This window comes from Ahaetulla prasina, chromosome 10, assembly GCF_028640845.1.
Source record: "Ahaetulla prasina isolate Xishuangbanna chromosome 10, ASM2864084v1, whole genome shotgun sequence".
Classification (NCBI taxonomy): domain Eukaryota; kingdom Metazoa; phylum Chordata; class Lepidosauria; order Squamata; family Colubridae; genus Ahaetulla; species Ahaetulla prasina.
The window spans coordinates 2,275,785-2,564,142 of NC_080548.1; the positions used below are offsets into that span (position 1 = coordinate 2,275,785).

The 288,358-nt window shown below is 45.8% G+C and overlaps 3 protein-coding genes across 13 annotated transcripts; 2 read left to right on the forward strand and 1 right to left on the reverse strand.

Moving 5' to 3' along the window:
- Positions 1-34,441: 34,441 nt before the first annotated feature.
- On the forward strand, positions 34,442-107,429 carry KIAA1522 (KIAA1522 ortholog). 4 transcript variants are annotated; one of them, XM_058195440.1, is made up of 7 exons: positions 34,442-34,854; positions 84,895-85,056; positions 88,294-88,349; positions 95,930-96,050; positions 97,660-97,776; positions 99,860-102,913; positions 105,194-107,429. In XM_058195440.1, the coding sequence occupies exons 1-7, from the start codon at positions 34,626-34,628 to the stop codon at positions 105,214-105,216; spliced, it is 3,762 nt and encodes a 1,253-aa protein (XP_058051423.1). In that variant the 5' UTR covers positions 34,442-34,625; the 3' UTR covers positions 105,217-107,429. The 4 variants fall into 4 exon arrangements, with proteins under 4 accessions (XP_058051423.1, XP_058051424.1, XP_058051425.1 ...); XM_058195441.1 differs by lacking the exon at positions 34,442-34,854 and adding an exon at positions 48,717-49,289; XM_058195442.1 differs by lacking the exon at positions 34,442-34,854 and adding an exon at positions 72,967-75,106.
- A 2,832-nt stretch (positions 107,430-110,261) lies between these two features.
- YARS1 (tyrosyl-tRNA synthetase 1) lies at positions 110,262-143,175 on the reverse strand. Of its 3 annotated transcripts, XM_058195446.1 has the most exons (14): positions 143,032-143,175; positions 142,677-142,768; positions 138,140-138,286; positions 131,808-131,983; positions 126,010-126,139; positions 125,503-125,583; positions 124,839-124,931; positions 123,888-124,023; positions 122,830-122,915; positions 117,657-117,792; positions 116,138-116,235; positions 115,839-116,032; positions 115,594-115,735; positions 111,476-111,804 (listed from the first exon to the last, which is right to left on the reverse strand). In XM_058195446.1, exons 2-14 carry the CDS (start codon positions 142,731-142,733, stop codon positions 111,694-111,696), a joined length of 1,587 nt encoding a protein of 528 aa, XP_058051429.1. In that variant the 5' UTR covers positions 142,734-142,768; positions 143,032-143,175; the 3' UTR covers positions 111,476-111,693. The 3 variants fall into 3 exon arrangements, with proteins under 3 accessions (XP_058051427.1, XP_058051429.1, XP_058051428.1); XM_058195444.1 differs by lacking the exons at positions 131,808-131,983; positions 138,140-138,286; positions 142,677-142,768; positions 143,032-143,175 and adding an exon at positions 128,646-128,863 and having other exon boundaries at positions 110,262-111,618; XM_058195445.1 differs by lacking the exons at positions 131,808-131,983; positions 138,140-138,286; positions 142,677-142,768; positions 143,032-143,175 and adding an exon at positions 128,646-128,853.
- A 213-nt stretch (positions 143,176-143,388) lies between these two features.
- On the forward strand, positions 143,389-160,879 carry S100PBP (S100P binding protein). 6 transcript variants are annotated; one of them, XM_058195448.1, is made up of 6 exons: positions 143,389-143,461; positions 145,391-146,246; positions 147,853-147,948; positions 152,871-152,980; positions 158,367-158,448; positions 160,437-160,879. In XM_058195448.1, exons 1-6 carry the CDS (start codon positions 143,452-143,454, stop codon positions 160,567-160,569), a joined length of 1,287 nt encoding a protein of 428 aa, XP_058051431.1. In that variant the 5' UTR covers positions 143,389-143,451; the 3' UTR covers positions 160,570-160,879. The 6 variants fall into 6 exon arrangements, with proteins under 6 accessions (XP_058051431.1, XP_058051433.1, XP_058051432.1 ...); XM_058195450.1 differs by having other exon boundaries at positions 158,367-158,536; positions 160,437-160,570; XM_058195451.1 differs by lacking the exon at positions 143,389-143,461 and adding an exon at positions 143,892-144,093.
- The last annotated feature ends 127,479 nt before the right edge of the window (positions 160,880-288,358 follow it).

Genomic DNA, 288,358 nt, shown 5'->3' on the forward strand with positions numbered 1-288,358 from the left:
AATTCCCTGCCAAAAGTGGCTGCTTTGGCCATTTGTCCCTGATTTGGGCAGTACAATTGGGGGAGAGATTCGTGGGGTGTAAGTCTCACACAGCCTGTCATGGAGGGTGTGTGTGTGTGCTTTCCATGGCTGATTAGAAGCTGCAAAGGCTTCAGGTGGATTCTGGTGAGACTTTTTCCTTCCCTGAACCGGGAGGTCTTGAATGAAATCTGGGAAGGGGAATCTTCCAAGCCAGCTCTTGACCCCTGCAGATCTCTCTCTCTCATCTATCCATCAAATGTTGTAAATGTTGTACCTTGATGAACATATCTTTTCTTTTATGTACACTGAGAGCATATGCACCAAGACAAATTCCTTGTGTGTCCAATCACACTTGGCCAATAAAAATTCTATTCTATTCTATTCTATTCTATTCTATTCTATTCTATTCTATTCTATTCTATTCTATTCTATTCTATTCTATTCTATTCTATTCTATTCATCAACTTCAGAAACTGCCCATCTCCCTCACATGAGGGACTCTGGGTGATGTACAAATAAAACACTGCAAGCATAAAGTATTAAAAAACATAACCGTAAACACTTGGTCCTCTCCAGACAGGATGCACCTGAGCACCTTGTGCAGTGGCATCTTTGGGAGGGTGGCCAGGAAGTCAAAATGGCAGCTATGACTACAAAGCCCTAAATCTTCTGGCTTGGTTTTATATGCACGGCACTGGTTGAACTTGTGTGGCTGCTTCGGTGGCACAGCTGTGGCAGCCATCTCGACTTTTGTGACCTCCCTACTGTTATCCCCAATTTCCCTTCCCCTGCTAAAATTCTACTTTCTTCTCAGCCACCACAGTTCTTGAGGTGCCAGAGGCTGCTGAAGTCAAGGCCACGCATGGGTGTTTCCTGCTGATCCTTGTTGTTGTATGTTGCAAAGTCGTGTCCGACCCATCGTGACCCCATGGACAATGTTCCTCCAGGCCTTCCTGCCCTCTACCATCCTCTGGAGTCCATTTAAGCTCACGCCTACTGCTTCAGTGACTCCATCCAGCCACCTCATTCTCTGTTGTCCCCTTCTTCTTTTGCCCTCAATCGTTCCCAGCATTAGGCTCTTCTCCAGTGAGTCCTTCTTTCTCATTAGGTGGCCAAAGTATTTCAGTTTCATCTTCAGGATCTGGCCTTCTAAAGAGCAGTCAGGGTTGATCTCCTCTAGGACTGACCAGTTGGATCGCCTTGCAGTCCAAGGGACTCGCAGGAGTCTTCTCCAGCACCAGAGTTCAAAGGCCTCAATTCTTTGGCACTCAGTCTTTCTTATGGTCCAACTTTCACAGCCATACATTGCAACTGGGAAAACCATAGCCTTGACTATACGCACTTTTGTTGGCAGGGTGATGTCTCTGCTTTTTAGTACGCTGCCTAGATTTCCTGTAGCTTTCCTCCCAAGGAGCAAACATCTTTTAATTTCTTGGCTGCAGTCCCCATGTGTGGTGATCTTGGAGCCCAGGAAAATAAAATCTGTCACTACCTCCATTTCTTCCCCATCTATCTGCTAGGAATTGAGAGGGCCGGATGCCATGATCTTAGTTTACTTTATGTTGAGCTTTAAGCCAACTTTTGTACTCTCCTCCTTCATCCGCATCAAGAGGCTCTTTAGTTTCTTTTCGCTTTCTGCAATTAAAGTGGTATCATCTGTATATCTGAGGTTGTTAATATTTCTCCCAGCAATCTTAATTCCAATTTTTGATTCATCTAGCCCCGTCTTTCTCATGATGTGCTCTGCATATAAGTTAAATAAGCAGGGCAACAGTATACAGCCTTGCTGGACTCTTTCCCCAATTTTGAACCAATCAGTGGTTCCGTGTCCAGTTCTCACTGTTGCTTCTTGACCCGCATACAGGTTTCTCAAGAGACAAATAAAATGGTCTGGTACTCCCATCTCTTTAAGAACTTGCCACAATTTGTTGTGATCCACACAATCAAAGGCTTTAGCATAGTCAATGAAACAAAAGTAGATGTTTTTCTGGAACTCCCTAGCTTTCTCCATGATCCAGCGTATGTTGGCAATTTGATCTGTAGTTCCTCTGCCTCTACGAAATCCTGCCTGTAGTTCTCGATCCACATATTGCTGGAGCCTAGCTTGTAGGATTTTAAGCATAACCTTACTAGCATGTGAAATGAGTTCAATGATGCAATAGTTTGAACATTCTTTGGCATTGCCTTTCTTTGGAATTGGAATGTAAACTGACTTTTTCCAGTCGTGTGGCCACCGCTGAGTTTTCCAAAATTTGCTGACAAATTGAGTGTAGCACTTTTACTGCATCATCTTTTTAAGATTTTGAATAGCTCAGCTGGAATACTATCACCTCCACTAGCTTTGTTGTTGCTCAGATTTCCTAAGGCCCATTTGACTTCACATTCTACAATGTCTTTATCATGCCCATCTTTGCATGAAATATTCCCTTCATATCTCCAATTTTCTTGAAGAGATCTCTGGTCTTTCCTATTCTATTGTTTTCTTCTATTTCTTTGCGCTGTTCATTTAAGAAGGCATTCTTATCTCTTCTAGCTATTCCCTGGAATTCTACATTCAATTGGGTTTATCTTTAGCTTTCTCCCTTGCCTTTCACTTCCCTTCTTTCCTCAGCTATTTGCAAAGCTTCCTTTTAACAGATTAACAGAGTTGGAAGGGACCTTATAGGTCATCTAGTCCAACCCCCCCTCAAGCAGGAGACCCTATACCAGTGGTAGTCAACCTGGTCCCTACCACCCACTAGTGGGCGTTCCAGCTTTCATGGTGGGCGGTAGGGGTTTTGTGCGATACTGAAGCACTTTCCTTTTTTCTAATTTAATTGACTTTTTCAAAAATGTTCATAGCATTATTTAAAAACATTTTCATTAGGTTTTCATAAAATTCCCCGTGACAATTTAAATTTCTGAAAATATACTATTTGTATCGGCCACGCATAAGTTTAGTTCACGTTACGTAAGTGAAACTAAATGGCGCTATAGTGTGACCGCAAACAAAAGAGCCTCATCCCAGAATAGCTCGCGCATCTCCCCCCACACCACCCAGCTGTAACAGACAAGCAGAGCTGGTAGCCGCCCCCCCAACCCAATCCACGATGTGCGAGAAGCATGCGCAGACGATGATACACGGCACATTACTGTGGAACCAGTGGGCGGTTAGAAAATTTTACTACTAACAGAGACACAAAAGTGGGCGGTAAGTATAAGAAGGTTGACTACCCCGCCCTATACCATTTCTGACAAATGGCAGTCCAGTCTTTTCTTGAAAGTCTCAAGTGATAAAGTTCCCACAACTTCCGAAAACAAACTGTTTCTTTGGTTGATTGCTCTCACTGTCAGAAATTTTCTCCTCATTTCTAGGTTGAATCTCTCCTTGGTCAGTTTCCATCCATTATTCCTTGTCTGGCCTTCAGGTGCTTTGGAAAACAGCTTGAACCCTTCCTCTTTGTAGGAGCCCCTCAAATATTGGAACACTGCTATCACGTCCCCCCTCTCCTCTTCACTAGACTAGCCATGCCCAGTTCCTGCAACCATTCTTTGTATGTTTTAGCCTCCAGTCCTCTAATCATCCTGGTTGCTCTCCTCTGCACTTTTTCTAGCGTCTCAACATTTTTTTTACAGTGTGGTGACCAAAACTGGATGCAGTATTCTAGGTGTGGTCAAACTAGGGCTTTATAGAGTGGTATTAGTACCTCACTTGATCTTGATTGTGTCCCTCTGTTAATGCACTTTAGGATTGCATTGACTTTTTTGGCTGCCACCGCACACTGCTGGCTCATATTTAGCTGATTATCCACTAAGACTCCAAGATCCCTCTCATAGTCACTGCTATTAAGGTTGGTTTCTCCCAGTTTATATGTGGTTTTGTTTTTTCATACCTAAGTGTAAGACTTTACTTTTCTCTACATTTTAATTTTGTTAGATAGGGCCCAGTGTTCAAGTCTGTCAAAATCCATCTGGACCTTGAGCCTATCTTCTAGAGTGTTAGCTATTCCTGCCAGCTTAGTATCATCTGCAAATTTGGTGAGTTCCTCTTCTATTCCCTCATCTAAATCATCTAAGTCATTTATGAACAGTACGGAGCCTAAGACGGAACCTTGTGACACTCCACTGCTTACTTCTCTCCATGTAGACTTAGACCCATTAAGAACTACTTGTTGAGTACGGTTTGTCAGCCAGTTGCGAATCCATTTGGTGGTGAAGCTATCTATCCCACTTTTTTCTAGCTAACCAAGAAGTAGGTTGTGGTCTACTTTGTCGAATGCCTTGCTAAGTCTAAGTATATTATGTCCACAGTATTTCACTGGTCTGCTAATTTAGTCACTATGTTGAAGAATGAGATAAGATTGGTTTGGCATGATCTGTTTTTAACAAACCCATGCTGACTACTAATTATTACTTTACTCGTTTCTAGGTGTTGGCAGAGCTGTATTTTTATTATATTTTATTATATTTTTATTGTATTTTTATTATCCCTATCTTCAAAAAAGGAGACCCCAGCTTAGTTGAAAATTACAGACCAATCTCTCTATGCTACGTCACCTGCAAAGTCATGGAATCAATCATCAACCAATCCATTACCTCACACTTAGAAGCAAACAACCTACTCTCCAATAAACAATTTGGTTTCAGGAAAAAACTATCATGCAACTTACAACTTCTCCACTGTAAAAACATATGGACTACAAATCTTGATCAAGGCAAAACAATAGATGCAATCTACATAGACTTCTGCAAAGCTTTTGACTCAGTAGTACACGATAAACTTCTCCTAAAACTAAAATCCTATGGCATTTCAGGACTCCTTCACAAATGGATATCTGCTTTTCTGTCTAACAGACAACAAGTGGTCAAAATTGGCAATGCTCTATCAAATCCTGTTCCTGTCAAGAGTGGCGTTCCTCAAGGCAGCGTCCTTGGACCAACACTCTTCATACTATACATAAATGATCTTTGTGACCATATCTCAAGTAATTGTGTTCTCTTTGCTGACAATGTCAAACTATTTAACACCACTGATAATACATCTACCATTCAAAAAGACCTTGATCATCTAACCGCTTGGTCTAAAACTTGGCAACTCCAAATCTCAACCAGCAAATGCTCAGTCTTACATATAGGAAAAAAGAACCCAAACACTAAGTACATACTTGATGGACATTACCTTGCAGATGACCCCCACCCTGTTAAAGACCTTGGAGTTTTCATGTCAAATGATCTAAGTGCCAAAGCCCACTGCAAATACTTAGCAAAAAAGGCTCTTAAGAGTTGTAAACCTAATCTTGCATAGCTTCTTTTCCAAAAACACTACACTACTAACCAGAGCATATAAAACATTTGCCAGACCAATTCTAGAATACAGCTCACCTGTTTGGAACCCTCACCATATCTCTGACATCAATACAATTGAACGTGTCCAGAAATATTTTACAAGAAGAGTTCTCCATTCCTCTGTAAACAACAAAATACCTTATCCCACTAGACTTGAAATCCTAGGCTTAGAAAACTTGGAACTCCGTCGCCTTCGACAAGACCCAAGTTTAACTCATAGAATCATCTATTGTAATGTCCTTCCTGTTAAAGATTACTTCAGCTTTAATTGCAATAATACAAGAGCAACCAATAGATTTAAACTTAATGTCAACGGCTTTAATCTAGATTGCAGAAAATATGACTTCTGTAACAGAATCATCAGTGTTTGGAATACTTTACCTGACTCTGTGGTCTCTTCCCATAATCCTAAAAACTTTATCCTAAAACTTTCTACTATTGACCTCACCCCATTCCTAAGAGGACCATAAGGGGCGTGCATAAGCGCACAAACGTGCCTACCATTCCTGTCCTATTGTTTTTCTTTTCTTCTTCCTATATATATATATGCTTATACCTCCTAATATTTACTCATATAAGTGTTTATATAATATATAACCTTTCTGTATGATACTTACATATATTGTTGCGACTAAATAAATAAATAAATAAATAAATAAATAAATAAATAAATAAAATAGTATCTTCCCGGGTATTGATGTTAGGCTGAGTGGTCTGTAGTTTCCTGGGTTTGATTTTTTCTCCTTTTTTGAAGATGGGAACCACATCAGTTCTTTTCCAGTCCTCTGGTAGTTCCCCGATGCTCCAGGATTTTTGAAAGATGTAGTGCAATGGTTCTGAGATTTAGAACTCTGGGATGTAATCCATCAGGTCCTGGTGATTTGTATTCATCAGAATAGAATAGAATAGAATAGAATAGAATAGAATAGAATAGAATAGAATAGAATAGAATAGAATAGAATAGAATTCTTTATTGGCGAAGTGTGATTGGACACACAAGAAATTTGTCTTGGTGCATACGCTCTTGGAGTACATAAAAGAAAAGGTACATTTGTCAAGAATCATAAGGTACAACACTTAATAATAGTCATAGGGAATGAAATACAATTGTTTTGGCATGGTCTGTTTTTAACAAATCCATGCTGACTGCTAGTTATTACTTTATTCATTTCTAGGTGTTGGCAGAGCTGTATTTTTATTGTCTTTTCTAGTATCTTCCTGGGTATTGATGTTAGGCTGAGTAGTCTGTAGTTTCCTGGGTCTGTTTTTTTCCCTTTTTTGAAGATGGGAACCACATCAGCTCTTTTCCAGTCCTTCGGTAGTTCCCCGATGCTCCAGGATTTTTGAAAGATGTAGTGCAATGGTTCTGAGATTTAGAACTCTGGGATGTAATCCATCAGGTCCTGGTGATATGTATTCATCAAGATCAGACAGGAGTTCTCTTACCATTTTTTTGCTTATTTTAACTTTTATTTCCAGTCTGTTTTATACAGTTATGTTTCTGGTAAGTTGGGCTATAGTTTCTTTTTGCGTGAAGAAGGATGCAAAGAATGAGTTAAGCAGCTCTGCTTTCTCTCTATTGCCTGTTACTTCCTTGACATCTTCTCTCTTTAGTGGACCGACTGTTTCCTTGATTTTTTTTCTTGTTATTTATATATTGGAAGAAACTTTTTTTGTTATCTTTGACTTTCATTGCAAGTCTTTGTTCATTCTGAGCCTTTGCTTTCCTGACTTCGTCTTTGCAGATTCTGGCTGTCTGCTGATATCCTGCCGTGTCCCTCTTTCCATTTTTTGTACTTGTCCTTTTTGTTTTTTAATTTGTCAGAGAAATCTTTGTGCAGCCATGCTGGTTTCTTCTTGGATTTCTTGTTTTTCTTTCTCAGTGGTATTGCACTGGTTTGGGCTTTTATGATCATATTTTTCAGGGTTTCCCAAGATTCTTGAGTTGTTTTCCCCTTTAGGATTTTCAACCAAGGAATCTTTTCCAAGTTCTCTCTGAGTTTATTAAAATCAGCTCTTTTAAAATCTAAGACTTTGGTATCATTTTGTTCTACTGCTTGTGTTTCTGTTATGTTGAATTCTAGTATGACATGGTCGCTCTCACCCAAGGTTCCTTCAGTTTCAACTCCTTCTATCATTTCTTTTCTGTTTGTGAGAATTAAGTCCAGTATGGCTGTCCCTCTAGTCCCCTCCTCTACCTTTTGGACAACAAAGTTGTCAGCTAGGTTTGTTAGGAACCTATTTGATTTCTCTCTTGGTGCAGAATTAGTTTTCCAATTGATATCAGGGTAATTGAAGTCCCCCATTACTATTGTAGTGTGTTTCCTACATATGTTTGTTAGTTGGTTGGCAAAAAGGATATCTATTTTTTCTGCTTGGTTGGGTGGCCTGTAGCATACACCTATGACCATGTTATTCTTTTTGTCTTTTATGTTGACCCATATGCATTCTAGGAGGTTTTCGTCTTTGGTTCCATGCATTTCTATAGCAATATAGTGGTCCTTTACATACAGTGCAACTCCTCCCCCTCTTTTATGGGGTCTGGTTTTTTTGAAGTTTGTATCCTTCTATTGGTATGTTCCAGTCATGGTTTTCATCCCACCAAGTTTTTCTTATTCCTACTATGTCATATCTACCTTTGTGTATTAATAGTTCAAGTTCCTATTTGAAATTAATAGAGTCATTAAACTATACGTACCACAAACGACCACCAAGATCAGGAAAAGCAAACTACCCATATCAATAAAAAAGCTTCACTCAAAAAAAAAATCCCTCTGGAGAAGAAACAAAAAAGGCTATGTAGCAAACTTCAAAAACTGCTACAGGAATATATGCAACCAAATAAAAACTGAATGCACAAATTACCACACCAAACAAGAAGAGGACCTTCTGCGCACAAATTCTAATAGTGCCTTTTATAATTTTGTCAACAATAAACTTAAAGACTCAAGATCCATCCCACCACTAAAAGATTCTAACAGCAAAGAATGCAATGATGAAAAAGTTAAAGCCAACCTCTTCAACATATTCTTTGGCTCAGTTTTTGTTAACAGCGATGACTCATATCCGACATTCCCAAAACGTACCAGCAATGAGTATGACGAGTTAACACATATAGATTTCACAGAAGATAATGTTGGAAAAGCTCTTCATAACTTGAAACCATCGCTATCTATTGGACCCGATGAACTATGTGCATACTTCTTAAAAAAACTTTCCACTAATGTAGCAGAACCCCTAAGCATAATCTTTGATAAAGCTTTCACTACCAGTTCCCTTCCTAAACTTTGGTCACTAGCCACAGTCATCCCAATCTTCAAAAAAGGAGACTCCAGCTTAGTTGAAAATTACAGACCAATCTCTCTGTGCTGTGTCACCTGCAAAGTCATGGAATCAATCATCAACCAATCCATTACCTCATACTTAGAAACTAACAACCTACTCTCCAATAAACAATTTGGTTTCAGGAAAAAATTATCATGTAACTTACAACTTCTCCACTGTAAAAACATATGGACTACAAATCTTGATCAAGGCAAAACAATAGATGCAATCTACATAGACTTCTGCAAAGCTTTGTAGTACATGATAAACTTCTCCTAAAACTAAAATCCTATGACATTTCAGGATCCCTTCACAAATGGATATCTGCTTTTCTGTCTAACAGACAACAAGTGGTCAAAATTGGCAATGCTCTATCAAATCCTGTTCCTGTCAAGAGTGGCGTTCCTCAAGGCAGCGTCCTTGGACCAACACTCTTCATACTATACATAAATGATCTTTGTGACCATATCTCAAGTAATTGTGTTCTCTTTGCTGACGATGTCAAACTATTTAATACCACAGACAATACATCTACCATTCAAAAAGACCTTGATCATCTAACCGCTTGGTCCAAAACTTGGCAACTCTAAATCTCATCCAGCAAATGCTCAGTCTTACATATTGGAAAAAAGAACCTAAACACTAAGTACATACTTGATGGACATTACCTTGCAGATGACCCCCACCCTGTTAAAGACCTTGGAGTTTTCATATCAAATGATCTAAGTGCCAAAGCCCACTGCAACTACATAGCAAAAAAGGCTCTAAGAGTTGTAAACCTAATCTTGCGTAGCTTCTTTTCCAAAAACACTACACTACTAACCAGAGCATATAAAACATTTGCCAGACCAATTCTAGAATACAGCTCACCTGTTTGGAACCCTCACCATATCTCTGACATCAATACAATTGAACGTGTCCAGAAATATTTTACAAGAAGAGTTCTCCATTCCTCTGTAAACAACAAAATACCTTACCCCACCAGACTTGAAATCCTAGGCTTAGAAAACTTGGAACTCAGTCGCATTCGACAAGACCCAAGTTTAACTCATAGAATCATCTATTGTAATGTCCTTCCTGTTAAAGACTACTTCAGCTTTAATTGCAATAATACAAGAGCAACCAATAGATTTAAACTTAATGTTAACCGCTTTAATCTAGATTGCAGAAAATATGACTTCTATAACAGAATCATCAGTGTTTGGAATACTTTACCTGACTCTGTGGTCTCTTCCCATAATCCTAAAAACTTTATCCTAAAACTTTCTACTATTGACCTCACCCCATTCCTAAGAGGACCATAAGGGGCGTGCATAAGAGCACAAACCTGCCTACCATTCCTGTCCTATTGTTTTTTTCTTTTTCTCCTTCTTATATATATAAATATATGCTTATTCCTCCTAATATTTACTCTTATATATGTTCATACACTATACAATCTTTTCTGTATGATACTTATATATATTGTTGTGACAAAATAAATAAATAAATAAATAAATAAAAATAAATAAGTTCACCCTGTTTGTTCTCCACTTTGTGCATTTGTATGTAGGCACTTGAGATCTTTATGCCTGATTCTGGGTATGCTTCCCATGTCTCCTATTTGGTATTTGAAGTTGCCTTCCTTCCCATCCCTCCTTACTTCTTTATTTGCCTTGCTTTCTAGGGGTTTTTGCTTGGAATTAGGTCCTGCAGATCCTAAAGAATCCTAAAGATTCCTCAAATAGCCATTTTGCTTTCTTGCATTTCTTTTTCTTTGGGATAGCAATAGCAACAGCACTTAGACTTATATACCGCTTCATAGTGCTTCACAGCCGTCTGTGGTTTACAGAGTTAGCATATTGCCCCCAATAATCTGGGTCCTCATTTTACCCACCTTGGAAGGATGGAAGGCTGAGTGAGCCTTGAGTCTGGTGAGATTTGATCTGCTGAACTGCAGCTAGCAGTACTGCACTCTAACCACTGTGCCACCTTGGATGGTTTTAGTTGCTGCCTCTTGTACAATGTTGCGAACCTCCGTCCATAGTTTTTCAGGCACTCTATCAGATTTAATTCCTTAAATCTTTTTGTCACCTCTACTGTATGTTCATCAGGGATATGATTTAGTTCATACCTGAGTGGCCTGGGGCTTTTCCCTATTTTCTTCAATTTAAGCCTAAATTTTGCAAGGAGAAGCTCATGATCTGAGCCACAGTCAGCTCCTGGTCTTGTTTTTACTGACTGTATACAGCTTCTCCACCTTTGGCTCCAGAGCACATAGTCAATCTGATTTCTGTGTTGACCGTCTGGTGATGTCCATGTGTAGAGTCGTCTCTTAGGTTGTTGGAAAAGACCATCATGTTTTCTTGACAAAATTCTATCAGCCTGTGCCCTGCTTCATTTTGTACTCCAAAGTCAAAGTTGCCTGTTATTCTGGTTATCTTTTGGCTCCCTACTTTAGCATTCCAATCCCCCATGATAATAAGGACATCATTTTTTTGTGTTAATTCTATAAGGTGCTGTAGAGCTTCATAGAACCGGTCAATTTCATCCTCTTCAGCACCAGTGGTTAGATTCGAACTGAGATCATTCTATCATTTTGGGGATTGTATCCCAGTATTGCTTTTCCTACTCTTTTATTGACTATGAAGGCTACTCCATTTCTTTTGAGGGATTCTTAGTAGTATATTTGATAGAATATCTATATCTATAGTATATCAGTAGTATATCTGATAGTCATCTGAATTAAATTCTGAATTAAAGGGTCCTTGAGTGGTTATTAACAGCAGCTGCTTGCAATTACTGCAGGTTCAAGCCCCACCAGGCCCAAGGTTGACTCAGCCTTCCATCCTTTATAAGGTAGGTTAAATGAGATTGTTGGGGGCAATAAGTTGACTTTGTATATAATATACAAATGGATGAAGACTATTGCTTGACATAGTGTAAGCCGCCCTGAGTCTTCGGAGAAGGGCCGGATATAAATGCAAATAAAAAAAAAAATTCACCCATTCCTGTCCATTTTAGTTGGTTCATTCCTAAGAAGTCAGTGTTCAGTCTTGTCAGCTCTTGCTTGACTATGTGCAGCTTGCCTCGATTCGTGGATCTTACATTCCAGGTTCCTATGGAGAAAAACTCTTTACAGCATCGGACTTTCCTTTCACCACCAGATACATCCACAGCTAACATCCTTTCGGCTTTGGCCCAGTCGCTTCATTCTTTCTGCCACTACTAGTATTAGCCCTCCGTTCTTCCCCAGTAGCATGTTGGACACCTTCCGACCTGAGGGGCTCATCTTCCGGCGTCATATCATTTTTCCTTTTTGTACTGTCCATGGGGTTTTCATGGTAAAGATCTTGGAGTAGGTTGCCATTTCCTTCTCCAGTGGATCACGTTTTGTCAGAACTCTCTGCTATGACCTGTCTTTCTTGGGTGGCCCTGCACGGCATAGCTCATAGCTTCATTGAGCTACACAAACCCCTTCACCACGACAAGGCAGTAATCCATGAAGGAGTGCTGGTGCTTAAACAGGTACAAGCCAGAGCAGCTCCCGGAAGTTCTGTAGCTGCAGAATCTCTGCCAAGGTCAGATGATTTGGAGAGGTGGGGCCTGCGGGGAGTGGGGGGCTAGGAAGAGAGCCAGCAGTGTGCTATCATTCTCACACTCTTTCTCAATCTCAGCAACTTTAAGAGGGGTGGGCTTCAACTCCCAGAACTCCCCAGCCAGCATGGGCATTTCTTCCCACTTTGCCCCTTCACCCCAGCTGCCTCGGTCATGCTGGGAGCCCCATTCCAGCAGGGGGGGGGCTGCTGTCTTCTTTGGTATCATGCACGCAAGCCAAAGAGGCACCCAGAACAACCTCTGCCTTTCCTTTGTTCTTAAGAGTAGCAACCCAGGTGTTCCGCCTGTTTGTGTATGTGTGTGCCTAATGCCAAACAAACTGTTTGAAGAGCCCCTCCCCACCTCTTGTCTTGCCAAGGTTCCCAGCAACCGGAGGGTAGCTGAGGATTTTCCAGCCTTTGCTCTGCTCCAGGCACGATTCCCTGCCTTGGAACCCAACCAGAAGCTGTTACTGGCAGGACGTTTTTTTCCAGGAGGTGAGCCTGCGATTGGCTGCGAGGCTAATCACGTGGGGCTGGGGGAGCAGGAGCTCTTGGCTGGGCTGGCAGTCGGCACTCAGAAAGGTGAGCATCATTGCCAGGCAACAGGTGGGGCACTGATGGGTCACCAGTGGTGGCAGCACCCAGGATCCAACATTTGACCCTGGGCAATTTGGAGAAGGCTCCAGGCAGAGTCCTGCGGCTGCCTAAAGAGATGCTGCCCCTTTCCCCAGGCAGCCCACCCTCCCAGGGGTAGCAGGTGAATGAGAACCTGCCTCCTCAGCACCCCTCCCTCCCTTCCTGGACAGGAGCCTTTTTCCAACCAAGGTCCTCCACTGAAACTCTCCACCAGCTTTGTTTCCAAAGAACCTCACCTAACCCAAGATGGACTTAACTGGAGGCAAGATGAGTTCTTGCAAGGAAGCAAAATATCCATTGCTTGACTTTTAATTGCAAAAAGGCAGACAGAAGATGTTCTGGGGCACCGACTTTGGCCACGCCTCTCAATGCCCTTATCCACGGCTCCAGGCTCCCCTTGCTTGTCGCAATGGCTGGCCTGCTTGGAAGAGGGCAGAGACCCTCTGAAAGCAACATGAAGGTGGCAGGATTGGCTTGCAAAAGGTGCCACCCCTGGCATTTTGGCTGGCAGGTGCTGGGGAGGGCTTCGGCCAAGCACCAGAACACCAGGCCAGGCACCTTGGGCTTCCCAGATAGGCTGCCCCGTTCATATTTGCTGTGGGGCAGACTCTTCCAGTGAGATGGGCCTTTCTCAGGGGAAATGTGGAGCGTACCCCTCTCCCTAACGCTCACTGAGTCAAGGAGAATCTGTGCCACCTTTTAATAAGTGCCTTTCTGCTTAAAGAGAAATTGTAAAAAAAAATAAAATCAGTTGAGCTCTGGTGATTAACATTGGAGTTTATGAGATGGGATGATTATTTTGAACTTGGATGTTGTGATTTAGCCCAGCATTTCTCAACCTGAGCAACTCTTAAGATGTGCTGTCTGGGGAATTCTGGGAGTTGAAATCCACATATCTTAACATTGCAAAGATTGAGAACCGCTGCTTAGTCTACACCAGTGATGGTTAACCTTTTCGGCACTAAGTGCCGAAATGGGAGTGAGTGTGTGCGTGTACCTGGAAGAGAGCAGCTGGCTGGCGTGAATGTGCGCAACGGAACCCAGAAGAGCAGTTGGTGATGGAGCTCGGACCCACAGAGGGCTCTGCAAGCCACCACTGACATGCGTCCCATAGGTTCACCATCACGGGTCTACAGGGCTCTCCTACAATGGGGGACATTTCTTCTAGATAAGGAGACTGTTGTCTGGAGTCTGTTTTGGAGCTTAAGAGTTTTTTTTTTAATCCTAAGAATCCGATATGAAAGCAAGAAAGTCCTCAAGGAGGGGTCAAAAAAGTCAAGATGGTAGCCGCAACAGTGTGATGGAAACTCAACCTTTTTTTAAAAAAAAGTGTTGTGTATTTGGAGTCTCAGTCACACTGTTGCAGTCACCACCTCAACTTTCTTGGCCAGGCCCTGGAGATGCCCTATGCCAGGGTCTTCTGTGGGGCTGCCCATCTTAGCTACGGACTTCCAGAATTCTCAGCAAGCATGGAAATGGATGAATGTAGAGAGAGTAGAGAGAAGGCCCCAGGGCAGAAACCAGGGGAGGCTGAGCTTTCACGCCTTGGGCAGCCCTTCTCTCAGCCCAGAGGGTTGTGGTGTTGTGGGGAAAACAGGGTGTGTTAGCCACCCTGAATTATTTCTGAAAGATAACAAAGGAGGCATTACAAATCAATAAATAAATGTTGCGGGAATTGGTAGATCACACCCAGAAAGATGCCCAAATTGGGGAAGGCAGCAAGAAACAGCAGCCCCTCCCCCAACTGTGTCCAAAGCGCCAGAGCTAAGCGGAGCCTCTGAATGTGGGAAACCCCCAGCAGCCTGGAAGAGGGAGGCTCTGCAACCCGGTGCTCCCCTGATGTGCTGGACTTCACTCCCCATAACGCCCAGCCGGCAGGACCCGAGATCGGGGCCCGATGGCTGTTGGCATCGGGCGGGCAGCAGAGCGAGCAAAGGCGTTTCCTCTTCCCCTCCCGCGAACAGGTTCCGCAGGTTCCCTGAACAAGTCCTGACCTGTTCAGGGCCACGCGCGTCCACGAAGCCCCGCCCGGCCCGCTCTCTCCTTGCGGCTCCTCCGCTCGCCAGCAGCCCCCGGCAGCCGAGCTGGCAGGCAGGGAAGCCCGAAAGCCGCGGGCGGCGCCTCCTCTGCCACGGGCAGCCCCGCGGGAAGACGGGCGCAGAGCCTCCCCCCCGCCGCGGCTTCCCCTCCACCTGGGCCGCCTCTGCCCCCGCTCGCCGCCGCCCTGCCCAGCCGCCCGCCCTGGTGCCCGGGGCCGCCGGCGGGCCTTCCGCGGCTCGGCTTCGTGGGTGGGCCTTCCCGGAAGGAGGCGGAGGGAGGCGGAGGCAGCGGTCTCCGAGCAGGCCTCCCCCGCGGGGTGTCCGGGTGGGGGCCCCGCGGGCTCTTTTGTGCTCGGCACAGGCGGGCCGGCCTTTGGGGAGGGCAGCGCCTCTGGCTGGGCGGGGGGCGGGGGGGCTCCTGCCCAGGAGGCCCCGCCCTGCAGCCCCCCAGCCCCCAACCCCCAGCGGCGGGCGGCTTCGTGTTTCTTCCTTGGCGCCCGGGCATTCCAGGCTGGGGCGGGCTCCTGCCCAGGAGGCCCCGCCCTGCACCCCCCCAGCCCCCAACCCCCAGCGGCGGGCGGCTTCGTGTTTCTTCCTTGGCGCCCGGGCATTCCAGGCTGGGGCGGGGCTCTTCCGCTTTCCCTTCCCTGCTCCACCCCGCAGCGTGGCCAGAGCACCCGGGATGCCCGCCATTGTTCTTCTCTACCTGAAGGGCCGCCTCTCCCCAAGGCGGCAGAAGAGCCCCACCCTGTCAAAGACCTTGGAGTCTTCATGTCAAATGATCTAAGTGCCAAAGCCCACTGCAACTATATAGCAAAAAAGGCTCTAAGAGTTGTAAACCTAATTTTGCGTAGCTTCTTTTCCAAAAACTCTACACTGCTAACCAGAGCATTCAAAACATTTGCTAGACCTATTCTTGAATACAGCTCACCTGTTTGGAACCCTCACCACATCTCTGACATTAATACAATTGAAGGAGTCCAGAAATATTTTACAAGAAGAGTTCTCCACTCCTCTGAAAACAACAAAATACCTTATACTACCAGACTTGAAATCCTGGAATTAGAAAACTTAGAACTCCGCTGACTCCGACAAGACCTGTGTTTAACACACAGAATCATCTATTGCAATGTCCTTCCTGTTGAAGACTACTTCAGCTTCAATCGCAATAATACAAGAGCAAACAATAGATTCAAACTTAATGTTAACCGCTTCAATCTTGATTGCAGAAAATATGACTTCAGTAACAGCGTTGTTAACGCTTGGAACACACTGCCTGACTGTGGTCTCTTCTCAAACTCCCAAAAGCTTTAACCAAGTTCCAGACGCTGCCACTACCATTGACCTCACCCCATTCCTAAAAGGATTATAAGGGGCGTGCATAAGTGCACAAAAGTGCCTACCGTTCCTGTCCTATTGTTTCCTTTCATTGTATGTGCTTGTATATAATGTTGTGACAAAATAAAATAAAAAAAACCCCAGTTCCGCCAGGAGCCATTCGGAAGCCCTGCGGGGGGACTCGGGAGCAGCCCCATGTTTGAGAGCAGCCTCCTCTGCCTGCCCATCGGGCAGCCTCCCTCAGCCAGCACCAGGCTCTTCATGTGGCTGACCATCTTCTGCTAAGGAAAGCCCCCTTCCTTCCCCACAAGCACTTTGGGAATGAGGGGGGCCATCCTGAGCCCGTCTCCTCGTAGGCTTCCAGGAGGGTTTTCTTCCTGTTTCGGGGGCCCCACCAGCAGCTCAAGTGTGGGCACTGCCAACCCTCTCTGTATGTGTACCAGCATCTCAACTCCGCTTCCTAAAGCCGGTGGTGTTGAAGACACAAAGATTGGCAAGCACCCTTCCTGCCCCCAACCCTTTCCAAGAGCTGCATATACATATGCAGGAAGCTGAAGCCTGAAGATGACGAATGAGACTTCGTCGAAACGTCGCCAAGACACTTCCAATTTTACGCGGGAGAAAACCCAAATAACCAAAGACCTACATACAAACACCCGCGATATATATATGAAATGCACACAAATTGGGATTAGTTTTGTTGGGATGATGGGAATTATATTCCAACAGATCTGGAGAGCGCCTGGTTGGGGAAGGCCGGCAGTTTGTCTATGGACCTGGCAATTGACCTCCATGGATCTTCCTTCGAATGGGCACAGGGCAATCCGCCTGAATCATGAAAGCATTTTCAGACTTTCAGCCTGCCCATTACGGTCATATGTCATAATGGTCATAAAACAGGTCAGTCACAGGGTTAACCCAATTTTACAACTTTTTTTGCAGCAACACTACAATCAGTAAGCAAACAAGCCAATAGTTTTCTATGGGGAAATTTTGCTGAAATCTGGAAGTTTTTGTGCTAGTTTTTGGCAAAGCTGTCGTATGAGGCGGTCATAGGACAGGAGGATGCTGCAAAGGGCCCCCATGTGGCTGTGTTGCCGAGCATCTGAAGTTTGGCACATGACTGTGGAGGTGCCCCAATTGTCAGAAGTTCAAAACCGAGTCATAAATTCCCTTTTTCAGCTTGGTCTGACCAGTCATTAAGTGACCGGTTATAAGTTGAGGTCTACTGGTATTCTGCCAAACTCATTTTCATTTATCTCCAGCAGCCACAGTCATCAACTTACTGGAGAAGGCGCATTCGAGTCTTTCCCAGCATGGTGTCTTCAAGATGCGTTCGACTGCAGCCCTCAAAATTCCCCCCCAGTCTGGGATTTCCAGCAGAGTTACCAGCAGGTCTGTAGGAAGGGTTGGGGGATTGCACCCTGATCCTTCCAGCGGCCCCCTTCCCCCCATTCAGGGCAGAGTCATCTGTCTGCAATCTTAGGCCTGTTTACATAGGGTTGGTGTTCTGACTTCCTTAGTTGCCTGTGATTTTAGATTGTTTGTAGCAGTAGGATTTTTAAAAATTGCTGGAGTCTTTTGCAAACTGGCTGAGATTCAGAAGGCAGATCCAAAGGGGGTTCCGATGACACCGGACTGAGCTTTGAGCAAGAGCCCCTTCTCTTGGGTGGGGTTGTCCAGAGGGAATTGGAGCAGGTAACCCAACCACAGCCATCAAACGGAGGCTTGAAATCCTTCTGTTGACATTGAAAGGCAAAGGGAATCTCCGAATGAGGGAAGCCTCCTCCCTCCCTCTCTTTATATCCCTGCAACTGCCATGCCAGCTGATCAGGGGAGTCTCCTTGGTCTGCCAACCTCCTGGCATCCCCCTAGTAGGGGAAAGTGCAGCCTGCCTGCGGCCAAGTCAGGTGCCACGGGAGGGACTCTGTTTTGGGCAACCCAGCCCCTATGACCACAGCCTTTGAAAAAGGGGCAGCTGAAGGAGCCCGTCAGGGTCACCTCGACTCCGGGTGACCCACAGAGACACGCAGCCAAGCAGGTTCCTCGGCTGGGCTGGCCCAGAAAGGCTTTGCCCTCGTTGTGCAGACCTTTTCCAGCTGATGCTGACCAGGCTGACCTCTGCAGGGTTGCTTGGACAGCCACTCCTCTTCTACTCTCAGCTTCCCAGCCAGCTAGTCCTCCTTCCCAGATTTAGATCCCCTTCCCAGATTTAACCATAGTTTGGGTTTCCAGCAGCTGTTGCTAATTATGCCAGACATTTTGCTTTGTGCCAGCCGAGATGAGACTCTTCTCATCGGTCCCTCCCGAGATTTTCTTTGCTGGGAGCCTGGTAGGTGGAGCCTGCTCTACATCTTCCAAAGTTGATGTTTTATGGAGGGGGGGGGACACACAGTTGAGGAACCAAGCTAGAACGGAAGAGGGCGGGTAAGAGGCAGTCAGAGGCAGAGATTCTGCTCTGCGTTGGTGGAGAAAGATGAAAAACTGAGGCTGGGGATCCATGCCAGCTATCCTCCCACTCCTCCCCACGTCCTGGAGGGCCTCAGAAGAGATTTTGGCTGACAATGGACTCCCTGTGTGGCTCTGGGTCCTACCAAAACAAAGGCTCAGCCGAGATCGCGGCTGCCCGGTTCATCCTAGTCTCTGATCCATCAAGTAGAAGCATTGAAAAGGGCTCCTTTCAGTGGCCTCAGCCTGGGATTGTGTGGGAAGGAGGGGCGGCAGAAGGACAAGGGCAGATCGGCTTCCTTCGTGGTGAGAGAGGCCGGGATTTGCTGAAGTGAGAAACAGATCCAGAGTTTGCAAATGCTGCTGCACAGGGTTAGATTAAGCTGGCCGGGAGCAGCCTTGAAGACGCTTATCAGTGGTCTCGAGAGACTCTGCCGAGGACAATCATCTGAGCCACACTACAGCCAGAAACTTCGCTTGGATGTGAATCGGGTACCAGTTATTTTCCTCTTTGGCCAAAAATGATTTTGGTTGCATACAATGCTAGGAAAGAGTTTCTCCAACAGACAAAATATGTAAAGTTTATTTTGTTTAAAGAACGTAATATGAATCTTAGCAAGTGCTCTGGGCTGGTTAAATTAAAAAAGCAAAGCTGAACCACAAGCAGTCTCTTTGGAATTTGTCACCTATGAGGATAATCAACAATCTTCTGGGGGTTTCGGGACCCTTAAAGAGAATGAAGGCAAAGCTGATGTGCAGAGAAAGCGCAGGAGGAAGCGGGAGGCATTGCAGGCAGAGTGTGATGGATTTAAACAGAGCTTAAGAAAAGAAAAAACAACTTTTGCAAAAGAACTGCAGCAGGACAAACTTTTGGGAAGCGATAACTATGGTAGTCTGTTCTACAAAAATCTTGAAAATAATTTTGTAACGCTGTCAGGATGAACATATTTATCATGATGTACGTTTCTACAAAGAGCTGCTCACATCTTCAGATGCAAGTCTCAACTCAGCGTCTTACTCTCTTCAAAGTAATACATCGGTTATGGGTAGTCCTTGAATTACAACCAGCCACTTAACTGCCATTCACGTTGATGACAGCCACGGGATAGGTGCCGTACAGCCCATGAAGCACCCCTCCCCCCAGCCATTGTAAATGGTCGCGTTGCCCCTCCCATGGTCACGTGCTTTGTGATGCTTTTTGCTGGATTCCAACATTTTTTGCCAGTTTCTGGCAAAAAGACCCATTTGAAAGAATAGATTCATACTTGCAACTACTGTGTTTGCTTATGAACCACCACAAAAAATGTAGCAAAATCATTTTCGGTCACCTGGATGCCTCAACTTATGGCCATAATAACTTATGATCAGATTTTCAGTCCCCAATTGCCATTGTAAGTCAAAGACTACCTGTATACCACACTTACTTTTCACTGTTTGGGGACAAAAATTACACTTTGAACCCCATTGAAGACAAAATCCAACATGTGTGCTGTAAACTTTACTACCATCATGGTTATCTTCAGGACACTGATCCAATACTCTGTTAAGAAAGCATCACTTAAGCAATTTCAGAACTGTTGCCTTAATTCTCACGTCATGCTAAGTCACACTTTTAAAAAGTTTTTTTAAAGCAAACAAACGCTTTATAAAATCTTTTTGTTCAAAAAGTTTTTATTAGTCAAAAAAGGTTTATACAAATACATATCAGGTATGGTAAATTTTCATTTTTCTTATCTAAAATAAGAATTTTACTCAAATTTTTTAACACATACAACAGCCATAAGGCAAGCAGGTGACACGAAGTAGCAAAGTTTGCAAATTTTAAATACGTAATAAAGAAGAGTCAAGAATAAACAGAATATCGTACAAAAGAGAATAAGGAAAACCAACACAATCCCAAATATCTTTATCACTTCCTAGTTTTGGATCTCAGAACTCTGGGTTCAGCCTGACCCAACTCCAGGGCCGCAACAGCGGCAGCCGCTTCAGCCCCATGATCTATAACCTCCCCTTCTTCAATTCCTGGGTCATCTGATTCCAGGAAGGCTTTGTGTTCCTCCACATAGGCCGTAGCCTCCATAATTGTACTGATTTTTTCGTAATGCCCTCCCGGAAAATCATCAATCCTCTGGCATCAGCCATCTGAAGCCCACTCCTTCTGGTACAATTTGCTTGACAAAAATAATATTTCTTTCTTTTTCACGTACCTGTCTGGGAATCTGCCTCAGAATGGCTATCTCCTGCCCCAGGAAGATCCTTCTCTGTGGGGCCCCCACTCTTGGAATGAACTTCCCGGTTTACGTCAAATACCTGACCTTCGACTTTTCGCGAACTGAAAACATATCTGTTTGTTCGTGCGGGGCTTTCTTAAATTGTTTAGTTTTAAATTTTAAATTTCTCTCTGGTTTTAATTGGGGTTTTTTAGATTTTTTAACTATTTTAATTTCGGCCACACTGTATAATAAGTTTTTTAATTTTATTTTAACTGTACATTGTTTCTTTTTACTTTGACTGTACACCGCCCTGACTCCTTCGGGAGAAGGGCGGTTTATAAATCTAATACAATAAATAAATAAATAAATAAACTTTATTCACCATGAATCGAGCCTCACCTTTAACACCATAATTGAAAGAACAATATGGATGGTCAGCAAATTAGCAGACAGGAAACAGGACTAGATGAGCTAATTCTGTTTTATTGTAAGGCTACATTAACAGAGCCTTGCAAGTCCGAAGGCACAAACTTCCCACCACCTTTAGAGTGGTTCCTTCCTAAAGTTTCCTCCTCTAACCCTTAAGCCCCTCTGGGCTCCTGCCTTGCCTATGTGGCTGGTCTCAGTCTCTCAGTCTCTCTTCCCCTCCTCCCCCAAGGTCACCCAGGCCTTCTCTTGCACCCAGGAAGAGGGACTGGAGGAGCTAAAGTTTGTCTATCCAAGAAGACTCTTCTGGATGAATCTCATTTCCACCTCAGTACACTTTCTAATTCTGAACTGCCTATGAAACTGCTACTTTCTGTATCTACTACAGTATCTCTCTTTCGAGCACTTGCCCTGTTTTGGAAATCCCTTTGCTACTCAGTTGATGGATGGTGTTTGCTTTGGCAGTATTTTGGCTCCTGGGATCAAAAAAAGTAATTTTGCAATTGTTGCCGTGTTCAGTGGTTATTGTGTGTATTTCCTGCTGTTCCTATTTAAAGTATTCCCATTAAGAGCATCCCTCACTGAAGTGGCTACATGTTTACCTAACTTATCAATGCAAGAGGAACAGCCCATCAGTGTGTGGGTGTTGTTTCCACATACGACTGAACAATTCCTGGGTTCAACTGTCTGGAAAATGTTCAGCAATGTATGGAAGACAAGATGTCCCATTCCTCCTGTGTCCACGGGGGTGGGGGGTGGGGTAGACACCTGCTCCCGGGTGTGGTTGGCTAACACAGGTAGGCAGGGTGGGGCTCCAACTACGCAGGTAGGGCCATTATCTCCACTGTTTGCATATAACCTATAACCTTGATGATCAGATATTTCACTTGTCCTATTACACAAGTATGAAAAGGAGACACAGCTGAGGAGAAAATTAGCTGGAATGTTTGCCACCCCCCCATTTAACTGCCCCCCTGCGTCTTGAGTTGGCAGCTGGACCTATTCAAATTGAGCCGTGAAGAAGCTGTGAGGTGTGTTTGCTGTGCAGAATATGAAGAGAGGAGCAACAAGCCTTGAACTTCGAGCCTTGGGAAGGTTGGGGTAGGAAGACACGCACACAAACCGGCAAGAAGGGGCTCTGCCTTTCTCTGGATGGGGCGGGGCCACCCAGAGCCCGGCTGGGGATCCGCACCTTCACCCAGTTCGAAAGAGCAGCTCTAAGGAGGCTCCTACGTGCAACTCCTGCTTATCAGCCATTTCGGTTCCTAGCCAGCCGTTGTGACACCCTTGCGGGGCCTGTGCTGGGAGGAAACGGGATATCTTGTGCACGTGCAAAAAAGAGTTATTTATAGATAGCAGAAAGTAACACAATCACCAGCAAGCTTTGTGTGTATTTATTCACTGGACCTTGTGCTGTTATACAGGAGAAGCATGCGGATTATTTTATCACTCAGCTTGAACTGAGGTATGTAAGAAACGGGAAAGAGCCTTTTGAATGGAGCATGGCTTAGAGCAGGGCTCTCCAACCTTGGCAACTTTAAGCCTGGAGGACTTCAACTCCCAGAATGCCCCAGCCAGCTGGCTGGGGCATTCTGGGAGTTGAAGTCCTCCAGGCTTAAAGTTGCCAAGGTTGGAGAGCCCTGGCCTAGAGGCCTTCAGTGCTGGGATTCGGATGTCACCTTCAGCTGGGGTTGCTTTGAAATTTCCCAGTCTCAACCTGGAGCTTTTTAGGAGTCTCTTATCCCACCTATTTAGCCTTTGAAAATCTGCAGCTATTTTTCTGATTTCAGCAGGACTTTTATAAATCAGTAAAAGGTTGCAGCCTTTCAGTCCTGGGTGCATTTACTTTGAAATGCAATAATAATAATAATAATAATTATTATTATTATTATTTAATTTTTATACCGCCCTTCTCCCGAAGGACTCAGGCGGTTAACAGCCAGATAAAAATACAATACAATATACAATAAAACCCATTTTAAAAACTTATTCAACATTGGCCAAATTAAAACTATAAAAGACATGATATAAAACCCCGTTTAAAATCCAATTAAAAACCCATGTTATGCCAGTCCTGCTCGAAAGAATAAATACGTCTTCAGCTTGCGGCAAAAGGCCCGGAGGTCAGGAAGTTGACAGAGTCCAGGAGGAAGCTCATTCCAGAGGGTGGGTGCCCCCACAGAAGGCTCTCCCCCTGGGGGTCGCCAGCCGGCATTGTTTGGCTGACGGCACCCTGAGGAGACCCTCTCTATGGGAGGCATATGGTAACAGAAGGTGGTCCCGTAATATCCGGGTCCTATGCCATGATTTTAGCAGGGGGGCTTCACAGGAAAAGAGGCACAAGACTCTGTGAGGGTTTGCAGCAAGCGATTCAGGGTTGACTTGACTTAATGACCAAAACCGAGCCTGCAATTTCAGTCGTCGATCATGACAGCTATTGGTCACCATGTGATCACGCTCAGTTTTATGAGCTTTTTCTTGCAGTCGTCATTAAGTGAATGCAGCGGGCATTAAGTGAAGGCCCGGTAGTTAAGCAAAGCCAGGGTTCAATGGGGCTTTTTTTCTGGAAAAAGGAAGTAAATACCAGTTTTTGGTAAAACAAACAAACATCATAAATGGTGGTCATTTGACCCTGGGGTGCTTCAAGTGGCCATAAATGTGGTTCCATTCCTGAGCGCCCAATCCTGCGACCACAGGGGAGACCACCGGAAGGTCATAAATAGTTTTGGTAATTTTGGATGGTTTGCTAAGCGACTGGTCATAAGTCTGTATTTCTTTGAGTAGGGAGGGAATGATACGAGATAGAATAGAATAGAATAGAATTTTTTATTGGCCAAGTGTGATTGGACACACAAGGAATTTGTCTTGGTGCAGATGCTCTCAGTGTACATAAAAGAAAAGATACGTTCATCAAGGTACAACATTTACAACACAATTGATGGTCAATATATCAATATAAATCATAAGGATTGCCAGCAACAAGTTACAGTCATACAGTCATAAGTGGAAGGAGACGGGTGATGGGAACGATGAGAAGATTAATAGTAGTGCAGATTTAGTAAATAGTTTGACAGTGTTGAGGGAATTATTTGTTTAGCAGAGTGATGGCCTTCGGGAAAAAACTGTTCTTGTGTTTAATTGTTCTGGTATGCAGTGCTCTATGGCATCGTCTTGAGGGTAGGAGTTGAAACAGTTTATGTCCTGGATGCGAGGGATCTGTAAATATTTTCACAAATATTAAATAGATTCAGGAACTAAACTAAGCAAAACAAAAATCGAAAAAGAAAGCTTGTAAAACGGATCGATGTAGTCAAAGCCATGATTTTTGTCATGTCTGTAGAAGTTGCAACTTCCATCTTGCAACTAAGGAATGTCTGGTCAGGTCCTGAGGCTGGCTCCCTATCATCCATTTTTTCATGTTCCCATGTTAAATCTGTGAAAAGATCTCCTGGCCATTTCCCAACAGATTTCCTTACACACATTTCCAAAGCCAGACCAGAGGAACATCTCTGGTTGCGGATGGTGCATGCAGCTCGCTCTGGGTTCAGGTCAGGAGGGTCCCTTGCAGACGTTCTCCTCCCATGCTCTGCAGGGGCCCCGGAGGTTCAGGCAGCTGCCCTTCAGACTTAACCACCTGCTTCCCAATGGTTCTTGTTCATGTTGACAGGATGAACCTCCCTGCCTTTCAGTGCTCCATTTCCATCTGAGGGGAGCAGAGAACCCATATCAGGACCAGGCTGTCTGAGAAGGAGCCGCCCATCTCCATAACATCCTGACTGTCGCCATTTCCGAGCAGTGTTTGTGGGCCTCTGGAGGAGGACTAAAATCTCCTGCTGCATTTCATCTACAGCACATCGGTGCCGCCTCCACCTCTGGCTCTCTTGCCCAGGGACTCAGAACATGCAGGTGCTGCCCTGCTTCAAGAGCCAGGATGATTAGCACTTGCAATTAGAAAAAAGGAAGATTCTGATTATGATAGTATATGGGAGTTATTCCAGGGGTGAAATGCTCCCGGTTTGGACCAGATCGCCTGATCCGGTAGCAATGGCGGCGGGTGGTTCGGTAGCAAAAATCCCTGCCCGCCCACCCCGCCCCAGCTGAGCCGTGCGATCATCAGAGGTTTTTTTTTTTTACTTTTAAAAGCATTTTTTCTTCAGCCGAAAAAATGCTTTTAAAAGTAAAAAAAAAAGCCTCTGATGATTGTGCGGCTCAGCTGGGACCACAAGAATCCTTTAAAAGCATTTTTATTACAACCTCTTCAACCGAAGAGGTTGTAAAAAAAAAGTTTTTAAAAGGCTCCTCTGGCGATCCCAGCTGAGTTGCCTGATTGCCAGAACCTTTTAAAAGCATTTTTTACAATCCCTTTGGCCGAAGAGGTTGTAGAAAAAATGCTTTTAAAAGGTTCTGGCGATCAGGCAACTCAGCGGGGATCATCAGAAGAACCCTTTAAAAGCTTTTTTTCTTCTGGCGATCCCAGCTGAGTTGCTTGATCATCACAGGTTTTTAAAAGCGTTTTTTTACAACCTCTTGGGCTGAAGAGGTTATAGAAAAAATGCTTTTAAAAGTAAAAAACAAACAAATGTTGACCACACCCACCCAGTCACATTACTTGCCCCACCAAGCCACGCCTACAGAACTGGTAGTAACAAATTTTACATTTCACCCCTGAGTTATTCTATCAATGGTTAGAGCACAAATATGAAAATTAGAAAAGCAGAGAAGTGAAATATAGAAAATGTTTTAACAAAGTTAAATAAGCTAGGAAGAGGATTGTTATAATATAGGTATGTTAGTATTAAGTTAAGAACATTAAATATGGCTGTAAATCTTAATTGTTATTTACAAAATATTTGTACCCAGATGACACATTGTTTAATGAAAGATGAAATGTTTGTATTAAAATTTAAAAAAGGAGCCAGGATGGGGGGCAAGCTGAGGCTGAGGTCCCGGGGCAGATGCAGACCTTGGCTCTGGGCGTGGACCCAAAGCCCACCTGCCAGAAACCTATTTAGTCAGTTCGGTAAAAGTTTGTGGTCCCTTTTCTGCAACTACTTCAGAGAAGGAAAAAGTTTCAGAAAGTGAGAATGGAAGGGAAGAACAGGGATGGGTTTGCATAATACGCAAGACCCATTACACAGGACTCCTCGACTTACAAACCATAGCTGAAGGTGGAAAATTCATCATTAAGTGGTGTGTGATTAAGTGGGGCATTGCAGGACCCTTTTTACAACCTTTTTTGCCACAGGCATTAAACGAATGAGTCCGGTTGTTAAGCAAGACATCACACGATCGTGGTTTGTGACCTTCCCTGCCAGTTTCCCTGTAGACTTCGCTTGTTGGAAGCCGGCTGGGAAGATCACCAAGGTGATCATGTGAGGACCAGTCATAAGTCCCTTTTTTCAGTACCATTGTAACTGAACATTTGCTATATGAGTGATCGTAAGTCAAGGACTATCTGTGTTGGTTTTGTATTGCGTACTTCAATGTGTGAACCAAGGCATTGTGGTTTCCATTTGATGATTTATGGCTTATTAGCAATAGCCCTTAGACTTATATACCGCTTCAGTGCTTTACAGCCCACTCTAAGCGGTTTACAGAGTCAGCCTCTTGCCCTCACAACAATCTGGGTCCTCATTTTACCCACCTGGGAAGGACGGAAGGCTGAGTCAACCTTGAGCTGGTCAGGATCAAACTCCTAGCTGTCAGCAGAATTAGCCTGCAATAGCTGGCATTCTAACCACTATGCCACCATGGCTCTAATGTAACGCAATTGCAGTTATTCGTAACCCATGTTCCAATAAACCATGATAAAAGAAAATACAGGTCCAAAGCCAGTGATCTCTTCACTCAGTTTTAGCTCTTCCCCCAATTTTCTGCCTGCTCCTATGTGATTCTCCTGAGGCTGCTGCAGAGGACCTGGGTCCTTGGTGGGAAAATGTTCCTACGCACCTTTTCTTGAGTATAGAAAGCACAAGTTACTTATCCAGCGATTAGGTGGAAGGCATCTCCAGGCACCAAACAGATGGAGCAAAGCAAGCTCATCAGAACTGCTTGCTCCTTCTTCTCATACAGTAACCATGTGAGTGGAGGAAAGGCAGGAAAAACACTTTAAGACACACAATCCATGAAACCAGAGCTTCCTTACAAGAAAGAGCCTATTGTCTGCAAGGGTCCTGTCTAGAGACCAGGTCCATCCATCCCAAGGATCATGCAGGAGGATCCACCCTACGATGTGGTCAGATCTGGCCCACGGGGATGTTTTGGAAAATGGAAGGGGCTGGCCTGCGTTGCTTCAGCCCACTCTACCCAACTTGGCTTTGACCCGGTCTACCCAGTGCAAAGAGGAAATATGACAGCAGTTTGGGGAGTGGAGTCATGCTGGCCATGCCACCCAGTTGGCCATGCCCAGTGAGCCACGCCTGCCCAGTTGGCCACACCCGCTCAGTCAGCCACGCCTACCCCCCTGATGTGGCCATCAATGAAATTGAGTTTGACGCCCCTGATATATGGCATTCCATAGCTCTCGAATCTGAAAGATGAAGGTAAATTCATCATTAGCCAGGTCACACTGGGCAATCTCTTTTATCCTGCAGTGGATGGACAGTTCACTTTATCCTGGGGATGACAAAGGCCCTCATGGGGCTGTCCATGAAGTGACCCTCACACCCAAGCCATGCCTGCCATGCCACGCCCACAAAGTCACATCCACAGAACCAGTAGTAAAAAAATTTTGAAAGCCACCACTGGTTGGAATGGACTTCCTGACCTCCAGACCTTCCCCTGCGAGCTAAAGACTTTTCTATTTCATCATGCAGGGCTGGCTTAATTAAGTTTTTATTGGGGTTTTATTATAGTCCTATATTCCTTCAGCCTTTAATTTAAGTGGTTTTTAATTTTTTTTTAACTTTTCTGAGTTGTGCTTTTACCCTGGCTGTAAACCGCCCTGAGTTCTTTGGGAGAAGGACGGTATATAAATTAAATTAAATAAATAAATAATGTACCTCAGAGGTCATCTAGTCCAACCCCTTGCTCATGGTAGGAGAACCTACACCATTTCAGACAAATGGCTGTCCAGTCTCTTCTTAAAAGCCTCCAGTGATGGAGTACCCACATGCTTCTGGAGGTATGTCATCCACTGATATATGTTCTCGCTGACAGGAAATTTCTGATCTTCCACCCGTTACTTCTTCTTCTGCTCTGAGGTGCTTTGGAGAATAAGTTGACCCCTTCAACTCTGTGACAGCCTATCAGAAGACTGCTATATGTCACCCCTAGTCCTTCTATTCATTAGGCTAGCCCAGGGGTAGTCAACCTTTTTATACCTACCGCCCACTTTTGTATCTCTGTTAGTAGTAAAATTTTCTAACCGCCCACCGGTTCCACAGTAATGTGCCATGTATCGTCTTCTGCGCATGCAGCTTGCACATCATGGATTGGGTTGGGGGGGCGGCTACCAGCTCTGCTTGTCTGTTACAGCTGGGTGGTGTGGGGGGAGATGCGCGAGCTATTCTGGGACGAGGCTCTTTTGTTTGTGGTCGCACTATAGGGCCATTTAGTTTCACTTAGGTAACGTGAACTAAACTTATGCATGGGTGATACAAATAATATATTTTCAGAAATTTAAATTGTCACGAGGAATTTTATGAAAACCTAATGAAAATGTTTTTAAATAATGCTATGAAATTTTTTGAAAAAGTCAATTAAATTTAAAAAAAGGAAAGTGCTTCAGTATCGCACAAAACCCCTACCGCCCACCATGAAAGCTGGAACGCCCAACAGTGGGCGGTAGGGACCAGGTTGACTACCACTGGGCTAGACAGTTCTAGTTCCCTCAATCATTCATCGTAAGGTTTAGCCTCCAGGCCTCTTAACTATCTTTGTTGCTCTTCTCTGCACACTTTTCAGGGTCTCAACATATTTTTTTTGTATCGCGGTAACCAAAACTGGACGCAGCATTCCAAGTGTGGTCTTACTAGTGCAGTATATAGTGGTACGAATACATCATGTGATCTCTGTTATTGCAGCTAGGATTGTGTTGGCTTTTGGGGGGCTGCAACACACTGCTGGCTCATATTTAAGTGGTTGTCTCGTAGATCCTTTTCACAGTGACTAATGCTGAGCCAGATACATCCTATTCTATGCCTGTGCATAGAAAAGTAAAACTTTACTTTTTTCACCAGTGAACTGCATTTTGTTGGATCTGGCCCAGTGTTGAAAGAATAATCTTTGAACTTGGTCTCCATTTTCTTTGGTTTGAGAAAATGGCTCCCAATTCACCTTGTAGTTGTAGCCTCGAATATCTTTCCATAATGTTTAATTATAGAGTTATTTATCAAGAACAGTGTCAGCTTTGGAAGCCATACTAGGCTGAAGGAGGGGTTTTCTGGAACGTTGACAAACAGGATTGCTCTGTTAATTATTTTTAAATTGTGCTTTTAAAATGCTTTATTTTTATACAAAAAAACATGCCTTAGTTATTAGTTGTTTTGATTCTTGCTTTTGGTGGAAACACAAGGCCAGCAGGCATAACCCCAAGAAACAGAATAAAGTCGAAGTTTTACTTGAAGTAAGTTCTGCTGAGTTCCTGGGTCAAGACTGCAAATTCAAGAGATTTTCCCTGCAGCTGGTTGCTGGGTCAACCTAATTGTTTTTCGGTTACTTAGAGCTAACGTGGCCTTCAGAAACCAAATGTGATTTCTTGGAGCCGCCAATTATGACTCACTTTAGAAGGCAAAAACACGCTGATAATTTTGCAGCCCTGTCTGGGCACTTCCAGCCCTTACATGCTCAGACACGAAATGAATGCAGTGGGCACTCTGACGTACTTCTGGGGTAAAAATTAGCAGAGATGGGAGGATGGCATTTTCCCACCTGGTTCCTCCAAGTGGCCAGTGACAAACATTCAACAACTTGCTGCTGTAGGAGCTGGAAGTAGTGTGTGTGTTTGAGGGGGAGAGATGGCTTGAGTACAACCTTTCCAGAGCAAAGGTAGCATCGGTCTCAGCTGGAGCTCACCTCCCTGTCAAAGACAATCACCCCAGCAAAACTCTTTAAAAAACGAAGCTAAAGAAACAAGTGTCATCTTTACCTTCCCTCCAGTGTTGTGTTTTGCAACCTTAGCAACTTTAGGGGATTTCAACTCCCAGAATTCCTCAGCTAGAATTGCTGGTTGGGGAATTCTGGGAGTTGAAGTCCACTCATATTAAAGCTGCTCACTTTGAGAAGCATTGCTCCAGTGCTCCCTGATATCAAGACCATGGAATGGAAATGTAGCAACAAGTTGGTGGGGCTGCAGCTATTCTCCTCTCTCCCTCCTCCTGTTATAAAGCAAGCTGAAAAAAGACTCCCAGACTCAAACTAGGCCCAAAATTACAGGACCTACGGAGGTTGATTGCCAAGGTGGCACAGTGGTTAGAGTGTAGCACCGTAGGCTACTTCTGCTGACTGCTAGCTGCAGTTCGGCAGTTCAAATCTCACCGGCTCAAAGTTGATTCCTTCCATCCTTCAGAGGTGGGTAAAATGAGGACCCAGATTGTTGGGGGCAAGAGGCTGACTCTGTAAACTGCTTAGAGAGGGCTGGAAAGCCACCGTGAAGCAGTGTATAAGTCTAAGTGCTCTTGCTATGGCTACCATATCAGTATCTTGGAAGTCAAACTATATTAAAGGTTGCCCACTGGGGCACTGGCCTTCTGAACAGCAAAGCTGCACTGCTGCCTGTCAGAGTCTGACTAGCTCGAACAACTGTCAGGGGTCCCCAGGATTTTAGGCAGGTGGTCTCCTTCACTGGAACCTTTTAACTACATGGAAGGTGATTTGCAGGAAGAGTAAAAAAGTTCACTCTCTCTCAGCCCAACCTACCTCACAGGGTTGTCGTTGTCAGGAAAATAGGAGGAGGAAAATGTATTAGATATGTTCACTGCCTTGAGTTATTTGTAAACATAATAAAGGCAGGATACAGAAAAAGAAAGAAAGAAAGAGACATTGCCCAACTCCAGGCTGACTCTGATATGATCCCTCAGAGCACAAGGAAACTGGCTTAAAAATCGACAAGGCTTGGCTCAAAGCTGGAAATGTTCTGCTTTGCTGGGAAATTAAGAACTTAGAATCCTAGTGAACAACCACTTAAATATGAGCCAGCAGTGGTTTCACTTGCCAAAAACACAGTCCTGCGTTGCAACAACAGCAGGATGGAATCAAGATCATGTGAAGCATTGGTATCGGTTTATAATGCCTTGGTAAGGCTACACTTGGAATATTGCATACAGTTTTGGTCCCCATATTATAAAAAAGATGTTGAGACTCTGGAAAGAGTGCAGAGAAGAGCAACAAAGGTGATGAGGGACGGTTATATGAAGAACTGCATATGGCTAGTTTAGAAGAAAAGTAAGACTAGTCCAGGGGTCCCCAACCTTGGCAACTTTAACCCTGGTGGACTTCAACTCCCAGAATTCCCCAGCCAGCTTTGCTGGCTGGAGTATTCTGTGAGTTGAAGTCCTCCAGGCTTAAAGTTGCCAAGGTTGGGGACCCCTGGACTAGGGTGATAGCAATAGACCAGTATTTGAGGAGTTGCCACAAAGAGGAGTCAACCTATTCTCCAAAGCACCAAAAGTCAGGACAAGAAGCAATGGATGGAAGCTTATCAAGGAGAGAACCAACCTAGAACTAAGGAGAAATTTCCTCTCTGTGAGAACAAGTGGAACAGCGTCCCCCAGAAGTTGTGGGTGCTCCGTCAGTGGAATCTAGAAGCTGAGTCTTAGCAACTGGATTTCTTTTCTTTTTGGTTTGAAATGTTTCGCTGCTTATCCAGGTAGCTTCTTCAGTCTGACTGAAACATTTCAAACAAGAAGTCCAGTTGACATGACTCAACTTCCAGACAACTCTTCCTGGATGACTAAGAATCTTCATTGAAATTTCATCCATCATGGAAGGTTTTCAAGTGAACGACCATCTCACTGGAATGGTATAGACTAGAGCAGGGGTCTCCAACTTTGGTTCTTTTAAGACTTGTGGACTTCAACTCCCAGAGTTCCTCAGCCAGGATCATTTGATCACCATTTGTGACCTTTCTAGCCGGCTTCCGACAAGTGAAGGGGGGGGTCAAGTTTGCTTAATGACAACTGCAGCAATTTGCCTAACAACTGTAGCAAACTGGAGGCTAAAACATAGGAAGAACGGTTGGAGGAATTGGGTGGGTCTAGTCTGGTGAAAAGTAGGACCAGGAGAGATATGATAGCTGTTCCAGTATTTGAGGGGCTGCCAGAAAGAGGAGGGGGGCTCAACCTATTCCCCAAAGCTCAGGTGCTTTCAGAAGGCAGGCAGAACGAGAAGCAACAGATGGAAACTAATCAAGCAAAGATGTAACCCAGAACCAAGGAGGAATTTCCTGACAGTAAAAACAATGAACCAGTGGAACAGAAGTTGCTTTCAGAAGTTATGGGTGTTTCATCACTCCAGGCTTTTAAGAAGAGACTGGACAGCCACTTGTGGGGAATGGTCTTGGGTCTTCTGCTTGAGCAGAGGGTTGGTCTCTGGAGAAGACCTCCAAGCTCCCTTCCAACTCTGTTATTACAACCACCTGGAAGGTCCAGTCCCAGTTATGGTTGCAAGTCAAGGAGTGCTTGTACTCCCTTGTCAGACCTGGGGTTGGTGCTGCTACTTCCCTAGCCCCTCCCTACCCCCGGATCTCAGGTGGCCCAAAGATTTGTCCGGCAGGAGCAGGGGGTAAGTAAGGCCACCACAAAGCAGGCTGCCTCTTGGGAGGCCAGGCGAGCCGGCCGTCCTTGCCTGCCTCTTGCCAGGATTTTGCTCCAAGGCAGAAGAGGAGCCTCGGCGCGAGGAGGAGGAAGAGGAGGAGGAGGAGCCCAGCGAGGCTCTCCAGCCAGAGAAGCTGAGTCACGTCTAGTTCGATTCCCGGGCCGGCCCTCCTGCCTGCCTCCTCCTTTACGGTCCCCAGCAGCTCCCAGCCCGCCTCTTCTATCAGCACCCGAGTGACATGGAGAGAAGTTACGCTTCTGCCCGGCAAAATGACGCGCGCCCACAACGTCTCTCAATGTCACTCCGGTCCTGATAGACACTGAGAGGTCCTGCACACAAACACCCCCCCGGCTCAGGCTGGGCGGGGGCTCCGGCCGAAGGAAGCCCTCCTTCACCCCCAAAGGGGCTTCTCGGCTGAGGTGGGGGGGAGGGGCGGGGGCCGAAAGGCGGGAAGGGAGGGCGCTGGGCGGGGGGCTCGGAAAGGCTCCCCGAAGCCCCCGGGACCACAAAGCGGCCCCATCAGGGAAGCAAGGACGGAGGGGGGGGGAGAAGGAAGGAATGGCTGGGCCGGGGGTGCTGGAGGGGCAGAGAGGCTCCGAGGAGCCATCCGGAAGGCAGCGGGCAGAGGCTCCACCCGGCACCTGCTCCTCGGTCCAGGCGCTGACAGAGTCCTCCGTCCCCGTCCCGTCCCCTCCCTCCCCCCCCGGGCCAGGCTGCAGCTGAGGCGCCTCCAGCCAGGGACACTTTTGCCAGCCCGGCGGCACGGCCGTCGCACCGGACTCCGGGAAGACCCCCCGCTTGCTTCGGCCCCGTGGGGATCGGGCGGCCGGAGAGCGGGAGCGGGGAAGTTGCCGCGCTCGGCCCGCGGCCCCCGCATCGCCGTCCCGCCGAACTCCGCCCGCGCTCTCCGCCCCTGCGGGGCCGAAGCCGGCCACGGGCTCCCTCCCCGCTAGCAGGAACCGGCCCGCCCTGGCCAGCACCACCCGCGCCGGCCCGGCCCCGTCGCTCGCCCCTCTCACCTCGGCAGGGGGAGCCCCTCGCGAGCCGAAGACGCCGGCTGCCCATCGCCAGGCTGGAGGGGGATCTTCGGAGCGAAGCGAAGCGCGGCGGAGGCGGAGTGTCGGAGGGGGAGCTTTCCACACCCCAGCGCGCTCCGCAGGCCCCGCCCGGCCTCCCCACACGCCCTCCGGTCCGGCCGAAAGTTTCCCCGGCGGCGGTTGCAGCGCCTCTTCTTCGCGCCACGCCGATCCGGCATCGCCCACCGCGGGAGAAGGACTCACGGCGGCCCGGCCGGGAAGCGCCCGCTCTGCTCGGGGAAACTTGAGCGGCCGCCGGGCAGATCGCAGCAGCTGGGGCCCTGCGCGCTCCGGAGGCAAGGCGCCGAAGCTGGCGGGCCTTCGGATGGGGGTCCCGGCGCCGGCTGCCCCCGGCCACTGAGCCCGGCCGCGGGAGAGGCGGGGCCGCGCGACCCCCGAGCTTCCCCCGCAGCGCCTCGGCTGGCCGGCCGCCTCCCCCGCCCCGAGATGTCGGCCAAGAGCGCACCTGCGGCGCCCCCCGCGGAGAAGGGCCAGGGCTGCCCCGCCGCCTCGCCGCCCAAGAAGAAGAAGCCCAAGTCCGGCTCGTCCAGCCTGCGCCGGGCCTTCAGCTGGCTGCGGGGCCGGCGGAAGAAGGCGGCGGCGGCGGCGGCGGGCGAGCAGCCCGGAGCGCCCCCTGCGGAGGGCAAGAAGCGAGAGGAGCGGCGCCCGGGCAAAGGTGAGGCCGGGCCCAGAGGCGGCTGGGGGGGGGGCAGCGGGGGCGGCGGTGGGGCTGAACCGGGGGCTCTTTCGGGGTCCCGCCGGACTTTCCCCTCCCGCGAGGGCTGCGGAGCGGAGGGGCTGAAGCCGCGCGCCGAGCGAGCTCTCCTCGCCCAAAGTTGGAGCGCGAGCCTGTTGCTCCTTCCTCCGTTGCGGGCTCCGTCCTTGGCTCTCCCGGAGCAGAAGCCGCTTCAGCCTTTACGCCACCTGCCCGTCCGGCTGCCTTCCCTCGGCCGGTGTCCCTCGGAGCAGAGCAGCCGGAGCCCCGCGGGGGGTCCGTTTCTTTGGGCTCTTTGTGCATCGGGAAATGCCCGGGGCTGCCCAGGTGGGCAAAGGGCTCCGGCAGGCACTGAAACCATCCGGCGGCAACCCGCCATAGGAGCGCCGCGTGCAGTCTGGACAGGCGGTCTTGCTCTGGGGTTGGGCTGCAGCCGGGCGGTGCCAGATGTGGGCCTCTAATTCTTCCTTTCCTGCCAAGGCCGAGGCTTCTCCGCGGGCGGCTCCTTCAGAGTCCTCGGGTCAGGGACCCTGGGAGAACCCTGGTGCGGCTCCAGATCCCCCGAAAGGAGGGAGGGAGGGAGGGAGGGAGCTTTGCAAGGCCTGATGCAACCGGGTCCAACCCTCATCCCTTGCTGGGGAAGCACGACTGCCGAGGCAAGGAAGGCTGCTGCTCTCCCTTAGGACTTAGGACTTCGGGTGAGGGATCCTAGGGAGGAAGGTGTGGGGTGTCTCTGGCGTGGCTGCTCTGTGCAGTCAGGCCTGAGCAGAGTTGAGAAAGTCCTGGACCCGCCAACCTGTGGCCCTCGTGCGGTAGCCCACCTGGAAAGCCTTTGGGCCAGGCTTAGCTCAAGCGGCTAAGAGAGTTCACCACTCTCTTTGAGAGAGTTCACCACTTCCTGCTGCCTGGATCACTGGGTTCAAGGCCGAGTCATGCCAAAGGGGCGTGCATGGGTGTGTGTCACAGGGATGGAAAGGAACATTAGACTGGGGGCAATGTGCCAGGCAGGCAGCTGGACCTTGTGGATCCGACTCAAGAACTGGCCAAAACGTTTCCTTGGCCTGAAGATCCTCGGAGGAGAATGGGGAGCAAGTGATGACATGTGAATAATGTCATTTTTTTATATGTTATCTAGATACTCCAGGGAAATAGCAACAAAACTGGAATCCATTTATTTTGGCATATACTCTGTGGACTGACAAAGCACATTGTCTGTCACCCATGCAACCGGATGCCAAGTATACGTGCTTAATATTTAAGATGTCATGAGGCTTTTTATACTTCTGCAGAGATAAACTAATTCTAATATGGTTTAAAAATCCATAACTTACACAGATCATCTGATCAGAATGGTGTAAGGTCTCCTGCCTTGAGTGGGTGGGTGGGGGTCAGACTAGAAGACCTCCGAGGTCCCTTCCAGGATTCTGTGGTCTGTTCTTTCCAACTGAGTCAATAGGAGGGTGTTGCTGTCAGGGTGAAAAGCATCCTGAGCACAGGATGGTCCTACAGTACTTGGGAAAACCGAGCCCACCTCAAAAGCCAGAAGCTCTTTTCTCCCTCAACGTGCAGATTCGCCTTGCTTTAAGTTGAATCATGCTTGATCCCTCCCCCCACCAGGAAAGTCAGGGGCCACCTGAGGGCCAAGCAATGCAGGCGTGATGGCAGATCCCTGAAAGCAAAATCGGCCAGGCATTGCCTGGGAAGTGCGAGTGATAGGCTCAGGGGAGCCATTTCCCTTTCCCCTTGGCATCAGGTGAGTCAAGTGGGGTGGGAATTGAGTGCAGCTCCAGGCACAGACCTCAGCCTGGCTGCCCAGTTCCAGGGAACTTACGTGGGGAATCCAAGGGCCATTCAAAAGGCAGAGAGTAAGTAAGTATTAGGAGCGCTATCCACAGTTCGATCAGTCTGTCTTAACCTTAGCAACTGAGATATGCGGACATCACCCCCCAGAATTCCCCAGCCAGCCATGCTGGTTAGAGGATTCTGGGAGTTGAAGTTCACACATCTTCAAGTTGCCAAGATTGATTAACACTGAGTGAGATAATCCTATACATACTGATGCTCTTTGGAGAGGTTGGATCTCTTAGAGGGGTTGGGAGTATGATCGGAGCTGCAGTCCATTATATTTAGAAGGCAGCGGGTGAGGAAGGCTGATTTTGGTGACTGCTTGATTTTACAACCTTTTTTGCTGAGTCGTTAAGCGAATCTGGCTTCTCCCATTGTCTTTGTTTGTTGGAAGCAGGCTGAGAAAGTTTCAATCACATAACTCCATGAGGCTGAAACTGTTAGCATGTTGGTTGCCAAGCACCTGAATCATGATCACATGATTACAGGGAAGCTGTGAAGGTCATATGTGCGAGGATTGGTTTAAGTCACTTTTTTCAGTGCCATTGTAACTTTGAACAATCGGTAAATGAATGTTTATAAGTCGAGGACTCCCTGTAGGGCTTTCAAACTCCTTTGTCTCTTGCTGGCAAGATAGCAAAGGATGCCCCACCCCCACCCTGACTGCATGGAAAGTGGCAGGTTTTGGAATGGAGCTCTGTGAATATGCTAATGCGTCTTTCTCTGAAAGAGCCTCAGAAGAACTTTTGGGAAATTTTAGGAGATTCCCTGGAAGATGATGGCAAAGGCTGATGACAGCTTTTAATTTCTGGTACAGGGTAGTGTTCTTTTTCAAAAACCGCCAGCCATTGTTGAGTGGGTTTCCAATCTGGAAATATTCAAACACCCTTCCACAACTGAATCCATGCTATTTTCCTTGCACGAGCCTGATTTGCCATAATGCAATTTCCTAGAGAGTTGTGGGTCTCGGCACAGGCCTGGAATTATATTTGCAGGAGTTGGACATCTGTTTTGGAAACTTCATGTATCTTGGAAGGAAAAGCCATGCTGTGAGGTAAAACTTGTTGGCAAAACTTTGTATAGTCTATAGAAAAATGTACCTTTCTGCACAGCTGAAGGAACAAGAAAGTCTGTTGGCCATGGCTATTCACCATCTGTCCGGGGACCGCAACAATTTGCTCTTGTGACTATGGAGATTCTCAGTCATCCAGGTCATGGTTGTCCCAAAGGTGCTTTTTTCAAGAGGCAACTGGGCTTTCTGGTTTTTTCTTTGAAGATGTTTCACTTCTCATCCAAGAAGCTTCTTCAACCCTCTGAAGAAGCTTCTTGGATGAGAAGCGAAACGTCTTCAAAAAAAACCCGGAAAGCCCAGTTGCCTCTTGAAAAAAGCACCTTTGGGATTTGTTAAGTTTGTTGAGTTTTGCCCCATTTTACAACTTGTCTTGCCACAGTTGTTAAGTGAATCACTGCATTTGTTAGGTTAGTAACATGGTTGTTAAGTGAATCTGGTTTCCCCGTTGACTTGAGAAAAGAGCAACAAAGATGATTAGGCGACTGGAGGCTAAAACATATGAAGAACGGTTGCAGGAACTCGGTATGTCTAGTTTAATGAAAAGAAGGACTAGGGGAGACATGATAGCAGTGTTCCAATATCTCAGGGGTTGCCACGAAGAAGAGGGAGTCAAGCTATTCTCCAAAGCACCTGAGGGTAGAACAAGAAGCAATGGGTGGAAACTGATCAAAGAAAGAAGCAACTTAGAACTAAGGAGAAATTTCCTGACAGTTAGAACAATTAATAAGTGGAACGACTTGCCTGCAGAAGTTGTGAATGCTCCAACACTGGAAATTTTTAAGGAAATGTTGGATAGCCATTTGTCTGAAATGGTGTAGGGTTTCCTGCCTGGGCAGGGGGTTGGACTAGAAGACCTCCAAGGTCCCTTCCAACTCTGTTGTTATGTTATGTTATGTTATGACTTTACTTGTGAGAAGGTTGCAAAAGGGGATCACATGATCCCGGGATGCTGCAACTGTCATAAATACATCAGTTGCCAATTTTGATCACGGGAGTATGGAGGTGTCAACAATGGTCGTAAGTGTGAAAAACAGTCACTTTTTTTCAGTGCTGTCGTAACTTTGAACGGTCACTAAGTGAACTGCTGTAAGTCGAGGACTGCCTGCATTACTACTATGGCTTTTTGAAGTTTCACTTGTTAGTCAGAAGAGGACTGGACAAAGAGAGGGAGCTGCAACTTGCAAGAGTGAAGATAACCTCCACTGGTGGCCCTGAGCAAAACAGGCTTCTTTGCTCCTAGACCGTTGGGGCTGCTTCGTACTTGGGTGTCCCGTTCTGTAGACACCAGCACGGAATGGAGTTGGCTGTGGTGGGATGGGCTGGACTGGATTCCCCGAAAGTGTTTCCTCGCTCTCTCTCTGTCCCACTCCCTCCAGCAAGGCAGTCCCAGGAGGCTGCAAAGGTGGTGGTGGGGGGGAGGAGGAAACCTGCCTGTCTTGAGATCTGCGGTTCATCTGTTGGGGCAGACCAAGCGAGATCAACTTAAACCAACAGGGTGTCCGTGGGGTGAGTGTGAGTGTGTCAAAAAAGTCAAAATGGTGGACGGGACCTTGTGATCAGAGCCCTGCCCTGTTTTTACGGATATCCTCCTGCGGAAGCTCCTGAAATCTGCCAGCTCAACTGTTTTTCAAAATATATTTACTTTGGCCTCATTTTGGAAGGAAGTGCGATGTACAAATAACATTCATTTTATTTATTTATTCTACCCTTTTATTATTATTTTTTTTACAAATAACTCAAGGTGGCAAAGATAATCAACTCTCCTTCTTCCTCCTGTTTTCCCCACACCCGCCACCCTGTGAGTGGCTTGGGCGGTGGGAGAAGAGGGGCTGCTCCCCCAGCATGAATGCTTCTCCCCTGGGGAACCCTTCCCAGCCCCGGTCACAGCCTGAAGACCTTTAAGGGCCTTCTTTTTACTCTGTTCTCTGCAACAGAGCCCCGGCTGTTGGAAAGTATCTCCAGCAACGGTTGGGCCTTGTGTGGGAAAGAAGTGCAGAGAACAGCATTGGACTGTGAGAATCCGGCCATCGTGGGGGAAGTGGCAGAGGGGTAGATTCTGACAAGCAAGATCCCTTCCCTTTGGACAGCCAGAGTCCCCTTGAAGCACGTGAGGCCAAGGAGCCGCACATGTGAGTTTCTCTGTGGATTACCAAGGAGACATGAAGTTCTTCGCTTGCCAGATCATGATGACTCCAACAGGCTTCTGCTGGATGAAATCACCACCGTCTCCCAGCACATCTTATTCACGGCTTCCAAAATGCTGAGTGCAGACGGGCCGCACCCTGTTCAACTCTTTCGGCACCGGGGCGCGTATACAGTTCGACAGCTGCAGCAGCCTTGAGGGGCCCAGTGGGGCCTGGGTGGGAGGGCTCACCCTTACTGGAGTGTGTGTGTGTATGAGAGGGAGGGAGGGAGGGAGGGAGGTTGGTTTGCTGGAGTTGCACCCAAGAGGGCTGGGAGGGGGGAGGGGGACACCAACCTCTGGAATTGCTTTACAGCATTGCTGATAATGGAGAGAAAGCACTGTGAAAGGGAAAGTGGCCGTGAGTGATTGTGCACTCTGGGCAGAGCGTGGCTTGCTTGGTGACAGGCAGGAACCAAGGATCCTGCCACATAGGCGCTGCCAGTGGAGAACGGTGCCTCTGAAGCGGGTGCGGGGGGGGGGGGGCAAAGAGGATTCCACTGCAAGGAATGGGGGAGGGGGTGTTAACTTTACACCCCAAAACAAATCCAGGAGTTCTGTGTGCTACTGTTTTGTTCAGCCTTTCCTCTGGACCTCAAGATGCTTCAGTGGGAATCTTCCTTTGCTTTATCTTCCCAACAGCCTCTTGAGGCGGGTGAAGCTGAGCAGGAGGTGGCCAAGCCACCATTTTCCTGCCTGAAGTTAGAACTGAACTGGCCTCCCAAGTCTTAAGCCAACAGGATTTGTAGAGATTTGCACTTTGGCCTCCTGGTTCCCTCCACTCTACTTTATAACTTTGCAAGGGATCCTATACATCTCTTGCCATTTGATTTTAACCAATACAAAGAGTACCTCTTCCCTCCCTCCCCCCTCCCTCCCCCAAAATGCCTCTGCTTGCTTGTTCTGCTACTAGCATGTCAACACCACAGTCAAATCGTGGTTTGTTTAAATCACAACTGCCTGGTTTCATTCACACTGAACTCCTGAGAAAATAGAAAGGGATCCACTCAGGCCTGACTCCCATTGCCTCCACCCACTTGGCTCCTGTGGAGTGTATTTGATGAGCCAGATCTGGAAGGTCGTAAAGTTTCTCTTTGGATAAATTTATCAAGGATTATATTAAACGGATAATGCAAAAATATATAAGAAAAGAAAAAAATATTTAAAGGCATATATTTTTCCTTAAAAAGGAAAAAAGGAATTGACAAAATATCTAATAATGTAAGTCCCTCTTTCCATTTATTCTAAGTTCTCTTCAACCCTCTCCTAACAATTATGCAATGCAAAAAAGAATTAAAAACTGTTACATAGTAACCAAAATAATAAAACTTTATTTAGATATTGAAAACGAATCCATTACACTATTAGACATTTCCAAAAGAAAAAATATACAATTCGGATAACCACAACCAACGCCGTAAACAAAACTCATTATTTAACTATAATAAGATAAATCCATTTTATATTCTTTCTTCCTCCCACTCGTCCTTAAAGCCCATCAATAATATTCTATCCTGTTCTCTTGAAATTCTCAGCTTCCTTCAAGTCAATTTTTAATTTCATGAAGTAACTCTAGTGAGTCTCTGACATTTCAATTTGCTTCTCTCTGGGAGGGGGTGAGGGAAGAAGGAGGCTCCGGTGCCCCCCTGCCTTTCAGAGCTGCTCCCTGGATCCAGCAGAACTGGACTGTGAGTTGGGTCCCCAACTAGGAGGGGAGAAATCGGGTGCAGGGGATGCCAGAAAGCACTTTACCTGGAACTTTATCCTGCATATGAGATACATATTAGTTGTCCTGGTAGTTGGCCACTGTTGGGGCTCAGAAGGGCCCATTGACCGTCATCCTTTTGACAGCTTTCAATATCACTGGTCAAATTGTCCCTCTGGGCAGCTGGGAATGGCAGGTCCTGAGGTTATCCAGGGGCTGCTGCTTCCATCACACTCCAAACATGCCATGCTGGTACCTGAGACCATCCACTCTGGAAAGCCATGCGTGGCTGGGGCATCAGCCTAGGAGACTTGAGATTAGCAGGACATTTCTCTTCTCTGCACCCAGGAGCATCTGTAGGAAGTGGGCAAGACAGCCAGGAGCAGATGAAACGGGCCACACTTCACTCACACCATTGTGGCTGCCATCTTGACTTTGACTGTGCCCTGTGAGACCCTGTATCCAGTATGCTTGCTGCTTGCTGACTTTTTTGACCTTCTCTCCCCATGGTGCCTCCAGATGCCTCCAGATAGCACACCGCTTCTTCCCTCCTGCCCTACAGGGCGGCCCAGACTGGGAGAGAGGGACTTAGGTAGCCGTGGGTCTCCCAGTTGAGCAGAGACATAGGGGGCATCATTCATAGATTGCTTATTTATTTATCTATCTATCAATTGAATAGAGCTGCTGTCTCATAGATGCAACTCTGTGGTCCTCCAGATCTGGAGACTATGCATCGGAAAAATCCAGTTATCTTTTTCAGTAAGAGATCCAAAGTGCTAATTCTGCCTAGTTTTAAAGGGTTAACTGGACACACTTGCTTGAGAAGGAAGAGACTGCAGTGGCATAATTTATGTAGTCTCATAAATAGAGGAGAGGAACTCAGCCAGGTAGCTGTTGGCACAAAGACTGAAGAGTTGAAATGTTGGGATCAACCTTTGTATAGCTAGGGAGGGGCTCTGACAGTTTCAGGAAAGGAAAAAATTAGTAGCCTGTTTCATACCTTGGGAAAAAAAGATATTTCAGTGCCCAATCTGAATTTTATCTACCCAGAAGAAAACCCTGGACACTTACCTGGAACCTTTTGCCAGGTAAGACAGACATCCCTGCCTGCCTTTGGTAGAAACTGCCATGACATCATGAAGTTATTGTACAAATCATATAAATTACATGGTTTGCATCTGTCACGTGGCTTTTTATTTTTTTTTACCTCTCCGTGGCTTGTAAAAGACGCCAGTGATTGGCAGGGAAGCCCAACACGACCAGCACAAGTTACATCATTTGCGGAACAACATCATGATATGTTTGACCTTTGAGGATTTCCACCATTGCCACCTAAGTCGATTATTTGTAGTGGAGGGAAGGACCTGGTCAGTTTTTATGCCCTAAAAGAGTTCTTTTCAACTTCCGGTCTAGCCCTCAGTCCCACAGCTTCCTGGGGTCTCCCCACACGAGGGCTGACCTGCTTAGGCTTGTGAGACGAGTCAAGTGGTTAATTTAAAAGTTTAGTAATTGCTTGTGTGGCTTTTAATCCGTGAGGCTTCGCAGGGTGCCGCAGATTCTTTGGAGGGGATGCTGGCCGCCGGGCTCTGGCCTTCAGGGCTGCAGAGGTCTGAAGCCAGTAATGTTGTGCCCCCAAACTTGCCTTATCCTAAAATTGCACACACCAATGCTTTAACATTTTAATGTTTTGATGTTCTAATGCTTTTATATTGCTGTTTTACAATGTTGTCAGCCGCCCAGAGTCACTCAACAGTGAGAGGGTGGCATATAAATTTAATAAGTAAAACAAAATAAACAAGAGGATTTATGGCAAGAGGCGTGCATTGCAAGTAAAAAAAGAGCAAGGCTTGCACGGCAGGGTTGTGGCCACCATCATGACTTTTTTTACCTTCCCTGCCCAGGCCTTCTGGTCCTGGGGCCAAAGCCCATCATCCCCTGACACACTCACCCAACTCTAGGTGAACAATGGAGGCCTTTCAGGAGCCTGTTGCTTTGCAAACTGAGCATGCTGAGCTGGGCAGCCTGGCCAGAGGTGGGGAGTGGGCGGCCTCCGTTATACAAGCAGTGTTATGTCATGATGGAAAAGAGGCACTTTTGCCCCATCAGATCGTGATATGTTGCAACTAAATCAGTCACATTGTTTATATGCTGATGACATTCTCCCTAGTGATGTCTTCTGTGGACATTCTGGGGTGGGCAAGGGGGCAGCTGATGTTTCTGGGGGGGCCTTCTGGGGGTTAGCAGACCATAGTCGTCGTTCAAAACAAGGATGAGACAACAGTCATCTCTTCCCCCAAACATTTGCTCTTTTTTAAACCATCGCCCTCAATCTGCCGTGACTCAAAATGCCCAAGCTCTCTTTTGACTTCAGAGACATGCTGAGACGTAATGCATCCTGGCTTGTAAAAGCCCAGCTTCCTGATGTTACATAAAGCAGTCAATCCTCCCTGTGCTGCTAGCTTTAAAACTCTTCCCATTGAACACAGCGAGCGCCTTCCCACTGTGCTGCGACTCTTGACCTCTGGCTTTGCACCACCACAGATGGGAGAGCAGAGGAGGCTCCGCGTGAGCAGGGAGGTCCTCCAGCTTGGCTAAGGAAAGCCCCTGGCCTGGTCCTGTCTGGTCCTGCAAGGGAAAATGTATCTGTCCTCGTGGACACCTTCTCATTAGTTTATGACTGATGATAATACCTCTAATCCCCAGCCTCAGTGGATGGCTGAGAATCATGGGTTTGTAGTCCAGCATACGTGGAGGGATCAGGTTGGAGAAGGCTGGTACATCCCAAGAAGGAAAAAGTCTACAGCCACTCTGTGTGTGTGTGTGTGTGTGTGTGTGTGTGTGTGTGTTTATGTGTGTGTGTGTGTGTGTTTATGTGTGTTGGCTCATTAACTGGATGAAGTATACTGTCAGCACCCTGAGCTGATTGTAAAACTGGTTTCCAGGGACTCGTTGTTGGGAAATATTGTGGTTAGTTTGCAGGATTATGAGGCCTGAGAATGACATTTCTGAGATGGAGACTCGTAAGAACTTTGCACCTGGCTTGTGCTGGAAAAGGCAGAGAGTTGCTTGGCTAACAAAGAGATGTGTGTCTTTTCCACCTGAAGGTGGGCGAAGAGGTTGTTGTGCAACAGCAACACCTGATTTTTTTAGAGCCCAGGATGGTTTTGGAGTCAGGTTTCTGAGCATAAGGAGTCTTCCTTCTTCAGACAGTCTGGTCTTTGAGAAGGAGGAAGGCGAAGAGCTGAGCAAACACCCACTGGCAGCGGACGGGACTCGTCCAACCGGTGCTGGAGTTTCTGTAGGCTGCTTTTGCACGTGAGGAATCCAGGGGCAGTTTGTCAGAGTGTCATCTTAGGCAACCTCACCCCAGGGTAAATCCCATGAAAGGGACACAGGACGGGCACACGGGTCTCGTTCTGGGTTGCAAGAGGAGGGAGGAGGAGGAGGAGGCAGGTGCCCTGGGGGAGCAGGGCAGGGAGGGGGGGGCAAAATCAGGTTTCAGCAGGAAAGAGCTGGGAGCCTCCTGGCTCATTTCTGTTAATGATTTCAGATCTTAACCTCCTGTTTTTGTTTTAGCAGCAGGTAGGCCTTTGTTCCCTTCAGAGGAAGGGCTTTGCTTTCAGAGGCTGGAATGCTCCTTTGTAAACCGATGCGGCTGCCCCTGAAACCGCCTTCCCCAGCAAACTTGCAGTGACCCATAACTTGACTCAAGACTTTCACTTAATCAGCTTCCCTTCCTTTCCCTTTCCAGTTCTCGGCCAGGGTGGGAGCTTAAGTCGACTCGGAGCAGGAGCGGCTTCAGGCAGCTTTCTGAGTCTGGATCCACCTTTGGGGCCACTCGAGGCTTTCCGTATTTTCTTTCCGTTCCAAAATGCTGGGCAGAGCCAAAAGTGAACCTCAGCGGAAGACTTTGCTCTTCTCGACCCCCTAGTATGATTTGCTGCTGGGATCTAACAGAATTGGCCCAAGTTGACCAGGGCTTTGCTAGGTTTCCTTGGAAATACGCCTGTCTTCAGAGTAGGTCACCGTACAAAGTGGGTCAGGGAAGCAATGAAAGCCTCGCATCAGTTCAGGCTTCCAATAAGGCTTTGAATCCTTGGGAGAATTTCCCCCCCCGCACTTCATGTTGACTTACAAATAAAAATCTTTGAAAACGTGCTGCTTCTTCGCAGGTATGGAGTTAGGTACTTTTAGGGGGTGCTGTTGTGAAGCACCGCGCAGCGAGGAAAGCTCGTTTGGAGGCGAAAGCTGAGCGCTTGCGGGCCACGAGGTCGAGGAGATGGAATGGCCCTTGAGTCTGCTGTGATAGACATTCTGCTTGCAGTGCAGTACAGGTGGTCCTCGACCTATGACCACAAGGAGGGTGAAGAATTTCCATTGTTGAGCAAGGCACCCGATTTTATGACTTTTGCCATGATTGTGAAGGGAATTGCTGCAGTTGTTAAGTGAATCAGGGAGTCGTTAAGCCAATCCTGCTTCTGTTGATTTGTCTTGTTCGAAGCCATCTGGGAGGTTTGCCAATGGGCCACGTAGCCCTGGGACACTGCGATGACCATAAACAGATGCCAAGCACATAAATTTTGACCATGTGGGGATGCTGCAACATTGTAGGTAGGCCACTTTTTTCAGTGCTATTGTTTCTTCCGATGGGTGTAAGTCAAGAGCTTCCGGTACAGCAGAGTAACTTCAAGGAGAAAGCTTTGCAGAAGGTCAGCCAAGGAATCGGAGTTTCTCTTTGCTTGGTTATATCTCCATGGAAGTCAATGCCGGCTGGTAAACCATTATCTATTTGGCTGCCCCTAAAGTGAATGGGAATTCCTGCAACTTTTCTAGATAGGGAAGGGCTACCAAAATTAAACTCTCCCTCTCTCTCTCCCATTTTTAATAGAGGGGCAGGCAGCCCAGGAGCTTTTTTGTGGCCTCTGGATGATGTGGCCAAACTCGGTTGTGTAGTTTTTGAGTTTTTGAAAAAGCAAAAATGAGAAGCAAAATAGCTTCATTAAGTCTCTACTAAGCCTAATGCACCATTTTCCAGCTGGTCCAGAATGCGGCCGCACGGGTGATAGAGGGAGCACCGCGTTGCTCCCATATAACACCTATCCTGTGCGGCCTACACTGGCTTCCGGGTGCAATTCAAGGTGTTGGTCACCACCTTTAAAGCGCTCCATGGCATAGGACCGGGTTATTTATGGGACCGCCTGCTGCTACCGGTGGCCTCCCATCGACCTGTGCGCTCCCACAGAGCGGGCCTCCTCAGGGTGCCGTCGACCAAACAATGTAGGTTGGCGGCCTCCAGGGGGAGGGCCTTCTCTGTGGCAGCACCGGCCCTATGGAACGAACTACCTCCGGGGTTACGACAACTCCCCGACCTCCAGGCCTTCAAACGTGAACTGAAGACCTTATAATTCCATCGAGCTGGACTAGCCTAAGAAATATTTTAGTGAAATTTTAAATGGGTTTTAAATCGGTCTTTTACCGTTTTAATGATTTGGCCATCTAATATTTGGTTTTAATTGTTTTTTAATATTGTTATTTATTATATTTATATTGGTATTGTGTGTTTTAATATGGCTGTGAACCGCCCTGAGTCCTTTGGGAGATGGTGCGGTATAGAAATTTAATAAATAAATAAATAAATAAATAAATATATCACATGCACACACACACACGAGCCATTCAGTCCCTTCCAAGAACACTTCCAGATTACTTGGAAGCAAGGTGGGACCCACATGTATCAAAACCGTCAATGTCCCCCTGCCCCTTGTTTGAGGCTCTGTGGATGCCCCTGCTTGGAAGCCAGGAGTTAGGAGAGGCTGGAGCACCCAAAGAGAAAAAGGGGTCAAGGTGTGGGGATGATGAAGTGGGGGTTTTAATGTTTGCCAACGACAGGTAGTTCTTGACTTATAACCACAACTGAGCGCCGAATTTCTGTTGCTAAGCAAGACAGTTAAGTGAATTTTGCCCCATTTTACTTTCTTGCCACAGTTGTTAAGTGAATCATTGCAATTGTTAGTTTACTAACATGGTTGTTAAATAATTCTGGCTTCCCCATCGACTTTGTCAGGTCACAAAAGGTGGTCACATGATCACTGCAACCATCATAAATACACACCAGCTGCCAAGCATCTCGATTTTGATCCTATAACAGTCTTAAGTGTGAAAAATGGTCATAAGCCTCTTTTCACAATGTCATTGTAGTAATAGCATTTAGACTTATATACCGCTTCGTAGTGCTTTTACAGCCTTCTCTAAGCGGTTTACAGAGTCAGCCTCTGTCCCCCAACAATCTGGGTCCTCATTTTACCCACCTCGGAAGGATGGAAGGCTGAGTCAACCTTCAGCTGGTAGAATCGGAACTGCCAAACTGTAGGCAGCTGGCAAGCAGCAGAAGTAGCTAGCCTGCAGTACTGCACTCTAACCGCTGTGCCACCATGGCTCATTGTAACTTTGAAGGTCACTAAATGAATGGTTGTAAGTCAAGGACCAACTGATTCAAGTTTAGTTCATGAAATAGTGGCATTCATAGAAAACGGGCGAGACCCTTCCGGAGGCCCGAATAATGGATCAGAATGTGCTTCATTTATGAAGATGTTTACATCTTAAGACTCTTCAGGATGCCTGGCACTTAGATGCAGACATCATAACCCTCTAGCGTCAGGGTGTAATAACAAGACACAATTTGATGGCACAAGTATAATTTAATTTCTGAATGTAAACCATGGGGGAGAAAAACAGGATGTTTAACCTCTAGGCTGACCTAACATGCTAGTCTCTAAACCCAGGTTAATGACACCGCATCGCTGTTTGCCATGGTGGAAGCGAATATCCCTGGCTATGTTGCTGCCTTCCTGTGTTCAGGTAACAGGCGGTGTATCTAAAGCAGCGCTCTCCAACCTTGGCAACTTTAAGCCTGGGGGGATTCTGGGAGTTGAAGTCCTCCAGGCTTAAAGTTGCCAAGGTTGGAGACCCCTGATCTAAAGGAATACGCCCACGAAGCCCTGGTCCAAGTAGATGCAAACCTAGTCCGTGTGTAGTTGGGACTCTAAATCCCATGAAACTCAGCCAGCTTGGCCAACGGCCAGGGATTCCAGAGCCTATAAACCGGGGCGGCTGCCATCAACCGCCTCCTGATTCCCCACCCCAGGAGTGCGACCCAGCTGACCGGAGGGCCGAAGCTCCAAGAGCAGCGGCCCCGGAGAAGCCACCTGACAACGGAGCCGGGCGGTGGGGAGGCTGCGGGCTCCTCCCCGGTCCCTCCATTGGTTCCGCCGGTAGCCCCGCGGGCAGGCGGTGAGGCAGCGCCGGGGGCCGGCTGAGCGAGCGAGTGGGCGGCCAGGCTCCGCTGGGGCGGGGAGACGCTCGGGGCTCCCGCGCCTTCATGTAGCGCCCCGCTCCTCCTCCTCCTCCTCCCCCTCGCCCTCCCCCGGCCGCCCGCCGCCCGCCGCCCGCCGGCTGGGGTGGGTCGGGGGGCGCGAGGCGGGGCGGGGGGGCGGCCGAGGCGGCCATGGGCAACGCGTCCCGCAAGCGCAGCGCTCTCGGCGCCCGGCCCTGGGCCTTCTGGAGCTTCGGCCGCGCCCGCCGGGCCAGGACAGGTAGGGCCGGACAGGTGCGGCGGCGGGGCAGGTGCTCGCCGGGCTCCAGGGCGGAAGCCTCCCGGCAGAGGCCGAGGAAGGGCGCCGGCTCCTCCCGCCTTCCCCCGGGGGCAGCCCCTCGCCTCCGATGCTCTCCGCGGGCGGCAGCGGGTTGACCTTGAGGCACCCCCCGGGAAGCGCAGAGGCCGGGCGGACTGGCGGGGCGGCGCTCGGCACGCGCTCAGAGGCCCTCTTGCCAAACGCTGCATTGCGGTTTCGCTTGGAGCGCCCGGGCTCATTTCGACCGCGGCCGGCTTCTGCCTTTCGGGGCTCCCCGGCCGGAGCTGCTCTCGACGCGTGCTCTGCCTCCCGCTGGAGGGCAAGGGCTCCCCTCGGGACTTGGAGTTGCCAAGCCCAGAAAGTTTGGCCAACACCTGGAGCCCAGGCGGGGAGTGGGCGCGGCCTTCATCCTCCTTGCGGCTGCAGCTTTTTTTTATTTATTTATTTAATTTTGTCATAACAGTATACATAAACATTGTCATAAGTAAAAAACATATCATGAAATATATATATATATATATAAAGTAAAGAATATGCATTAGCTATATTAATTTGATAAAATAAAGGGAACAATAGGACAGGAACGGTAGGCACTTTTGTGCTCTTATGCACGCCCCTTATAGCCCTCTTAGGAATGGGGTGAGGTCAATGGTAGACAGTTTTTGGTTGAAGATTTTGGGATTTTTGAGTAGAGACTATAGAGTCAGGTAGTGAGTTCCAAGCGTTAACAACTCTGTTGCAGAAGTCATATTTTCTGCAATCAAGTTTGAAGCGGTTGACATTAAGCTTGAATCTATTTTTTGCTCTTGTAATATTGCGATTGAAGCTGAAGTAGTCATTTACAGGAAGGATATTGCAATAGATGATTTTGTGTGTTAAACACAGGTCATGTCGAAGTCGACAGAGTTGTAAATTTTCTAAACCCAGGATTTCAAGCCTGGTGGTATAAGGTATTTTGCTGTTTTCGGAGGAGTGAAGAACTCTTCTAGTAAAATATTTCTGGACTCTTTCTATTGTATTTATGTCAGAGATGTGGTGTGGGTTCCAGACTGATGAGCTGTATTCAAGAATAGGTCTGGCAAATGTTTTGTATGCTCTAGTTAGTAGTGTAGAGTTTTTGGAAAAGAAGCTGCATAAAATTAGGTTTACTACTTTTAGAGCCTTTTTTGCTATGTAGTTGCAGTGGGCTTTGGCATTTAGGTCATTTGATATGATAACTCCAAGATCTTTGACAGGGTGAGGGTCGTCAGTAAGGTAATGACCATCAAGTTTGTACTTGTTGATAGGATTCTTTTTTCCAATATGTAAGACTGAGCATTTGCTGGTAGAGATTTGGAGTTGCCAAGTTTTAGACCAATCGGAAACTAAGTCAAGGTCTTCTTGAAGGGTAGAAGTATTGTTAGTGGTATTAAATAGTTTGACATCGTCAGCAAAGAGAACACAATAACTTGAGATGAGGTCACAGAGATCATTTATGTATAGTATGAAGAGCGTTGGACCAAGAACACTACCTTGGGGAATGCCACTTTTGACAGGAACAGGATTTGATAGAGCGTTGCCAATTTTGACCACTTGTTGTCTGTTTGACAGGAAGGCGTTTATCCAATTGTGAAGAGGTCCCGAAATGCCGTAGGATTTTAGTTTGAGGAGTAGTTTATCATGTACTACTGAGTCAAAAGCTTTGCAGAAGTCTATGTAGATTGCATCTATTGCTTTACCTTGATCAAGGTTAGTAGTCCATATGTTTTTGCAGTGAAGAAGTTGTAAGTTACAAGACAATTTTTTTCTGAAACCAAATTGTTTATTAGAGAGAAGGTTGTTTGTTTCAAGGTGGAGTGTAATGGATTGGTTTATGATAGATTCCATTACTTTGCATGAGACACAGCATAGAGAGATAGGTCTGTAATTTTCCACTAGGTTTGGATCTCCTTTTTTGAAGATAGGGATGACTGCGGCTAGAGACCAGAGTTTTGGAAGGGAACTAGTTTTGAAGGCTTTATTAAAGATTATGCTTAAGGGTTCAGCTATATTAATTGAAAGTTTTTTTAAAAAGTATGCACATAGTCCATCTGGTCCAATAGATAATGATGGTTTCAGGTTGCGAAGGGCTTTTTCAACATTATATTCTGTGAAGTCTATTTGAGTTAGGTCGTTGTTTTCTTCTGTGATGTTCTGTGTTGAGTCCTTCAGGAGAAGGGCGGTATAAAAATCGAAATAAATAAATAAATAAATAAAATATGAGTTAACTCGTTGTTAATATTTTTGGTACGATTGGGGAATGTTGGATATGAGCCATCACTGTTTACAAAGACTGAGCCGAAGAATGTGTTAAAGAGGTTTGCTTTAACTGTTTCGTCAGTACATTCTTTGCCGTTAGGTTCTTTTAGTGGTGGGATGGATCTTGTTTCTTTATGTTTATTGTTCACAAAATTATAGAAAACACGATTGGAATTTGTGCGTAGAAGGTCTTCTTCTTGTTTGGTGTGGTAAATGTTACATTCTGTTTTTATTTGGTTGCAAATATTCTTGTAGCGGTTTTTGAAGTTTGCTACATAACCCTTTTTGGTTTTTTTCCAGAGGGATTTTTTTTTGGATTGCAGCTTTTTTATTGATATGGTAATTTGCTTTTCTTTTTGATTTTGGTGGTGATTTGTGGTATGTATAGTTTGATGATTTTATTGATTTCAAGTAGGAATACTTTATAGTGGTCTTCTACAGTGATACAGGTTGAGAATAGATTTTGCCAGTCAAGAAATGAGAGATCATTGTTTATTAGGTCATAGTTGGCTTTTTTAAAATTGTAGTTTGGAGTACTATTGTTGAGACGATTTATGTGAGGGCGTATGTTTAGATAAAAGTCTATCATGCAGTGGTCACTGTTGGAAAAGGGTTCTTTTACTTGTAGTCCATAAATTGAGTTTGCATTACACACTTACATTACGCATTACAGCTTCACACCCCGCCACCCCAGGCGCCGTTTCGTGTAAACGTCAAGCAGTTGTGCTGGTGCCTGCAGAAGGTGGGGGGGTCAAAAGTCTGGGAAGTGATTTGGTTTCTAATTGGTGAATGTTGACTTCCCTCTACAGCCTGCTTTGCGCCACGGGGACATGCATGGCTTTCACCTTTGGGTGTGGGAAGAGCATGAAACCCTGGGAGGGAAAGGGCTGCACGAGCCTCGGTTTCTTTACCCCAGTTCAGCGTTTCTCAGTCTTGGCAACTTGAAGATGTATGGACTCAACTCCCAGAATTCTACAGAGGGCGTGGTTGGCTGGGGAATTCTGGGAGTTGAACCCGGGCGTAGATCTTCAAGTTGCCAGGTGGAGAAACACTGCTCTACTTGATGAAAGATGCCACAGTTGGGCTGTGTTTATACAGACTTCCTCATAGACTATGGTTTATGAAGCACAGCAGGATGTTGGGTGCACCATGTTATGGGACTGATTAACTGGTTAATAATTCTGATTCTATTGTCAGCAGCAAATCATGTAATTTGCACCTTTTGCACCATGCAGGTGACATCACAGTGTGTATGATGCATTCCCTCCATTCAGCAGCTGGATTTGCAGGTTGCCTGAAGTCAGAAGGAAACGCTGTTTGTTCTGCTTTGGCCTAATTGTATCCTCCTGGTGCTTTGTGACTTCGGGGCCTCTGCCCTGCTCTGTACTTTAGACTGCAGGTGCTTATGTGCTCTGCCCTGGAATAAGGGAGGATGTTGATGAGAACAAATAGCTTTAATTGTTGTTATTTCATTTCATCCATGTGGATTATATTTTATGGGTGTTAATCATGATGAATAAAAGGGAAGGCAACCCCATCCCCCAACTGGCTAACTACTTGTTTCACAGTTATTGAGATCCTCCTAATTAGCGCTAAGCTTTTTGAGTGTGAGAAATGCTGAGCCTCTAGAACACGAAGCTTGTGAGTGCTTTTTCCTCCCAGCTTGGTTGGTTGATCCAATGAGCCACCAGAGGATGAGGGACCCAAATTGTGCTCTAGGTTTTGCTCTACTGATGGTCCCGTGCTGGGACTGCGTGCTTGGGAGGGGTGGGGTAAGGGAGTTATTTTGCTGTGTTATAATTGTGTGCTGCTGCTGATTAAGAGAAACCAGTGTTTCCCTTACACACGAACCTTCCCCACAAAACAGGAGTGTGTTTAGTTTGGGTTAAGGCCAGTTAATACCCCCAGCTTGTGTCAGTCAGTTCCTTAACTTGAATTTTATTTAATAAGGAAGTTGTTTGATCTTTATTCAGACTTTGGAATGGTAACAACGCCCCGTTTGTTAAATAGGGATTGATCCAGATGTTGGGTGTAAAGTTGGGTTGGCCTGCTTTGAGGGAAATAGATCATCATCAGCCCCCTGTTCCAGAGAGGCTGGGTGCAGATGCAAATTCAGTGTCACCCACATTTCTTTCTACAAGACTAGCATGAAGATTGGTGTCAGCTCAGGCAAAAGGGACCCCAACAGGTTGTGCCAGTTTGCACCGTTAAGCCGGGTGGGCTTAGGAACCTTCCCCACAAGGTAGCCAGCCAGCCAGTTTTGCAGGTTTACCCCTTGCAAGCTCTCTATCTGCCCAGTGGTTAAAACAAGCCCTACAGGAAAAGAGAAACAACAAATTTAAATATTTCATTGCATCTGTGTCTGGACAAGAATTAGTCTGGTAATTTCCCCCAGTTTTGTCTGTAGTCATCGCTGTGACCATCAATCTGCAGCTAAACATGAGTCAGATTAAGTCCTGCACTTCTGGCTAATATGATTTATTTTCTGATCAGGCTTTTTTTTTCTTTTGATCTTTGAAAATAACCTGATTTACTAAAACTTTGAGGGTAAAGCTTTCCCTACATTTTTTCCCATTCTGATAAAACCTTCACTTAATTCCTAAATTAGGTAGTTACACTTTGCTTAACAAATTGAGAAACTACAATTGGCAGGGTTCATATGTAATACTAATAATATGTAATAATAATAAGTTATAAATAAAGATTCAGACACTGTGCTCAAGTTTACAAAACAAACAAACACCGGCTACCATCTGATTTAATAGCTGTGTGCTACACACCACACCTAAAAGTCAGGTACAAGTCCAGTTGCTCTATTTGTTCAACTGGCCAAGAGTGATCCTTTTTAATCTTGGTTGGGTTTTGGTTGGGTTTTGTGGGCTAGTATTCTGTCCAACTTCAGCCTGGTTGGTTAGTTTACAGTTTAAGTGCATTGTGCGAATGCAGACAATGGATGAAAGCTGTGTGAATGCAGCCATAGCCATGTAGGAATTCAGGCTGCAGGAGTCTGCCCTCCAAAACGTGGTTTTGACTGTGGTTGGGGCAGAGTTGGTTGTGTACAGCAGCAGATGAAATGACCACGGAGGTGGGGCCAGATTCCAAAGCCCCCCTCCCAGGCCACAGAGGAAGCAATGAGCTTAATGAAAGTGGCATGCCAGGGAGAGAAAGGAAAGGAAGTAGGGAAAATTTGGGAAAGGCTTTACAGGGAGTAACAAGAACTTGGTGCTTAGTCCTGAAACAAGTGACCGAGTTCCAGTTTCCAATTTCTTCTGCCTCCAGATGCCCAGGAGCAGAAGGGTAACAGGTTGGTGAAAACGCTCTCAGCGCTTCAATGCCATGAGAAGGGAACCTCGAGCTCAGTGGTTGCCATGGTGGCTGAGGGATTCTGGGAGTTGAAGTCCACAGGTCTTAAAGTTGCCAGAAGTTGGGAAAGGCTGCTCTCTGTCAAGGATCCTGAAAGTGAAGCCCAAGGGAGAAAGGAGCCCCCTCCCCACTTCACACCTCATATGCCTTAAAGGACAGACTGCTCCTATTGTTTTTCTCTTTGAGCTTTCAAGTCAGTTTTGACTTCTGGTGGGTGCTCAGACAAGTCCTGCTATTTTCTGTGCAAGATAGGCCGCGAGAGAGCCCCAAGTCCCCCCAGTTGGCTTCTAGGGCAGGATTAGAATGGAGGATCCCCCAGCTTGAAATTCACTATCTTTAAGCGGTACATCACACTGGCTGTCATAACCTTATTCTACATATTTATTTAATGTTACTGAAATCAATTTCAGCTTTACTCTTGATGCTACAAGCCAAATGAAATGCCTTGCCAAAAAAAAACCAGGACTATAAACTCCTGCTTAGAAGTGTTGGGTGGGTGGGGGCTGCACAGGAAGACCAAAAAGTCAAGATGGCATCTGCAACTGGGCAAAGTTCCTCCTTTTTTTAGATGGAGTTTTAATTGCACAGTTGCAGCTGCTGCTTTGATTTTATTCCCTCCCCACTCTCCTCCCCATGCCCCCCCCCATTTAGTTAGCATCTGACCTTTTGCAAGGCTCCAGAATCCTGGCTGGAAACAGGCACAGTTTATTTTCCTTTATTTCATAAAGTTCCAGCATAATCTGGTGGGAGAAGAAGGTCTTCAAATCGGTCCATTAGAGTAGTGTTTCTGCGACTCAGCCACTTTAAGATATGTGGATGTCAACTCCCAGATTTTATTTATTTATTGAATTTTTATTGCCACCTATTCGTCCATTGTGACGCTGGCTGGGAAATTCTTGGAGTTGAAGTCCACACATCTTAAAAGTTCCTTAAAAGGATGAGAATTATTGGTCTGTGTGACAGACATTGTTTGTCTTCCTAGCTCCTGAATGTGCAGCATCCCCCTGGACTCGGTCTCTGTAAAGTTTAATTGGTAGCAAAATAGAAGTGCTTTATGTTGCCTTCTCCCCTGTTATCAGTCTAGCCTACATTTCTTGGATTTCTGGGTGGTGCCCCATCCAAACACTAACTCTGCCTGCCCTTTACAGTATGTAGCTTCGCCACCCACATCAGATCAGATCAGATCAGATCAGAGCTGTTACCCAGCTGGCATTTGCCCTTGAATCAAGCATGACTTCAGGGGTTGGACATGCAAAAATCAGGTGGCGTCTGGCGGCACCGTTTTCTCCAAAGGCAAAACCTTTAAGGACAGGAACAATGGGGGGGGGGGGTTCCTGCACACTTCCAGTACCTCTCTTGGAGGCAGAATCCAAAGCAGCGCCAGCCCTGCCAGCTTGTCCCACCTGACTTAATTCTAGGCCAGACAAGGTTGTCCCACTGCTGGGCTCCCCTATAACTAATAAACAAACGGAGGACTTTCATTCCCCATTCATCTTCTCAGTATCTCTGTCTTTTATGTACACTGAGAGCATCTGCACCAAGACAAATTCCTTGTGTGTCCAATCACACTTGACCAATAAAAAATTCTATTCTATTCTATTCTATTCTATTCTATTCCTCTTATATCAAAGCTGATGTTAGTGATGGGTTTCCCCCCTCCTCCTTCCGCGTCTGACTCTCTTAGACTGCCTGGACAAGTCCCTACAGTTTTCTCGACAAGGTTTTTTTAGCCGCCTCCTAGCCTCCTTCCTAGCCAGTGTTCCTCAACTTTGACAGCTCTAAGATATCTAGACTTCAACTCCCAGAATTCCCCAGCCAGCCATTTTGTGGTTCCTAGGGCTGAGAGTGACTGGCCCAAGGTTATCCAGGTGGCTTCATGCCTAAAGTAGGACTAGAACTCATAGTCCCCTGGTTTCTAGCCCGGTCCCTGTAACCACTACACAAGCTGGCTTGTGAAGGTCTCATCCCCTTAATAGAAAAGGTAAGAGGGCCGCATAGGTTCTTTTCTGCTTCTTTCCATTTAGTTCCCTCCCTCCTTCCCTCCCTTCCTTCCACTGGGCTCCTATTGGGGAATTTGCAGTGATGCCCAAAGGCTCCCCAAGAGTCTAGACGTAGCTGGTTTCGGTGGTGTTGGTGGTTGCAGTGGGTGAGCCAAGTGACTGACTGATTCATAGGCAGGCAGGAGACGCCCACAGAAACTTTGGGACTTCAACTTCCAAAGTCCTTGGCTGCTGATCTTGCTGGCCTGCAGCAACAATGGGGTCTTTACACAAGGACATCATGGCGGGGGCGACTTCACTCCCTTTCTCCCCACCAGGAGTGTCTGCCGGGGACTGACAGGTAGCCAAGCTGTTGGCCACAGTGGTTCAAAGGAAGCCCCATAAGAAAGAGATGGAGCTTTGATCACCCCTCCTGGCCGCCATCTTGACTATGCTGACCATCCTCCATGCCCCCCACAGCTTGTGGGACTCCCCTCTTGGCATAAACAGGATGGGAATTCTAGAGACATTAAGCAAGTGTTTTTTTTTTAAATTTACATTTATATCCCGCCCTTCTCCGAAGACTCAGGGCGGCTTACAGTGTGTAAGTCAATAGTCTCATTCTATTTGTATATTTACAAAGTCAACTTATTGCCCCCCCAACAATCTGGGTCCTCATTTTACCTACCTTATAAAGGATGGAAGGCTGAGTCAACCTTGGGCCTGGTGGGGCTTGAACCTGCAGTAATTGCAGGCTGCTGTGTTTTAATAACAGGCTTCTTACAGCCTGAACCACCACGGCCCTTGCCGTGTTAAGTTAAGGCTGACCTGTTGGAAAAGCTCCCAGGGCTGTGATGTGGGGAATGGCTCCTATTCAACACCCCCTCTAGCCTGATGTTTTCCAGGTGTTTTGGACCTCATCCCGACAACACCTAGCCAGCACTGCTAGCCAATGGGAACTGAAGACCCACACATCTGGGGGCACCTGAAGTTTTTTTTTAACCTACAGTTGTGTTTTTCCAATCGGCAGAAATCTGGGGCTTTTGTGTTTGCTTCATAGTTTGTGTTTTTAAAAGAGTCTGATTCTTTTTCAGATACTGAGATGTGGGAGGGGGGCAGGGGGAGATTTATCTCCCTGGAAGTTATACCCCATGACCTGGAAGGAAGTCCATTTGTTCAACATAAATATGTGGTTGGAAGGGCTGCTGTACTAATGCAAATGCATTCCTCTTGTGCTCAGAGACTTCAGGGGCTATTTAAAAAACTGTTTAAAAACATGCAGTCCTGCCAGAACAGCTTCTTATCCTCTTACCTAAAGCCTCTGTGGATGAATTGAGATATGGGGGTTCAGTGTTTTAAGCTTCCTGGCATTCAAGACTCGCCTCTTCATTTATGCTGCAGAGTTCAGTGCATTTTGTTTATTTAATTCGTATTCATCCCCCTCTTTAGACAAATGCAGATTTAAATAGATTTACAAGTAAAACATAAAGAGACAAAGACATAGCACACAAGGAAAAAGGGGATGGGCAGGGATGCCTTTTAAGGCAGATGAAGAACCCTTTTTTCAGTTCTCTTTTCAGCTGGGAAAACTGTTACAGGGAAAGGCAGTGCTTTCCTGTGAGTGAGCATAGGCTTTCCCATTTGGTACCTGGAAAGAAGGAACAGGAATATCCGTATTATTTGGAGTATAAGACTCACTCCCTCACACACACAAAAGAGGGTGGAAATATTGGTGCGTCTTATACACCAAATACAGCCATTTTCACCCTCCCTGGCCCCCAGGAGCACTCTGCAGGGCTCCCAAACCCTCTGTGTGCCCCACTTTTTGCAAAAACAGCCAAAAAATGGGCCCATTTTTGCAAAAAACGGGGCACGCAGAGGGTTTGGGAGGCCTGCAGAGTGCTCCTGGGGGCTGGGGAGGGCAAAACCCTTTTTTTTCTTACTTACCTCTTCAAAATCTTGGTGCGTCATATATACTGGTGCATCTTATAGTCCAAAAAATATGGTAATCCTTGGCTGTCATGTGGTAGATGGACCAATAATGACAGACTAAGAGAATAACAGAGTTGGAAGGGACCTTGGAGGTCCTCTAGTCCAACCCACTGTCCAAGCAGGAGACCCTATACCAAGGGTCAAGTAGCTGTCCAGTGTCTTGAAAACTTCCAGTGATGGAGCATCCACAACTTCTGGAGAGAAGCCAGTCCATTGACTTGTTCTTACTGTCAGGAAATTCCTCCTTAGTTCTAGGTTGCTTCTCTCCTTGATTAGTTTCCATTCATTGTTTCTTGTCTTGCCATCTGGTGCTTTGGAGAATAGGTTGACTCCTCCTTTTTTGTGGCAGCCCCTCAAATATTACAACACTGCTATCATGTCACCTCTTTGTTAGACTAGATTCCTTTTGGGAATTTGTTTTGTTTGCCTCTAGTCTCCTGATCATCTTTGTTGTTTATTTCTGTGCTCTTTCTGGAGTTTTAACATCTTTTTTCATCGTGGTGATCAAAACTGAACATAGCATTCCAAAAATGATCTTACGAAAGCAGTATAAAGCGATGCTAACACTTCACATGACCTTGATACTATCCCTGTATTAATGCAGCCTAGGATTGCATTGGCTTTTTTGGCATCTGCTGCACATCACTGGCTCATATTTAAGTGACTGTCCACTAGGACTCCAAGATCCTTCTCAGAATTACTATTGTTGAGCTGGGTACCACATTGTCTATACCTGTGCCTTTGGTTTTTCTTGCCCAAGTGTAAAATCTTAAGTTTTTTCTATCTTGAATTTTATATTGTTAGTTATGGCCCAGTGTTCAAGTCTGTTGAGAAATCAGACTTTGGCTGGGTTCACACATTGCATCAAGCCACAAAGGAATCTGGTTAACTGATTTTGGTAAGCATACTGTATACTTGCAGCACAAATAAAATTTCAGAATCAGAATGTGCAGCTTTGCAAAAGACTAGCATCTGTGCCACAGTGATGTCACTCAATATTGTGACATTGTGCGCACCGAGGCTGGCATGATGTCACGGCACCCATGCTGAGAGGCTGCCAAGGAGAGAACCAGATGGCACCTGAAGCAGGGGTCTCCAACCTTGGCAACTTTAAGCCTGGTGGACTTCAACTCCCAGAATCCCCCAGCCAGCAAAGCTGGCTGAGGAATTCTGGGAGTTGAAGTCCACCAGGCTTAAAGTTGCCAAGGTTGGAGACCCCTGACCTGGAGGACCTCTGGGCTTTTTTCCAACTCATGTCTGCTCTGCCTTGATATTTGTCTCAATTTCCCCTCCTGGCAAATCCTCCAGTCAGCTTGGCTGGCATTTGGACAACTGCAGTCCAGCACTCCTGGAGAGCAAGGCTGCTCTTGGGATTACTCTGAGGAAGAGGAACGACCAGGGATCTCTAGTGGCTTTGGGGGATTCCGTTTATTCAGTGAATTCTCTGGCCTCAAGTATGCTGCCTCTTTGGCTGGGTACCCCATGTGAGAAGGGCCTGGGCTTCCACAGCAGCCATTTTGTGCATGGGCACATTATGCCCCCTCTTACGGAGGCTGTTGATGCCCACCATGTCACAAGTCCAGTTGTGTCCAGTAGCCAAAAAGGTTGGGCCCCCTTATGCTAAGCTGTTCTGACCCAGCTCCCCAAACACGAGAAACCCTCTGTAGTTAAATTAATGATTCCTTTATTAGGAGCGCCAGCAGCCCCGGCAAAAAGTTTCTCTCTCACCGCAGGCTAACAAGTCTGTCCGGCAGGGAGATGAATAGTTGCCTGCTGCACCTTTTCTTCCCCATCCCCTGCCTTTTATCCCTAGAGCTAGGGTGGGGTTTCTCTAGCAGCGGTGGCTCTTCTGTCCCAAGGCCTGGCCCATAGATTTCCATTGCTCTCCTCTCCTCTGCCTTCCGTGCATCTGCCCATCAGGCACTGGACCCAGCTGTTCCTCCTCTTCCTCGTCAGCCACCTCCAGACCTGGGGGCTGTTGACTCTCCATCTGAGGGCTGACGGATGGCCCAGGCTCTGCCTCTCTCTCTCTCTCTCTCTCTCTCCCCCTGCCAGCTCCATTCCCTCTTCTCCCTCAGAGCTCTGACCCTGACTCCCACACCTTCTCCTCATCTGATTTGGCTGCTGGAGGGGCCGGCGGCTGACAGGCTACAACATAAGCCATGATCAAGGTGATTGAATCCCCCCAAGATGCTAAGTCCAGGATTGCAGCCACCCCTCTCAAGCACCTCTCAAACTCTTTAAGTTCAGTGTGACTGAAGGGCGAAATCTTCCAACGCATGACTGGGCAGTAATCAGATTAATGAGAGTTGATGTAGATTAAAGGTAACGCCTGATTTCCTTGCCCCTCTTTCTGCACCCTTAGAAGATATCCAGGCCCAAATGCATTACTTAGCAGACGGGGGTGCAAGCTGGTGTCTCCTGGGCTGCTAGCATGTTGCACCTGTGAGAGCGGGTCTCTGGAGAAGACCCCAACCTTCGAAGCCTCTAAGCATCCCCTGTTGAAAGAGCATCTGATCAGGTGCCCTGAGCTGCGGGGGGAACCTCAGGGAGTGGAGGGGGGAACAGACCCTGCCCAGCTCCATGGCAACCGACTGGAGGCCACAAAGCAAAGGAATGTGCATTGTGTTGCTTCAGCATTTTTCAGGCACCCAGCAAATGGGGTGGGGGTTGGGGAGGGTGCCCTGCTGGCGTTGGGGCTGTCCAGCCACTTTCTGCCTGCAGAGAGAGGAAAGCGGGCGGGGGGAGACACAGTCCTGGCACTCAGGGCTTCAGGAACCAGGAAAATGGGGATCTTGGCTTGAAGAAACAGGTGCTGTACCTTGAGAGCAAAAGAGGACAGCTGCCCAAGGGGGAAGCCTGGGCACCATGCTGGGCCCTGCTGAGCCGTGTCCCTCTCTCGCATCTCTCCAAGTGTGGGGCATGAGGATTGGCAGCATTCCCAAAACGGGAGCCCTCTGGAAGTGCTGTGGCTCATTGCCCCCCTTTGCACGTAGGCTGCTGTACTGAAGCCCACTCAGAAGCCCCTCGAGGAATCTTTTCTCCCAGCCGCCCCACAAGCTCATTGTGAGAATAAAGTGAAAGCGAGAAGGGCACTGAAGAATTTTGCTCGCTTGTCACTGGAAGCCGAGCTGAGATGCCTGTGCAGTGAGGAACCTCTGTTGAACTTGAGGCTCAGGACCTGGCTTGGCAGATTTTATTCATTTTATATTTATTTATTGTACATGCCGCCCATCTCCCTGTCAAAGGACTCTGGGTGCTGGAAGGGTGGCAGGAGGCTGATGGCTCTTCTCTTGCCCACCCCTTTGCCCTTTACCTGGCAGCCATTTCCCCCTCCCTGGGTACAAGGAGGGGCTCTGCTTGCCTCTCCTCCCCTGCCCAGCCAGACCTCCTCTTCTGGGGGAGAGTGCACAGGCGCCCTCCCAAGGAGGGAAATGCCCCCCCACCGTTCCTCCCTCCCTAATCTCCTTGTCGGACCTGCTGCCTGTGGGGGCACCGCAGTGCAAAGGGGAACCCGGGTGCAACCGAGGCTGGGAGAAGGGATCTGGTGGGTGTGGGGCTCCTTTATTTGCCTTCGGGCAAGGAGACTGTGATCCTGCCTCCACAGGGCTCTTCTTCGGCCTTTGCAGCCAGGCGCTCAGTTCTGTTCTTGGGCACCACCCTGAGCTGTGCCCCACACACTTTTTCTGGCGGGCGTTGCCATGGAAACTGACACACCTCTTTGCCTTCCCTGCAGAGATCTCCTCGGTTCTGGCCGGCCACCAAGAATGGGCAGGTTCTCCTCTGCCTCTGTCCTTTTAATGCTGCCAGTCCCACGGCTGAGATTCCAGAGGGCCGGTTTGTGCCGTGGCTGAGGTGCTGAGCTAGAAACTCGGGGACCGTGATTTCCAGCCCTCTGTTAAGATGCAGCCCTTCTGCCTGCCGCAGATATTGGCAGGAGCTGCTCAGTTTTAAATGTAACCTAGGCAACTGACACATCTTTGGTTTGTGAGAGGGCAGAAGAAAAGAAAAGGGTGCCCCTGAGCATGTCCGGCCTTTAAGAGGGAAATTTTTCCAGAAGTAAAAAAGTGCCTCTGAGTGTTGTGTGGAATGTGTGTAGGGGAGTGATTTTCAAAGGTGTGTTTTGGGGGAGCCCTACAAGAAGATAATAAGGATTAGGAAGCAAGGAAAAGAGGCTTTTCACAAACACATAACCAATTGAAGACGGGAAACAAGCTCAGGCATTTTACTCTGATTTCTCCTTATTGGTAATAATTTAGCCACAATTATTTAGCAATAATTTTGATGATCTCTTTCGTTAGACTCACATTGCTAGAGTTCAGCTTCTTTTGCAGCCTAGAATGGCCCATGCAACATTCACTTTCTGGATTCTGCATCAGTAAAACTGGTTACCGGGCTTTTGATCAGCGCCCGATGCAGGAAATCAACTGATGGTCACATAGATCTAGAAGCCTCCCACTTTTGTCCGGAACTGGCCAGAAAATGGATTGTGGGAAGTCAGGCTATTTATTCTGATCCATTCAGTAAAAATGCACAACGGAAAGATCTAAAATAGGCATTTTTCTGGGACTGCTGCCCCAGTGTTTCAGGAATGGGTGGTGGTGATCTGCAAGGCAGTACTTTCTCTGGAAGCAGCCCAGTGCCCTCTCTCAAAGAAAGAGGAGAGAGTAGGAAGCTGAGAGTGTTCCTTTCCCAGTTTGCCCACTTCTTCTCCAGGAGCAGCCATTTTGTGACTGCACGCTTGAACAGCTTTGCCAAATTCCAGACGGGCCTCCCGGTCACGTCCCATCGAGTGGCATCAGGCGCCTGGACGTTTGTGCTGCGGGGGACTTCCTGCAAAACCAGCCTCTCTCTGTGCCTGAAGAAGCCCTGAAAACTGAGATGAAGTTTCTGGCAGCGTTTTGGCCTCTGAAGGGAAATCCTGCAAAATGCCTTCTCATGTGCAGGCATGCCTAGTTGGCTGATCATGTACGACCACAACCTGTCCCATCATGCTCGGGCAAGTGTTCCCTTTTGGACTGAGAAGAGAAGGAGATGGCAGCAACAGCAAGAACCCCTACTTCAATTTGCAGCCCTTTGGAAACATAGAATAGTTTGGGCTGCGTGAGAGGAGGGGCCATCAACACCCCCACCTCCGCTTAAAGGCAGGGAGAAAAGACCACTGGCGGTCAAAGCAGGGACAGGCTGATCTTTAGAAAGCACCCTTCAGTCCGGGGAAGGGACCATGGGATGGGGGGCCCCCTTGGACGCCGCTCGGTTGGCCCTCAATTAAACACAAGCCGATGGGCTTCCTCGCTGCCCCTCAAATTCCTCCAGGCTTTGGAGAGGCTGCTATGGGCTCTTCCTTCTTCCATTCTTGAGTCACGTGGGAGGCCTCCTCAGCCGATGCCAGCGGTGCCTGGAAATGGGTGAGGGTGCCTCTGAGAGCCCTGCTGGGTAGAGCAGGCCAGGCAAGCAGAAGAGGTTGAGATTGCCCTACAATAACCAAATCTTGCTTCTCCTTCTGTTAGGCACAAGAAATCAGAAGGCAGAGTTAGGTCCAAAATGAGAACCGGTTGATTATTCCATGCTACCTCCAAACTAAACGGGTCAATGCAAATTGATGGTAGATAAGAGTCAGTGAGGGGGCTGAACTTGGATCTCTTGTGGGCAGGAAGGGACTCAAGGGTGACGATGTGCTTGACCCCTCCCTCGGGCTCCACCTGGTCATCTCCTACATCAGGGGTCCCCAAATCCCAGTCCTAGACCACTGCAGGTCCAAGGCCATTGGGAACCGAGCCATGCAAACAGTGGGCGAGCATGTGAAACTCCATTTGTGCATGTGCTGGATTAGGTTGCATGCACAACCTCCCCCCCTAGCCACTGCTGGTCCTTGGAGTAGAAAGGTTAGGGACCTCTATCCTACATCTTCATTCCCCACCCGCACCCCAGTGAATCAGGGAGGTCTTTGCTTGAGCTGCTTCTGAACATCATTTTCCCCTTAAAGACTCTTTGACTTTTGCCTAGGTCAGGGTTCTTGCATGTTTCCATCAAATTCCTCTTCTTTCCTGTCTGCCGCCCTGTTGGGAAGGGTCTTCAGGCAGATCCTGATTCAGGCTGGTGATTGCTCTGGCAGAGGCTGACAACCAGACTGGACTCTGGGACAGAGGGGCTGTTCCTCTGCGCCCAAAAGGCTGCAGGTGCACAAGAAATGGGCCAAACATTCCAACCTAGGAAACAGCCGCCAAGGTGGACTGGACTGAAGTACGATTACAGTTTGGACTCGAGACGTTCCAAGTTAAAGGGATCCAGAAAAAGAGATTTATGACTCGGATTTGAAATTCTAACGTCCAGGCCTCCTATGCAGTCACATGGCCACATTTTGGGTGTATGGCATCTGGCCCATGTTTATGTCTGTTCGCAGTGTCCTGTGGTTACATGATCACAATTTACAATATTTTTTTCCTGGAATCTGCCGCTCACCTCTTAGTTCCTGGCAAAAAAACAGCTCATAATGAACAATGGGTTTAGCTTTACAATCACCACATTAGCTTAACGAAGTTGTAAAATTGGGCACATGATGACCTGCTTTGCAACCATCATAACTTAAGACTGAAATTATGGGCTCAAAGCCTCAATCAATCAAGTAGTCATAAGTCAAGGACTACTTGTAAGTAACATCCAAAACCTGTTTGATTCAAAAATGGCAAGTGAGAGAGAGGAGAAAATTGAATTGGGTGCTAGAGTCATGTTGACTTCACAGGAAAGCAGAGTTGATCCAAAGCTGCTCTTGTGAATCTACTCCTTGACCTCAAATTCTTTTGCTTTGAATGAACAGAATACTTCCTTAGCTGCTCTTACTCATTCGTGCAATTGTTCTCATGTGCACAATGCTTTTCTGAGCTCTCTGCACCCAAAGCCATCACTGTCTGTATAAAATATTGGCAGATATGGAGAAACCAGCTTTCAAAGAGCATTTTTAGACTTTGGCAGCAAAGCCGACAACTGTGGTTCATTAAAAACAAGCCAAATGATGTATATGTAGCATTAGAACGTTTCATTAGATGCATGACTTAAATCTGAGAAAGTCTCCCTCACACCCAGACAAAGCACACGGGCCGAGGAGTGAGAAAATGGAAATGCTAAAAAAAGAGGCAAAAAGACGGAGGCAAAATTATCTGTAGATAATAACCATCAACAGCCACAATAAAAGTGGGTCTTGCATAGGCTTGCTCACACATGCATTGTGATAAGAAATATTTCTCTTCTCTCTCTTTCTCTGCCTCCCCCTCCCTCTCTCTTCCATGAGAAGCAGGATCAAACCTCCCAGAACCTTGCAGCTCAGCTGTTTTACCTAAAAATTGGTTTTTGCAAGCCTCGCCCTTCCCTGTGATGTTGAACTGCCCCCCTCTGCAGTTTCTGGAAGGTGAAGCCTCTGCCCGCTGCCTGTGCCAGATATCCTGGCATTTTAGCTCAGCCTTGCGAGGAGCGAGACTCCAATCTAATGCCATGTTTGAAGGCTGCTGGTTAATCATTGTTCACAGTTGAATGGCTGCTCCTAGGCCTGAATGTGCTGACTCCCTGCTTAAATTTTAACTCTATCTTGTTGCATTTCTTGGAGGCTTCCGGTAAAGGAGATGAGTAAGAGAGCAGCTTTTGTGGCACTAGAAGAAGGAGGGAGGACGAAGACCTGTTGTTTGCCACATGCGTGTGACAGATATCACTGCCTTGCACTTCCCATCATCACTGGCAGTGCTGGAGCCCAGATGGGTTGGAAAAGTATTCAGCAGGCAGAGAGCCTTAGGGGATGAGCTGCTAGGCGGGGCTTCTCAACCTCAGCAACTTTAAGATGTGTTGAACTTCAACTCCCAGAGTTGAATCTGGCTGGGATTTCTAGAACTTGAAGTCCACACATCTGAGGTTGAGAAGCTTTGGGCTAGGGAGGTCTCTCCCTCCTCCTGGGAGTCTTTGCTCTGATGACCTCTGGCTTTTCTTACCTTGAAATGAGTGCTCTGGCCTTTTGCTCTCTCACACCCGGCAATCTGTGGATGCCAAACCAATTTGCCAAATGACCTGTCCAAACCATTTAAACTTTCGCTTCATCCTGAGCACTCTGGATGTTCTTCAGAGAATTATTGGCAATATTTTGTTGAAAGCCCCAGTTCAAAGTCATCAATACTTCATTCGGGTTTTCTGAAGATCGAAATTCATAGCCATATGGGATGTTACAACTGGGAAAAGTGTAGTTTTGATCATAGGTAGCAATGTTGCCAGCCTGATGTTTTCCCACTTTAATAGTTTGTCTAGATTTGTGGTATTCTTCCCAAGCTGCAGAATTAGCCGTATTTCATGGTGACAATTTCTATCCCCATGATTTTTTTTTTTTTTGAGGCTCGGAAGATAAATCAGTTACCATTCCAACTTCCTCCCTATCTATTTATACTGGGTTAGCTCTGCTTATTTATTTTTTATTTATTTATTTATTTGCATTTATATCCCGCCCTTCTCCGAAGACTCAGGGCAGCTTACACTATGTCAAGCAATAGTGTAATAGCTTGCAGACATAATCTTCATTTTTTAAATATTGAGCTTCCAGCTATCCAGCTATTGTTTGAAGTTGTATTGGGAAACTGCCCGCTAGGCTGAGAGGAGGAGTCAAGCGAGGGCCTGGTCTGGAGGCCTTGTACAGCCACAAGCAGCATAAGCTTGACCTGCCCCAGGTCCATGAAACCTTCCCAGGGGAAGGCAAACACAGGGGAGGTTCTTCTAACACGGGTGGTAGACAATCAAGTTATCACTTAGTTTTCATTATTCATGAGTGGCTCTGGTTGCTTCCATCTGACAAGTTGTTAGTGTTCCTCCCAGCAGTTTTAATTCCAATTTCTTCTGGCCCAGGATTTTCCTTGCTATATTCTGCACCTTCATTGAATAAATAAGGGCACAGCGTGCAACCCTCGTTTCATTGCTCCGTGTTCTGCTTTAGGAACGGTGAAAGGGGAAGTAAGAGGGGCAGGAGTCAGGGCCTTGTTCCCAGCCACCCTCTCTGTTGCTACAACTGAAAATATTACAGTATCCTTTGAAATGGTGCTTTTTCCACTGAGGAAATGAATGAAGGGAAACATTTATGTCTCTCTCTGACCAATCTTGTTCCTGTCCAAACCTCTTTCTCTCACATCATAGAATAGAGAATAACAGAGTTAAAAGGGACCTTGGAGATCTTCTAGTCCAACCCTCTGCACAAGCAGGAGACCCTATTATACCATTTCAGTCAAGTGGCTGTCCGGTGTCTTTTTGAAAGCCTCCAGTGGTGGAGCTCCCACAACTTCTGTAGGGAAGCCATTCCATTAGTTGTTTGCTCTCACTGTTGGAAATCTGGTTAGGATTTCTGCTATGACTGTTCACTTGTAGAATTAACAGAATAACAAGAGTTGGAAGGGACCTTGGAGGTCTTCTAGTCTGGCCCCCAACATGAGCAGGAGACCCTATACCATTCTGGACCAATGTTTGTACAATTTGTCCTTGAAAACTTCCAGTGATGGAGTACCTGTAATTTCTGGAGGGAAGCTATTCCGGTGACTGATCGTTTCCACTCTTTAAATAACTTTAAAGAAGCTGTGGAAGAGTTTGATTGTAAGCTCCACGTGCCCCTCCCCCTCTGGCACTTCTGCCTTCTGAGTCACTGATGTGAAAGAACAAGATCCTGAGTGGGACTCCCACTCCGGGGGTTGCCGAGAAACAATTGGGATGGGGCTGTGAAGTGGGGGGGGGGCTTGCCTATTGGGGAGACTTCCCCTTTTTAATGGGAGCCAAACCTGAGGGTAGCCGCTGAAGAGGGAAACTTCACAGGCCCAACTTGGGTGCCTCGAAACATACAATGGCAAACAAGAGACCTTGCGGGGTGGGTGGGATCGATACTTTGTTTTATACCCCATTTTTCCAGACTCCAGAGCAGCATCTCTCTCTCTCTCTCTCTCTCTCTCCCTCTCCCTCTCTCTCTCCCCCCTATCTATCTATCTATCTATCTATCTATCTATCTATCTATCTACTAATGTATCACATTTTGAAACTGCCGATTTCCCTCACAGAGGGACTCTGGGCAGGGCACCAATAGAATATTAAAACATAAGAACAGCTAGAAAATTTAAGGAGCGGGAAGGGTGGTTACAAATCAATGTTAAAATTCATTAAAAGCCGGGAAGAGGTTTTCAGGGTGCTAATCAGCCCCTTATATGGTGTTCTTCCCCTTTTTATTCCCACATCCCTGCAAGGCAAGGTAGGTTGGATCATGAGAGAGAGAGATTGAGGGTCTCTGAGGTTCAGTCTAGCCTCTAACTCTGCCGGAGCCCCCTGCCCAGCCTGAGCAAACACAGACCCAAGGAGTGTGTGGCTCCTTTTCTTTAGCAGCTTTGGAGAAGATGGGGAGGAAGATTTTCAGAAGGCATTTTGGATACTATCTGCAGATTGCCAAAGAGTTTTCCTCTCCCTTCCTGTCCCAAGCATCCATCCCTTGTCTCGCACTGGACTTGGTGTCCCCTCACCTGAGTCCCCTTGTCCTGGGTTTGCTGTAGGCACATTTCTTGTTTTTCTTGATAGCTCAGACCCTGCCGTGGCTCCAAGCCAGGAGAGTTTTGTGACGCCCTGGAATTGGAGGAGGGTGTGAAAGTTTGGGCAGTGGCATGTGCTTGGCCTGATTGCTTTTCCTTGAGATGACACTCGTGGGTAAAGGAGGCGGCATGGCAACCATGCTTCCCGGGAGAAGCACTTATTGCGTGTTGCTGCTTTTAAAGAGCAGCCTTCCACAGCCTTGCACCTGCAGGTGTGTTGGATTGCAATTCTTTGGCTTCTCAGAAGCTGAGCTCAAGGGTCAACTAAATGATGGATATTGTAGTTGAACAGATCAGCTGGCTGGGAAGGATGTGTTAGCCCAGTGTTTCTCAACCTGGGTGGCTTTACGATATGTGGATTTCGCTGGCTGGCAAATTCTTGGAGTTTATTCATTTACTTATACCACAGCCACCAGTGGTGAAATCTTCCACAGGTTGCCACTGGTTCGCTATCCACACATCTACAGTATGCACCAAATACATGCTGTACGCACATGCGCACTGCTCGCCAAATGTATGCGCAGTGCGCACCAAATGCACACTTCACAAGGAAAAAAAGAACTTTTTGAAGGTAAGTAGAACAGTGGGGGGGGGGGCACGGCTATGCCGTGCAGTTTAGATTTGCTAGCAGGATTTCCTGCTTTCTAGCGAATATAAATCGCACAGCACAGCTGATCGTCGGAAATAGCAGTTCGGACAAACCCAGTAACCTTTTTTTACTATTGATTTTCCCGAACCAATGCGAACCGGTAGCATTTCACCCCTGACAGCCACCCATCTTGCAACCAATCCTAGGCAGTTCCCAATCAAAAAGTAAAAACAACATAAAAATCATAACAAAACTATAAAATTAAAGCACACTAAAAACCACAAAAACCTGGCACGGAGTCACTTAGTTGGTCATCCCAGCACTTTGTGGAAAAATCAAAAGCTTTATGGAAGGCTAGGAGGGTCAAGGCCTGCCAAGCTTCAAGAAGCCGAGTCCCCCATGGGTCGGGGGCTGCCACGGAAAAGGCCAGAGTAGGGCTGGAGCCCTTCTGCCACCTGCCAGATGGCATGGCTGACCTGCCTGGTGCCCCTCTTTCTAGGGGCCTGATGAATATTCAGATGGGGGGCAATGAATGGGGCAAGAGGAAGATGGCATTTTGCATTTTGCGGGGGCTGAGCATTTCAGGTGGCGCTGTTCCCCCCAAAAGGCAACTGGACTTTCTTGGTTTTTTTGCTTCTCATCCAAGAAGCTTGTTCCGTTCTAACTGACTGTCAGGGAATGGAAAAATTTACATCTGTTAACACTCCGAGAGTCGTTGAAGCCATTTGGGTTTTTATCTGTATCCTCAGACTCACCTGAATCATTCCATTCCCTGACAGTCAGTTAGAACTGAACAAGCTTCTTGGATGAGAAGTGAAACTTTTTCAAGGAAAGAAACCAAGTCCCCTTGCGATTTGGAAAAAGCACTTTTGGGACAGCCGTGAGCTGGATGATTGAGACTCTGCATAGCCATTGAGCATTCCAGTTCTTAATTGCTGGTGGATGGAGACCCATTTGCTAAAAGATTTGTCTTCTGTACACGTGCAGAAGATCACATGTCCAGATGTGTGAGCTTTTTGATTGTGCAAGAAGCCACTAGAATAAGGTATTTTAGCCTGGGCAACTCTAAAGATGTCAGCATGACTGACCAGGGAATTTTGGGAGTTGGTCCACACGTCTTAAAGTGTATCACAGGGGGAGTCAAAGAAGGCAAGATGGCAGCATCAGCTGTGCACTTCAAACCCTCACTTTCCTCCACCCCCCAAGCGCTCTTCTCTGGGCCTTGTCAAGGTCCACGTAATTCCAGGCTCTGCTATGGGGTATGTGGACTGTGGGGGGCGTGGATGTCAGGGTGAGACAGGAATTGAGGGAGCCTGGATGATCATTGATGGAACCGTGACCTGGATCACAATAGGCTGTAGGGGAGCTGACTGCACAGCCTGCCTGATTGGCACGAAATCTCAGAATAGGGGGAGCCAGTTCTAATTTACCCAGCACAGAAGCTGCTCCTTTGGGCCAGTCCTCCCTCAGCCCAGCCTACCTCGCACGGTTCTTGTGGTGGGGAATGAACCAGAGGGAGTCCTTTTTATGAGGTTCGGTAGCCCTGAATGAAAGATATAAATCAATTAAACATTTTATTTATTTATTTATTATTTATTATTTATTAATTTGATTTTTATACCGCCCTTCTCCCGAAGGACTCAGGGCGGTGTACAGCCAAATAAAAAGCGCAATATATACATTAAAACAAGACTAAAACAAAACATAATACAAAATGGCCGAAAATTTAAAAAATTTAAAACATTTAAAATAGTTTAAAAACCCTAAAATATAAATAACCCCAGATTAAAATTTAATTAGGCCAGTCCCGCTTGAATAAATAGATGCGTTTTCAGCTCACGGCGAAAAGTCCGAAGATCAGGCACTTGATCAGGGGGAAGTTCATTCCACAGCGTAGAAGCTCCCACAGAGAAGGCCCTGCCCCTGGGGGCCGCCAGCTGACATTGTCTGGCGGACGGCACCCTGAGAAGGCCCTCTCTGTGAGAGCATACGGGTCAGTGGGAGGCATAGGGTAACAGCAGGCGGTCCTGTAAGTACCCGGGCCCTAAGCCATGGAGCGCTTTAAAGATGGTAACCAAAATCTTAAAGTGCACCCGAAAGACCACAGGAAGCTAGTGCAAACTGCGCAGGATTGGTGTTACACTACCGCGCAGCTGCATTTTGGACTAGCTGCAGTCTCCGGGTGCACTTCAAGGGCAGCCCATGTAGAGAGCATTGCAATAATCCAAACGGGAAGTGACAAGAGCATGAGTGACCGTGCATAAGGCATCCCGGTCAAGGAAGGGGCGCAACTGGTGAACCAAGCATACTTGGTAAAAAGCCCTCTTGGAGACGGCCGCCAAGTGATCGTCAAACGACAGCCGCCCATCCAAGAGGATGCCTAAGTTGCGCACCCTTTCCATTGGGGCCAATAACTCGCCCCCCACAGTCAGCTGCAGATGCAGCTGACTGTACCGGGGTGCCGGCATCCACAGCTACTCCGTCTTGGAGGGATTGAGCTTGAGTCTGTTTCTCCCCATCCAGACCCGTACAGCTTCCAGACACCGGGATAGCACTTCGACAGCTTTGTTGGGGTGGTCCGGGGTGGAGAAGTACAGCTGCGTATCGTCAGCGTACAGATGGTAACTCACCCCGAAACCACTAATGACCTCACCCAGCGGCTTCATGTAGATGTTGAACAGGAGGGGCGAGAGAATCGACCCCTGAGGCACCCCACAAGTAAGGCGCCTTGCGGTCGACCTCTGCCCCCGTTAACACCGTCTGCGACCGGTCGGAGAGATAGAAGGAGAACCACCGATAAACAGTGCCTCCCACTCCCAAGCTCCCCAACAGCAGCAAGATACCATGGTCGATGGTATCAAAGGCCGCTGAGAGATCTAATAGGATCAGGGCAGAGGAGCAACCCCTATCCCTGGCCCTCCAGAGGTCATCTACCAACGCGACCAAAGCTGTCTCCGTACTATGTCTGGACCGGAAGCCGGACTGGAACGGGTCTAGATAGACAGCTTCATCCAGGTACCGGGGAAGCTGCCGTGCAATCACACTCTCTACAACCTTTTTTTGCCACTATATTCTGCGAGACTAGCATTAAGTAGCAGCAGCAGCTGCCGCCTCTGCCCCAGGGCCTTCCCCTGGACACTGGTGTTGCAGACCCCGCTGTCCAGAGGTGGCTCCCCCAAACTGCATCCATTCTCCCATGTCCCCTTTTTTGCAGCCAGATTTGACTCAAATAAGTAGGGGGAAAAGATGAGCCATTTCCAATGTTGCAGTTTTATCCAATCCAGCCACAGAACTACCCTGCCAGAGCTACACACTGGTGCTGCCCACCATGGCCCTCCCCTACCCCAAGGTTAGATAACGCCCCAAATGTCCTGTAAAACCCCACATGCAGATCAATGATCCATTTGGGATAGTCGTCCTCCTCGGAGATCAATCTCAGACTGTGTCTTTGGCCAGATTCCTAGAACTAGGCTCGGCAAAACTGAGATGAGTATCTTATGGGAACCAGGCCATCAATTAAATCCTCAATTTATGAGCAGAATTTTTGTTTCTAAGCTGTGAGTCTGCTTGATTTTCATAATCTTTATTGCCAAGGTTGTTAAGTGAATCACTACAGTTGTTAAATGAATAATAGTCCTTAAGTCAATCCGGCTCCCCCCCATTAACTTTTCGTCAACTACGAAAGTCACAAATGGCCTCGAATTATAATAAAGATTTGTTTATTTGTCTCAGAAGCGTCACAGTTAAAATGAGACACACTATATAACATAAAAGGGACACCGTGGCTTAGTGGGTAAGAGACGCTAAGCTTGTTGATCGAAAGGTTGGCAGTTCAGTGGTTCGAATCCCTAGTGCTGTGTAACTTGTCCCAGCTTCTGCCAACCTAGCAGTTCGAAAGCAGGTAAAAAATGCAAGTAGAAAAAATAGGGACCCCTTTTGGTGGGAAGGGAACAGTGTTCCGTGCGCCTTTGGTGTTGAGTCATGCTGGGCACATGACCACGGAGACGTCTTCAGACAGCGATGGCTCTTCGGCTTTGAAACGGAGATGAGCACCGCCCCCTAGAGTCGAGAACGATAGCACGTGTGCGAAGGGAACCTTTACCTTTTTATATAACATAAAATATAAAATACAAGATTAAAATATGTACAAATTAAACAGATTTTTCCCAGAAATAATAAAGTCGGGATATAAATAAACGAATACTGGTACATGCCAATTGCCAAGCATCCATGTTTTGAGCACATGACCCCAGGGATGCTGCAGCAGTCATGAAGGCCTAGTGGCAAGTCACTTTTTTCAGAACCACCACAGTAATTTTGAACAAGGGCTAGATGAGCAGTTGTGTGTGGAGGAGAAAGTGTTCACGTGAATACAGCAGTCCCGGGTTCTTAGCAGGTTTCAGCAAATTGTGGCAACCGGTCTCAGATCTTTGAAGGGGCAGCAGCTCATCCTACAATATCGGCCTTTGTACCAATCAAGCGTTTCTCTGAATTCAGGCGGACTTTCCCCAACCCGATTAGCTGGATTCCTTCAGTGGCCCGTTTCCTGCCTTCCCCAAAGTAAAGGGAAGCCTAACCGAGATGAGCAGGTTGGGCTAAAGGAACCGCCCGGAGCGGGGGACGCGCTGCTATACAACCGCGCCTCCGTCGCCGGTCCTCGCCGGCCCGCCAGGGCAAGCGCAGCCGGAGAGCTCCGCGGGCGGCTCGGGAGGCGACGCCGGGTAGGGATGCGGGCGGCGGGGCTGCGCGCGAAGTCCCTCCCCTCCTTGTCCCGGCGCTGACCTCGAGGACGGCGACCCTCCCCCACACCCACCACCCACCCAGGCGGCTGGCCCCGCCTCCTGCTCAGGGAGGGCGGCGGCGGCGGCACCGAGAAGGACGCGAGCCCGAGCAGCCGCCTTGCGCTCCCGCCGGCCGGAGCGGGCCGTTGCGGCGGGATGGTGGTCTTGCTCGGGAGGAACCTCCCTTCGCTGCTGGCGCTCTTCAAGAAGAAGGGTGAGGAGCCGCTCCGGGGAGGCCAGGGGAGCCGCAGGCTGGGCAAGGCGGGGGGGCCTGGGGGGGGCTTTTCCCCTCCCGAAGGGGAGCCAAAGCCTTTGTGCCCCTCCTGGCCGCCGCCCAGCCATCCTCGCCGCTCGTTCCATTGTTGCCCGGCGGCGGCAGCCCCGGCGCGGAGGCTTCTGGCGGCGGGAAGGGCGGGGCGGGGAGGGGAGGGGGCTTTCCTCCCCTTCAGGCTTTGCAGCCCCGCCTTTGCCTCTCCGCCCCGCTGGCTGGAGGCGAGGAGGCGTCGGGCAGTTTTCGCACTGGAGGGGGAGCGTCCCATTTGCCCCCCCTCCTTCTCCCTCCTTCGTCCGGCCGCCTGGCTCCTGCGCTCTCTGGCCCCCTCCGAGCCGCGGAAGCGAGGAGCCCCGGGAGGCGCTGGGCGTTGGGGGAGAGCGGCCTGGAGGCGGGGGCCGATCTGGGGCCGCCCAGCCTCTTCCTCGCTCCTTGACGGTCGGTGCCTGGAGGCGGTCAGACGCCCGGAGGGCTTTTGCCACTTCCGAAGTTGCCCCGTGCGAGAGAAGCTGCAGCCCCGCCGGCCTCTCGGGTGGCTCTGGGCCAGGAGACGCTGCCCGGGCTGCCTTGGGCGACCTTCGCGGCTGCAAGATGCGCGGACTTCAATCCCCAGAGGTCCCGTCCATCTTTGCCACCTGGGGAACTCTGGGAGATGAAGTCCAGACACCTTCAGGTTTCCAGGCTGGAGCCTGAGGATGGATAGAGGTCAAATCTCTTTCCAGCTAAGCTGCCTTCCCGGTGATTTTGTGGATACATAAACATAGTTCGCTTGGCCACCGTAGATTTAATGGCAGCGACGGTGGTTTCCCATTGCTGCCCTTTGGGATGGGTTTTAACTTTGCAGTCTGGGGATTTTTGGCGGCCTGAGCTTTTCAAGGTCAGCCTACTCAGCTGGGTATGAGTATAGAACTGGTGAAGGTGGTAGCCTTGTTAATCGTAATTCTTTTTAGTTTTTCAGAATTTCATTAATGGATTGTAACAATATTTAGTAAAAAAACCTAAAAAGATTGTAAACTATAATTCTAAACTGCCATGCATTCTATTCATACTACCAGAAGTCACTCCTGATTTTAATAATCTTCTAAATTTGAAATATAAAAATGTAGAACATAGAACATATTTATGTACATATTTATATACACATTAAAATGTACATAAAGAGAAACCCAAATTTTGGAGGTGATATAAATCCATGTATGAACTCTTTCCAGGAAATGTTTTGCAAACTCAGTTAAATTCTGTGTTGGATTTACCTTTAAGATACAAAATTTTATTTTAGACATCCAACCTTGCATAACCCCCACCCCCACCTCTGTCAGCTCAGTCCCCTTGATAAGTCGTTTCAGCAGTTGGTGCCACATCATCCTGAAAGAAGTCATGGTTAATTGCATGGTTTTTCATTCCATAATTAGTTAAATACAGCTCCATGCATTTATGTATTGAAAGAAGTAAAGTGTGAAGGAAGGAATTGCTTTATTTAACATATTTGTTAACTGCCCCAATCATGTAATTCTGAGATTGTATACAACTATGAAAAACCATAAATGTTGTATCCCACCACCAGCTAAAACAAACATTTCCCCCTCACCCCATTTACATAGAGGTGGGTGGCTGATGAAACAAGACCAATAAAAAATCTTCTGGCGTATGAGAAGGGGGTCCTGTCGCTTGGGCAGAAGATCCAAGTCCCATGAATTTCACAAGTGGCCCTTGAAAGATCTTCTCAAAATAACAGGAGGATGGGTAGAGTGGGCTTCTCAAGGCAGTGCCAGATGGACTTTGGTGTTGTGGTAATTGGAACTTTGAGTTCGGCCTGAGAGGAACCCCCTGCATGGACTTCAGAATTAGCCAGGAAGGGGCTGATCCTAGCGGACTTTCCACCGGGTGTTGGACCCAGTTGGCCCTTCTCCAAAGGTTGCCAGTGCAGAGTGGCTGCAATGGTGACCAGGGTGCTGCCCAAGCCCTGGGATTGGATTCCCTAGGTGGGAAAGGGGTCTTCCTGTCGCTGCTGTCTAAGAAGTTGCAGTCAGAGAGAGTACAAAATTCTTCTGCTATTTGATTTCCATCAATTCCAAAGATTGATGCCTTGGCTAAACTCCCACTGCCAAATAGGAGGCAATCTAATTTTTTTTGCCACCAGTTCTGTGGGCGTGGCTTGGTGGTCGTGTGACAGGGTGGGCGTGGCCAACATGACATCACTCATGTCACCCACCCTTTCTTCCTTCCTTCCTTCCTTCCTTCCTTCCTTTCTCTCTCTCTCTCTCTCTCTCTCTTTCTTTCTTTCTTCTCTCTCTCTCTCAAACACACACGAACACACACACCTGGTCTGAGCAGCAGCTGCTGTGGGAGAATGAAGAAATACTCCGGGAAGGCGGGAGGGCGGCCTGGCCCGGAAGCAGCGTGTCCCCCGTCATGGGTTGGATGCAGGCACCCGAGATGGAGGGGAAGGCGAACGGGTGTGCGGGACCACTGGGGAGGCAGTGTGGAAGGCAGGCAAGCATGGCAGGACTGCAGGCCGTGGACCGGTTCAGGGGGTGGCCAGCCAGCCATTGCTCCTGGTTCGGTGAACCAGCCCCAATCTCCGCTATCTATTCGCCCAATCCGGTCTGATCCAGTAGCATTTCACCCCTGTCATTGCCCTCCCCACCACCACCAACTGGGGCAGGCGGGGAGGCAGGTTGTGGTGTGTATTGCAATATTGCCATGCAAAATACAAGTATCTACTTGTGTCCAACCAGGATATTAAGTACCAAAGGTGGCGTTGTGTCATCACATTGTGATGCATGTTTTGTCATTTTCAGATGATGGTGGTTTGTACCAAGTGCCTCTCAGCGATGTGAATTGTAGTCCAATCCATCTGAAGGGTTTCAGGTTGGAGGAGGCTGAATAATACATTGTAAATTCTATACCCCAAATAGTGCTGTTTTGTCTTCTGTGAAGGGTGAGGGTCCCCCTGATTCCCAAATTGCCTTGACAGAAGGAGGGCGTGGGATGGGGGGGGAGGGGGGGAAGGTTTGCTTGCTTTGCTTGGCTCCAGGCTGTTTATCCTAAGAAGAAGGAGAAACGAGGGAAGGGAGACTCCATTCATATTGATTTTGTAAAAGGAGAACCAGATTGTGGAGAGGGAAGAGGAGAGCGATGGAAACCAAGTGAATGCCAAATCAGCACTTGGCAGCCTTGGGGGAGATGACCTTCCTGGGGTTCAGACAGGCAGGGGCTTCTACTGATCTTCTGGGGACAGACAGGGTGCATCCGTATCATAGCTCTAAACAATTCTTGTTGGTGGCTGCGATCTAAATCTAATTTGCTTTTTTGGGAAAAAGGTCCGCAAACCAATGCAGCCCAAGAAGTACATGATTTCTGGGCTTTACAATTGACGCTCCCCTCCTCAAAGACATTTAAGTTGTCTCAATTGCTAGCCTTGCAAGTGTACGCATGAACAGGGCTGGGGAGCTGCTTTTCCTGGCTTTGTGCTCAGAAGCAGTCTACCTTACATGGGGAGTCCTTCACTTACAACCAGAATTGGGACTAACATTTCCATTGCTAAGCAAGTAAGTGAGTCGCACCCAATTTTACCACCCATTGTTAAGTGAATCACTGCAATTGTTAAGTGAATGAGGCTTCCACCATTGACTTGGCGTATTGGAAGCTGGCTGGAAAGGTCACAAATGGGGATCACGTGACCACGGGGATACTGCAACAGTCATAAGTGCAAGGACTGGTCGTAGATCACTTTTTTCCATAACCCGCGGATATCAAATGAGCGCTAGACAAATGGTTGTAGGCTGAGGACCACCTGCCCTGCCAGAGGCTGAGTGCATTCCTGTGGCTCCAGACTTACCTAGTGGAAAGACTTGAGATCAGATCTTCGGCATCTCCAGCTGAACAAAGTTTAGGAGAGGTTTGGGGTCAGAGTAGGTGATGCTGATAAGGGGATCGGCCATTCACCTGTGTCCTTATTGCCTTTGGGCCCCTCAGCAGATTGTTCCAATTGGCCCCCAGAATTCCCAGACACCAGGACCTCTTTGCAAAGCCATGATTGGTTGTGCCCAAGAAGCGGGGCAGGGCGGGGGGGGGCAGTGGAGGCAGTGGCCTGCTGTACTCCATGGGGTTGCAAGGAATCAGACACAAGGCTGAACAACCACAACCTCAAAGATGGCCCCGGTCTACTTTACTGTGGCGCAGCCAACGCTTGCAGGTTGAAGCTCCCAGCCTTGTCATCCACTCCAGGGGAGACAATGAGAGGTTTGTGAAATCTCACCCTGGCCAAGGGGATCCATTGTCTAAGCAGTCCTAAAAAAACAGATTGAAAAGGAGGCTGTGTTTTAAATAACATGTAAACAGCTATTAAGAGCTAGGTGGGTGGCAAAAACAGGTTGGTAATTCCTTGGAGGTCTGGGTGTGTGATGGCACAGTGCCTAAATGCCAAAGGAATTTCTTGGGCTTCAAGACAGCCCATTGTTTTAGTCCGTGGTTCTCCTCCTTTGGGTCTCTTTCCATTTCAGCTGGATTTCTAGTCTTTATTTCGGATCCTTCATCAGGGAACTCAATTTACCTAATCATAGGGTGACATCTTCAGTATCAAATGGACCGATCGGCCTCGTGCAGAGAGTGGGGGAGTGCAGGTCTGGTTTTTGGCTTCCCTCCCCAGGTGCTTTATTTGATTGCATCAAAGCGAGTCACAAGAAATACGCGTACAACATTGCAGTATTAAATTTGATTTGTTTTTGCAAGAAAAAGGCAATATAGAAAATAATATAGAAATGGAAACAATCCCAGGGAGAGGATACATGATCCGCTTGCTTGTACTTTCATGAAAAGAACGGCTAATTTGGATCTTGATAAACAATCTACATCAGCCGTCTCTTGCTGCAGATCAGATACAGATTCATGTATTATGTAATAATTTATATAGCCAGACCCATCTTGCCTGGGGAGGGGAGCGAGGGGGGGAGGGGGCTGCTGCTTTCTGCCATGCATGGTGTCAGCAGTTGATCACTGGTTTATTTTTAGAGGTGCCTCCAGCTGTGGAGTCAGTAGATCAACCATCGTTCTAACTTCACTGAGTGATGCATTATTTGTTTGTTTCTATCAGAAGCATCACAATTAACGTAAGGCATATTATATGACATAAAATTCAAAATACAAAATGCAAGATTAAAATATGTACAAGTTAAACAGATCTTGCCCAGCAACTAGCGACATTAATTGTGTTCTGTCATGCTGCCATGAGCTCCTCAAGCAGACGCTGATTGGGACACAAAGGACAGGTATACATACGTGTTGTCTTCTGCATGTCACCACAATCAGAAGGGCCACAAGCCACCGGATAGCCCCATTTGTTCAGAGCATCTCTGGAGCTTCTTGTACCCATGCACAGCCTGTGCAATGATTTCCATACTTCCCAGCTTTGGTCAGCCCCGACTGCCAGCCCCTCTGTCGGTTTCTCCAGTGTTGGATCTTTGCAGCTTTCCATCGGTCCGCTCGGCTTCCAAATTCTTCAAAGTCTTCTGTTAACCGAAAGAAGCTTTTCCTGGATTTGAGTCCCTGATGTGAGCTGGTTGTGGGCCATAGAGAGGGCGTTGTCTAGATATTGATGACTTGAGTATCTCTCTCTCTATGCTGTGAACAGCAGCAGGCAGGGCAATGCCAGCTAGGTGGTAGATCTTAGCGGTCATAATTCTGCTAGCTTCAGCCAGAGCAACATTTAGTTTCCCAGCAGGTGCTGATTTATACCCGACTGGGGAGGCCTGACTGTGGCCGTGGCTTGGTGGGTGTGGCAGGGGAAGGATCCTGCAAAGTGTCCATTCCCACCCCACTCTGGGGCCAGCCAGAGGTGGCATTTGCCGGTTCTCCAAACCAGGGGTCTCCAACCTTGGTCCCTTTTAAGACTTGTGGACTTCAACTCCCAGAGTCCCTCAGCCAGCAAGTCCACAAGTCTTAAAGGGACCAAGGTTGGAGACCCCTGCTCCAAACTACTCAAAATTTCCGCTACCTGTTCTCCAGAACCTGCTGGATTTCATCCTGGGGAGGGGGCCTATTTGCCTATGAAGTAGCAAAGAGCTAGAGATGTTGTCTTAAGATTTGGCAACACAGAGCCAGTTAATTTCCCGGGGGGTTATATCATCCATTGGCCTTCAGTTTAGTGTTAGTACAGGGCTGCTTATATGTTAGGGCCTCCACCTAGAGAGACCCCGTAAATACTTAGGCCTGTGGCAAAGAGGTGCATTTATATCTCCAGATCCCCCCAGAAGAAATGGCTTAAATAAACAGATGTTAGCTTCTGCCTGGTCCAAATCGAGAGGATGCCTTTGGACACGGTCACCTTGCTATGCCAGAAGGAAGTTTGTTTGTCCACAGCTCAAGCACCAGTGGGAGAGCAATGCTGGAGCTCAGAATTTGGGGCTGCGCAGCCAAGTTAAAGGTCGGGTGCCCTAGGTTAGCCTAAGTTTTAACACTGGTCTTTCATAGCTTGGCATGTTGTGTGAAGCTTGCTCATTTGATTGGGTTAGGATTGATGTACGGAGTAGGTCTGGAGCAGTGGTAGTCAACCTGGTCCCTACCGCCCACTGTTGGGCGTTCCAGCTTTCATGGTGGACGGTAGGGGTTTTGTCCAATACTGAAGCACTTTCCTTTTTTTTTAATTTAATTGACTTTTTTAAAAAAATTCATAGCATTATTTAAAAACATTTTCATTAGGGTTTTCATAAAATTCCCCGTGACAATTTAAATTTCTGAAAATATATTATTTGTATCGCCCACGCATAAGTTTAGTTCACGTTACCTAAGTGAAACTAAATGGCACTATAGTGCGACCGCAAACAAAAGAGCCTCGTCCCAGAATAGCTCGCGCATCTCCCCCCGAACCAGTGGGCGGTTAGAAAATTTTACTACTAACAGAGATACAAAAGTGGACGGTAGGTATAAAAAGGTTGACTACCCCTGGTCTGGAGGATATATTGATTCAGTAACCAGAGTAAGTGTGTTGTGTGCCTCCAGCTGCCGCCTGGAGCATTCCCAGGACAAAACCCCCAAATGAAATCCTGCATAGATCGTGTGGCAGTCTCGGCCAGTGAGTGACTCTGCCCCTGTTGGAGCTAATGGTTTCTGTTTGAAAATGAAGGTGCGCAAGTAAAACGGATCCGATTTTGCTCAGACTCGCCTTCTGCCCCAACACTGCTCCCCCCTTTCCGTTTTGGGAGTGGCTGGGTTCTGTAATTGGTAAATCCACAATAAAAAAAATGCTGCCCTTTAAGCTGGATTGCCAGGTTGGTGTGTGCCAGGTGCTGCAATAGTTGTGGTATCAGCCATGTGACTCTGCTCTGGGCTCTTTCACCTCTTCCTTGCATAGGCTTTAAAAATGGAGACTGCGAATGGGAGCAGCCTTAGCCCGTCGCTGAGGGGTGGAAGGAAAAGAGACGGGGGGGCCTTTGAAGTGAGGCAGGGCTGGTCGGGCGACCTCTGCTTGGTTGACTTGCAATCTGGCTTCTCCACTAAAGTCCACTAAAGATATGTGGACTTGGACTCCCAGAATTCCCCATCCAGCATAGAGTATGTGGGCTTCAGCTCCCCGCATCCTAGGTATTTTAAGGTTGGAGCTCAGGCAGGTTGGAGAATTCTGGCAGTTTTCTTTTTTTTATTATTCAAAAAGTTTTTATTAGTCAAAAAAGGTTTATACAAATACATATCAGGTATGGTAAATTTTCATTTTTCTTATCTAAAATAAGAATTTTACTCAAATTTTTTAACACATACAACAGCCATAAGGCAAGCAGGTGACACGAAGTAGCTAAGTTTGCAAATTTTAAATACGTAATAAAGAAGAGTCAAGAATAAACAGAATATCGTACAAAAGAGAATAAGGAAAACCAACACAATCCCAAATATCTTTATCACTTCCTAGTTTTGGATCTCAGAACTCTGGGTTCAGCCTGACCCAACTCCACGGCGCAACAGCGCAGCCGCTCAGCCCCATGATCTATAACCTCCCTTCTTCAATTCCTGGGTCATCTGATTCCAGGAAGGCTTTGTGTTCCTCCACATAGGCCGTAGCCTCCGCAATTGTACTGATTTTTTCGTAATGCCCTCCCGGAAAATCATCAATCCCTCTGGCATCAGCCATCTGAAGCCCACTCCCTTCTGGTACAATTTGCTTGACAAAAAATAATATTTCTTTCTTTTTTCACGTACCTGTCTGGGAATCTGCCTCAGAATGGCTATCTCCCTGCCCCTGTAAATCAGTGCCCCACTCCTATGTTTTCTAAGAATTTCATCTCTCGTCTCTCTTCTCACAAATTTGACATGAACCTCTCTGGGAACTGCATGCGTGCATATTGCGAATTAACTCTATAAACTCGATCCACATCCCAATTCATGAAATCAACACCTCTCCCAAGAAATTCTCCCAACAATTTAGTCACAACATCTCTCAAGTCTTCTTGGTCCACTTCTTCCAAATTTTGAAACCTAAGGAAATAAGACATTTTATCCATCTGTAGTCCAAGCACAGCATTGCCTGTCGCCTCTCTCTTTTCTGCACTGCCCGCATCTCACCCTCCAAACCTTCCACTTTCTGCTTGTTTTCTGCTGAAACTTGTTGAGTATCCTTTAAATCCTTTTGGATAGTCACAATTTCTGCGCTTATTTCATCCAATTTCTTGTCCATATTAGATAACTTTCCCAGAATTCCCCATCCAACATAGAGTATGTGGGCTTCAGCTCCCCGCATCCTAGGTATTTTAAGGTTGGAGCTCAGGCAGGTTGGAGAATTCTGGCAGTTTTCAATTCACACATTGTAGCATTGCCAAGGTTGAGAAACACAGTCCTACATGGACAGACATAAACCATAATAAATCTATGAAAAATAAGTCCAACTGTATCAAGAGGCCTATTTGTGTGCAGCGTAAACCTTGCTTGATTTAATCAAAGTTCTTTTGGGTGGAGCTGTGAAGCTTATGCTGCATAGTTCAATAGTGCCGTAAGCTCCCTGCATTCAAGGGAAGTTGGTAGGATCCACAATAATTAAAATCTCTCGTAACAGATGCATTTTCAAGCATCAAAAGATGTTAAGCCACACAGTGGGGGACTGGCAGTTGTTGATTACTGTGAACTGGCGACAGTATAAAGATTGGGACAGCCTTTGCGAACCATTATACAGATCATCCTTGCCCAGTTGTATCTCCAGAGACGTTGGATCATAATAATGGCATTTAGTGCAGTCTACCACATCTGGAAGACACCGACTTCAGGAAAATGGTTGCCTCATGGTTAATAACAGTACGTGCCCCTTGCCTTGTCAGCGATGGCTGCTAGTCCTGGTTTACAAAAGGACAACTGTGCTAAAGAGAAACGAACACCCCATCCTGCTCTCCAGGATGATTGCAACAACCTGGTGATACTCCTTGAGTGAAAGCAAAGAGGCTCTTCTGAAAAGAATTGGACCCTTCCTCAGTCTAGGAGGGGTTTGCGTGGGGGTGGGGGGCACTTGCAGTTCTGGGCCTGGACTCGTCAGCTAAAAATCGGGCAGCACTTGATGGGAAGGGCCTCCCCTTCTGCCACCCTTCTGCAGGGTTGCTGCCCATCAGATCAGGAAAGGGTTGGGGCTGTGGAGATTTTCTGCCTTCCGTTTGCTGCTGCTGCTCTGTGTGTGTGTGTGTGTGTGTGTAGGGGGAAATGGACCCTCGCTTGCCTGCTCAGTCTGAGGGCTCTTCTTCTCCCCTCTGTGTTCCCAGGTGCTGCTGCCAAGGCGGAGAACGAGGAGAAGCGGCTGAGTGTCCAGTACAAGGCTTTAGAAGACCAGCCGGACAATGTGTTCTTCCCCAGCAGTCGTGCCCCACATCTGGAGGAGCTGCACGTCCAGGCCCAGGCGGGACTCAAGTCCTTGCAGAACCTAGGTAGGCTGACTGCTTGGGGGCCAGGAGGGGCTGGCGAGGCTTTGTGGGGGTTGACTTTGGAGCTGCTTGCTGGTCTGTAGGTCTCGTCCCACACTGATGTGACAATATTCCTTGCTTAGCTTCCCATCTCAAAGCCAGCAGCTTTGTACGTAGTGCTGGCCAGCCTCTCCCAGCCTGATGCCCTCAAGATGTGCAATGGGATGGAGAGTCCCGGTTGACACAAGATTGAGAAAAGGTGTGCTGAAAACTCAGCTGCTGTCAGTGCATCCATATTTGAATTTGTGAACAAAGAACACGAAGTTTGTGGACTCAGATGTCCCTTTCGGGTCAATCAGGTTCAGTGCAGGAATCTATTAAGCTGCCCCAACAGCTGGGCCTGCAGCAGCCGGGGAACCCAGCTCTGTCTCCAGCCAGAAAATTCCTCCGAAAATCGAGCTGGAATCTCCTTCCTTTTAATTCAGTCCTTGAGGAGATTCGAATTGCAGTTTTCTTCGGTGGCTTTTCAGGCCCATCTCATGATTGCCCCTTTGCAGTTTAAAAAGGGCTTTAAATCATGTGAGACTCCGGCAGCATCACTCGGCAGAACTCAAGCAGGAGATTCTGAAAACTCACAAATTTCAACATTCCTTTGTGAAACCTTGGAATATCTCCTGTTATGAATGCCAGAATCCCCCCAAATTAAGCAGTCCCAGGATAATTTGGTTTAATTTGAGAGTCTGAACATGCCATTGTGGGAAATGTGTAGCCAACTCTTGGCTTCCCAGTTCAAAAATTTCACTGATCTCTTGGGATAAAATTCATGGGATTAGTAAAAATAATACCTTTTTACAGTACAAATGCAGCATGCAAGTTTCATATACAACTAGGCAAATATTTTTCCTCCCAACATGTAAATGCACATGGAATGAAATGAGAGAGAAAAAAGGGTGGGGGAGGGCAGATGCTCCAAGGGCTAAATTAGGCCATGTAATTTGGTGCAATTTGGGAAATGACGGAGGAGATGAAGAGGTCACGAAGGGGTCATTCTTCCTTCAACTCTGAAATGGTTCTGCCTTCCCTAAGTGGAATCACAGGGTGATGTTGTGATGGCACCGAGGGAGGAAGCCACACAATGGTGGGTTTTGAGGGAAGCAGAAGGTCCTAATTTGAGATGTAAGCTGTCTAGGGCTTTGCATGGAGAGCCATTGATACCCCCTGAGTGGGATTCCAACCGGGTGTATCCAACTGAGTTGTAAAGGGCTTGTTCTGGTGGAATGACCTGGGTGAGTCTGTGTCAGTGACTCTGAGGAAGGGGAGAAGCTCTCTCTGCTCTTAATTCAGCCACCTGCTTGAGGGGCCCAGGAGCCTCTTGGTTGTTGGTGGCCAGGAAGTTGACCAGTTGTTGGGCCTGTGTGGTAGTGTTGGCCTCTTTTTGAGACAGGAGAATGCCTTCTTCTGTCTTCAAGGAGGTGGTGATGAATTCTCTCCTCAAGAGATGCCTCTGGACTGTTTTAGATACCTACCGTCCAAACTTCCTTTTTAGGGAAGGTTGTTGAGAAGGTGACTTGGCTGTAGAGCAGAGGTTCCCAATCTTTTTCGCCCGCGGCTCCCCCGGAAATCCGACCTGCAACTGCGCATGCGCACCAGACGCGCCCGCGGCTCCCCGGAAATCCGACCTGCAACTGCGCATGCGCACCAGACGCCCCAGAAATGGCGCATCAGCGCCGGACCCAGCGGGCGCAGATATTCCGCGGCGCCCCCATGACGATAGCGCGGCTCCCTGGGGAGCCGCGGCTCACAGTTTGGGAATCACTGCTGTAGAGGATCCATTTCAGTTGGATTTCAGGCCAGGATTCATCAGAGAGACGGCCTTGATCTTCCTTGTAGGAACCAGGAACCAGGAGAAGCAGGGATGCGCCCCTCCCCAGGCTCCTTGATTTTTCAGTGCCTGTCAATACCTGGACCAGCTCCAGGGGCTGGGAGTGCAGAGCTCGCCAGATTGCAGTGGCTCTTCCTTCCTTCCTCCCAGCCTTGCTGCCGTCTGTGTGGATGTGGAGGGATAGGCCACCTTCCTAGGTCTCTGCTTTGGTGTCTCCCCTCTTACTCAACCTCAGCATGAAACTGCTGGGCGAGGTCATTTACTTTGGGGGTCCAGGTGTCCTCAATTTGGGATGCTGCTAATTCAGTTTTTCACACCCAGACCAGCCAGGCTCAGGACCAAGTGGCTGGGGTTGTTGGGAACACCTGAACTGAGATCCGGATGGCCTTCTGGAAAGCCTTAAAGACCTGGTTGTGTCCCAGGCCTTGGGTAGGGTGGGTGGATCCCCCTCTCTTAGATGTGTTCTTCATATTTATAGGTACTTGTTGTGAATTGGATTACCATTCTGCTAATTCCTATTTCTGACTTCACTTACTGTATTTTTATTCTCTTCTGCATTTTATTTCACATTGTGAGCTGCCCAAACTTGCTTTGAAATTGAGTGGTGCCAAAATGGAGTACATAGTTTTGAGCTGACTTTGTTTCTAGAGGGAGCGGAGTGGAGCTCCTACTAGGGGTGTTTTCTCTGTCACTTTTCCTCAGAGGGCTGTTCCTGTGGATTTTAATTCAAGTGGGAGAACCCAGGCAGACTGTCTGCAGGGTCTGCCCCCGAGTGGGGATTGTGCAATGGAAAACAGGACATACCTACCATTCCTTCTAACTAAGGAAAGGCAAGAGCTTCACCCATGAGAATGTACCTGGAATTCTTTTTCCTCCTTTGAAATAATGCTCAAAATAAACATTGTCTCTCATCCAGCTAGATGAGAACCGGTGGAGAGAAATGCCTCACAACACAGTTTTTTAGGTTTAGATTGGGGAGGTTCTGTGAGTGTTGCACATGCATGCCCCTGCACACACACACACACACACACACACACAAAGAGATTTGCTTTAGATGAAACATTTACCTGTTGGTGGTTCCGCCCCCAACGGAAGCCAAGCAAGCAGAATCCTCTGCAGCTGCGCAGAGCGGATGGGCTGCTGGCAGAGCCACAGCAGAGTCCAGGGCTTGTGGGGCCAACTCTTGAAAGAGCCAGCGACCTCCGGCATCTTCATGCTGCCCCCCAGTGCAGCTTCTGATCACCAGTGGTTGGGGGCTTACAGCTCAAGGGAGCTTCTAGTGCTACCGTCCCTGCAATCAAACTCCCCAGATCAGGGTTTGGGGCCCCCCAGGCCTTCTCGAACTGATCCATGGCTGTGTCTGTCCTGTTGCATTTTAGAGAAACAGAAGAAGACCAGGAAGCTCTGGGACCACAGTGAGACCAGCAGTATCCAGGTAAGTCGCCTGCCTGCCTGCCTCCCGGGCCCCCCTTGTCTCACTGTACTGTGCACACACCCCGTGCAGCAGCCGTGCACTTCTTGGGCCCTGCCAGGTTTGCTAGGCTACAGTTCCCCTCCTAGGGCACCCCTGTTCTTTGGGCCTAGCATGCCCTGCAAACACAGCCACTTGGGAAGACAGCTGGGGAGTTCTTGTCTGCCCCTTGATGTCAGCCTTGCCTGGCTGGTGAGGGAGGAGGCAGGGGCACAGGGTCTTAGGACACACTCTGTCTCTCCCACCAGTGCTGCGCTTGACCTTTGTGGGGGTGTCTTCCCCTCCATGCTGCATCTCTGGGAATGTTTACCTTGCCAGCTGTACTTTGTCCCTACGGAGTGCCCCATGGCCTCCCTCGGCTGCTTAGCCTCTGGTGCTCCCATCCAGGTGCCTCTTTTTGGAAGGTGTTAAAACTCCAAGAATTGTTAAATTTGCTTTGTTTGCCTATTTCCCCCCCTTTATTAACATGTACACATAACACTAAGTAACAATACAATGGAGAGCTTAATCCTATATAATTAGCTCAAGAACCAAACCTTTATTGTATAACAAATACTTCAAATCAGCAATGATTTTTCCCCCTAATGTAATATTAAATTCTGGATGAAAAAGTCAAATAATCTTACGCTCAGTAACATTGAAATCCAAAATTGTAACTAATAGAGATATAATACTTCTTTCTCCTTTCTTTCTCCTCGAAAGTCTGCTACCCCAAACAATCTTGAATTGAAGCTAATAATCTTCAATTAATATTTTATAAATCTAGCCATATCAAAATAAACCATATTAAGGTTTAAAGCAAACTAAGATAAAAAAGAGGGGGGATGAACAGAAACTCTCCAAGGATCTGGGGCCTTCTGGATGAGGAATAGCATGCTAACATGCCTCTGAAGGAGGGGAGCAGAGCAGAGCAAAGACTCTGAGCAGACACACAAAGACTCTCTGGATCAGGAGAAGATGGGAGGTTGTCCACTTGTGCTCCAGAAAGTTGTTCCCTGTGTGGAGACAGCAGGATAGGGGTTTCCCACAGTTTTGAGCACCAGGAGATGAAGGGAAGGCATCACGCTCTTCAGTCAACCATAGCAGAGCCTTTCAAATGATGTTGGCTTTGCTAACTTCAGTTTCTATCACGTTCAGAAATTACCCATTTAACTATCTTAAGGCTAATAGAGTTCTTTAAAAGTACCTAACTTCACTGCAGAACAAAAGAAAAATTAACTAAAAGCTTAAGAAATTAAAGAATTTGAAAACTTGCAAAAAGCTAACCAAGACTTTAATTCAAAATAGTTGTAACGATATTAAAGGACTGGACACATTTTGAATATTAAGACTTTTGGTGTAAGATTTTAGAAATAATTATATAAATTTATAAAAATTATAAATTTATATAAATTTAGCACCCTCATGGAAGCTAAATTATTTACCCTACTTTAAGGCATAACAGAAATTTGAGACTTTTATGATTTTAGAAATTGGTTGCTACAATAGTGGGAACTAAAGATTCTGAACATACAAGGAAAAAGAAAGAAGATTTAGCTTCTCTCTTTGGTCAGTACTGGGACAGAATGACAGAAAATAGTGTGACCTGCTCCAGGAGATTTTTGAAGAAGGGGAACAAAAACCAGCAGCCACAATGTCAGCCATGATGTCTACTTCAGGAATAGACGTTTTCCAAATGATGTTAAAGGAGCAATGACAGGTATGAAGTAGAATATCTTGGAAGATCCAAGCTGATAAACAGCTAAAACAAACCTGATCTGATGCAGAAATATTAAAATATAAAGAGATTGTTGAAACGTTGGACAAAATTTAAAAATGTGGATTATAAGACACAGATGACAGTTAAAGTGGAAATACAAATGATAAGGCAAGAAAAAGGGAAAAGTTTTTCTGTCCAGTTGTGTCCGACTCTTAAGAGTCGAGTGCTCATCTCCGTTTATCGGCCGAGGGAGCCAGCATTGTCTGAAGACATTTTCCATGGTCATGTGGCCAGTATGGCTACATGCCAAAGGTGCACAGACTGCTGTTATCTTTCCTGCAAAGTGGTACCTATTTATCTACTCGCACTTGCATGCTTTCGAATTGCTATTGGGCAGGAGCAGAGGCAAGGAAAAGGAGCTCACCCCATTGCCCGGTGTCAGCTTAATGATAATAATGTAGAGAAGATTTTAACAAGTAGAGTATTTGTTCCACACAAAAGTATTTGTCTGAAATAATAATAATAATAATAATAATAATAATAATAATAATAATAATAATAATAATAATAATAATAATTTGGAATTCTGCCTTGCTGGGACTGAGTAAGCCAGATAGGGAACCCTCCTTGGCTGTTCTTCAGATACTCAACTCCCTGCACTCAACAAGACGCTCACTGCAGACTGTTCAGGACTCAGAATGGTTAGTTAATAGTTTCAGAGATAGTCCTCAATGGATGCTCACCCTGTTGCCCAGTACTCGGTTCCCGAATCTAGGTTGTTGACTTTCTATCCTCAAAGGCAAGAAAATGACCTGGATAATGACCCCTTACTGGATTTACAAAAGAGATTTGCTTAAGCCTCAAAGAAGAGAAAGAAAAACTGAAGAGCGATCAAATCAACAACATTTGAATGAATGAAAAGAGACCAAGATTGCTAGAAGCAAAAGGAAGGAGTACAAAGTTGATTTGATTGACCAAGGTTAAAACAATAAAGCTCTGGGAACTCTTTATGGACTTTTTGCTGACACCAGGACTGAAATGTTAATGTTTTATGGATTTGTGTATGGATAAGGGATAGCCTATTGGAAGAAGAGATTGCATGAGATACTTATAAGGCCTGAAGAATTATTAACTTTGCTTTCTACTTGTAATGAAGGATAGGAAGTCACTTCTTCAAATATTTCCTTTTTTACTTAATTTATCCTCTTTTCTTTTCTATTGCACTTTCTATTCTTTATTTTCCTTTTCCTTTCTGGGTTTAGTTTGTATTGTCTTTTATTATCATTCTTTTTAAGGATTTTCAATAAAAATTATTAAAAGCAAAAACAAAAATCCCTGAGCTGGGTATATGGATGAAGGCAGGAAGGGCTGCCCTCACAGCGTTGGTGTCCATGGAGGTTCAAAATAATCAAGAGGGCGACACGGCCCTCTTTACATAAGTTGAATAAAAGGGCTGGGCTTGGATTGTGCAGTCAGGACTGCCGTGTTGACATTTCTGACTCACACAAGTTGCTCCTCTCCAAGTTTATGATTTGGGAAGAACTCTGTTTACCAGAAACCATAATGTGGTGCTTCTTAATTCATTGAAGCAGCTCCAGCTCCAGCTGCAACATTATTATTTCCTGTCCTTTTAACATATAATTCAAGGTTGGGAACAGACCTCCTCCTCCCTCTTTCCCCAGAACAACAACCCTGTTAGGTGGGTCCTTCTTGATTGGCCCAAAGTCACCCAGCTGGCTTTCGGGCCTAAAGGGTGAGAATCCAGCACCTTCACCACCACTCCAGATTTCAAAAAGGCATCTTGATTCATCGGAAACTTGCAGCAAAACTGGGTACTCGGAGCCCCTCTTGGAGGGCAGGGCAGCCAAAGCATAACTGAGCAGATTTCCCATTGCTGCTGATGCCTGAATTCTGCAGCGTTCACTTAACAACCGCTGCACAAGAAGGTCATAAAATCAGGTTGGTCACTTAGAAATGACCTGATGTTATGACGGTTTTGCTGAAAACCAGAAGCAAATACCAATCTTGAGCAAAATTGTCATAAAATGCGGTCATGGGACTGTAAGAAGTTGCAAATGGCTATAAATGGGTCAAATTAAACCAAATTACCCAAAGTTCAGTCTCGTGACTCTGTAGTGGGCCCTGACTGTCAGAATTTGAATTCAGATCGTAAACAGCCCCAAGTTGGTCCGTCATAATTGAACAGTTGCTAAGTGACCAACCATAAGTTGAGGACTGCCTGTATGCAAAACCAAGGCAGTCTAATTACCATTTGCACCATTTTTATGACCCTTGGATCTGAAGGATTTGTGCCCTTGAAAGCGGCAGGTAAGAACACCTGCAGGCTAGTTTTCCTGTAGGATCAATAAGGTGATGGCAACCAGCTAGTGCCACCTAGTGGGCAAATGGAATGCTTCCTCCTGTAATTCTGTTTTTCATGAAGGCAAGAAAGAAGAGAAGCAGCGGTAGACAAATTTTATCCTGCTTTTCAACTGCCAAGATTCTTACCCTCTGTCTCTGTTGGGGGTAGAAGTGCCTTTAGGTAGCTCCCCACTCCTCCCGGGCTTTCAGAAAGTGTCACTGGTAGAGGAGAAACCTTGGGACAGTTTCCCAGCCTTGACATCTTTAACTGGTGTAGAGACTTCGATTTCCATAATCTCCCACCTGGTGTGCTATTGAACATTAAGATGGGTGGAATGCTGGCTGGGGAATTCTGGGAATTGAAGTCTACCCAACTTAAAGTTGTCAAGGTTGGGAAAAATTTCCTTGAGGGTAGAAATGGATGGCTCATGGATTCTCAATATCGATTTTAGAATAGAATAGAATAGAATTCTTTATTGGCCAAGTGTGATTGGACACACAGGGAATTTGTCTTGGTGCATACATTCTCGGAGTGCATAAAAGAAAAGATACCTTCATCAAGGTACAACACTTACAACACTTAATGATAGTCATAGGGTATAAATTTAACACTTACTGATAAGACACTTAATGATAGTCATAGGGTACAAATAAGCAATCAGGAAACAATATCAATATAAATCGTAAGGATACAAGCAACAAAGTTACAGTCATAAGTGGAAAGAGATTGGTGATGGGAACGATGAGAAGATTAATAGTAGTGCAGATTTAGTAAATAGTTGAAAGTGTTGAGGGAATTATTTGTTTAGCAGAGTGATGGCGTTTGGGGAAAAACTGTTCTTGTATCTAGTTGTTCTGGTGTGCAGTGCTATGTACATTTTGAGGGTAGGAGTTGAAACAATTTATGTCCAGGATGTGAGGGGCCTGAAAATATTTTCACACCCCTCTTTTTGACTCATGCAGTATACAGGTCCTCAGTGGAAGGCAGGTTGGTAGCCATTGTTTTTTCTGCAGTTCTAATGATCCTCTGAAGTCTGTGTCTGTCTTGTTGGGTTGCAGAACCAAATCAGACAGTTATAGGGGTGCAAATGACAGACTCAATCATTCCTTTGTAGAACTGGATCAGCAGCTCCTTGGGCAGTTTGAGCTTTCTGAGTTGGCGCAGAAAGAACATTCTTTGTTGTTCTTTTTTGATGACGTTTTTGATGTTAGCTGTCCATTTTAGATCTTGCGATATGGTATAACCTAGAAATTTGAAGGTTTCTACTGTTGATACTGTGTTGTCTAGTATTGTAAGAGGTGATAGTATGGAAGGGTTTCTCCTAAAGTCCACCACCATTTCTACGGTTTTGAGTGTGTTCAGTTCCAGATTGTTCCGGTCGCACCACGAGGCTAGTTGTTCAACCTCCTGTCTGTATGCAGATTCATCATTGTCTCAAATGAGACCGGTCACTGTTGTGTCATCTGCGAACTTCAGTAGTTTAACAGATGGATTGTTAGAGATGCAGTCATTGATATACAAAGAGAAGAGAAGTGGGGAGAGCACACAGCCTTGTGGGGCCCCTGTGCTAATTGTGCTAATCTGATGTGATTCTGCTTAGCTTCACCTGCTGCTTCCTGTTTGTTAGGAAGCTTGTGATCCACTTACAAGTCTGTTCAGGTACCTGTAGCTGGTTAGCTTAGGTAGAAGAGTGTCTGAAATGATGGTATTCAATGCTGAAGTCTACAAAGAGGACCCTTGCATAGGTTTTTGGAGATTCAAGATGTTGTAGGATGTAGTGCAGAGCCATATTAACAGCATCCATCTGTTGATCTATTTGCTCGGCATGCAAATTGCAAGGGGTCTAACAGCGGATCCGTGATGGTTTTCAAGTGGGACAGCACTAGCCTTTCAAAGGTTTTCATGACTACAGATGTTAGAGCAACTGGTCTGTAGTTATTCAGTTCCTTGATGGTGGGCTTCTTTGGCACTGGGATGATAGTAGAGTGTTTGAAGCAAGAAGGAACATAGCACATCTCTAGTGATGTATTGAAGATGGGGGCCAATTGATCAGCACAGACTTTTAAGCAAGAAGGAATTATCTTGTCTGGGCCTGAAGCTTTTCCTGGCTTTTGTCTGTGAAATAGGTCCTGCACTTTCTTTTCTGTGATCACTAGGGGTTGTGAACCCAATGGGATGGGGTCAGTTGTAGGAGGCTTAGCAGTTGTTGGTGTGTCTGAGATGGGGGTTGTTGAGATAGGTGGCTTTAGTTTCCTTTCAAACCTGCAGTAAAACACGTTCAGGTCATCTGCCAGTTGTTGATTTCCTTCAGCCTGGGAAGGAGGTTTGCCACATGTTTTCTGGTTCATTTGTTGAGAACTAATTCTTTAGCATTTCAGAGTAGCCTCTTTTTGCTGGTCTGATCTCCCTAGTTAATACATTTCTGGCCTGATTGTACAGCATTTTATCACCTTTTCTTTAGGCTTCTTCTTTGGAACGACGTAGCTGCTTAAGTTTAGCTGTGAACCAAAATTTGTTGTTACTGTATATTCACAAGTTCTTTGTCGGTACACATCGGTCTTCACAGAAGCTGACATATGATGTTACAGTATCTGTGAGTTCATCTAAGTCTGCAGAGGTACTTTCAAAAACATTCTAATCAGTGCAGTCAAGGCAGGCATGTAGCTTTAACTTTGTCTCCTCAATCCAGGTCTTCACTGATTTAATTGTTGGTTTTGTGGTTTTAAGTCTTTGCCTGTAAGGAGGTACAAGGTGAATCATGCAATGATCAGAGTGTCCCACGGCTGCTCGTGGTAAAGACTGATAAGCATCTTTTAGTGTTGTGTAGCAATGGTCTAAATATTCTTGTCTCTATTGGGACAATTGACATGCTGAAAGTATTTTGTTTTCCTTTAATTTAAAGTTTTTTGTTTTCCTTTAATTTAAGTCTTTCCTTAAATTTGCCTTGTTTAGATCTCCCAAAATAATGGCCAGTGAATTGGGGTATTTGGCTTCAGCCTCCATAATTTGGTCAGCTAGAGTTCATAATGCCTTGTTTACACAGGCTTGAGGTGGGACATAAACAGCAATTAGAAGAAATGAGGAAAATTCACAAGGCTAATAGTATGGCTTGCAGTTGATAATTAATGTCTCTAAGTTTTCATCACAGAATTTGTATATTACACTTATATCTTGAGACCAGCTGTTGTTGATATATAAGCATAAGCCACCTCCCTTCTTTTTACCAGATGTTTCTGTAATTCTGTCTGATTGTTCAATCTGAAACCCTGGGATATGCAGTTTCCAAATTGATAGAAGACATTTTAATATGGATTTCTATCAATGTTTTTCAATTTTTGATCAGAGTGTTTGTAAACCATCTTTATTTTCACTTTGATTTTAAAATTATTTTCTTGTTTTCTCTGTTTATATTTGTATATTTACATATACACTATATTTGTATTAAAAAACGCTGCCCACTTCTTTGTCTGTCCTTTTGACAAGCAGTCTTCCCAGTCCACTGAGGGTGATGACATTTCCATCCGAAGCCAAGCCTCCTCGTGCACCACAGAAGATGCCTCCGAAGACGCCATGTCTGTCCGCTCTGAGATGATCCAGAGAAAAGGTACCACCCAGTAGAGCCGTCCTAGAGCAGGGAAGCGGGGTCGAGGCTCTGGGCTCAAAGGGGTCAGGTGCTGAGCCAGGGAGACGAGGGTCTTCCAGTTTGCTCTCTGGAAGACAGAAGGGGCCAGCGGAAAGCTCAGTTGCCGCAGCCTCTTCATCGCAGTTCTCTGAAAGTGGAAGCTGCCCCAGGAAGAGGGATGGAAGGCATTGGGGTCTTTAACCCCAAAAGGGAAAAGAGGATGTCATGTGGGGCCAAGAGAGGCTGCCTGGGAACAGTCAGCTAAGAGAGGGCATCCCCTGCGGCTACGCGATGGACGAGAAGGATGCTCCAAAGGGGGCCGTAAAGGAGATTCTCAGGCTGTGATGGCAGGAGAATCGCACTTCCAGGCTTGGAAGGTTCTGTTAATGTAGCTTTACAGGAAAGTAGAATGAGTTTATCTGGTCCTGTTTCCTGTTTGGGCTCCCTGGGCAGGCTGACATCAATCTAGCAAGTCTGTAGGTACAAATTTCCCACCATCTGGTTTACATCCTGAGGGTTCTTCTAAGCTCTTGCTTTACCTTGTGGACTCTGGTCTCTCTCTGACCCTTCCCTAGGTAGCTTTTCCCATCTTCCAAGGCCTTTCTCACACACCAGTACATCTGTGGAAGAAGATCAAGAATTGTGTCTCTCCATTTTCCAGAGTGTAGAGGAGAGAATAACGGCCTCAGAGTATAGAAAGGCAGATTCTATTTGGAATAAAGATTGGAAGAGAAGTTCAGCTATGGAACTACCGACCCAGAGGGTTGGTGGTCTCCTTTTTGGTGAATACTTCAGTTTGATTTCTGCACTGAGCAGGAGGTAGGATTCCCCTGCAGCCCCATCATTCTGTGGTTGCGGAGCCCATGCATCTCGTTGGGAGATCAGGCAAGCAGGGCGCCATTTTGTCTCCTCTGTGAGCCTCAGAGACTTTGAACGGGATTAAAGGGAGATCTGATAGCATCTTCCAATCCTTGAAGGGCTGTTCCAGGGAAGAGGGTGTGGACCTGTTCTCCAAAGCACCAGAGGGCAGGACAAGAAGCAGTGGGTGGAAGCTCTTTAAGGAGAGAGCCAACCTGGAAATAAGGGAGGAATTTCCCAATGGTAAGAACAGTTAACCAATGGAACTCCTTGCCTCCTGCAGTTGTGGCTGTTCCTTCACTGGAGGTTTTCAAGGAAAGATTGGAGAGGGTGGTATAAGACATTGCAAGCCAGCCAAAGTTACCCTGTGGTAACATGGGTGGCCAATAAATTAAATAAATAAAGAAGGCCTCCTGCCTTGGACAGGGGGTTGGGTTAGAAGACCTCCAAGGTCCCTTCCAGCCCAGTCAATCTCTGATTCTGTGAGGAAAAGGTCTGACTTCTTTGCCCTTTTGGACCCAGGTTTTGTAATGTTTGCATTTTACTTTTAAGGAAAATAAGCATGGGATCCTTGCACATCTATTTAGTTTAATTTTATATGTTGGCACAAATACTGTCGGGTGGGCAGAGGGACTTCCAGTCAACACTGAGGCTTTGTTGCTGAAGTTTGATGAAGTTTTCCTTTCCGTTTGCTTGCCTCCCTCCATTTGTCCTCCTTCTTGGCCACTTCCAGGCTCCACCTTCCGACCACACGACTCCTTTCTGAAGCCATCGGGGAAGGGAGAAAAGAGGCGGAGGGAGCGGAGGACCACAGTCCTGGGGTTGCCCCAACATGTGCAGCAGGAGCTGGGTAAGCTGCTGGCCGACAAGCTGGGTGGGTGGAGGGAGAGACTTGCACCTGGAGGGTCAGAGGGCAGCACCCTCCATCAGCAGCCGCCCGCCTTCCCTGTGCAAGCTGGATCCCGGTTGGGGGAGTTTGGGGAGGGCCTGGAGAAGAAGCTCCCCAACGCTCCCGGAGCGCTCAGGCGCAGGAAGGGCAGAAAAGGGAACTGGCCCATCCAGGGGCACCAACTGCTTGCTTAGCCAAGGACCTGGGGAGAGATCTGCCCCCTTGAGTCCCAGAGGGAGCAGGGATTGCAACAGAGCACTTGGGGTAGGGGTGGAATTACAGGCAGTCCTCACCTTAGGACCACAATGGAGCCTGCCTTTTCCAGACATAAATCATGACAGTCATAAAGCAGGTCGCCAATGCGACCAACCTTTTTCGTGGCTGTTGTTAAGAAAACCAGTTGTTCGCTATGGGCCAATTTTGCTGAAAACCAGAAGTCAATACCATTGTTGGCAAAAACCTCTTAAAATGCGGTGTGCAAGGGATGATGCTAATGGCTATAAGGCGAGGCCGGTTGCCAAGTGCACCACACACGGTCATGTGACTTTAGGGTGGGTGCAGGTGGCCATCAAAACTTCAGAATCAGGTGGTGAGTACCCTGGAAGCTCTATCATAACTTTGAGTGTTCGCTAAGTGACCCATCATAAATCCAGGACTACTTGTAGTCTTACAGAGGGGAAGCAGCTTTAACTAGTCTCCCTCCGAGTTGGTGGCTCAGGCATTTGTTCTGAGAAGCCCCCACCCCCCCACCCGCCATCCTCGTGCCAGGCAGCGTCTCCCCGAAGTTGAGTCGAGTGCCGCTGAGCAGGACCCGAATCCGGGCTGCTTGGGAAACCTAACAGACGCTGCCATTTTTGCTGGTTTTGAAGGTATGCAGCATTTTCTTACTGGCCATTAGAATTACCACCTTAGTGTAGATGCTGCTTTAAGCTTCATTTGTTTGGAAGAAGTTCTCTACGTTGCAGAATGAAAGCAAAATCTTCTCCTACAATGGAAAATTCTGGACTTGTCCTCCTGCGGAATTACATAGGTAGCTTTTTGGTCCAGATTCTTCTTTAAGGCAAGTCTGAACATCAACCCCATTTTCTGGGCATTTTTCCTCCTTGGCTTTCCTGTAAGATGCCTGCTGTTGGATCCTTCCCTGTGTCTGTTGACGGTTTGGATCAGATCTTTTCCAAGGGCCCCTTGGAGTGGGCAACCCCTCCCCCAGCAGGATGCCCTCTCCTCTCGGATCAGCCAAGAGGGGGAGGGTGGGTGCATGACCAGAACAGCTGTGGGGGGTGGGGGAGGGGACAGGGGGCTTTGCACAGAGAATGCTTGGCACAACTAAATTGGGGCTGAGCAGCCTGTGGCTCACCTTGTCATGGAAACCCTTTCTAAGCATATGACATGAACTAGGCCTGTGATGCCAAACCTATGGCACGTGTGCCCGAAGTGGCACGCAGAGCCATGTTGCCTGGCGTGCACAGCATTGCCTGTTCCTCTTCTGGGTTTCTGGCACACATGCGCCGATCAGCTGGCCTTTGTGCGTGCGGCAGTGCTGGAAACCGGAAGAGCTGGGCTTCCATTTTCTGGTGTGAGAATGCGTGCTGGCCAGCTGGGCTCAGTTGTGCATAATCAGGGCCAGATTTGCACTGAGCCAAAGTCAAAAGCACAGCTGGCTGAGTTTATGCAACATGTGTAGAGCTGTGCTGGTGCAGTGGTTAGAATGCAGTATTGCAAACTAACTCTGCATTCCACTACCAGCAGTTCGATCCTGACCAGCTCAAGGTTGACTCAGCCTTCCCTCCTTCTGAGATCAGTAAAATGAGAACCCAGATTGTTGGGGGCAATACACCAACTCCGTAAACCTCTTAGGGAAGGCTGTAAAGCAGTCCAAATGCTCTTGCTATGCCAAGCCAAGACCAGCTGTGATCTTGGAACTGATGTAGGTCCCTCCTGTGTTGAGTGAGAAGGGGCCGGCAGAGCAGTGTCCAGCCTCAGCCCAGTCATTGCTTCCTCAGTTCTGTCTTGCATTGGTGCCCATTTGTCTTTCTGCCCACAGGTCTGAGCAACGGGCGTGACTCCACGAAACGTCCTGGCAGCATTGCCGTCAGAGCCGGCCCAACCCCACAGCCCCTGGTGAATGGCAGCCAGTTGCCCGGTCCTGCCATCCAGATCCCCACCATCGATGGGAAGCCTCTAGCCACCGCCCTTCCCGAGCAGGGGCCCCGCATCTCCCTCCAGGCTCTCGAGGCCCGTGCCTCAGAGGCTGCCCTCCAGCAGCACATTAGCCGCGTCTACTACGACGACTCGGTGCTGGGCCACAAGACAGCAGCCAAAGTATCTCCTGTGGCCAGGCCCAAGTCCCTGGCCGTTCCCTGGATGACCACCCAGCCCAGTTCTCCCGAGCTGCTGAGCCCGGTCATGTCCATCTCGCCACAGGGCACCTACCTCTCGAAGATTATTCCCAACGCCATCTTGCCGCCCATGGTGGATGTCATTGCTCTGTCCTGCAACCGGGTGCGTACCCTCAGCCGCTGCAGCCTGGCCACCGCCAGCCCGGCCCTCTCGGTGCGCTCCACAGGTCACTTCCCCGCTGCCCCCCGCAGCCGCGAGCACTCCTCCTCCAGCGACAACTGGAGCCACTCGCAGTCCACAGAGACCATTGTCTCCAATGCATCCACCATCTCCTCTCACGGGGGCCCCAGCAGCCAGAAGGACGAGGCAGGGCCGAGCGGCAGGGACCCCCCCACAGGCAGGCCTGACTGGCTTGGTCCTTCCAGCCCTGCCAGTTCCAGGCAGGTCAGGGCCTCCCCGGCCTCTCCCAGCCTGCTGGGGGTGCGGGCAGGAGGGAGCAGCGGCCGAGCCTCACCCGCTTACAGCACCAGCAGCGTCGCCGAGGGCTCAGATGATGCAAGCGTGCGCAGTGACCGCTCCTCAACCCGGAGTGTCTCACTCCGGAAGATGAAGGTGGCCCCCTTGCCCCCCCGGAGGACCTATTCCTTGCACCAGAAGGCTCAGCAGCTGGAAGCCGAAGGGGCGCCCCGAGGAATGGGGCTGCCTCCCAAGCCGGAGCGGAGGCCCCACCGGGAAGGCGCCCAATGCCCCAGCCTGGCCAATGAGGATGATGTCTTCTCTCCCATCTGCCTGGGTGGGACCAGCAGCCTGCAGTCTTGCTTGTCGGACATCTCTCCCCGGAGCCCAGGGAGGGTCAGCCAACTGAGGGAGGCCGACAGGAATGAGGCCCAGGAGCCTGGCTCTCCCCACCACTTTGGCCGCACCATGTCTCCATCGAGTGGCTACTCCAGCCAGAGCGGCACGCCCACGCTGCACCCCAAAAGCCCCCTCCCTCACACCATGTCCCCGGGGAAGAAGAGACCGCAACCAAGGAAGCCGGAGCGTGTCTGCTCCCTGCAGTCCCCGGGACCCTCCCTCTCCTCCTCCTCCCTGACCTCCCTCTCCTCCTCGGCCTCTGACCCTGCGCCCCCGGAAGGGATGGCCGCACCCACCCCCAGCTCCCTCCTGGCCTCTTCTCTGGCCACCCCACGTTATGTGGACCACTTTGTCATCCCTCCGCATCCGAAGGTCCCAGCTCCCTTCTCCCCACCCCCAACCGAGCCAAAGAGCAAGGAAGGAACAGTGGCTGCCTTGCCCCCCAGCAGCCACCCCCCCCAGCATCCCAGCCCTCTCAACAAGGAGGGCTCACCCCCACCATCCCCTCCGCCGGCCTACCACCCCCCTCCGCCCCCTGTGAAGAAAGCCGAGCTGAATGCCGAGGACCCTGGAGCTGTGCTGGTTTCCCCCGAGGCTGAGGTGGGGGCTTCCACAGACCCCTTATGGCTCCCTCCACCCCCTCCCCTGCTGGATGAGCAGGATCTGTCCATGGCTGATTTCCCTCCACCAGACGAGGCCTGCTTCCTGCTGCCTCCCCCGCACTTGCAGCCGGAGTCCGAGGAAGCCCCCTCTTTGGATGCAGGGAGTGCTGAGGCCCCTCCAGAGCCCCAAGAAGCCACCACTGCAGGGCAGGGAGATGGAACGCCTCTCTCTTTTCCCACGGTGGTGTCCGCAAACTTCCTGCAGCCAGGAATTCTGCCCCAGCCGGCCCCAAGCACGGAGCCGTTTCCACTTCCCAAAGTCTCTCCAAGCGGAGAACTGTCCGTTTCTCAGCTGGGCTCCAGGCACCCCAATGCCTCAGGGGTTGCAGCGCCCTCCAGTCTGTCCCCACAGATTAAGAAGCCCCCCACCAGCTCCAATCCTGACCTCAAGAAGGAGCCTGCCACGCGCAGCAAGGCCACCTCGGTGCCCAAGGAGGATGCCAGCCTGCCCATCGTTACACCATCCCTGCTGCAGATGGTCCGCCTGCGCTCAGTCGACGTGGATGCCCATGGCCCCGGGATCAGTCCAGCCGGGACTGGATCTATGACCCCTGTAGAGTCCAGCAGAGCAAACTTGGCTGCAGATGGGAAGACTGGCCCCTTGGCCCCCCAGAAGCCTCTCCGCAAGTCCCTGTCCTTGAGGGGGGGCCAGCCTGCTTCCAAAGAGGGGCTCAACCCCCTGCACGAGGCTGTGCGCCTCAAGGCCTCCACCTTAACTTCCAGGGAAGCCATGAGTCTCGGAATGGCCGAGAGGAAGACCGGGAGCCGGGCGGCACTGCCAGGCAACCCTGCCGCCCTGGCTAGCAACGGCCCAGTGTCCCCACTCCACAAATCCCCCGCCTCCACCGCCAGCTTCATCTTTGCCAAGAGCCCGAAAAAGCTGGTCATCGAGACAGCATCCTCATCGGAGGCCCAGGCCAGCCTGCAGAAAAACTTGGTGGCTGAACTGATGACCGTCTCCAGCCAGCGATCCACAGCGGCCCCGGGGCTGCATCCGCAGGGCTTGGCCAAGACCCCCAAGTCCCAGAGGATCCCCCCTCCCATTGCCAAGAAGCCTTCTCTTGGGCCGGGGCGCAGGCACTCTCCCCTAAGCCCAAAGTCCTCCGGAGCCGAGGAACCGGCAGTTGAGGAGCGGACTAAGATGGCAGCCTCTGAAAACCAGACCCCTCCCCTGGAATCTAGCAATGGCAGCCCCCCAGCTGGGCCAGAAGACCAGTTGCGGAGAAGCCACAGAGCACAAGGTGAGTGGGTGGGAGACCCACAATCCCATGGGATGCCCTTCCTGTTGCAGGGGAGCTGGGAGGGGGGCGGTTGGGTGGAGCAGGAAGTCCCAGGGGCTGGACAGAGGTCCTTTCCCAGGGGTTGTGGTAGTGGGGCTTCGGCGTCTTACGCTGGTCTCAGGGTTTACGTGGTAGTTTCCTGCCAACTTTGAACCAGCTGTCCCTGGGATTTGGGAGTTGGCTGCCGTTGCTTCAGGGCATGCCAGTGTTTGGGGAAGTGGCAGTTCCTCCATTTCTGTTGAAATGGCCCTGGAGGTGGGCATTGTCTACTGCAGCACCATCACGAGTCATTTTGTGCTGCCCATGGGCTGCCTAGAGGGGACAGGAACCCGCTCACGCCCAGGAGGGTCTCGAAGCTTTTCCTGTCACTTGTTGAATTGGAGACTTTACATCCCTTGAAACTCGCTGCCAAAGAGGACTTGGGAAGCCCCGTGGAGCCTCCTCACAATTTGGAAAAGGTGCCATCAAGAGTTGCCAAGGGTGTAAATTGGTTGGGAAAACATCCCAGAATAAGGCAGTGACAAACCCTGTTGCTGCCAAGAAAATATGTGGGTTTGTCTGTAACACATCATAGAAGTAACCCCCCCCCCCGAATTCAGAGCCCTCCACCAAGGATGCTTGCAGAGCCAGGTTGGGGTCTGGGTACAGGGAAGAGACCAAGCAGAAGGTCACCTTCCTTGGACCCATTTGCCACTCAGTCAGAAAGCCAAGCGGACTCTCTGTACATCCAGACCAAGAGCCACCAAAAGAGGATAAGCAGATGGTTTCGCAGCCACACGTTGTCCCTCCCCATGACGTCCGAGGCCCACATGCCCTACTACACTATGGCTTGGTCCAAGCATGGTACGCCTGCTCGGCCATAAGGACTGAAGTCAATTACAGAATTCACATGTAGCCCAAAGAAGCCACTTTGGGTCTTAGCGCAGTAGCCAAAACACTTTTAGACACAGACTGAGGTCGGCATCCAGGTCCATGAATGGGACTCATGGGGTCAAGATTTTTTCCCCATGGCCACAGAAATCAGAATAGAGCTGGAAGGGACCTTGGAGGTCAGACAAGTCCCAGCTGTCAGAAAGTTTCTCCTTAAATCCTGGTTGCTTCTCTCCTTGATTCATTTCCAGCCGTTGTTTCTTGTCCTGCCTTTCAGTGCTTTGGAGAATAGCTTGACTGCTCCCTCTTTGTGGCAGCCCTTCAAATATTGGAATACTGCTATCATATCACCCCTAATTCTTCTTTTCTCTAGTCTAGCCAATCACAAATCCAGCAACCGTCCTTCATATGTTTTAGCCTCCAGGCCTTTGATCCTCTCAGTTGCTCTTCTTTGCACTTTTTCCAGAGTCTCAACAAACTGGAGGCAGCATTCTATGTGTGGCCTTACTAAGGCTTTATGAAGTGGTACTAATACTTCACGTGATCTTGATCCTATGCCTCTATTTATACAACCCAGGATTGCATTAGCTCTTTTTGGCAGCTGCCAGCCACGACTGGCTCATGTTCAAGTGATCCGTTCTCTAGGACACCAAGGTCCCTCTCACAGTTAAATCATGAGTAGCAAATTGCAGCTCTTAGACTTTGTTTCAGTAGAGGTGGTTCACACTTGTGATGGGGCTGAGCAAGTGGTCCTCTAAGTTCTGACGGTTGCAGGGTCCTGTAGCAATGCAATGGCTTTTTGCAACCTTCCCCAAGCAAAGTTAATGAAGGAGGAGTGGACAGGAAGTCTCAAGTTGTGACAGTAATTGGGGACTGCCTGAATTGCCCTCACTTAAGCCTGATCACACAAGGTTGTGCTTTATGACCAGCTTGCTTAGAGATGGAAATGTCACGCTCCGTTGCCATCATGAAGTAGAGACTCACTCCCTGTATCCGAAAAATCTTCCTGATGATAAAATCTGTACAATGGAACTTCCGCCTGGGGAGGTGGTGGGTTTTCCACCTCAAGACAGCAACCTCTCCTGGATGGTTTGATTGGCTTTCCTGCCCATTGCAGAGCTTCCATGCGGGGGGAGGGGGGCCTTCCTTATTTTCAGATGGGCATAAAGCTCCTTGCAGGTGGCACAGCCGCCATTTGGTCTGGTGCCAGGCTTCTCCTTGCTTCATGTGAGACGGGCAGCTATGTCAATCAAGAATAATCACAGTAACCAAACTTGGGCGGGGGCAGGCTTGGTTCCAGGCTCCTGAACTCCGCTGCAGAATCTCATGCTATTTCCGGGAAAGGAAAGTAACCTGAGTCTCTCGTTGCAGAAGCAAAAGAGGAGGTGGCGTGAAGGAGGACCCCGCCAGGTACCTTTGCCCGTAAGATACAGGGATTTAAAAAGAAAAATATTCTCAGGGACCTCTTGGGGCCAGAAGAGAAGCTTTGATGGTGGCGCCGAAGAAAACAACACCTTCGTCTCCCGTGGCCTTGATATTTATGCAACAGCGGGATTGGCTTGGATGTCCTCAGCAATGCGGTTCTTTTTAACCTGGGGACAAAGGGGAACGTCCCTTCCCACCCTCCCTCCTGTCTCTCCTGGGACTCAAACCTTGCATTGGTCCTGCTTGGTTTGGTGATGTTGAATTCCTCCCCCTCCCCCCGGTTTGGTGTGAGAAAACAGCTTAAGGTAGCATGAGGACAACTCGGTATCCGCAGGAAAGACGGTCAAAACTGGATCAGCTTGTTGCAGTCCCCTCACCCCCACCCCCAAGATGCCTTTTTAATGGGTTGCATTGTCGTTGCTGTTCAGTGTGCATTTGAGGAGTGGAGGAGAGGCATGGAAGCACTTTCTCAGATCACTGGGATTTGAGGAGGACGGCCATTGCGGGGAATTCCTGCTGAGTCTTTCTGGATGGTGCCGGGTCCCAGAAGAGGCTCCACTGGTATTTTGCTCTGGCTGTTGTAAACGGCCGATTCCAGGTAGGAGGTGCCTGTAGGGAACCTCCCTTGCCCACACCGGCTAAAGCACAAATGACAGTCTGGAAGATGGCGCAGCCGCCAAAAGACATGGATTTTTTCCCAGTCTCTCTTCACCTGTGACCTTAGGGAAGCCCTCCGGGGGAGTCGGGGGAGAATCTCAGAGCTGTCTTGCAAGGGACATGAGTAGTCAGCAGGCACCTGACACAATTGAGGCACACCGTTGAGGCTTGGCAGCCACTGGCGACTGTAGAATATAGCTCTCCACTGCCAAAAGAGCAAAAAAAACCCACTGCATTTTGCACCAAAACATTCCAGTCTCTGGTCATGAGGGCAGAGGTTCCACTGGAAAATTGGGTGACGGACCACTTTAGGCCAGACTTTCCTTCTCCCCCTCCCACCGAGAAATCCAAGTGATAATGTCACAGGGCGCCTCCACTTGTGTTTTATTTGTGGTGAATTTGCCCCTCCTTTACCCATGGGGACAGAGGTGCAGAGTAATTGGATCTGATGTACACACCCTTCTGTGGAGTGGCAGGGGCTGGGCGTGTAGAGAAGCAGCTCTTGGTAGAAGTTGGGGCGGTGGGGGGCGCAGGGGGCCCCAGATTCCATCCAGACTGGATGCAGAAACACTCGGTGGTGTGACTCAGGGTGTCCTGATCTGGCCATGAGGGTCTGCAGTCTTCTTGGGGTCTTCTCTCCCCCACCAGGCAGGCCAGCAGTGGCTCATCCTAGAGGTCTTTTTGGTACCCAGAACGCATTGAGGGCAGCCTCCACCATCCCGGGGGCCCTCCAGTGTCCAGATCACTTGCAATGCCTATGGTCTAGCCATACTGGCTGGGGAGGATGGGAGTTAGGGAGAGCTCGGCAGAAGCAGCTGTGGACCAGGGTGGTTTTGTGGCCTCCTGACACAAGTGCAAGAATAGGGCTGGGCATAGTCAACTATTCCAAGTAACAAGAGTCGACCTGGTCGACTGAGATGTTAGCAAATGGTGCTGACTCAGAGGGACCCTCTGCAGAAGGGCGAAGGGGGCACCAAGACCAGTGCCCTTCTCCTTTCCCAAACAACCACACGTGCCTGCAGCGGCAAATGCCCCCCTCAGCCCCTCAGCCCCAGGGCACACTGTGGGAGGCTTGCCACCATCCTCAAGGAGGTCAGGGTTTTAAGTTTGCACCAGAAGTCCAGCCGGACGTTGCTGGTGCAAATCCAGGGCTCTCTTCTTTGGCCGACGTGCCAAGAGCGGAGGGGAGAAAGATGGAGGTGGTGGTCACAGCCCCATCTTGCCTTTGGCTGCTCTCTGGAGAGCCAGCAGGGGAGGGGCTCACACCGCAAAGGAGACCAAAAAGCTCTGCCTGGTTTTGTCTCTCCCACCTAATCCCCCCCCCCACCGGTTGGCTTTGCTTTCTCTGTTCTGGGACAGCCGGAGCCGCTCTCTACACCTTGGAAAACCTTGGAGTCTGTTAAATTGATTTCCACTGTGGTGGGGAAAGGGATGGGTTGCTTTTTCTTTTTTAATGGTCAATTCTGTTTTAAAAAAAGATTAATGTGCATTTGTAAAATGACTGATTAAAAGCTTGCTTGCTGACTCTTCTTTCTTGTGATATGAGGAGAGGAAGGGCATGATGGGTGCCCCAAAAGGGGAGAAAGGAAGAGTGGGTGCCAAGGGCCACGAGATGCCAGCACCCTCCGGCTGCAAGGCTGTGGGAGGGGAGGTCAAAAAAGTCAAGATGGCAGGCATTGTGGTAATAATATATATTATAATATAATGATAAAATATAACAAGTAGAACAAAATAGGGACAACCTTTGGTGGGAAGGTAGCAGCATTCCGTGTGCCTTTAGCATTTCGTCATGCTGGCCACATGACCACGGAGGCGTCTTTGGACAGCGCTGGCTCTTCGGCTTTGAAACAGAGATGAGCACCGCCCCCTAAAGTCAGGAATGACTAACACGTATGTGTGAGGGGAACCGTTATCTTTTGGAGCATACAGAATCTCAGTTCTGAACAATGGTTATTTTAACTAAATAGAGAGGCAGAATAGCTGTCTTAATTTCAAAGGCTCCAGACAGCTATCGTGCTGCTTGGAAACTCCCCAAAACGGAGACAGTTGCCAAGTATTGGAAGGTTTGATATTAAACGTTAATGGATGTTTGCAAAGGGCCCTTCCGCCCCAAAGCTCAGCCTGATCTGGGGGCGCCAAGCAAGCCCCCGCTGACGTCTTTTTTGAGAAGGGCAACATCGTGAAAGAATTAATGGGTAAGGGGCTTCCAAGGGCAAGGCGTAATCATGCTGTTTCAACAGACTGGCTGCAAAGTCCTACCATCGTGGCAAAGCCTCTAATGACCAATTATGTCAACTTTTGTGTAGATGGAAACGTGGGTTAAACTACCTGTCCCGTGCCAAGCGTGGGTCACAGACTTAAGCATTTCCACCTCTGAGCCAACACTCCTGATGTGGGCTTGCTTAATTTAATTTTTGCATCAGCAAAGGCAGAGTTTAGGTCCTGAAAACCAAGAGAGAGCTGGAGTTCCAGCCCAGTCTGGGTGACCTTCGGCCGGGCCCTCCTGGGAAGGTGGCAAGGACAAACGGGCAGCAGCAGGCGGCTGCTAGGAGTCTGTGTTCATTCACTTGGAAGGAAATGGAAACGGCTAGTCCTCCACTTACAAATGGTTCGTTTAGGGACTGTTCAAAGTTACAACAGCACTGAAAAAGGGATTTATGACTTTCGCAGGAATCTCCTTTTGCAATCTTCTGACCTGCAAGGTCAGTGGGGAAGCAGATCCACTTAACAACCGTGCTACTAACTTAAGTGCAGTGATCTACTTAACAGCTATGGCAAGAAAGGTCGTAAAACGAGGCAAAATTCACTTAACTGTCCTGCTTAGCAACAGAAATCTTGGGTCAGTTGTGGTCATACGTTGAGGACTACCTGTGCAAAAAGAGTCATGTGTTCTGGTTCCAATAGTTAAGGAGCACAGCCACTCTGGAGTTACTTAAGGGAACGAATATATTTCAGCCTCAAATGCTAAAAACTCAAAGGTTTATGCCAATTCGAGATTAACAAGCAAGCTCTGCATTTCCTCAAAAGGAAAGGATTATGTCCAATTGGCTCAAGTCTCAACTCCTGGTTTCTCCGGATAAATGCCGAGCCGAGTAAGAGTCCGAAGGGAGTGCTCTGGATTCCCTGGTCTTCTCACCATCCATCCATCCACCTCACCTTCTCCTTCGACTGAGCATCCCCTCCTATGTCAGCCTAAATTACTCTAGGATGTGCTGGCTGGGGAATGCTGGGAGTTGAAGTCCACCGAGTTTAAAGTTGAGAAATGCTACTCTAAGAGAAACTGCTGCAGGGCATAGCAGTCCAAACAACGATTTTCAAATCATGGTTCAAAAGTTTTGAGCCTTTCTCTTTTTTAATACCCAGCTTCCACAGCTGTATCTGGCTAGACCAGGGGGCTCAAACTTGATTTCAGCCACATCAGGTTGTCTTTGACCTGGGGGGGGGCGTGGCTGGGATGGGCGTGGCCAGTTTGACATCATTCATGTCAGGGGACACCTGTGGTGGTCCCCCCCCCCACATGAGTGATCCATTGTCTCCAACAGAGGGAGGCAAGACCAGGGAGTGCCAAACCCTTGTCCTCCAGAGGAGCTTTGCTGTCTGCTGGTGTCCAAATGCTAAGACAGGACTTCCCTTCCTTCCTTCCTTCCTTGCTCTCTTCTCATCTTTTCTTCTTTTTCTTCCTCTTTCCCTTTCCTGCCCCTTCTTTGATGCTCAAATGCAAAGGGGAAACATTTCTCCTTTTGGTTTTTTTTTTTTGCTTTTAGTTTGTTTTGCTAACTGTCAGCCACTGAAAACAGCTGGGCCTCATTTTTGGGCTGGACGAAGGCGGCCTCCTGAAGCCCTCTGCCAGCCCCATTTTCAGCCTGGGCGGCCCCTTGAAGCCCTCTGCCAGCGAAAATGGAGCTGGGGGCTGGGAAGTGGCCCCACAGGTTCCATTTTTGCTGGCAAAGGCACTGGGGGCCGGTCCTTCCCTGTTTCCATGGCTGCTCCATGGGCCAGGATCAAGCACCCCGCGGGCCTAGAGTTTGACACCTGTGCACTAGACTGTTCTTAGTGGCACCTTAGAAGGTGGAAAGCAGAAGGCTGGTCTGCCAGGAAGATACTTTAGCACCGAGGTAAAAGATGCTTGTGTCCCTGTCCAAAAACGCCCAAACTGACCAGTGTGTTGGCAGAGAGGCTGCAGCACATAAGGTGGGCCTGGCTAAAGGGCCAGTCTAGGCTATGAGCATCTAGCCACTCCAGTGCATTAGAAAGGATTTGCTGCTTGCCAAGGTGGCAGAAGCTCTAGAAAAACGGCGTGTAGAGAGTGAAAGGGGGTGGGCTCAACGGGGGGGGGGGGGGGCGGGTGGCCTGCCTGGGCAGAGACTGCAGTTTGCTGCGGCCCCTCCTCCTCCTCCCTGAAATGACAGCCTTTCTCTCAGGGTGAGTAGGCAGGGAGGGCCCAACACCTTTTTACAGATGTTATGAGTGCGAGAGCATTTACTTGCTGGTGGGTATAAAAAAGTGAGCCAGTAAAGTGGCTTATGAAGTGGATCAAACAGGTGAGGGCTGAGAGCAAGGCCGGCTGCCACAGGCAGAAAACAGCAGCGAGGCGAACAGGTGGGCATAAACTCCCCACTCTTATGGCTTCAACTTCCTTCCCTGTCTTAGTCACCTTCCCAGCAGTGGGTAGCCTTTCTTTTCACAAAAAGGGAGGCACATACCAAGCTACAGGTAGTCCTCGACTTATGACCAGCCGCTTAATGGTCATTCAAAGCTACTACAGATTCCCCCCTCTCCCCAAGTACTTACCATCTAATTCCAACAGCCCTCCTCCCCCATGGTCATGTGACTGCATTTGAGAGACCTGGCAATTAGCCCACATTTATTGCTACGTGTTGTGTCTGGTGCAAAAAAAAAGGTAACCGGGTTACAACTGTCATGGTTTGCAAATGGTAACGGGCAGGTCCTATTAAGAGTCGTAAGTTGAGGACTACCGTTATTCAAATGCTTTAGGTATCACTGGTCCCAAATATTCAGGCCTTTGGCCTGCCTTTTTCTGCAAACTGCTTGCATCTTATTTCTGGATTTGACCTTGTGTGGCCTAACAAAATTGTTTTCTAAATACAGTTTGAGCAAACATTCTAGAGGAAACAAAACCCTTTTCTGTCTTTTGCCCAGAAACCAATCAAGTTTTAATTTCTGGAGCACCACTGATCACTTACAGCTGGGGGTGCCCAAGTCTGGCAACCGCATTTATAGAACAAGCCAAGGCACGACCAGTTCACCTGAAAAGGGAGCACTGTATTTGGAGGCAAAGATGACAAATGTTTCATGACAGGCCCAACTGGTCTGCTCCTCCGAGGGAGCTCTCCTTCCCTAGCCCGGATTTGAACTCAACAGAAGCAGCAGAGGAGGAGGAGAAAAAAGGCCTCCCCTGTCGGCCGAACGGAAAGCTGCTGCAGCCGTCTGGGGGAAGCAGCTCCCTGCAGAGGGAAGATCCGTCTTGAGGGGAGGTTGGGGGTCTCCTGCTGGATTTGACAGAAGCAGCTTTGGTCACCGTCACCAGTCAGTGAACGGAAGCAACTGCCTCCTTCTCCTGCAACAGAGGGACCTCGGTCACGTTGGGAGAGAAGGAACCGCGGGGGCCCGTCCCTGCTGGAAGCGGTCTTCCTTCCCCATTGGACGGAGGCCTGGAGGCCCAGCCAGTTCATGATTTCTTGGGTCAAGTGCATCTGCATGATGGAAGCACAGAGGAAGAGAGATGGGCAGGAAATGGGAGGGGGGCAGGAGGGGGGCAGGCTGGGGCTCTAGCGGATGCTGCCCCCTTTCAGAGATTTGCACGTCAGGTTCCCCAGAGCAGTCATGAGATTCTTCCCCTTCCACTGGGCCACAAAATTCTCAGAAATCTGGAGGTCGGCCTGAGAAGAAAAAGAGAAGGTAGCGCCAGGCTCAGCATCAAAGACCGACTGTTCCTAAGCACATTTGCTTAAAAGGTCCAGAGCTGCCAGGGGTTCTTCTACCTGGCTCGCCCCAAAGGTCCTTTTTCAGGAGGCAACTGGACTTTCTTTTTCTTTTGAAGCAGTTTCACTTCTCATCCATGAAGCTTCTTCAGCTCTGACAGGACAGTGGGGAATGGAAGGATTTACTGTCTATTCCTTGCAGATAGCTGGTCATTTGCATCCTTTTAGAGAGTCGTTGAAGCACTTGGAGGAATATAAATCCTTCCATTCCCCACTGTCCTGTCAGAGCTGAAGAAGCTTCTTGGATGAGAAGCAAAACGTCTTCAAAAGAAAAAAACAAGAAAGTCCAGTTGCCTCCCGAAAAAGCTCCTTTGGGACAACCATGACATGGATGACTGAGAATCTCTACAGACTTCTATCTGGGTCTTTTACCGAGTCAGTGAGCTCGGGAATTAAAAATCCAACAGAACAAGAGAGGTCCCTAGGCAACACACACACACAAGCACCCGCAGGCTAGTACTCACTGCTCTCTACTCCACTTTTTCCCATTGCTACTACACCTCCTGCTCCTGCTGGGTCCTCCTGCCGGAGAACAGTCTCCTTCTATTTCCTTTAGGCTGCTTATTTTCAGAGGAAACCTCCCCACCACCTTTGGCTGCCTCTGCTCAGCTTTTGTAGCCACCCTCTGTGCTGGGGAGGAAGAGGCCTGAAGAGGACCAGGCAACAGCAGCACAGGGGCCGGCCATCCTGTAGGCAGCCTCTCCTCACAAAAGCACCACGTTGCAACATGTGGGTGGTGTACCATTTGAATCTCAAGGCCCCCCTCGCCCCTCAAAGCCCACTGAGCGATGCGGGTGAGTGGGCCTGCCTTGGTCCAACTTTTGGAGAAAATCAAATGCAGAAACGCGCCAAAGAATTCCAGGCGATCTTGGGGAAGGCAGGAAAGAGCCATTTCAGGAGGGGCCTGGAGAAGGGACTACGTCCAGAGATTTAAGCAGCTGTGAGAAAGAAACTCAAAATAACTTTGTTTAGCGTCTGACCTTCTTCCAAATATTCATCCGGATATGTTGTGGACTAAAGTTGTTTTGTGCTTGTTGCCTTGGCAGTGGAGCGGGCATAACTTCATCAAGCTCATCTTCCTTCTCTTCTACAATTACATTAAAGCTGCCTATTGATGTCAGCTGCTGGAAGGACTCCAGAGGCCACATGAAGCCAGAGAGGCCTTCTAAGTTGGTGTGATGTATGTAGCTATTCTGATTTGCAATGAATAGATTCACTTTTATAAATTTCCCTAAATAATCAGCAAAGCACATTATGACCTAGCATGGTGTGAATATATAGAGACTCACATAAGGACTGGAAGGGACCTTGGAGGTCTTCTGGTCGAAACCCCTGCTCAAGGCAGGACACCTTATTCTATGCCAGACAAATGATGTGGAACACCCACAACTCCAGGAGACAGACTTTCCCACTGATTAATGGTTCTCAGGTCAGGAAATTTCTCCTGAGTTCCAGGTTGGATCTCCCTCTGACCAGCTTCCACCCATTGCTTCCTGACCTGCTTTCAGGTGCCTTGGAGAATAAGTCGACCCCTCTTCTCTGTGACTCTCCTCAAGAACTGGAAGACAATTACCATGTCACCCTTGGTCTTCCTCTTTGTTGGGCTAGACCAGTGGTAGTCAACCTGGTCCCTACCGCCCACTAATGGGCGTTCCAGCTTTCATGGTGGGCGGTAGGGGTTTTGTCCAATACTGAGGCACTTTCCTTTTTTTTTTTTAATTTGAATTTATATCCCACCCTTCTCCGAAGACTCAGGGTGGCTTACATTGTGTAAGGCAATAGTCTCATCCTTTTTGTATATTTATATACAAAGTCAATGTCAGCCTCCACTCCAATCTTCACATCTTTTTGTACTCCTTATATTCAGTTTTTAGATAGCATGGGATTTTATTTCTAATATAAATAGCTCTTGGATTCAAGTTAAGTAGAGAGGGCCCTTTAAGACTGTCGGTCTGACATAATTAAGGGGGGAGGGGAGATTAATGTTTTGAATTCAACAGGAATGTTTGAGCGCGAACTCTAACGGACATTGCATTCCTGATATGATTGACAGCCAGAGACCTGCGGAAGAAGATTACCACGGGACCCCGGGAAGGAGCTGGCACTGGACCAGACCTGATGATCTCTTGGGGAAGAGGAGGGAGAAACAGGGGGGATATAGATTGTTAGCCATATTTTGTCTCAGATTCAACTTTATACTGCTGCAATCAAGATGTACCTAGTAAAAGTACTTTTCTTTATTTTCAAATGAAGTCAAGGTGTATTCTTTCTTAGATATAATCAGAGGTAGCCTGACAGTCAACTTATTGCCTCCCCAACAATCTGGGTCCTCATTTTACCTACCTTATAAAGGATGGAAGGCTGAGTCAACCTTGGGCCTGGTGGGACTCGAGCCTGCAGTAATTGTAATTGCAGGCAGCTGTGTGTTAATAACAGGCTGCATTAGCAGCCTGAGCCACTTCCCAGCCCTATTAAAATTTAATTTAATTTAATTGACTTTTAAAAAAATTTTCATAGCATTATTTAAAATAATTTCATAGCATTAGGTTTTCATAAAATTCCCTGTGACAATTTAAATTTCTGAAAATATACTATTTGTATTGCCCGTGTATAAGTTTAGTTCACGTTACCTAAGTGAAACTAAATGGCGCTACAGGGCAACCACAAACAAAAGAGCCTCGTCCCAGAATAGCTTACGCATCTCCCCCCACACCACCCAGCTGTAACAGACAAGCAGAGCTGGTAGCCGGCGCGCCCCCCACAAACCCAATCCACGATGCACGAGAGGCATGCGCAGACGATGATACATGGCGCATTACTGTGGAACCAGTGGGCGGTTAGAAAATTTTACTACTAATAGAGATACAAAAGTGGGCGGTAGGTATAAAATGGTTGACTACCCCTGGACTAGCCACACCTAGTTCCCTTAACCGTTTATTGTATAGCTTAGCTTCCAGCCCCCTCATCATCTTTGTTGCTCTTCTCTGCACACTTTCCAGGGTCTCAACATCTTTGTTATATTGTGGGGACCAAACCTGGATGCAATATTCCAACTGTAGTCTTACAAGTGCAGTATAAAGTGGTGCTAACACTTCACCTGATCTTGATTCTCTCTCTCTGTTGATGTATCCTAGGACTGTGTTGGTTTTTTGGCAGCTGCACCACCGCTGGCTCATACGTAAGTGATTGCCTACTAGGACTCCTAGATCCCTCTCACAGTTACTATTGTTACCTCCAATATTTAACCTAATTATTTCTTCAATCTGCCATTGAACATGCATCAAGAATGGATCAAGACATCCAACCTCACCGCCCTTTTTCCAGAGCTAGAAATAATGCCATTCAGTTTTTCCAGTGTCTCCCTCTCTTACACTTCCCTTCTCCTCCATGAAGAGAGCAAAAAATTAATGGGCCACATAAAATGCTGAGATTCTTCAAAGAACGGATTTGGCATCACTGAAAAGCAGACATCTTCAGGCTGTTCTTCCCTAGGAAATGGATTAGCACCAGTCTGCAATAGGCAGCCCCATGCAGAAGGCCAAGCTCTTCCAACTGCTCCCAAGGCCTCCTGCAAAAGCTGCTCCAGCACACCTGGGCAAGGAGGGTTGTTTGAGTTGCTGACCCCCAAGTTGGATGCTGCTTAGGACTCTGGGCACATTTGCTCCAAGACGGAGCTTCTCCGCTTACCTGCAACTTCTCAAATACTTTCTTCTTGGGCTTCAGCTCATCATCCGGTTGGCCATTCTCAAAGCCTTCTACAAACACTCGTTCTCCAGGACAGGAGCCTGCTGGGGGGTCCAAGGGTTCTACTTGGCAGGGATCTCCAGAGCTGAGAAGGTGATGGAGAAAGAAGGCACCCATAGGAGAACTTGAGCACCATGTGCAAGATGCTTCCAGCTCTTCCACCCTGCCCCACTCCTGCCTTTGCCAACCTGAAAGCGCAGAGCAGCATGGCCTGGGACTCCACTCCCCGCATCTTCTGGGGCTTCATATTGCACACCAGGACCACCAGCCTATCCTGCAGCTCTTCCTTGGGCACAAATGCCACCAGACCACTGACCACTGTTCGAGGTTCGGCCTCCCCCACGTCAATTTTCTCCACGTACAGAGCATCGGCATCGGGATGCTGTAGGCATCAGATGGGAACATCAGGGACCAGCCGAGGGGCACCCAGTGGGACAGATGCAACTCTTAACAGCACCCACCAAGGGGAGCATTAAAAGCACCTTACCTTTTCCACACTGAGCACTTTGCCAACCCGGAGATCCACTCGGGACGGGACAACTTCCTCGGAGTCAGAGTTCTTTGTGCAGCCTTTCATAGCAGATTCTGCAAGCACATAGCAGACAAAAGAAAGAGAAGGTGTGGACTTATAAAGTGGTTCTAATACTTCACGTGATTTTGATTCTATGCCTCTGTTTATACAGCCAAGGATTATATTAGTTTTTTTGGCTGCTGCCGCCCATGGCTGGCTCACCTTTAAGTGATCGTTCACTAGGACTCCAAGGTCCCTCTCACAGTTACTGTTTTGAGCCACGTTTCGCCTAATCTATACTTGTTTTTTCCTGCCTAGGTGTAAAACTTTGCATTTCTCCACATTAAATTTCATTTTGTTGGAAAGGGCCCATTGGTCAAGTTTGTCAAGATCTTTTTGGATCCTGAGCTTGTCTTCTGGGGTGTTGGCTATTCCTGCCAGCTTAGTTTCATCTGCAAATTTGATTAGTTCCCCTTCTATTCCCTCATCTAAGTCATTTATGAAGATGTTGAAGAGTCCTGGGCCTAAGACAGAACCTTGTGATACCCCACTGCTTACTTCCCTCCCTGCAGCTGTAGTACCATTAAGGACTACTTGTTGAGTATGGTTTGTCAGCCAGTTACAAATCTATCTGGTGGTGATGCTGTCTATGCCACACTTTTCTAGTTTACCAAGTTGTCCAATTCTAGTTGATTCAAGAATTTAAAAATTTGGCGCAAAATAATGATTGAAATGAATCATTTTCTAAATGACAACTTTTCACAGTCCTAGCAAACTTCCTAATCTCTCCCACAAAGTTTGGGTTAATAGAAAGCCTAAAGACTAAAGCCAGGTTTAAAAATATAATTTTTGCTCTTTTGTAGCATGCTACTTTAATCTGTAACCCTGCTGGCATAAGCTGGAAGGTTTGTAAGAAAATTGGCACATCTTACAATCTTTGATAGAAACATTCTCTTGACCAAAAGTTTGGAAAAAAGGGAGAGAAACCCATTGAATAATATTCTACAATGAACCCTGTTGTTGGTACATTGTACATTATTCCTAACACCTGTACACTGATACAACATATAAATGGATTCAATTCCTGTTGCCACTAAGTTTATTATTGCAAAACTGTAAGCACATCTTTCTTTGGATCAGTGGAGGACACCTTTGTCTGAAAAATGAACACAATAATGAACTTCAAAAAGACCTAAGATTCAGGATAAATGCAAATTATTTTTATTCTGAGTTGCTTTTCCTTGATATGCTTTCATTCTTGCTTTTGATTTTCTGACTTCAAATGAGAAATAAATAAATAAAGCTATGGAATATATCTTATTATTGTTCACAAGCTGGTTCCTACAAATGCTGCATCCAAAGAGCCTCATCCCACATGTTGTGCAATCCCAGCCAGCAAAGGCCAGAGAAGCAAGATGCAAGCAAAAGCCTCGATCCAGCCGCAGCTTGTATTTTGCCCACATGGCAGGCCAGCTCCTATTCCCATGGCCCTTACTTGCTGTGGAGGGATCAGGATATGCGCGGCTGGCAAGTTTCTTCATTTGTGAGCTGCTGAACTTCTCTCTGATAGGATCCAGGAGCTTATTCAAGGCCACCTCTATGGAGTTCTTCAAGTCTCCCGGATGGACAACCTGATCGCAAGATCAAAGCAGCAGAACACATTAGTCTTTCTCGGACACCATCTCTCTGAGCAACACCCAGCTGTGTGCTGCCACTGCTGATCCTCAGTAGGGCTGCCTCCCGTCTGAACAGCAGGGACAATGAAGGACAGCACTTGACAAAAGAGAAATGGGCATCTTCACATTCAAGGGCCCCTGCCAGAAGGCTAGTAATTTATTTATTTGTTAAATATATTTGCCCCTGTCTTGCCTTAGGACACTTAGGTGGCTTACAATAATAAAAAGGAAGAAAAATGAAAGGCATTTAAATAGAACAGAAGTAAAATAATAGCATTATAAAATAAACAATGACAAAGGAACACAATGAGAATACATCATCAATATGACAACCAAAAAGATGGACAGGTGAAGATCAGAGAGCAAGGGTGGGGGGAGCTGGACATCAACCCAGAAGCCCCCTCCAGCATGGAACTCCCTCCCTACTGGGCCCCCAGGATGGCAAAGCCAGGTCTTCAGGCTCTTGCGGAAGGAGAGGAGGTCAGGGGGTGTTCTTGCCTTAGAGGGCAGGACGTGTTGTGGCTCCAGCCCCTGAACCTGACCCCATGCCCGAAAGTGACTCTGAGAGTGAGGGGGAAGGGCCGGTAAGGCTTACCTCACGAGCACCAATTCCTTTGGCCCAGCTCCAGGAGCCAGAACCAGGCCAGTCGAAGGACGTAATGAGGCGACATCCCCTGAATTCCTCCCTTCCTCAAGCTACGCCTATAGACGCAGCTGATAACCATACTAATCAAGCCTGGACCGACCTGCGCTTCAGAAGATTAGAGAGGCGTCGTCAAAGGGAAGGGTGGGGCAGGAGCCCCACTCCACAGGATATATAAGGAGCTTTAGGACTGCTCTCACTTCTATGGGAAGCAAATTAGCTGAACCGTGTCGAAGTGAGCTGAAGTCTTAATCTGTTTGAACTTTTTTTTTTTTTAATTTGAATTTATATCCCGCCCTTCTCCGAAGGCTCAGGGCGGCTTACATTGTGTAAGGCAATAGTCTCATTCTATTTGTATATTTATATATAAAGTCAACTTATTGTCCCCCCAACAATCTGGGTCCTCATTTTACCTACCTTATAAAGGATGGAAGGCTGAGTCAACCTTGGGCCTGGTGGGACTCGAGCCTGCAGTAATTGTAATTGCAGGCAGCTGTGTGTTAATAACAGGCTGCATTAGCCTGTTGAGCCACTTCCCAGCCCTTTTTGGCAGGCAGCTGCGTTTTCTCTGCCAGGACTGATAGGAGCCGTGACTGGCTGTAGGCCAGCTCGTTACTCCAAAGTGAGGACGGAGACAGAACAGGACGTTCCACAGGGGAGTGCTGTGGCAGAGAAGGCTCTTCTTCTGGATCCCGCTAGTTGGACTTCTTTGACTGACAGAATCAGAAGTAGGCTCTGCCAGCACAAGTAGGGCGGTCTTGTCCTAGGCCCTAGGGGGCCGAGGTAGTTCATCAGGTTGCCTGGACCTATTATGCGATTTAAAGGTCAGAAGCAACAGCCTGAACTGCCCCTGGAAGCAGACCGGGAGCCAGTGCGGTTCATGGAGCAGAGGTGTGAGATGGCCATCCTGGGGCCCCACAGACTGTGCTCACTGCCACCCTTTGCACTGGCTGAAGCTTCCCAATGGGCTTCGAGGGTTGCCCCGCGCAGAGCCCATTGGAGCAGTCCAGATGAGAGATGACCAGGGCTTGAGTAACTGAGTGCAGGGAGTCCTCCTGATGCAGGAAAAGTCGCGGCTGGCACACAAACCGGAGCTGTGCAAAAGCCCTCCTGGCCATGCCCGACAGCTGCTCTTCGAGCAGAAGACACGAGTCCAGGAGAACCCCTAGGTTGCAAACTGGGTCTGAATGGGGGGCGGGGGGCAGGGAGAACCCGTCCTGGACTAAGGATGACAGACACTCGGATCCCGAGGTTCCACTATTACTTAGCCAAAGGAGCCAGCGTTGTCCAAAGACACTTCTGTGGTCATGTGGTCAGCACAACTAGAAGCCGAGGCTCACAGAACGCTCTAATCGTACTTCCCTGCTTTCGAACTGCTTTTGGGCAAGAGCTGAGGCAAGAAACAAAAGCTCACCCCATCCTGTAGCATACAGGTCTCGAACCTGGGTTGTCAGCTTAATAATATAGAGAAGATTTTAAAAAGTACAGTATTTGTTCCACAGAAAAGTATTGTCTGATTAAGCAATAATAGCAATAGCAATAGCAATAAGCACTTGTATACCACTTCACAGCACTTTATAGCCCTCTATAAACAGTTTACAGTCAGCGTCTTGCCCCCAACAATCTGGGTCCTTATTTTACTGACCTTGGAAGGACGGAAGGTGAGATATGAACGGCCAAATTGCTGGCAGCTGGCAGTCAGCAGAAGTAACCTGCAATATTGCACTCTAACCACTGCACCACCGTGGCTCATCATAATTGGTTCGCAGCTTAGGCGTTCTCCTGCATGCATGGCTGTCGTTGGAAGAACACTTGACGGCCGTTGCCAGGGGAGCTTTTTATCAGGTTCGCCTGATCCGCCAACTGCGTCCCTTCCTGGACCGGGATTCGTTATGCACGGTCACTCATGCCCTCGTTACCTCCCGCCTGGATTACTGCAATGCTCTCTACATGGGGCTCCCCTTGAAGAGCACCGGGAGACTTCAACTGGTACAGAATGCGGCTGCGCAGGGGTGTTGTGTCTTGCCCGCTCTCACCGCAGCCGGGGTCTGCTTATCTGCTTCCGAACGCTGAAGAATGTCCTCCCGGCCCCAGCCCTGGCTCCATGCCCAGACAGGCTGAGGAGGGGGCATCTCCCGGCCCCAGCCCTGGCTCCATGCCCAGGCAAACGGAGCAGCTAGACCCCTCCCCCTCCTCCACAGCATGTGAGCCTGAGGAAAGTTTATTTCCAACAGCTGCTGATTGGAGTGACCCTCGCATCAGAAGACTGGATAGGCGGAGGCAACAGAAGGAAGGGAGGGGCAGGCCTTAATGAGTGCTGAGTCATGGAGCCACACCCCATGGCCTATATAAAGGATCTGCTTTCTGGCAGTCTCTGAGTCAGGCAAAGTCGAACTTATCTTGCTGAAGTCACTTTCTGGTCTCCTGCCTGCTCTGAGGACTTTGCTAGGACTTTGGGCAGAGCTGCAGAGGCAAGCCTGATTCGGATTTCCCTGACCCGGCCGTCAGCGGAGGAGTGGGACACGACAAGGGGATAGAGGGAGCGTCTCGGAGCTTCCATATAACACCTCTCCTACGCAAGCTGCACTGGTTGCCGGTGGTCTTCCGCATGCAATTCAAGGTGTTGGTGATCACCTTTAAAGCGCTCCATGGCATAGGACCAGGTTACTTACGGGACCGCCTACTGCTGTCAATAGCCTCCCATCGACCTGTGCGCTCCCACAGGGAGGGTCTCCTTGGGGTGCCGTCAGCTAAACAGTGTCGGCTGGCGGCCCCCAGGGGAAGAGCCTTCTCTGTGGGGGCACCTACACTATGGAACGAACTGCCTCTGGGGCTACGCCTTCTTCCCGACCTCCGGGCCTTTAAGCGCGAGCTCAAGACTTTTTTGTTTCAACGAGCAGGGCTGGCCTAAGAGTAATTTTTAATTGAGTGGTTTTATTACTTGTTATTTTAATATTCGGCCTTATGGTTTCAGATTTTTAAATTTCAAATATTATGTTTTAATTTTTGTATATGTCTTTTTAACTTGGCTGTAAACCGCCCTGAGTCTTCGGAGAAGGGCGGTATAGAGATGTAAATAATAAATAAATAAATAAATAAATAATACTACTACTTTGGAATTCTGGCTTGCTGGGACTGAGTAAGCCAGGTAGGGAACCCTCCTTGGCTGTTCTTTAAATACTCAACTCCCTGCACTCAACAAGGGGCTCACTGCAGACTGTTCAGGACTCAAAATGGTTAGTTAATAGTTTCACAGATAGTCCTCAACTTATGACCATAATTAACGCTGGAATTTTACAAACTTTTTTTCTGGCAATCATAAACAAACCCAGCTGTGGTTAAGCAAACCTGTTTTCCAAAAATGGGCATTTTTGCAGGAAACTGGAAGTAACCACTGAAAACTGGCAAAGCCCACCAAAAATCACAGTCTTATGACCATGAGACACGGCAAGTGGTCATAAATGCAAACCGGTTAGGAAAAACCTAAAATGCAATCACATGATTTCAGGCTTGTCTGAACTTTGAAATCTGGCTGTAAATAGCTCTGGGGAGATCCGTTGCAATAGTTGCTACGTGACCAGTTATTAAGCGAGGATTATCTTTATTGCAACATAGTAATATTGAAACAGAGAACTTATAAAAACTGGATACAATGGACTCTGTGTGCAGCAGTCCAAATTTTTTTGCTGCAAATTTACATTGTTTCCATAATGTCATTTATGTGGTGATGTTATCACACAAAGTACATAAATCTGCAAGAACCCCAACTTCAACTCAACAGATATTCTTGATTAGTGGACGCTCCACTCCACTGAACTGTTTTTATGTGTCCAAAAAGAGATTCTAGAGTTTCAGTCTTTCTCCCACTTTTTGTCATAGGAAATTGGAAAATGAAGGGGACAGAGGGATTGACAACTGAATAAACCGGATTCATTCTGATTTATTGAGAGAGATATTGAGCAATATGCACAATTTACCTGCTTATTTCCAATATGGTCGAATTCAAAAGCATTTCAATTTATTATATGCAAACTGGCCCTATGTTGTTCTACACCAATCTGGTGAAAATTACAAGAAAACATCTGGGTTTGTATTAATCTGACTTGCATATATTCTTAGTATATAAAGGAGATGAAATATAATTTTAAGTCATCCATCTCTGTGACTCTGGGTCCAGCTCTGCTAAGTATGCAGAATGACAGAAAGTTTTTCTCCAAACACCTGAGAGTAAAGTACAGCTTGGAAATGACACACATTTTCTGCCTGGATGCAGGGGAGGAAACCGGGGTTTGCAAAACCAAAGCAAGCAGCTGCAGCCTTCCTGACCCCGGAGCCCTTCCACATCTTACCTGCTGAGCAAAGTCCTTCTCCAGATCCCCATAGCTTGTGTAAGTTTTATTGCCTCCCCACTTCTCATCTCTAAGGATCACAAACTCTACAAAAAAAGTGAAGATGTCTGTTAAACAAGAGCACAGCCACACACATAAGCCCACACTTAGTACCCAGCATCCTCAAATATTCTTTTGGGTAGGATGATGCTGGGCATCACAACGACCTACAAAGACCTCACTTGATGCCCACCTGACTCCAGGCCAAACAGGTTCTTTACTCAGGTCCAAAGGATGCAAAGTTCATTTCAGAGCCCTGGGAGCTAGGCCAGATTTCACCTGGAGGACTGGGGCCAATCCAGGCTGCTCACCTGATGAAGATCAAAATTACAAAAGGAACCAAGACAGACAGTGGAACGGAAACTAATTTCGGGGGGGGGGGAGGGAGGAGGGAAGAACCTGTTCGGCCTGGACAGAGGAGCTACCATTAGCCTGTAACAGCACTTCCTGAAGCACCAGAAGAGCAAGAAGGATCACTTTTCTGTGGGGTCCTTGGTGCTCTCTGAGTTTGTTTTCTTGCAGATGTTTCATTACCGAAACTAGGTAACTTCATCAGCACTGATAATGTTGCCTGGTTTGGTCATGAATTCTGCAAGAAAACAAGCAAGCTCAGGGAGCCCCAAGGCCCCCACTGTTCAGCCCTGAATAACAAATATTCTCTCCTATTGGCACTTCATTTCTGTTATTCCCACAGCAAGAACTAATTACAAGAATGTAAATTTTGACTGAATTAGTGACATGGCAGATGGACTCTCCCACAGAGATCCCTTGCTTGGCCCACCAGACTTCTTTTACCACTGTAAAGAACACCCCCACCCAGTCCGGCTTCAAGATTCCGGAATGCTGCCAGGCACATCCCTCCGTTTCTTCCCTCTGCTAGGATTCCTATTTCAGCTGGTAGAAAGGCATGAATTGGGTAGGAGGAAAAGAGTCTCTGAGCTCCCTGTTTCTCCTTCTACTTCGCCTACCTACCAAGGCCGGTGCTAACCCTCTTGCCTTTGGCCACTTGGAACCCTCACCTGATCTGAGGGGGAAGAGCACATGCTTGATGAAGGACAAGACCCCGTTGTTCTCCACATTCCCTGGCTCACAAAAAGCCTTCTTAAGCTTCTTTTTCACGTCCTCTTTTCGATCCAAGAGATCAATCTTGGACTCCTAAAAAAGGAAGAAAAAGAGAAGATGGTCAGATATTACTCTTTAGACACAATTTGAAGGGTTGTTTTTTTTTAAATAAAGAGGAAACATGGCAGGGTTTCAATAGGGTGTATTTAAATTAATCGATTATAGTTTTGTTTTCCAACCTTGGCAACTTTAAGATGGATGGATTTCAACTCCCAGATTTTCCCAGCCATCATGAATGCATTTTAAAATTCCCAAGGATCAGAAACCCTGGATTGGAGTGTATAATATCTACCCCTTGATATTCATTGCATCCTTGAATATCACTCCTCAACCTTTTCTTTTTGGTTAAAGTTTCACTGAGCGCGTGAACGATCGGCTAGAATCCCAAGCATCTACGTGCCAGATTGTGCTTGCAGGTCTATTCCCGCCATAGGGCAGTGTTTGTGCCACATTTTGGGCACCATCAGATACAACGGGTTTAAAAAGCAGCCATTGAACCAGGTGGATTCCACTGCTACCTACCGTAAGAATTCATCAAATGTATTCATGTCAACAGGCTAACTTTTCTTTGCCCTGGAAAATTGAGGCTGTTCATTTGAGATTAGCAAAATCATTTTACTGTTTCGTTGAAACATGGTTTTAGACATTGGTTTCTTCTTCATTTTTTCATGTGTTCGATTTTTTTTCCTCATTTTTTTTTTATATACTTATCTAACTTTACCCGATTGGTAAATCCCCTTCCTGTATACCCAGCTTGATTACCTGTTCTAGGAGCACAACTCAAACCCCTGAAAGGGCCTCCCCAGCAGAGCTCTCTCTCACCCGCAGGCATGGGTGTTGGGACCCACCTCTTCCGAAGAGCTCATTTTGCTGCCCGTCAATCCAGGCACCATGGGGTTCATCAGGTGGATGCGTTTCGTGTAGCCCAAGGATGGGAGGTACTACAGCAGAGAGAGAAACACACGTACACGTGTCACACACAAACAATTCAGGAGGCTGAGAGGAAGGACGAGATGTGGCTTAGTGGATGAAGAGACACAAGCGGCTGTTCCAAGAAGGGGGTTAAGGTGCCATCACAGGCCAAGCAACCAGAACCGCTTGTGGATCGGCCCAAGTGTATATTTTATTGTTGATGGTTTGCCTTCCCTTGAGAAATGACCAATGGAGACCTAAGGGTCTGACCTCAGAGTTTTCTTCCCCTGAATAGACTAAGCTGGATTGTCCCTTTCCTCTCCCTAGTGGGACTCCTTCCCCTTCAGCCAGTGGTTGCAGCACCCCTGGAGAGAAATTGGCAAAAGGATGCCCCTCCCTGACTGAAACCTGGCACCTGCTGTGGGCCACATTCAGTCTCTCCCTGGGCAGGGAGAGTATCCCAGGAGTTGTGCTCATCCCTTGCTGGAGGCAAAAGCTCCTGGAAAATATCTCCGTCCAGCCATGGGACACCAGGTTCCAACCAAAGGCAACAGAATTTTTGGCTAGCATATCTGAAAAGGGGCATGCCTCTGCTTTCACCTTTTCTGCAAAAGTGAAAATTTTTCTCTGATCCACTCCTCCAAACTGTGCGTCAACTTTCAGGTATTCTTCATCCAATGCCTGCAGCAAGAACAAAAAAAAGGACTCCTTAGGAACCTACTGATTTTAACAGAGCTCTCCCCATTTTTTCTTCAGAAGCTATTATGTGCAAGGGCCATAACTGAGAGGCAATGAGCTCCAGAAGCTAACCGGGAAGGAACAAGTTTCTTTGTTCAACCACAATTAATGTCCTAGTTTTTACGCTGTTTTCAGTCTGTGGAACATTTGCAAATTAATTTGCAAATATACCTTGAAAAGGTGTGTTGCTCCTCAAATATTGAGATTGGGGAAGTCCAAGACTGAATCACTTCTAATAGACTTAAAACCAGAGCGTTTCCACTCCTCTTATTGCTCCACCCGTACTGGGCCCTGCACACCTACTATATAAATTCAGATTGTGTTTTAAAAAAGATAAACAGTTGGCTAAACACAGGGATGTCTCTCTACCTGCAGCCCAGGGTAGAGAAGACCACTGAGGAGAGGATGTTCCACTTGTTTCACCACTTCTGCGCCAGCTTTCTTGGCATCATGCTGGGTAACCACAGACGACAGTCGATAGACATCGAGAGTGTATTCCCTAGGCAGACAGAAGGTAAGCCATTATCAAACGGGCAGCTGATCTTTACATTTATCGGCATAAAGGAATAGCATGCAGGTAGTCCTCAATTTACGACCACAACCGAGACCAGAATTGCCACTGTTAAGTAAGGTGGTGGTTAAGTGAGTAATTTTACCACCTTTTTAGCCATGGCTGTTTTTTTAATTATTATTATTATTATTATTATTATTATTATTATTATTATTATTATTATTATTATTATTATTATTATTATTATTATTATTATTACAATTTTTATACCGCCCTTCTCCCGAAGGACTCAGGGCGGTGTACAACCAGGTAAAACAAACAATGTAATATACAATTACAATACAAATTAAAAAACTTATTACATAATTGGCCTAAAATTTTGGAACATGAAAACTAAAACCCACTAAAAATTACTAGTAAGAAATTTAAAACCAATAAAATTTAAGCCAGCCCCGCGCGAATAAATAAGTGTGTTTTTAATTCGCGGCGGAAGGTCCGAAGGTCAGGTATTTGGCGTAAGCCCGGGGGAAGCTCGTTCCAGAGGGTGGGAGCCCCCACAGAGAAGGATCTACTACCCCTGGGGGCCGCCAGCCGACATTGCTTGGTGGACGGCACCCTGAGAAGTCCCTCTCTGTGTGAGCGTACGGGTCGGTGGGAGGCATGAGGTAACAGCAGGCGGGTCACTGCTGTTTAGCGAGTCACTGCAGATGATAAGTGAATCAAACGGTCATTAAGTGAATCTGACTTCCCCCCTTGACTCTGCTTGTTGGAAACCACCTAGGAAGGTTGCCAATGGCGATCGCATGATCCCAGGATGCTGCAACCGTGGGAAATACATGCCGGCTGCCAAGTGGCTGAGTTTTGGTCAGGTGACTGTGGGGATGCTGCAAGGGTCATAAGTGGAAGGACCCCTGTAAGCCACCTTTTCAATGTTGTTGTAACTTCAAGTGGCCGCTAAATGAATGGCTGAAAGTCGAGGATACCTGAATTTAATTCTTCAAACAAGCAAAGGCAATTGTGCACCTATTTGTTCCCTCTTCCCTCTTGAAGAATTAGCAGAATGTTGGGGAAAAATTGGGAATATTTAACATCAGGGTAAAAATAGACTATCAAATAATCAACCTGTTTGTAGATCAATAAAATGCTGCAATAAAGGTAGATCAAAAAATTATCTCATCTCACTTATAAATTTCACATGACAACAAATATGGATAAACCATACACTATATTATTTTATCCTGATAAGAATCACATAGTTTTATAAAGTTATTGAATTTATCACTGCAGATGGACTGAAATACGTAGCAACACTTTACAAAAATTGGACTTTTTAAATACAATGCAATTATAGTCCAGCATTCATACTAGGCAAATAATTATTTATTTATATAAAATTATAAAATCCAAGCTCAAACAGGTTATACAATATGAACAAAAGCATTAACAAAAGTTTAGGCATAAATTTGAAACATTTTTATCGTTTCAACTGAGAGTTTACATTATTGGAAACTTAAAATACTTGTCAGTCAATGCAAATTAAATTAGCAGTTGACTTTGTCATCTAGAGCAACAGCAATCCTCCTTAGAAGAAAGAAACATACACATTAACTGCTATGCATTTATTTATATCCCACCTCTGAACCTCTTAACCCTTTATAATTGCTTCAGACAGTCACTCATGTCCTAGTTACCTCAGTTTGACTACTGCAGTGTAAAGTATGTGGGGCTGATCTTGAAGACTACTCAGAAGCCTCAACAGGTCCAATATGAATTAATCAATTAATTTTATATAGTTGCCATCTCATACTTTTGACTTTGGACAGTACACACAATTAAAAGAACAAGAAAAAAAATCTAATAATTTTAAAAATTAGAGTATAATTAAAACAGAGCTGTAGTAACAAAAAGAGACTATAGTAACAAGAACAAAAAACCATTGGGGTGCCATAAGCAGTACTGGGCTTGCCCAAGTAACCTCTCTGCTTCACCAACTGCACAGGTTACCAGTTTCTTCTGGGTGAGATCCAAGATGCCAATTGTCCCCTAAACGGCGGCACAGGGTCTTCTGCCCCGAGGGACCCCACCTGTTTCCCATTGTATCAGCCCGGCCAGTTGGTCCAACAGGGCTGCCACTATCTGGATTTCATCAATTGAACAATATCATCTGTGGGAACCTGAAATGCACCTTCTCTGTAGGAGCACCTGCCCTCCGGAATGAGTTTCCCCTCAACTGGATGGGCCCACCCTTCACCCAGGGCCTTGGTGAGGGAGAGAGAGACTCTCCCCAATCCATGCCACCTCTCTGTCATGCTTGGCATCTTTCATCCACCTTTTAGGTTTTATGGATTTTTGTTATAAACAGTCATTGGGAGCCAGGGGGCATATAAGTATATTAAATAGTCATGTTAAAAAATTCGCCTTTGGCATCATCTTTTCTATCTTTCCCAGGACTTCTCCTGGCAGAAAGAGGGTGGCTTTGGCCCACTCAACTTACTTGCTGAGCTGGAAGTCAGTCCCTCGGATGAACTGGAGCTTCTCCAGAGGCACACCGATGCTCTCCAGCATTGCCTTAATGACCCCCTCGTAATACTGAGTACGCAATTCCAAAAGTTCCCACGGAGCCTTCATGTTGTCTAGGTAGGCATGGAGATCAGCGAACAGAATTGTCACCTGAGAGACAAAATATGTGTGTGGGGGGGGTGTCATATGGGCTGCTGTCTTTTCGGTGAGGCAAGGGGAGGTAATGTCTCTTCCCTGGCCCAGGTGTGTGTGTGTGTATGTGTGTGCGTGTGAGTCTGTGAAGTCAGAAAATCCCCCTACCCTTAAAGCCAAAACCAAAATGATTGGAGGATGAGAGGATTTGAAACATTTTATCGTTTCAACTGAGAGTTTACATTATTGGAAACTTAAAATACTTGTCAGTCAATGCAAATTAAATTAGCAGTTGACTTTGTCATCTAGAGCAACAGCAATCCTCCTTAGAAGTAAGAAACATACACATTAACTGCTATGCATTTATTTATATAAAATTATAAAATCCAAGCTCAAACAGGTTATACAATATGAACAAAAGCATTAACAAAAGTTTAGGCATAAATTTGAAACATTTTATCGTTTCAACTGAGAGTTTACATTATTGGAAACTTAAAATACTTGTCAGTCAATGCAAATTAAATTAGCAGTTGACTTTGTCATCTAGAGCAACAGCAATCCTCCTTAGAAGAAGAAACATACACATTAACTGCTATGCATTTATTTATATAAAATTATAAAATCCAAGCTCAAACAGGTTATACAATATGAACAAAAGCATTAACAAAAGTTTAGGCATAAATTTGAAACATTTTATCGTTTCAACTGAGAGTTTACATTATTGGAAACTTAAAATACTTGTCAGTCAATGCAAATTAAATTAGCAGTTGACTTTGTCATCTAGAGCAACAGCAATCCTCCTTAGAAGAAGAAACATACACATTAACTGCTATGCATTTATTTATATAAAATTATAAAATCCAAGCTCAAACAGGTTATACAATATGAACAAAAGCATTAACAAAAGTTTAGGCATAAATTTGAAACATTTTTATCGTTTCAACTGAGAGTTTACATTATTGGAAACTTAAAATACTTGTCAGTCAATGCAAATTAAATTAGCAGTTGACTTTGTCATCTAGAGCAACAGCAATCCTCCTTAGAAGTAAGAAACATACACATTAACTGCTATGCATTTATTTATATCCCACCTCTGAACCTCTTAACCCTTTATAATTGCTTCAGACAGTCACTCATGTCCTAGTTACCTCAGTTTGACTACTGCAGTGTAAAGTATGTGGGGCTGATCTTGAAGACTACTCAGAAGCCTCAACAGGTCCAATATGAATTAATCAATTAATTTTATATAGTTGCCATCTCATACTTTTGACTTTGGACAGTACACACAATTAAAAGAACAAGAAAAAAATCTAATAATTTTAAAAATTAGAGTATAATTAAAAGAGAGCTGTAGTAACAAAAAGAGACTATAGTAACAAGAACAAAAAACCATTGGGGTGCCATAAGCAGTACTGGGCTTGCCCAAGTAACCTCTCTGCTTCACCAACTGCACAGGTTACCAGTTTCTTCTGGGTGAGATCCAAGATGCCAATTGTCCCCTAAACGGCGGCACAGGGTCTTCTGCCCCGAGGGACCCCACCTGTTTCCCATTGTATCAGCCCGCCAGTTGGTCCAACAGGGCTGCCACTATCTGGATTTCATCAATTGAACAATATCATCTGTGGGAACCTGAAATGCACCTTCTCTGTAGGAGCACCTGCCCTCCGGAATGAGTTTCCCTCAACTGGATGGGCCCACCCTTCACCCAGGGCCTTGGTGAGGAGAGAGACTCTCCCAATCCATGCCACCTCTCTGTCATGCTTGGCATCTTTCATCCACCTTTTAGGTTTTATGGATTTTGTTATAAACAGTCATTGGGAGCCAGGGGCATATAAGTATATTAAATAGTCATGTTAAAAATTAGAGTATAATTAAAACAGAGCTGTAGTAACAAAAGAGACTATAGTAACAAGAACAAAAACCATTGGGGTGCCATAAGCAGTACTGGGCTTGCCCAAGTAACCTCTGCTTCACCAACTGCACAGGTTACCAGTTTCTTCTGGGTGAGATCCAAGATGCCAATTGTCCCTAAACGGCGGCACAGGGTCTTCTGCCCGAGGGACCCCACCTGTTTCCCATTGTATCAGCCCGCCAGTTGGTCCAACAGGGCTGCCACTATCTGGATTTCATCAATTGAACAATATCATCTGTGGGAACCTGAAATGCACCTTCTCTGTAGGAGCACCTGCCCTCCGGAATGAGTTTCCCTCAACTGGATGGGCCCACCCTTCACCCAGGGCCTTGGTGAGGAGAGAGACTCTCCCAATCCATGCCACCTCTCTGTCATGCTTGGCATCTTTCATCCACCTTTTAGGTTTTATGGATTTTGTTATAAACAGTCATTGGGAGCCAGGGGCATATAAGTATATTAAATAGTCATGTTAAAAATTAGAGTATAATTAAAACAGAGCTGTAGTAACAAAAGAGACTATAGTAACAAGAACAAAAACCATTGGGGTGCCATAAGCAGTACTGGGCTTGCCCAAGTAACCTCTGCTTCACCAACTGCACAGGTTACCAGTTTCTTCTGGGTGAGATCCAAGATGCCAATTGTCCCTAAACGGCGGCACAGGGTCTTCTGCCCGAGGGACCCCACCTGTTTCCCATTGTATCAGCCCGGCCAGTTGGTCCAACAGGGCTGCCACTATCTGGATTTCATCAATTGAACAATATCATCTGTGGGAACCTGAAATGCACCTTCTCTGTAGGAGCACCTGCCCTCCGGAATGAGTTTCCCCTCAACTGGATGGGCCCACCCTTCACCCAGGGCCTTGGTGAGGGAGAGAGACTCTCCCCAATCCATGCCACCTCTCTGTCATGCTTGGCATCTTTCATCCACCTTTTAGGTTTTATGGATTTTTGTTATAAACAGTCATTGGGAGCCAGGGGGCATATAAGTATATTAAATAGTCATGTTAAAAAATTCGCCTTTGGCACCATCTTTTCTATCTTTCCCAGGACTTCTCCTGGCAGAAAGAGGGTGGCTTTGGCCCACTCAACTTACTTGCTGAGCTGGAAGTCAGTCCCTCGGATGAACTGGAGCTTCTCCAGAGGCACACCGATGCTCTCCAGCATTGCCTTAATGACCCCCTCGTAATACTGAGTACGCAATTCCAAAAGTTCCCACGGAGCCTTCATGTTGTCTAGGTAGGCATGGAGATCAGCGAACAGAATGGTCACCTGAGAGACAAAGTATGTGTGTGCGTGTGAGTCTGTGAAGTCAGAAAATCCCCCTACCCTTAAAGCCAAAACCAAAATGATTGGAGGATGAGAGGATTTGAAGAGAACGCACAACTCCGAGGCATCCTTCTTAAACCACCCCCAAAGTAGGCAAAGACTCCCCCCACCCACTCTGGGCAGTTCTGGGGCCAGAGATGGATGGGTTTTCACCTGATTCCCACTGTTGGCCTTGTACAGAAAAAGTGGGGGAAGGCTAACCTTGTTCTTCCCTCCAAATCCCCAGAGAGAAAAGGATTCAGAGTCAAGGGCTGTTCACCCTGAAAGCCCTGCAGAGTCTACCAACCTCACACTGCAGAGGGCCACTCCCACCGCCACCAACTGGACTGAGAATCCTTAAAGGCTCAACCCTTCCCAAAACCTACAAAAATCACAATCCCATCTATTATATACAGCTGCCCAATGATCACTATCATTACCAACTGCAGCCAATTCTACCTAAGGAATAAAAATCCTGAGAACAGGAGGTGATTCGGGAGTTAATTCCCTAGAATTTAGGATTCCCATGCAATTGTGAGTTTTGGTCAGGTGACTGTGAGGATGCTGCAATGGTTCTAAGTATAATTAAAACAGAGCTGTAGTAACAAAAAGAGACTATAGTAACAAGAACAAAAAACCATTGGGGTGCCATAAGCAGTACTGGGCTTGCCCAAGTAACCTCTCTGCTTCACCAACTGCACAGGTTACCAGTTTCTTCTGGGTGAGATCCAAGATGCCAATTGTCCCCTAAACGGCGGCACAGGGTCTTCTGCCCCGAGGGACCCCACCTGTTTCCCATTGTATCAGCCCGGCCAGTTGGTCCAACAGGGCTGCCACTATCTGGATTTCATCAATTGAACAATATCATCTGTGGGAACCTGAAATGCACCTTCTCTGTAGGAGCACCTGCCCTCCGGAATGAGTTTCCCCTCAACTGGATGGGCCCACCCTTCACCCAGGGCCTTGGTGAGGGAGAGAGAGACTCTCCCCAATCCATGCCACCTCTCTGTCATGCTTGGCATCTTTCATCCACCTTTTAGGTTTTATGGATTTTGTTATAAACAGTCATTGGGAGCCAGGGGCATATAAGTATATTAAATAGTCATGTTAAAAATTAGAGTATAATTAAAACAGAGCTGTAGTAACAAAAAGAGACTATAGTAACAAGAACAAAAAACCATTGGGGTGCCATAAGCAGTACTGGGCTTGCCCAAGTAACCTCTCTGCTTCACCAACTGCACAGGTTACCAGTTTCTTCTGGGTGAGATCCAAGATGCCAATTGTCCCCTAAACGGCGGCACAGGGTCTTCTGCCCCGAGGGACCCCACCTGTTTCCCATTGTATCAGCCCGGCCAGTTGGTCCAACAGGGCTGCCACTATCTGGATTTCATCAATTGAACAATATCATCTGTGGGAACCTGAAATGCACCTTCTCTGTAGGAGCACCTGCCCTCCGGAATGAGTTTCCCCTCAACTGGATGGGCCCACCCTTCACCCAGGGCCTTGGTGAGGGAGAGAGAGACTCTCCCCAATCCATGCCACCTCTCTGTCATGCTTGGCATCTTTCATCCACCTTTTAGGTTTTATGGATTTTTGTTATAAACAGTCATTGGGAGCCAGGGGGCATATAAGTATATTAAATAGTCATGTTAAAAATTAGAGTATAATTAAAACAGAGCTGTAGTAACAAAAGAGACTATAGTAACAAGAACAAAAACCATTGGGGTGCCATAAGCAGTACTGGGCTTGCCCAAGTAACCTCTGCTTCACCAACTGCACAGGTTACCAGTTTCTTCTGGGTGAGATCCAAGATGCCAATTGTCCCTAAACGGCGGCACAGGGTCTTCTGCCCGAGGGACCCCACCTGTTTCCCATTGTATCAGCCCGGCCAGTTGGTCCAACAGGGCTGCCACTATCTGGATTTCATCAATTGAACAATATCATCTGTGGGAACCTGAAATGCACCTTCTCTGTAGGAGCACCTGCCCTCCGGAATGAGTTTCCCCTCAACTGGATGGGCCCACCCTTCACCCAGGGCCTTGGTGGGGGGGAGAGAGACTCTCCCCAATCCATGCCACCTCTCTGTCATGCTTGGCATCTTTCATCCACCTTTTAGGTTTTATGGATTTTTGTTATAAACAGTCATTGGGAGCCAGGGGGCATATAAGTATATTAAATAGTCATGTTAAAAAATTCGCCTTTGGCATCATCTTTTCTATCTTTCCCAGGACTTCTCCTGGCAGAAAGAGGGTGGCTTTGGCCCACTCAACTTACTTGCTGAGCTGGAAGTCAGTCCCTCGGATGAACTGGAGCTTCTCCAGAGGCACACATGGGAGAGGCCCAAGAAGACACAGTAGGACAGTGTTTCTTAATCTTGGCAGCTTTAAAGTGGGTGGACATCAACTCCCAGAATTCCCCAGCCAGCTTTGCTGGCTGAGGACTCTGGGAGTTGAAGTCCCCAAGTCTTAAAGGACCAAGGTTGAGACCCCTGGTTTAAACAGTTTGTTGAAGGAAATGAGATGATTGCCCACGAGTCAAGAGACGTTCCTTTATCAAGGTACAGAGTATTCTTCTGCCTCTTCTTCCTTCCCACCCAAAGAGATACAGCTCGGTGTGGTTTTCTAGTGACTCAGAGGCACACCGATGCTCTCCAGCATTGCCTTAATGACCCCCTCGTAATACTGAGTACGCAATTCCAAAAGTTCCCACGGAGCCTTCATGTTGTCTAGGTAGGCATGGAGATCAGCGAACAGAATGGTCACCTGAGAGACAAAATATGTGTGTGGGGGTGTCATATGGGCTGCTGTCTTTTCGGTGAGGCAAGGGGAGGTAATGTCTCTTCCCTGGCCCAGGTGTGTGTGTGCGTGTGAGTCTGTGAAGTCAGAAAATCCCCCTACCCTTAAAGCCAAAACCAAAATGATTGGAGGATGAGAGGATTTGAAGAGAACGCACAACTCCGAGGCATCCTTCTTAAACCACCCCCAAAGTAGGCAAAGACTCCCCCCACCCACTCTGGGCAGTTCTGGGGCCAGAGATGGATGGGTTTTCACCTGATTCCCACTGTTGGCCTTGTACGGAAAAAGTGGGGGAAGGCTAACCTTGTTCTTCCCTCCAAATCCCCAGAGAGAAAAGGATTCAGAGTCAAGGGCTGTTCACCCTGAAAGCCCTGCAGAGTCTACCAACCTCACACTGCAGAGGGCCACTCCCACCGCCACCAACTGGACTGAGAATCCTTAAAGGCTCAACCCTTCCCAAAACCTACAAAAATCACAATCCCATCTATTATATACAGCTGCCCAATGATCACTATCATTACCAACTGCAGCAAATTCTACCTAAGGAATAAAAATCCTGAGAACAGGAGGTGATTCGGGAGTTAATTCCCTAGAATTTAGGATTCCCATGCAGTTGTGAGTTTTGGTCCACAGTTTAAACCAGGGGTCTCCAACCTTGGTCCCTTTAAGACTTGGGGACTTCAAACCCCCGAGTTCCTCAGCCAGCTTTGCTGGCTGGGGGACTCTGGGAGTTGGAGTCCCCAAGTCTTAAAGGGACCAAGGTTGGAGACCCCTGGTTTAAACAGTTTGGGTGAAGGAAATGAGATGGTTGCGCCCACGAGTCAAGAGACGTTCCTTTATCAAGGTACAGAGTATTCTTCTGCCTCTTCTTCCCTTCCCACCCAAAGAGATACAGCTCGGTGTGGTTTTCTAGTGACTCAGAGGCACACCGATGCTCTCCAGCATTGCCTTAATGACCCCCTCGTAATACTGAGTACGCAATTCCAAAAGTTCCCACGGAGCCTTCATGTTGTCTAGGTAGGCATGGAGATCAGCGAACAGAATTGTCACCTGAGAGACAAAATATGTGTGTGGGGGGGGTGTCATATGGGCTGCTGTCTTTTCGGTGAGGCAAGGGGAGGTAATGTCTCTTCCCTGGCCCAGGTGTGTGTGTGCGTGTGAGTCTGTGAAGTCAGAAAATCCCCCTACCCTTAAAGCCAAAACCAAAATGATTGGAGGATGAGAGGATTTGAAGAGAACGCACAACTCCGAGGCATCCTTCTTAAACCACCCCCAAAGTAGGCAAAGACTCCCCCCACCCACTCTGGGCAGTTCTGGGGCCAGAGATGGATGGGTTTTCACCTGATTCCCACTGTTGGCCTTGTACTGAAAAAGTGGGGGAAGGCTAACCTTGTTCTTCCCTCCAAATCCCCAGAGAGAAAAGGATTCAGAGTCAAGGGCTGTTCACCCTGAAAGCCCTGCAGAGTCTACCAACCTCACACTGCAGAGGGCCACTCCCACCGCCACCAACTGGACTGAGAATCCTTAAAGGCTCAACCCTTCCCAAAACCTACAAAAATCACAATCCCATCTATTATATACAGCTGCCCAATGATCACTATCATTACCAACTGCAGCCAATTCTACCTAAGGAATAAAAATCCTGAGAACAGGAGGTGATTCGGGAGTTAATTCCCTAGAATTTAGGATTCCCATGCAATTGTGAGTTTTGGTCCACAGTTTAAACCAGGGGTCTCCAACCTTGGTCCCTTTAAGACTTGGGGACTTCAAACCCCAGAGTTCCTCAGCCAGCTTTGCTGGCTGAGGGACTCTGGGAGTTGAAGTCCCCAAGTCTTAAAGGACCAAGGTTGAGACCCCTGGTTTAAACAGTTTGTTGAAGGAAATGAGATGATTGCCCACGAGTCAAGAGACGTTCCTTTATCAAGGTACAGAGTATTCTTCTGCCTCTTCTTCCTTCCCACCCAAAGAGATACAGCTCGGTGTGGTTTTCTAGTGACTCAGAGGCACACCGATGCTCTCCAGCATTGCCTTAATGACCCCCTCGTAATACTGAGTACGCAATTCCAAAAGTTCCCACGGAGCCTTCATGTTGTCTAGGTAGGCATGGAGATCAGCGAACAGAATGGTCACCTGAGAGACAAAGTATGTGTGTGTGGGGGGGGGTGTCATATGGGCTGCTGTCTTTTCGGTGAGGCAAGGGGAGGTAATGTCTCTTCCCTGGCCCAGGTGTGTGTGTGTGTATGTGTGTGCGTGTGAGTCTGTGAAGTCAGAAAATCCCCCTACCCTTAAAGCCAAAACCAAAATGATTGGAGGATGAGAGGATTTGAAGAGAACGCACAACTCCGAGGCATCCTTCTTAAACCACCCCCAAAGTAGGCAAAGACTCCCCCCACCCACTCTGGGCAGTTCTGGGGCCAGAGATGGATGGGTTTTCACCTGATTCCCACTGTTGGCCTTGTACGGAAAAAGTGGGGGAAGGCTAACCTTGTTCTTCCCTCCAAATCCCCAGAGAGAAAAGGATTCAGAGTCAAGGGCTGTTCACCCTGAAAGCCCTGCAGAGTCTACCAACCTCACACTGCAGAGGGCCACTCCCACCGCCACCAACTGGACTGAGAATCCTTAAAGGCTCAACCCTTCCCAAAACCTACAAAAATCACAATCCCATCTATTATATACAGCTGCCCAATGATCACTATCATTACCAACTGCAGCAAATTCTACCTAAGGAATAAAAATCCTGAGAACAGGAGGTGATTCGGGAGTTAATTCCCTAGAATTTAGGATTCCCATGCAGTTGTGAGTTTTGGTCCACAGTTTAAACCAGGGGTCTCCAACCTTGGTCCCTTTAAGACTTGGGGACTTCAAACCCCCGAGTTCCTCAGCCAGCTTTGCTGGCTGAGGGACTCTGGGAGTTGAAGTCCCCAAGTCTTAAAGGGACCAAGGTTGGAGACCCCTGGTTTAAACAGTTTGGTTGAAGGAAATGAGATGATTGCGCCCACGAGTCAAGAGACGTTCCTTTATCAAGGTACAGAGTATTCTTCTGCCTCTTCTTCCCTTCCCACCCAAAGAGATACAGCTCGGTGTGGTTTTCTAGTGACTCAGAGGCACACATGGGGAGAGGCCCAAGAAGACACAGTAGGACAGTGTTTCTTAATCTTGGCAGCTTTAAAGTGGGTGGACATCAACTCCCAGAATTCCCCAGCCAGCTTTGCACATGTCTCCCTCTCCAGAGATCTCTAATATTCCACAGGCCCTTCCGGCTACGGTGCCCGCAACCACTTGACTCCCCCCTAAGGATGCAAAGCAAAGGCAGAGTTGGCTTAACCTCACAGCCGGCCTTGAGGAAGTCTGCGATCTTGGACATGGGCACGAAGTAGGCGATGTGAGGCTTGCCCGTCGTGGCTGTCCCCCAGTAAATCTTCAGCTCCCGCTCTTTCAGGATGGCTTTCAATTTATCCTCTCCAAGAACCTCCTGCAAACAAATAGGATTGTTTAGAACGTCTGCTGGAAGTAGAAATTTTACCAAAAGTCAAGATTAAATGTCTTCTTTTCCCAAGAACTCTTCCCAAGGCCAACATCCACAAAACCCCAAGACTTGCACAAGAAATAACTGAAGCTGCCTGGAAGCCCAAGGGATCCGATCGTGGCTCTTCCCTGCCAGGCACAAGGAAGCAGAATGACACCTTGAGCTCATCAGAGAAGTTTCTTTGTTGCTGCTAGTCTTGCCAGGCCTCTCTTGAGATAAGCCTCTCTTGAGATAAGCACTTCAGGGATTTAGGAAGGTCAGTCTCCATCGTTTCCCCCCCTTCAGGGATCCCTAGCTAACTGCTATTAACTTTACCTTCCTACATCAGCCACAGATCCCACCACATTACATTCTCTGACCCCTGCAGAGAGCAAGAAGTGAGACCTCATCGCTGCTGCCATCATCTGCTCAGCCCTGCAGCAGACAAGCAGCAGAATCAGGGAAGACTGTCCATGGCATTTCTGCATTCTGCACTCACCTTTTTTGATCGCAACACAGATTTCTAGTGTGACTGAGAGGGTCTGTCTTAAAATCTTTATAGTGCTGGCTGAATAATACAGCCTTTCCGATAACCTACCTGAAAATGAGTCTCATGTAATTCGAAAGCTTAAATCTTGCCAAAGCTCTAAAGCTTTTTCAAAACTCGGGAAGGGGCGGGAAAAAGGAAAAGAGCCCTTAACTGACACTGTGCCTTTTACAGGTAGTCTTTGACTTATGACCACAATTGAGCCCAAAATTTCTCTTGCTAAGCGAGACAGTTAAGTTTTGCCCCATTTTGCAACCTTTCTTGCCACCATGATTAAGTGAATCATTGTTAAGTGAATCACTGCAGTTGTTCAGTTAGTAACACAGCTGTTAAATGAATCTAGCTTCCCATTGATTTTGCTTGTCAGAAAGTCACAAAAAGTGATCACATGATCCTGGGACACTGCAACCATCATAAATACATGCCAGTTGCCAAGCGGCCAAACTTTTATTTATGTGACTATGGGGATGCTGCAATGGTTCTAAGTATGAAAAAATCATACTTTTTTCAATGTCATTGTAACTTTGAACAGTCACTAAATGAACTGTTGTAAGTCAAGCACTACCTCTATTTCCCCCAGTCTTTCCTATGGGCTCTGTCTGATCTTCTCTAGATGCTGCGGCTGCATCCATCTGAGATTTCTGATCTTGCTCCTTCCACACACACACCCCCACCATCTCCAGCCAAAGCTGCTCTAGTCCAGGGGTCTCCAACCTTGGCAACTTTAAGACATGTGGACTTCAACTCCCAGAGTTGGAATTCTGGGAGTTGAAGTCCACAAGTCTTAAAGTTGCCAAGGTTGGAAACCCCTGCTCTAGTCAGCCACTGAACCTTTGGCTGCTGTGGCATCTCCACCAAACACTCCTGGCCCTCATCAACATTCTCCAACTTCTTCTTCCCGTCCGTCCTGCACCATACGGTCTCTGCCATCACATCCATTGCTCTCCACACGGGAGAGACAGGCTCTAAACAAGAGCCATATTTTCTCTGTATGTCCTTCCTTACACAGATGGCTTCTCGGTCAATTTCCAACTGCTATTTATACCACCTTTCCCAAGCAGCTTGTTTGTTGAGGAATGCCTGTTTCTCTGTTATGGAGCCCTTGGATAGGATGAAGGCCCCACACAGGACCGGAATGCCTGGGAAACTGGGGAACTGTTGTCAGGACCAGGTTCCTTCAGAGGAATAAGTTACCACCACAGAGTGACTTAGGAGAACATACTGAAGATTCCTGGATGACCCCACCTGGCTTTTCAACTTCCCACATACCCAACATCATCACCAACAAAAAAGCTTTTCCCCCTCCCCACCCCAACTGTTAAAATACTGATTTGTACAAGTAGTCCTCAATTTACAACCATTTATTTATTGACTAAAGTTACAACAGCACTGAAAAATGTGACCTTACAATCAATCTTCGCACTTACAAGTGACCCAGCATTCCCAAGGTCACATAATCAAAATTTGGTTGCTTGGCATCCAACATGTATTTCTGACACTTGCATCATCCTGGGGTCATGCGATTGCCATTTCTGACCTTCCCAGCTGGCATCTGGTAAGCCAAGTCAATTGGGGAAGATGGATTCATTTAACAATCATGGCCAAAAAGTCGTAAGATTGGATGTGACTCATTTATCAACCACTCCGCTTAACAAAAAAAAAAATATTGGTCTCAATTGTGGTTGTAAGCAGTGAAAAATGTGACTTACAACCAGTCCTTGTTGGTTGTAACCAGTGGTAGTCAACCTGGTCCCTACCGCCCACTAGTGGGCATTCCAGCTTTCATGGTGGGCGGTAGGGGTTTTGTCCAATACTGAAGCACTTTCCTTTCTTTTAATTTAATTGACTTTTTAAAAAAAATTCATAGCATTATTTAAAAACATTTTCATTAGATTTTCAAAAAATTCTCTATGACAATTTAAATTTCTGAAAATATACTATTTGTATCGCCCGCGCATAAGTTTAGTTCACGTTACCTAAGTGAAACTAAACGGCGCTATATTGCGACCGCAAACAAAAGAGCCTTGTCCCAGAATAGCTTCTGCATCTCCCCCCACACCACCCAGCTATAACAGACAAGCAGAGCTGGTAGCCGGCGCCCCCCCCAAACCCAATCTACGATGCATGAGAGGCATGCGCAGAAGACAATACATGGCACATTACCGTGGAACCGGTGGGCGGTTAGAAAATTTTACTACTAACAGAGATACAAAAGTGGGCAGTAGGTATAAAAAGGTTGACTACCCCTGGTTGTAACCAATGCAGCACCCCCACAGTAGTGATTAAAATGTGGGTGTTTAGCAACCAGCATGTATTTACAACAATTGTAGTGTCCTGAAGTCACGTGATCACCATTTCTGACTTTCCAGTTGGCTTCCAGCAAGCAAAGTCAATGGGGAAGTCTGATTGACATGACTCCACAATTCACTTAACAACGATCATGATTCACTTAACAACCATAGTAAAAAAAGGATTGTAAAATTCCACATGAGTCACTTAACAAGGGCCTCACTTACAACTGAATTTCTGTTCTCAATTGTGGTTGTAAGTCTATGTATAGTTGAAATAAGAGTTTAGGGGGGGAAAGGCAGGATAAAAGAAGCTAACAATATGGCTAATCCTCTGAGGCAGGGATCTCCAACCTCAGTCCCTTTAAGACTTGTGGACTTCAACTCCCAGGGTCTCACAGCCAGCAAAGCTGGCAAATAATAGAGCAAAGCTGGCTAAGGAAACTCTGGGAGTTGAAGTCCACAAGTCTTAAAGGGACTGAGGTTGGAGACCCCTGCTCTGAGGCTGCAGCCCCCACCCTCCTCATTTTGTCTCTACCACCTAAATCACTTCACATTTAGGTCATCATGAAAGAGGAGGTGCCAGCCTGCGTATTGTCTATTTTTCAGAAGTCTCAAAAAAGAAAACACTATTCAAAGGGTTTGGTGAACAGTTACTGTTAAGCCAGGGGTCTCCAACCTCAGTCCCTTTAAGACTTGTGGACTTCAACTCTGGGAGTTGAAGTCCAGAAGACTTAAAGGGACTGAGGTTGGAGACCCCTGGACTGGACAGGCACGTGTCTGAAATGGCACAGGGTCTCTTGCTCGTGCAGGGGTCTCCAACCTTGGCCACTTTAAACCTGGCGGACTTCAACTCCCAGCACTCAAATCCCAGCAAAGCTGGCTGAGGGAACTCTGGGAGTTGAAGTCCACAAGTCTTAAAGGGACCAAGGTTGGGGACCTCTGACCTAAATCACTTCACATTTAGGTCATCGTGAAAGGGGAGGTCCCAGCCTGCATATTATCTATTTTTCAGAAGCCTCAAAAAAGAAAACATTATTCAAAGGGTTTGGTGTATCTATATTTCTAAATGAAATCACTACCACAGGTGAACAGTTACTGTTAAGCCAGGGGCCTCCAACCTCGGTCCCTTTAAGGCTTGTGGACTTCAACTCCCAGAGTCCCTCAGCCAGCAAAGCTGGCCAATAATAGAGCAAGGCTGGCTGAGGAAACTCTGGGAGTTGAAGTCCACAAGCCTTAAAGGGACCAAGGTTGGGGACCCCTGTGTAAAAGCGGCCAGATACTTTGGCTGCTGTGTGCCTGTTTATTTTGGCCGTTTTTATTGTTTTTAAAATGCTTTTTATTGTTTTATGCTTTTGAAATGGCAGGCCAGCCAGAGTCATTGATCAGCTGGGCGGCTCCAGGGAGGAAGCGGGACTTTTCCCCTCTCCCAGGGCAGCGCTTGAGGCCTCTCAGGGCTGCTTTCTTCCTGCCCCCCGAGGGCCTCCGCCCCTTCTTCACAACCCCCCCCCAAGCCGAGTACCTGCAAATTCCGGGTGATGAGGTGAAGCTTCTCCTGGGCGGTCAGTTCATCCCCCATGGTGGCTCCCGGCAGCTGCTGACTCTCCCTCGAGCCTGAAACCCAACGAAACGGCCCTGATTGCCGGGAAGAGGCCGGGGGAGGAAGGGGAGCCCCTCTCCGCAGGCCCAGCGCACCGCCCGCCCGCCCGCCGGCGCCCTCTCTCAGGCGGGGAGGTCGGAAAGGGAAGCAGGCGAGGCCCACTCAGGCGCCCACGAACCAGCCCTCCCTCCCTCCGGAGTGACCCCGCCGCAGTCCCCGGGCGCCTTCGGGGAAAGCAGATGGGGACGCGGGATGCCTGGCAGGGAAGGCAGCGCACCTGGCGAAGGCCGGTCTGCGAGCTGCGTCCCCGCCGGGCGGCTCCACGCGTCACACCGGCTGCCGCTCGGCGCTCCTCCCCTCGGCCTGGCGCCTCTGCCGCTCGGCGCTCCTCCCCTCGGCCTGCCGCCTCTGCCGCTCGGCGCTCCTCCCCTCGGCCTGCCGCCTCTGCCGCTCGGCGCTCCTCCCCTCGGCCTGGCGCCTCTGCCGCTCGGCGCTCCTCCCCTCGGCCTGGCGCCTCTGCCGCTCGGCGCTCCTCCCCTCGGCCTGGCGCCTCTGCCGCTCGGCGCTCCTCCCCTCGGCCTGGCGCCTCTGCCGCTCGGCGCTCCTCCCCTCGGCCTGGCGCCTCTGCCGCGCGAGCACCGAAAGGTCGATCGGCGGGGCGGGGCGAGAGGGCGGGGCCAGCGCCTCTCCGGCGAAGATGGCGGCGGGTGAGTCCCTAGAGCGGCTGCTGTTGTGGGGGGGGGGAGGGGCCGCGCCTGGGCCTCTCGCGCAGAGCAGCCGGGCGGTGGGCGACGCGGCTCTCGGCCGGGGGCTTCGTGGTGGCTCCCTGAGGGGTTGAGCTCAGGTGGGAGGAGCAGCTTTCCTGCGCCCCGCTTGCAGGAGGGAGGGAGGGCCGGGCCTTGCCTGGGAGGGCTTCAGGGCTTTTGGGATGGGGAGAGGGGCGTCGCGAAAGACGCGGGGGCGTAGTAACCATAGTAACGCGGGAGGCCGAAAGAGAAAGCGAAAGGAAGGGGCGGGGCGGGGCGAGGGGGGCTGCGGCGGGTTTTTCCGATTTGGGGCCCGGCCGTCTCCAGGGGGGGGGCGGGGAGGCTTTTCGGTGGCGTTTTAAATCGGTTCCATAATGATGGGGGTGGGTTTAAAAAATATTTAAATGAGGATGTTTATGAACAAACTCAGAAAAAAAAATGGTTTATTCGAGCATTACTGAACCTGCATTTTAAATATCAAACAAAACGCATTTTTCAAGATTTTTTTTACAGAGCTTTTGGTTCTCGGTTAGGAAGAGATCGCTGGTCTGGATCCCCCTGAACCTGAGCAAAGAGATCAGGTTCTCCTTAAGGTGGAACTCTCTTCAGCCTCAGTGCAAATTCACTTCACCTCGTTTTTTTTAACAGATCTCTTTACTTTTAAAAGTTTATGCCTAGCATTTGTTCTGCCACAATTACATTTCCCTAATCAGATAATAAAAAGGAAAGTCTAACTTTAAAAAGATCAGTAAAATTTAAAATAGTCCACTGGTGAATGGACACAAAGCAATCAATCTATATGTATATGTGTGTGTATATCTATCTAAATCTATATATCCAAAGATTAAGTAGGAATTCATTCAGCAAAATTTGAATTTCTGGTGTCACAAATGTCTCTAGCATATGTCCTGATCATTTCTAGAAGATGGTGACAGTATTTTTGAAGGTATACCAGGAGCAAATGGCTATGATGTAGACAGCATCCCAGGAACCTACAATGGTGATCAGGGTCACCTGCTTTTTGACTTAAAGAGGTGTTAACTACGTCCACTATGGCTGCCATTTTATTATTAGCTAGCCACCCAATAACAATTCACAATATCTTAGTAGACCCTGGAAGGGAATTGTTTTGTTAGAAGGATAACTTAATTGGCATAAACAGTTTATTTTACTGAATGTTGATTTTGAAACTTTTTGGTATAAACAACTCCCAGAAAATTAGGACTTTGATGCTGAGAATATTTTTCCTATTATATGGATTGCATTACGATTAGTCCTTGACTTTAGTGGCTGTTTGAAGTTACAACAGAACTGAAAAGGGGGACTTTTTTAGGGTTAGGGTTAGACCTATTTTGACCTATTGAAATGGTAAAGGAAGTCTGCAGCTCAGTAAGGGTAGCTTACTCTAATGCAGGGGTGATTAAAGGGTGGGGCCAGCTGGAAATAGCAAAGGACCGGCCCATGGTGCCTCTCCTGATAGTACCTGTTTTGGCCAGCAGGGTGCTGCTGGAGGCATCCGTCCGCAGGCCGCGGAGGAGAACTACAATGCTGATCTGAGCCTCAAAGAATTCCAGTTTGACACCCCTGCTCTAAGTGCAAGATTTATAAGCAATAAGCAAGTGGCTTGACTTTTAATTTGCACAATGAAGCCTCCTTCCAAGTACGTGCAGTCTCAGGGGAAGAGGAGGAAAGCCATGCTTGAACTTTCTCAAAACTGAGATTCCAGGCAGTTAGAGACCACTCTGATTGAAACAGGGCTTGGGTTATAAGGTTATCCTTCCTTAGTCTTTAACCTGGAAAGCGGAGGGTGGTCAGAAAAGCAGTATTGGGTCCAGTCGCATTCTCTGCTTCTGTAGTAGTTTCTAAAAGTTGTTTTCTTTGATGCTTTAGGTTCCAGGAACAAGAGGCATTTAGAAGAGGCATATGAAGAAGGCAGCGCAGGAGATACGAAAAGACAATGCTGTATGACGTGCAGGTGCTCGTCCTCTCAGGCACATTCTCTCAGCAATGGAAGAGCAGCTTCTCCAGGCTCTTTCCTGAGCAGCAGTGGATGCCTGGATAATGACTTGGATGATGCCATCCTGGCTCGTTCTGATGAGGAAAAGCCAGATTCTCCAACCGGACTCTCTCGTGAAGCTGAGGATGAGCTCATAGCAGAGGATCTGGAAACCTCCTCATGTTTTGTAGCAGTTGAAGTAAATAGATGGGAGGATGTGAAGAGTGGTAGCCTTTTAGCTTGTCCTGAATCTTCACAGCCTCTGAGGGCTCTGGATGAGGTTGAAAGCACAAAACCTCTTCCTCAGACCGGTTCTTCAGCCAGCTCAAGTGAGGGGGCTCTGTTCACGAACGATTTGGAAAAATATAAGAGCTCTAAAAATCAAGCAGAGTTTGGTGCAAATTGCAATGGTGTTAGGATTCCAGAAGCTGATTCAGATGTAACAGCTTCTTTGAATCCAGAGAGAGGTCTGTCTAGAAAAATAGATAATGAAGCAATAAAGACGGTGACAAATGATGTGCCAGTAGGAAGCCAACTAGTGGCTGAGCATGAATCGTTTGGTGCAATGGTTGAACAGTCCTCCTCAGAGAGACAGACTTTCCTAAATTACAAGCAACTGGGAGGCAAGAATACAAGCAACCCACTACCTGAAAAAGAATTAGATACCATTGACTTGCATGCAGTGTCCACTCGTGTCAATGGCCAAAGAAAGGATTGTGTGGAAGTTCCTGATGTTAAAAAAACAAATAGGTCAGAATATCTCCCCCTTCCCCTTCTTCCAGTGGTCTGCTGTTAGATGTGCTTTCTCAAATCCAGCATGTTTCTTGTTCTTCCCTGCTTAGTGCAGGTTATGGCTTGAGCTGGTTAATCTTCAGAATGTGGAAATGCATTTGAGGACCTTGTATGTGTCACATACGATGGGCTTGTTTTCTGTCCCTTTGCTTCCCACTAGATGGTAGCGGGCACTAAGCTTTTACTATGGAAGACAGATTCCATGTCCAGGTTAATGTCCTCTCTTTTCCTGTGTGATTTGGAAGCAGTTAACATGTTTTGGTTTTCTTTTAAATTTCATTTTCCTTATTTCTCTTTTCCCCCACTACTCCCCAAAGTCCCAGTTTTTCTTTTTCATGGATATAAGAATGTTTCCTGTTTGAAATATGGCACAAGATTAACAGTTGAGAGTCTTCATCCTGCAGAGGGCTAACAGCTTGTACTTTCTCAAAACCAACATCTAGGCTGTTCAAGATAACTTGCATATATTTGATGCTAGGCAGTGTTATCTACTAATAGCACTGGTTGTTATTTTTTACAAATTGTGGATGGTATGAAAGCATGCATCGTTGGCCATCTGATGCTGCTGTAGATATCTGCTTCGATCAGAGAGGAGGCTGTTCTCTGTCACCAGGAATAAAAGGAGCTAGCTCCATCTCTTCTAGCTAGAAAGCAGGGCTTAGAACCTGGCTGTACAACTTTTTGGGTTGCCTGAGCCTCGTTGAGTGAAGAGGAATTCTCTTGAACTGCATATAAAATATATAACATAGTTAATGTATATTAATTATGTCAAAAGTTTACGATCTTGGGGCCTATTACTAGCTGTCCAGGGTTGCATGCAAGCCAGGGGTTGGACACACCTGGCTTAGAGTGTCTTCCTTTGTCAGAGGGAAGCCCTTCTCTTTAATCTTACATGCTGTCTTCAAGAGTATGCAATTCTTCTAGAGTATAGGATGCTAATCTCCCCTGCCTGGACTTTGTCAAGCTAGGCATTGAGCAGTATCAAGTGGCTACTGTTCAGCAGACTGAAACAATATTTATTCGTGCATTGAGATGTGGTGATGATGACAGAAAAGAGAGACAAATCGGTTGTGGGGCAAATGCTGCCAGAGTGGTATAAGACTAGGAGGAGGTCACTTGTCCCGGTGGCTGGTAAGGTGGCTCTTAGCCATCAGCGGTTCCAGGATGGAAGTTTGGAGGACTGATCTGGAAGCACTGACCTCCCAAGGTCTCAGTGGGGATAAAGCCACCATGTCTGCTTTTGCTCTCAATGGAATGGTGGCAGGAGGGTCTGAGGAAGTTGGATGTGCAGGTATTTTGATATTTTTGGCACGGCCTCAAGATACGTATAATGAAGATATGAACTGGCCTAATGATGCCCAATGGGCAGTTGAGGAATGGGACAGGTTTGGTTGTACCCTCATGTACAGTCCTTTTACCTCATCCGCCATGATGTTTGTTCCAAAGCGAAACATGATCAGAGTGATGCAAAAAGACAACCTACTTTGTGCATAAGGAGTTAGTAACTTTCTTCCAAAAGTCCATCTAATGGATTTTATTCCTCCCTATTTCTGCCTATTCACAGGCAGGAAGTGGCTAAAGAAGCAAAGAGGAAGCTACACCCTTCAGTTTGTCAACCCCTGAGCAGCATGGAAGACTCCATTTTCTGTGTGAAATCAAGGTACAACCCACAACAGCCATTCTTCAAGAGTTTCAGTCCAAGGCGAATTTTTGCCTGCATAATGTTACCCTCTAGCTTAATGGCCCCCAACCTTCTGGGCAGCAGGGACTGGTTCCTTGGAGAGAGGTTTTATGTGCTGCCTGCATCCTGCAGATGGGGCTTTTTTTTTTTTGCGTGGCCCAGTTGCTGGCATGCTACGGACTGGTGTCAGTCCATGGACCGGGGTTGGGCATCCCTGTTCTATCTCTACAATACATATCAGAATCTGTTCAATATTGACCTTTTTAAAAAAAAAAAAGATAAAACATGCTAATCTGGGCCATAACAACTCAGTAGACAATATTTGAAGAATCGCAATGGACAGTAGGGTTTTTTTTCTCTGTACATTGCTCACCATGGATGCCAGAGCCCAACTGCTGGGTTATCAATATAACCGGGGTGAGTAACAAAAGTACTTCTAGCTGTCATGTTTCTTCTACCAATGGAATGGCTAGCTGTACCTAACATTCACGTGGTGGCAGAATCAGTTCCGAATAGAGAAGTGCTCACCAATCCCTGTGAAAAGGAGGAACTCACTGGTGGCATGATGCAGCCCAGGCTTCAGGCAATGGAGATGGATGCCAAGTGAAAGTCGGTCTTGGGGAAGAAGCTGTTCAGACAAGTGATCAGATAAGAAAAATCCTTGCCCACAGCTCTGGTTTGTTTTGGACTGATACAGAATTGGGCATGTGAAAACCAGGAGAAGAGCTAAGAGATGGATGGTGATGGCAAAGTGAACAGACCCAGAAAACTACAGACCAATCAGCCTAACGTCAGTACCTGGGAAGATGCTGCAAAAAATAATCAAAAAGATCTGTGAACATCTAGAAACAAATAACTAAAAAGCAGCACGGATTTTTTTGAAACAGATCATACCAAACCAATCATTTTATTCTTTAACAAAGTGACTAAATTAGTAGATCAGCAAAATGATGTGGACATAGTATATTTAGACTTCAGCAAGGCATTTGACAAAGTAGACCACAATCTACTTCTTGGTAAGCTAGAAAAATGTGGGATAGACACCATCACCATCAGATGGATTTGCAACTGGCTGACAGACAGTACTCAACGAGTAATCCTTAATGGTACTACATCTACATGGAGGGAAATAAGCAGTGAGGTACCACAGGCCCAGTACTATTCAACATCTTCATGAACAACTTGGATGAGGAAATAGAAGGAGAACTCATCAAATTTGCGGATGATATTAAGCTGGCAGGAATAACCAACAACCCAGAAGACAAGCCCAGGATCCAAAAAGATCTTCAGACTTGAACAATGGGCCCTATCCAACAAAATGAAATTTAATGTGGAGAAAAGCAAGGTCTTAAAGCTAGGCAGGAAAAACAAAGGTACAAGTATAGATGAGGTGAAACTTGGCTCAAAAACAGTAACTGAGAGAGACCTTGGAGTCCTAGTGGATGACCGCTTAAGCATGAGTCAGCAATGTGTAGCAGCAGCCGAAACTAATACCATCCTTATCCTTGGTTGTATAAACAGAATCAAAATCACGTGAAGTATTGATAGCCCGTTGTAAAGCCTTAGTAACACCACACCTGCAATACTGCATCCAGTTTTGGTCACCACATTACAAAAAAGATGTTGAGACTTTGGAAAAAGTTGCAACTTTGCAACTTAATTACAAAGAAGAGCAACTAAGATGGTTAAAGACCTGGAGGCTAAAACATGAAGAACAGTTGAAAGATTTGGGTCTGGGTAGCCTAGAGAAAAGAAGGACTACGGGAGACATGATAGCAGTCTTCCAGTATTTGTGGGGCTGCCACAAAGAAAAGGGGTCAACTTATTTTCCAAAGCACCTGAAGGCAGGACAAGAAGCAACTGATGGAAACTAATCAAGGAGAGAAGCAACCCGGAACTAAGGAGAAACTTCCTAACAGTGAGGACAATTAACCAGTGGAACAGCTTCCCTTCAGCAGTCGTAGGTGTTCCATCACTGGAGGTTCTTAAGAAGAGACTGGATAGTCATTTGTCTGAAATGGTATTTCTTTTGTTGGGGGTGTTACCTGGAACCCTGACCGTAGCTTGAGCAGGGGGCTAGATGAAGACCTAGGTCCCTTCCAGCTCTATTCTGATTCAGGGAGGGGTGGTTTCTGGGAAAGATGCTGGCAAGTGGGCCTTGCAGTGATATTGGCTGTGACTGGAAGGCAGGGGCGGAGAGACTACTAGGCAAACTGGTGAGGTGTATAGTGTTGGGGGATGTGGAGTGAAAAGAGGAAGTGGCTTATACCCTGTCTGAACGTTGTTTTCTCTGAAATCCAGGACAACCAAAGTGCTCCAAATCCCATTTCTGATTAATCATGGCTTACTCTGTGGTTCAGCAGAATTTTTGGTACAGAAGTGCTTGGTTCTTATTTCAGAATAAAGGATTTTTCCCATTTATGTACACCCAAGGGAGGATTCTGGGCAGCTTTTGGATAGGAAATGGACAAGAAAGTGTCTTCTGTGCTTAGTGTCCTGGCAGTCGGTGTCCCACCCAGCAGAGATTCAGTCTAAAAGTCAAGATTCAGTGGCAACTCTGCTCAGTGGGATCCCCTCTTCTCCCAGGTGAACATGTAACTGGAGAAATTCTGCCCTGCCTGAAAACACATCCTCCAAAACAGGTGACTAGAAAGAACACAAGTTAAAATAGGGAAGAAAATGGTAAGTGAACACCTGTCTACCCTAGATATGCCAGTGAAACATGGACACTAACCTCACAATTGATACAAAACCTATGAGTGGCACAAAGAAGCATGGAAGGCATCACAAGACAAGATAGAAAGACCTGCACATGGATTAGAGAACAAACCAAAGTGTACAATATCATCAAGAGAGTCAAAGAAGTGACTCTGATCACCTAGCACAAAGAACGGATGGCAGGTGGACCAAGGCAGTCATAGAATGGATCCCACTTGATCAAAAGTGTCCACGAAAGAGACCTAAAACAAGATGGAACGACAATATCAACAAGTATTGAGAGCCCAACTGTCAAAAGAAAGCTCAGGACCGCATTGGCTGGAAACAGGTAGAAGGGGTCTTCATCCTGCAGTGGATAGACAATGTCTAGAATGATGATGATGGTGGATGAAATGTCATGCCATGTTGTCTATTTTTAACTAACTAATCGAAATCTCATGATGTATTTTTATCAGATATTTTGCTGGATAAAATTCAGCATTCTACAATCAAGGCAATTATCCGTTCAAAAGATGAATTAAGAATAGTTTGACAAGATTTGTTCTTGAAAATCCATGTTGACTTCTAGTAATTAACAAATACAAGTGTTTGGTGATTCAAATACAGGAAGTCCTCACCCACAATTGGGACTGGAATCACGGTTGTTTAGCAGGGTGGTTCTTAAGCAAGACACCCACGAGACCATTTTTCTCAGTGACTGCAGTCCTGGTTCTCCCAGTTACAGTTCTTAAGTAACCATACTGGTTGTTAAGCAGATGGAGCTGAAACAAGGTCCCTGCCTAAAAAGAGCAGGAGGCTCTCACCATGTGGGGGCTGGAGAAAAAAAGCTCCGATCTCAAAGATTCCAGCTTTTTTTTTTTTTTTTGCAGCTTCACTTATTCCTGCCCCTCCCCCCATGCATGAGGTGGAAGGTGAATCTTTTGGCAGCCGGCAGCAGCTTGTAACCTTCCCTGTTGGTTTCTCCACTGACTTTCTGGGGAAGCTGGCAGAGAAGATTGTGATCACATGATCTCAGGGACCTTGGCAACCGATCTTCAGTGTGAATAGATTGCCCAGCATCCAAATCATGATCTTGTGATCAATGGTGTGTGTGTGTGTGTGTCTGACCCGCACAATGTTTTACAGCATCCAGAATTGCTTTACAGAGTGTATAGCAGCCTTTCCAAACCTTCGTGGCTTAAAATGACTGGTCATTTGTTGAGGTTACCAACATCTGAGTAGCTTGGCATCCATCATCTATTGCATCATCTACGTATAGCTTTTTCCCATCTAATGCATGTAAATTTGGTAGGGATATAAGCTTCATGGGAAAGCAAGAAATAGCAACTGTGCTTAGACGGTCCTCTCTAAGCGGTTTACAGAGTCAGCATCACTTTATCCTATGGAACAAGCTAGAAATTTGGCCGTGTCACTACTGAACTTCAGAATTCTTAAAAACAGTCAACTGAAAAAGAGACTTGTTATTTTGTAAAAATATGGTGTACTTGGGCCGTTTTAAAGATTGTTTTTTATTTCTATATTACTGTTACTTCATTTTCATTTTTTTGTACACCATCGTGTCCTTTTGGAATTTGGCAGGGTTTTTTTTGTTGTTTTTTTTAAGTAAACTATTTCAGTTAGTATCCAGGAATGCTGTTCATAGGATCCTGGAGTTTTAAATTCAAGTAAAGATACATTCCCTGACCATGTTTCTGTCAAGCCTGAGCTTTAATCCTGACGTGTCACAATTTTATAGTGGAACACAGTTTTTGTTGGAGAAGCTTGAACAAAGCATTGCTACAACTTTTCTTTATTATCTGTTATCCTTTTCCTTTCTTCGTTGAACAGGTGGTATATCGGTATTTTTCCTTTCCTCATTTTATAGTTTATTGACAAGTTATATTGGGAACAAATGTTAAAATTGAATTTTTGACTGAAAATGGAGTAGACATTCACTCCATTGTCTGTTACTTAGAAAGATGTTTAATGCAATGTCTTGTGAAGCAATTCATTCATGAATACCAATTTTTAAAATTCGGAAGTAAAATCTTTTTTTATTTTTGGTTGTCTGGAAGTAGCAGAAACTACTTCTGTGCAGTTATGTCTTGCTTTAGCTTTCAAAACTTTCCTAGTAATTTGGTCTTTCCTAGAAGATCATTTGTGGTACATTTGCAGATTCTTATTTTTTTCCCCTCCTCTTCTAGTCCTGTAAAGCCTAAACGGATCTTAATTCAAGAAGCAGACCTTGAGTCAAGAAAAGCGAAATACGTTAATGCCGTACTTAACCATGCTAGCTCTGTCCCGTCTCTCATAGGTAAGTTCAAAGGTAAAATGGGAGTTGTGGGTGGTGGACACATCACTAAGGTCAATGTGGAGATTAGCACATTCCAGGGTTCTTGGCTATCCTTCCCACTGGGAGGAAGACTTCCTTCCTTTTTTGCTTCCATTTCATCCAGGCCAGAGATGGGGGTCAGGTGGCATGGAGGGTTGAGTGGAAGCTTATCAATCTTCTAATAGAGTTCTAGAAGGAATTTTGCTTATAATTTGCAGGTGAATTCACTGAATATACCTAGTTTTATAAATGAATTAACTTACAACATACGTTGAAATGTAAACTAAGCAAAGGGCTGCATTCATACAATACACCAAACTTTGTTCCAACCAAGTTTCAGCATTTTGTATGAGAGTGCAGTCATTTAGTCTTTAGATGATTGGTTGACCATGTTGGACAAACTTGATCGGATTGCTTTGTCATCCAAACAGGAGCTTCATTACAAAATCTATTGGTAAAACTTAGTTCAGGTTGACAGCACACAAAACTACCACATGATTGTTTGACTGCAATTATTGTAGACCATAGTTTACAAAATTGGTGTAATCTATTATTTACTTTTATAATTAAGTAATAATTGTGATACATTGTATAATTATTGCTTCAATCCCAAAGGATTGAATTTATTTATTATTTTAATTTCTAATATTCTATAATTCCTTCTCCCAAAGGACTCAGGGCGGTTAACAGCCAGAGTAAAACAACAGATACAAAAATTAAAAACAAATTTAAAAGACTAATTCAAATTTGGCTAAGAACTGTAAAAATCCAATAAAAAAAACCATTAAAAACTATTAGGCCAGTCCTGCGCGATTGAACAAAAACGTTTTCAGCTTGCGTCGGAAGGTCCGGAGGTCAGGGAGTTGGCGGATCCCTGGAGGCAGCTCGTTCCAGAGGCCTGTAGCCCCCACAGAGAAGGCCCTCCCTCTGGGGGCCGCCAGCCGACATTGTCTTGCCGACGGCACCCTGAGGAGACCCTCCCTATGGGAGCGCACTGGTCAATGGGAGGCCACCGGTAGCAGCAGGCGGTCCCATAAATAACCCGGTCCTATGCCATGGAGCACTTTGAAGGTGATAACCAACACCTTGATTTGCATCCGGAAGACCACCGGAAGCCAGTGCAGCCTGCGCAGGAGAGGTGTTATATGGGAGCCTCGGGTTGCTCCCTCTATCACCCGCGCGGCCGCATTCTGAACCAGTTGGAGCCTCCGGGTGCTCTTCAAGGGGAGCCCCATGTAGAGAGCGTTGCAGTACTCCAGGCGGGAAGTGACAAGGGCGTGAGTGACTCGCAACTTGCTTATCAGGCGAACCTGATAAAAAGCTCCTCTGGCGACAGCTGTCATATGCTTTTCTAACGACAGCCGTGCATCCAGAAGGACGCCCAGATTGCGGACCCTCTCTGGGGGGGCCAATGACTCGCCCCCTACAGTCAGCAATGGAATCAGCTGGCTGTACCGGGATGCCAGCATCCACAGCCACTCGGTCTTGGTTGGAGCCTGTTTTTCCCCATCCAGACCCGCACGGCCTCCAGACACCGGGACAGCACTTCAACGGCTTCGTTGGGGTGGTTAGGGGTAGAAAAGTACAGCTGTGTATCATCAGCGTACAGGTGACACCGCACCCCAAAACCACGGATGATCTCACCCAGCGGCTTCATATAGATGTTGAACAGGAGAGGTGAGAGAACCGACCCCTGTGGCACCCCACATAGGAGGTGCCTCGCAGCTGATCTCTGCCCCCCTGCCAACACCGTCTGCGACCGGTCAGAAAGGAAGGAGGAGAACCACCAAAAAACGGTACCCCCCACTCCTAACCCCTCCAGCCGTCGCAGCAAGATACCATGGTCGATGGTATCAAAAGCCGCTGAGAGATCTAATAGGACTAGGGCAGAGGAACAACCCCTGTCCCGGGCCCTCCAAAGATCATCCACCAACACAACCAATGCCGTCTCTGTGCTGTACCCTGGCCGGAAACCGGACTTGGACAGGTCCAGATAGACAGTTTCATCCAGGTACTGAGGGAGCTGATGCGCCACCACACTCTCGACAACCTTCGCCACAAAACGAAGGTTGGAGACTGGACGATAGTTCGCTAAAACAGCTGGGTCCAGGGAGGGCTTCTTGAGGAGAGATCTCGCCACCGCCTCTTTCAAGGTGGTAAGGAAAACACCCTCCCTCAAAGAAGCGTTAACAATTCCCTGAAGCCAGCCTCGTGTAACCTGTGTGGCCAGTACCAACCAGGAGGGACTCGGGTCCAATAAACATGTGGTTGCATTCAGCCTCCTCGGTATCCTGTCCATGTCCTCGGGAGCCACAGTATCAAACTCCTCCCAGATGACATCCTCAAGATCCATCATCCCGCCCGAATCTACCCAATCTGAGTCCAGTCCATCCCGGATCTGAGCGACTTTATCGTGCAGATATTGTCCAAAATCCTCAGCATGTCCTTGCAAGGGGTCCTCCCGAGCTCCCTGAATAAGAAGGGAGCAGGTCACCCTAAACAGGGCGGCTGGGTGATTATCTGCCGATGCAGTAAGAGTGGAAAAATATTCACGCTTTGCCACTCTTATCGCCACTAGATAAGTCTGAATATGAGACCTTACTAGTGTTCGATCAGATTCAGAACGGCTGGTCCTCCAACCACTCTCTAGGCGTCTTTTCCGGCGCTTCATCTTTGCTTGAGCAAGGGGTTGACTAGAAGACTTCCAAGGTCCCTTCCAGCTCTATTATTCTATGTTATTCTTCTGACTTATGGAAAAATGGCTCTTCCAAGCCCTACAAAAGGCAGACAGGATTAGGACCATTTCAATCTTGGAGGGTGGGAGAAGATGCTCTTCCAGTTGGCTGAGCAGGAGTGACTCTTTGCCTAAAATGATAGGCTTTTCTTTAGGGAGGCGGTATCAGCTTCGTGGTATTTTGGTCGCTGTTTGGATTTGTTTAATTACACTTTTATTTTCCTTTTTTTCTACTGATAACTGAGAATTTTCACAGAAGTCAACATTTATTTACATCTATTTAATACTGTTTACTCCCTTCAGCACTTAGTTGCATTTGAAAGAGAGGATCAGGGTTATTATATTGGCTGGGTTCATATATATATATATATATATATATATATATAGGTCTTTGGTTATTCGGGTTTTCTCCCACGTAAAATTTCTCCCGCGTAAAATATATATATTTGTTTTCTGAGGTTTTCGCGGGTGTTTGTATGTAGATCTTTGGTTATTCGGGTTTTCTCCCGCGTAAAATTGGAAGTGTCTTGGCGACGTTTCAACGAAGTCTCATTCGTCATCTTCAGGCTTCAGCTTCGTGCTTCTGGTGCTTCGTTCCAGAAGCACGAAGCTGAAACCTTAAGATGACGAATGAGACTTCGTCGAAACGTCGCCAAGACACTATATATATATATACACACACACACATACACACACCATATATATATGCTTGGACAAAACATGGCTGGCTAGTTTCTGCCTCAGTCTGTTGTGTCAAACCATCCTTAAGAACAACAAACATCTGGGTTTTTCACTTATATAAGCCAGCATCCGAATGAAGCAAAACAAGGGAAGAGGGGGTCAGATAGCAGTCCAGCTTTGCTGTGCAAGCTCAGCATGATCTGATAAAGTGGGAGAGTACAAATAAAGGCTGGCTAGCAGCAGCATTTAGCCAATCTATTACGAGGCAGGCCGGAACAGAAGCAACTTGACTGACTAAAGTATGATGACCAATATGGATCCAACCCAGCCGTTCGTCTGCCAGGTGATGCTAACGGTACCTTCTTTGCAATGGGTGACATTTTTTAAAGTTCTCAATAAAATCCACCTTTTTCTGTTTCATCTCCCCCTTTCTGAAGAATAATGTTCTTTGAAAGGAAAGGAATAGAATAGAATAGAATAGAATAGAATAGAATAGAGTAGAGTAGAGTAGAGTAGAGTAGAGTAGAGTAGAGTAGAGTAGAATAGAATAGAATAGAATAGAATAGAATAGAATAGAATAGAATAGAATAGAATAGAATAGAATAGAATAGAATAGAATTTTATTGGCCAAGTGTGATTGGACACACAAGGAATTTGTCTTGGTGCATATGCTCTCAGTGTACATAAAAGAAAAGATACGTTCAATAAGGTACAACATTTACAACACAATTGATGGTCAATATATCAATATAAATCATAAGGATTGCCAGCAACAAGTTATAGTCATACAGTCATAAGTGGAAAGAGATTGGTGATGGGAACTATGAGAAGATTAATAGTAGTGCAGATTCAGTAAATAGTCTGACAGTGTTGAGGGAATTATTTGTTTAGCAGAGTGATGGCCTTCGGGAAAAAACTGTTCTTGTGTCTAGTTGTTCTGGTATGCAGTGCTCTATAGCATCGTTTTGAGGGTAGGAGTTGAAACAGTTTATGTCCTGGATGCGAGGGATCTGCAATGCTGTAAGACCTGCAAAAGAGGCTTCTCAAGGCCTTTATTTTCTTACAGAGCAGAACAAATAATTGAGCAGAGAATTAAGAGAAATGATCCAGGAAAAGATTTTGTTGTCCAGATATGTTGGCGTTGAGCTACAGGTCCCATAGTTCCCAGCCAACATTTATTCTAGTGAACAGAAAAATGGATTGCTTCCTCATTTCCCTGCCTAACCATCTTACTTATCATTAGTGAAGGTTTTTCCCAAAACAGCTGCTACAACCTATTAGCAATAGCACTTACATACTGCTTCACAGTGCTTTTACAGCCCTCTCTAAATGGTTTACAGAGTCAGTCTATTGCCCCCCCCCCCCAAATAATCTGGGTCCTCATTTTACCGACCTCAGAAAGATGGAGGGCTGAGTCAATCTTGAGCTGGTCAGGAACAAACTCTTGGCACTGAGCAATGAATTAGCCTGCAGTGCTGCATTCTACCCACTGCACCACCAAAGCTCTAAGGCCTCTTGCTAGTTGTCTGAGATGTTGATTTGAGATTCTTTTACTTTCTATGACAAGAGGATTTGACCTTTTCTTAAAGTATCCTGCTTTGGTCTAGCTAGTTAGTGAAAACTGGTAGCTTAGAAAATGTTGGACTGATTAAGGTTAAATAGTGTTGGACTGCTGGTTGGAGGACAAACTGGACAAGCAAAAAAACTGATTTTAAGAATCTCTATCATATTTTTAATCAAGCAGCACTTGGAATTTTCTTGGCACTGAGCAAATGCAATCCCCAAAGCCTCTGAATCTTCTTTTACTATATGCTGTTTCCCAACTTATGTTAAAGATTGTCTCTTTCTTTCTTTCTTTGGTTAGCGAAAAATAGATTCCAAAATTTTGTTAGTAGCAAAATCTCCCTCCTAACTGTCATGTTTTGATTAATCTTCCGTTCTACTGAATTTCAGACACCGTCCATGAGTTGCACACGCTGGTAGATACAGTCGCGTCCGAATCCAGTTACAACCACCCAACAGACTTGACCGTAAGGTACGATGCCTCTGAGAGGACCGGGAGAACTCGGTGGCAAGTTTTTCCTGGGAAGCAGCTTTGCAGATCTCGTAGCATGTAAAAATAGGTATTATTTCAAGTTTGAGGAACTAGAATTTGCTATCTATCAGGTTGGCAAAATATCCTTACTTACACGTACTGATATTTGGGTGACAAAGATCACAGTGTAGTTGAATAACAGTGAGATTTCTGGATGCAAATGAATTAAAGATACAAATGCTCTTTTTGAGCATTTATTTCCCTGAGGTGAACAATAATTGAATAAAACAAATTGGGGATAAAATTATATATATATATATATATATATATATATATATATATATATATATATATATATATATATATATATATATATATATATATATATATGTTACCGCATGCCTCCCACCGACCTGTACGCTCTCACAGAGAGGGACTTCTCAGGGTGCCGTCCGCCAAGCAATGTCAGCTGGCGGCCCCCAGGGGAAGGTCCTTCTCTGTGGGGGCTCCCACACTCTGGAACGAGCTTCCCCCGGGTTTACTCCAAATACTTGACCTTCGGACCTTCCGTCGCGAACTGAAGACACATCTTTTCATTCGCGCGGGGCTGGCTTAAATTTTATCGATTTTAAATTTTTTATTAATAATTTTAAATGGGGTTTTAGTTTATTATATATTTTAAACTTTTTAGGCTAATTATAAAATAAGTTTTTTAATTTGCATTTTAAATTGTACATTGTATTGCCTGTTTTATTTTTGCCTGTACACCGCCCTGAGTCCTTTGGGAGAAGGGCGGTATAAAAATCAAAATAATAAAATAAAATAAATAAATAAATATAACTGAAAAGAAAAATATTTTTATAATGTGAGAGATCATTATAAAAATGATTATTTTAAAAAGATAATGTGTTGAAACATCTATTTGACTCTAAGCATAGACATTCTATCTGAAAAAAATCTAGGGGAGGAAGATGAAGGTTAATAGAGGAAGGGTAGAACGTTTCCTTGACATCCTAGCAAAACATCTTTAGAAACAGGCTGCAGAATCAGACTTGCTTGAACATTCTTCTTTTCGCCTGAACTACAGGACAAGCAGTCCTCGAGTTATGACTAATGGAGCTGCCCATTACAGTTGTAAGTCATGACGGTCATAAAGCAGGTCACCCCATATGATTGACCTGATTACCTTTTTGCAGTGATCGTTAAGTGAATATATGGCAGTCGTTAAGCAAATTCGTTATTTTCTATGTGGTGTTTTTGCCAAAAACTGGAAGCAAACACCAGTTTTCAGCAAAAACTTTGTAAATTGCACTCACATGCAGTCGGCCATAAAATGTGAGCTTATTGCCAAGGGTCCAAAATGCAGTCACATGACGGTGTGTGTGTGTGTCATAATTTTGGAACCAGGTTGCAAATGCCTTTGTGGAGGATCCACTTTAACTTTGTATAGTCACTAAGCAACCGGTCATAATTTGAACATTAGTTCTATCACTCATGAAGACTCAAAATAGCAAAGGAAGCCTTTATAATGCAATAGAAATAAAAACTCCCCTTTCTCCCAAATCCTCTGATAGTGCTTTGAATTCTGATCGACATGGTAGTTTTGTTGAAAGATAATGTGACATACTTCTAATAAAAATAAAATAACAATTCCTTGAGGAATCTGCTTCCGTGGGTTGGACAATGGCTGTGGCATGGAGGCTGCAGTTTGGGAAACGGGACTGGATCAAGTCAACAAAGAGAAGGCAGCCGTCCTTAGGCCTAAAAGCGAAGAGAAGGCAGGCTAGGACGGGGACCCAGTCTGTAGTTTCCATGCTGCATTTACCAGTGTCCCAGGTTGCAAAGGGAGGGAGGGGCTCCCAGTATTTGTGTGGGAAGCTTCCTCCAGGAAAAGGGAGGCGGGTTGGGTTGCTGCTCTTTTGTTTCCATGTTTTGCACTGATGTTTTTTTCTTTCTTCCTTTTCTTGTAAAATGCCTTCCCTGCATAGGAATTACAGCAAACGGAGTCACAGCAAAACTCAGAGGTTCAGCCTCAGCCAGTGGGTTGAGCACAGCAGGCGAAACTTTGGCCGCTTTGATGGCATTCCTGATCACTTTGAGCGCAGCCCAATCCCAAGCTAGAGGAGACTTTATTCAGAGGTCGTCTTTAAATGTTTAGGCACCGGCAGCTCCATTTAATTAGCGTTTGTGTGTGTTACTTTTAATATGAAGGCCAATTTAATGTATTTGTTTTTTATTACAAATACTCGTTCACTTTGTCCTAGATCTTTTTCACAGCTGAATGTTTTAGAAATGTTGTGTTTTTACTACTCTATTTGATATTGCACCTTGAATATGTTATGTTTATTGTAAAATTCTGGGACCTATTATCCTTTTTTTCCCCTTTTGTGCTTATTGCTTGATTGTGTCCAAATTAATTGTCTACTTTTCTGTTTTTAAAATTTGATGGAAAATCTAGGCCCACTGACTTTATCCTTACACACTGACAATGAAGAACAATGATACCAGTTTGGATTCCATGGGCAAATATCTCATATTCTTTCAGATACATAATTGAGGCCACTCACATTCAGCTGCTAAGGTTTGAGGCTACAAGTAAACGAAGGAAGTAGCATTCAATGAATTGGAAAATTATTCATTCATGTATAGGGGATCATCCGGCATAATAAGCTTTAGAGGACTGCTTGAAATGTAGAAGCCTTTTCTTAACTCACCATTCCCTCTAATAGCACCAGCCTTGGGCAAGTGTTTATATTCAATAATGCAGTATTTTGCTTAAAAAACAGGCATTTCTTGTTTTTCTGTCCTTCAGCCATCTGTACAACAGGTTAAACCCTGTCCTTTCTTAAACCCTTGTGCTCTTACAGGAAACATTAGTGAAGGACAGAAATAACAGAAGTCCCCCATATCTGTTCTCCAGGTTAATATAGATGAGAAAAAACAAGCACAGAGGCTTCCAAAAAAAGCAACTCTGCAAAATGCTCTGGTTCTAGAAAAAAACAGCAAAAAAGGGGAGCATCTTGTGACATAAGATTTATCTTTCTGCTTCCGTCTTTCAAAAGTGGAGCCTTGAAAGGCCTGTTCCTCTTTCTAAGGATTTTTAAGCATTTGATGGGGAGTCCCTGCTGTGACTCTTATCCACCTCTCTGTAGAGACCAAGAGCTCTGTTGTTCTGCATCTCATGGCACTTGCCAGAAGAAAACCGCCTTGGTTTCTTTTTGCTTTTTCCCTTGAGTTATTGTTGACTCCTGGTGCCTGTCTGGACACTTAACCCCTGAAGAATTTTTGGCTACCTTTTTCGGAAATGATTTACCTTCCAAGGCTGCGAGAGGGCCTGGCCTAAGGTCCTCCAGCTCCTTTTTTGCCTAAGGCGGAACTAGAAATTACAGTCTCCCAGTTTCAAGTCTGGTGCCTTGCTAAATTCTAGACCAAACTGGCTCTTTCCCCCATTCTCTTGTACAGTTCAGAGAAATTTTAAAAGTGAACAGCTTTTGGCCTTATTTTAGTTTTTTCCACATTTCAGCAAAATTTGGGGAGAAATGGCCTGTTTGAATGTGTCCTCTGTACGCAAAAATATTTGGGATGAAGCTGGTTGTGAAGAATGGATACAAAATGTCTAGATTTAATTTGCTTTATCATTTGGAAATCAACATGAAACGGTTTATTTTGAGGACGGTGTGGCTTTTCAATCCCATGTATATCCTATAATGCTGTATTTCCAATTGTTCTGCACAAGTGGCTTCCTTTTCTTTCCTGGATCACGATGATAAGAAAGAAATACATGAATGTATTGCTAAGCTGCATCTTAGCCAAGGTATAAACAAGTTTCCCCAGGCTTTCTTTCCTGGCGTGGCCATAAGAGATTGAGTGGGCGGATCCTGAGCGCTGTTTGTCTAAATCTGGGGAACCACCTCCTGGTTTCTGCTACTAACAGGCAATGTTGTGAGCAACTCTGAGTCAGTACAGGTAGTCATCGACTTACGACCACGATTGAGCCCAAGAGTTACGTTGCTAGGTGAGGCATTGGTTAAGTGAGTTTTGCCCCAGTTTCTGACCTATCTTGCCACAGTTGTTAAGTGAATCTGGCCTCCCCATTGATTTTGCTCATCAGAAGGTTGGAAAAGGACCCCACAACCGTCATAAATAGGAGTTAGTTGCCAAGCGTCTGAATTTTGATCCCATGACCCTGGGGATGCTGCAGTGGTCATAAGTGTGAAAAAAGGCCTTAAGTCACATTTTTTAGTGCCGTTGTTACTTTGGATGGTCACTAAATGAACTGTTGTAAGTCGAGGACTGTATCAGTTGGAGCAGCATTAAGGCCCCATAAATGACCTTCGAGAGGTACATTTATTTCCAGTTCAAGGGGCCTTGGTGGCTCAGGCTGTAAGATAGCCTGTTATTAAAACACAGCAGCCTGCAATTACTGCAGGCTCGAATCCCACCAGGCCCAAGGTTGACTCAGCCTTCCATCCTTTATAAGGTAGGTAAAATGAGGACCCAGATTGTTGGGGGGGCAATAAGTTGACTTTGTAAATATACAAATAGAATGAGACTATTGCCTTACACACTGTAAGCCGCCCTGGGTCTTCGGAGAAGGGCGGGATATAAATATATATATTAAAAAAAAGGCGCTGTGTCTCCTGTAACCTCCATGCGGCACTCACAGGGGATGCTCATCAGGAACATGCCTGCCGTTTTTCCAGGTGCAAATCAGCAGATGCAGGTTTGGTGATGAGCAGGAAACCTTCTTCCCTCGGCCAGAGAGGAACGAGGGGCTGGTTTATAGTCAGACATAAAAACTTCTCTTTAGCAAAGTGCTTGGAGAAAGGTAGAAACCTAAAAATTTATTCAACAGTAAAATGTAAGTTGCCAATCTTGGTGAACTGGCAAGCTAGCCGCTTTCTGTAAAAATGAGCACTATATAGTAGTGTTATATATACATATATTAAACACACACACACACATACATATACACACGTATATATACACTGTATGTGTGCATATGGAAATATCAAATTGGCACATACCTGGTGAAAACCAACTCTGAAGGGCCCCTTGGTTTTCACCTAATTAAAAGTAAAAGTTTTACTTTTGTTATAAAGTTTTTATTTTATAAATGTTACAAAATAAAATAAAAATCTAGTACAAAAATAAAAAAAGTTTTCCCCGCAGTCCCAATCAGTCACGTGGCCCAATCAATGCAACGTCCACTGGTCTGGTGACATTTCTTCCTCCAGCCAGGTGTGAGAACGTCCTTGGTTCCCGAGAGAAAATATTTTATTTTGACTACACATCCCCAGCTCTCTCTAATCTCCCTCCCTATCCCTCATTCCAGTCTGGCAACACAAGATGGCTCCAGCCAGGTCAGCCAGGCTGCCCGTTCTCAGCTGGAGAGGATTTCCTGCCAGGCAAAACACACAGAGGAAATTAGTTAAGTCCCACCTCAATCCCCTCTTCCTCCCCGCAGGGGCCCTTTAGACTTTTGAGGGAATTCATCATGAAACTGTTTAATCAACCTGTCTACCTTTACATCCCAACTCTTGACCCATGCGGCTTCAGAAATGGGGTACCCCTTTCAATGTACAAGGTACTGCAACTGGTCCCTATGCAGCCTTGAATCTAAAACATTCTTCACCTCGTAATGCATCTCCCCCTGCATGACTATTGTTTTTGGGGCTGCCCGATCTACTTGTTGTGACTGGCCCCCGAGCCTGTCCTCATGGAGGAGGATGACTCGGAGAGTGAGGGAGAGGAGCCGACAAGGCCTCCCTCTCCAGGTCCCTCCTTCCTGGCAACGCCTCAAGTGCTGGTGGAAGGCCAGGAAGAAGGCATGTCAGAGCCCACACAGATAGAGGACGAGGAGGATCAATCCTGGTTTGACCCTAGACAGCATCGGAAAGAGAGGCGTGCGCAGCAGAGAAGAGGTGTGGCAGGCCCAGGGTGTGCTGAGTCACTGAGCCACACCCCACAGGGGATAAAAGCGGGTGGGGTTGCCATCGGGCCCTTGTGACAGACAAAAGCTACTAAGTGTGAACTGCATCGTGTAAGTTTCAGACAGTTTTTGGATTTGAGGCTTGGATTTTCGTGAGTAACTCTTGACCATTCTTTAGACTCCTGGTTGCTCCGGCAATGGACTGTAAACACACTTACTCTTGATAAGAAACTTGGCTGGCACTTGGAAAGCAGCTGCCAGAACTTTCCTCTGCCAAAGGAAACCAGGCCAACCTGTAAATAAATTGCTGGCAGACATCCTTTGGCGCTTGTGTTTTCTTAGGTGAGGTTGGGGGGGGGGGACAGAACCCTACTGGCCTGATCAGGGAGCCTACTGCTGGCTTTAACCAGCTACTGTGAAGGACCAGATGCCTTTTCCCTAACAGGCGAGGGAGCTTAAGTTGTACTGTGACTGGGTAATTAACTTTTTACATGGGAGTTTTAGTTTAAGGTACTTCGTTGAAAGGTAGACCATACTCCTGACCCGAAACAGTTCTTGGGGATGGGGGCATTAGATAGAAAAAGATGAAGAATTAGAAGGATATAAGGGGTATAAGATAAATTTGTATGCGGATGATACTTTAATTATTTTGAAAAATATAGAGAAAGACCTGAAAAAGATATATAAGCATTTGAAAGAATTTGAGGAAATGACAGGTCTGAAAGTAAATTGGTCAAAATCAGAATTATTGATGGATAGTAATGGTAATGAGCGCAAGAATATGAAAGAGCAATTTGGGATAAGGATTAAAAATACATTGAAATATTTGGGTATAGTGCTCTCACTCAAGGTTAAAGAATTGAAAAAACTTAATTATGATGTGGTGATCAATGAAATTGAGAAGAAGATAGATAAATAGTCCTTCTTTTCATTAAACTAGACATACCCAGTTCCTGCAACCGTTCTTCATATGTTTCAGCCTCCAGTCCCCTAATCATCTTTGTTGCTCTTCTCTGCACTCTAATTCTAGAGTCTCAACATCTTTTTTACATTGTGGCAACCAAAACTGAATGCAATATTCCAAGTGTGGCCTTACCAAGGCATTATAAAGTGGTATTAACACTTCACGTGATCTTGATTCTACCCCTCTGTTTATGCAGCCCAGAACAGTGTTGGCTTTTTTGGCAGCTGCTGCACACTGCTGGCTCATATCTAAATGGTTGTCCACTAGGACTCCGAAATCCCTCTCACAGTTACTACTATTGAGCAAGGTAACATATATACGATACCTGTGCATTTTGTTTTTCTTGCCTAAATGTAGAACCTTACTTTTTTCACTGTTGAATTTCATTTTGTTAGATAGCGCCCAATGTTCAAGTCTGTCAAGATCTTTCTGTAACTTGAGCCTATCTTCTGGAGTGTTGGCTATTCCTGCCAGCTTGGTGTCATCTGCACATTTGATGAGTTCCCCATCTATCCCCTCGTCCAAGTCATTGATGAAGATGTTGAAGAGTACTGGGCCTAAAACAGAGCCTTGGGGTACTCCACTGTATACTTCCCTCCATGTGGATGTAGTTCCGTTGAGGGTTACACGTTGAGTGCAGTTGATCAGCCAGTTACGAATCCATCTGGTGGTGGTGCTGTCTAACCCATATTTTTCTACTTTATCTAATAGTAGGTTATGGTCTACTTTATCAAATGCTTTACTGGAGTCCAAGTAAATTGTATATTTTAAATTGTAAATTGTATATCGACAGTATTCCTCGGGTCCACTAATTTTATCACTTTGTCAAAGAATGCAATAAGATTAGTCTGGCATGATCTGTTTTTGACAAACCCATGTTGGCTTTTGGTTATTACTTGTTTGCTTCTAGATGTTCAGTGATTCATTGCTTGATTCTCTTTTCCAGAATCTTACCTGGTATTGAGGTCAGGCTGATAGGTCTGTAGTTTCCTGGATCTGTTTTTTTTTCTTCCTTTTTTGAAGATGGGAACTACATCAGCTCTTTTCCAGTCCTCTGGCAGCTCCCCTGTGCTCCAGGATCTTTGAAAGATATAGTTCAGTGGTTCTGAGATCTCGTCTGGCAGTTCCTTCAGAACCTTGGGGTGTAATCCATCCGGTCCTGGTGATTTGAACTCGTCTAGGGTAGACAGGTGTTCACTTACCATTTTCTTCCCTATTTTAACTTTGTGTTCCTAATCTGTTTTCTGTGGTGCTGTTTTTGATACGTTGGACTGTTTTTACTTTTTGTGTAAAGACAGATGCAAAAAATGAGTTAAGTAGATCTGCTTTCTCCCTGTTGCTTGTCATCTTCTCCCAGCAATGAGCCAATTGTTTTCTTGACTTTTTTCTTGTTTTTAACATTTTGTAAGAAGCTTTTTTTTTGTTTTGTTATTTTTTACTTTTGTCACAAGCCTTTATTCATTGTGAGCCTTAGCATTCCTTTTTTTTTTTTTAGTAAAAAAGTTTTATTTCCATTTTCCAACAACCTATTCAATATACAGTCTCTTATTCAACATTAGTCATTAACTTTCATTTGTTACTTATTCGGACCTGCCCAGCTACCACTTCCTTCCTTAACAAACTTTTCCTCCTCCTTTCTCTCCTTTCTTCTACTTTCTTCATCCTTCCTCTCCTTCGCTTTTTTACATCCTCTCCTCCTTTCCTACTCTTCTCTTCCACCCTTTCTAACCCTCTCTTTTTCCCCTTTCTTCTTCCTCTCCTTTCCCCCTTTTCTACCTCTCTCTTTCCTACCTACTTTCTTCCTTCACTCTCTCCTCTCCCTTTCCATTCCCTTCTGAAATGGCAGCTGAGCAGCCCGATTTCATTTCAAATTATTTCTATTTCTTAATTACATATCTTCAATCATTCCTTTACATTGATCCTTCATCTCCCCTCTCCCCTTCCCTCCCTCCCTCCCACCCCGAGACTTCCCAGAACAAAGTACAGGGTATAAGATTAACAATCATAAATTAAAATACAACATAAGTCATAATCCATAGTCACTCCTCTCTCTAAGACCTTAACTCCTTCCAGAAACAAAAAGTACATTCTTCTTCCAGTCCATTATATATCAGTCCATTCCACTCCTAAAATCTTCAGAATCTTCCAATTAAATTAGTATTTCCAGTTCATCAATAAAATACATAGTTTTTAATATCCAATCTTCATCAATTAACACCAAATATATATCAATCCATTCCACTCCTGAAGTCTTCAGAATCTTATAATTTTTAATATCCAATCTTCATCGATCAAGACCAAGACGATATTCCATCTTCCAGTATTCATCAGAAATTCTTTTATAATATACCTTTCTTCCTTAAACAGTCTCCCAAATATAATTCATATTTCCAGCTTAAATTCTTAAATTTTTATCCAATCTCCAAAAATAAACAATATTCTATCTTCTCATATCTTTAATATCACTTACATAAATCAAATAACATTGGTAATATTAATATTTCTTCAATTTACCTTACATCTGTCAAATAACATTATTAAAATTATAACTTATATCCAAAATATATCAATTATAACAATTAAATTCTATTTAACCAAATACCAACATTACATCCATAAATTTTTCTATCTGTCCTCCAAAAGTTAAACAATATTCCATCTTCCCATTCCTTTATACCTCACATATATCAAATAGTAACACCTTATACCCAAAATAAGTCAGTTGTGAAATTAAAGCCTATATGTATATATATATTTTAAAAAAATACCGTCAAAATCACATCTTAAGCATTCTCCTTCCCCTTATCTTCTATCTTACACATTTTCCACCATCTGCTCACCAATCAGCTTAACATCTAACAATAAAGAATTTCCAATCTTTTATATATTGGTGTAAAAATCTCTTGTTTAAAAACTTATTAAGAAAAGATAAGCCTCCAAAAGTTCCTATTAAAAAAAAATATCCATATTTGAAGTGAAGAAGTTTCCAAGATTTTAATAGTTAGTTCTGTTTGCTTAAGAGCCATTCTTAAACTGTAAAATCTACCAAAAAGAGAAAAAAAAATTAAATAAACTTTTCTTCTTAAACATTGTGATAAAGAAAAAGGTAAAAAGAAAAAAAATCATTAACAGTTCTTATTCATTTCATTTAAAAAGTAGCTTGTTATGTTCTTCTCTTCCTTTGTCCTTTTATAGTTTCACTTTCCTTTGTATATTGCAAACACCATTTTAAATCTACTCAAGTTGAAAGTTAGTTCAAAGGAAAGCTATTTAAGAGCTGAAGTTAAGATTTATTACTTGCAAATTCTTGCTAGTTCTCCTACTTTGTTCTGTCTGTGTTGAGTTCTCTTTAAAAATAAATCTTGGCACAGAGATGGTCGCGGCTTCTCGTTCTGTATAAACAGAAGCACCCTGGGCACGGAGCTTCGTCAGGCTAAAGGGGAGCTCTCACCCTTCGATCCCCTGGTTAAATTCCAGGGGCTCCCGGGGAGCTCTACCCAAACCTGACCACTCTTCCCTCCCCCTTCTCCCGGGGGAGAGAATTCCAAACCGTTTGACAGCCCAAACCGCCCGCTGTCAGGGACGGTTTGACGAAACCCAGGGCAGACGATCCCAAAGGAACGTCCACGAAGCCTGCATTGCCAGCAGAAGTCCGTGAGCCTTAGCATTCCTCACTTCATCTTTACAGGCTCGGGCTATTTGCTGATATTCTGCCTTAGTTATTTGCCCCTCTTTCCACTTTTTATACTTGTCAAAGAATGCAATAAGCCATGTAGTCCAACTCCAGGACAATGCAAGTCAGCGCTGTGGGTGAAGGCGGGTACTTGATTGGGACCCTTCCTCTCAAGCATAGCCAGAGGTTCAGAGCAGTGGTGAAATTCAGCCGGTTATATCCAGCTTGGGCGAACTGGTAGCGCCGGTGGTGGGAGGCTCCGCACACCCATTCAGACGTCATCACATCACATTTTTGACCCTCTGCGCATGCACAGAAGCCTCTGCACATGTGAGGAGGCAGCATGCGCGCTCACATTTGTGAACCGGTAGCGAAGGTAAGTGAATTTCCCCCGGTTAAGAGGGTTTTTCTGGGCTGGAAGGTACCTCCAGAGTATGCCAAAGAGAGAGTGGAGGAGGTTTCTTCACAGCATGGATTACAGCATGCAGCTCATCCTGTGGATGTTGCAGGGACAAAGTGGGGGAAGTGGGGAGAACTGAAAAGCTGTCAACTTTTAGGATTTTAGTATTTCAAATCCACTGCATCAGATCCTTCTCTGATGATGGCAACAAGGTTCTCATAACAACGGGGAATGGTTAAATAGAGAAGAGGGACCGGGGACTGCTGTTTCATTACACTCCCGGGAAATGCAATAATAAAAAAAAAAGTAAAACTTTATTTGACCCAGAATCTCTCTCCAACAGTCCAATTGAATCCTCAACCACCACAAATTAAACATTTGAGAATGCAACTCTTCTATTGAAACACCATGCATCCAAACTACCCTGAAATTATATTTGCTTATTGTAGAATAGTAAACAATTTATTATCCTGGTCAATAATAAACAATAAATGAAGAAGCTTCTTGGATGAGAAGCGAAACGTCTTCAGAGAAAAACCAGAAAGTCCAATTGCCTCTTGAAAAAAGCAGTTTTGGGACAACCATGACCTGGATGACTGAGAATCTCCACAGATACCTTGGTGAATTGTCAGCTCTGAATTCATGGCTAAACTTGGCTTGAAATTGGCTAATCTCTCTTTGGGTTTGATAATAATTTTTATTGCATATTAGGATTGAAGCCATTAGAATAGTTGATTACCATCTGTTAGTGAGGATGCAAATTCTCTTTTACACCATTGGGCAGTTCAAAATATGTGCCTTATCCAAGTCAAGGTTGTCCACTGATGCCGTTATTGTTTATACTATCACTAGAAATTTTGACCAGAATAATTTGAGAAGACAAACAAATTAAAGGGTTAGAAATTAAGAAAGAAATTTTTAAGGTACAGGCTTTCGCAGATGACCTTGTCTTTATCATAGAAGAGCTCCTACAGTCTGGAGTAAAGCTAATGGAAGTACTGGGGGAATATGGGGAAGTAGCAGGCCTGAAGATAAAAAAGGATAAAACGAAAATGTTAAGAAAAAATATGACTAAATTGCGAGAAAAGGAATTGGCTGAGAAAATAAACATTCAGATAACAAAAAAACAAAAAAAAAGGTATCTAGGAATCCAAATGTCTGCAAGATGTAGTACACTCATAGGGGATAATTATGACAAATTAATTGAACAAAAAAAACCCAAAATGCACAGGTACCGTATATGTGGTACCTTGCTCAATAGTAGTAACTGTGAGAGGGATCTTGGAGTCCTAGTGGACAACCATTTAGATATGAGCCAGCAGTGTGCAGCAGCCGCTAAAAAAGCCAACACAGTTCTGGGCTGCATAAACAGAGGGATAGAATCAAGATCACGTGAAGTGTTAGTGCCACTTTATAATGCCTTGGTAAGGCCACACTTGGAATATTGCATCCAGTTTTGGTCGCCACGATGTAAAAAAGATGTTGAGACTCTAGAAAGAGTGCAGAGAAGAGCAACAAAGATGATTAGGGGACTGGAGGCTAAAACATATGAAGAACGATTGCAGGAACTGGGTATGTCTAGTTTAATAAAAAGAAGGACTAGGGGAGACATGATAGCAGTGTTCCAATATCTCAGGGGTTGCCACAAAGAAGAGGGAGTCGGGCTGTTCTCCAAAGCACCTGAGGGTAGAACAAGAAGCAATGGGTGGAAAATGATCAAGGAAAGAAGCAGCTTAGAATTATAAATTCTAAATTTATATAGAATTATAAAAAATAATTGCTACCAACCTGCCTTCCATTGCGGACCTGTATACTGCACGAATCAAGAAGAGGGCCATGAAAATATTTACAGATCCCTCACATCCAGGACATAAACTGTTTCAACTCCTACCCTCAAAACGACGCTATAGAGCACTGCACCTCCAAGGTCCCTTCCAACTCTGTTGTTGTTATTGTTATTATTGTTATTTTTATAAATTAAAATGGATTTAGATAGGTGGAATAACTTGCAACTTTCCTTCATGGGTAGAATCGCGACAATTAAGATGAACATCCTCCCCAAATTATTTTTTTTGTTTCAGTGCATCCCAATTAGATTAAAAAAGGAATTTTTTACAAATTTGAATAATATCACATCGAAATTCATTCAGCAAGGTAAAAAACCAAGAATTAAACTAAAATTATTACAGGATGCTAAGGAAAGAGGGGGACTGGGCCTTCCAGACTGGGAAAAAATATTATCGAGCAGCAACTCTTGTATGGATGAGTGATTGGATACATTTAAAAAATAGGAGGTTGTTAGTACTGGAAGGCCACGATATGCAGATTAGGTGGCATGCTATTCTCTGGGAAGAGAAATACAAAATTCACAAGTACTTTCAGAAGCACTTCATCAGATGGGCACTCTTGGATGTTTGCATCAAAATTAAGCAATATACTTATATGGAAGTTCCAAATTGGATATTGACTTTGGAGATGTTTACATACTCAAATTTCATCAAGTCAGGAAGAGTTATTGCATATAAAGATTTGTTAAATGAGAGGGGAGAGTTGAAATCCAAGAAAAATTTAAAAGAGGAAGGAATTGAACTTGAATGGTGGGCATATCTCCAAGTATAATCAAAATATATGAAGGATAAAAAAGATTGGGGCATAAAAACAGAACTAGATAACATTTTATTAAGAACAGAGCAGAAGGCAATAAGGAAAATATATCATCATTTATTGGAACAGGATATGTTAGAAGAACGAGTAAAAGAAACTATGTTAATTTGGAGTAAACATTTTGGCTACAGCATTGATCTAGACATCTGGCAAGATCTATGAAAAAGAAACATAAAAATTACTTTACATATAAAGAAAATTTATACAAGATGTTCCATAGGTGGCATCTCCCACTCACAAGATTAGCAAAAATAAACAGAAAAACATTCATCGACGTATGAGGCAATGCCAGGGACCTTTTATCACATGTGGTGGGAATGCCCAAAAGCTGCAAAATTTTGGCACCAGATAAGACAATGGATAGAGGAGATACTAATGCAAAATATAGAAGCAAAACCGGAATTCTTTTCACTTGGTATTATAGAGGACAAATACAACAAGAGCACAATTTACCTCATGTTACACATTCTAACAGCAGCAAGATTAGCTTTTGCACAAAAATGGAAAAACAAAGAGACCCCCACGGAAGAAGTGTTTAGCTAAAATATAAATTTGCACAGAAATGGACAGACTGACCTTGGAACTTAAAGATAAGAATGAATCAGAGTATTATGAAATCTGGAACAAATTTTATTATTGGCTGGAAAGGAGGAGAAATGCTGGAATATAGGACCATTGACAAGTAAAATGCTTGGAAGTTTTTATGCTAATTTGTTATGACAGATACGACTGACTTAGATATCGAAATAACCTATATGGATGAAAGAATACATGTATTCAAAATGTGATAATTAGTGTAAATATGTATAGCGATAAGGAAGTGTATCGATTATATGACAAAATTTGATGAAAATGTTTAAACCGGAGATGTCATGCTGTGTCCACTGTTTTTAATTTGTATTATAAATTAATATTTTTTAAAAAATTAAAAAACAAAATATGTGCCTTATCATCCTCTTACATTTAAGCAGCTCTTTCTGTATCACACTTCATAGTCTTGAAAGTGATCTGGAAGATGAACATTGATTGGTTAGTAATTGTCTATTCTTAGTTTTTGTTACAACTTCTGTTTTGTTAACAGAAAAAAGTACCTTAAATTTTTCTTTTATCATCTTTGTTGTAAGTCTCTTCTGAATCATACGGTCCTGAGTTATGAATCAACTACTCATTATAGGTAAGGTGAGTAGACTTAATCCATGAGTTCCAGTCCTGCTTCAGGCAGAAAAACCAAATGAATGACTTTGGGCCAATTACTCTTTCTCAGGCCAGCCCACCTCACAGAGTTGTTGTTTTGGGGAAAATAAGAGAAGGAAGGCATGTTGAATATGTTCCCCACCTTGAGTTCTTTGTAAAAATAAGAAAGATACACATAAATTTATTTATAATCCTGGGACCACAATCCAGAAGTCAACAAATTAAAACATCCTTTATGTTATTGGCCCCAAAGGATAGGGTGCGCAACTTAGGTGTCCTCCTGGATGAACGGCTGTCGTTTGAAGATCATTTGACAGCCGTCTCCAGGGGGGCCTTCCACCAGGTTCGCCTGGTTCGGCAGTTGCGCCCCTTCCTTGATCGGGATGCCTTGTGCACAGTCACTCATGTGCTCGTTACCTCTCGCTTGGATTATTGTAATGCTCTCTACATGGGGCTCCCCTTGAAGTGCACTCAGAGGCTTCAGTTAGTCCAGAATGCAGCTGCGCGGGTGATAGAGGGAGCTCCGCGTAGCTCCCATATAACACCGCTCCTGCGCAGACTGCACTGGCTACCTGTGGCCTTTCGAGTGCACTTTAAGGTTTTGGTTACTACCTTTAAAGCGCTCCATGGCTTAGGGCCTGGGTACTTACGGGACCGCCTGCTGTTACCTCATGCCTCCCACCGACCCGTACGCTCTCACAGAGAGGGACTTCTCAGGGTGCCGTCCGCCAAGCAATGTCGGCTGGCGGCCCCCAGGGGAAGGTCCTTCTCTGTGGGGGCTCCCACACTCTGGAACGAACTTCCCCCGGGTCTACGCCAAATACCTGACTTTCGGACATTCCGTCGTGAACTGAAGACACATCTTTTTATTCACGCGGGGCTGGCTTAAATTGAATTTTATTAAATTTTAAATTTTATTAACTAATTTTAAATGGGGTTTTTAGTTCATTGTATACTTTTCAGGCCAATTTTAAAATAAGTTTTTTAATTGCTTTTTAAATTGTATATTGTACTATCTGTTTTATTTTTGCCTGTACACCGCCCTGAGTCCTTCGGGAGAAGGGCGGTATAAAAATCAAATAAATAAAATAAAATAAAATAAAAATCCTCTACTGTCATCATGTCACCGGGATAAAAAGGCTCAGATGAAGATCAGCTTTTATTAGCAAAAGGGCTCGAGGATGCAAAACACGAAGGCTGAAGGAAAAGTAATGCCTCCACCTTCAGAAATTCAGTTTAAATAGGAATATTTTGGTAAATAAAGCAGGAAAATATTCCTTGAACTGAGCTCTTTGGTCACCTGTATTAACTTCTCCATTTAATTACCATCATTTGCTACACATTTGCAAACAATGGGCAAACTTTTAAACCCAACCCAAACCCAACAAGAAAGACACAGACTTCAGAGGATAATTAGAACTGCAGAAAAAATACTTGCTACCAACCTGCCTTCCATTGAGGACCTGTATACTGCACAAATCAAGAAGAGGGCCGTGAAAATATTTACAGATCCCTCTCATCCAGGACATAAACTGTTTCAATTCCTACCCTCAAAACGATGCTATAGAGAGCATTGCACACCAGAACAACTAGACACAAGAACAGTTTTTTTCCGAAGGCCATCACTCTGCTAAACAAATAATTCCCTCAACGCTGTCAAACTATTTACTGAATCTGCACTACTATTAATCTTCTCATAGTTCCCATCACCAATCTCTTTCCACTTATGACTGTACGACTGTAACTTTGTTGCTGGCAATCCTTATGATTTATATTGATATATTGACCATCATTTGTGTTGTAAATGTTGTACCTTAATGAATGTATCTTTTCTTTTATGTACACTGAGAGCATATGCACCAAGACAAATTCCTTGTGTGTCCAATCACACTTGGCCAATAAAAATTCTATTCTATTCTATTCTATTAAGCCATCATGAAAGAGCAAACTTGATCTCTTCAGCCAGCTCCTGGTAGTCTTTTCCGTGTCTTCATTTGAGTCAAACATCTCTTCAGTATTTCTTCAAATAAAAGGGTGGAATTCAACTGGTGCCAAGCCTGGGTGGTGGGATCCAACTTCACCAATTACTTCCTGGGTGACTTGTGAGGTCTGAAGGGCCTAGCACAGGGGTGTCCAAACTGCGGCCCGCAGGCCAACTGCGGCCCGCGGGTCAGTTTTTATTGGCCCGCAGCAAATTCTGAAAATATAATTGAATATGGCCCGCACATGGCGCTTGAGCTCAACTCTGTTGCACTTCTCAACCAGCCCCAGTACTAGAAACTCAGCGGCCGCCTGGGGCTGCCGCCTTCACCATTCTGCCCGGCTTCCCAGGTGGGGCGGCCTGGTGCAATAGAAGGTTGCGCAACGTCTCGGGTAAAATATGTAATAAAAATCGTAGATGGCTCCTGTTTCTGTACGTGACTCTTCCGTCCTGGTGCGGGGCTGTTGCAAAGAGGGTTGGGGCAGTTCAGCCGCCGAGTGGCAGAGGGAGCTCGCGCAGCGACAGAAAGGTGGCGCCTGCGTAGCTGCGCCGCCAAAATTCATCTGAGGATGAATTTCGGTGGCGAGATCCGCCAGGGCGGCGGCGGGGGGCAGCGGCGCGTGGGATAGGCACAGGCGCTGCTCCCGCCGCCGCCCCATCCCCCGTCCTCCCGAGCGCGGACTGAAGCGAGACGGTGCCCCTCGGCCGCCCGGGAGGAAGAGGTGGCGGGATGCGGACGGAGAGCCGCTGGTGGTTCCGGCCAAGTCCCGCTCGGAGGCCGGGCCAGGCGGGAGGCAGCCCAGGGCTGGTGAGTCAGGTGGGAGGCGGGGAGTGGGGGGAAGAGGCTGAGGGGATCGCCGCCTGGGAGCCACTGACTGCCGCCTGCTCTCTGCCTAGAGACGAAGGGCCGCGGGAGGCTGCCGCCCCCGCTGCTGCTTCAAGGGCCGGAGGACGCCCGCCGCGGACTCGAGGCCCGGGCGGCCCTACTGCTTTTGGAGGCCCCGGCCGCGCCCCGCATGCCCCCGCTGCCCGCCAGCTGCTGGAAAGGGGCCCCGGCTAATGCGAGGCCGGGCTGGCTGTGGGAGCTGAGCTCGTTGACGGGCACCCCGGCCGTAGCTCCTTGGGAGGCCGATCAGGTGCGTGGCTGCGGCGAAGCGTCGGGCTCTTCTCCGGGGTCCTCCCTTCCCCTTGGGGGCAGCTGAGCCGTCGCTCTTTTGCGGCGTTTCTGTCCCCGGAGCATCCCGAGGCCGAGTTCGCCTTCAATCCAAAGGACAGCATCACTGCTCCCACTGAGAGCAATGTTCTTCACATTATAGGTGAGTTAGAAATACACACAGTAATCATGTGTCAATATGTCACCTCTTGTGTGTGGCCCAGGCCTTTGCTTATTTTTCTGTATTTGGCCCTCACCAAAAAAACTTTGGACACCCCTGGCCTAGCATTACGTTGTAGCAAATTTCCTCTTGTGCTTCCAAGCTCTGCTTAACTGCATTTCCAACTTTTGAGAGTTGGAGTGTAGCTTTCTGATAGTGGTGCCAGGTTCAAAGAAATCCAAATGAATCCATTTGTGTGTCAAAAGGTTGATTATTAGTCTTCATGCTAAAGCCAGAATTGATTTGTTTTTTGCAGGTGAAGTTTTGTGATGTTATTCCACAGGTTGATGCTTTGTTTCTAGCTCATAATAATGAGATCACATTACTGCAAAGACATTTCTTTCTTTTTGTGCAATGATTTTTGGAAAATTTAAATGCAGCTTTTATCTCTCCTGTCAGCAAATGAAGAACTCATTCTGCACAACCTTTCAATATCAAAGAACATCACTAATGTGTGACCTACATATTTTTATAGAATACCAGACTTGACAATTTCTTTTTGCGTGATCCGATTATTTATAATCAGTTCATCAACCTTTTTCATGTGAAACTCATCAGTTGCTCTCACAGATAATTTCTGATCTCACAAATCCAGTGTTCTGGATTCACCATTGTTACATTTTTTTTACCCTACGGACATGCGGTACTCATGTCATTACCATAAGTTGCATTCAGTGTTGAAGTTCAAGGGTAGGGACTTTTTTGTCAATCAAAAATTCTGTCATGGTGTGTTGCTGGAAGTGCACTGAGAAGTGCTCACTACAAACTTCTATTTTACAAACGACAGCAAAACAATCTTTTCTCACAGCAACTTCTTGTGAGGTGAAATGAAAAAAGTTACTAAAAAACACGTCAGAGTTTCTAGTGCATCAATGCTGCCATCTGTTGGCAACTTTTGATGGCATTACTTTTCATTCAGCCTCTGAATATACAAAGTCCACTGAAGGTTCATTATTCATAGCGTCAGTTGGAGAGATGGAAATTTCCATGTGACTTTCAATTGATTTCTGGCCCTTTCTTTTCTACTGGACTTGCTAAAAGAATTTGCTGGTAGATACAACTGAACTGCAAGAGAGCAAATACTAAAACTTAGTATGTGGCTACTTAAAACATAAGATGAAACAGAAGAGAAGTACAAACCAGTTGGAGATTGCAGATGAATAAGAAAATTGCAGCAACTGATTTTATTAAAGGATAGTAAGCTTTTGTTTGTTTTTATTCTTGTCTTGCTAATGTTGGAATTCTTTGTAAACAAATGTTGTTTGCCCAGGGTTACATACACCATTTTCCACAGGTCTCTCCTATGAGGCTGTTTAGGTAGTGTCATGGATGTTTTAATCCTCTGTGGGTAAGAATCAACTTGAAAAATAATTTATGAAACAGTGTTCTGTAATCAATGTGGCATCAACTGTGGGAAATAATAAGTGTTCTAATTATAAGTTAAGCACAGTTAGGGCTTGATGTTTGAATGCCAAAAACAGAATCACATAATGACTGGGTTCACATAGCACACTGACATAAATAAATTAGAATTGCCTGGTTTTACACAAATCTCTAATTTATAAACCAGTCAACATTATTATGGTGTAGTGTGTGGTATTCATGTTCTCTCCGTGCTTGTTGTAAGTACAGTTTGGCCATCAAGAACCTGTGGATCTGCTTTTTTGAAGCAGGAACTTAAATGTTGTCTCTTTGTCCAACTGAGCACCAATGACTAAGTATCTGAAATTTGAAAATACCAGTAATTCTGTTTGTAGATGTTGCTGCTAGGGTACTGTGTGAGGCAAGCAATGGCATTTCCAAGCAATGGATGGAAACTAATCAAGGAGAGAAGCAACCTAGAACTAAGGAGAAATTTCCTGACAACGAGAACAATTAACCAATGGAATCGGTTGCTTTCAGAAGTTGTGGGTGCACCATCATTGGAGGCTTTAAAGAAGAGACACTGGACAGCCATTTGTCCAGAATGGTGTAGGGTTTCCGGCTTGAGCAGGTGATTACTAAAGGCCTTCAACTGTTAATTCTGTTCTGTTATTCAAGCACATTACTTGTTTTATATTTGTAACATTTACAAGTAGCAGAACAGTTTTAATGTAGGATTTTGTTTATTCTATATTGTTATGCCTAATTGGAAAATCATTCAAGGATGAAATATTTGATTTCTCACTTGTGAAATTATTTTACCAGTTCTGTGTATCAACTTTTTAAATCCATTCAATTGTTACAAGTATTCTAGGGGAGGAAAAATATCCCCATTTTGTGGGTGTATTTTTGTTGTGAGCTAAATGTTTTGTCTGCTGACCTTATAAAAGCTCATTTAATGCGGTTTGGTAAGGACCTTTCTTAAATAATGCAGAGGCTGGTTGCAGCCCTCTTGTATTTTGCTCTGTCCCTCCGGAAACTTCCTTCCTTCCCAGTTATGTAATATGTAGCTCTTTCTTTGCCAGTGTGTGCTCATAATGCATCCCTGCTTCTTTAAATCGGTTGCCCCAGTGAGTCCGGGGGCTGGTTTTCATCGCTTGAAAGCCCCTTCTCTGAAGCACAGGAATTGCTTTGGGCTAGCATTATTTATCCCTGGTTGTCTTCTCTAATAGCATGTACTGCTCCATCCTTGAAATGTGCAATTACAGGAGCTAATGACAGAAAGTGCAGCACCAGCTTCTTTCCCTTTGATGCTGGCAGGAGGCATGTGTGGAGGCTGAGCGAGCTGCAAAGCCTTTGCCTCCCCATTTTCTCTTCCAATGAGGCTGGGAAAAGAGCCCACAAGGGCCTGCTGCTAAGTGTGGGCAGGGTTTTTGCAAACTCTTTGTCTACTCCTCTGCATTGGCTGCATGAGGCCCCGGAAATCCTGCTCCTATTCAAAGAGGGAGGGGGCCGGGAGAACTATTGACAGAGGGTTCCTTTCAACTGCGGTCCTTCTTAGTGGGGGGTTACATCTTTGGAGAGAATAGAATATAGCACATAGAACAGAACTCTAATTTGTGGTAAGGTTTCAAACCTGAAATGGCCAAGTGAAGGGCACTCAATCAGAACAGAGCTGGAAGGGACTTTGAAAGTCTTCTTGTCCAACTCCCTGCTCAATCAGAAGACCCTAGAGCAGGGGTGTCCAAACTTGGTCCCTTTAAGACTTTTGGACTTCAACTCCCAGCAAAGCTGGCTGAGGAACTCTGGGAGTTGAAGTCCAAAAGTCTTAAAGGGACCAAGTTTGGACACCCCTGCCCTAGAGCCTAGACCATTTCAGACAAGTGGCCGTCCATTCTTTAAAAACCTCCAGTGATGAAGCACCCACAACTTCTGAAGGCAACTTCTGTTCCACTGGTTAATTGTTCTCACTGTTTGGAAGTTTCTCCTTAATTCCAGGTTGCTTCTCTCCTTGATTAGTTTCCATCCATTGTTTCTTGTCCTGCATTCTGGTGCTTTGGAAAATAATTTGACCCCCTCTTCTTTGTGGCAGTCTCTCAAATACTGGAATATTGCTATCGTGTCACCCAGTGGTGAAATCCAAATTTTTTTACTACTGGTTCTGTGGGCGTGGCTTGGTGAGCGTGGCAGGGGAAGGATAGTGCAAAATCTCCATCCCCACCCCACTCTGGGGCCAGCCTGAGGTAGTATTTGCCGATTGTCTGAACTACTCAAAATTTCCGCTACCGGTTCTCCAGAACCTGTCAGAACCTGCTGGGTTTCACCCCGGTGTCACCCCTAGTCCTTCTTTTGCTTGTCATGCTCAATTTCTGCAATTGTTCTTCGTATGGTTTTGTCTCCAGGCCTTTAATCATCTTAATTGCTCTTCTTTGCACTTTTGCCATGTAACCTAAGGAAGTAAATCTAATCTAATCAGGTTTAATATTAATCCTAATTTTTTTTTTTGTTTTTGTTTACATTTATACCCCGCCCTTCTCCGAAGACTCAGAGCCGGTTTGCTGTAGTGGTGAAAGGACCCAAGCTAGAAATGAAGACATTCTGAGTTTCACTTCTTTCTTAAGTGCAAACTCAGCTGAATGACCTTGAGCCAGTCATTCTCTCTCAGCTCTAGGAAGAAGGTAATGACAAGCCGCTTCTGGAAAACCACGCCAAGAAAACCACAAGGATTATATACACATCCAGCTGTTCTTCCAGACCTCTTTTTGCTCCTTGCTTCTAACTTTGAGGAACCCAACCCAAATTGAAAATGGCTGCACAGATGGCTGGATCAGGGGTCTCCAACCTTGGCCACTTTAAGACTTGTGGACTTCACCTCCCAGAATTCCTCAGCCTTAATTATCTAAACAAAGGCCTCTTCCTTTAAAGGAAGTTCACAAGTGCCACTGAATCAGAAAGAAATTAAAGAAATTAAATAGGGCAAATGCCCAGGTTCTTGCTACTCAGGATTTGACAATGAAAGAAGGCATCTCTCAGATATTTCCAGGAGCAACCTAGAGCCAAGCATTTAGCCACCCCCCCCACAAATGTGCCCTTATATTGAGCATTAATTCAGTGCTACTAATTAGCTATGTTCATGGCCAAACTAAGTCATAAATGGGTATAGAAACCACAACTGATGCACTAAGTCTGCCTTCCCTTGAGGACCTGTATACTGCATGGAGGTAAAAAAAAATAATAATAAATAAATAAATAAATAAATAAAGTCCCAGAGTTCTGGGAGTTGAAGTCCACAAGTCTTAAAGTGGCTAAGGTTGGAGACCCCTGGGCTGGATAACACCTCTTCAGGATTCCAGGCTTAGAAAATGCTGAATATTTGCAATTAAAAATGAATCTTTCTTTAAGGATAGAGATATCTGGGGAAGGGAGGTTTTACAACATTATGAAATGGTTGTTGTTCCCTCTTTATTTAAAAATATTATTTAAAAATGTTTCCCATGTAGCAGTTAAGTTTTAAATTAGTTTTCATTTGCTTGTTGTTTAATCAAGAGACCATGTTTAAGGGTTAGGCTAAGATAAAAATGGGAAATGGGTGGAGGAATTCTGAGCCAAGGAGAAGTATTGGGAAAGCTTGGGAAGATATCTAGATCAGTGTCTCTCAATCTCAGCCACTTTAAGATGTGTGGACTTCACCTCCCAGAATTCCTCAGCCTTAATTATCTAAACAAAGGCCTCTTCCTTTAAAGGAAGTTCACAAGTGCCACTGAATCAGAAAGAAATTAAAGAAATTAAATAGGGCAAATGCCCAGGTTCTTGCTACTCAGGATTTGACAATGAAAGAAGGCATCTCTCAGATATTTCCAGGAGCAACCTAGAGCCAAGCATTTAGCCGCCCCCCCACAAATGTGCCCTTATATTGAGCATTAATTCAGTGCTACTAATTAGCTATGTTCATGGCCAAACTAAATCATAAATGGGTATAGAAACCACAACTGATGCACTAAGTCTGCCTTCCCTTGAGGACCTGTATACTGCATGGAGGTAAAAAAAAATAATAAAAAAATAAAGGCTGAGAAAATATCTGCAGACCCCTCACCTCCTGAACATAAACTGACTCAACTTCTCCCCTTGGGACACCACTACAGGGCATTGCCTGCCCAAACAACCAGATACAAAGACAGTTTTTCCCCCTGTGCCTAATTCTCACCGTCTAAAGATATTTTACCCATGGAGTAGGGCTGTATTACTGTTATCCTTCTCATCTTTCCTATTACCTTCTACTATTGGATTATATTACATTGCTGTTTGCATGTACAGGTAGTCCTAGACTTACAACAGTTTGTTTAGTGACTGGAGTTACAATGATGCCAAAAAAAGTTACGTGAAGATAAAATAAAGAGAAAACCAGCCCCTCGTTCCTCTCTGGCCGAGGGAAAAAAGTTTCCTGCTTATCACCACACCTGCATCTGCTGATTTGCACCCGGAAAACCGGCAGGCATGTTCCTGATGAGCATCCCCTGCGAGTGCCGCATGGAGGTTACAGGAGACACAGCGCCTTGAACTGGAAATAAATGTACCTCTCGAAGGTCGTTTATGGGGCCTTAATGCTGCTCCAACTGATACAGTCCTCCACTTACAACAGTTCATTTAGTGACCATCCAAAGTTACAACGGCACTAAAAACGTGACTTAAGGCTTTTTTTCACACTTATGACCACTGCAGCATCCCCAGGGTCATGGGATCAAAATTCAGACGCTTGGCAACTGACTCCTATTTATGACGGTTGTGGGGTCCTTTTCCAACCTTCTGATGAGCAAAATCAATGGGGAGACCAGATTCACTTAACAACTTCAGTGCTTCACTTAACAACTGTGGCAAGATAGGTCAGAAATTGGGGCAAAACTCAACAAATGTCTCACTTAGCAACATAAATCTTGGGCTCAATGTGATCATAATTTGAGGATTACCTGTACACTGAGAGCTTATGCACTGGGGACAAATTCCTTGTGTGTTCAATCACACTTGGCCAATAAAGCTATTCTGTCCTGTCCTCTCTTCTATCCTCTCTTCTATCCTCTCTTCTATCCTCTCTTCTATCCTATCCCGTCCTTCCAAAACTAAGTGAAGCCAACTAAGTGATTTGCAGCTTAGTGCAATCTATGAATCTGCCCTCTTGGGTCTCTTTGGTTGTTGCCTGTCCATAGTTGAGGTGGAGAGAGAGAGGGAGGGAGGGAGAGGAGAGAGGAAAAGAGGATATTGTTGTAGCCTAACGGGAAACAATTCCAAGCTTGTGAGGGCTGAGCTACTCCAGGAAGTGCCCCAACTGACATGCAGCTAACCCTGTAGGTTCATCATTGACATTAATTTCCTTCCCCACCTGAACTGCCAGCGGAAATGGTACAATCCAAGAACTCCATTATAAAAACATGCCACATGAGAAAAAGGGCTCAAAAGTATCACTTTGATGCATATTATTAATTGAGACATAATGTTTAGAACAGTGGTGGGATTCAATTTTTTTTACTACCGGTTCTGTGGGCGTGGCTTGGTGGATGTGGCTTGGTGGGCATGGCAGGGGAAGGATACTGCAAAATCCCCATTTCCTCCCGATCAGCTGAGACTCAGGAGGCAGAGAATAGATGCGGGCAGGGGCAGTCAGAGGTGGTATGTACCAGTTCTCCGAATTGCTCAAAATTTCTGCTACTGGTTCTCCAGAACTGGTCAGAACCTGCTGAATACCACCTCTGGTGTAGAATAATTGCTAAGAATAATTCCTTCCCCTATAGTTATTTAAACTCTGCTATAGCATGCTTTCCTAAATCCAGCTTAGGGATAAGTGATCTTTTTAATAACTGATATGTATTTCCATTCAAATGAGATCACCCTTTCAATGTATTTTTAAAAATATGGTTTATTGCTTAAATTGTTATCACAGGTAACAACTATGTCCCAAGCCAAACAACTTGTTCCGAGCCTCCTTTTTTGGTGAGTGCTGAACAGAGCAAAGCGTGGAGTGGGATCTTATCTTGCAAATAGCTGTAATGGGTTGCCCTATAAATGCTGGTACCTTGTTTGGAATTTGATGCAGTAGGACCTCATTTCAAAGGGGACTCCCTCAATCTGGTGCCCTCAGGCATCTTGGAATTGCAACTCAGAAGGGCCATCTGACATGGCCAGCATAGGAGCATGAGGAGTAGGGAAAGCTATGTCTCAAGCTTGACTCACTATTTTGGTTACTTACAAAAGTGATGCTGCTTTGCTCATTAGGAGCACCCCCTGGATGTAACTCCCATAGCTGAAAACTGGCCAAGATAGAAATGTTGTCATGAGAGTTACATTATGAAGATATTTCACATGTTATCATGAAACCATCTCTACTGATACTATCTAGCACTACGGCCTCTTCTGTGTGGTCCCCAATTTACTTGGGGAAATCCATATAAGAAAGTTAAAAGGAAAGGTTAGAGAAGCCTAAAAAGAGCCACGTTGGGACATCTGGAGAAAGAAATGGCAGATTGAAGAGAGGTCCATGAAACATGGTGTTGACACGACCACCATGAGGAACAGAGAGCCCTGAGTGGGCCAAGGCTCTTTGTACCTCTCTAAACAAGGATTCTCTGGACTTGGGATTGCCCACAAATGCTTGTGAGGAGATCACAAGAGAGCAGCCCCTTCCTTAGAACCCTGAGAGGGGAGCCAACTTGTTCAAACCATAGTCGGTACCTTTGAAAGGACACTAAATTTACCTACTTTACAGCTATTAAGAACCTTCGCATTGAGAAGTTTGACAGCACCTGCTAAGTTTCTTTTCAATTGTTGTTATAAACTCCCCAAAGTCACTTAGGTGATGGAATAGGCTGTGTAGAAATTTAATAAATGATACTAAATAAATTCTGGGCAAAAGAGATTTTAAGGACAAATTTAGGAACATATTTTGGGGAGGGGGATAAACAGCAAAAAGGAGATTAAAATGTTGATTTTAGAAAGTTATAAACAGGCTAAGGGGCCAGATAAATTTGAATTAAGTTTTTGGAATTAAAAGGAATCCTTGTGGGAAATCGCTTTTGTTTTGTGAGATATATATAATTTTAATTGGACATTAGAGGGAACTAAAGATTACAATTAAAGAACACATAAACTCTAATAATTACAGACTAGAGCTAACATTAGACACACTGAAGGATATTTTTGAAGAATGGATTCATAAATTAATAGTGTCAACAGTGACACCTGCCTCTATGGAAAGACATCTAAAAGATGTTATTGAAGAAAAACAAGTTTTACCTGACAAGATCAAGACTGAGTTGAAAGTCAATGTAACAAATGACAGGCTACAAGAATGATATGGAATAAGATATATTGATCACACAAAAGAAACTGGCTGATGTTGTAATCATTAAAAGGCAAGTACAAACAATAAACCAAGGGGTTTATTGGGAAAGTTTTCTGGATTATTTTCCTATTTTAGATTTACAAAAGAGGCTTATTAACATTTTGAAGATTTTTTTCAAAAGGGAAAAGAAAAAAAAGAAAAATCAAACTCTTTAACATTATTTGATGAAATAAAGATTAGGATTGTTAGAAGTAAAAGGAAGGAATACAAAACTAGTTTATTTGATCAAGGTTAAAATAGATGTGCCATTATCTCTGGTAACCTTTAATTTACTTTTGCTGACAGAACTGAAATGATGAGGCTTTATCAATTTGTTTATAGCTAAGAGGTGGGATAAGTGGGGCACCGTGGCCTAGTAGTTAAGATGTGGGCTTGCCAATCAGGAGGTCGGTCATTTGAGACCCAAATACTACATGACGTGTGAGCCTCTGTTCTACCTAGCAGTTTCAAAACATGTAAATGTGAGTAGATAAATAGGTACCCCTTCAGTGGGAAGGTAACATTTGTTGCCTTCTAAGAGGAGGTGATAAGTTACTAAAATTATTTATACTTGTGATGAAGGGAGAATTCACTTGTAAAAAAGAATATATATATATATATATATATATATATATATATATATATATATATATATATATATATATATATAGATCTTTGGTTATTCGGGTTTTCTCCGTGTAAAATTGGAAGTGTCTTGGCGGCGTTTGACGAAGTCTCATTCGTCATCTTCAGGCTTCAGCTTCGTGCTTCTGGGAGCAATGTGTGACTGCAGCTGTTTCTTCCTTTTTAACTGCTAGTGGGGGTTTGAACTGATTGGGTGGGAGCTTGGCTGTGCTCTGATTGGATGGGGGTTTCTTGGTGCTCTGATTGGATGGGGGTGTGTCCTATTTGGGTGGGGGCTTGGTTGTGCTCAGATTAGTCTGAGCTGCAGGGGGATTTGATGTGATGTCACCACCACACATCCACCCAGAAAGCAGACCCAAACCCACACTGATCATGAAGCACGATTAAGGACCAGAAGCCAGACCGCAGCTGCAACATTGGCCATTTCAAACCCCTCCAATCCATACATGCAGCAGACTGACACCCACTGTGAAGATGTGGCACGACCGCGAACACGAAGCCGGACAACAGCTGTGCAGCTCACCAGCTCAAATCCCCTGCAGCTCAGACTAATCTGAGCACAACCAAGCCCCCACCCACAGCGGGGACACCCCCATCCAATCAGAGCACCAAGAAACCCCCATCCAATCAGAGCACAGCCAAGCTCCCACCCAATCAGTTCAAACCCCCACTAGCAGTTAAAAAGGAAGAAACAGCTGCAGTCACACATTGCTCCCAGAAGCACGAAGCTGAAGCCTGAAGATGACGAATGAGACTTCGTCGAAACGTCGCCAAGACACTTCCAATTTTACGCGGGAGAAAACCCGAATAACCAAAGATCTACATACAAACACCCGCGAAAACCTCAGAATATATATATATATATATATATATTCATATTCTTTTTTACAAAATTCTTTATTGTTTCTTTCTTTTCTATTTCTTAAATTTTTCTTTTCCACACCTTCCATTCTTTTATTTTTATTCTTTTTTAGTTTGTAGTAGCTTCCCTTTTGTAAATGCAACCTTTAATAACATGACTATTAAAAAAAGAGCCCTGTTGGATTATGACGTCCTGTCAATGTCCAGCACTGATCAGTCACCTGTTCCTGAAGGAGGTCAGGAAGTATTTCTTCAACCGTTCCTCCCTGACCATTGGCATCCAGTACCGTCCCACAGAGACAGGAGAGCATCTTAAGTAAAGTGGGCAGATTCATACAATGCATGAAACCGTATTGCTGGAATTCTCATTACAATAGGTCAAAACGTAGCAAATGGCATTATGGCTCAAGGGAACATATAAAGCGAGCACCAAGTCTGAGTCTGAGATAAAACTTAGCCAAAGATCTCAACCATCTCAGTATTTCATATTCTCTGCCACTTGTGCTTTTAGCAAAGGAACATACCGTAAACCCAGGGCTATATTAGTATGGAATGGAAGAACCAGCTGTTTGGAGCAGCACGGAAGCTTTAAATAATGCTGTAAAAAATAATTAGTTTGTGCATAGGTCCTCTGGAACACAATTTAGGCTCCACAATTAATGAGCAGCGTTGGGTCCCCCGGCCTTCTTTCAAATGAGGGCCTGGAAATGTGGGGCCGATTTATTTTTACCTGCCGAGATGCACAGAGATGGTTTCAAACGTGCTTCACAACATCCTTTTGGAAGGAAGAGGGGAAAATCCAACTCTTCCCCCAATACAAGGGAATGGCTTCTGGGAACAGCATGCCCACACCTGGTGAGGAAGGGCAATTCCTTTCTTAATGGGCTGCCTGTTCTTTGTGCAGCCCTTCATGCAGGGATCTCTTTTTAGCTGCAGTAGTGCAGAAAAACAGCTGCAACCCCCCTTGAATTTTCAATATATTTCTGCATAAGAATGGCCTAAAACATGGAATGCTTAGTTGCAGTTACTGCTACCTAAGGCAGGCACACCAGTTATTGAAAGCAAAGGTTTGCCTACTTTTGCTACACATAAATATGTAGCTTTAGATCATTTTTCTCAATAAATGCATGAACACATATAATTTTTGACTCATTTGGTGGAATGGATTCTCTTTATCAAGTTTCAGGACTTGAGTGAAGAAAAGTTCATGTATTAGCTCCTATCTATGCAGAGATATTGAAAATTCTAAATGGCACCACTCTATGGAAGGCTTAGAAGATTATCTACACGCTTCGATGAAGAAACTCTGCCAGTCATCAGACAGACTTGGTATCTTCCAAATAAACTGGGTTACAGGGGATGATTGCAATCTACAAAAACAGTAGGCTTGGAAGGTGGCGGTTGCCTGTGTTTTGGAGCAAAGCTGTAATGATTTTCAAATAGAATGAAAAGAAATATGTTTTTAAGACTTAATCTGCAATTGCATATGTAGCAAGAGCTATATAATTAAGACCTGGAAGGAGGCAGCTTGAGCTTGCTCCTTCATCTGCTATACTCTGTTTTGGCTCAGTTTGTGGGTTTCTGTCACGGAGTAACCAGCATGGTAGACTTTGAATGTAGGAAATGAGTTCCTATCCTAACACAGGCACAAGACCCAGCCTGGCCTCATCCTTCACAGGTCTGGCAGATTGCAAGGCTGCACTGAGAAAAGAAAGGCAGGGCATAAATACACAAATTAAAAAGATTCCCCCCACATTTTGATCTTACAGCAGTAAAGTTTAACTAATTAAAAAAAAAAAGTCTTGCTAATAAGGCAGGTGAAGGCAGCACTAACAAAATTCACAATTTTGTAAGTCCACTTCAAATCCAGTTCTTGAATCCCCTCCCTCAAACAACATCCATTAACATTCCAAGGGCCTGCTTTTCTTGAGTGCTTGCAGGAAAGCTAAAGCGACACTCCACTTCTCACCCTGCATTAATCAGGGGAATAGGACAACTTGCCACCACCGTCACCTCACTGCGGGACAATTTAACAATTCTATTTAATTATTTAAAAATAAATAAAAATTATTTTAATTTTTGCCATTCACATTTCATTCTGTCCCTCCTTTTGCATCATTTATTTAATGATTCTATTCCACCATTTCTTTGATATTAATGTAATTCTTGTCCCGCAGTGAATTGCCCGGTGGTGAGATGGCCGTGGCGAATTGTCAGAGACCCTTTTCTTCCCCCAACTGAGCATACAAACACAGTTGGGGAATGATTTCAGGAATGCAAGAACTCCTATTGGTGCCAGCTACTCAGATGCAATGCTCTTAATATTAAATTGGAGATCCTGCAAGGACTAACACTTTTCATGGACCAGATTGCAATTGCTTGGCACACAATTATGGATGCATCACACCAGACCCCACTGAAAAGGAATAGTAGAAAGGGTGATCTGTCTGAGGAACCAGGGAACTGGCTAGGTAAGGCCTCAGTTCCAGTTTTCTGACCAAGTAATTGATTACTTTTTTTTACTTGCCCTAAAATTAAGGTCCAGCCAAGAAAACAGTAAATTTAAAACAGGCAAATGCAAATGCTTTTTTTGCAAAAGGACAATTAACAGGGCATGAATTGTGATCATGGCCACCCCCCAAAAAGGGGACATTTAATGGCAGACAGTTACTGCCCTTAGCTTGGATTGTTTCATAAAACTGATAACTGATACTCTGAGTGTGCAAAATAGAGGATTAACTGTTGGGGCCAAACAGAAAGTGCTTATTATGGATTCCTATGAAAGATTCCTTTGGCTCTTCTCCTAAGAAACACAATAGTAAATGAGACCCTCCTCCTTTTAACCTGATTTGGTGGATCATCTGATTGTATAATTTTCAGAACTACACTAAACTATAATTCCAAAGACATTTTTGAAAAAAATAAGGGGATATAAAATCCATATATTTGCGACAGAGGTGGAATATTATCCTCTCCCTATTTTAGAGGAAAAAACAGGATGTGTTCAGTTCTTCTGTACGGTGCTGTCAAACTTCATTGTTCTGTAAACCTGGAACATTGTTATCTTTATCTTTTTTTGCATTCTGTGTTGATTATCCCACAAATCGTGAGAATAAGATGATTTATACAACTGCTCAAAATAATCTGAAAGCAGCAACAGCAGCTAATGGAGCCCTGAGAACCCAGGTGGAAAATGTCATGTGCTTCTGACTTGTTTTTGTTTTGTTTTAAAGAAAGAACATTGAATGCCTCCAAACAGTTATAAGTTCTTGATGCACAAAGAACAAGATCCTGCAGTGGAACTCATCGTGAAGCCAACTGTTTTGTTTAGTCTAAGGAAAAGTGTCTCCAATATTACCACCAGAAGGAGAGACTAAGGCAGTGATGCCTGAAATACAGGATAGCATGTCCCCCTTAAAAATTTAACCACGGTAGCCAAAAAGCAAAATAGCAACAAGATGAACTATTTTCCAGGAGTTGGATGTGGGACAAGGAAGAGACATATAACATCTTATTATCTCTGGCAGCAAATGTAATTCAGTTTTCCCTATTCCGGTCCCCTTCAAATGTGTGGATTTCATCTCCCATAATCCCCAGCCTACAAAGGTCATACCTGCTGGAGATTAGGGGAGTTATCACTCAGTACATCTGAAAGGCATGGAGTTGAGGAGATCTAAGCTAGTCCTGTTATTGAAGACTGGCCCTGGGTTTTTGGACAGTTTCATGGAAACATTCCCATTAGGCTGTTTTCCTTGCAGAGTCTTTCTCTTCATTTTGCAAAGTTTTGTCAGGCTTTCTTTTTCCCACTGCAAAAATGGGGAGGCTTTAACTGAGGCAGTTGAGCAGGAAGTCTAATAGTTTTCACCTCTTGGTTGCCAAATCTTGGAGAGGAAAATGAATAGAGGAAGGTGAAAAGAAGGTGCAGCCCTTTCCATCAGCTGTCATGCTTCAATGATGTTCACTGAGGGCTTGTTTTTTGGAAACTGGAAGAGAGAAAAGGAATACAAGGGTAAATGCCAAGACGTTGTGCTTTAGGACAGCCCAGATCAAGGGTGTCCAACCTCAGAAACTTTAAGACTTGCTGGGGAATTCTGGGAGCTGAAGTCCAGGTTTTAAAGTTGCCAGTGTTGGACACTCCTGAACTAGAAGGTGTCTACCAAAAGTGTTAAACACGTTGAGTGCATGGCTAGAAAGAAGTCCAACTCTCATTGCTCAGGGTTTCTTCTTCCAAAATAAATTGATGGGAGGACTTAGTGTAAAGGCTGTATCTGTACCTGAATACACCTTAAAGCTACACTTTTAGGGAGGTGTCTCTGTGCATAAAGAACACTCACAGAGGTCCCCCGACTTGGATCTAGCAGTCCCTGCCCCAGATGTTCAACACAGCACGGCTGGATCAGGCCATCCAGGGATGAAGTAGATGGCCTCTGCCAATCCAGAGTGCAGCTCCCTGAATCGGGTCTCTCTATGCTCCCCCCATCATTTGATGTTTGGCTTGGCTCAGTGCCAGGTTGTGGACATAATTGGCCTTCCTGCTTTGGGAAACTCCAGCTCCCTCTGCACCTCCAAAATCAGAGGAAGAATCAAAATGAATCAGCTCCCCCATATTAAACTTTATAGTGAACCTTGGAACCCCTGACATTCTATTTATTCATTTTTAGCTGCCAAACTGAAGAGCTTTTAGTGCACCTGGTTGCTTTTATTGAGAGTGTTGCCGAGACAGAAAGATGCAGGACATTTGCACAGGACGTCCTTGTTTAGCAGCTGCAATTGGGAATGTTGTAAGTATAAGGACAGGTTGTAAGTCATTTTTTTCAGTTCTGTTGTAATCTTAGTTGCTAAATGAATGTTTTTGAGTCAAGTATTTCTCCAGTCTTCAAAATGCTGCTGAGCGGCAGCTGGCAGGTAATGCCTATTTTGGTGAATGCACAATTAACACGTTCTTACTTACTGTCACACTGTAGGTGAATTTATTTGTAAAAATGTAGTTCCTGGTCCTATCCTCCTTATGTGAGAATGGATGGAAAGGTTAGTCTTTTATAAAATGTATCAAAAGAATTATAAAATACTTTAAGTCAATAACTCTTACTGCAAGTTTCAGCAGCAAGGCCGAATAAAAACCACAAATGATAAAGAGCTAATCCCTGTGTGCCAGCTCGATCTGAATGTTCAAGGAAGTAAGCCCACGCTCTGGACAAATGATAAAAGACAAGATAAGATAGATCCTGTGGTAACAAGGCAGCAGTCATCACATTTGTCATGAACACAGAATGTAAGGGATCTTAGGCATGACGTATATTGTGTGGAACACATATATTGTGTGAAAATGTATAAATGCATGGTGTGAAACTTGAAAAACGTGCTTCACGATCTCAATCCAAATTGGGAAAGGACGTGGAGGCCTGCCTTTGCAAACGCAATTCAATAAACCTTCTTTGTTTGTAAATCAGAGTTGTCTGTCAAATTAGTGAGTATAAATTTTGGAGGTTTTAAAATCTCACACTTCCTTAAGACTTTTTAATGGGTGCTCTGGAACAGGGGCTTCTTGCAGTTCCACTAGTGCCCAGCCAGGCCTGCCGAACTGCTAGCACCGCTTCCTCAGCCCCTCTCTTAGCATCACAGAATCTGCTGCCCTGCAACTGTGGGTCTCCTGCCAGGGCTTGGGCAGGGTCTGCCACAAGGGAACCCAGCAGTAGCGGGCACATCATTCCTTCTTCATCCCTGTGCAGCCTTTCGTGGCTGGGTGGGGCAGGGAAAGCTGGTGCGCAGGGCAGAGGGGAAGGTGATAGAAGTCCTACATTGGAGATGGAGTTATGGGAACAAGTTTTTCCTGTGATAGTTAAACAAGAGGCTAAGAGAAGACTTTCCAGAACAATTAGGATCGGGGTGAAATGCTCCCGGTTCAGACCAGATCGTGTGATCCAGTAGCGATGGGGGCGGGTAGTTCGGAGAACTGGTAGCAAAAATCCCTGCACCCCCAGCCGCCCATGCCTCGCTGTTTCTCTTCTCTGTCTCTGAAGCTCTCGGTGGTGATATAGCTGCAAACGGCCTTAAATGACTGCCGTGGTGCTTCAAAGGGCTGCACTACAGCTGATTAGCGCTGTAGGCGGCTAGTAGACCGGTGCCTCTATTTTTAAAGAAGGTAGACCGATGCCTCCCAAAAAATGGCAATTAGTAGACCGGTGCCTCTATTTTTAAAGAAGGTAGATCAGTGCGCTCCCAAATAGACAAGTAGACCAATATGGCTCTGCTAGACTAAAGCAAGCCTGGTAGACTGGTATTGTTTCCTGATTAGAAAAAAAAATTTTTGGTCAAAAAACTCACAGTGACTGAAATAATTGAACAGAAATGGGCTGGAAGCCAGATTGGGTGAGGTGCAGCTGTGTGAGTCAGTTGTGTTGTGTTGTGTTGTGTATGTGTAAAGTGTGAAAGTTGGTTTTTGGTACCTCTTATTGTTTTGTATTGTTTGTCTATTATTGTATTATTTATTGTTATTGGCCACGCCCACCCAGTCATCTGACCACCAAGCCACGCCCACCAATTAAGCCACGCCCACAGAACCGATAGGGAAAATTTTTAGCTTTCACCCCTGGTTAGGATGGTGTTTCAGGCAATATGTTTTGTTATTCTCTTTTCTTGGATAACTGCAATGATTAGGAGCAGCTAACCTGCATCTGGACATCTTGCATTTATTAAAATGTTAACTGTATACTATAAAAAGGGTTTCACGGGGTGTATGATACAGCAGAATGGGAGCTTTTCATGATTAGTGACTCACACGTCTCCAATAGGCTGGCAGTCTCATTTTTACCTCACTTTATGATTTATGCAAACTTTCTGGCCTGCAAAACAAGCCACAGAGAAGAATTCAGAAAGGAAAGAGGAGACCTCTTCCAAATGCTGGAAGTTGTTCTTATGGCCACAGCAAATGCCGGGTTCTGATAAGGATGCCGGTGGGGAAAGCCTGAGGGTGCTTTGGGACTCTTGCCCTATATATGCTCCCTCTGGCTGTAACCCATGCATGATTCCACCCCCCCTCTTTCTATGAAGGATGATGGAGGGAGGGAAAATAGAAATGGAATTGTCCAGAGGCTCTATTGGGAAACGCCAGTTGCCTTGTTTGTGCCCATCCCTCCCTCCCCTCCTCCTCACCTTACTACGCAGGAGGCCCCCACTCTGGTGCTCTGGGGTGCTGTTTTCTGATGTGTTCTTGGCTTTCTCCTTATTGTTGTTTGGTTCGTTGTCTTTGATGATGTCGTACTGCCTGCAGAATAGGGCAATCACCCCTGAGGGAAGGAAAGAGGTCACAGATCAGCATTTCCTGAAGGTCCCACAAGCATCTCCTGGGGGAGGGAGGGAGGGAGGGGAACTGCCCCTGGTGACTTCTCTGCAGAGTTCTGCTTTGCACTCTCTAAATGTCCGAAGTTCTGCAGGGCCACCAAAGCAACTGAGAAGGGGGCAGCTTTTCTTCTCTTTTAGGCGATCTTATACCATTCAGGACTTTCTTTGGGCTTAATGGGATGGATACACCCACAGGTGGGTTTCAGCAGGTTCTGACCAGTTTGGAGAACCAGTAGTAAAAATTCTGACTGGCTCCAACCCCATCTGTTCTCTGCCTCCCAAATCCCAGCTGTTTGGGAGGAAATGGGGATTTTGCAGTAACCTTCCCCTGGAGTAGGGAGGGAATGGAGATTTTACAGTATCTTTCCCCTGCCACGCCCACCAAGCCATACCACATCTACCAAGACACGCCCACAGAACCGGTAGTAAAATTTTTTGAAACCCACCACTGGCCCCGCCCCCATCTATTCTTTGCCTCCCGAGTCCCAGTTGATTGGGAAGAAATGGGGATTTTGCAGTAACCTTCCCCCGGAGTGGGGAGGGAATGGAGATTTTACAGTATCCTTCCCCTGCCACACCCACCAAGCCACACCCACAGAACCGGTAGTAAAAAAAATTGAAACCCACCACTGGATACACGTGATCACCGAAAGAATAACAGAACAGAATAAGAGTTGGAAGGGAAGTTGGAGGTTTTCCAGTCCAGCCCCTTACCCAACCAGGAGACCCTATACCATTTCAGACAAATGGTTGTTCAACCTCTTGTTAAAAGCCTCCAGTGATAGAGTACCCACAACTTCTGGAGGCAAGTCATTGCACTAATTAATCGTTCTAACTCTCAGGAAATTTCTTCTTAATTCTAGCTTGCTTCTCTCCTTGTTTAGTTTCCATCCATTGCTTCTTGCTTACCTTCTAGTGCTTTGGAGAAAAGGTTGACTCCCTTCTCTGTGGCAGCCCCTCAAATATTGGAAGACTGCTATCATGTCACCCCTAATCCTTCTTTTCACTAGACATACCCAATTCCTGCAACCGGTCTTTGTATGATTTAGCTTCTACCCCCTAATCATCTTTACTGATTGAGTGGAAGGCTCTGACCCTGTTAGCCTTTCATAAGGCCCTAAAGACCTGGCTCTGGCCAAGGTCCCAGGTCCAGGCCGTGCTAGTAATTGCCAGTTGTGATCTCTTTCTTGGCTGCTGTGCATTTTAGTTTTTGTATTTGCAATGGGAATTATTTTTAATTTATTTTAACCTTGTTCACTACTCAGAGACACTTGTCAAGATGGGCAGCCATACCGCTTGAATAAACAAACACACCTTTTCCCACCCAAAATAAGACATCCCCTGATAAGCCCAAGCCAATTGAGCGCATGGCAATAAGGCCGAGCGCTTATTTCAGGGTTCAAAAAAATATAGGACAGGGTCTTATTTTCAGGGAAACACGGTGCATGATTCTCAATCATCCAGGTCACGGCTGTCGCAAAGCTGCTTTTCAAAAGGCAACTGAACTTTTTCCTTTGAAAACCTTTCCCTTCTTATCCAAGAAGCTTCTTCAGTTGAACAATTTTGATATACCATATTTTTTGGACTATACGATACACTCCACCACCACCCCCAAAAAAGTCAGTGGAAATGTCTGTGCGTCTTATAGAGTGAATATTACGGCAGGGGGGAGGGGTTGGTGCGACACCAATCAGCTGTTCTAGGTGGCGGGGATTGCTGCCGCCTATTGCAGCGGTGGTGGCGAACAGGCTGCAGCAAATGGGCCGCAGGGGCGGCGAATGGGCCACAGCGGAAGTGAACAGGACACAGTGAATGGGCCATGGCAGTGGCGAACGGCAGCTGGCAAACGGGTGGGGGCAAATGGGCTGTGGCAGCGGCGGTGATCCCCACTGCCTAGAATAATTGATCGGCGGCATTCCGGGAGCAAAATCCGATCATCAATCAGCTGTTCGGCAGCGAAGGCTCCAGCGTTCCCCGGCGGCAGCGGCAGCTCAGCTCAGTTCAGTTGACCAGTTGTGGGCACAATGGAGTGGAGCCCTGACGAGCCACATGCTGGGGCTGCGGTAACATGCTGAAACTGACCAGGCTGTTGCTGTTTGCTGCAAGGACACTAGCCAGATGAATACCGGATGGGAGGCAGAGGCAGATTTTTTTTCTTGTTTTCCTCCTCTAAAGTTAATGTGCATCTTATGGTCCGGAGCGTTTTATAGTCCAGAAAAACACGGTCCTTAGGATGGCAAGGAATCAGCTGGATAAAATGTGTTGCAAACCAACCCTCCCATCAGCATATAGGAATGACTGGGTGATAGGAGTGCATCCACTAAAATCCACAGATAACCGGACAAATCATTGATAATGTTTCGAGGCGAATACTTTGGAGTTTGCCTGCAACTGCAAACTGGCAAAATGGAAGGCTGCATCTTTCCTAACTTTGCAAATCAGGGAACCAAATCTGATGCATTTTTGCAATCATGCTCAGTTACTTGCATTATCACAGGATCCAATCTGGGTCAGTCACCAGGAGCAGAGATTTAGTCTTCTAAGTTTTCAGTCTTGGGCCGGAGCCCATCCTCGGCGTACTTCTCTTTAACAAAATGTGTGCTTTGAGCTATTCTATGCATAGTATTTATGTGGTGCCTGGTTGTGTGTGGCTTTTTAATTGTTGATTGGAGTCTTGATGGCTGGCCAGTCGTTGGCTTTTGTTTCTTTGTGCAGCCAAGTCCTCAGCTCCCAAGTACCTGATAAGCTGGTGGTAAATCAGCACTCCTGTTGACTGACAAGGGGTGTGTTTCCCAGGCTTCAATCATTTCCCTGGCTATCTTTGTACCTGCTCAGCCAACAAACCTAGTAGCTGTGAAATTAATGTATGTCCTTGTTCATTGCAATAAGAGGCTACCAATGAGTTCGGGTCACCTCGTCTGACCACTCACTTGTGCTCTTGCAATCTGGTGGTTAGCTTCCTCCCCATCTGTCCTACATAGTCACAGGGGCAATCCATGCAGGGATTACATTAGTATCTCCCACCTCCAAGTGATCTTTGCAATGCATGATTTGTCCTAGGATGCTAGCCTCTGGGAAGCGTGCGATGCCCACTTGCAGATGTCGGAAGCTGCGTTCTACTGCTTCCGAAATGTTTTTGATGTATCACAAGGTGTGTCATATATACATGGTCTTATGCCTTCTTCCTTCCTTCCTCTCCCTTGCGTGTTGCTCAGGCATCTTGTAATAAATGCTTGTGGGCACCCATTGTTCACGTAGGTACCTGCTCTCCAGTTGTTTAGCTTGTTGGGTACTATAGTGGGTTCTCACTGTACCATGTAGTGTTCTGATGCAACTCTTTTTGCATGACAGTGGATGGTTACTGTTGAAACTAAGAATGCATGGAATGTTGGTAGCGTTATGATAAACGATGGTTTCTAGGCTTCCGTCTTCCTGCCTGTTGACAAGCACATCTACAAATGGTAATTGCCTAGTCTTTCAAGGCATTTCTTTTGATGATGACAAATGTGTCATCCATACAGTGGCACCAAAAATTAGGTGTGTAATTTTGAAATGCATAGTATTCTAACTCGCGCAGGACAGTTTCTACAATGACTCCTGATTGTGGGGATCCCATGGGCATCCCTTTTATTTGCTCAAACATTTCCATTTTGAACATGAAGAAGATATGTTGACAGTACTAGTGTAGCTTCATGATTTGTGTCCTGGTTAGGTTGTTCTGATCTGTGCTGTATTCTTCTTCTTGCATTATGATTCAGAATTAATTAGGCCAGTTAAGTTCCCAGCTCAGTCAGATGTTTCCAGGTAGATCCAGTCCATAAATTTAGATTTCTTTTTCCATACAATACAGCACTGAAACTAACCTCAAGCCCCCTGCATCTTTAGCATTGACGTATCTCTTGTCTACTCACAGGTCTTTTGTGGTCTTAGGCTGAGCATTTCACCTCATTGGGTTTTTTATCCTCTTGACCGGTTCATCATAGCGCCTGAGGAAGGATCTATATCGAGAGCCACGTTTCTCAACCTTGGCCACTTGAAGACGTGTGGACTTCAACTCCCAAAATTCCTCAGCCAACCATGCTGGCTGGAAAATTCTGGGAGTCGAGTTCACACATCTTCAAGCAGCCCAGATTGAGAAACCCTGGTTAGCAGCCTTTGTGGCAGGATCAACTGGACTATAATTATCTCTGCTGGCTAGGTAGGGTAAAGCCCTTAGCTCTTTCACATATTTTCTAATAGTCTGATCAAGCTGGCTGCAGTTGCCCAGCCAGCCTCCAGCTTTAACACGGTGGTCTCTGCCACATTTGGCCAATGCTTTTCCCACACGGGAGGCAGATGGACTCCATTCAGGACCTCCTTTTTGGATCTGGACACTTGGAGATACCATTTCTTCTAGGAGGCATTTTTACATGTGCCATATTTAAAACTTGGACACAAGGCACAACCTCATAGCTGCAGGGAATCCTTTTAATGGCCAAAATCGTGCCCTGCATTGTCCGTTAGCACAATGCTTGTTCTTTACTCCAGGCTTCTGTTTGGGAATCAAATCGGTTGGAAGCAACGTTCCTTCACAAAAGACACCGGCTCTTTTTCGCTGCTCACTGCTTTGCAGAAAGGCAGGATTGGAATGGGGCGGCCCTATTCTTTGTCCCCTGATATTTAGTTTTTTCTGTTGTCCTTTTCACAACTCAGTCTTAGCCAGATATCCACTATTGTATAATATCTTCTGGTCAATTTTCCAGTGGAACAAAAACCCTCCCCAGATTGATTTTCTTTGCTTTCCCCACAGGGTCTCTCAAGAAACTGCATAGAAATGTTTCATAAAACTTGAGAGAAGAATAGGTATTTCTGCTCCCCCTGCCAAAAACAAAAATATCATTGATTTTCCCCTGATCCTCTTAGCAGTTGAGAAAGATGATGTCCCCAGCCTGAGACTAAGCTACCATATGTGGCTAGCAGCTTTGACTCCTTGTTCTTATGGCAGAATTCACACCACATGCTAAATGCAGGTTAGCAGCAACACAACTGGTCTGTTTTATCTGCTGTAATATAATAAACCATATTATGGCTTCATATTATGGTTTTTGTTCACAGAGTGAGTATGCTATGACACCGGCAAATTCCACATCACACTGGATCATAAATTGCAAAGCCTGCTTTAGCCAAGCATGCTATATGATTTAGCTTAGATACTGTGAAAATTCTTTGTCATGTTTAACCTCCACAATGGTTGGGTTCACACATACAGTATAGCCAAAGGGTTTCACTTCCAGCAGTTCTCGCTACTTAAGCTGGAGATCCACAATTTCTTTTGGGCCCATCTGTCCATTTGGAATCTAAGAAAATGTCACAAAAACACTTACAAAACATTTGGCTGTTTCTGCATGGCTAGAAGGAAAACAGTGAGTTGCCGCTTGAGATCTTAGACATAAGATGCCACCTCGGTTTACCTTTATTTTTCCCTTTTTCTGTACAGATGAGTATGACTCCACGACAAGTATTGAACTGTAGCTGCCCATGTTTCTCTTCTATAAATGTTCTTGGGTGGGTGTCAGATGTTCTAGGGGGAATTTATTTTTGGTTTGTAGAGTGCTAAAAAATATTAAAATCGGGCAGAGCATGGAGCCTATTTGATGCCAAAGGACGTGTTATTGGGTCACTTACTGTTGTAAATCCAACAAGAGTCCCTCCTTCTACTCCGTGCTGTCCTTCAGCCCTTTTGGCTTGGGGTCCTGAAGTTCCCTTCCTCCTTAGAGCTGCTGTATCTGGGCTGCAGAAATCTGAATGACCCTTAGATAGCAGCAAAAAGATATAGAAAGCCCCGATTCATTGGGTTAACCTCACTCTTCCTAATCCTCTGGCTTTGGACCCAGAAGAGCTGCTGAGGCTTCAACAGAAAGTCTGTGACATTTTCTGACAGCTCTGTTCCCAGGAGAGGTGGGATGGTTTTGCATAATCCTGGCAACAAACAAGCTGCTAACCCCATCACAGAACTAGAGCAATCGAGTGGAGATGCTATAAAAATAAGCAGCCATAGTCAGAGACGATGCAAAGTACCATATTTTTAATGTGAATCCAACTAGTTTCAGTCCAAATATCGCACTTCTAAGCTGCACTTCACTGTGGTAGGATGTTCTGTGGACCCAACATTTGTGGTTTGTTTGTAAATCTTATTTAAACAAGTATTTTAGACTCTAGGACTAAAACAGCTGATCATTTAGCGACTGAAGTTTTGACAGGCCTCCCCAGGGCTACTTATGACCTGGATTCAAAGTTTTGATAGCTGCCTACCTCCCATGGTCACATGATCATACTGGGCCACATTTTTCATGACATGCTTTTTTGCTAGTTTCTGGCAAAAAATGCCCATTGCTGACAATGAATTTGTGTAACTATTGTGGCCCTTGCTTAATAACGGAATAACAGAGTTGGAAGGAATCTTGGAAGTCTTCTACTCCAAACCCCTTGCTTGACCAGGACACCCTGTACCATTCTGGAGAAACGGCTGTCCAATCTTTTCTTGAAAACCTGCATTGACGGCACACTCACAACTTCTGAAGGGAAGCCCTTCCCCCAATTGATTGTTCTCACTGTCAGGAGAAATTCCTACTTCGGTTCTAGATTAGTTCTCACCTTGATTAGTTTCCATCCATTGCTTCTTATCTTGCCTTCTGGGGCTTTGCAAAATAAGGTTGACCCTCCTCCCTCTTCTTTGTGGCAGCCCCTGAAATATTGGAACACTGATATCCTGTCACCCCACTGGTCCTTTTCTTAGTTAAACTAGATATATTCAGTTCCTGCAACTGTTCATTCTTTGTTTTAGCAACTAGTCTCTTAATCTGGAATGGGGCAACTTGATGGTGACAACTTGCTGCATCCAACTTCCTTCCACAGCCAACTTCCTGTGGGACAGCTTGCTACGTCCAACTTGCCATGGGACAACTGGTCATGGGATATCCATGCTGGATAGACACAATAAATATTATCCGCCACTCTTTCTTTGACAGCATTTCTGTTGAGAAAAATGGAAATAATGTAGAAGAAACAGTGGGGGGATAACATTTATCATGTGGAATTATTCCATGTGGATTGTCCCACAGTGAATTGTCCATGGCTGCAGTGTGAGTGAGTAAGGCATTTGATAAAGTAGACCATAATCTACTACTTGATAAGATAGAAAAATGTGGGTTAGACAACATCACCACTAGATGGATTCGTAACTGGCTGACCAACTGCACTCACTCATTCACTATGTTGAATGAGTCAACATAACAGAGCAATTTTGCTTAAAAAGAACCTTCACACATGTTGTCTGCATGATTATGTTCTTTATTTTCCTGATAATGGACAGGAAAGGTTGTAAGTGGAGCACTTGATTGAACATAACTGGTGTCTGGACACTTTAAAGGTATGAATGGGGAAGAGAAGGTTGAAACTTATAAAGAGAGTGATAAATAAACAATTTATTGAATGCAATTTCTTGGAAAGTTTTAGGATTCACAATTTAAGTTTGTAGCTCCAGATTTTTCTAGAAAGATCACATTCAGATATTAATTAGGTGTAGCCATGGCTAGTTTCTAAGCCTAGATAAAGTCAATCGAGCCAAGTGCTTGAGTCTGACTGCTGGAGCCCTCATAGACCTTTGGCAGGAGTATAAAAATGATTAACGGTTGTTTTCTTTCAGGTTGTTGTTTCAACCTCCTACTCTAACTAGTTCGGGATTTTTCTAGCGGTCTCCAACTCAGAGTCCAACCCTTCTTGGCTTCTGGGGAGTCAGGTTCATTAGAAGCTGCCACTTGAAGCATTACCAGAATGGTCAACCCAGTCCACCTTCCCTTAAGGCAGTGGTCTCCAACCTTATCGGCTTTGCGGATGGCGGGACAGGGGGGAGGAGAAGGGATGGTTCTGCACGAGTGGTGGGTGAGCACTCACGTGCGCGCTGCATGGACAAATGGAGGTGCGTGCACAAGTAGAGCTGCACACACATGTGCTTCCCCGTTGTTTCCGCAGCCCGGTTCTGAATGCCTGAGATGGGAGCAAAATTTCTCTAATTTTTATAAGTTGCATATCCTATGTGGTGTTTTTGCTTACATTGGTTACCAGAGAGCATTTGTTTCCTATTAAAACTGGTAGCCTCATGCACTGGAAGTGAGCAGGTGCAGAAGGGTCAACCCAGTCCCAGGGTCCAACCATTTCCACCCAGAACGCATGGTCCTAGCAGTTCTTAGGATCCCAATTAAAGATGAAAACCATCCCCTTGAATGGGACCCAGAAACAATCTGGCAACCAATGTAGCTCACAGAACAGAGGTGTAACATGCACCCTCCGGGGGGTCACGCATAACTGCCACATTCTGTACCAGCTGATGCTTCTGGGCGCTTTTCAAGGGCAGCCCAAATATGGCATGTCACAGTTGTCCATTCTGGAGGTGACCAGAGCAGGAGTGACTGTGAGTAACCTCACAGTCCAAGAAGGGAGGCAACTGGTACATCACATAGCGCTGTCGAGAGGTCCCTCTAGCCACAACTGTCACCTACATCTCAGGCAGGAATTGTGAGTCTAGCAAGACTGCCAGATGATGCTCTGCTTCTGTCTAGCAAGGTGAATCCAGCAGTCAGTACCACATTATCATTATTTGAATCCCACCCTCTGCCCATTTTCTGCAGCAAACTTTGTTGATATTCATAAGTGCTTCACATTTGTGAAAAATGATATTTTGCATGAGCTCACTACATCCCTGGTAATGTTCTACTCTGCTTCCTTTGGGACAGAAGAGCAGGTAGAACTTTTTCTAACCCGTTCAGATGGCCATCACATCTGCACATCGCTATGTATCTTCAGGACCAGACCAGACCCAGCAGCCCCTGACTGAGACCCAGAATCCCTCTGCCTCGCTTTTAACATGCTCGCAGGGACTCCCACCAACCTGCCCACATGAACAAGACGACCACGATTATCAGGATTTCGCCGGCTCGCAGCTGTTGATTTTTGTCTCCCATTTCCTTCATCGTAACTTCATCTGCATAGAGAGGAAGAAAGCAGAGCAAAGGGGAGAAGGTCATCTACCCACAGGGATTTTGTCTTGATTGATTGAGCATGTGGTGTTGGTACATTAAGCCAGGAGTCTACAACATTACTACAGAGTAGTGGTTTGGCTGCCTAAGATTGTTAGTTTGTTCAGTTTCCACTTGCACATTATCAAGAGTACATCTAGGGAGTGCACCTAGTTCCGCACACAGAGCAGCTAAGGCGGTTCTGTGGGAGTGTCAGTGTCTTCTAGGGCTTTTTTCTCCACCAGTTTTCGCCTTGCAACTGGGCAAGTTTCTTGCTTCTGCCATTAGTCTCACTGGAATGGTACCTATTTATCTACTTACATTTACATGCTAGGTGGACAGGACCTGAGGCGAGTGACAGGAGCTCACCCCACTTCATAGGATTTGAAGTGGTGGAGAGCCAACCTTCTCTGCCCAAAATAAATCCAGTGTCTTTAAGCCACTGAACCACCATGCCTCTCATCTCCTCTAAACAAGGGCTAAGCCAAGGGCTGTTGAGAAAATACATGTAGGCCTCAAAACCTCCTAGGGTAGCTACAGGAAGTTTGTGGATGCAGCCTAGCCAGGGAGAGAGGGAACCCCGTCAGAGATGTTTGCTCCATCTCTGAGCTTGATGCTTGATGTTCTCCTGGAATCCCAGAAGTTCCCAACCTTGGCAATTTTAAGATGCATGGATGTCAATTCCTAGAATTCTCCAGTCATATTTACCATTCAGATCATGCAGGAGACTAGAACGTCCATATAAGATTACTTCCAAGCAATTTCATTTATTGTTTCTCACCTATAGACAGAAATATCACTAAATTAAAGTAACTACTTGCATCATTAATTAAGTATACGCTGATATTTTCGAGGGAGGGTCTATTGTGATCCTCTTTTTCCCAACCAAACTATCTAAATGCACTGGGCCTCTGGAATGCAGTCCCTTCCTCTTGGCAATCCAGACTACATTTCACCATAGCTGTCCCCATGTAGCCCTCATAATTCCCTCCCAAGTAAATAATTATGGACGTTGTAGTCTCCTGCATGATCTGAATGGTAAATATGACTGGAGAATTGAATGTGATAAAGAATACAATTATGAGATGTAGTGGACTTATTTGATTTTACTGGGTTAAATTATTGGGTTTACTACACTGAACTATAGATAAATGGAAGTGCAAATGGAACTATTATTGCTGTTGTATTTTTATCTCTTCCTCACATATATATAAAATTAAAGTGAACATATCTAATACGCCTTCCTTCTCCTATGTTCTCAACAACAACCCTGTGAGGTGGGTTTCGCTGAGAGAGAGGCCCAAAGTCACTCAGCTGTTTTTTATGCCTGAGGGGGGAGTGGAATTTGCAGTCACCCAGTTTCTAGTCTTCTGCCTTAACTGCTAAAATTGAGCTAAATTAAATTTAAAATTATGTTCTACCCTTGTTTTGCCAGTCTTGGGGACAGGTGTGCCAGCCCTCAAAGGCCAAGGTTGCCCCTGGTTTCCAAAACGTTTTACAGGTCTGGCCTGACGGGGCAGCTGAGGCTCATCCCGGCCTCCTCTTGGTTGGTTGGCCATGACTCTGCCAAGGCTGCCCTGCCTCAGCCACCCTGCTGCTTGCCTTTGTTCTTTGAAGCCAATTTCTCTGCCTCTCGTGGAGTCTTGAAGTGGACTGGCTCACTGGCGGGACTCTGGCCTTGGATGCTGATGGACTGGACGTGCACGATGTACTCGGTGTCCTCCTCCAGGTCCCAGAGGGAGCACGAGCGGGTGGTGGTGTTCACTTCCTGGATGAAGCGCAGCATCCGTACATCCTTCTTCTGCAGAGAGAAGGAGGACAAGCAGGTTGTGCAAAGGGTGGAAGAGATTCCCAACCGATGGCCGGTTGCCTCTGCCAATCCCATGTAAGGAGCCAGGCTTTCCACTCTTGCCTCTCCCCAGCGCAGGGATTCTCAACCTTGGCAGCTTTAAGACTTGTGGACTTAAGAATTTTGGATATACAATTGACTTAGACAAATGGCAGCAAATATGGGAAAGAAATTATAAATTAACCACATCCACAGCATATAAAGAAAACCAATACAAAATGTTCTGTAGATGGCACATGACACCTGAAAAATTGGCAGAAATGTTTAAAGATAAATCAGCTAAATGCTGGAAATGCCATCAGATACCAGGATCGTATTATCATATGTGGTGGACGTGTCCAGAAGCGAGGAACTACTGGATTAAAATTAGGGCATGGCTAGAGGAAATGATACAACAACTTATTGACTTAAAACCTGAACTGTTCCTATTGGGTATCTTACCAGAGAAATATAGTAAAGAGAATATTTATTTGATTATACATATTGTAACTGCAGCGAGAATTGTATTTGCACAAAATTGGAAAGCAGAGAAAATCCCTTTAGAGGGAGAAGTAATTAAGAAAATATTGGAATGTGAAGAAATGAATAAATTAAAATTGGTAATTAAAGAAAAGGAAGAATCTGAGTATTTTTAAGTATGGGGGCTATTATATCAATGCTTAGAGAAGATACATATATATAAATTTAGATAATTGATGAATTAATGTAAACATAAGAAATTTGGGAAGAATGATGTAACAACTAAATGAAAATATAAAAGTATGATAAAAATATAATATGAAAATGATGGAGGAGGAAGTAAAAGACACAAAATATGAGCTCAGATGAAACACTGAATGATTAAGGCTGTACTGTTTGTTTGCTTAAAGAAAATAAAAAAGTTTTTTAAAAAAGACATGTGGACTTCAATTCACAGAATTCCTGAGCCAGCCATGGGAATTCTGGGAATTGAAGTCCACATGTTTTAAACTTGTCAAGGTTGAGAAATGCTGCCCTAGAAGTCATAGGCCCAAAATCTGTCCCCAGGCCCTGACTTGATAAGAGGAAAGCTCTGAAACAAATCCTTAGTGCTCTTTGGTTATTTTCTTGTGGACATTTCATTACCAACTAGGTAACATCATCAGTCGTCTATAGATGTCACCTAGCTGGTAATGAAATATCTGCAAGAAAGCAACCAAGCTCAGAGAGCACCAAGGATCTCCAGATATCCGTGTATTGCTCTTCAGGCCCAAGAAGAACTGCCTCAACCTAATTCTGTTCAAGGTGTCAGGTAAAAAATAAGAAATCTGGCTTTCCTTTTTCTTTCTAAAAAACTTTATTAAATTTCCAAAGTATAAAATACAAAAAAAGAAAAGAAAGTAGAATTAAAAAGAAAGATGGGAGGGTAAGGAAAAAGCAAAATTCAGGAGTACAGAAAAAAAGAAAAAAAATAACTTCCAACTTCCTTTGATACAGATAAAAACCTAAAAATCAGTATTTGAATTAGCATCAGCTGTAAAAAGCAGTACTTCTATCATCAGAAATCTGGGATTTCTTGACACATCCTCCTTTACCATCTTCATGTGGGGACTGCTGAAGACAGTTAAGGTGAATTCTGAATTCACCCCGAGAACCCAAGAATGAAGAGGAGACTCGGGAGCAGCCCGACCGGAAGCTTACCTGCTGCGAAATAGCAAATCCGATGACCACTTCTTCTTCCAAAACATCCCAGGTCACCACAGCTGAGTTGGCCTTCAGGAGCTTCACTGTGACGTTGACCGGAGCGGAGGGGCTGTCTGCAAGGAGGCAGGATGAGGCTGGGGTACAGATAGCCCTCGACTTACATTGATTCTTTTAGCAACCATTCCGAGTTATAGTCGCACGCAAAATGTTACTAGGGCTGCTCCTTCCACCTGGAACCTTTGAGGTTCCCCACAGCCACGTGAGCAAGGTTGGGCACTTGGCAACCGATATGAATGTCTGACAGCTGCAGAGTCCCCCGGGGTCAGGTGTGATCCCCATTTGCAACCATCCCAGCTGGCTTCTGACAAACAAGTCAATGGGGGGAGCTAGATCCACTTAGTGACCATGAAATTCACTTAACATCTGCAGTGATATGCTTAACAGCCATGGCAAAATAGGTTTGCAACTATTTTGTGTTGCAAAATGTGATGCAACTCACTTAACAACTGCTTTGCTTAGCAAAAGAAATGCTAGTCCTAATTGTGGTTGTAAACTGAGGATTACCTGTTACGGTCAGTGGAGAAGCAATTCACCCACTGATTCTATTTATTTATTTTTTTTGCTGCTGCTGTGTAGAAAGCCAGGATGATCACTCACTAAGATGGCTTAAAGAAAAGCCATTTGCGATTTGGAAGCTAATATCTTCCTTGGTATTTAGAGTAAGGCAGGGCATCCCCGGCTCCAGCTAATCCGTGGCTTCTACCACTTTGCCTCTCTCCTTCGCCAACCAAAAGCTCTTCCTGGTGGCTGAATCCCCATTCCATAAGCACAGACCTCAGAACAGGACCCATCATGCTTGCAAGAAGCCCTGGATAGAAACTAACCAAGGAGAGAAGCGTCCTAGAACTAAGAAGAAATTTCCTGCCAGAATAATAACCAGTGGAACAGCTTGCCTTCAGAACTTGTGGGTGCTTCATCACAGGAGGTTTTCAAGGAGAGATTGGACAGCCATTTGTCCAGAACAGGGGCAGGTTTCAAAACCAATTGCTACTGGTTCACTCGTGGGTATGCATGTGCTCGCGCGCAATGCTTCTGCACATGCACAGAGGCTTCTGAGTATGTGAAGAAGCATCTGAGTGGTTGGGTGGAGCCTCCTGCCGCCGCTACCGGTTCTCCCGATCCGGGACGAACCAGTAGAAACCCACCACTGGTCCAGAATGTTATAAAGTTTCCTGCCATATGCAGGGCTTGGACTAGAAGACCTCCACGGTTCCTTCCAATTCTGTTATTCTATATTCTGTATTCTATTCTGTAACTTAAGACAAATGGCCAAATGGCCACCTTTTGCCCTCATGCAAAATAATTTGATTTATTTAATTTTTGAATAGGTTATGGTTGCAGACATGAACACTGATTTTTCTGGAGGAGCCCATGCATTGTTTCAACCACCTCCTTACTAAAGTCCTTAAGGCCAGATTCTCTCAGCCTCAATGTGAGTTAGTGAAATTTATTTATTTATTTAGGGTTTATGACTCAAGGCAACTCAAGGTGGCTTACAGGACATAAGAGCACAATATAAAAAAACTAAAACTAAAAATAATAAAAAATAAAAATAATAAAATAATAACTCTCCCACTCCCACCCCGGTGACAAATTGAAAGCCAAAAGGGACAAGTACAAAAAATGGAAAGAGGGACACACAACTAAGGCAGAAAATCAGCCGATAGCCAGAATCTGCAAAGACGAAGTCAGGAAAGCAAAGGCTCAGAATGAACAAAGACTTGCAACGAAAGTCAAAGGTAACAAAAAAAGTTTCTTCCAATATATAAATAACAAGAAAAAAAATCAAGGAAACAGTCGGTCCACTAAAGAGAGAAGATGTCAAGGAAGTAACAGGCAATAGAGAGAAAGCAGGGCTGCTTAACTCATTCTTTGCATCCTTCTTCACGCAAAAAGAAACTATAGCCCAACTTACGAGAAACATAATTGTATAAAACAGACTGGAAATAAAAGTTAAAATAAGCAAAAAAATGGTAAGAGAACTCCTGTCTGATCTTGATGAATACATATCACCAGGACCTGATGGATTACATCCCAGAGTTCTAAATCTCAGAACCATTGCACCACATCTTTCAAAAATCCTGGAGCATCGGGGAACTACCAGAGGACTGGAAAAGAGCTGATGTGGTTCCCATCTTCAAAAAAGGGGAAAAAATCATCCCAGGAAACTACAGACCAATCAACCTAACATCAATACCCAGGAAGATACTAGAAAAGATAATAAAAATACAGCTCTGCCAACACCTAGAAACAAGTAAAGTAATAACTAGCAGTCAGCATGGGTTTGTTAAAAACAGATCATGCCAAACCAATCTTATCTCATTCTTCAACATAGTGACTAAATTAGTAGACCAGTGAAATACTGTGGACATAATAGACTTAGACTTCAGCAAGGCATTCGACAAAGTAGACCATAACCTACTTCTTGGTTAGCTAGAAAAAAGTGGGAAGATAGCTTCATCACCAGATGGATTCGCAACTGGCTGACAAACCGTACTCAACAAGTAGTTCTTAATGGGTCTAAGTCTACATGGAGAGAAGTAAGCAGTGGAGTGTCACAAGGTTCCATCTTAGGCCCAGTACTGTTCATAAATGACTTAGATGATTTAGATGAGGGAATAGAAGAGGAACTCACCAAATTTGCAGATGATACTAAGCTGGCAGGAATAGCTAACATCCTAGAGGATAGGCTCAAGATCCAGATGGATCTTGACAGACTTGAACACTTAGCCCTATCTAACTAAATGAAATTCAATGTAGAGAAAAGTAAAATCTTACACTTAGGCAAGAAAAACCAAAAGTACACATACAAACTGGGTGAAACCAGGCTTAATAGCAGTGACTGTGAGAGGGATCTTGGAGTCTTAGTGGACAATCAGCTAAATATAAGCCAGCAGAGAAGAGCAACCAGGATGATTAGGGGACTGGAGAATAAAACATATGAAGAATGGTTACATGAACCAGTCATGGCTAGTCTAGTGAAGAGAAGGACCAGGGGAGACATGATAGCAGTGTTCCAATATTTGAGTGGCTGCCACAGAGAGGAGGGAGTCAAGCTGTTTTCCAAAGCACCTGAAGGCCAGACAAGGAATAATGGATGGAAACTGACCAAGGAGAGATTCAACCTAGAAATGAGGAGGAACTTTCTGACAGTGAGAGCAATCAGCCAAAGGAACAGTTTGCTTTTGGAAGTTGTAGGAGCTTCATCATTTGAGACTTTCAAGAAAAGATTGGACTGCCATTTGTCAGAAATGGTATAGCGTCTCCTGCTTGAGCAGGGGGTTAGACTAGATGACCTATTAGGCCCCTTCCAACTCTGTTAATCTGTTAAATAAAACAACACACATTCATACCAGCCATTTAATGGGCTCCATCCCGCTTTGTGTTCCCCAGGCCTGCTGGCAGAACCACATCTTCAGAGCTTTCCAAAAGAATGTCAGAATGAGGGCCAGTCTAATTTCTGGAGGAATGATGCTCCAGTGGAAGGGAGCCACCACGGAGAAGCCCCTTTTTCTAGGTCCTGCCAGATGTATCTCCATAGGGGACAGGACCTGCAACATTCTTGCCTCCCTGCTCTAGTAAGTCGGATGGATGTGACTGACAAGAGACGGTCCTTCAGTTAACCTGGTCCCAAGCCATGAAGGGTTTTAAAGGTGACAACCAGCACTTGAATTGCACCCGGAAGCAAACAGGCAACCAATGCAGCTCCTGCAGGAGATATGATACATGCGCATACCAAAGTCTGCACAAAGCCATGCGGGCTGCTGAATTTTGCACCAACTGGAGTTTCTGGATACTTTATCCAGCCCCATGTAGATCACATTGCAATAGTCAAGATGGGAGGTGACTAGGGCATGAATGATTATAAGTAGGGATTGTTGGTCCAGGAAAGGGCATAACTGGCACAGAACCCCCAGTTGCACAAAGGCCCTTCTGGCCATGACTGCCACTTGCTCTTCAAGCAGGAGTTGTGAGTCCAGGAGAACCCCCAAATTACGCACAGGGTCTGTTTGGGGTAGTGCCACCCCATCCAAGACCAAAGGTGGCAATTCTCCACGGGCCAAAGAACCCCAAACCCAGAGCCACTCAGTCTTGCTGGGGTTCCATTTCAACCCATTGCTCCCCATCCAGCCCCTAACAACTTCCAGGCACTGCGAGAGGGAAGTCACGGCATCACTTAACTCACCATGGGCTGAGACATACAGCCAAATATCATATTGGTGATACCTCAGTCCATGGGGATGGATGATCTCACCCAACAGCTTCACATAGATGTTGAATAGGAGCGGAAAGAGTACCGAGCCCTGCAGGACCCCACAAAACAGGCTGGATCTCTTGCCTCCTATTAACACCGACTGAGCGGCCACATAAGAAGGAAATGAACCGTAGAGAAGAGAGCCCCCCACTCCCAACCGCCAAAGCCGCTCCAGAAGGATAGCATGGTTGATGGTATCGAAAGCCACTGAGAGGTCAAGTAGAGCAAGGGTGGATGCACTATCCCATCCCACAACCAATGCTGTTTCTGTCCCATATCCATGCCTGGAAGGGGAATCCTGACTGGAAGGGGTTTAGATAATCCATTTCATCCAGAAACCTCTGGAGCTGCCATGTGATCACCTTCTCAACCACCTTCCCCTCAAAGGGAAGATTGGAGACAATTATCCAACAGGCTGGAATCCAGTGATGGCCCTGTAGGGAAGCATTAATTACCATGGGAGTCCACCCACATGTCTCCTCCTAGGAAGCTTTCACAAGCCAGGATGGACATGGGTCTAAAACACAGGTGCTTGCGTGCATATTCCCTAGGATCCTGTCCACTTCCTCAGGAATATCACTGTTGTGTATTTGTAGTGCTACACCCTGAGAGCACTTGGTGCAGGTCAGAGAAGAGGCCACCCTCTGCTGAACCTCTAATCTCAAGGCAAAACAAGGGGAGGAAGAAGGCCTTCAGGGCAGCTTCTTCTGCCGAAAAGGGCATCACCAGTCCTCATTCTCATTTTTTTTTTTTTACATTTATATCCCGCCCTTCTCCGAAGACTCAGGGCGGCTTACAATGTATAGGGCAATAGTCTCATTCTATTTGTATATATTTTTACAAAGTCAATTTATTGGCCTCCCCAACAATCTGGGTCCTCATTTTACCTACCTTATAAAGGGTGGAAGGCTGAGGCAACCTTGGGCCGGGCTCGAACCTGCAGTAATTGCAGGCTCTGTGTTCTAATAACAGGCTTCTCTGTAGCCTGAGCTATCCCGGCCCCTAGTTTGTGCCAACTTTCGTAATTGAGCTCAGTCAGAAAACCAGCTGTGAATCTAAATTTGATTTTTTGTCCCTGGCTTGTTCTCTATTGTCTCTGAGAGCCAGATGCAGCCTCATGGATTTAAGTAACACAAAGAAAGTCAGATTCATAAAGGATTTAGATGAGGGAATAAAAGACAAATTCATCAAATTCATCAGATGACACCAAGCTGGCAGGAATAGCCAAGATCCCAAAAGATAGGCTCAAGATAGAGAAGGATCTTGACATAGAAGAGCAACAAAAATGATTAAGAGGACTGGAGGCTATAACATATGAAAAATGGTTGCAGGAATTGGCTATGTCTAAGTCTAGTGAAAAGAAGGATTGGGGTGAAATGATAGCCTTCTAATATTTGAGGGGCTGCCACAAAGAATGGGGCCAACCTATTTACCAACCTATTTTCCAATTTTCCAGAAGGCAGAACACAAAGCAATGCCTGGAAACTAATCAGAGTGAAGCAACCTAGAACTATAAGGAGAAATTTCCTGACAGTGAGAACAATCAACCAGTGGGACATCTTGCCACCAGAAGTTGTGGGTGTTCCATCACTGGAGATTTTTAAGAAGAAACTGGACACCACATGTCTGGAATGGTATGGGGTCTCCAGCTTATGCAGGGGTGGAGTAGAAGACCTCCAAGGTCCCTTCCAACTCTGTTATTCTGCTCTATACAAGAAAAATATCATAGTAATGGATATTTATTAGAAGAGACAGAGGGGAGAAATTCTGAAAAATAGTAAAGCGTGTGACTTTTATCGTGACTTGCTTGTACGTTAGAAAACACTTCTTAAGCAGGAGAGCAGCTTGACAGGGGAACCAACTCCCAAAAGAAAGGATGGGCATGCAAATCAGGGATGGGCAGCCCCCTACCTGGAGGGCCTTCCCAGGGATCCTTGCCCTGAGTGGGGATCCGCTCTGTGGCTCCAGTGATCCTCTCCAATGACAGCTTTCTCAATTCTGCTTCAGAACTAAAAGGATAAAGAAAACTTCTCCTGGAGGTCTGGGTATATGATTTGAGGTGACAATCAGTTGACATAGGATTGTAGCCTTCAGGCAGACACAAAGTTTCTGACTGCGATGGTTACACATTGGATCACAATTCTGGTCCTGAGCTTCATGAACCAGGCTCTGAATGCAGAGTCAGGGGTGGGGTGGGAGGTGTTTGGCCTTGAAAACAGTACTAAGACTTCTGGCATTTGCATTAATCCCAAACAGTTCAGATTTTTCCTATCCTACATCTTCAAACCTTCATTTGTGTTGTACCTTATGATTCTTGACGAATGTATCTTTTCTTTTATGTACACTGAGAGCATGTGCACCAAGACAAATTCCTTGTGTGTCCAATCACACGGACAATAAAAAAATCTTATCCTTATCCTTATCATCCTTATCCTTATCCCTATCCTATCCTATCACCTTTCAGAGCTACAACAGCACTGAAAAATGTGACTTACAACCAGTTCTCACACTTACAACCATCACAGCATTTCCCCATAATCATGTGATCAAAACTTGGGCACTTGGCAACAGGCATGTATTTACGATGGTCGCAGGGTCAAGTGATCACCATTTCTGACCTTCCCAGCCAGCTTCCAACAAGCCAAGTCAATGGGTGAAGCTAGGTTCAGTTAACAACCACGTTATTCACTTAGCAACTGCAGCGATTCACTTAACAACCCTGGTAAAAAAGCTGGTAAAATCAGGCATGACTCATTTAACAGCCAAGTAGGGGCAAAAAGAGATTTGGAGAGCTATTGACTCTTGAGAAATCTGATATATATTTATTTTTCTGTAGGAGTACTTGAGAGTTGCCAGGGAGCTCTTGGGAGTATGAATCACATTCTCGGAAATCTTCCCTATAGGGAGAAACCCATTTTGTCGACATCTTGTGTGGCTCAGAGGTCCGGATTTTCCATCTCCCTCGCTCAAAGCCTCCTTGGACTCAATTCACAATCAGCGCAGCTCCCTGCTTCCCCGCCTTCCGCCCTTTCCCGCTGCAAAGTGGGGCAGCTGAGCTCGCAGGGTCCCCCAAGGGGAGCTCCCAGGCTCCCTCGCCTTCCCCTGCAGCGGCTCCAATTAGGAACCAGGCCGGCTGAGGACTTCTGGCAGTTGCCGAGGTTGAGAGACGCCGGTGGGTCGCAGGGGCTGCCCCGGGAAAAGAGCCTCGGCTCTTACGGACTTGGCACGGGGAGAGGCCGCCGCTCCATCACCTGTGGGGCGGAACAGGGGGAGGGGGAGGGGGAGCCGGCCCTGCCGCGGCTCTTTCGCCTCCTCTTCTCGCTGCCCTCCCTCCTCCGGCGCGGCTTCTCCCCCCACCCACCGCTCCTTTCTTTGCGCTCGCTCGGTTGGATTCCCCTCGCCTGGTCTAAAATTGCCGGTCGCTTTAAGGACTGCCTTTGTAAGGCCGGGAAGCGCTCCCAGGGGGCTTCAGTCTCTCTCTCTCTCTCTCTCTCTCTCTCTCTCTCATACACACACACACAGAGACAGACCCCTGGTCCTCTGGCCAACTGCTGATCCCCAGTCAGGCAACCTTAACAGATCAATTAAACTTGAAGGACTCTTTATGTTTGGGGAGTGGACTCTTCCGCCTTCCCCAAAAGTAGAGCCTAAGTAGGCAGAGCTCACTCACTCTGTGTGTGTGTGTGTGTGTGTGTGAGAGAGAGAGAGAGAGAGAGAGAGATTTGTTAGGTCGTGTTTTTTCCTTATGCTTTACATCTCTTACGTCCAAAGGGGAGGGGGGAGAAGGAGAGTCAGTCCTCCTCACAGCTTGGATTTGCTGGGTTCAAGGCTAGAGGATTGCAACCCCCCCCTCACTCTTCCTCACTGTGCCCACTCTTCCTCACGTGAGGTGAATCTGCTTCTTGTTTCCCAGAATGGGTGCCCCCATTTTTGGGAAGAAGCACTTTCCAAGAATGGGGGTCTTATATGCACACCTTGATGAAGGGCCACTGAAGAGAGCCGAGAGCCAACTCCAAACAGCGTGAGCAGAATGGAAGACAAGCATCCTTATTCTCTTGAAGAGAGTGAGAGATGAAACCTCATCCTTTGTGGAAATGTAGACCATCTACATAGATCCCATGATCAGGCGGCAGGAAACGTCACCCAGAAACCCTTCCCAGAATGGACAGAGTTGGCATAGCAGAAAACTGCAATTAACTCAAGAGCCTCTTGCTTGCTTAGTGTGGCTACTTGCAACATTTCCCCAGCAGGATTCCTGTTCTGGATTCATAACAGATGACACCGGATCCCTTTCAATAGTCTTCTCTTCAGTGGGGACCCAGACTGTGAACTCAGAGACCCTCATTCCAGCCATCTAAGTGAGGTTTTCATCAAATTGCATGTCTTGCCTTAATCAAGGGATCAGGTTGTTCCTCTAAGATGTATTGGCAAAAACCATTCATTTAGCTGAAGTTCAAATGCCTTGATGATAGAGATAGATAGATAGATAGATAGATAGATAGATAGATAGATAGATAGATAGATAGATAGATAGATAGATAGATATTGTTTTCCAGATATCTGTCTGCCTATCCATCATCCATATTTCTGCCCCAAAGAGGATGCTTTTAATTCTTTTTTTTAAATACCATGTAGATCAGGGCTGTCAAACTTGCGTCATCACGGCATCACATGATATACTGGGACTTCCCCCCCCCCTTTGCTAAACTGGGCATGGGCGTAGTTGGTGCGTGATGCATCTGGCCCATGGGCCGCCAGTTTGACAGCCCTGATGTAGATGTAAACTAATTGCAAAGGATCTGAAATACTTTTTTTTTAATTTGCATTTATATCCTGCCCTTCTCCGAAGACTCAGGGCGGCTTACACTATGTCAGGCAATAGTCTTCATCCATTTGTATATTATATACAAAGTCAACTTATTGCCCCCAACAATCTGGGTCCTCATTTTACCAACCTTATAAAGGATGGAAGGCTGAGTCAACCTTGGGCCTGGTGGGACTTGAACCTGCAGTAATTGCAAGCAGCTGCTGTTAATAACAGACTGCATTAGTCTGTTGAGTCACCAGAGGATGTAGCAAAACCTTTGTCACATTATAAGTACTGAAAACTGGTCTCATATTATCCCTGCCCACTACAAAGTTCTTGATTACATTGGTTCTCCTTGCCCAGTCCAGCTTCATAGCACTCAAGAGGTATCATATTTGGACGTTTAAAGCCCAAACTACCCCAGAAAATGCTTCTTTTCCTGGCCAGGAATATTTGTGACATGTCACCAATAGGGTTCAACTATTGTGATTACATGCACAAAGGCTGTGTCTTTGATGCCACCCTTCAACCTATTCATGATCTTCTAACTAACCATTTGTTGCCCATTCAAAATATTCTGCCCGAAGTAGTTGCCTCATTTTGCAAAACCTGCAGAAGGCAATCTCAGATATGGATCTTTCTGGGAAAGGAAAGGCGCAAAGCCTGAACTAACCAAGGATGAGAGCAGGAAATGTATTTGCAAGAGACAAGACCCAAGCATGAAAGATAGGAGAATTTTCCCCTGGCCCACTCACAGTTGCGTAAGAGCTAAATGCAGGTTCTTAAAGAAAATCCCTGTGATGGGATTTTCATGCCTTACATGCCTTCTGCCATGGAGCCCAGGAATGTAAGCAGAAAACAAATAAGACAACAGAAAGTCACTACAGGATTATGCATATTTTACTTATTTATTTATATCCTGCCTTTATTACTTTAACTCAAACTGCCAGATACAATACTTCATCCCCCTGCAACAATCCAGTGGGGCGGGGTGGGCTGAGAGAATGACTGGCCCAAAGTCATCCAGCCAGTTTTAAGGCAGGACTAGAACTAGCCATTCAGAGTCACCAACCGGTTTTCATGCCTAAGGTGGGAGTAGAACTCATTGTCTCCTGGTAATTGGCCCATAGTTGCTCAGCTCAGCTTAATGATTAATAAAATAGTAACCGTAACAGTATAACAGAGTTTGGTTAGGGTTAGAGTTGGAGGTCTTCTAGTCCAACCCCCAGCCCAAGCAGGAGACCCCAGACCATTCCAGACAAGTGGTGTCCTGTCTCTTCTTAAAAATTTCCAGTGATGGAGCATCCACAACTTCTGGAGACAAGCATTCCACTGGTTTATTGTTCTCACTGTTGGGAAATTCCTCCTTAGTTCTAGATTAGTTCTCTTCTTGATTAGTTTCCGTTATTTCTTGTCTTTCCTTCAGGTCCTTTGGAAAGTAGGTTGACTCCCTCCTCTTTGTGGCAGCACCTCAAATATTGGAACACTGCTATCATGTCACCCCTAGCCCTTTTTTTTAAAGGCTACACATACCTAGTTCTCTCCACTGTTTGTCATATCATTTAACCTCCAGGCTCTTTATCATCCTTGTTTCTCTTCTCTGGACACTTTCCAGGGTCTCAACATCTTTTTTGTATCAAGGTGACCAGAACTGGATAGCGTATTCCAAGCGTGGGCTTGCCAGCATGCTGCAAAGTGGTACTATCACTTCTCGTTGCCTTGATCCTGTCCCTCAGTTGATTCAGCCTAGGACTACATTGGCTTTGTTTGGCAACTGCAGCACATTGCTGGCTCATATTTAAGTGGTTGTCCACTAGGACACCTAGATTCCTCTCACAGGGATCTGCTGCTCACTGGTGCTGAGCCAAGCATCATCTACGCTGTACCCGTGCATTTGGTGTTTCTTGCCAAAACAATAGCACTTAAGATTTATAGACTGCTTCATGGTGCTTTACAGCTCTCTCTGAGCAATTTACAGAGTCAGCCTCTTGCCCCCAACAATCTGGATCCTCATTTTACCCCCCTCGGAAGGATGGAAGGATGAGTCAACCTTGAGCTGGTCAGGATCAAATTGCTGACTGTGGGCAGAGTCAGCATGCAATGCTGTACCACAACTCCTCCAAGCCCTACTCTTCTTGCCACTGAATTGCATTTTGTTGGATAGCGGCATGTTTAGATCTGTCAAGAACTTCTGCATCTTATATCTACCTTCTGGAGTGTTGATGATTCCCCCCAGCTTTGTGTCATCTGCAAATCTGATGAGGTCCCTTTCTATCCAAATATTCAATATCAGTTTAATAGTGTTGGGATTATTTCATTTTTTTAAACAGTCTAATAATTTAGGAGAAACTTCCTTTCACGGCTCAGCTATGAGAGTCAACAAGCCAGAATTAAGGTCTCTTTTATAAGCTCCAACTTCAGTAAAGACTCCTGCTCTCCAGATAGAGAAAGCTCATCTTCTGAGCCTCTTTATAAATGTGGCACATTTTTGGCCACAATTCCAGCTGAACGTTAAGTTAAGGGAAATGCCCCTGCAGTGGGACCAAAGCAGAGAGAAAGGGATCGGAGGTTTTGAAAGTCGCTTTAGCCCAGTGCTTCTCAATTATTTTCTGTCATGCCCCCCTAGGAAGAAGAAAACATTTTTCGCGCCCCCCTGCGCGACTGTAAACACGGGGCTTAGCTTGTTATGACAGTGTTTGCCGAGGTCAAACGCGGCCCCCTTTATGGAGCCTCGCGCCCCCCCGGGGGGCCCGCCCCACTATTTGAGAAGCACTGCTTTAGCCAGAGGCAACTGCACTTCCTTGTCCTCTGCACCCCAAAGTCCCAATCTTGCTACTCCAGAGCATCTCGGTGCACTTTTAAAAATAATCCACACAATTCACTCTCCCCTTTCATTAACCTTTGAGTAATGCGCTCCATTCCGCCAGAGCTCTATAGCAGCTCAGGGAGCAGGGCCAGGACTGGTCACCAAGGCCTTGGGGCTGGTCTTATTGCAAAACTAAACGGTAGTTCCAAACTCTGAAAATGTCTAAAAGATGATGTGGGCAATTGCCTGGAGCAGACAGCAATAGAAATTAGAGGTGGTGGGTGGTGGAGAGAGTTGCTAATGGAGTCCCTGCAAGTGCAGTGATTGCCCAGCCCCATTGATTGCCTGAGGAGCAACTGCCCAATTAACTCCACCCCCCTTCCTGCTTCCTTCTTCTCTCTACCAAAAAGAGATTCTTTCTCTCCTTTCCTTTCATTTTCCAAGCAGGCAAATAAAGCGACCTAATTAGTTGACTGCCTTTTGCCAAAACGTGCCCAGAGAAAGGGGGTGGGAGAGCTTCTTTTTCCCTACCCCTGCTTCTTACTCCTTTTGTTGAAACTGTAGGAATTTAGCATCCACCCCTCTCCTAGAAGAATGAAATATTTTAGGAAATATTAAAAAGGCAGAATATATTTCCTGGATGAGAAATGGAGAAACATGTTTTAAGGACAAAGCAGCTACCACCTTCCTGCCCCCCCCCTTTTGTCAATGGGCCAGAGGCAGAAACTCCCCTACCACCACCTTTGTCAATGGACCATCATCTGCAACACAAAGGACCCATCTAGCAACAGAAACTTCACACAGGGCACCTGGGAAGATTACATTAGCCAGCAAGGCTAGCTATGACCTCTGACAGCAACCAGTCAGGATACTTTTTCTGTGCCCCAGAAAGTTCAAAGACAGAGAGGGTATAAAACCCAGGGACGCTCAGCATCTCATCCCCTTTTCTGCTCAGGAACTCAAACCATGTGATCCTGTCCATCTTTCCAAGCAGTCTCCATGTTTCCAATGTTTTTTTCCCCACTTGGAATTGAACCCAGAAGGAGATTTCTTCCAACAATGTGGCACTCCAGATGAGACTCCAAGCTAACCTAACCAATGGACCTGGCCCAGGTAAGCCTCCCTTGCTAGCAGTAGACCCACTGAGTCTGTGGGTAAGTTTTCCTGGACCTTGACCATTTGGAACTAGGTTTTAAAGGTGTTTTGAGTGTTGAGCTGCTTGGAAAGAAGGTTAGTGCCTCTAAAATTTAATTTTAAAGCATGGGGAGGCATGGGAAATATGTGTATGCCTGCATGTGTGTGAGTGAGAGGGCCCTTCTTGCAATCACAGCAGGATCTTCCTCCCTTTGTGCATTTCCTAACTGCAGAAAGACCAACAGTCAGGAGAGCATGGGGGATTTGCCAGAGCACAGGACCTTCTGTTAGGGAAGGAGGAAGTGTGTGTTGCAGGGGGGGGGATTCCACCCAGACAACAGTCTGATTCCACCTCTTTGAGTGACCTCTAGCCGCACCTCTGCCTATCGCTAGCTCCACTGAGCCGTGAGCGGTAGGATAAAGAAAGCAAGGGGGTGTGTGTGTCACTGAACATGAGACTTTGTGTTTAAAGGGAACGAAAGCCGAGCGAATGTCAAGTGAAAGTGAAAAGGGTAATAAAAAGAAATTAAGGGAATCCCAGTGTGTCTCAAAGTGCAAAGCCCTGTGACGTGTGGATAAGAGTAAGGAGGTGCCAGTACTCACTGCGGGGGCAGCAGGTCCTCCCTGATTTTCTGGTTTTGCTAAGAGATGACATCGGGAGACAGATTTGGCCTGACAGCGGTACTTTTGATATTAAAACACTAAAAGCACCACAGGAAGATAAATTTGGCTAAATATAGGTACTTAAAAGAAAAGGGAAATATATAAATAGAAATGTTGGGGTGGGGTGTTTGTTTGTTTTGTTTGTTTGTTGTCTCTTTCTCTGTCTTTGTTAAGATTTGTGCCTTCCCTAATTTAACTGAGATTTATGGCGGGAATGATCAGTGTGTATGTAAATCTTAGAGTTCTGTTTTCCTCTCTTTGTCCTCCTTGTTTTTTATGTGTGTATGTCTAAGTCTTTGGGCGCCCTCAAGGTAATTGTAACTGTAAAATGTATCTGATCCCTAGAGACAAGAATTTTAAATTGTTAGAAAAAAAATTGAAGCAATGAAAAATGGGGGGGAGAGAGAGAGAGAGAGGAAAAGCAAAAGGAACCTTTGCTCTGTGTTTGTATGGCCAACAGGAACACAGCAAAGATAATTTTTCATTTTATTTCTATCTTTTTTTCTCCTTCCCTCTCTGTATCTTAAAGCAGGGGTCTCCAACCTTGGTCCCTTTAAGACTTGTGGACCAACTCCCAGAGTCCCTCAGCCAGTTTTGTTTTGCTTTGCTTTGCTGGCTGAGGGACTCTGGGAGTTGAAGTCCACAAGTCTTAAAGGGACCAAGGTTGGAGACCCCTGTCTTAAAGTAACAACCCAAACTTATGAGGAAACATTTTAAGTTCACTTACAAGAAAAAAAATCATTCCTGCATTTACTGTGTGTTTAAATGATTTTACCTGTTCATCCTCTTCCTGAAGCATGTGAATCCAGTTTTTTCTTTCTCACCTATTGTATCTCCATTTTGTTGAAACTGATTTACCTTTTTAGTAATTGCAATACTGATGTGTTGTTGTTTTTTCAAACTCTGCCTGTAAGTTATCTATCCATCCATCCCCACTCAACCCCCCTTCTAATCCTCCAATGCCTTTCCTCACCCAGAAATGGGGGAGGGGACCCTGTTCTAATGTCTTTCAGCCCTGCTCAAATGACTCTGCAACCTGTGGAAGCAGAGCACATGGATCCAGATGCTTCCTCCAGAGCAGACCTTCCATCTGTTTGAGCCAGGAATTGGGTTTGAATCCAGACTCCACTGAAAGTCATCACAGCAACCAGAGTGGAGCAGACCCAGAGTGGAGGTGACCACCAAGCATGTCACCCAGCAGACAGGAAAGAAAAGACCCTGAGATGGAAAAGTAAAGACTAAAAGACTCTTTTAGATAAAAGACCCAGAAGACAGCTGGAGAGACTATGGGGGAGGGTGGAAATTCATTGTAAGGTTTACTTTCTTGTCTCATTTATATTGTAATCAGTTTAATGTACTCATGTAAGAATCGTATTTGGGAATGGTTGCCACAACAAGTTCTGTACACCTTAGATTTCTGTCTAAGGAGCGGAAATTTGTCCAAATGTTTGTATTGCCTGTATTGTAAAAGTAGCTGCATACACAAGCACACAGAGAGAGACATCATTCAGATTTAGACTGAAACTATTCCCTTCACTTACCTCCACACAAAGCTCCTGGGGTGATTTTTGCTCTGTGGCACTAAAAACCCAAAGAGTCATAGCTCCCTGCTAATTCTATGGGGGAGGGGCATCGCCCTTAGGCAATTCCCTCACTTGAAGAGATAGCAGAAAAAGTGATATCCAAAACCCAAGCCCTGGATGTGACTCACAAATGATGCTGCCCAGTTGCCCAGTAAAGCAAGATATGTTATGCTGGTGGTCTCATGAGTAGAAGTCCTAGGGCTTATTGTGTGTAGTTTAAAAAGAAAAGGCTGGATTGCACACTGACTAACCTCAGTTTGGACTCATGAATCCTGGATGCAGTAAAGTAAGAGCTAGGGCTGGTTCAAGTAACCATCCCTTAGAAATGGGCAGCCTGTAATTTAAAGGAAAACCAAGGCTGTGAAAAATTTTGGGATGTGTGCTTGCTTGAAACCTATCTAGAAGCTCACAGAAAGTGATATCAAACATTTGAAATTAATTGGCATAGAAAATTGGATACCGTAAATTCCTTACCAGAACTTTCCCCCCCGGCTGCTAGACTTTCATGCTTGAAAGCTTTTTGGAGCCACTGAAGGAATCCTTTTCTGTTGCCTTTATCAATGCCTTCCCCTTTGCATCAAAATTAAAAGCACCCATCAAGCCCCTGATCTGATCAATTTTAATCTTTTGCCAAGAACATGTGTGTCCCGCTCACATCTTAAAAAGTAAAATAAAAAAAAGGAGGGATTGTAGGAAGTTAGCACCCACCCCTCTCCCAGAAGAATGAAATATTTTAGGAAATATTAAAGAGGCAGAATATATTTCCCTGGATGAGAAACAGAGAAACATGTTTTAAAGACAAATCAGCTCCCATCTTCCTGCTCCCCCTTTTTTCAATGGGCCATCACCTGCAACACAAAGGACCCATCTAGCAACAGAAAATTCCCACATGGCACCTGGAAAGGTTACATCAGCCAGCAAGGCTAGCTATGACCTCTGACAGCAACCAGTCAGGATACTTTCTCTGTGCCCCAGAAAGTTCAAAGCCAGAGAGGGACTCTCAGCATCTCATCCCCTTTTCTGCTCAGGAACTCAAACCATGTGATCCTGTCCATCTTTCCAAGCAGTCTCCATGTTTCCAGTGTCTTTTTCCCCACTTGGAACTGAATCCAGAAGGAGATTTCTTCCAACAATTCCATCAAAGAAGGAAAGTGTATCCTTGTGCCACAGGCCAGTTTCTGCAACCTGGGGTCTACAAATTTGTTGCCCTGCAGTTCCATAAGTTTCGGCCCAATTTAAGAGAGTCCATTGGACCGGGAGAACACTAAATTGGGGAAGGGGAAGGGAGGGGAGAGGAAGGAGGGAGGCTGCTTAAACTGATTAACAGGAACTCTACAAGCTTCAGACACTGCTAGACTGCCTGCCCAAATCGAACAATGTATCCCAGGAGAGAGTATAAGAACAGAGGTCTACCCTAAACTTACTTTCTCTACAGAATGGTTTCTGGAGTGGAGCCAAGAAAGGTGTCAAGATTCCATCAGGATTTTAAAACAAACCCTTTCCTTTGTTCAGAAGATGAGAGATGTAGCCCTTATATGCTTTTTATTACTTATTGTTGTCAGGAGCAGCTGCGGTGGTAGGAAACGATTTCCTTCAACTAACTTGACCAACGGCTTCTGGCTCCCTTTCTATCTTGGTTGTTCCCAGGAGGTCCCGCGGGATGCATAGTCAAGGATGTAGTCAGGAGGAGGTAGGGCAGTAGATTAAGATTTCAGACTGTTGCATATTTTGCTGGGGAGCCCCGGAGACAAAAGTCCCTCCCCCGGGATTTTAAGATCTCCTGCATGGTGGTTCCAAATGGATTTATGCTCAGGACATGGCAGCTAAAATTTGTGGGGTTGAATGTGAGATGGAAAGTCTCCAAAGTGCTTTTGCTTAGAAGGAGAGTGTAGGCTATGTTGGCTGCTCTCCAGATGAGGAAGTGTAAGTGCCTGAATGCTGAGTTGTAGGGACAAAGTCGGCATTCTGTTTGCGTACTTGACAATCTGCTGCCTGGTGGACCGGCTGCCTGAGATCTAGGCTTGACCTCAGGACTGATCTTGAGTCTCTTTGGGGTGCTGTTGGGAAACTGCCAGCTAGGCTAGAAGGAGGAGTTAAGAGAGGGCCTAGTTTAGAATCCTTGCGCAGTTGCAAGAAGCACAAGCTTGAGCTTTCTTTCTGGCCTAGCTGGCAGTTTTCCAACTGAGTGGCTTCAGTTCCCATGCCCTGGTTGCCATGTGTGGGATAGCTGTGGAAAAATGGTCTCTGTGGTGACAACATACAAGTGTTCATAGGTTAGAGCGCATCTATACTTCAGAGCAGTTGTGTGGTGATGTATGAGAGTATGGGAGGCATCTCTTGTAGCCCTCTACCATTGGTCAGTACATTTTCTAGTCCAGATGAGATGAGCCACCCAGGATGTATGGATTCTCTGAACCCTTGGTGGTGGTGGGGGCTCATTGAGTTCTGTTGATTGCCTGCTTAATCCTGAGAACAGGAGATAATTTTGGTTTTGGGGTGCTTGTTCTGGGTAGTGCCTGTCTCTTCACCAATCCAAGGCAGCTCCTTGAGATCCAGAAGCAACATCTGGAGCGGAAGATGAAAAGTGACCCTGACCCAAATTCTGAGATGAGAGTGGCAGCAAGAGATGCCAAGTGCTCGGAGTTCACCTCCCTTCCAGCATTGTCTGGTGACTTTCTTTAGAGCAGCCAAACTCCCTTTGCGGGGTGGGGGATGAGCAAAAAGGTCTTTCACTGTCAGGCTTCACCCAATTGAGTGGCAGGGGAATCACTGAAGATGAGCTCATAAGAAAACTCAAGAGCTTGGAATATTTATGAAGAATGTGAAGAAGCCCAATTTATACCAAAGTTTCTTGCATTTCCTTTTCCTTCTGATTCCTTCTATTCCTGATCCAAATAACGGATAACATGGCCCCTCTTTGGAGAAGGCTGGCCAGCTTCCATTTGCATTTGGTTGTTTGCAATTATCAGATTAATTCTTGGTTTCTTTTACTGATGGTATGAGAACTGAGTCCCACCTGTGCCTGGCTGCTGTGAACATTTGCCAACAGATTCACCAAAGACTTGATTCCTTACAAGAGGGTCTAATGTAGTTATTGGAGTTATATCTTGCTGTTTTGACGGAGACCCATTTTGCTCGGTAGATACTGATCAAATTGGCAGTAGTTCTCCAGCAGAGTCAGCCTTCTGGGAAGTAGATCTGTGCTCCTCCTCCTGCTTTCTATGTGGGGCAGGGATTGGCTGTGTCTGGAAGGGGGTCAATGCCTTGTTCCAGGAGGTCTTGGAAGAGGCGATCATGCCTCCCTTCTGAAGAGGCCCTATCCAACCTCCCCCTTCTTTTCATGAAGATTATTGAGAGAACACAGGGGAGCTTTGCCCTAAAGGAGTAACTTATCTGGACCTTATCTGAGCTTATCTCAGTTCAGGCCAGGAGAAGGAAGGGTGTGGGTCAGGTGAACATGTGGCCTTTCTGACATTCGTTTTACCATTTCTTTGGATGGCTGAACAGTGGTACAGCTGAGGCTTCCAGGGGGAGCGACAAAAAAGGAAAAATGGCAGCCATCATCATGGGATTGAGGCTCCATCACTTTTGTACCTGTAAGTACAAAATAAGGAGAAATTTCTTGAACACTTAGAACAATTAATCAGTGGAACAGCTGGCCTCCAAGTGTTGTGGGTGTTCCATCACTGGAAGTTTTCAAGAAGAGATTGGATAACCATCGATTTGAAATGATATAGGGTTTTCTGCTTGAGCAACGGGTTGGACTAGAACAGTGGTCACAACCGGTGGTTCCACCAGTGGTCCGCGAGAAAATTTTGGTGGTCCGTGGTGGACCCAGGTGGAGGAGCTGCTCCAGGATGTGCAATGGCCAGTCCTGAGATTAGAGCTCTGGAATATGGGACTGGCCAGGCAGCTCGTGGTGGGGCTGTAAATCTCTGCCATTGAGAGAGGTTCGTGCAACTTATAACTTTGCAGCCCTTGCCGGCTGGAATGAGGTAATGGTGCAAGGGGGGGTGGCGGTGCAGGTGGGCCAAAGCAACGGGTGGTGGGAACTATGGGCTGTTTCTTCCCCCTGCTGTAGCTTCCTGTCGGCTGAACCCACCAGCGGCTGTCCCCACCCCTAGCCCTCCCGTCCCAGTTACTCCTTGCCTGGCAAGGGAAGTGGGGGGGAATGGAGATTCGCTCCATATTCCAGAGTGGGAGGTGGATCTCGCAGCCGCTTCTTTTGGCCCTTGTTGGTGCTCCTGCACCTCAGTCTCTCGGGGAGACGCTTGACTTCCTCTCAGCCCCAAGACCATGGTTGGACCATGAGATGACAGAGAGAAAGAGAATGAGAGAAAGAAAGAGACAGAGAGAGGATGAGAGAGGATGAGAGAATGAAAGAGACAGAGAGAATGAGAAAGAGAGAGAGAATGAAAGAGAGTATGAGAGAGAGAGAGAGAGAATGAAAGAGAATCAGAGAGAATCAGAGAGAGAGACAGAATGAAAGAGAGAATCAGAGAGAATCAGAATGAGAGAGAATGAAAGAAAGACAAAATGAAAGAGAGAATGAGAGAAAGAGACACATACAGAGAGAGACAGAGAATGAGAGAGAAAGAGAGAAAAAGGCAGGATGAAAGAGAGAGACATAGACAGAGAGAGAATGGGAGAGAGAGAGAGACAGAGAGACAGAATAAGAGAATCAGAATGAGACAGAGAGAGAGAAAGAGACAGAATGAAAAAGAAAGAAAGAGAGAATGAAGGAGAGAGAGAATGAGAGAGGGAGAAAGAGAAAGAGACAGAATGAGACAGAATGAGAGAGAGAGACAGAGAATGAAAGAGAAAGAGAGAGAGAGAAAGAGACAGAGAGGGAATCAGAGAGAGAATGAGAGAGTGAGTGGGAGGGAGAGAGAGGGGGGAGAGAGAAAGAGTGGGAGAGGGGGGGAGAAAGAGAGAGAAAGAGAGAGAGAGCCTGAAGGACCCCATCCCATCACTGGGAGTCCAGGCGCTTCAGCAAGCAGCACGCTGGATTTGTATTAGTGGTCCGTTAGATTTAAAATTAGGAACTTGGTGGTCCCTGAGGTCCAAAAGTTTGGGGACCCCTGGACTAGAAGACCTCCAAGGTCCCTTCCAACTCTGTGGTTCTGTTATTCTCATGTATGTGAGAACAGGGCAAACAGTATTTCAAATTCTCTGTCTCAGCCCATTAGTTTAATTGCCATCCTATTTGGCCTCCTCTTCACTACAGAATGAGGTGGGAAGGGAAACTCCTTAGAGAGGAAGAAGGGGGTGACTAGGTGTCCCTGAGCCTTCCTACTTTCACTCTTGACAGGTGGCCTCCCCCCCCCCCCCCATTGCAGCTTTTTGCCTTTTCCAAGTGGAAGCTATTTTCTTTTCCCCAAAGCATTTGGAAAGAGCCTTATCAAGCAGTGAAGGAAGGCAGGACCTGGGGCGTGGCTAAGGGTGGCGCTTGGAAGTCTATGCAGGTAAATTTCTGAAGGCTTCACAGAGGGGCTGCCTGCTGGGCATTGTGCTTCGGCTGCTGAACTCTCTTGAATGGCCTGAATGCACAAGGCTCATGGTCCTCCCTGAAGAGGATGCCTCCCCACCCCCACCCCATGGCTGGACTGCTGTTCCCATCTCTCACATCTAGGATGGCTAAGGGGAGAGGGAATGGGGCCAGGAATGTGAGAAAAAAAGCCAGGGCAAAGCCAAGACTCTCCCTTCCTTCCTTCCTTCCTTCCTTCCTTCCTTCCTTCCTTCCTTCCTTCCTTCCTTCCTCCTTCCCTCCCTCTCTCCCTCCCTCCCTCCCTCCCTGATTTCTTCTTTGTCAGGGTGAGCTAAGGATAACGGGGGGGGGGGAGCAAGAAAGAAGGCAGGCAGGTGATTTGAAACGCCTTTGGTATGTGAGCTGAGCGTGTACCATGTCTCTCCTCTGCCCTCCTCGCCCTGGTATGTACAACCATATTAAAGGCACCTTCATAAATCTTCCACAGTGTCTCCTAGATGCTGCCACTTCCGGAGTCCCACATTGTTTCACCATCTGATTCCTCAAGGACGGTTGTGTGAAATGCAAGGGCACCTTTAATTTTGGTGGTTGTGCTGTGTGTGTGTTGACTCTAATGCAAACAGGAAGAAACGGAGCAGATGGTCTGGCCCAGGAGAGAAAGAGAGAGAGAGCCTGAAGGACCCCATCCCATCACTGGGAGTCCAGGCGCTTCAGCAAGCAGCACGCTGGATTTGTATTAGTGGTCCGTTAGATTTAAAATTAGGAACTTGGTGGTCCCTGAGGTCCAAAAGTTTGGGGACCCCTGGACTAGAAGACCTCCAAGGTCCCTTCCAACTCTGTGGTTCTGTTATTCTCATGTATGTGAGAACAGGGCAAACAGTATTTCAAATTCTCTGTCTCAGCCCATTAGTTTAATTGCCATCCTATTTGGCCTCCTCTTCACTACAGAATGAGGTGGGAAGGGAAACTCCTTAGAGAGGAAGAAGGGGGTGACTAGGTGTCCCTGAGCCTTCCTACTTTCACTCTTGACAGGTGACCTCCCCCCCCCCCATTGCAGCTTTTTGCCTTTTCCAAGTGGAAGCTATTTTCTTTTTCCCCCCAAAAGCATTTGGAAAGAGCCTTATCAAGCAGTGAAGGAAGGCAGGACCTGGGCGGTGGCTAAGGGTGGCGCTTGGAAGTCTATGCAGGTAAATTTCTGAAGGCTTCACAGAGGGGCTGCCTGCTGGGCATTGTGCTTCGGCTGCTGAACTCTCTTGAATGGCCTGAATGCACAAGGCTCATGGTCCTCCCTGAAGAGGATGCCTCCCCACCCCCACCCCATGGCTGGACTGCTGTTCCCATCTCTCACATCTAGGATGGCTAAGGGGAGAGGGAATGGGGCCAGGAATGTGAGAAAAAAAGCCAGGGCAAAGCCAAGACTCTCCCTGCCTGCCTGCCTTCCTTCCTTCCTTCCTTCCTTCCTTCCTTCCTCCTTCCCTCCCTCTCTCCCTCCCTCCCTCCCTCCCTGATTTCTTCTTTGTCAGGGTGAGCTAAGGATAACGGGGGGGGGGGGAGCAAGAAAGAAGGCAGGCAGGTGATTTGAAACGCCTTTGGTATGTGAGCTGAGCGTGTACCATGTCTCTCCTCTGCCCTCCTCGCCCTGGTATGTACAACCATATTAAAGGCACCTTCATAAATCTTCCACAGTGTCTCCTAGATGCTGCCACTCCCGGAGTCCCACATTGTTTCACCATCTGATTCCTCAAGGACGGTTGTGTGAAATGCAAGGGCACCTTTAATTTTGGTGGTTGTGCTGTGTGTGTGTTGACTCCTAATGCAAACAGGAAGAAACGGAGCAGATGGTCTGGCCCAGGGAGAGAAATGCGCTTGTGCCTGGAGAGGCAGACCAAGTCACCTCATTAAACTGGGGGGGGCCACAAGCAACTGAAAAAGGCCCCCCCCGGGGTACTTTTAGGTTGGGGGTGGGTGGAGAGGAGGATGTTTGCAATTTCTTAAAACCACACGGCCTCTGTTATAAAGCATTCCCTTGTTTCTGTCTAGCAATGGGACTACCCAAGACTTCTGGGTTGCAAATTATGTAAGCTAATTAGCAGGAGGAGCACCTGCTAGTTATAATAATGTGAGTTATTTTATTTTCACAAGGACCCTGTGAAGGATTGATGTCAAAGCCTGGTATCACATCAGCTTGATTGCTTCAGTGAGGCCTAGAAACAGCAAGAGCTTTCTTGTCGAAAGGGCAGTTTCACACATCTGCAGCCCCAGGGCCTATTTGCCTCTCTACAGTTGTGTGAATTGGAGCCATCAGCCACCACAAGATATTGCAAATGAAGCAGATGAATTGTGTTTGTTTGGACAAGTAAACTTGCCCCTCTGCTCTTTCCCTTTCCCTGGGAATATAAACTCCCCATATCAAAGTCAAAGAAACAGTTAAGACACGAGGATGTTGCCTGGGATATCAAGAGACGGGAACAGCTGAGGAGGACAAGTTCCCAGGAGAGAAGACCTAACAGAGGAAGGAGCACATCCAAGAGCACAGCCTTTGCTCAGTTTAGGGGACCATGGTCTTTGGAGTCCCATCCTCCTTGCTTCACTGATTTCCTGATTTCATTGGATTACAGCACAACCAATCAGTGATGCTGCTGTATTCAATTTCAAATGTATTCCAAATTGCATAACTATTTATAGAGGGCTTGTATGCCTGGCTCCATTTTGGATTCTTGCTCTCAATGTGTTTGATCTCCATTACTAAAGAACTTCTCTTATAAAAATATATCTGTAATTAAAAAAAAAAATAACCCAGCAACTATACAATTTAAATTGTGACCATCACCACCACTTGAAACCAAAATTCTATTTGGAAAAAAACCCTCTGAAAACTGTTTGGAATAGCAGATCGTTGAAAATGCATAAATCAACCTGAAGTATCATATAGAAATAGTGCAGTGATGTCACTTAACCAAAATCCTTAGTTATAAAACAGCCCAATCCAGATATTTCCAGTGTGACTATGAAGACTAGAAACTTTTAAAAATACGAATGAATGAAATCTGCAGTTAGCAAAACTCTTCAGTCATGTTTCCTCTTAGCAGGATTTAATTCAATTCTAATTTCAAAACAAACAACAAACCTCTTTTGAAATAGGGGTCAGTCACCAGCTGTTTAAACAGCCTTCAGGGAAGAAAGGTTTTGCCGAAGAAGAGTCTTTTTGGAATGCTATTTCTGTGGCTGAAATCACAGCAGTAACAGGAGTCTCAACAAGTTTCAGGGTTGTGTGTGAATACTACTTCCCCAATTTGCAGGGAGCCCCATTGGCTCCGAGGTCCAGGAGCCTCTGGGGAGCTTAGCACCTGAACTGCTGGAGAGGAGCTAATTGCAGAGCAAATGGAACAAAAGTTAAACAAGCAGTCAGGCCAGCTTATGGCTTATGGCTCTGCTCTAAATGGAATCTGCAGGTCTCATTGGGGGGAAACTTACTCCTATGAGTGAACATGCTCATGGCTAACGGCAATGCCCAGGTGATTACAAGGCACCAGCAGGTTCACACTCGGAGACCCTGTGTGACAGCTGAGTTGGAAGTGATTTGCATTCTTTGTACCAATTGCAAGAAGAGGGAAGGTTACACCGAGGCTTCTCAGAGTTGGAAAAGAGGCAGCAGATCCTCTGAGGGACCCTTCTCTGACTTTTTTGAGAACCAAACAGGTTCTCATGTCTCTCCTTGCGTCCTCACAAAGCTAGTCCTACAAATCCCACGCTTGCCTTAGAATCCCAATTCCAGCAAGTGCCAGAGCAAGTCACATTTTTGGGCTCTTTGGTCAGGTTTGGAGACTCTTTGGGTGCCTCTCTAGGGTCAATTGTTTGCCTCTGGCCCTGAGTCTTGGCACGGTTGCATGGTATTGCCACACATTGGCATGCTTGTATCTACCAAAAAGACAGATCTTCTCCAACCTGAAGCTCTCTGCTTGGGCTAGACTTTAGATCCTAGATTTTAGGACCTAGAATTCTCACTTTGCATTGTCACAACAGGAGTACTCAGGCGCAGGAGAGGCTCCCTTATAGAACAGATGGATTAGCATTTTACGTGCAATCGAAATGACAGCTGCAGAATCAGCTTGAAGACAACCAATCTTGCCGTGGCTTTAAGCAAAGCAGGGTCTAAGTGAAGCCATGGGGTTCCCTTGATGGGGCCACCAGGATCCAGTCCATATCTTTCAAGAGATGAATCTGGCTAGTGGAGAATCATTGAGCAAGCATGTTAAGGATGTCAGGCATTTCCCAGCATTTTCTTCATTTCAGTGCAATGAATGACTCCTCTGAAACCACATTGACTTTGTTATTTCTAGGCTTCATTCGAGGTTCTAACTTGTTGAAATTTCTTGCCTTGAAACCAGTTGACCTCAGCCATGACCTTCTCCCTCACTGCCCTGCACAGCAGGCCTGGCCCCAAACACTTTGCATCTTCCTGCCTAGTCGAGAAAACGGGGTTTCAATGGATCAAACCACAACCTACCTTCCATTGTGGAAGCCTAACGTTGTATTAGCATATTGTATGAAGCAAGTCAGCTCCCTGAGACCTCATATCATTTATTTGGAAGTTATATGGAGAGAAGAATTGGGCTTTTCAGGTTTAGGATTGAGTGTATGCATTGGATACACTCAATGCATTGAATCTGGACTTAGTCATTTTTTTAAAAAAAAAAAAAGTCCACTGAAATCAGTTCATTGTAACTGCAACCTATTAATTTTGTAGCTTTGTTTTTGAACCTGGATTAAAGACAGTTTTGTTTTTCAGTTACTGTCAAAAGCTCTTAATAATCAGTAGTATAATAAGTTCAGCAATGAAGGAATTTCTACCTGTGATTCCAGAATCTGCTACCTGAGCCAACTGCTTCGCTGTGTCTCAAAGGGAAGCCTGTCCCTGGCTGTGCTGATAAGTCAGAACCTCCTTGGATTTTCAGCTCATTTTTTTTCTCATCTCCCTTCCCCAACTTTTAATTACTCTTTCTGGGAAGTCCATAGTCTGTTAAACCTCATTTCTAGTTGATCCACTTTTAAAATGAGAACTAATTTACTTGCTGATTTCAGAGGTCCTGATAATTTTAATATGACCCTGTGCCCCATGGGTTTTTAAAGTCTATTTTTCTGAGGGAGTTTTTTTAGCCTGAGAAATAGCAATAGGTCAACAATGAAAATGCTAGAATAATAAGGGCTGAGTTTCCAATATTGTAAATATTCTTATAACAGATTTTGGAATAAGCATTATGCTTTATCATTTTACATATTTTCACTGACTCGGTGGCCAATGTGACCTTGTGAAGCAGCCCTTGCAATGTGTGCCCAGTCACCGGAGTCCAAACTCCAGTCATTTCTTTCTTTCTTTCTTTCTTTTTTTGTCTTCATCTCTGATCTCTTAATGCTGGATGCCTCCCCCTCTCCCATCTTCCCAGGACTTCCTTAAACAATTGGAGCTCCTCTTTTATTAAGCCCTACAGGTTTGTATTGGTTTCATAACTCCTCCCCATAGAGAACAGCTACATTGTTGAGAAAGAGGGGGACCCAGAGGGGGTTTCCCAGCTCTCCATCTACAGACCTGTTTTGCTAATAATCTGGAAAATCACTTATGTGATGGGAGACTGGCTTGATTCCAGCTGCTGATGCCCACTTCACGAGTTCTGGTTCGACTACCCTGCTGTCCAAAGTTGTATATCTGCCGTGTCTCTTCCCATATCTTAGGAATGTTGTTCAGACCTGGGGGTTTTCTGACAACCTGAGAAGATCCACTATGGGCCAAGTGAAGGTCCAGTGAGTGGCAATTCCTTCCTGAAAGAGGCAAGGGAGTTGATTGTCTCCACATGAGATGGCATCATATGATCTCTCAATGAATCACTTGGCTGACTGGAAGGACAGTCACCGGGGCCACTCATTGGCTCCTTTCTCTCAAGCCTAGTTGAGTAAACAGAATTCAGTAAAGAGGCCAAATCTCACAGCAATCAGCAGCCAGTAACGTCTCATTGGGCTCTAGGTCTTCTTAAACTATATTACACAAATTGCTTCCCTTTTTTTATTTTTACAAAAAATCTTTAAATAGTACATTCCCAATGGAGTATTATTCATTGTTCCAGAACATGCAGCAGCGAGCGCCACAAGTGAAATGTGTTGTCCTATCCAACTACCGCAACTGTCTCCCCACAAATAGTTCTTTGTTGAGTCTCCACCACTCAGCTTATCAGATAGATGGTGCCCTAGCGAGGGAAGCGGTTGGCTGAGAGATGTTCAAACACTGAGCAGCACCAGAGGTTCTGGGCAATTAAACCACCAAGAACAGAACAAAACCTGCTTTCCACTGCCGGCCCCCCTCCCTGTCATGGGTCGCAGCCACCCGCTCCCTCTTACCTGCATCTGCCCAGGACAGGCTGGCACAGCTGAAATAAGCCAGGAGGGCTGCGTTGATGTAGAGGAGCAGATCTGCCATCCTCCTCCCGCGCGAGTCCATGGTGCAGCCACATGGAAAGGAGGGCCCCTTCAGCCCCGGAGGTCCAGACCCCGCATGGGCCGAGAGGAGTCGAGGGAGCCCTGGGCCCCGGGGGCGCCGCCGATCAGAACGACGCCAGCCGGCCCCGAGCCCCGGCCGCCGAGCCGCCGAGCACCTGCGCGGACATTCCAGCACCACGGAGAGTTCCTGCCGCCGCCGCCGCCGCCGCCTCGCTTCCCCAGCTCCTCCCGGCGAGGAAGGGCGGCAGCTCGGAGGGCCCCCGGAGAGGGTCTTCTCCCTGGGCCCGAGGAAAGTTTCTCGGAAGCGGCGGGAGGCGGCTGAGCTCCGGCGAGGCAAAGCTAGAGAGAGGCGGCCGATCGGCGGCGGCGCTGGGTCTCTGCAAGCTGCAAACGTGCCGCCTCCTCCCCCATCAGTCAGGCGGCTCCATTCATGGGAGCGAGAAGCTGAAGGGGGGAGCCCCGGAGTCTGGCCACAACGCGGCGCCCCCCGCCCTCCCCGCCAAGCCGACTCCGACTTCCTCCCACCATCCCCGGCCGAGTCACACCGCCCTCGCCTGGCGTGGAGATGTGTGCGCCGAACGCGCGGAGGGGGGAGTCTTCAGACGGCCCCTCCCTCGTTAACCTGAGCCGGAGAGCGACGGGCTTTGAAGGGGACAGGGAGCCTTTGGTGACGGCCCCTTGCGCGCCAAGGAAGGAAGCGCTCGGTGCCTCTGAACCCCTCGACAGACGCTCCCCTGCGTGTGTCTTGGCTGGCTGAAGGCGGCCAAGGAGGGAGCCCGGCTGGGTAGGGAAACTCTGCCCCCTCCTTCCTGGTGAAGAGAGCCCTCCTGGACACCACCACCCCTTTGGGAGACTGTGCCGGTGCCAAGGGCAGCAGTGCACATGGGTAACCCGGGCATTTAAGCACGAATAAATCCAAAGGGGTTGAGCGCTATGATAGATAACAGCCTCCCAAGAGGAAGAGCGGGTCCACTGGGCAGCACAGCCCCTGTAAGGTTTCTCCCAATTTGCACCAGGAGAGGTAGTGGAGGGCAATGGCTCGCATTTGGAGGAATCTGTATAGAAATTAAAAGCTGGGCTCATCTACCAGCCCAAGAAGAAGACGTGAAAGGGAGGAAGATGGGGCCAGACAGGCTCAAATGGCCACATGTTGAGGGCTTGATGAGTTCAATCTTGCCATGCTGGACTGTCAATTCCCTTCCCCCCAACAGATCCACGGGGAGGGGGGGATTCAACTGTCTCAGTGGCCACATCTGTATGAAGCTAGCCTGGCTGTATGAAGCTTCTGACAATAAGGGAGATGGCAGGGCCTTGAAAAGTACAGCAAACCTGTAGTATAATATGGCATTCTCTTGTAAGGAGCTTCTTTCTCAAATGTGCCAAGTGACTGGGGCACATGCGACAGAGAGAAGCAAAATAGCAAAGGAGACCGGGAGGGCCATGCGCCCACTGGATGATTTGTCATGGGATCTGGGGACTTCCTTACTGGACCTGTCAGATCCCGGGGACAGGGAGCCAGGAAGAGTCGGACAGACAGGAACCAAGGCTTCATCTGTTGCATGCTCTCAATTCAAGAAACATTTCCTTCTGAATATAAATTAGGCCAAAATCCAAAGTTTTATCTAGTTTGATACATCTAGATCAAATTCTATAGGTTACTTGTGTCACCTTTAAATAACAGCTCTGACCAGCACAGAAAAAAGAGACAGAGCTCACTTTCTCTTAGGCATGTATGGCTGATATTACTGATAATATATTTTCCTGATGTTACTAGGAAAATATGGGGTGAACCCTGCTGGATCACACCAAAAGCCCAGCAAGTCCATTGTTTTCCCTCCTGAGAGGCAACCAGCTGTCAACTGTGAGAGAGAAGTTGCCAATGTCCCCTGTGCTCCCCAGCCAATGTTCTGGAAGAGATGGAAGGCTCCTCTTTTCATCATGACTCATGGCATCAAAAATAAGTTTTCAGGCTGCCCGGTGAAAGTGAATTGCATAAAATTTAGCTAGATGCCATGTGAAAAAGCTGCTTCTTTTCTTTTTCTCTTTTCTTTTAAAATATTTATTTTTTCCTATGCCCAGAAGAATAAATGTCTGTTAAAATTATCCTAACATGCACCACAAAAGCACAGGAAAGCAACTTAACAGCATTTTAAAAGCAACTAATTAAAACAATCTGTCATGAATCTCCCATCATTCAGCTTCTCTCAACTATGAAAGAAGAAAAGAAAGAAGAAAATGCTTTTCTTCACTTTCTATCATGTATTATTTACATTTTCATTATATTTCTTCCTATCACATACACTTTCTCACCCTTTTTGGAAAGGAATTTTTTTCAAATTTTCTCACCTTTCCTGACGAGAATTCCAGCCCCTTGAAAATTTGGGTTTTTGGTAATTTGCTGGTTCTACAATATTATCTTTGTCTGTCTGTCTGTTTGTTTGTTCTATCTTACCTTATTATTTCTATAAGCAACTCAAGATGGAGAACTTACCTAATGCTCCTTTCTCCTCCTATTTTCCCCACAACAAGGACTGGCCCAAAGTCACCTAGCTGGTTTCCATGCCTAAGGTGGGACTATAACTGACTGTCTCCTTGTCTTTAGCCTGATGCCTTCACACTAGATTAGATAATTGTCCGTTGAAGCAATTATAGCATGGAACAGCATGAGGGTGCTGGGATGGTGACTTTTATTTTCAGTTTCTTCTTTAACATCCCCAAGTTGGGATCATTTTGCGCATCTCTTGCACCTCTGCTGCAACTGGGCCATTGAACTGATTGGTCTCCCAGCTCCAAATGAAGGGCAGAGCTCTGTCCCAGGATATGGAGAGGCAATGTGAGACTCCCTCCCCCCCCATTTACCAATGACTGTATCTCCAACGATCCATCTGTTAAACTACTGAAGTTCACAGATGACACAACAATGATTGGTCTCATTCGAGACAATGATGAATCCACATACAGATGGGAGGTTGAACAACTAGCCTCGTGGTGCAACCGGAATAATCTGGAACTGAACACACTCAAAACCGTAGAAATGGTGGTGGACTTTAGGAGAAACCCTTCCATACTTCCACCTCTCACAATACTAGACAACACAGTATCAACAGTAGAAACCTTCAAATTTCTAGGCTCTACCATATCGCAAGATCTAAAATGGACAGCTAACATCAAAAACATCATCAGAAAAGGACAACAAAGAATGTTCTTTCTGCACCAACTCAGGAAGCTCAAATTGCCCAAGGAGCTGCTGATCCAGTTCTACAGAGGAATGATTGAGTCTGTCATTTGCATCTCCATAACTGTCTGGTTTGGTTCTGCAACCCAACAAGACAGATACAGACTTCAGAGGATAATTAGAACTGCAGAAAAAATAATTGCTACCAACCTGCCTTCCATTGAGGACCTGTATACTGCACAAGTCAAAAAGAGGGCTGGGAAAATATTTACAGACCCCTCACATCCTGGACATAAACTGTTTCAACTCCTACCCTCAAAACGACGCTATAGAGCACTGCACACCAGAACAACTGGACACAAGAACAGTTTTTTCCCGAAGGCCATCACTCTGCTAAACAAATAATTCCCTCAACACTGTCAAACTATTTACTAAATCTGCACTACTATTAATCTTCTCATCGTTCCCATCACCCATTTCCTTCCACTTATGACTGTAGGACTGTAACTTTGTTGCTGGTAATCCTTATGATTTATATTGATATTAATTGTTTCCTGATTGCTTATTCGTACCCTATGACTATCATTAAGTGTTGTATCATTAAGTATTAAATTTGTACCTTAATCATTAAGTGTTGTAAGATTGTACCTTGATGAAGGTATCTTTTCTTTTATGTACACTGAGAGCATATGCACCAAGCCAAATTCCTTGTGTGTCCAATCATACTTGGCCAATAAAGAATTCTATTCTATTCTATTTTTTTTTATTTTGTCACAACAATATACACAAGCATCAACAAAATAACTACATATCATATAAGCATATATATGAGCAAAAGTATGCAATAACTATATTAATTTGATATAATGAAAGGAAACAATAGGATTCTATTCTATTCTATTCTATTCTATTCTATTCTATTCTATTCTATTCTATTCTGCAGGTTTGAAAGGAAACTACAGCCACCTATCTCCACAACCCCCATCTCAGACACACCATCAACAGCCAAGTCTCCTACAACTGACCCCATTTCATTGGGTTCACAACCCCTAGTGATCACAGAAAAGGAAGTGCAGGACCTATTTCACAGACAAAAGCCAGGAAAAGCTCCAGGCCCAGACAAGATAACTCCTTCTTGCTTAAAAGCCTGTGCTGACCAATTGGCCCCCATCTTCACCCATATTTTCAATAAATCACTAGAGATGTGTTATGTTCCTTCTTGCTTCAAACGCTCTACCATCATCCCAGTGCCGAAGAAGCCCACCATCAAGGAACTGAATGACTACAGACCAGTTGCTTTAACATCTGTAGTCATGAAAACCTTTGAAAGGCTAGTGCTTTCCTACCTGAAAACCATCACGGATCCGCTGTTAGACCCCTTGCAATTTGCATACCGAGCAAATAGATCAACAGATGATGCTGTTAATATGGCTCTGCACTACATCCTACAACATCTTGAGTCTCCAAAGACCTATGCAAGGGTCCTTTTTGTAGACTTTAGTTCAGCATTCAATACCATCATTCCAGACATTCTTCTAACTAAGCTAAACCAGCTACAGGTACCGGAACAGACTTGTAAGTGGATCACAAGCTTCCTAACAAACAGGAAGCAGCAGGTGAAGCTAAGCAAGATCACATCAAATACCTGTACAATTAGCACAGGGGCCCCCAAGGCTGTGTGCTCTCCCCACTTCTCTTCTCTCTGTATACCAATGACTGCATCTCCAATGATCCATCTGTTAAGCTACTGAAGTTCGCAGATGACACAACAGTGATTGGTCTCATTCGAGACAATGACGAATCCGCATATAGACGAGAGGTCAAACGACTAGCCTTGTGGTGCAACCAAAACAATCTGGAACTGAACACACTCAAAACCGTAGAAATGGTGGTAGACTTTAGGAAAACCCTTCCATACTTCCACCTCTCACAATACTTGACAACACAGTATCAACAGTAGAAACCTTCAAATTTCTGGGTTCTATCATATCGCAAGATCTCAAATGGACAGCTAACATCAAAAACATCATTAAAAAAGACAACAAAGAATGTTCTTTCTGCGCCAACTCAGTAAGCTCAAACTGCCCAAGGAGCTGCTGATCCAATTCTACAGAGGAATTATTGAGTCTGTCATTTGCACCTCTATAACTGTTTTGTTCGGTTCTGCAACCCAACAAGAAAAACACAGACTTCAGAGGATAATTAGAACTGCAGAAAAAATAATTGCTACCAACCTGCCTTCCATTGAGGACCTATATACTGCACGAATCAAGAAGAGGGCCGTGAAAATATTTGCAGATCCCTCGCATCCTGGACATAAACTGTTTCAACTCCTACCCTCAAAACGACGCTATAGAGCATTGCACACCAGAACAACTAGACACAAGAACAGTTTTTTCCCGAAGGCCATCACTCTGCTAAACAAATAATTCCCTCAACACTGTCAGACTATTTACTGAATCTGCACTACTATTAATCGTTTCATAGTTCCCATCACCAATCTCTTTCCACTTATGACTGTATGACTATAACTTGTTGCTGGCAATCCTTATGATTTATATTGATATATTGATCATCAATTGTGTTGTAAATGTTGTACCTTGATGAACGTATCTTTTCTTTTATGTACACTGAGAGCATATGCACCAAGACAAATTCCTTGTGTGTCCAATCACACTTGGCCAATAAAAAATTCTATCTATCTTCTATTCTATTCTATTCTATTCTATTCTATTCTATTCTATTCTATTCTATTCTATTCTATTCTATTCTATTCCCGTACAGTTCCCCTTCCTTCCATATAAGGACGGCCCCCTCCCTTGGCTTTTGCAACTCCAGAAGGGCTGGGAGAGCTTTCCCTTTTGCTTGCTGTGACTTCAAGTGCAGCGCAGCTCTCTCTCCCAATCTATGTCCCCACCAGCATGGGAGAACAAAGGTTTCCAGAAGCTGCTAGAGTGGACAGAGGGAGGAGCAGCTCTCTCATTAGCCACATGCTGCTCAGCACCCGGTGGCCAAAAGGATCCAAGGGATCTATCCATTTCTTGTTGAAACCCTGTAGTTCAGTTGCTATGACTCCCTTCCTGAAAATACCATTTCATCCATGGGGGTCTGTTCTTCTGCTTGCACACAGACACTTGCTGGCCTTCCTTCCTTCTTAGCTCCCAGGTCCATTCCTTTTGGCAGTTTCCTGCTCCTTCGGCCTCTCCTCATGAAGTGAAGGTCTCCACTTTCCCCAAGAAGCTTCCGCCGCTCCTTCTGCTCCTTAACCAACCTCCCCATTCCTCCCAGGGCTGATATCTCTTCTGATCTGATGATTATCTGTTCTTCTGTTTTGCAGAGGTTGACAGCTCTGGGAAGAATTGGCTGTTTTCACCTTTCCCTTCTGGCAAAATTCCACCCAGGCGGCCACCCTCTTTCCAAGGGGCAGTAAACAAGGAATGAGAATGAATCTCAGCAAATGTTTGTGGGGGTCTCTGTAGATCAATGGTGAGATGATTTACGTTTTGACTCTTTGAGTGGGTTGCTTCAAAATTATTCCTCTCTCAAATTCAGCCCTCTCCAAGGAGATAGACTGGATCTGAGGAAGGAAGACGCTTCACTGCAGACCCAAAGAATCCTAGTTCAGAAGAGGATCAGCTTCTATGAATGGCAAAGATTTAGAATCTGGCGCTGTATATGCATAAACCTCCAAGTTAGTGTCCTTCCCTTGCCCAGTTTCTGCTTCTTCATTCTGATTTGGCAGGTTGGGCCTGCCCTGTGTTTACATAATGGCCACACTTTTATTTATTTATTTATTTATTTATTTATTTATTTATTTATTTATTTATTTATTTATTTATTTATTTATTTATTTATTTATTTATTTAACTTTTATACCGCCCTTCTCCCGAAGGACTCAGTGTGTGCAGCCAAGATAAAAACAATAAATATACACAGTTAAAAATCAATTTAAAATACCTATTCAATAGTGGCCGAATTAAAACCGTCGAATTGACCAACCTAAAATACCCCATATAAAATTACAGGAAATATAAAAAATTTAAAATTTTAAAATTTAGAAATTTAAAAAATCTAAAAATCAGTCCAGTCCCGCTTGGATGAATAAATAAGTTTTTAATTCCGAAAGGTCCAAGGTCAGATATTTGATGCAAACCGGGGAAGGTCGTTCCAGAGAGTAGGAGCTCCAACAGAAGGCCCTTCCTGGGGGCCGCCAGCCGGCATTGCTTGGGACGGCACCTGAGAAGACCCTCTCTGTGAGGCGTGCAGGTCGATGGGAGGCATAAGGTAACAGCAGGCGGTCCCGTAAGTACCCGGGCCCTAAGCCATGGGCGCTCTAAAGGTGGTAACCAGAACCTTGAAGCGCACCGGAGACTTCAGCTAGTTCAGAATGCGTCTGCGCGGGTTATTGTGGGAGCGTCTCGGAGCTCCCATATAACACCTATCCTGCGCAGACTGCACTGGCTACCTGTGGTTTTCCGGGTGCGCTTCAAGGTATTGGTTACCCCCTTTAAAGCGCTCCATGGCTTAGGACCGGCTATCTACGGGACCGCCTACTGCCGGCTTCTATCTCCCATCGTCCGCACGCTCCCACAGAGAGGGACTCCTCAGGGTGCCGCCAGCCAAACAGTGTCGACTGGCCCCCAGGGGAGGGCCTTCTGTGGGAGCTCCGACCCTGTGGAACGAACTTCCCCTCGGACTCCGACAATTACCTGACCTTAAGACCTTTCGCCGCGAACTTAAAACTTATTTATTTCATATGGCTGGACTAGCCTGATTTTTATTTTTATTAGATGGGTTTTTAAAATTGTGTTATTTTACAGGGGAGTATGTTTTTAACGTTTTGGGCATTTAAATCAGTTTTTTAAGGGTTGTTTTAAATTATTGTGTGTATTTATATTTTATCTGCCTGTTCACCGCCCTGAGTCCTTCGGGAGAAGGGCGGTATACAAATTAAAATATTATTATTATTATTATTATTATTATTATTAACAACTGGACACAAGAACAGTTTTTCCCCGAAGGCCATCACTCTGCTAAACAAATAATTCCCTCAACACTGTCAAACTATTTACTAAATCTGCACTACTATTAATCTTCTCATCGTTCCCATCACCCATTTCCTTCCACTTATGACTGTAGGACTGTAACTTTGTTGCTGGTAATCCTTATGATTTATATTGATATTAATTGTTTCCTGATTGCTTATTCGTACCCTATGACTATCATTAAGTGTTGTATCATTAAGTATTAAATTTGTACCTTAATCATTAAGTGTTGTAAGATTGTACCTTGATGAAGGTATCTTTTCTTTTATGTACACTGAGAGCATATGCACCAAGCCAAATTCCTTGTGTGTCCAATCATACTTGGCCAATAAAGAATTCTATTCTATTCTATTTTTTTTTATTTTGTCACAACAATATACACAAGCATCAACAAAATAACTACATATCATATAAGCATATATATGAGCAAAAGTATGCAATAACTATATTAATTTGATATAATGAAAGGAAACAATAGGATTCTATTCTATTCTATTCTATTCTATTCTATTCTATTCTATTCTATTCTATTCTATTCTATTCTATTCTATTCTATTCTATTCTATTCTGCAGGTTTGAAAGGAAACTACAGCCACCTATCTCCACAACCCCCATCTCAGACACACCATCAACAGCCAAGCCTCCTACAACTGACCCCATTTCATTGGGTTCACAACCCCTAGTGATCACAGAAAAGGAAGTGCAGGACCTATTTCACAGACAAAAGCCAAGAAAAGCTCCAGGCCCAGACAAGATAACTCCTTCTTGCTTAAAAGCCTGTGCTGACCAATTGGCCCCCATCTTCACCCATATTTTCAATAAATCACTAGAGATGTGTTATGTTCCTTCTTGCTTCAAACGCTCTACCATCATCCCAGTGCCGAAGAAGCCCACCATCAAGGAACTGAATGACTACAGACCAGTTGCTTTAACATCTGTAGTCATGAAAACCTTTGAAAGGCTAGTGCTTTCCTACCTGAAAACCATCACGGATCCGCTGTTAGACCCCTTGCAATTTGCATACCGAGCAAATAGATCAACAGATGATGCTGTTAATATGGCTCTGCACTACATCCTACAACATCTCGAGTCTCCAAAGACCTATGCAAGGGTCCTTTTTGTAGACTTTAGTTCAGCATTCAATACCATCATTCCAGACATTCTCCTAACTAAGCTAAACCAGCTACAGGTACCGGAACAGGCTTGTAAGTGGATCACAAGCTTCCTAACAAACAGGAAGCAGCAGGTGAAGCTAAGCAAGATCACATCAAATACCTGTACAATTAGCACAGGGGCCCCCCAAGGCTGTGTGCTCTCCCCACTTCTCTTCTCTCTGTATACCAATGACTGCATCTCCAATGATCCATCTGTTAAGTTACTGAAGTTCGCAGATGACACAACAGTGATTGGTCTCATTCGAGACAATGACGAATCTGCATATAGACGAGAGGTCGAACGACTAGCCTTGTGGTGCAACCAAAACAATCTGGAACTGAACACACTCAAAACCGTAGAAATGGTGGTAGACTTTAGGAAAAACCCTTCCATACTTCCACCTCTCACAATACTTGACAACACAGTATCAACAGTAGAAACCTTCAAATTTCTGGGTTCTATCATATCGCAAGATCTCAAATGGACAGCTAACATCAAAAACATCATTAAAAAGGACAACAAAGAATGTTCTTCTGCCAACTCAGTAAGCTCAAACTGCCCAAGGAGCTGCTGATCCAATTCTACAGAGGAATTATTGAGTCTGTCATTTGCACCTCTATAACTGTCTGGTTCGGTTCTGCAACCCAACAAGAAAACACAGACTTCAGAGGATAATTAGAACTGCAGAAAAATAATTGCTACCAACTTGCCTTCCATTGAGGACCTGTATACTGCACGAATCAAGAAGAGGGCCGTGAAAATATTTGCAGATCCCTCGCATCCTGGACATAAACTGTTTCAACTCCTACCCTCAAACGACGCTATAGAGCACTGCACACCAGAACAACTAGACACAAGAACAGTTTTTCCCGAAGGCCATCACTCTGCTAAACAAATAATTCCCTCAACACTGTCAGACTATTTACTGAATCTGCACTACTATTAATCGTTTCATAGTTCCCATCACCAATCTCTTTCCACTTATGACTGTATGACTATAACTTGTTGCTGGCAATCCTTATGATTTATATTGATATATTGATCATCAATTGTGTTGTAAATGTTGTACCTTGATGAGCGTATCTTTTCTTTTATGTACACTGAGAGCATCTGCACCAAGACAAATTCCTTGTGTGTCCAATCACACTTGGCCAATAAAAAATTCTATCTATCTTCTATTCTATTCTATTCTATTCTATTCTATTCTATTCTATTCTATTCTATTCTATTCTATTCTATTCTATTCTATTCTATTCTATTCCCGTACAGTTCCCCTTCCTTCCATATAAGGACGGCCCCCTCCCTTGGCTTTTGCAACTCCAGAAGGGCTGGGAGAGCTTTCCCTTTTGCTTGCTGTGACTTCAAGTGCAGCGCAGCTCTCTCTCCCAATCTATGTCCCCACCAGCATGGGAGAACAAAGGTTTCCAGAAGCTGCTAGAGTGGACAGAGGGAGGAGCAGCTCTCTCATTAGCCACATGCTGCTCAGCACCCGGTGGCCAAAAGGATCCAAGGATCTATCCATTTCTTGTTGAAACCCTGTAGTTCAGTTGCTATGACTCCCTTCCTGAAAATACCATTTCATCCATGGGGGTCTGTTCTTCTGCTTGCACACAGACACTTGCTGGCCTTCCTTCCTTCTTAGCTCCCAGGTCCATTCCTTTTGGCAGTTTCCTGCTCCTTCGGCCTCTCCTCATGAAGTGAAGGTCTCCACTTTCCCCAAGAAGCTTCCGCCGCTCCTTCTGCTCCTTAACCAACCTCCCCATTCCTCCCAGGGCTGATATCTCTTCTGATCTGATGATTATCTGTTCTTCTGTTTTGCAGAGGTTGACAGCTCTGGGAAGAATTGGCTGTTTTCACCTTTCCCTTCTGGCAAAATTCCACCCAGGCGGCCACCCCTCTTTCCAAGGGGCAGTAAACAAGGGAATGAGAATGAATCTCAGCAAATGTTTGTGGGGGGTCTCTGTAGATCAATGGTGAGATGATTTACGTTTTGACTCTTTGAGTGGGTTGCTTCAAAATTATTCCCTCTCTCAAATTCAGCCCTCTCCAAGGAGATAGACTGGATCTGAGGAAGGAAGACGCTTCACTGCAGACCCAAAGAATCCTAGTTCAGAAGAGGATCAGCTTCTATGAATGGCAAAGATTTAGAATCTGGCGCTGTATATGCATAAACCTCCAAGTTAGTGTCCTTCCCTTGCCCAGTTTCTGCTTCTTCATTCTGATTTGGCAGGTTGGGCCTGCCCTGTGTTTACATAATGGCCACACTTTTATTTATTTATTTATTTATTTATTTATTTATTTATTTATTAAACTTTTATACCGCCCTTCTCCCGAAGGACTCAGGGCGGTGTACAGCCAAGATAAAAACAATAAATATACACAGTTAAAAATCAATTTAAAATACCTATTCAATAGTGGCCGAATTAAAACCGTCGAATTGACCAACCTAAAATACCCCATATAAAATTACAGGAAATATAAAAATTTAAAATTTAAAATTTAGAAATTTAAAAATCTAAAAATCAGTCCAGTCCCGCTTGGATGAATAAATAAGTTTTAATTCACGAAAGGTCCGAAGGTCAGATATTTGACGCAAACCAGGGGAAGGTCGTTCCAGAGAGTAGGAGCTCCAACAGAAGGCCCTTCCTGGGGCCGCCAGCCGGCATTGCTTGGCGGACGGCACCCTGAGAAGACCCTCTCTATGAGAGCGTACGGGTCGATGGGAGGCATAAGGTAACAGCAGGCGGTCCCGTAAGTACACGGGCCCTAAGCCATGGAGCGCTCTAAAGGTGGTAACCAGAACCTTGAAGCGCACCCGAAAGACCACAGGTAGCCAGTGCAGGCTGCGCAGGAGTGGTGTTACCCGGGAGCAACGTGGTGCTCCTCAATCACCCGCAGCTGCATTCTGACTAGCTGAAGTCTCCGGGTGCACCTCAGGGGTAGCCCCATGTAGAGAGCATTGCAATAATCCAGGCGGGAAGTGACGAGAGCATGAGTGACCGTGCATAAGGCATCCCGGTCCAGAAAGGGCGCAACTGGTGCACCAGGCGGACCTGGTAAAAAGCTCTCCTGGAGATGGCCGCCACATAGTCTTCAAACGACAGCCGTTCATCCAGGAGAACGCCCAAGTTGCGCACCCTTTCCGTTGGGGCCAGTGACTCGCCCCCAACAGTCAGCCGCGGTTGCAGCTGACTGTACCGGGATGCCGGCATCCACAGCCACTCCGTCTTGGGTGGATTGGGTCTGAGTCTGTTTCTCCCATCCAGACCCGCACGGCCTCCAACCAACGGGACAGCACTTCGACAGCTTCGCTGGGGTGGCCTGGGGTGGAGAAGTACAGCTGAGTATCATCAGCGTACAGATGATAACTCACCCCAAAGCCACTGATGACCTCGCCCAACGGCTTCATATAGATGTTGAACAGGAGAGGCGAGAGGATCGACCCCTGCGGCACCCCACAGGTGAGGTCGATCTCTGCCCTCCTGTCAACACCGTCTGCGACCGGTCAGAGAGGTAGGAGGAGAACCACCGATAAACGGTGCCTCCCACTCCCAACCCCTCCAACCGGCGCAGCAAGATACCATGGTCGATGGTATCAAAAGCCGATGAGAGATCTAACAGGACCAAGGCAGAGGAGCAACCCCTGTCCCTGGCCCTCCAGAGGTCATCCACCAACGCGACCAAAGCTGTCTCCGTGCTGTGCCCGGGTCGGAAGCCGGACTGGAACGGGTCTAGATAGGCAGCTTCCTCCAGGTACTGAGGAAACTGCCACGCCACCACACTCTCTACAACCTTCGCGATAAAGCGAAGGTTGGAGACTGGACGGTAATTACCCAAAATAGCTGGGTCCAGGGAAGGCTTCTTGAGGAGGGGTCTCACCACCGCCTCTTTCAAGGCGGCGGGGAAGATCCCCTCCATCAAAGAAGCATTTATAATCCCCTGGAGCCAGCCTCGTGTCACCTCCTGTGTGGCCAGCACCAGCCAGGAGGCACGGGTCCAGTAAACATGTAGTGGCATGCAGCCTCCCAGCAGCCTGTCCACGCCCTCGGAGTCACAGAATCAAACTCATCCCAAACGGTATCAACAAGACGCTCAGTCATCTCATCCAGATCATCGCAATCTTGGTCCAAGCTATCCCGGAGCTGAGCGATTTTATCGTATAGATAACCGTTAAACTCCTCGGCACGTCCCTGTAAGGGGTCATCCCGCTCCCCCTGGTGAAGGAGGGAACGGGTTACCCGAAACAGGGCGGCCGGGCGGTTATCTGCCGACGCAATGAGGGCGGAAGCGTAGGAGCGCCTCGCCACCCTCAGTGCCACTAGGTAGGTCCTTGAAAAAGACCTAACTAGTGTCCGATCAGCGTCGGAACGGCTGGACCTCCAAACGCTCTCTAGGCGTCTTCTCCGGCGTTTCATCTCTCTCAGCTCCTCAGAGAACCAAGGAGCTAATTGAGATTAATTAATTAATTGAGACTTAGTGTCCTGTCCCTCATTTCTCTCCTTGCTGGTTTTGGCCCTCAGATTCTCTACTTTTCTGTTTCTCATGAGCTTGGAAGGAAGGCCAAGAAGATGGCTTTCCCTTTCAGCTTGATTATTCTTCGCTTGAAAATGCAACTATTGTCATTGTTTCTAACTAGGGTCTCTTTTGCTCTTTTATTTCTTTTGTTTTGCCATCCCCTGGGATCAGTTTACTGAAAGAGATCTGGAGGTCATTAAACCAGATTTTCTCCAAAACGATGGTCTCCAAATATGGTCCCTCTAATCCCTAGAATTCCCCATGGAATGGGGGGAGAAGTAGATGGTAGTTAGGACAACTGGAGTGCCAAATCTCTGAAGAGCTCCAGGCTGGAAGTGGTTGTCTAGTTCAGCGGCTGCTCAGCCTGAGAAGATTCTTCAGCTTTCCAGCCATGTGGCTTCTCAGCTTCTGCTTCAATGCCTCTGGTCACGAATCAAGATACTGGAAAAGTGGTGGAACAAGCATGAGGTCAACTGCTGCCTGTGAGCTCTGCAGGGCAGATGGACCATTTAAATTTTAGATGTTCCAGGCACCTTAGGGGCCTGAATGGTTTCCAGAGGCCACTTGAGGAATTTAGCCACTTTAGCTGCTCTCCAGTGCCTGATGAGACCCTGGCAATGAAGACAAGTGTTCGGTGGGATCTTTTCTCTCCTTCTTCTCGCCAATTCTAGTTTGCTCCTTAGTTTGCGAGGGCCTCCAGAAAATGCAGATAGAGAAGCAGTGAGAGAAAGATGAAGAGGAGTTCTGACTGACTGAGCAGGGTGCATGCCCATGTCTGGGCAGCCTCATCGTTTCTCTTCCCCATCAGAAGACTCATCCTTAAGCCTAAACCTACAATGGGATGTGTGGATGACCTTGGGGAAAGAGGGGAAGAGATGCTGCCTGAGAAATAGGTAAGAGAGGGATGAACCCCTAAATGTTCAGAGGAAGAAACTTAGGGAAGACTTGCCCTAGTGGATCAAGCAGTAATGGCAGGACGTTTGTACCTTCAGACTTGCAAGATTCTCTTAATATATCCTTAGGATATAAAGTAGAATGATCTCATCTAGTCCTGTTCCTTGTCTAGTTCAGGGCTCTCCAACCTTGGCAACTTTAAGCCTGGTGGACCTCAACTCCCAGAATTCCAGCCAGCTTTGCTGGCTGGGGGATTCTGGGAGTTGAAGTCCACCAGGCTTAAAGTTGCCAAGGTTGGAGAGCCCTGGTCTAGTTTCCCTGGCTGGGCTGACAAAACAAGGCCTCCAATTCCCTGTGAGGGAAAGGTCCATGGCAAACTCTTGTGCTTTGCCAACAAAGCTGCTCTGACTGGCCTGTTTCCCTGTGAGCCTTTGACACAGTGTTGGGCATTGTGATGTTGTTGTGTTGTTACTTGGGACTTCTTTCGGCCCGCGAACTCCATGGAAGTGGGATAGGGTGGTCTATAGATAATTCTTTGGCACATCGCAAGCTTCATCCAGGCTCCCCTGTGGGGTTAAGGATGGAGATTATCACGGCCTTTTATGAGAGAGTTTTGCCAGTAGCTCTAAAGATGTGTTCTGTCCCCTCCCAACCACAACCAAAACGACACGCGAGCTGACCATCTTTGCCAGCAATTTACTCCAACGACAGATAACAGTTCTGGCAACGACCCTGCGATTGCCTGCCAAGTTCTCCTCAGACCAGCGTAATTGCAGTGCAGAATAAACAGAAGCCAAAGTCTGAATCACAAAAATAGCACAGCCAAAGCTCCCAAAAGTCTGTTTTTGTCCATCACGGAGCCCAAAGGCAGCTCCGCCCACTTTTATACACTGTGGGGTGTATCTCCGTGATTCAGCACTCCCTGGGCCGGCCCCTCCTTTCCTTTTGCAGTGCATGCTTCACTCAGCGTCGCTGCCTTGCGTCTAACCACAATCGATTCTCTTCAGCTGGCTCTTGGAGCTCTGCCAGGGAGGAGGAGGAGGGGTCGGGGGAAAGAGGCCGTGTCAGCTCCTCCTCCTCCACCTGGCCTGCTTCTGGAATCTGGAGCGAAGCCAGAGAGGAAGTTCTGCAGAGGGAAGCCCTGTTGGCTCTTCCCCCTCACTCTCTGAATCACTCTCAGCCAGGAGGCCCAGCTCGGGGGGGGGGGTGCAGTAGACACAACAAGATAGCTGTTGCAAAGCTTTCCTAAGGAGATCTTCTCTGCATCCCAAGCTTTTGAATTCAGTTTCTGATCTTTTCTTTTGGGAAAGGTTTTGAAATGCTGGTGGTGGATCAATGACAGGGCACATTAGAGGAAGTAGTAGCTCATCTGAATCCTTTTCAGTCAGGGTGCAGAGCTCGCTATGGGGTAGAGACAGCACTGGTTGCTCTTCCTGGACCTGGGTGGGACAGTGCACCTCTCCTGGTGCTTTCCGATCTTTACCACAATGACTTATTGGATGACCATATAAGGGCTTCTCCACTCTCACCTACTCCTTAATGTTTATACGAAGTGAGGCGTCAGCCCCCGCCCAGAAACAGGAAAGACACGTGGGGTTACTTCTGAGTAATTCCCTATATTGTTCCTCACCTATAAACAGAATCTTGCCAAACTAAAACAACTCTTTATATAACTACAGACACACTCTGAGAATCTCCAGGGAGGAGCCATTTTAAGCTTCTTCTCTACCAAACTTTCCATGGTTTGGTGCCTCTTTGCCCTTTGGAAAGCAGCCCCTCCCTCCTGGAAATCCAGACTACATTCCGCCGCATCAGGTCATCTGATAGTTTGGGGAATGTATCATCAGTACATCACACAACTTTGTGACATCACACAACTTTACATCATCACATTGGGCTGGAGGGAAGGTCAGAGGCTGTCCTGGTCTGAACCAAGCAGACCAAATTGATCTGAACCCCAGTAAGACCGAGTTGCTCTTTGTACTTTGGGCTTCTCTGTTGACTCTAGATGGGCGAGCATCGCCCCTGAGAAAGCAGGTTTAGGCTCTGGGGACCCTCTGGAGTTATGGCTCCTGCCAACCCAGCAGCTGGAAGCTGGAGGCTAGAGGGGCCCTTGCTTACCTTGGGCTGGTGGGAAAGACTCTGCTGCGATAACCGAGGCCTTCATTACCACCCACTTAAACTACTGCCATAGGCTTTGCCTGGGGTCCCCTTAGAGGCCACCTGGAAGCTGCAGTTTGTTTGCTTGAAAACCACTTGGAAGCTGCAATGGCCCAAGTACCAATACCCATTTCTGGAAATTTCTTGCCCCCTTTGCTCTGGACACTGGCTATCCATGGCTCCCAAATGCTGATTTTGACCTACAAGGCCACCTTCAGGCTCCAATCAGGAGCAACCCTCCCATTAGAGCATTGAGGGAGAAACGGCTCTTGAACTGTCCCAGGTAGTCTGGGGAGCCCAGCTTCTTGATCAGAGGCCTCTGTTGCATTCAGGAAGAAGCGAAAGGCCAAACTGTTTCGCTCTAACTAGACTGGGCCGACTCCGGCTTTATTATTTGAGTTGCTATTGCTACTGTAATTTGAGTTTATGTTTATTTTTATATTAGGTTAGATGTTTTAAATTGCTTTCTTATACCAGTTGCCAGCAGTAAAATTGATTTGCAGTGAAATATAAATGCAACAAACAAATAAAATTTTAGATGAACGCAACAGGAAGGGAAGCCAGCCTAAAGCCTTCTACAGGGGAATGGCAGTTTACAAGGCCAATTTCCCACTACACGTATCCAACTACATAGGTCTCATTGCATGTTTCAGCTTCTAACTGGAAGTGGGAGTGTGTTTGTGCGCATGTGTTTCTGGGGTCAACTGACCATACATTTTCTTTGATATGGCCCTATTCTATCGAGAAGGATTAATGCGCCTGGGGCAGAAATCTATATTGCAAATGTAGAATTCTGTGAGTGTAAGACTCGGAATTAATGCACATTTAGATTAATTAAACTGGCAGTGGCCAGATTTATATTAACTGCTTGATAAGAACCGAAGTTGTTTTTCCCTTCTCGGACACGAGCCTCTCACGGCGGGTCCCTGAAGGAGAAATGCTGGCCCTCGGCTGCGGGTGGGCAGGAGAGAGGCAGCCTTGGCAGCTGAGGGAGAAAGAAGAACCACCTCTGGGGCCTGGCCGATCCCAGGTTCTCCTGAGAGAGGAAAAACAGGCGCCCAGCCCAGCAGAGCCTGAACAAGCCTCCTCTCTGGAGCTGCACTAAGTCCAACCAGAGACTCAATTCAAAAGGGACCCCTGTGGAAGAAGGGCAGGGCTGAGGGGGTCAGAGAAGTCTGGACAAGGAGGCTGCACCCCCTAGGCCGGGCTGGAAACGGGCTTCCCAGGCCTAAATGGGCCCTGCCTGGGTGCCCAGCCATGCCAGAGCCTAGGTGGTTGGTGGTGGTAGCCGTTTCTTTTCAACAGAGTGGGAGGGGTTGGGACTTGCAGCAGAGTTACAGAAAGAATCTGTGGCTGCCCATGAAGAGCTTCAAGCATTCTGCCGTGGCCACCACCCCTGAAGTAAGCCCTGCTGCAGCTGCTACTGCTTTACCCTCCCTCCCTTCCTCCCTCCCTGCTTGTTCAGGGCAGCACTTGCCCAGTTCTTGCTATGCTTTCAATAAATCTGTGTGTTTACATGTGTTTTTGCAGGATTAAAATAAAGATTCCCATCCCTAGAGGCCTGCCATGGGTAGCTCCTTTGAGCTCAGAGGAAACTCACAAACTGGCAAAGTGTGTGTGGGGAGGGAGAGGAGCTGAGGCTGTGAGTCAAGGACAGTGGAGCCCCCAGTCTTTCTCCTTGGAGACTTTGACTGGCTCCCCAAAGGAGCCCCTGTTTATGGTGGTTACAGCATAAGTCCCAGTCAACTGTGATGCCAGCCTCGACTGGACATGCCGAAGAAAGCCGACTCAAGACATTTCTTGACAATTCCAAGAATTTATTGGGCATCTCTGCATGAGCATCTCCACCAGAAACTCTACTAAAAGCCCAAGGAGGCTAGTCCAGTAATGCTCTTCCCTGGGCCCTGTTTGCAAAGCTCTCAAGCCTGGAGGAATCTGGCAGAGCTAATGGAGATCACAACAATATTCCGTTTCTCTGAGAAGAAAATAATAGGATAGGATAGGATAGGATTTTTTATTGGGCAAGTGTGGTTGGACACACAAGGAATTTGTCTCGGTGCATTTGCTCTCAATGTACATGCAAATAGCAAAGTGATAGGTAGGTAAATCATAGTTACAATCATTAATCATAAACAACTTAAACAAAAACTATCCTATATTTTTGAACAAGAGGCATTTTTTTCATATTTGTTTCATCTCCTATAAAGCTAAACACAGAAGACCTGAGTTTGGCTCAGGAAATATAATCCTAGCCCTCCTTAATTAAAAATGGCCTCTGCTGATTAATCAACTAAAGTCATTGGTTGATTAATCTGCTATTAAAGCAATTAAAGCTTGCAGCCCTAATGACCAAGTGGAAAAAATGCACTCTTTAAGGGAGCCTAATCTTGATTGCACAACATTTGGTTAGAAAACCAAAAGCAGCATGAAGTTAACTGTGAGCAAATCCCAAATTGCCAGCATGTAGAGCTGCAGATTAAGCTTTAAAGCCAATTTGGGTTGCTGAACAAAACTGTTCCTGATTCCTGATACCCTTAAGGAAAACATTCCTGCCTGTTGCTTTCCTTTGCAGTGAAGAATAAATCCAATATTAATAGCAAGATGTGTAATTACAGATTTAACCATTTGGAATTGTTGAACTTCTGCATTTTTCAGCAGCTACAAAAGGTGAAGCTCAGAATTTAGCAAGAATAATGTCATGTGCTCAGTTATGAAATGACAGCTTCAGGCTTCAAGCCAGTCTTATTAAAGGACCACGAAGGCAAGTGAAATCAGGTCTGATAAAGCCACTGCCAGATTTTAAAAGTCTGGTCTGGAAGCCTGGAGACGCTGGATCACTGCAAACGTTCACAGGGAAGCTACTGAAAACACATCTTTGGCTCCATGAAAATCTCCCATACCAAGATGCTGAGCAGGGGTCCCTGTTTCCCAGCAGAGCAGAGAGGGGACGGGGGTCCTTTCACCGAACAGATTCACCAGATGGAGACTAGGGAGCCATCCGTTGGGGTTGCTTTGTTTTTATTTATTTATTTATTTATTTAATTTCTTTTTTGTCACAACAGTATGCACAAACAATTGTCATAGATAGAAAAATATATTTTGAAGAAAATATATACATATATGTAAAAAATATGCATCAGCTATATCAAATTGATAAGATAAAGGGAACAATAGGACAGGAACGGTAGGCACTTTTGTGCTCTTATGCACGCCCCTTATAGTCCTCTTAGGAATGGGGTGAGGTCAATAGTAGACAGTTTTTGGCTGAAGATTTTGGGATTTTGAGTAGAGACTATGGAGTCAGGTAATGAGTTCCAAGCATTAACAACTCTGTTACAGAAGTCATATTTTCTGCAATCAAGTTTGAAGCGATTGACATTTAGCTTGAATCTATTTTTTGCTCTTGTAATATTGCGATTGAAGATGAAGTAGTCTTTTATAGGAAGGATATTGCAATAGATGATTTTGTGTGTTAAACACAGGTCATGTCGAAGTCGACGGAGTTGTAAATTTTCTAATCCCAGGATTTCAAGTCTGTTGGTATAAGGTATTTTGTTGTTTTCGGAGGAGTGAAGAACTCTTCTAGTAAAATATTTTTGGACTCTTTCTATTGTATTTATGTCAGAGATGTGGTATGGGTTCCAGACGGATGAGCTGTATTCAAGAATAGGTCTGGCAAATGTTTTGTATGCTCTAGTTAGTAGTTGTAGTGTTTTTAGAAAATAAGCTGCGTAAAATTAGGTTTACAACTCTTAGGGCCTTTCTCGCTATGTAGTTGCAGTGGGCTTTGGCATTAAGGTCATTTGATATGAGAACTCCAAGATCTTTGACAGGGTGGGGGTCATCAGTTAGGTAATGTCCATCAAGTTTGTACTTGATGTTAGGGTTCTTTTTTCCAATATGTAAGACTGAGCATTTACTGGTTGAGATTTGGAGTTGCCAAGTTTTAGACCAATCGGAAATTAAGTCGAGGTCTTCTTGAAGAGTAGAAGTATTATTAGTGGTATTAAATAGTTTGACATCGTCAGCAAAGAGAACACAATAACTTGAGATGAGGTCGCAGAGATCATTTATGTATAGTATGAAGAGCGTTGGACCAAGAACACTACCTTGGGGAATGCCACTTTTGACAGGAACAGGATTTGATATAGCGTTGCCAATTTTGACCACTTGTTGTCTGTTTGACAGGAAGGCATTTATCCAATTGTGAAGAGGTCCTGAAATGCCGTAGGATTTTAGTTTGAGGAGTAGTTTATCATGTACTACTGAGTCAAAAGCTTTGCAGAAGTCTATGTAGATTGCATCTACATAGAAATATGTATACATACAATACATACAAATACATACAAATCCAAATTTAATTTGGATTCCTCCCTGAGACTGTCCCAACTCCTGGCTGAATGTATAGGCACATTGCAGGAATGCTTTTTAAATAAAAAAAAACATCCTGGATGCAGCTGCAAGGTAACACTAGCCCTGTCTTAGACCTATGTACCCCTTCACAGTCCTTTACAGCTCTCTCTGGGTGGTTTACAGAGGCAGCCTCTTGCCCCCACCAACAATCTGGGTCCTGACTTTACCAACCTCGGAAGGACAGAAGGCTGAGTCAACCATGAGCTGGTCAGGATGGAACTGTGGCTATGGGCAGCAATACTGCATTCTGTTAATCACATTTTATTACATTATAAGGTATTGTAAAATACAAAAGCAAATAAGAGGACGATGAGGGAGAAGGGGAGAGGGTGAAGAAAAGCGGGGAAGGATAGGGAAAGAAAAAGAAGCATTGACTTCCTACTCTCTCTGTTACAGTAGAATAAGGCATTAAGAACAAATCACTTTTCCACAATAGTATGAACAAGTCGTTTCTATAAAGATCTATCAATCTAATCTGTAAAACCCAAAATCAGAAGCGGTTTCTATGTGGAAACAAAAGTACTTATGTTCTTTTCTTTGATCAAGGTAGTCACTTTTGCCATTTCAGCCAAACTCCATCAACTTCTGCAGCCATTTGTCCATAGTAGGTATCCAAGTCTCCTTCCATTTTTGCACATACGATAGTCTTGCTGCTGTCAACCTATACAGTAACAAAGTTCCAATTGTTTTCTCCAGTTCTTTTTCCATTAGACCCAAGAGGAAAAGGTTCATTTTTATCTCCATTGTCAGGATTTTCTGTATTAAAATGTGGATCACAGTCCAATTTTTTTTTTGCTTTATCACATGTCCACCATAAATGGTAAAAAGTCCCTTCTTCATTTTTACACTTCCAACATACATTTGACATCACTTTGTACATCTTAGATAGCTTCTCTGTTGTTAAATACCAACAATACATTTCTATAATATAGAAATTCTCTTTTAAATTATAATTTAACGTAAATTTTAGACCCTTCATCCACATATTTTCCCATTGTTTGAGCATCACATTATATCCAAAATTCCTTGCCCTCTAAACCATACAATGTTTCACATGTTCATTTTCCAAATTCAATTTCAATAACATTTTATAAATCTTAGCAATAATATGTTCATTGTTACCACCACATAGTGAAATTTCCAATTCGTTTTTAACAAAGTCAAATCCATAACACTTTTTATCCATTTTGAACCTTGAATACTACATTCTAACCACTGCACCATCACGACTCCATAGATAGGTCCACTATCACTAATTGTCTTTTTTTATGGCAGGACCAGACAGATACTTTTCAGGCTACGAAAGCCTGATTTATATATTTCTGTTATGAGTTATGGCTCATTCGCATATGACTTATGGCTGCAGCGAAGAACTGAAGCATGGTGGGGGGGGAGGAGAGACTGGAAAAGCCAAGAGCCCCTCTCTGAGGGAGATGGACAGTTAAGAAATATGAAATATATATATAAAAAATGTAAATTAAAAAATAAAAATAAATTATAAATAAATAAATAAGCAACTCACTTTAGAAGAGACCTTAGGAGGATTCTTGTCTAAATCATTCTTTTGTTTCTTAATTTATTCATAAAAAGTTTTGTATTTAATAAACATTAAAAAAATTGGACACAGTGTGACCATCCTGGTCTTATCATATCCATACATATTTTTCCATAACAACAAATATAAATTACTATTTAACATACATTCCTTATATACATATCCCTTGTCCTCAGTTACATATTTCTCCAAATATTAACCAGTATTAATTCTACAAACCCTAAATCTTTTTTGTTCCAACTCCTTTTCTCCTTTCCAACCATTAATACCCTTTATTCCAGATTTTATAGTATTCTGTCTCATCCTTGTTTTTGAGTTCTAGTGCCAGCCTGTCCATTTCTGCACTTGTCAAAATCTTTATTATTTCTTTTTCCGGGGGGATTTCTTCCTTTTTCCAGTATTGTGCATAAACCAACCTTGCTGCTGTTATTACATGCAGCATTAAGTATATCAATTCTTTGCTATATTTCTCTTTTGTAATTCCTAATAGGAATAGTTAAGTTCGGGAAGTAACGAGGCTGGAGACCAGGGTAGTGACAACAGCTCTTTAATATAGGGTGAACCCAGCAACAGGCTGGGGGAAAAACCTCTCCTTTTATACAGTTCTGCTGGAGGCTTCGTCCAATCAGCAACGTGCTGATTTCCCGCTCAAATATTTAAAGGCACAACTGTTAATACATAACACTCCTCCCCTCCCAGAAAACACTTGGTCTTATTTACATATTTATTTACATGTTATTTTTCGACGTAGTCACGCAAATAACCTGGGCGTCTCCTAGTTCTTTCTGACCTGCGCGGTTCAGTTCTGGGTGGTGTTTTGAGCTGGTCGGAGGGGCTGTTTTCTCCTCCCAGCTCTTTCTCTGGGCCATCGGGCTCTGGATTATTGGCCGACTCTTTTTCTTGGCCATCCGGCCTTGGATTAATTTTGGAATTTTCCTTGCTGTTTCCCTCGGGACCTGATGGCGTCGCTGGAACTCTGGGACCTCAGCTAAGTCTTGCGCCTCCCCCGGGTCATTGTCAGCTGTGGATTCAAAGTGGTATTGGTCATTACCTGTCTCTGTTGGTTTGGTTTGGTCAGTTATTCGTTTCCTTAACTGATCTATGTGGCGCCGCCACATTCGGTTGTCTGGTAGCTCTACCACATACGATTTTGGCCCTGTTACTTTTGTTACTTGTCCTGCGAGCCAACTAGGGCCGTCCCCATAGTTTCGGCCCACACCCGTCGCCTATGCTCATTTCCTTGTTTTTCTAGCTCCCCTTGTAACCCTCGGGTGTGTAATGGGGTTCAAGCGGTCAAGTGGGCACGGAGTTTTCGTCCCATTAGCAATTCGGCTGGGCTTTTCCCAGTGGCTGTGCTTGGGGTTCTGTGGTGGACTTCATAGTATGATCTCTAACCATTTGGAAAATGCGCCCACCACCACTAGGAACGTTTGGCCGTGAAAGGGCCAGCAAAGTCAATGTGGATTCTTGACCAAGGCCCTTGGGGCTTTTCCCATTCTCTGACTGGGGCTGTTGGGGTAGCGGTCTGGACTCTTGGCAAGCTTGGCATTTCCCTACCCTCTCAGCAATCTCTGCGTCCATGAGTGGCCACCATACATAGCTTCTAGCTAACCCTTCATCCTTACGATGCCTGGGTGACCTCGTGGAGGAGGTCCAATACCTTGCCCTTAACTTAACAGGAATTATTACACGATCACCCCATAACAGGCACCCCTTGAGCCGAGAGCTCATCACGCTTTAACAAATTCTTTGAACTGCCCGCGCAGCGGCCACCCTCTCTGTACCCAACCGAGTACAGTCCTTAACACAATGTCCCGGTATGATGCCCGAGCCACTTCCTTTGATGTGACTGGGCCAGAGTCCAACGAGTCAATAAGGAGGATGGGTGTCCCCGGAGTGGGGTCTTCGGTCGCCCCTGGCAGTGGGCATCGGCTCAATGCGTCTGCATGCCCCACTTCTTTCCCCGGTCGATGCTGCAGCTTGTATGAGTAAGCGGCTAAAAATATAGTCCATCGAGTCAAACGTGGCGAAAGTGCCACAGGCGTTGGCCGGTCGCCAGCCAGTAATCCCAGTAACGGTCTGTGGTCAGTCACGATTTCAAAATTCCGCCCAAAGACATACTCATGGAATTTTTTGACCCCTGATACAATGGCTAATGCTTCTTTGTCTAATTGGCTGTAGTTCCTCTCTGGGGAGGACATCGCTCTAGAGTAGAACGCTATAGGGCTTCTGTGCCGCTTGCAAGTCTATGGCTGAGTACAGCCCCCACCCCATAAGGGGACGCATCGCAAACCAGCACTAGGGGTAGTGAGTCGTGATATTGGATGAGCAGGCTATCACTTGAGAGCAGGTTCTTTACTGCTTCAAAAGCCCTATTTTCTGACTTTCCCAAGACCAAACAGTATTTTTCCTAAGAGCCTATGCAGCGGTTCCAACGGTTGCTTTGTTCTTCAAAAGACCGCAAAAATTAACCAATCCCAGGAATGCCTGCAGCTCTGCTTTGTTTTTGGGCGCTGGAGCCTTCCTAATTGCCTTAACTTTGCTCTCAGTAGGGTGAATTCTTCTTGTCTATCCGTAGCCCAAGAAATCGACCGATTCGACCCCTATCTGACATTTATTTGTCTTGACTTTTAATCCGCTGTCCGGAAAATGCTCAAGACCTTTCTTAACCGCCTCCCCAATTCCTCCATGTTTTCCCTGAAATTAGGACATCATCAAGTAGGGAACTACCCTGGGAGCCCTTGCAGTAGTCGCTCCATCAGGTTTTGGAACAGCCCTGGTGCCACACTAACCCCAAATTGCAATCGGTGCACTTGAATGCCCCTGTGCGTCACAATCGCTTGGGCTTCGCCAGCGGGCGCCTACTGGCAGTTGTTGGTAGGCTTGGGCCAAGTCTAACTTTGCAAAGACTTGCCCTTGCCCCAAGGAGTGCAATAAATGTTGCACCACGGAACCGGCACGCTTTTCTGTAAGGCTTTGTTAAGCCGCCTTGTAGTCAGCGCAAATTCTAATTGACCCGTCCGATTTGATGGGGTGACGATTGGCGCCTCCCACTTTGCGTGATCGACTGGCACCAAAACCCCTGATTTATGAGCTTGTCCAGCTCCTTATCAATTTTTGGTTTTAGGCAAAAGGGACTCTCCTCGCCTTAAGCCTAATGGGGCTACCTGGGGTCTAAGTTGAAGGAAATAGGGTCCCTTGTACTTGCCCAGGCAGTCCTTGAAGACATCTTCAACTCGTTAAAGAGAATGTCTTTCAAATTGCAGTCACTTCTGTAGATGCCAGTCACTCCCATGCCCAGGGCACGAAACCAGTCTAGTCCCAACAGACTGGGCAGAGTTCCTTCGACGATCGTGATGGGCAGGGTCTTTTGTGAGGGCCGACTGACTCGGACGGAGGTGGTCCTCGAACAGGGATGCGATTCTGGTAGTCGTGGCACTCGTAGCCGCTGTGCTTGCAGATGGCGCTGACGGACGGCAGCGACTTCGCCAGGGTGTCCCAGGACATGATGGTGATCGCTGATCCCGTGTCCACTTCAAGCCTGCACCGCACTTCTCGATCTTGGGCTTTGTGAAAATCTTCTTTCCACTTTGGTTGAGGCGCCTATAATGACAGTCGTTTGGTTAGACTTCGCGCCTTTCTTGTTTGAACCAATCGCGGCCGCCTTTCCGGTTCCGCTTTGATTGGCCGATTTGAATTTTCGCGGAAGGTTGGGCCGCTCTGCAAACCTGAGCTAAGTGTCCTTTCTTCCCACACCGCCGCATGTTGCGCCTTTAAACCTGCAGCGTTGGCGCTGATGCTGCCTCCGCAGCTTCCGCGACTCGCCACGGTCCTCAGTGTCGCCGGTCCGCAGACCCTTCCTCATCCTCGCCTCACCTTCGGATTCGGACTGAATCTCCTCCTGGTGTACTGGCGCTGGCTTTGCGTCGCCTTGTAGTCAGCGCAAATTCTAATTGACCCGTCCGATTTGATGGGGTGACGATTGGCGTCTCCCACTTTGCGTGATCGACTGGCACCAAAACCCCTGATTTATGAGCTTGTCCAGCTCCTTATCAATTTTTGGTTTTAGGGCAAAGGACTCTCGCCTTAAGCCTAATGGGGCTACCTGGGGTCTAAGTTGAAGGAAATAGGGTCCCTTGTACTTGCCCAGGCAGTCCTTGAAGACATCTTCGAACTCGTTAAAGAGAATGTCTTTCAAATTGCAGTCACTTCTGTAGATGCCAGTCACTCCCATGCCCAGGGCACGAAACCAGTCTAGTCCCAACAGACTGGGCAGAGTTCCTTCGACGATCGTGATGGGCAGGGTCTTTTGTGAGGGCCGTGACTCGACTCGGACGGAGGTGGTCCTCGAACAGGGATGCGATTCCCTGGTAGTCGTGGCACTCGTAGCCGCTTGTGCTTGCAGATGGCGCTCATGACGGACGGCAGCGACTTCGCCAAAGTGTCCCAGGACATGATGGTGATCGCTGATCCCGTGTCCACTTCAAGCCTGCACCGCACTCCTCGATCTTGGGCTTTGTGAAAATCTTCTTTCCACTTTGGTTGAGGCGCGCCTATAATGACAGTCGTTTGGTTAGACTCGCCTTTCTTGTTTGAACCAATCGCGGGCCGCCTTTCCGTTCCGCTTTGATTGGCCGATTTGAATTTTCGGCGGAAGGTTGGGCCGCCGCAAACCTGAGCTAAGTGTCCTTTCTTCCCACACCGCCGCATGTTGCGCCTTTAAACCTGCAGCGTTGGCGCTGATGTTGCCTCCGCAGCTTCCGTGACTCGCCACGGTCCTCAGTGTCGCGTTTCTCGGTCCGCAGACCCTTCCTCATCCTCGCCTCACCTTCGGATTCGGACTGAATCTCCTCCTGGTGTACTGGCGCTGGCTTTGCGCCGCCTTGGATTGAAGAGGCTTTTGCAGAGTCTCTGCTGCTTTAGTAGACATTTCGTGTGCTCTGGCCTCGCCCAGAGCGGTGGCTAGTGTCAGGTTGCTCCTGGCTAGCAGTCGCCGCCATAGGCGGATGTCCTTGACCTCGGATGAGTTGCTCGAGTAGCACTTCGCCTAAGTCTCGGTATCCGCAGTCCTTGGACGCCTTCTTAAAGCGCCATGTAGTCACCGGCGGACTCGCCTCCATCTGTCTACGCTTCTCCGAATTCAAACCGCTGCACGATTTGGACGGCGCGGTGCGAAATGGTTCTTCAGCAAAGTCTGCAGAGTCGGCCACGATACCGATTGTATCGGCGTTGGCTCTGCCAGGGCTTCCGCAATCTCGACCTCCGCCCGCAATGGCTTAGGAAGTAAGCCCGCTTATGGTTATCAGGGATCCTGTAGTTCGTTGGCTTCTAGAAAGCTTTCGAAACGGGTCGTATATGTTCCCCATTTCTCCTTGCGCCCGTTGAACGGTGCGGGTGGTGTGGTTGCCATTTCCGCGTCTCATCGAAGAATCTGCTGGGCTTGTAACTAGCGTGCTTCAGCTCGGTTCTGGTTCTCCTAGCCTCGAGATCCCACCTTCGTCGCCAATGTTAAGTTCGGGAAGTAACGAAGCTGGAGACCAGGGTAGTGACAACAGCTCTTTAATATAGGGTGAACCCAGCAACAGGCTGGGGCAAAAACCTCTCCTTTTATACAGTTCTGCTGGAGGCTTCGTCCAATCAGCAACGTGCTGATTTCCCGCTCAAATATTTAAAGGCACAACTGTTAATACATAACAGGAATAATTCTGGTTTTAGGTCTATGTTTTGTTCTAATATCTCTTCCAGCCATGCCTTAATCTGGCACCAGAACTCTCTGGCTTTTTTTAAATCTCTAATTAAATTTTAATTAGAAGTCATATTTTTCTCTATTCAATTAGGGCTCCAGATTTGGGTTCCAAGCCAAATTTTATCAGGTTTTAGGTGTCATTACTTATTTCCTTCCGTTTTCATTTCCTGTTTAAATTAGCCGCTGTTTCTCAATTTTTCTTTAAATACTGGTTGGCAAAATTGCTCTTAGTGCCTCTTCGTGAGCTGGTATTAACTCAGCCGGCTTCAATATCTTGTTCTGTATTTATGCTTTATCCTCCTGCCCGTTCTTATGGCTGTCCTGACTTCAGGCAGCTGGTGATGGCTGCGGTCCTCCTCGCTTGGTCGAGGGAAAAAAGCTGGAGCTACAGGGAATTTGCAACTTCCCTGTCCGCTCCAGCGGCTCCCTCATAGGGCAGCTATGGTCCAGACTGGACCCCCATATCAAGGGGATTTTCAGCACTCACCCCAGAGCTCTCGGGGTTTGTGTCCATTCCGTCACAACGCTGGCCACGCCTCTCGAATTCATGAACTCTTATACACTGACAACCTTTCACTTCACCAATGGAGTTGAGTTGTTTTTCTTTCTTAAGGAACCAAGTCGAGACACACCTGACATATAGTTATCCTGTAATCTACAACTTCTACACTGCAAAAACATATGGACAAAGCAATAGATGCAATTTACATAGACTTCTGTAAAGCCTTTGATTCAGTAGTACATGAGAAACTACTTCTAAAACTAAAATCCTACGGCATCTCCGGACCCCTCAATAATTGGATAACTGTGTTCCTGTCAAACAGGCAACAAGTGGTCAAAATAGGCAGTGCCCTATCAAATCCTGTTCCTGTCAATAGCGTGTTTCCACCGCCTTCGACAGGACCTGTGCTTAATTTATAGAATCATCTATTACAATGTCCTTCCTGTTGAAGACTACTTCAGCTTCAATCATAACAATACAAGAGCTAACAATAGATTTAAACTCAATGTTAACCATTTCAATCTTGATTGCAGAAAATATGACTTCTGTAACAGAGTTATTAATACTTGGAACACACTACCTGACTCTGTGGTCTCTTCTCAAAATCCCCAAAACTTTAACCAAAAACTGTCTACTATTGACCTCACCCCATTCCTAAGAGGTCTATAAGGGGCGTGCATAAGAGCACAAAACGTTCCTGTCCTATTGATTCCTTTCATTATATCCAATTAATATAGTTATTACATACTTATGCTCATTTATATGCTTATATATTATATAGTTATTTTCATGCTTATGCTTATATATACTGTTGTGACAAATAAATAAATTAAAATAAAATGGTTGGAGCTCTCAGTGCCATGATTCCTTAGACTTGCCTGTTGGTTCTGCTTGCTATGATGATCTATTACTTTCTCGTCCTCTTCCTATTCCCTGCACACCAGAGAATTATATTCTCTTTCCCTATCCCTGTTTTGGAACAGTCTTCACACAAAGGGAAAAAAATCATCCAACCTACAAAAGCAACACTGTGGGAGATATAACAGATATGCAAAATATGTAAGGAACTGATAAGAAAACACCCATCCACTCTAGACAAGTTAAAATTGCCAAGACCAGATAGATTACATCTCAAGGTTCTGAAGGAGTTGGCAGATGGAAAACCACCAGTGGACTGGAAAAGAGCTGATGTGGTTCCAATCTTCAAGAAGGGGAAAAAGCAGATCCAGGAAACTACAGACTAAGCAACCCAACATCAATACCTGGAAAAATCCTGGAAAAGATAATCAAGCAGCAGATTTTGGAGCACCCAGAAATGAAGAATTATTATTAGAGCTGTGATGACACAGTGGAATGCAATACTGCAGGCTGACTCTGCCCATTGCCAGGAGTTTGATCCTCACCAGCTCAAGGTTGACTCATCCTTCCATCTTTTGGTAAATGGTACCATCAGTAAAATGAGGAGCCAGATTGTTGGGGGCTATAGGATGACTGTAAACCACTTAGACCGGGCCATAAAAGCACAGTGAAGCAGTATATATGTAAATCTAAGTGCTATTGCTGTTAGAAGCCAACCTGGGTTTGTTAAAAACAGATCACGCCAGATAAATCTTATTGACTTCTTTGACAAAGCAACTACATTTGTGGATCAGGGAAATGTTGTGGATATAATATATACTTGGGTTTGAAATAAGGCATTTGACAAAGTGGACCAACAGCCTAACTTTTCTGTAAGATAGTACCATCACCAGATGGATTCCAAGTTGGCTGCAAATAGTATAGGAATAGTGTCAAGATTACGAGAAGTGATAGTACCACTCTGAACTGCACTCCTGAGGCTATATTTGGAATGCTGCATCCATGATCACCATGATACAAAAAAGATGCCGAGACCCTAGAAAAAGAGAGGAGAGCAACCAAGAAGATAAAAGGTCTGGAGGCCATGGTTCAGTTCTGCTCTGTTCTGCAGCACCCCTATTTTCTGGATATGGCATCTGCTGCTTCCCTTTACTGGCTAGAAGTGGAAGGGACCGTAGTCCAACACTCCCACCTCGAAGGTGTGGAAATTTTGCCTCTTTTGCACCCAGAGCTATTTCTATTTATTTGCTGATTCAATGACGTTTTATTCAAGATTGGAAGTTCCAGTCTTAACGGGAGGCAAATTGTTGCATTCCATCATTTTTGCTGCAATTTTAACTGGGCTTCATATATATGTCATAGTGTAAGACGAAATAAAATATATGTGGACTTTTTGAACCATGGACCCCCCTGAACAATGCTTGGCTTTTTTATCAAGTTCAGATGGAAGAACCATCATCCACATCCATAAAAATCTTAATGACACACAAAAAATTCCTTGAGAGGTTTGAGCCTGGCAGCACATAAATGGAAGGGAAAAAAGTAATATGAATTCCAGCGGGAATTTCAATGGTAGCAGAATATTATTTTTTCTCTGAATGTTGTACTTAGAGAAAATTGGAAAGGTTTATCATTTCAGTTTTGATTGCTAAAAAGGGTAAATTATTTCCTAAAAGTTGCTTGAAATGTAATAAGCAGATTGAATTCTTTATATTCGCTGGCAATATTGTAAAGCTTAACAGTTTTGGAAATGAGTCAACCTAGAATGAAACAAATTTTAAAAGTTGAATTTCCCATTTCAACCTGTGATAGTCTTATTAATTTTACTAAATCATATATTCCTGCAAAGAACATTGAATTAGCTTTGTATATATGTTAACTTCTGCAAGGATATTTATGCCTCTTTTGGAAATATGATCTGATTCCGTCTTTGGTTAAGCAAGTTGTGAGGAAATGCTTTGATGTCCACAGTAACTTCATACCTTCAAAGTAAAGTGATACAGACTCAGATTCTTTCCAGTTTGTGCCTCATCCAAATTTTGGTGGGTTTTTTTAATGTGCAGCGTCTATACTTCACCTTCATAGGATATTTAAGACAGAACAGATTTTCAGTTTGATGCAATTTATTACACAGCTTTATTTGGTGATTCTTGATATCTATCCTTAGATATTATCTTAATAATTATTCATAATTAATGTCATATTAGGCACGTTTAGATCCCTGGCATATTTGCTTGTGCTTTACGGTATCCTTTTATTTCATGTTTTTAAAGCTGCATTAATGTACCTTCCCTAAAATGTGTAATAAACATTTTATAAAAGTGATATATTTTCCACTATTTTGTTTTGAGTCATAACTGTAATCACTCTCACTTTGCCCAAAACAAGGAATAAACTGCACTTTTATAAAGCATTTGGGAGCACTTGAAGATCAAAAGCAGTAAGGTGACATCATACTGACTTAACTCATTTCTACCCTCTTCGTTCATTGGGGTATTAAAAAAAAAAGGGTGAATTTAGTTTGAGGCTTAATGCTTTACTCGCCCTCTCATCATCACATTAAACATGTGCCAATTAATTAGTACAGCAGCAATTTTGAGGGCCCCAGTAGAGCAGTGAGGGCATAAACAAGGTCTAGGACCGCTTACGTGCATCACTTGCCCTAAACTAAAACAGGATGTTTTAGGTATCCATAACATAACATAACATCAGAGTTGGAAGGGACCTTGGAGGCCTTCTAGTCCAACCCCCTGCCCAGGCAGGAAACCCTACACCATCTCAGTCAGATGGTTATCCAACATTTTCTTAAAAATTTCCAGTGTTGGAGCATTCACAACTTCTGAAGGCAAGTCGTTCCACTTATTAATTGTTCTAACTGTCAGGAAATTTCTCCTTAGTTCTAAGTTGCTTCTTTCCTTGATCAGTTTCCACCCATTGCTTCTTGTTCTACCCTCAGGTGCTCTGGAGAACAGCCCAACTCCCACTTCTCTGTGGCAGCCCCTGAGATATTGGAACACAGCTATCATGTCTCCCCTGGTCCTTCTTTTTGTTAAACTAGACATACCCAGTTCCTGCAACCGTTCTTCATATGTTTTATCCTCCAGTCCCCTAATCATCTTTGTTGCTCTTCTCTGCACTCTTTCTAGAGTCTCAACATCTTTTTACATCGTGGCGACCAAAACTGGATGCAATATTCCAAGTGTGGCCTTACCAAGGCATTATAAAGTGGTACTAGCACGTCACGTGATCTTGATTCTATCCTCTGTTTATGCAGCCCAGAACTGTGTTGGCTTTTTAACAGCTGCTGCACACTGCTGGCTCATATCTAGATGGTTATCCACTAGGACTCCAAGATCCCTCTCACAGGTACTACTATTGAGCAAGGTACCACATATACGGTACTGGTGCATTTTGTTTTTGGCCTAAATGTAGAACCTTACTTTTTCACTGTTGAATTTCATTTTGTTAGATAGTGCCCAATGTTCAAGTCTGTCAAGATCTTTCTGTAACTTGAGCCTATCTTCTGGGGTGTTGGCTATTCCTGCCAGCTTGGTGTCATCTGCAAATTTGATGAGTTCCCCATCTATCCCCTCGTCCAAGTCATTGATGAAGATGTTGAAGAGTACTGGGCCTAAAACAGAGCCTTGGGGTACTCCACTGCATACTTCCTCCATGTGGATGTAGTTCCGTTGAGGACTACACGTTGAGTGCGGTTGGTCAGCCAGTTACGAATCCATCTGGTGGTGGTGCTGTCTAACCCACATTTTTCTACTTTATCTAGTAGTAGGTTATGGTCTACTTTATCAAATGCTTTACTGAAGTCCAAGTAAATTATATCAACAGCATTCCTCTGGTCTACTAATTTTGTCTTTTTGTCAAAGAATGCGATAAGATTAGTCTGGCATGATCTGTTTTTGACAAACCCATGTTGGCTTTTGGTTATTACTTTGTTTGCTTCTAGGTGTTCGGTGATTCGTTTGATTATCTTTTCCAGAATCTTCCCGGTATTGAGGTCAGACTGATAGGTCTGTAGTTTCCTGGATCTTTTTTTTCCTTTTTTGAAGATGGGAACTACATCAGCTCTTTTCCAGTCCTCTGGCAGCTCCCCTGTGCTCCAGGATCTTTGAAAGATATAGTTCAGTGGTTCTGAGATCACGTCTGCCAGTTCCTTCAGAACCTTGGGGTGTAATCCATCCGGTCCTGGTGATTTGAACTCGTCTAGGGTAGACAGGTGTTCACTTACCATTTTCTTCCCTATTTTAACTTGTGTTTCTAATCTGTTTTTTGTAGTGCTGTTTTGATAGGTTGGATTGTTTTTCCTTTTGTGTAAAGACAGATGCAAAATATGAGTTAAGTAGATCTGCTTTCTCCCTGTTGCTTGTCATCTTCTTGCCACTTTCTCCCAGCAATGGGCCAATTGTTTCCTTGACTTTTTCTTGTTTTAACATGTTGGAAGAAGCTTTTTTTATTATTTTTTACTTTTGTCGCTAGCCTTTGTTCATTGTGAGCCTTAGCTTTCCTCACTTCATCTTTACAGGCTCGGGCTATTTGCTGATATTCTGCCTTAGTTATTTGCCCCTCTTTCCACTTTTTATATTTGTCCTTTTTGTCTTTCAATTTGTCAGATAGTTCTTTATGCATCCATGCTGGTTTCTTTTGTGATCTACTATTTTTCTTCTTCATTGGTATTGTGTTAGACTGTGCTTTTATAATCTCACTTTTCAAAATTTCCCAAGCTTCTTGAGTTGTTTTCCCCCTGAGGATTCTCATCCATTGAATCCTTCTCAAGATCTCTCTAAGTTTATTGAAATTAGCTCTCTTAAAGTCCAAGACTCTAGTTTGACTTTGTTCTACTACTTGTATTTGCTTAATGTTGAATTCCAATATTGCGTGGTCACTTGCCCCAAGGTTCCTGTAGCTTCAACACCTTCTATCATTTCATCTCTGTTAGTGAGAATTAAGTCCAATATGGCTGATCCCTTGTCGCCTTCTCTATTTTTGGGAAACAAAGTTGTCTGCTAGGTTTGTTAGGAACCTGTTGGATCTTCCACTTGGTGCAGAGTTTGTTTCCCAGTTGATGTCAGGGTAGTTAAAATCCCCATTACTACTGTGATGTGCTTCCTACATACCTTAGTTAGCTGACTAGCAAAAGTTCATCTACTTCCTCTGTTTGGTTGGGTGGCCTATAGTATAGACCTATGGCAATATCGTTTTCACCCTTTTATATTGACCCAAATACATTCAAGATGATTTTCATCATTGTGTTTCTATTTCTGTAGAGATGTAGTTATTTTATATATAGTGCAACTCCACCTCCTCTTTTATTTGGTCTATTTCTTTTAAATAATTTATATCCTCTAGCTGTATGTTCCATTTGTCAGTTTCATCCCACCAAGTTTCCGTAATGGCAACAATATCATATCTACCCTCATTTACTTGGATTTCTAATTCACCCTGTTTATTCCTCATACTCTGTGCATTGGTGTATAGACATTTGAGTCCATTTGGATTGATCTTGTGTTTACTGTCTACATAACCTGTGTTGACTGCCCCTACTTTCATGCCACCTGTTGGTTTAGTGCACATGGTATGGCACTCACTGTTAAATGCTTGGTTTTGCTTGATAGCATGGTTGATAGTCTTACCCATACAGACATCTATGTTATATGCACTGATAACCCTTTTAGTTTTCGATTGCTGGGGACAGAAATTTTCCATATCAGTTAATTCTCCAGGTAGAAGAGTCTTCAGGCTGAATTAACTATCATATCTCCTTGTGGTATCATTTATTAGTTTCTGGGTGATATTTCTTGATCAATATTCTTTGACCTTCAGCTTCTTTTATTTCATCTGCTGTAGCTTGCTTACAAGTTACACCTGATTTTAGCACAGAGCCTTCGTTCTCCAGCCTGATTTTGGTGGTGGACTGTTTTTGGCTTCCAAGTCTCCTCCTGTGAATGCTTGGTTTCATATTATAAATGGACTTTGATCTGCTAGCCTCTCTTCTGCATCTGAAAGCTTTTCTTTTCAGAACCGGTTCTTCTTTTCAAACATCCTTTTTTCATCAGACCTGATTTGTTTTCAATCTTCGTACACCTTTTCTTCCAGCAGTCCTCAGCTGCTGGCCCTGGTTGCTCAGCCCATTTGACACCAGATGTCCAGGAACTCCAACGCCCAGACTAGTCCTTGTTGACCTGGGCAACAACTGATCTGCTGTGGGTTTCTGTAAAATACTTTTTCACCAAATTGTTTTATGGGGGAGGCACTCTTCACCTGGCTCATCTGATGGGACCTGTCCAGTATGGTTGAACCTCTGGCATACCTCCCATCCCTCAGAGCACAAAAGCCCCACAGCTGCATAAAGTATTATTGTTGTTGTTGTTGTTCATTGCACAATCAGCCAGATGTTCACACTGGATTTGGCATTTTTATCCACCTATCAAGTCCTTCCCAAGGATCTGGAATAGGCAGAATCCTATCCTATGTGCATGTTTGATAGTGTAACAGGTATTGTTGCAGGATCTCAGCTGTTCCAAACAAAGCTGCTTTTTGCAATGGACTGATGGTGAATTTGTTAATGGTGATGGTGTTCAAGTGGTGTTCCAGATGTTCTGAAATTGCACCCAAGGCACTTATTACTATTCGTACTCCCTCTGCTTTCTTTTGCCACAATTGTTCTATTTTTATTTGCAGGTCTTTGTTTTTGTTATCTTCTCCAGTTCTTTATCTTCTGTTGTGCTGTCTCCAGGTGTTGTCATGTCCATTATCCAGACTTTTTTGTCTTTCTTATCGACAATTGTTAAGGGGTGGGGTGTTATGTGGCCAGTGCCTGTTTGTTTGAATTCTAAAGTCCCAGAGCATTTCAGCTTCTTCAGCAACTTTTTCTATTTTATGGTCCCACCAGTTCTTGCAGGTAAATGGTATTTCTTGCATATCTTTCAATGCACCATTGTTGCTGCTTTGTCATGCCATTGTTTATAGTCAGTCTGTGCCATCTTCTTGTAGCAGCTAACTAGGTGATCTACTGTTGTTGTTGTTTTTAATTTGAATTTATATCCCGCCCTTCTCCGAAGACTCAGGGCGGCTTACACTATGTCAAGCAATAGTCTCATCCATTTGTATATTATATACAAAGTCAACTTATTGCCCCCCCAACAATCTGGGTCCTCATTTTACCTACCTTATAAAGGATGGAGGGCTGAGTCAACCTTGGGCCTGGTGGGACTTGAACTTGCAGTAATTGCAAGCAGCTCTGTTAATAACAGACTGCCCACCAGAGGCAGAAGGTGTTTCTTCACCTTTTTTGCACCTTCACTTGCTTTCTGTTGCTTTCTTGTCAATTCTGGCTTTCTAAGCATTTACTCTTAAGGCTTGGTCTTGTGCAGTCAGATTTAGCCTCTCTGTCTCTTTCTTCAACTTTACCGCTGTTAAGCATTGCCAGGTTTTGTTATTATCTGTTTTCCCTGCTATTTTTTTTAATGTACTGGTCATGAAATGCTTTACTGTATTTTCCACGCCTCCTTTCTGTTTTTCATTTGGTCTTTCATGTAAGCCAGTTTACTCTCTCCAGACTTAGTAGGCCTTTCTGATAGACTAGCTTCAATGCGTTTTCTTCACCATCCTTCAGATATTCTTCCAATGCTTCTGCTTCCTTTTCCTCTTCCTCCTCCCCCTCCCCCCTCCATTCCCCCCTACTTTCCCTAGTGAATAGAGTCTGTCAACAATCTGCATAGATGAGAGGCATGATTCATTGTCATTATTTTTCTGGGCTTCCTATCCAGGGCTTTTAGTTCTGTTCAGGTCCAATCCACTATTCCAGCTGTACATCTAATGCCTGGGATTGCACAAGCATTGATTGCCTTGATGATATTGCTTCTACTGAGTTTGGGCTTCAACTTCTTCCCTCTCTTGATGTATTTATTCCTAACCTTTTTCTTGAGTGTGCTTAATATTATCAGTACTATTGTAGTGATTGTCTTCATCCAGGCTCTTGATGTTATTTCCATAGGGCATCTTGATTGGTACAGTTTTCACTATTTTTCCCCATTTGATGGTGTGTCACATTTGTCCATTTCAAACTCTTGACTGTATATATGGATAATGTTGAGCAGCGGTTCTATTTCGGGCGGTGCTTTTCCATACAGCTTCAAATTGTCTATGTAAAGGAGGTGGGGTAGCCTGGCAGATATTTTGATGTTTCATTGCAGGCAGCCAGAAGTTCAGACCAGATCTGGCATTTTTGTCCTCCTATCAAGTCCTTCCCAAGGACTTAGGTGAGGCAGATGTGGATGTTTGATGGTGCTACAGTTATTGTCGCAGAATGTAAGCTGCTCCAAGCAAAGCTGCCTTTTGCAACTGACTGATGGTGAATGTGTCAATGCTGATGTTACTCAAGTGGGGCTCCAGCTGTTTTGGGATTGCACCGAAGGTGCCTATTAATATTCCAACAGGATCTGCCTTCCTGATTTCAAGCCATTGTTCTGTGTCCTGCAAACCTGAGTCCCCTTCTGATAAGTCAAGAGTTACTTTGCAGGGGTGTCGAACTGGTGGCCCATGGGCTGGATGCATCGCATGCAGGCCACAGCCACCCCAGCTCTGTGATTAGAAAAACATCGTGAAATGTCATGTGACAGCAATGCAGGGGTGAAATGCTCCCAGTTTGGACCAGATCACCTGATCCGGTAGCGATGGCAGCAGGTGGTTAGGAGAACCGGTAGCAAAAATCCCTGCCCTCCCCTCCCCGCCCCAGCTGAGCCACACAATCATCAGAGGTGTTTTTTTTTAATTTTAAAAGCATTTTTTCTTCCGCTAAAAAAATGCTTTTAAAAGTAAAAAAAAAAAAGGCCCTGATGATCGCGCGGCTCAGCTGGGTACGTCAGAACCCTTTAAAAGCATGTTTTCTACAAGCTCTTTGGCCAAAGAGGTTATAGAAAAAATGCTTTTAAAAGTAAAAAAGCCACGCCCACAGAACCGGTAGTAACAAATTTTACATTTCACCCCTGCAGCAATGTGATGCAGTGAGTTTGACACCCATGGCTTTAGAGACTTAGAGATTGGGATAAACTTATTTGGGTTGTAATTCAAGAGTTCTTCAGAAGGACTCCCTGTGAATAACTTACTTAATGGGCAGGTCTAATTATTATCTTTTTTTTTTAACAGCAACAAAAAATCTATCCTTTCTTTTAGGAAGAATGCAAAGCAGAGGAGCAATGCTGATCATGAAAGATAATTCTGGGGTCGAGAAATTGGCTGCTAAGACTTGACAGCAACATAGGCATGAACAAGATAGCAATATCTAAGTATGAACCTGTGGAAGTTCTGGCTAGAAGATGTACTGCCATGGCTGCAGCCGGGAGTCCAGGGAACCAAGACCCATGTGGGTTTGCTGCCACTGAATGGCTTGCTGTGCAACTGCAGCTCTCTGGAAAAGGAGTCGCACAATCTGTATGATTCGTTGCACCTTGACCATACAAGCATTAGGAGACCTCACCTTGCTCAGCATCCTACAGAAGTGTTCACAGGGCATGGTCAAAACGAAGGCCTGTTGCACATGTGACACTCACAAAAAATGGAGCATCAATTGCACTGTTGTGGGCAGTATCTTGACTTTTTTCACCATAGCCTGCAGATACCTTGGGCAGTTCGTTTCCTACCAAATGCCTCAGTGGGAAATTGAGGAATACAAAATAACAGAGTTAGAAGGGACTTTGGAGGACCCCCTACTCAAGCTGGAGACCCTCTACCATTCCAGACTGTCCAATCACTTCTTGAAAACCTCCAGTGATGGAGTCCATGTTGTTTCACTGATTGATTGTTCAGGAAATTTCTCCTCAGTTCTAGGTTGGTTCTCTCCTCTCTTAATTTCCATCCATTGTGGCTTGTTCTGCCCTCAGGAAAATAGGTTGAACCCCTCTTCTTTGTGGCAGCCCCTCAAATATTGGGAGACTGCTATTGAGTCAGCAGGAGGAGGAGGGGGGAGGGAGGGAGGGAGGGCAGGCTGGGATCATTGGTTTCCAGGCAGTACCAAGAAGAAGAGTTTATAAATGATCTAGTGCTGCCACCCCAGACATTTTAGAAAGTAAACACAGTCTCTACTTGCTTTGGAACCCAGGCTGGCAAAATTTTGTATGAATTTTTATTTTGTTATCAGGTTAACAATCTTCCTCCGATTCTTGCAATAATTGTCTCTGGAACTCAATGCACTCAAGACCAGGAGATCTCAGATTCAGCCTGATTGAGGATGAGGAGCAACTGGCACCAAGCTAAAGAGTCCAACTGTATGCAGAAATCCAAAGTACGGTTAAATTTTCTGCCTTACACTGTACAGTTTTTTCCTCAGACTTTGTTGCCCTGGCTACTGCAGGCTTCTCTATTCTCAACTTTCCCCTCTTCCTGCTATTAACTGACAACCCTGAAAACTGCTTCCAAAGCAAGTAGCTAGAGCAGGGATGTCAAATTCGCAGCCCGCTAGCCAGATGGGTCATGTGCTGCCCACGCCCAGTTTAGTGAAGGGGTGGGGATTGCAATATGTCATGCGATGCCGCTGTGATGTGAGTTTGACAGCCCTGAGCTAGAGAGATTGGGCCACATTAACGGAACAATGGATCATATGGCACTGAATTTAATAATAATAATAATAATAATAATAATAATAATAATAATAATAATAATAATAATAATAATAATAATAATAATAGAGTTGGAAAGGACCTTGGAGGTCTTCTAGTCCAACCCCCTACCCAGGCAGGAAACCCTACACCATTTCAGACAAATGTTTATCCAACATTTTCTTAAAAATTTCCAGTGTTGGAGCATTTACAACTTCTGAAGGCAAGTCGTTCCACTGATTAATTGTTCTAACTGTCAGGAAATTTCTCCTTAGTTCTAAGTTGCTTCTTTCTTTGATCAGTTTCCACCCATTGCTTCTTGTTCTACCCTCAGGTGCTTTGGAGAACAGCCCGACTCCCTCTTCTTTGTGGCAGCCCCTGAGATATTGGAACACAGCTATCATGTCTCCCCTAGTCCTTCTTTTTATTAAACTAGACATACCCAGTTCCTGCAACTGTTCTTCATATGTTTTAGCCTCCAGTCCCTGAGTCATCCTGGTTGCTCTTCTCTGCATTCTTTCTAGAGTCTCAACATCTTTTTTACATCGTGGCGACCAAAACTGGATGCAATATTCCAAGTGTGGCCTTACCAAGGCATTATAAAGTGGTACTAACACTTCACGTGATCTTGATTCTATCCCTCTGTTTATGCAGCCCAGAACTGTGTTGGTTTTTTTGGCAGCTGCTGCACATTGCTGGCTCATATCTAAATGGTTATCCACTAGGACTCCAAGATCCCTCTCACAGGTACTACTATTGAGCAAGGTACCACATATACGGTACTGGTGCATTTTGTTTTTTTGGCCTAAATGTAGAACCTTACTTTTTTCATTGTTGAATTTCATTTTGTTAGATAGCGCCCAATGTTCAAGTCTGTCAAGATCTTTCTGTAACTTGAGCCTATCTTCTGGAGTGTTGGCTATTCCTGCCAGCTTGGTGTCAATTTGAGGCTCAATGTGATTTTTCTTCTCCAGCTTGCATCTGACTCTACTTGAGGTCAACCCCAATTTCAGTGTTTGTTACATACTGATGTGTGGAGCACCTGCCACTGATTTGATGATCTAGCGGTGGGAAAAATAAACCACTATCAGTGTCCATCGAGATTGTCAGGGCTCTTTAAAACGAGGGCTCCAGCAGCCTGCCAGCGAGTTCTTCCTGATCGCAGGAAATAAAGATGCTGAAATTAACTATGGCATCCTGCCTCTTCTATTTTGTGCCCCCCATCTAATACTGGCGACGAAGATGGGATATTGAAGAGGACAAGAAAGGGGACAAAGGAAACTGACCTTCACCTTGTGGCAACGATTCCGAATGTTCCTGGAAGCCAGCAACTACCAAGACCTTCCAGATAACTGAAAAAGAGCCCTTTTCCTTACCTATTGTGGCACCAAAATTTATAAGATGGCACAGATCCTCGCATCACCATCAGACATTGAGTCAATGGCATGGTCCACCCTGCAGAACATCCTGAAGGACCACTACGCCCCCACAGCAACCCATATCCAAAATGAATTTTACCACCGGCGGCAAAGAGAGGGAGAAATGATTAATGATTTTGTGGCCAAGCTGTGAGAAATTGCAACCAAGTGCAAATTCATTAACCCTGAGGAGATGATGAAAGATCAACTTATCCTAGGCATGAGGGACCTGACCCTACAGAAGAAGTTGCTAATCCGGAGAGGGGTCACATTCAAAGATGTGGTTGAGGAGGCCAGAGCTGCAGAATCGTCCGACAACTCTGCCACCGACATCCGTAAGACAAGCAGAGTCCATTGCACACAAAGGGAACCCGATTTGGTCACTGAGATTCTGGAGAATGAGGAAGAATGGAAGGAGAAAGAAGCAGTGAACCGAGTATACCCGGAAAGAAGTGTAAGCCTCGGAGAGAATGACTTTAAACAACCACGTTGTCTCAGATGCATGGGTTTCCACACTAGGCCAGCTTGCCAATTTAAAGTTGCCATATGCCGCCGGTGCCAGCAAAAGGGCCATATAGCTGAGGCCTGCAGGGCCACCCAGCCTACACTATACCAACCCAAACCCCTGTCTGGTCCAGGGAGGCAGGGTTCCAAAGAAACAAATGCAGGGAAGAACCATACTCAGAAGAAAGGGGGATAAACCAGACGACTGTGGGCCATTCAGATGCATGTGACACTGACAAATATCATGTCACCGTCCCCATAGAAGGAACCCCTTGCAGCATGGAGCTAGACATGGGATCATTCTTTAACATTGTGTCATGGAGGACGCTGAAAAGCCTCATCCCAACCATCGAGAAAAGACAATTCAAACTGCAAAACATCACCTTAAATGATTTCCAAGGGAATAACATCCCCGTGCTAGGAAGAGCAGCAGTAAAAATCAAGTTCAATGACTTCAGTGGCCAACTTCCTCTGACCGTTGTCGACGACAGACCAACTCTACTGGGCATAGAGTGGTTCAAACCCCTGGGCTTAGGGGTCACTGGAATCAACAAAATGAGTGGAAGTGAGCTCGACCAATTACTGGCAAAGTTTGGGGATGTTTTCGACGGGAGCCTAGGCAAGTATACAGGAAAACTTGTATCTTTTAACCTAGACTCTAGTGTTACCCCAGTCAGACTAAAACCCCGCAGGGTTGAGTTTGCTCTCCAGCTCAAGGTTAGATAAGCTAATTGCCCAAGGGGTTCTGGAGCCAATCAACCACACCATGCGGGAGACCCCAATAGTCACCCCGATTAAGCCAGATGGGTCGGTTTGCATCTGCGCGGACTATAAATGCACACTAAATAAAGCATTACAACAGAGCATGTACCTAGTGTCAGTAGTTCAACGTCTGCTGCATTTGCTTGGGAATGGAATGGAACAAAATTAGACTTAGCACAATCATATCAGCAATTACCGGTAGATGGCGCTACCGCAGAAGCCCAAACCATTGTGACACACTGCAGGGCATTTAAATGCAGCCATTTGCAGTTTGGGGTAAGCGTGGTCCCGGGACTGTTCCAGAGTATGGTGGAGCGCCTGCTACAGGGCATCCCAGGCATGGTTCCATATTTTGATGATGTCCTCCTGTCTGGGAGGAACAAAGAATAATTGATTGATCAACTGCAAGAGTAGGGGAGACCGGGTTAAGGCAAACCAAAAATCCCACCATCCAGTCAGACCAAGTCCCCACATGGTCTCTGAGTGAACCTCTACCTCGAGGAGCATACAAACCAGCAAGCAGCAACCCGCACAATAAAAGACTGGCCATAGTTCCAAACAACACTGAGACCCTAGATTCAAACCTGAGGGAGGAATGCGAACAATTATCTGAGGAACCGGGAGTCCAGTGACGAAACCCAGGAGCCCAAGAAGGAGAGACCAGGGCAGAGTCCTCCATGCCCATGGGAGTGTTCTAGGAAGTTCCTTCCAAGGACTCAGGAGCGGCAACAGGCCTGACTGCATAGGTCACCACCGCTGCAACAAGTGAACTGCGCAGGTCTGGTCATGCCCTAAAGCGCCCTCCCAACTGTGTGACTACGTCGCATGAATCCAAATCTGATTGGCTATGTTCTATCTAGGAAGGGAGGGGTGTTACGTACTGACGTGCAGAGCACCCATTTGCATACCCAACACTGATTGGATGATCTAGCGATGGGAAAAATAAGCCACTGTAAGTGGCCAGTGAGACTGCCGTATCTCTTTAAAACGAGAGTTCCGGCAACCTCCTGATGAGTTCTTCCTGATCGCGGCTGAAATAAAGGTGCTGAAATTAATTGCGGCATCCCGCCTCTTCTATTTTGCAGCCCCTAGCTAACAGTGTTTTTAACCTTTGCAACCTCTGGACCTCAACTGCCAGAATTTCCCAGGCTGCACTCTGGCTGAGGAATTATGGGAGTTGAAACTCTGCTCTGTTTTGTTGTGAAGCTCAAGTCAAAATGGTGGTTGTTCCTGTTAAAGTCCTAACAGCTGAGAAAAGATTTCAAGAAGGATCTCTCCCCCTGGTGGAATCCACTCAGCTCCTCCTGAAAAATCTTGCTCCATGCCTTGCTGACTTCAGATGCAAATGCTGGTCATTTAAAGCTCACTACTTTAGGGAATTATTTTTACTGTTGTTGTTCTCAAATTGCTTTTCTGGGATTGGAAATTCTAAAATTCCAAACATTTAAAGAAATATTTGGGCTCAATGGCATAAGATTCCTATGAATAAAACCTTGCAAAGCCTTTCCTGAATTTGTTCCCAAAGTTAGATTTCAAGAGGTTTTCTGTTCCCGCTTCTCAGCAGGTTCTAAGCTAAAGTTGAGTTCCGCTCCCTTCCTTGCATTTTGTCTAGCAACACCGTAAAAGGAAGGTTTGTGTTTGAAAAGGTTACCAATATGACCTCCAGTCCTGCCTTCTCCTGTTCTGGCCTGACCCTGCTTTGCTTCAGAACTACCATAAGTTTGGCAATGTGTTACTTGCCTGCTAAAACAGATAAAAATCAGTAAAAATACTTTCACACATAGGTGCAGAATCTATTTTGAAATGTTTCCACTGTGTTTTTCCAGAAAAGGGGGAAAGAATAGAATTCTGGAGAGATGAAAGGAGCACAAGGAGGCCATTTGATCCCATTCTCTTCAGAGGCTGCCCAAGTTGCCTTGAAGAAGGCTCTGCTTTCAGTTAAGCTGCTGCGATGGCTTATGTGTGTGTGTGGGGGGGGGGATTCCTGCGGGAAGCCACAAAGGATTCCAGGAGAATATGCCAAGAGGAGATATTCCCAGGAGGGTCCCTTAAGGCATGGAAGGGATGCCAGCAGCTGCCCTACTTAAGGCGCACTCATCATATAGAAAGGAGACGGCTGATCACTTCAGCGAGAAAGGTAAGAGTTTCATTTCAAAAACCAATTTCGTCATCACTTCCCACAATCATTTGTGGGAGGGAAAACAATGGAAAACCACTTCTGTATTTTACCAAGAAAACTGCATAGATAGACAATATAAAGTGACGGAGGCTGCAGTGCCGTATGAGGGGTCCCTCATGCTACCCAAGAAGAGTGGAGGATCTTTTGAAGTTCTAATGGTGCTTATGATGCAGCAAATTAAAGCCTTTATTACCTCTAATTCCTGCTTGGCATTGCTATGCAGGAAAAGACAACACGAAACTGTGAAGACAGCCACAAAGACACAAAGTGGAATAGAAAAAGCATGGAAATGGGAAAGCGCAGCACAATGAAAATTAAGTGTATCTACTTCATTCTGACATCTCAGACATCAGCAAATCAATTGAATACCCCTTCTGAAGGTGATGCTGTTTATTACTCAGGACAACAAAATGAATACCGAACAGCGTTGCTTTCATAATCAAAAGGATTATTTATTTATTTATTTATTTATTTTATTTATTATTTAAATTTGTATACCGCCCTTCTCCCGAAGGACTCAGGGCGGTTCACAGCCAAGTAAAAAATACACAATACACTATAAATATTAAAATACAGTTAAAAAACTTATTAAATTGGTCATAATTAAAATTTAAAAATAAAAAACCCATTAAAAAAACCCATAAGCTTAAAAAACTAACCCAGTCCAGCGCAGATGAATAAGTGAGTTTTAAGCTCAGCAAAGGTCTGGAGGTCCGGAAGTTGACGAAGTCCTGGGGGGAGTTCGTTCCAGAGGGCGGGAGCCCCCACAGAGAAGGCCCTTCCCCTGGGTGTCGCCAGACGACACTGTCGCGCCGACAGCACCCTGAGGAGTCCCTCTCTGTGAGAGCGCACGGGTCGGTGAGAGGCATTCGGTAGCAGTAGGCGGTCCCATAGATAACCCGGCCCTATGCCATGGAGCGCTTTAAAGACGTTCACCAACACCTTGAAGCGCACCCGGAAGGCCACAGGTAGCCAGTGCAGCCTGCGCAGGATAGGTGTCACTCGGGAGCCACGAGGGGCTCCCTCTGTCACCCGCGCAGCCGCATTCTGGACTAACTGTAGCCTCCGGATGCCCCTCAAGGGAAGCCCCATGTAGAGAGCATTGCAGTAGTCCAGACGAGACGTCACAAGGGCGTGAGTGACTGTGCACAAGGCATTATAACACAAACAGTACTTGGGCACATTGTAGTGTAGTCAAAACTGCTAAACATTACATTGGTTTTCTGGACAACCCTTTGACGACTATTCAAGTTGATGCCCCAGCCACTGAGGTAGAAGAGGAATCTGAGAGTTCAATTTGAAATGAACAGAACAGGCAAGCAAGATGTGCTTGGAGACTGCAACACTAAGGTTGAAAACAGTAAAAACATGGTTGGACAGTGAAATGAAAGTCAGAGGTTAGAAAAGTAAGGTTAGGCAAGAAAAATCAAATGTACAGGTAGAGAACAAATGGAACCTGGCTCAACAGCAGTAACTGCGAGCGAGTGGGATCTTGGAGTCCTAGTGCAGGACTTGGCAACTTTAAGCCTGGAGGACTTCAACTCCCAGAATCCCCCAGCCAGCTTTGCAACCTTGGCAACTTTCAGCCTGGAGGACTTCAACTCCCAGAATCCCCCAGCCAGCTTTGCAACCTTGGCAACTTTAAGCCTGGAGGCCTTCAACTCCCAGAATCCCCCAGCCAGCTTTGCAACCTTGGCAACTTTCAGCCTGGAGGACTTCAACTCCCAGCCAGCTTTGCAACCTTGGCAACTTTCAGCCTGGAGGACTTCAACTCCCAGAATCCCCCAGCCAGCTTTGCAACCTTGGCAACTTTCAGCCTGGAGGACTTCAACTCCCAGAATCCCCCAGCCAGCTTTGCAACCTTGGCAACTTTCAGCCTGGAGGACTTCAACTCCCAGAATCTTGGCAACCTTGGCAACTTTAAGCCTGGAGGACTTCAACTCCCAGAATCCCCCAGCCAGCTTTGCAACCTTGGCAACTTTAAGCCTGGAGGCCTTCAACTCCCAGAATCCCCCAGCCAGCTTTGCAACCTTGGCAACTTTCAGCCTGGAGGACTTCAACTCCCAGAATCTTGGCAATCTTGGCAACTTTAAGCCTGGAGGCCTTCAACTCCCAGAATCCCCCAGCCAGCTTTGCAACCTTGGCAACTTTCAGCCTGGAGGACTTCAACTCCCAGAATCCCCCAGCCAGCTTTGCAACCTTGGCAACTTTCAGCCTGGAGGCCTTCAACTCCCAGAATCCCCCAGCCAGCTTTGCAACCTTGGCAACTTTCAGCCTGGAGGACTTCAACTCCCAGAATCCCCCAGCCAGCTTTGCAACCTTGGCAACTTTAAGCCTGGAGGCCTTCAACTCCCAGAATCCCCCAGCCAGCTTTGCAACCTTGGCAACTTTCAGCCTGGAGGACTTCAACTCCCAGAATCCCCCAGCCAGCTTTGCAACCTTGGGAACTTTCAGCCTGGAGGACTTCAATTCCCAGAATCCCCCAGCCAGCTTTGCAACCTTGGCAACTTTCAGCCTGGAGGACTTCAACTCCCAGAATCTTGGCAACCTTGGCAACTTTCAGCCTGGAGGACTTCAACTCCCAGAATCCCCCAGCCAGCTTTGCAACCTTGGCAACTTTCAGCCTGGAGGACTTCAACTCCCAGAATCCCCCAGCCAGCTTTGCAACCTTGGCAACTTTCAGCCTGGAGGCCTTCAACTCCCAGACTTTCAGCCTGAGGACTTCAACTCCAGAATCCCCAGCCAGCTTTGCTGGCTGGGGCTTCTGGGAGTTGAAGTCCACCAGGCTGAAAGTTGCAAGGTTGGGGACCCCTGTCCTAGTGGACAATCACTTAAATATGAGGCAGCAGCCAGAAAAGCCGATGCAACCCTAGGCTGCATCAACAGAGGGACAGAATGGAGATCAGGTGAAGTGTTAATACCGCTTTATAAGGCCTTGGGAAGGCCACACTTGGAACTCTGCGTCCAGTTTTGGTCGCCCCGATGTGAAAAAAATGTTGAGACTCTGGAAGAGTGCAGAAAATAGCAAGGAGCCCCTCCCGCCCCAGAGCTGGCAAGCCGACGCGAGAGCTTCGGGCTGTTCTCCCGGAGGCCGCAAGAGGGCGCCGCACGACCGCCGCAAAGAGGGGCGCGGTCGCTTTTTTCGCTGCCGCCGGACGCCGCCTTGCAGTTGTGAAGGTCCGCGACGGAGGGCGGAGGTTTTGTGGCCCGGGAAGAACGAGCGCCCGTTTCCCTGCTGCGCCTCGTGGAAGAGCCGGTCCGGCGCAGGGCCAGGGCGGAGGCTGAGAAGAGTCCGCGCATCACTCGAAGCGAGGGCAGTTGCCATGGAGACCGTGCTTTCCCGATATCTCCCCCCCCTCCGCTCGAAATCCCCCCGCTCTTCGGCGGGGCTCCCTGGCGCCTCAACGGACTCCTCGGTGGGGTGGAGGGAGAAACGTCCCTGCCGGCTGAGCCTTACTCGATGTCCCAAATTCCCGGGAGATAAGACATTAAAAAGCCTAAATAAAATGCAGTGAATGAATCAGGGGTTCCAATAGCGAGTGGACTAGTGCAGGGGTCTCCAACCTTGGCAACTTTAAGACTTGTGGACTTCAACTCAGAATCCCCAGCCAGCTTTGCAACCTTGGCAACTTTAAGCCTGGAGGACTTCAACTCCCAGAATCTTGGCAACCTTGGCAACTTTAAGCCTGGAGGCCTTCAACTCCCAGAATCCCCCAGCCAGCTTTGCAACCTTGGCAACTTTCAGCCTGGAGGCCTTCAACTCCCAGAATCCCCCAGCCAGCTTTGCAACCTTGGCAACTTTCAGCCTGGAGGACTTCAACTCCCAGAATCCCCCAGCCAGCTTTGCAACCTTGGCAACTTTCAGCCTGGAGGCCTTCAACTCCCAGAATCCCCCAGCCAGCTTTGCAACCTTGGCAACTTTCAGCCTGGAGGCCTTCAACTCCCAGAATCCCCCAGCCAGCTTTGCAACCTTGGCAACTTTCAGCCTGGAGGACTTCAACTCCCAGAATCCCCCAGCCAGCTTTGCAACCTTGGCAACTTTCAGCCTGGAGGCCTTCAACTCCCAGAATCCCCAGCCAGCTTTGCCTAGTGGACAATCACTTAAATATGAGGCAGCAGCCAGAAAAGCCGATGCAACCCTAGGCTGCATCAACAGAGGGACAGAATGGAGATCAGGTGAAGTGTTAATACCGCTTTATAAGGCCTTGGGAAGGCCACACTTGGAACTCTGCGTCCAGTTTTGGTCGCCCCGATGTGAAAAAAATGTTGAGACTCTGGAAGAGTGCAGAAAATAGCAAGGAGCCCCTCCCGCCCCAGAGCTGGCAAGCCGACGCGAGAGCTTCGGGCTGTTCTCCCGGAGGCCGCAAGAGGGCGCCGCACGACCGCCGCAAAGAGGGGCGCGGTCGCTTTTTTCGCTGCCGCCGGACGCCGCCTTGCAGTTGTGAAGGTCCGCGACGGAGGGCGGAGGTTTTGTGGCCCGGGAAGAACGAGCGCCCGTTTCCCTGCTGCGCCTCGTGGAAGAGCCGGTCCGGCGCAGGGCCAGGGCGGAGGCTGAGAAGAGTCCGCGCATCACTCGAAGCGAGGGCAGTTGCCATGGAGACCGTGCTTTCCCGATATCTCCCCCCCCTCCGCTCGAAATCCCCCCGCTCTTCGGCGGGGCTCCCTGGCGCCTCAACGGACTCCTCGGTGGGGTGGAGGGAGAAACGTCCCTGCCGGCTGAGCCTTACTCGATGTCCCAAATTCCCGGGAGATAAGACATTAAAAAGCCTAAATAAAATGCAGTGAATGAATCAGGGGTTCCAATAGCGAGTGGACTAGTGCAGGGGTCTCCAACCTTGGCAACTTTAAGACTTGTGGACTTCAACTCCCAGAATTTGAAGACTACTTCAGCTTCAATTGCAACAATACACGAGCACACAATAGAATAGAATAGAATAGAATTCTTTTATTGGCCAAGTGTGATTGGACACACAAGGAATTTCTCTTGGTGCAGATGCTCTCAGAGTACATAAAAGAAAAGATACATTTGTCAAGAATCATAGGTACAACACTTAACACAGAGGCCATCACTCTGCTAAACAAATAATTCCCTCAACACTGTCAAACTATTTACTGAATCTGCACTACTATTAATCTTCTCATAGTTCCCATCACCAATCTCTTTCCATTTATGACTGTATGACTATAACTTGTTGCTGGCAATCCTTATGATTTATATTGATATATTGACCATCAATTGTGTTGTAAATGTTGTACCTTGATGAACGTATCTTTTTTTTTATGTACACTGAGAGCATATGCACCAAGACAAATTCCTTGTGTGTCCAATCACACTTGGCCAATAAAATTCTATTCTATTCTATTCTATTCTATTCTATTCTATTCTATTCTATTCTATTCTATTCTATTCTATTCTATTCTAATGATAGTCATAGGGTACAAATAAGCAATCAGGAAACAATATCAATATAAATCATAAGGATACAAGCAACAAAGTTACAGTCATACAGTCGTAAGTGGAAGGAGATGGGTGATGGGAACAATAAGAAGATTAATAGCCGTGCAGATTTAGTCAATAGTTTGACAATAGATTCTTAATGTTAACCGCTCCAATCTTGATTGCAGAAAATATGACTTCAGTAGCAGAGTTGTTAATACTAGAAATGCACTACCCCAAATTCCCCAAAGCTACAACCAAAAACTGTCTACTACTGACCTCTCCCCATTTCTAAGAGGTCTGTAAGGGGCGTGAATAAGAGCACAAGCGTGCCTACCGTTCCTGTCCTATTGTTTCCTTTCATTATATCCAATTAATATAGTTATTACATACTTATGCTTATATCTTGTATAGTTATTTCATGCTTATGCTTATATGTACTGTGTAACAAAATAAATAAATAAAATAAATAAATTCCTCAGCCAGCTTTGCTGGCTGGGGTATTCTGGGAGTTGAAATCCACAAGTCTTAAAGTTGCCAAGGTTGGAGACTCCTGCACTAGTGGGTCTTCTTTTGGAGGAGAAGGGCTCCCCGACCCTTCAAGCCCACCCCCACACACCCGCGAGAGGTCTTTCCTCTGCAGGATCCCCTCTTGCTCCACCCACGCACCTGTAAGGCCGCCTGCATCCCTGGACCTCATCCTCAACCACCTGAAGATGGGTGGACTTCGATTCCCAGGGCTGGCCGGGGAATTCTGGGCTGTAAGTCCATCCATCTTCCAGTGGCCTAGGCTGAAAAACACCGATCTAGACCAGGGCTCTCCAACCAGAACTGGAAGCACACTGATTGATGGGAGCAAATGCTAAAAGTTACGTGAACTTGCTGCTAACAAGGTTTGGTCTGCTGTTGTCTAGATCAGGGGTCTCCAACCTTGGTCCCTTTAAGACTTGTGAACTTCAACTTCCCAGAGTCCCTCAGCCAGCTTTGCTTAAAGCTTTGCTGGCTGAGGGACTCTGGGAGTTGAAGTCCACAAGTCTTAAAGGGACCAAGGTTGGAGACCCCTGGTCTAGATGCTGGATGCTTTCCAGTTTCCCATTCTGGTGGTTTCCCCATCCAAGTATTGGGCCACACCAATTCTGCTTAGCTCCCAAGATCAGCCAAGATGTGCTCTCTGATACACATTAAAATGATAAAACAATAAATAAGAATAATTACAATTTAAGGCTGGGGAGGAGAGAAGCATGAACTACATAGGGATCTTCTCTTACTCCAATAGCCGCCTCCATAACGGTGACCCCATTGAGACCGCAGGCCAAGTGATGCCGTGGAAGGTCAGTGGGGGTGTTTGTGTGAGGCTGTCACCTCACCTCTTTATATGAATCCTCCCCACCGATTTCACATTTTTTGTGAAATCCTGTGAAATGTCCAGTCCAATGTTCTTTGGAGCTTATATCTAGCTATCGGGATCCTTCTCCAGATAGTCCTGGGAACTCGGGTTTTGCACCCCTGCCATGTGCCTGGTTGGCTTTAATTTTGGACAATGGGCGCTGGGCAGCCAGATCTGGAGGGTGCAGTTGCAGGAAGCAAGGTAATTTCAATTAGTTCAGGTAGTCTTCAGCTTATGACCATAGCTGAGCCTGGAATTGATGATTGTACGTCATTGTGGTTGTAAGTTGAGACATTTCATCACCAAACCCAATTTTATGACATTTTTTGTGGTGGTGGTTAGGTGCATCCATTTGCCTCAATAGGTAGTTTTTTTGCTGAAAACTGGAAGTCAATACCAGAAATTGGCAAAAAAAAAAAAAAAGTTGCAAATCACATATTTCAAATGATTGTGGGACACTGCAAAAATGAGCTGGCCCAAAATGCAATCACATGACTGGGGAGGTGGGCTGATGTACCTCCAAAAACAGGTCATAAGTAGATCCGGGGAAGCCTATTGTAACTTCAAGTGGTTATTAAGCAACCAGTCTAGAACTTACCTATAAATACGAGTCCTTTTGGCCAACCAGGAGAACTTCCAAGACAGCTGCCACTGCTCAATTCAGAGAGGAGCAATTTCCAATGACTGCCAACCAGTCTCTCTTACTTATCTCTTTATTTGATTTGTGGAACATCAACGCATCAGGGTTTTGCTGCCAAAGTTCAGTAGAATTCAGTGGTGCAGCTGTGTGTTTTTCTAAGGCAATTAGCCACATATTCTCCCTGATTGTTTCTGCTTGTCCCCCCAAAATCTACAGAATAAGCATCAGGGAAGCAGCGTCCCTAGGGGGCCCTAGGAAGTGGCCCTTCCTTCTCATGGGGCAGCTTCCCCTAAGATACGGAGACCAACCCTGCTGGTTTTCAGGAGGTCTGGGAAGGCCCATGTGCCCCAGGCATCAGGCCAGGGTGTGATGGAGCTCTGGTTTGGGTGTGGTTTTGTTTGATATGTTGATAATGTGATTTTTACTGGCCCCGATTCTTCAGAACTTGATTTTGGTCATATTTTGATAGTTTGGTCACATTTTATTTCTCTTCATTGCCAAGAGTTCCTCAAGGAGATGGGTGGCTATAGTCACTTGTTTACAAAATAAATATGTGAGGCTTAATTTCTTTCTTAAAAGTAACAATTCAAAAAATATATCCACAAGGTAGATAGATATAGGTAGCCCTTGACTTAGGACCAGTTGCTTAGCAACCATTTGAAGTTGTGATGGATCTCCCCAGGGCTACTTCCAGATTCAAACTTCCAACAGATGCCCCTCCCCAACCCATGACAGGTCATCACATTTTGTGAGGTTTATTTCTTTCCAGCAAGGAGCACCCAACTTTAATGGACAATGGATTCCCTTAACCAGCCTTCTCTTTCGTTTTCCTGTTTGATGCTTACCTGGGAGGAGGAGAGAGAGACCTGCCCCAAGGCTCCTTCTGGCAGATAAGAAGCTGCTGTGGAGGTGGGGAAGACCTGGTTGCTACGGAGACCTGCCCCCCACCCCTGTGGAAGGGGGGAGGGGCAGCATATCTGCAACTTGGCAGAAGGCACTAAGGGCGGATACCAGAAGTGCTGAGATGCCCATATTAGTGGTGGCAGCTACATCCAGGACAGCCTCCCTGGGAGCCCAGGAGTTGTGCTGCTTGACAATGGCTCTGCCCATCAGGCTGGGGAGGGCTGACCCAGAAGGCACCAAAATCCAAACCTTTGAAGGCTGTTGAGAAAAAGAAGTGGAGTGAGGGGTGATCCAACTTCCTCAAAGTCCTGAAGCAATTGGGGTATCCGTGCCCCTTTAAACCTTTACTTCATGTCATTTCTGGATTGGCACCAAACACTGAGCAGTCAAGAGGACCACAGAGGTTGGACACAGCTAGTTAAGCTAAACATTGGCTATTTTATTGTT

Bases quoted from the DNA above. Each gene is read 5' to 3' on its own strand.
- KIAA1522 (XM_058195440.1), top strand. From the start codon at position 34,626: ATGTCGGCCAAGAGCGCACCTGCGGCGCCCCCCGCGGAGAAGGGCCAG. The intron at 96,051-97,659 runs GTACCACCCAGT...GGCCACTTCCAG, and splicing joins TGAGATGATCCAGAGAAAAG to GCTCCACCTTCCGACCACAC. The intron at 97,777-99,859 runs GTAAGCTGCTGG...TTCTGCCCACAG, and splicing joins ACATGTGCAGCAGGAGCTGG to GTCTGAGCAACGGGCGTGAC.
- YARS1 (XM_058195444.1), bottom strand. From the start codon at position 128,857: ATGACACCCCCCCCACACACATATTTTGTCTCTCAGGTGACAATTCTG. The intron at 126,140-128,645 runs GTAAGTTGAGTG...CTGTCTGCCTAG, and splicing joins ACTGACTTCCAGCTCAGCAA to GGAATACACTCTCGATGTCT. The intron at 117,793-122,829 runs GTAAGATGTGGA...TCTTGCGATCAG, and splicing joins AGAAGGACTTTGCTCAGCAG to GTTGTCCATCCGGGAGACTT.
- S100PBP (XM_058195448.1), top strand. The intron at 147,949-152,870 runs GTACAACCCACA...CTCCTCTTCTAG, and splicing joins ATTTTCTGTGTGAAATCAAG to TCCTGTAAAGCCTAAACGGA. The intron at 152,981-158,366 runs GTAAGTTCAAAG...ACTGAATTTCAG, and splicing joins CTCTGTCCCGTCTCTCATAG to ACACCGTCCATGAGTTGCAC.